This window comes from Protomyctophum bolini (assembly GCF_963924005.1).
Source record: "Protomyctophum bolini genome assembly, chromosome: 13".
Classification (NCBI taxonomy): domain Eukaryota; kingdom Metazoa; phylum Chordata; class Actinopteri; order Myctophiformes; family Myctophidae; genus Protomyctophum; species Protomyctophum bolini.
This window is the reverse complement of record NC_137874.1, coordinates 32,794,422-33,082,779: the sequence shown is the minus strand read 5'-3', so window position 1 is coordinate 33,082,779 and position 288,358 is coordinate 32,794,422. Positions and strand designations below refer to the sequence as shown.

At 35.3% G+C, this 288,358-nt stretch overlaps 5 protein-coding genes across 7 annotated transcripts; 2 read left to right on the top strand and 3 right to left on the bottom strand.

The window, feature by feature from the left end:
* Window positions 1-2,549: 2,549 nt before the first annotated feature.
* Window positions 2,550-6,824, top strand: LOC308327630 (uncharacterized protein; the record flags this gene model as incomplete). The annotated part of the gene is made up of 4 exons (XM_080781152.1): window positions 2,550-2,595; window positions 4,370-5,107; window positions 5,960-6,295; window positions 6,790-6,824. The coding sequence occupies 4 exons, from the start codon at window positions 2,550-2,552 to the stop codon at window positions 6,822-6,824; spliced, it is 1,155 nt and encodes a 384-aa protein (XP_080637278.1).
* Window positions 6,825-58,045: 51,221 nt separating this feature from the next.
* gemin5 (gem (nuclear organelle) associated protein 5) lies at window positions 58,046-259,371 on the bottom strand. Of its 2 annotated transcripts, XM_080779863.1 has the most exons (30): window positions 259,102-259,371; window positions 258,007-258,161; window positions 256,604-256,785; window positions 255,958-256,112; window positions 255,044-255,154; window positions 254,242-254,371; window positions 253,863-254,028; window positions 253,127-253,339; window positions 252,309-252,394; window positions 252,023-252,105; window positions 250,324-250,460; window positions 248,894-248,967; window positions 247,484-247,665; window positions 244,510-244,649; window positions 243,616-243,787; window positions 242,686-242,820; window positions 241,789-241,896; window positions 241,143-241,199; window positions 239,984-240,112; window positions 239,793-239,888; window positions 239,102-239,239; window positions 238,716-238,863; window positions 237,488-237,607; window positions 236,314-236,524; window positions 235,168-235,443; window positions 234,677-234,833; window positions 59,920-60,737; window positions 59,384-59,526; window positions 58,879-58,969; window positions 58,046-58,519 (listed from the first exon to the last, which is right to left on the bottom strand). In XM_080779863.1, the coding sequence occupies exons 1-30, from the start codon at window positions 259,244-259,246 to the stop codon at window positions 58,355-58,357; spliced, it is 4,923 nt and encodes a 1,640-aa protein (XP_080635989.1). In that variant the 5' UTR covers window positions 259,247-259,371; the 3' UTR covers window positions 58,046-58,354. The 2 variants fall into 2 exon arrangements, with proteins under 2 accessions (XP_080635989.1, XP_080635990.1); XM_080779864.1 differs by lacking the exons at window positions 256,604-256,785; window positions 259,102-259,371 and having other exon boundaries at window positions 258,007-258,131.
* Window positions 259,372-259,926: 555 nt separating this feature from the next.
* Window positions 259,927-267,515, top strand: mrpl22 (mitochondrial ribosomal protein L22). 2 transcript variants are annotated; one of them, XM_080780024.1, is made up of 8 exons: window positions 259,927-259,970; window positions 260,076-260,118; window positions 261,867-262,005; window positions 263,016-263,081; window positions 263,740-263,817; window positions 264,292-264,361; window positions 266,830-267,060; window positions 267,131-267,515. In XM_080780024.1, exons 1-7 carry the CDS (start codon window positions 259,946-259,948, stop codon window positions 267,036-267,038), a joined length of 630 nt encoding a protein of 209 aa, XP_080636150.1. In that variant the 5' UTR covers window positions 259,927-259,945; the 3' UTR covers window positions 267,039-267,060; window positions 267,131-267,515. The 2 variants fall into 2 exon arrangements, with proteins under 2 accessions (XP_080636150.1, XP_080636149.1); XM_080780023.1 differs by having other exon boundaries at window positions 266,830-267,515.
* A 1,802-nt stretch (window positions 267,516-269,317) lies between these two features.
* On the bottom strand, window positions 269,318-269,636 carry LOC308327375 (large ribosomal subunit protein eL43). Its single transcript, XM_080780761.1, has one exon. It carries the CDS (start codon window positions 269,618-269,620, stop codon window positions 269,342-269,344), a length of 279 nt encoding a protein of 92 aa, XP_080636887.1. The 5' UTR covers window positions 269,621-269,636; the 3' UTR covers window positions 269,318-269,341.
* Window positions 269,637-270,426: 790 nt separating this feature from the next.
* Window positions 270,427-271,559, bottom strand: LOC308327629 (beta-1,3-galactosyltransferase 4-like; the record flags this gene model as incomplete). Its single annotated transcript, XM_080781151.1, is given in 2 exon segments — window positions 270,427-270,474; window positions 270,477-271,559. Coding segments are annotated over 2 exon segments (1,131 nt in total).
* Between the last annotated feature and the right edge of the window lie 16,799 nt (window positions 271,560-288,358).

Below are 288,358 nucleotides of genomic sequence, written 5' to 3'. Positions count from 1 at the left end.
CACAAACATCCAGATGCCCTCACATGGGAGATGAACGGTATTACTAATTACTGTAATATCATTATTAACGGTTTAGTTCGTCTTAGCAAGACTCAACATATTTTGTAACAAGAAAGATAGAAGAAATTGATTTATATTTTAGGAATCTTACTGTCACCATCATGCTGTTATTCTGCCCCTAGACTTCCATGTGGTTGTGTACGAAGACAGCGTTTCTTCTGACCAGGAGAGGAACCCCAGTCTGTCCCAGGAGGAACCAGAGCCTCCGCACATTAAAGGGAACCAGGAGGAGTTACTTCAAAGACCAGAGGAGCCTGATGGATCAGTGTTACTAGTAGGGAAAAGTATAGATGATGGTGGAGAAGTCGTCTCTTCATACTGTTCTGAAATTGAAGTCGGAGTTGAACTGGGATCTGACACGGAAGTCACTGATGACAGTGATGAGTGGGAGGAGACCAGCGCAGGTGAGTCAGCTTTAAACACACTGAAATCACACAAGACACAAAAGGCCTATTCATACTCTCCTCATTTGGCAAAATCACTCCCATGCACCAAATTGGCTAAGATGTGAATTTAACAACTGCGTTGGTGGGCACTGTCACATTATGGACCCTTTAAGCCTATTTATAGTCCAGTTTTAGGTGATAAGGTGACCGTTAGTAAAAACAGAGATGTGTTTAGGTGAGCGACTGAGCGGTGGTGAGTCGCTTACCACCGGTGGCGAGGTGACGTCATGTTGTAGTTGTCTGTGGGCACCTTATCACCTACACTGGACTATAAATAAGCCCAAAGGGTCCATAATGTGACAGTGCCCACCGACGCAGTTGTTAAATTCACATCTTAGCCAATTTGGTGCGTGGTAGTGATTTTGTCAAAATGTGGTGTGGTTTGGCGCGATCACGGCACAATGCTATTTTCCCCACAGACTTTGCGCTCCGAGCTGGTCTTATCAGTCACTTCCATAGATTATAAGCCTACGTTCTTTCCTATCATGAACAAGGACATTGGTTTTGTCAGGGACACATTACGCTCTGTATATAGTAGAATTGGTGTGGACACACCCAAGTTACGATGGTGCAAAGTTCAGCCATTAAAATCGGGCCCTCATTGTGGACTGTTTTACAAAAACAAAACAAAAAATCACAACCGCATGTACAGTACACTCAACTGATTTCACAACATACTGCAACTGATGACATGCAATTCTTAACGGAAGGATTTCTTATATTTTCCAAACTTTTCTCCTTCCCAGGCAATACATCTTATTTATCTAGCAGTCCTGCTGCCAAGTCACAACACCCACAACGAGATAAACCTTCCACTTCTCTTCTGGCTAATGTGAATCCAGCAGTGGTGGTTCTCCACAAACTCCCTCTGAACATGGTTCACCAGTCTCTCCATCCAGCAGCACCCCTGCAGCAATGCAGCAGTGATGAGGAGGAGAATGTTAATCATTCTGACACGTGGTTGGAACCAAAAGACGACGGGGGCGACGACTCTGACTCTGATTGGTCATATTCAAAGTCTCAGTCAAACAATAAGAGAAAGAAGCAGAAGAAAGGCAGAAAACTCAACAAAGATGTGACTTCAACGACACAAGCCAACACCAACGGTAACTAACCGAGGGCTGTAGTAAAAAATAACCCATTTTGTGCGGGAACCCCTTTTGGTGTTACCATTATGTTATGCTTTAGCTATTGAAAAATAGTAGATCTACAAGCTCATAGCGCGAGTGGCGCGCTACGAGCTTGTAGGTCTGCTATTTTTGAAAAATCGAACAACGACTGACATAGAAACATAGCTTTTTCAGAAAACTGTCAGGATGTAGAAGACATTTTTAGAATCTGATCACAGGTCAAAAAGGGTAATTATTTTTTTAGCACTTATTTTAAACAAAGAAAATTCCTTACCCTACCTTTTTAATAATAAACATTTACAGACCACAAATGAAGCCTATTTTGCAGCGATTTCAAATCCTTTCTATATCCTGTCCGAAAAACAAGCGGACGGAAATGACTGCTAGTGCCAGTGGGTGGGTCTTCACTCTGTAGAACCAGTAGAAACCTTAGAATTAATTAATGGGGCCATAGTGTATTATTAAAAAACAAAATATATATACTATACTTTAACTAGCAATTGAAAACATTGTTTATGAAAAGGTTTATTAAGGTAGTAAAATCAAGTGTAAAGTTCACCCAAAACCTCATTGACTTCTATTGAGATTATAAAACGGTAGAAGGTGAAAGAGTGACTTCCGCTGGGCCATTAATAGGAACAGGAACGGCAGGCTAAACGAGGACCCGGAAATGAGCTTCAATTCCAGCAGGCAGGGTTTTTCCCCCCGGGGGGCTAATTCAGGGTTTTGCCCCCGGGGGGCCAATTCAGGTCGTTAGGCCGACCTGAATTGGTCTGACTACGTGGCCGTTTAAGGTGCTATTTACATGAGGATGGTGTTCAGATAAAACGTCAAAGTCCCGTTGCGTTCTCATTTTTTCTTACCCTTTACACGAGAACGCACACGTTATGCTATAATGTGCTATTATGCTATAATGTCGCTAGGTGGCGATAACGGGCTGCCAAATAGACAGGTCACACGTACAAGAAGAACCCCTTCACGCAAGCCTGCGCAACACTGCTCCGTTTTTTTTAGCAAATCTAGAACTTCCTGTTTGAGAGCTAGCAAATTTAAGACATCCGGTTGTTAATTAAATAATGATTACGTTTTATTATTACATTACAGCTATTGTAAAGACACACATTATGTTTCTGTGTAAAAAAAAGTAATTAAATAACACAGAAACATAATGTGTGTCTTATAGCATCATTTAAATGCTTAATTTGTAGTTTTAATGTGCAAATTAAACTTTTTTTCAATACTCTAGAGGATACTCTTGTTTTGAAGAGATGGTCTTAAATTTGCTAGCTTAGATTTGCCAAAAAACAGTGCCACTGGGCATGCAGGCAAAGTGCGCCACGGGATGGTATATATTGTATAATACATTAGGCTACATAAACGCTGCTGCCGCGGCTGCCGCCTATCACAAGGCTTTTTATTTACATCATGGTTTTACATTCACCATCGCCGATGAGCAGCACTTTGTAGGCGAGGAGGGAGGCTTGTTCAGGAACTCCATTATATCATAATTATATGGCTCTGCATCAATGTAATAAACATATGCGCTGTGAGCCAACGTGAGCCATGATGTCATAAGTTTTGCGGATTCACCGTTTTGCCAGTTTACACGGAGAAGAGATAAAACGGTGTTCTGAAAGATTTCCACTCTGGAAGGTGGTTTCACTTCTCGTCTCGTCTAAATGACAGCAGCAAACGATACTTTATTTTGATGTTTTATATGAACACCATCCTCGTGTAAATAGCACCTAAGACTCACCCTGTGGCTTCTGCGTGCGGTTATGTTTAGGTTTGGGTTTTTTGGGATGGGCTTATAGTCAGATGTATGGGTGTTTATTATTGGGACGTCGGACTAACGCTACGCACCCGTTTGCCTCTTGGGCATGACAAAACATGTCATGTTCTTGCCACATATTGGCAAGCCTCAGCTGTCCAGTGGAGGCATATCCACAGGTTGTTTCGATTTGTCGCTGTTTCAAACATGATTCTCTTTCAATGAATGTACGTCTTTTGTTAATCTCAGTTGTATGCCGCTCCTGTTGTCCCACTCGGACAGTACTGATGTAATCATACAGGTAAACATTAAAGGACCACTTTTCAACTTATCTTCATACAATTGGTCCTCACTAATGTTCATTATGAAATACCACAATTCTTTTCCTACTCAGTCTGTGTCTCATAGGAGGGCTGTGGGCTGTTCAGAAACCCGTCCACCAGTGACATTATTTTTAGGCTGATTTTATTTTTTTAAACAAGATTTAAAAAATGTATACATTTAGATTTTTATTATCATGAGAACGTTGGCTTTCATTATCGCATTGCAACTTTTTCAGAAATTGAAAGCCTGCAGTTTCTATTATGTCGCTGGTGGATGGGGTTTTCTGAATTGCCCACAGCCTTTCCATGAGACACAGAGCACAGACGGAGTAGAAATAATTTGTGGCATTTTATCATGAACATTAGTGAAGACCAAATATATGAAGGTAGGTTGAGAACTGGTCCTTTAAACATGTTTAATCATAATTATTGAGGCAGATCATTTGTCATGTTAAAGCATGATCCTAGCTTTAGCCAATAGACTAGAGAAGCCAGGGTTAAATGCTTCCCTTCAAATGGCGTACTCATTCTAATGTTTTCTCTATTCTTTCCATGTCATAGTTAATCTGTTGCACAGATGATGGAGTGTTTACAAGTTCTCTCTCTGTCTGTCTGTGTCTCTGTCTGTCTCTCCCTCAGGAGTGAAGTCCCAGCCTTCCCAGAGCCAGAGCTTAATTTGTTCTGAGTGTCCGTTCGCCTTCACAGCTCAGGAATTCCTCGATAGACACATCAAGAGAACCCACAGTAACCTCTACTGCCAAATGATAAGAAATGGACAGTTCATCTCCTTCCAGCAATCCCTTCAGCATCCCACCTACACATCCCACATGTGCGATCTGTGTGGCAGGGGTTTCAGTTCGGCAGATGTCCTGAAGGTACATCTCCGCATCCACACCGGAGAAAAACCTTTCGGCTGTAAACAATGTGGCATGAGATTCAGGCAGTCGGGTTCCCTGGGCAGACACATGCGTATTCACACTGGAGAGAAACCATTCCACTGTAAACTCTGTGACAAGCGTTTCATTGAGTCCAGTGCTCTGAAGAAACACGAGTATGTCCATTTCAATGCGTCTGCCAAGTCACAAAGAGATGAACATTCCACTTCTCTCCTGGCTAATGTGGATCCAGCAGCGGTGGTCCTTCACAAAAACCCTCTACATCCAGCAGCACCCCTGCAGCAATGCAGCAATGATAAGGAGGTGAATGTTAGTCATTCTGACAAGTTGTGGGAACCAACAGACAAGGGCAACGACTCTGACTCTGATTGGTCGTATTCAAAGTCTCAGTCAAACAAGAAGAGAAGGAAGCAGAAGAAAGGCAGACAACTCAACATAGATGTGACTTCAACGACACAGACGACACAAGCCAACACCAACGGTAACTAACCGAGGGCTGCAGTAATACAAATTATAATAAAAACAACAACACAGCCCTCTCACACATTATAAGGCCAATATTAGTCACCAGAACCAGGGACGTTTGTTCAAAATGGTGTTTTGTTGAGTTACAGTACAGTGTGTTCATATATGTTCTGACTGAACATACACAATTGTATTGTGTATGTTCAGTAATAGATGTCCCCCCCCATCTCTACGGCTCTTTAACCCATTGACGCCTGGTGCAACGTATACGTTGTTCTACCCTTGATGCCGGCCGTGCTCTCTGTGTCTCATCAGCTATTGCTATACATGTAGCAACATAACAATTTAAAAAAGAAATCATCAGAATTTGAAGGTTTTCAGAAACCTTAGGTCAGGCCCTAGAAGGCGTTCCCAGATTCGGCCTCAGGCATCAATGGGTTAACCCATTCAGGACGGCAACCCCTGTTATGCCCTAACCACACCAGAGGGTCGCCGTAGTTGCATGTTAAACATGCAACTACTTGCAACCATTATTCCCAATGGAAGTTGCAAGGAGTTGCAGCTGGTGTGGTTTGTTTTGTTGCAAGGAGTTGCAGCTGGTGTGGTTTGGGCCTTAAATGCAACTAGGAGAGAGTAAGCCATCTCTCTCCAGTTCTGCTGATAGTTTCACATGCACAGTAGCGACTGCAAAGCAAAATTTGACACAACAATGGTGGCTTTATTTGAATAGCAGCTGAGCAAAATATAATGTCTTTTTGAATGAATTATTGATCTTTAATGTATTTCTTTGTCAGTAAGAAGGTGACGGCTAAATGAGTGCCATAATCTGATGAATCTCTCTCTCTATCTCTCTTAACCCCCCCCTCAGGAGTGAGGTCTGAGCCTTCCCAGGGTCAGACCTTCTATTGTTCTTACTCTGAGTGTCCGTACGCCTTCACAGATCAGATCTTCCTCGATAGACACATCAAGAGATGCCACAGCGACCTCCCCCACCAAACGCACAGTACACAAGAGGTAAAAGCCCACATCTGTGATCAGTGTGGCAGGCATTTCAGTGGGGAAGGTTTCCTGAAGGCACACCAGCTATCCCACACGTTAGGCAAAGACGAACCTTTCCCCTGTGAACAATGTGGCAAGTGTTTCCCTGTCGCAAGTGCTCTGAAGGAACATCTCTACATCCACACTGGAGAAAGACCTTACTGCTGTAAACAATGTGGCAAGAGTTTCCCTGTAGCAAGTGCTCTGAAGGAACATCTCTACATCCACACTGGAGAAAGACCTTACTGCTGTAAACAATGTGGCAAGAGATTCAGGCAGGCAGGTTCCCTGAGCAGACACATGCGCATTCACACTGGAGAAAAACCATTCCACTGCAAACTCTGCGACAAGCGTTTCATTGAGTCAGGTGCTCTGAAGAAACACCAGCGTGTCCACACTGGAGCAAAACCATTTCATTGTAATGAGTGTGACAAGAGATTCGCTGACCTAAGAACTTTAAACACACATGTGTGTTCAAAGTTCTTAGGTCACAAAAGTGTATCCTTGTGGCACCCTTGTGCTGCAAGAAGAAACCAAAAATACACAAGGAAGGATTATTTGACACCTGGGTGTCTAGAGTAATGTTAACTCCATAGATGCATACAACACTTTAAGAAAAACCTTTCAACTCTAAAACGTTTTGACTCTAAACACTGACAGTGTCAGTGAGTCAGGTGACCTTGAGAGACACCTGACTCACTGACAGTGTCAGTGAGTCAGGTGACCTTGAGAGACACCTGACTCACTGACATGGGCACCATAGTGTGGAGAATAAGATGTGATGAAACTAGACAATAGCAGATCCACAAACTCCTAACATGTAACATGTTGCATTCATCCCAACACATGTAGATCAGCTATATTTCATATTGTCATGTTGTCGAAAGACATGGCTATCAAATCAGCCTTTTCAATCCCTGTTCTCCCTTAACCCATTCAGGACAGGAGTGCCTTTTGGTTTTTTATGTATTATTTTATTCTCTTGAAAAATGGCAGCTCTACAAGTGCCGTGCTACTAGCTTGTAGATCTTCTATTTTTTTTAAATCTTGAAAATGTGGCGCAAATCTTTCAGCAAACATTTTTCACTCAAATCTTTGCTTCTGGGGGGTCCCTGGAACAACATATTTTTAGATGGGGGTCGGCGGCCAATTACATATAATTTTTGGGGTCCTTGACATGAAATAGTTTGAGAACCCCCGACACAAACTGGTTTTTCAGAAAACTATTCTACTATAAGTCTTTAAAATAAAATCGGCCTCGGGTCTAAATGGGTTAACCCAATCTGTGCCAACCTCAAGATATCTTGTGAATAGCTATTTCATCCTCCTGTGCCAATACCACACGATTACGAGATTTGATTTGATTATTACCATTATAGTAGAAAACATGGTTAATAGGATTTTGACTAAGGCCTCTTTTAGACGGCGACCATCTCCATATAACACGTCAAAGTCCCGTTGCGTTCTCATTTTTTTGGACCATTTACACGAGAACGCACACTTGAATGAACACGCTACAAAGTGCATGCATATATATGCCAGGTCGATAGGTGGCGATAACGGGCTGCCAAATAGACCAGTCACCCACGTACAAGAAGAAGAACCCCTTCACACAAGCCTGCGCAACACGGCTCTGTCTTTTTGGCAAATCTAGAACTTCCTGTTTGAGAGCTAGCAAATTTAAGACATTCGGTTGCTTTCAAAATAAAAGTGTAGTTAATTAAATAATTATTACATTACATTATTAGTATTATTACATTACAGTTATTGTAAAGACACACATTATATTTCTGTGTAAAAATAAGTAATTAAATAACACAGAAACATAATGTGTGTCTTATAGCATCATTTAAATGCTTAATTTCTAGTTTTAATGTGCAAATAATTTATTTTACTCTAGAGGATACTCTTATTTTGAAGAGATCGTCTTAAATTTGCTGGCTTAGATTTGCCAAAAAAAACAGTGCCGCGCAACACTGCTCCTGTCAGAGCATGCAGGCAAAGCGCACCACGGGATGGTTATATATTTTATAATACATTAGGCTACATAAACGCTGCTGCCGCGGCTGCCGCCTATCACAAGGATTTTTATTTACATCATGGTTTTACATTCACCATCATGCATGTAATAAACATATGCGCTGTGAGCCAACGTGAGCCATGGTGTCATAAGTTTTGTGGATTCACCGTTTTGCCTGTTTACACGGAGAAGGGATAAAACGGCGTTCTCAAAGATTTCCACTCTGGAAGGTGGTTTCACTTTGTTGCGTTTTCACCTCCTGAGAACACGGTTCTCGTCTAAATGACAGCAGCAAACGATACTTTATTTTGACGTTTTATATGAACACCATCCTCGTGTAAATAGCACCTAAATTGGGAACATGTAGCCTACTTTGAATTGGTATTGCTAGTCTGGAAATTGTTTGTTTTAATTATGCTTATTTCCCCTGCAAAATATAGTATTCTAAAATCTTATTTTTCTAAGCAACATTATGAAATGTATAACCTTTATGATCTGCGTCCCTCTCATACATATTACTGGGTTGAACCTATATATCTAAGGTTGGCCTAACTTGTTTGAGTATTGATTAAAAGTTTCGAGAAACACCTTGTATCTGATTATCCTGGATACAAAATAAATACTCTGATACAACACCAACCTTTTTGATTGAACAGTAGATAACGGAGTGTACTGTAGGTGCTTACTGAACACTATAGAAACGATTACTATGGGAATATAGTTATTGTGTAATCTATATATTGTATGTATCACCTTTAAATTAACGTTATTGCTGTTATTTGCCTTGTTTCATACTAAACTGAACTCGTTTCTCATCATTTTGGACCATTGGCTATAGCCCATATCGTACGGCATACTATAGCGCGCCGTTTTTCATCATTTTTGAGGATTTTAAAAAAATGACGAAATGACAAAAACGATGGGTTATAGCCCATGTTTTTGAAATTTTGAAAAAAAAAGTTAGCCTCGTTTCTCATCATTTTGGACCATGGGCTATAGCCCATATCGTACGGCATACTATAGCGCGCCGTTTTTCATCATTTTTGAGGATTTGAAAAAAATGACAAAATGACAAAAACGATGGGTTATAGCCCATGTTTTTTGAAATTTTGGAAAAAAAAGTTAGCCATACTATAGCGTGCCGTTTTTTATCATTTTTGAAAAACGGCGCGCTATAGTATGCCGTACGATATGGGCTATAGCCCATGGTCCAAAATGATGAGAAACGAGGCTAACTTTTTTTTTCAAAATTTCAAAAACATGGGCTATAACCCATCGTTTTTGTCATTTCGTCATTTTTTTCAAATCCTCAAAAATGATGAAAAACGGCGCGCTATAGTATGCCGTACGATATGGGCTATAGCCCATGGTCCAAAATGATGAGAAACGAGGCTAACTTTTTTTTTCAAAATTTCAAAAACATGGGCTATAACCCATCGTTTTTGTCATTTCGTCATTTTTTTCAAATCGTCAAAAATGATGAAAAACGGCGCGCTATAGTATGCCGTACGATATGGGCTATAGCCCATGGTCCAAAATGATGAGAAACGAGGCTAACTTTTTTTTCCTAAATTTCAAAAAACATGGGCTATAACCCATCGTTTTTGTCATTTTGTCATTTTTTTCAAATCCTAAAAAATGATGAAAAACGGCGCGCTATAGTATGCCGTACGATATGGGCTATAGCCCATGGTCCAAAATGATGAGAAACGAGGCTAACTTTTTTTTTCAAATTTTCAAAAACATGGGCTATAACCCATCGTTTTTGTCATTTTGTCATTTTTTTCAAATCCTCAAAAATGATGAAAAACGGCGCGCTATAGTATGCCGTACGATATGGGCTATAGCCCATGGTCCAAAATGATGAGAAACGAGGCTAACTTTTTTTTTCAAAATTTCAAAAACATGGGCTATAACGCATCGTTTTTGTCATTTCGTCATTTTTTTCAAATCGTCAAAAATTATGAAAAACGGCGCGCTATAGTATGCCGTACGATATGGGCTATAGCCCATGGTCCAAAATGATGAGAAACGAGGCTAACTTTTTTTTTCAAAATTTCAAAAAACATGGGCTATAACCCATCGTTTTTGTCATTTTGTCATTTTTTTCAAATCCTCAAAAATGATGAAAAACGGCGCGCTATAGTATGCCGTACGATATGGGCTATAGCCCATGGTCCAAAATGATGAGAAACGAGGCTAACTTTTTTTTTCAAAATTTCAAAAACATGGGCTATAACCCATCGTTTTTGTCATTTCGTCATTTTTTTCAAATCCTCAAAAATGATGAAAAACGGCGCGCTATAGTATGCCGTACGATATGGGCTATAGCCCATGGTCCAAAATGATGAGAAACGAGAATAACTTTTTTTTTCCAAAATTTCAAAAACATGGGCTATAACCCATCGTTTTTGTCATTTCGTCATTTTTTTCAAATCGTCAAAAATGATGAAAAACGGCGCGCTATAGTATGCCGTACGATATGGGCTATAGCCCATGGTCCAAAATGATGAGAAACGAGGCTAACTTTTTTTTTCAAAATTTCAAAAAACATGGGCTATAACCCATCGTTATTGTCATTTTGTCATTTTTTTCAAATCCTCAAAAATGATGAAAAACGGCGCGCTATAGTATGCCGTACGATATGGGCTATAGCCCATGGTCCAAAATGATGAGAAACGAGGCTAACTTTTTTTTTCAAAATTTCAAAAACATGGGCTATAACCCATCGTTTTTGTCATTTCGTCATTTTTTTCAAATCCTCAAAAATGATGAAAAACGGCGCGCTATAGTATGCCGTACGATATGGGCTATAGCCCATGGTCCAAAATGATGAGAAACGAGGCTAACTTTTTTTTTCAAAATTTCAAAAACATGGGCTATAACCCATCGTTTTTGTCATTTCGTCATTTTTTTCAAATCGTCAAAAATGATGAAAAACGGCGCGCTATAGTATGCCGTACGATATGGGCTATAGCCCATGGTCCAAAATGATGAGAAACAAGGCTAACTTTTTTTTTCAAAATTTCAAAAAACATGGGCTATAACCCATCGTTTTTGTCATTTTGTCATTTTTTTCAAATCCTCAAAAATGATGAAAAACGGCGCGCTATAGTATGCCGTACGATATGGGCTATAGCTTATGGTCCAAAATGATGAGAAACGAGGCTAACTTTTTTTTTCAAATTTTCAAAAACATGGGCTATAACCCATCGTTTTTGTCATTTCGTCATTTTTTTCAAATCCTCAAAAATGATGAAAAACGGCGCGCTATAGTATGCCGTACGATATGGGCTATAGCCCATGGTCCAAAATGATGAGAAACGAGAATAACGTTTTTTTTCAAAATTTCAAAAACATGGGCTATAACCCATCGTTTTTGTCATTTCGTCATTTTTTTCAAATCGTCAAAAATGATGAAAAACGGCGCGCTATAGTATGCCGTACGATATGGGCTATAGCCCATGGTCCAAAATGATGAGAAACGAGGCTAACTTTTTTTTTCAAAATTTCAAAAACATGGGCTATAACCCATCGTTTTTGTCATTTCGTCATTTTTTTCAAATCCTCAAAAATGATGAAAAACGGCGCGCTATAGTATGCCGTACGATATGGGCTATAGCCCATGGTCCAAAATGATGAGAAACGAGGCTAACTTTTTTTTTCAAAATTTCAAAAACATGGGCTATAACCCATCGTTTTTGTCATTTCGTCATTTTTTTCAAATCGTCAAAAATGATGAAAAACGGCGCGCTATAGTATGCCGTACGATATGGGCTATAGCCCATGGTCCAAAATGATGAGAAACGAGGCTAACTTTTTTTTTCAAAATTTCAATAAACATGGGCTATAACCCATCGTTTTTGTCATTTTGTCATTTTTTTCAAATCCTCAAAAATGATGAAAAACGGCGCGCTATAGTATGCCGTACGATATGGGCTATAGCCCATGGTCCAAAATGATGAGAAACGAGGCTAACTTTTTTTTTCAAAATTTCAAAAAACATGGGCTATAACCCATCGTTTTTGTCATTTTGTCATTTTTTTCAAATCCTCAAAAATGATGAAAAACGGCGCGCTATAGTATGCCGTACGATATGGGCTATAGCCCATGGTCCAAAATTATGAGAAACGAGGCTAACTTTTTTTTTCAAATTTTCAAATACATGGGCTATAACCCATCATTTTTGTCATTTCGTCATTTTTTTCAAATCCTCAAAAATGATGAAAAACGGCGCGCTATAGTATGCCGTACGATATGGGCTATAGCCCATGGTCCAAAATTATGAGAAACGAGGCTAACTTTTTTTTTCAAATTTTCAAATACATGGGCTATAACCCATCGTTTTTGTCATTTCGTCATTTTTTTCAAATCCTCAAAAATGATGAAAAACGGCGCGCTATAGTATGCCGTACGATATGGGCTATAGCCCATGGTCCAAAATGATGAGAAACGAGAATAACTTTTTTTTTCAAAATTTCAAAAACATGGGCTATAACCCATCGTTTTTGTCATTTCGTCATTTTTTTCAAATCGTCAAAAATGATGAAAAACGGCGCGCTATAGTATGCCGTACGATATGGGCTATAGCCCATGGTCCAAAATGATGAGAAACGAGGCTAACTTTTTTTTTACAAAATTTCAAAAAACATGGGCTATAACCCATCGTTTTTGTCATTTTGTCATTTTTTTCGAATCCTCAAAAATGATGAAAAACAGAGCGCTATAGTATGCCGTACGATATGGGCTATAGCCCATGGTCCAAAATGATGAGAAACGAGGCTAACTTTTTTTTTCAAAATTTCAAAAACATGGGCTATAACCCATCGTTTTTGTCATTTCGTCATTTTTTTCAAATCCTCAAAAATGATGAAAAACGGCGCGCTATAGTATGCCGTACGATATGGGCTATAGCCCATGGTCCAAAATGATGAGAAACGAGGCTAACTTTTTTTTTTCAAAATTTCAAAAAACATGGGCTATAACCCATCGTTTTTGTCATTTTGTCATTTTTTTAAAATCCTCAAAAATGATGAAAAACGGCGCGCTATAGTATGCCGTACGATATGGGCTATAGCCCATGGTCCAAAATGATGAGAAACGAGGCTAACTTTTTTTTTCAAAATTTCAAAAACATGGGCTATAACCCATCGTTTTTGTCATTTCGTCATTTTTTTCAAATCGTCAAAAATGATGAAAAACGGCGCGCTATAGTATGCCGTACGATATGGGCTATAGCCCATGGTCCAAAATGATGAGAAACGAGGCTAACTTTTTTTTTCAAAATTTCAAAAAACATGGGCTATAACCCATCGTTTTTGTCATTTCGTCATTTTTTTCAAATCCTCAAAAATGATGAAAAACGGCGCGCTATAGTATGCCGTACGATATGGGCTATAGCCCATGGTCCAAAATGATGAGAAACGAGGCTAACTTTTTTTTTCAAAATTTCAAATACATGGGCTATAACCCATCGTTTTTGTCATTTCGTCATTTTTTTCAAATCGTCAAAAATGATGAAAAACAGCGCGCTATAGTATGCCGTACGATATGGGCTATAGCCCATGGTCCAAAATGATGAGAAACGAGGCTAACTTTTTTTTTCAAAATTTCAAAAACATGGGCTATAACCCATCGTTTTTGTCATTTCGTCATTTTTTTCAAATCCTCAAAAATGATGAAAAACGGCGCGCTATAGTATGCCGTACGATATGGGCTATAGCCCATGGTCCAAAATGATGAGAAACGAGAATAACTTTTTTTTTCAAAATTTCAAAAACATGGGCTATAACCCATCGTTTTTGTCATTTCGTCATTTTTTTCAAATCGTCAAAAATGATGAAAAACGGCGCGCTATAGTATGCCGTACGATATGGGCTATAGCCCATGGTCCAAAATGATGAGAAACGAGGCTAACTTTTTTTTTCAAAATTTCAAAAAACATGGGCTATAACCCATCGTTTTTGTCATTTTGTCATTTTTTTCGAATCCTCAAAAATGATGAAAAACAGAGCGCTATAGTATGCCGTACGATATGGGCTATAGCCCATGGTCCAAAATGATGAGAAACGAGGCTAACTTTTTTTTTCAAAATTTCAAAAACATGGGCTATAACCCATCGTTTTTGTCATTTCGTCATTTTTTTCAAATCGTCAAAAATGATGAAAAACGGCAAGCTATAGTATGCCGTACGATATGGGCTATAGCCCATGGTCCAAAATGATGAGAAACGAGGCTAACTTTTTTTTTCAAAATTTCAAAAAACATGGGCTATAACCCATCGTTTTTGTCATTTTGTCATTTTTTTCAAATCCTCAAAAATGATGAAAAACGGCGCGCTATAGTATGCCGTACGATATGGGCTATAGCCCATGGTCCAAAATTATGAGAAACGAGGCTAACTTTTTTTTTCAAATTTTCAAATACATGGGCTATAACCCATCGTTTTTGTCATTTCGTCATTTTTTTCAAATCCTCAAAAATGATGAAAAACGGCGCGCTATAGTATGCCGTACGATATGGGCTATAGCCCATGGTCCAAAATGATGAGAAACGAGGCTAACTTCTTTTTTCAAAATTTAAAAAACATGGGCTATAACTCATCGTTTTTGTCATTTCATCATTTTTTTCAAATCGTCAAAAATGATGAAAAACAGCGCGATATAGTATGCCGTACGATATGGGCTATAGCCCATGGTCCAAAATGATGAGAAACGAGGCTAACTTTTTTTTTCAAAATTTCAAAAACATGGGCTATAACCCATCGTTTTTGTCATTTCGTCATTTTTTTCAAATCCTCAAAAATGATGAAAAACGGCGCGCTATAGTATGCCGTACGATATGGGCTATAGCCCATGGTCCAAAATGATGAGAAACGAGAATAACTTTTTTTTTCAAAATTTCAAAAACATGGGCTATAACCCATCGTTTTTGTCATTTCGTCATTTTTTTCAAATCGTCAAAAATGATGAAAAACGGCGCGCTATAGTATGCCGTACGATATGGGCTATAGCCCATGGTCCAAAATGATGAGAAACGAGGCTAACTTTTTTTTTCAAAATTTCAAAAAACATGGGCTATAACCCATCGTTTTTGTCATTTCGTCATTTTTTTCAAATCGTCCAAAATGATGAAAAACGGCGCGCTATAGTATGCCGTACGATATGGGCTATAGCCCATGGTCCAAAATGATGAGAAACGAGGCTAACTTTTTTTTTCAAAATTTCAAAAACATGGGCTATAACCCATCGTTTTTGTCATTTCGTCATTTTTTTCAAATCGTCAAAAATGATGAAAAACGGCGCGCTATAGTATGCCGTACGATATGGGCTATAGCCCATGGTCCAAAATGATGAGAAACGAGGCTAACTTTTTTTTTCAAAATTTAAAAAACATGGGCTATAACCCATCGTTTTTGTCATTTCGTCATTTTTTTCAAATCGTCAAAAATGATGAAAAACGGCGCGCTATAGTATGCCGTACGATATGGGCTATAGCCCATGGTCCAAAATGATGAGAAACGAGGCTAACTTTTTTTTTCAAAATTTCAAAAAACATGGGCTATAACCCATCGTTTTTGTCATTTCGTCATTTTTTTCAAATCCTCAAAAATGATGAAAAACGGCGCGCTATAGTATGCCGTACGATATGGGCTATAGCCCATGGTCCAAAATGATGAGAAACGAGGCTAACTTTTTTTTTCAAAATTTCAAAAACATGGGCTATAACCCATCGTTTTTGTCATTTCGTCATTTTTTTCAAATCGTCAAAAATGATGAAAAACGGCGCGCTATAGTATGCCGTACGATATGGGCTATAGCCCATGGTCCAAAATGATGAGAAACGAGGCTAACTTTTTTTTTCAAAATTTCAAAAAACATGGGCTATAACCCATAGTTTTTGTCATTTTGTCATTTTTTTCAAATCGTCAAAAATGATGAAAAACAGCGCGATATAGTATGCCGTACGATATGGGCTATAGCCCATGGTCCAAAATGATGAGAAACGAGGCTAACTTTTTTTTTCAAAATTTCAAAAACATGGGCTATAACCCATCGTTTTTGTCATTTCGTCATTTTTTTCAAATCCTCAAAAATGATGAAAAACGGCGCGCTATAGTATGCCGTACGATATGGGCTATAGCCCATGGTCCAAAATTATGAGAAACGAGGCTAACTTCTTTTTTCAAAATTTAAAAAACATGGGCTATAACCCATCGTTTTTGTCATTTCGTCATTTTTTTCAAATCGTCAAAAATGATGAAAAACAGCGCGATATAGTATGCCGTACGATATGGGCTATAGCCCATGGTCCAAAATGATGAGAAACGAGGCTAACTTTTTTTTTCAAAATTTCAAAAACATGGGCTATAACCCATCGTTTTTGTCATTTGGTCATTTTTTTCAAATCCTCAAAAATGATGAAAAACGGCGCGCTATAGTATGCCGTACGATATGGGCTATTGCCCATGGTCCAAAATGATGAGAAACGAGAATAACTTTTTTTTTCAAAATTTCAAAAACATGGGCTATAACCCATCGTTTTTGTCATTTCGTCATTTTTTTCAAATCCTCAAAAATGATGAAAAACGGCGCGCTATAGTATGCCGTACGATATGGGCTATAGCCCATGGTCCAAAATGATGAGAAACGAGGCTAACTTTTTTTTTCAAAATTTCAAAAAACATGGGCTATAACCCATCGTTTTTGTCATTTCGTCATTTTTTTCAAATCCTCAAAAATGATGAAAAACGGCGCGCTATAGTATGCCGTACGATATGGGCTATAGCCCAATGTCCAAAATGATGAGAAACGAGGCTAACTTTTTTTTTCAAAATTTCAAAAAACATGGGCTATAACCCATCGTTTTTGTCATTTCGTCATTTTTTTCAAATCGTCAAAAATTATGAAAAACGGCGCGCTATAGTATGCCGTACGATATGGGCTATAGCCCATGGTCCAAAATGATGAGAAACGAGGCTAACTTTTTTTTTCAAAATTTCAAAAAACATGGGCTATAACCCATCGTTTTTGTCATTTTGTCATTTTTTTCAAATCCTCAAAAATGATGAAAAACGGCACGCTATAGTATGCCGTACGATATGGGCTATAGCCCATGGTCCAAAATGATGAGAAACGAGGCTAACTTTTTTTTTTTTAATTTCAAAAACATGGGCTATAACCCATCGTTTTTGTCATTTTGTCATTTTTTTCAAATCGTCAAAAATAATGAAAAACGGCACGCTATAGTATGCCGTACGATATGGGCTATAGCCCATGGTCCAAAATGATGAGAAACGAGGCTAACTTATTTTTTCAAAATTTCAAAAAACATGGGCTATAACCCATCGTTTTTGTCATTTTGTCATTTTTTTCAAATCCTCAAAAATGATGAAAAACGGCGCGCTATAGTATGCCGTACGATATGGGCTATAGCCCATGGTCCAAAATGATGAGAAACGAGGCTAACTTTTTTTTTCAAAATTTCAAAAACATGGGCTATAACCCATCGTTTTTGTCATTTCGTCATTTTTTTCAAATCGTCAAAAATGATGAAAAAAAGCGCGCTATAGTATGCCGTACGATATGGGCTATAGCCCATGGTCCAAAATGATGAGAAACGAGGCTAACTTTTTTTTTCAAAATTTCAAAAAACATGGGCTATAACCCATCGTTTTTGTCATTTTGTCATTTTTTTCAAATCCTCAAAAATGATGAAAAACGGCGCGCTATAGTATGCCGTACGATATGGGCTATAGCCCATGGTCCAAAATGATGAGAAACGAGGCTAACTTTTTTTTTCAAATTTTCAAAAACATGGGCTATAACCCATCGTTTTTGTCATTTCGTCATTTTTTTCAAATCCTCAAAAATGATGAAAAACGGCGCGCTATAGTATGCCGTACGATATGGGCTATAGCCCATGGTCCAAAATTATGAGAAACGAGGCTAACTTCTTTTTTCAAAATTTAAAAAACATGGGCTATAACCCATCGTTTTTGTCATTTCGTCATTTTTTTCAAATCGTCAAAAATGATGAAAAACAGCGCGATATAGTATGCCGTACGATATGGGCTATAGCCCATGGTCCAAAATGATGAGAAACGAGGCTAACTTTTTTTTTCAAAATTTCAAAAACATGGGCTATAACCCATCGTTTTTGTCATTTGGTCATTTTTTTCAAATCCTCAAAAATGATGAAAAACGGCGCGCTATAGTATGCCGTACGATATGGGCTATTGCCCATGGTCCAAAATGATGAGAAACGAGAATAACTTTTTTTTTCAAAATTTCAAAAACATGGGCTATAACCCATCGTTTTTGTCATTTCGTCATTTTTTTCAAATCCTCAAAAATGATGAAAAACGGCGCGCTATAGTATGCCGTACGATATGGGCTATAGCCCATGGTCCAAAATGATGAGAAACGAGGCTAACTTTTTTTTTCAAAATTTCAAAAAACATGGGCTATAACCCATCGTTTTTGTCATTTCGTCATTTTTTTCAAATCCTCAAAAATGATGAAAAACGGCGCGCTATAGTATGCCGTACGATATGGGCTATAGCCCAATGTCCAAAATGATGAGAAACGAGGCTAACTTTTTTTTTCAAAATTTCAAAAAACATGGGCTATAACCCATCGTTTTTGTCATTTCGTCATTTTTTTCAAATCGTCAAAAATTATGAAAAACGGCGCGCTATAGTATGCCGTACGATATGGGCTATAGCCCATGGTCCAAAATGATGAGAAACGAGGCTAACTTTTTTTTTCAAAATTTCAAAAAACATGGGCTATAACCCATCGTTTTTGTCATTTTGTCATTTTTTTCAAATCCTCAAAAATGATGAAAAACGGCACGCTATAGTATGCCGTACGATATGGGCTATAGCCCATGGTCCAAAATGATGAGAAACGAGGCTAACTTTTTTTTTTTTAATTTCAAAAACATGGGCTATAACCCATCGTTTTTGTCATTTTGTCATTTTTTTCAAATCGTCAAAAATAATGAAAAACGGCACGCTATAGTATGCCGTACGATATGGGCTATAGCCCATGGTCCAAAATGATGAGAAACGAGGCTAACTTATTTTTTCAAAATTTCAAAAAACATGGGCTATAACCCATCGTTTTTGTCATTTTGTCATTTTTTTCAAATCCTCAAAAATGATGAAAAACGGCGCGCTATAGTATGCCGTACGATATGGGCTATAGCCCATGGTCCAAAATGATGAGAAACGAGGCTAACTTTTTTTTTCAAAATTTCAAAAACATGGGCTATAACCCATCGTTTTTGTCATTTCGTCATTTTTTTCAAATCGTCAAAAATGATGAAAAAAAGCGCGCTATAGTATGCCGTACGATATGGGCTATAGCCCATGGTCCAAAATGATGAGAAACGAGGCTAACTTTTTTTTTCAAAATTTCAAAAAACATGGGCTATAACCCATCGTTTTTGTCATTTTGTCATTTTTTTCAAATCCTCAAAAATGATGAAAAACGGCGCGCTATAGTATGCCGTACGATATGGGCTATAGCCCATGGTCCAAAATGATGAGAAACGAGGCTAACTTTTTTTTTCAAATTTTCAAAAACATGGGCTATAACCCATCGTTTTTGTCATTTCGTCATTTTTTTCAAATCCTCAAAAATGATGAAAAACGGCGCGCTATAGTATGCCGTACGATATGGGCTATAGCCCATGGTCCAAAATTATGAGAAACGAGGCTAACTTCTTTTTTCAAAATTTAAAAAACATGGGCTATAACCCATCGTTTTTGTCATTTCGTCATTTTTTTCAAATCGTCAAAAATGATGAAAAACAGCGCGATATAGTATGCCGTACGATATGGGCTATAGCCCATGGTCCAAAATGATGAGAAACGAGGCTAACTTTTTTTTTCAAAATTTCAAAAACATGGGCTATAACCCATCGTTTTTGTCATTTGGTCATTTTTTTCAAATCCTCAAAAATGATGAAAAACGGCGCGCTATAGTATGCCGTACGATATGGGCTATTGCCCATGGTCCAAAATGATGAGAAACGAGAATAACTTTTTTTTTCAAAATTTCAAAAACATGGGCTATAACCCATCGTTTTTGTCATTTCGTCATTTTTTTCAAATCCTCAAAAATGATGAAAAACGGCGCGCTATAGTATGCCGTACGATATGGGCTATAGCCCATGGTCCAAAATGATGAGAAACGAGGCTAACTTTTTTTTTCAAAATTTCAAAAAACATGGGCTATAACCCATCGTTTTTGTCATTTCGTCATTTTTTTCAAATCCTCAAAAATGATGAAAAACGGCGCGCTATAGTATGCCGTACGATATGGGCTATAGCCCAATGTCCAAAATGATGAGAAACGAGGCTAACTTTTTTTTTCAAAATTTCAAAAAACATGGGCTATAACCCATCGTTTTTGTCATTTCGTCATTTTTTTCAAATCGTCAAAAATTATGAAAAACGGCGCGCTATAGTATGCCGTACGATATGGGCTATAGCCCATGGTCCAAAATGATGAGAAACGAGGCTAACTTTTTTTTTCAAAATTTCAAAAAACATGGGCTATAACCCATCGTTTTTGTCATTTTGTCATTTTTTTCAAATCCTCAAAAATGATGAAAAACGGCACGCTATAGTATGCCGTACGATATGGGCTATAGCCCATGGTCCAAAATGATGAGAAACGAGGCTAACTTTTTTTTTTTTAATTTCAAAAACATGGGCTATAACCCATCGTTTTTGTCATTTTGTCATTTTTTTCAAATCGTCAAAAATAATGAAAAACGGCACGCTATAGTATGCCGTACGATATGGGCTATAGCCCATGGTCCAAAATGATGAGAAACGAGGCTAACTTATTTTTTCAAAATTTCAAAAACATGGGCTATAACCCATCGTTTTTGTCATTTCGTCATTTTTTTCAAATCGTCAAAAATAATGAAAAACAGCGCGTTATAGTATGCCGTACGATATGGGCTATAGCCCATGGTCCAAAATGATGAGAAACGAGGCTAACTTTTTTTTTCAAAATTTCAAAAAACATGGGCTATAACCCATCGTTTTTGTCATTTTGTCATTTTTTTCAAATCCTCAAAAATGATGAAAAACGGCGCGCTATAGTATGCCGTACGATATGGGCTATAGCCCATGGTCCAAAATGATGAGAAACGAGGCTAACTTTTTTTTTCAAAATTTCAAAAACATGGGCTATAACCCATCGTTTTTGTCATTTCGTCATTTTTTTCAAATCGTCAAAAATGATGAAAAAAAGCGCGCTATAGTATGCCGTACGATATGGGCTATAGCCCATGGTCCAAAATGATGAGAAACGAGGCTAACTTTTTTTTTCAAAATTTCAAAAAACATGGGCTATAACCCATCGTTTTTGTCATTTTGTCATTTTTTTCAAATCCTCAAAAATGATGAAAAACGGCGCGCTATAGTATGCCGTACGATATGGGCTATAGCCCATGGTCCAAAATGATGAGAAACGAGGCTAACTTTTTTTTTCAAATTTTCAAAAACATGGGCTATAACCCATCGTTTTTGTCATTTCGTCATTTTTTTCAAATCCTCAAAAATGATGAAAAACGGCGCGCTATAGTATGCCGTACGATATGGGCTATAGCCCATGGTCCAAAATGATGAGAAACGAGGCTAACTTCTTTTTTCAAAATTTCAAAAACATGGGCTATAACCCATCGTTTTTGTCATTTGGTCATTTTTTTCAAATCCTCAAAAATGATGAAAAACGGCGCGCTATAGTATGCCGTACGATATGGGCTATTGCCCATGGTCCAAAATGATGAGAAACGAGAATAACTTTTTTTTTCAAAATTTCAAAAACATGGGCTATAACCCATCGTTTTTGTCATTTCGTCATTTTTTTTAAATCGTCAAAAATGATGAAAAACGGCGCGCTATAGTATGCCGTACGATATGGGCTATAGCCCATGGTCCAAAATGATGAGAAACGAGGCTAACTTTTTTTTTCAAAATTTCAAAAAACATGGGCTATAACCCATCGTTTTTGTCATTTCGTCATTTTTTTCAAATCCTCAAAAATGATGAAAAACGGCGCGCTATAGTATGCCGTACGATATGGGCTATAGCCCAATGTCCAAAATGATGAGAAACGAGGCTAACTTTTTTTTTCAAAATTTCAAAAAACATGGGCTATAACCCATCGTTTTTGTCATTTTGTCATTTTTTTCAAATCCTAAAAAATGATGAAATACGGCGCGCTATAGTATGCCGTACGATATGGGCTATAGCCCATGGTCCAAAATGATGAGAAACGAGGCTAACTTTTTTTTTCAAAATTTCAAAAAACATGGGCTATAACCCATCGTTTTTGTCATTTTGTCATTTTTTTCAAATCCTCAAAAATGATGAAATACGGCGCGCTATAGTATGCCGTACGATATGGGCTATAGCCCATGGTCCAAAATGATGAGAAACGAGGCTAACTTTTTCTTTCAAAATTTCAAAAACATGGGCTATAACCCATCGTTTTTGTCATTTCGTCATTTTTTTCAAATCGTCAAAAATTATGAAAAACGGCGCGCTATAGTATGCCGTACGATATGGGCTATAGCCCATGGTCCAAAATGATGAGAAACGAGGCTAACTTTTTTTTTCAAAATTTCAAAAAACATGGGCTATAACCCATCGTTTTTGTCATTTTGTCATTTTTTTCAAATCCTCAAAAATGATGAAAAACGGCACGCTATAGTATGCCGTACGATATGGGCTATAGCCCATGGTCCAAAATGATGAGAAACGAGGCTAACTTTTTTTTTTTTAATTTCAAAAACATGGGCTATAACCCATCGTTTTTGTCATTTCGTCATTTTTTTCAAATCGTCAAAAATGATGAAAAACGGCGCGCTATAGTATGCCGTACGATATGGGCTATAGCCCATGGTCCAAAATGATGAGAAACGAGGCTAACTTCTTTTTTCAAAATTTCAAAAACATGGGCTATAACCCATCGTTTTTGTCATTTCGTCATTTTTTTCAAATCGTCAAAAATAATGAAAAACAGCGCGTTATAGTATGCCGTACGATATGGGCTATAGCCCATGGTCCAAAATGATGAGAAACGAGGCTAACTTTTTTTTTCAAAATTTCAAAAAACATGGGCTATAACCCATCGTTTTTGTCATTTTGTCATTTTTTTCAAATCCTCAAAAATGATGAAAAACGGCGCGCTATAGTATGCCGTACGATATGGGCTATAGCCCATGGTCCAAAATGATGAGAAACGAGGCTAACTTTTTTTTTCAAAATTTCAAAAACATGGGCTATAACCCATCGTTTTTGTCATTTCGTCATTTTTTTCAAATCGTCAAAAATGATGAAAAAAAGCGCGCTATAGTATGCCGTACGATATGGGCTATAGCCCATGGTCCAAAATGATGAGAAACGAGGCTAACTTTTTTTTTTCAAAATTTCAAAAAACATGGGCTATAACCCATCGTTTTTGTCATTTTGTCATTTTTTTCAAATCCTCAAAAATGATGAAAAACGGCGCGCTATAGTATGCCGTACGATATGGGCTATAGCCCATGGTCCAAAATGATGAGAAACGAGGCTAACTTTTTTTTTCAAATTTTCAAAAACATGGGCTATAACCCATCGTTTTTGTCATTTCGTCATTTTTTTCAAATCCTCAAAAATGATGAAAAACGGCGCGCTATAGTATGCCGTACGATATGGGCTATAGCCCATGGTCCAAAATGATGAGAAACGAGGCTAACTTCTTTTTTCAAAATTTCAAAAACATGGGCTATAACCCATCGTTTTTGTCATTTCGTCATTTTTTTCAAATCGTCAAAAATAATGAAAAACAGCGCGTTATAGTATGCCGTACGATATGGGCTATAGCCCATGGTCCAAAATGATGAGAAACGAGGCTAACTTTTTTTTTCAAAATTTCAAAAACATGGGCTATAACCCATCGTTTTTGTCATTTCGTCATTTTTTTCAAATCGTCAAAAATGATGAAAAACGGCGCGCAATAGTATGCCGTACGATATGGGCTATAGCCCATGGTCCAAAATGATGAGAAACGAGGCTAACTTTTTTTTTCAAAAACATGGGCTATAACCCATCGTTTTTGTCATTTCGTCATTTTTTTCAAATCGTCAAAAATGATGAAAAAAAGCGCGCTATAGTATGCCGTACGATATGGGCTATAGCCCATGGTCCAAAATGATGAGAAACGAGGCTAACTTTTTTTTTCAAAATTTCAAAAAACATGGGCTATAACCCATCGTTTTTGTCATTTTGTCATTTTTTTCAAATCCTCAAAAATGATGAAAAACGGCGCGCTATAGTATGCCGTACGATATGGGCTATAGCCCATGGTCCAAAATGATGAGAAACGAGGCTAACTTCTTTTTTCAAAATTTCAAAAACATGGGCTATAACCCATCGTTTTTGTCATTTCGTCATTTTTTTCAAATCGTCAAAAATAATGAAAAACAGCGCGTTATAGTATGCCGTACGATATGGGCTATAGCCCATGGTCCAAAATGATGAGAAACGAGGCTAACTTTTTTTTTCAAAATTTCAAAAACATGGGCTATAACCCATCGTTTTTGTCATTTCGTCATTTTTTTCAAATCGTCAAAAATGATGAAAAACGGCGCGCTATAGTATGCCGTACGATATGGGCTATAGCCCATGGTCCAAAATGATGAGAAACGAGGCTAACTTTTTTTTTCAAAAACATGGGCTATAACCCATCGTTTTTGTCATTTCGTCATTTTTTTCAAATCGTCAAAAATGATGAAAAAAAGCGCGCTATAGTATGCCGTACGATATGGGCTATAGCCCATGGTCCAAAATGATGAGAAACGAGGCTAACTTTTTTTTTTCAAAATTTCAAAAAACATGGGCTATAACCCATCGTTTTTGTCATTTTGTCATTTTTTTCAAATCCTCAAAAATGATGAAAAACGGCGCGCTATAGTATGCCGTACGATATGGGCTATAGCCCATGGTCCAAAATGATGAGAAACGAGGCTAACTTTTTTTTTCAAAATTTCAAAAAACATGGGCTATAACCCATCGTTTTTGTCATTTTGTCATTTTTTTCAAATCCTCAAAAATGATGAAAAACGGCGCGCTATAGTATGCCGTACGATATGGGCTATAGCCGATGGTCCAAAATGATGAGAAACGAGGCTAACTTTTTTTTTCAAATTTTCAAAAACATGGGCTATAACCCATCGTTTTTGTCATTTTGTCATTTTTTTCAAATCCTCAAAAATGATGAAAAACGGCGCGCTATAGTATGCCGTACGATATGGTCCAAAATGATGAGAAACGAGGCTAACTTTTTTTTTCAAAATTTCAAAAACATGGGCTATAACCCATCGTTTTTGTCATTTCGTCATTTTTTTCAAATCGTCAAAAATTATGAAAAACGGCGCGCTATAGTATGCCGTACGATATGGGCTATAGCCCATGGTCCAAAATGATGAGAAACGAGGCTAACTTTTTTTTTCAAAATTTCAAAAAACATGGGCTATAACCCATCGTTTTTGTCATTTTGTCATTTTTTTCAAATCCTCAAAAATGATGAAAAACGGCGCGCTATAGTATGCCGTACGATATGGGCTATAGCCCATGGTCCAAAATGATGAGAAACGAGGCTAACTTTTTTTTTTTTTATTTCAAAAACATGGGCTATAACCCATCGTTTTTGTCATTTTGTCATTTTTTTCAAATCGTCAAAAATGATGAAAAACGGCGCGCTATAGTATGCCGTACGATATGGGCTATAGCCCATGGTCCAAAATGATGAGAAACGAGGCTAACTTTTTTTTCCAAAATTTCAAAAAACATGGGATATAACCCATCGTTTTTGTCATTTTGTCATTTTTTTCAAATCCTCAAAAATGATGAAAAACGGCGCGCTATAGTATGCCGTACGATATGGGCTATAGCCCATGGTCCAAAATGATGAGAAACGAGGCTAACTTTTTTTTTCAAAATTTCAAAAACATGGGCTATAACCCATCGTTTTTGTCATTTCGTCATTTTTTTCAAATCCTCAAAAATGATGAAAAACGGCGCGCTATAGTATGCCGTACGATATGGGCTATAGCCCATGGTCCAAAATGATGAGAAACGAGGCTAACTTTTTTTTTCAAAATTTCAAAAACATGGGCTATAACCCATCGTTTTTGTCATTTTGTCATTTTTTCAAATCCTCAAAAATGATGAAAAACGGCGCGCTATAGTATGCCATACGATATGGGCTATAGCCCATGGTCCAAAATGATGAGAAACGAGGCTAACTTTTTTTTTCAAAATTTCAAAAACATGGGCTATAACCCATCGTTTTTGTCATTTCGTCATTTTTTTCAAATCCTCAAAAATGATGAAAAACGGCGCGCTATAGTATGCCGTACGATATGGGCTATAGCCCATGGTCCAAAATGATGAGAAACGAGGCTAACTTTTTTTTTCAAAATTTCAAAAACATGGGCTATAACCCATCGTTTTTGTCATTTCGTAATTTTTTTCAAATCCTCAAAAATGATGAAAAACGGCGCGCTATAGTATGCCGTACGATATGGGCTATAGCCCATGGTCCAAAATGATGAGAAACGAGGCTAACTTTTTTTTTTCAAAATTTCAAAAAACATGGGCTATAACCCATCGTTTTTGTCATTTTGTCATTTTTTTCAAATCCTCAAAAATGATGAAAAACGGCGCGCTATAGTATGCCGTACGATATGGGCTATAGCCCATGGTCCAAAATGATGAGAAACGAGGCTAACTTTTTTTTTCAAAATTTCAAAAAACATGGGCTATAACCCATCGTTTTTGTCATTTTGTCATTTTTTTCAAATCCTCAAAAATGATGAAAAACGGCGCGCTATAGTATGCCGTACGATATGGGCTATAGCCGATGGTCCAAAATGATGAGAAACGAGGCTAACTTTTTTTTCCAAATTTTCAAAAACATGGGCTATAACCCATCGTTTTTGTCATTTTGTCATTTTTTTCAAATCCTCAAAAATGATGAAAAACGGCGCGCTATAGTATGCCGTACGATATGGGCTATAGCCCATGGTCCAAAATGATGAGAAACAAGGCTAACTTTTTTTTTTTAATTTCAAAAACATGGGCTATAACCCATCGTTTTTGTCATTTCGTCATTTTTTTCAAATCCTCAAAAATGATGAAAAACGGCGCGCTATAGTATGCCGTACGATATGGGCTATAGCCCATGGTCCAAAATGATGAGAAACGAGGCTAACTTTTTTTTTCAAATTTTCAAAAACATGGGCTATAACCCATCGTTTTTGTCATTTTGTCATTTTTTTCAAATCGTCAAAAATGATGAAAAACGGCGCGCTATAGTATGCCGTACGATATGGGCTATAGCCCATGGTCCAAAATGATGAGAAACGAGGCTAACTTTTTTTTTCAAAATTTCAAAAAACATGGGCTATAACCCATCGTTTTTGTCATTTTGTCATTTTTTTCAAATCCTCAAAAATGTTGAAAAACGGCGCGCTATAGTATGCCGTACGATATGGGCTATAGCCCATGGTCCAAAATGATGAGAAACGTGGCTAACTTTTTTTTCCAAAATTTCAAAAACATGGGCTATAACCCATCGTTTTAGTCATTTCGTCATTTTTTTCAAATCGTCAAAAATGATGAAAAACAGCGCGCTATAGTATGCCGTACGATATGGGCTATAGCCCATGGTCCAAAATGATGAGAAACGAGGCTAACTTTTTTTTTCAAAATTTCAAAAACATGGGCTATAACCCATCGTTTTTGTCATTTTGTCATTTTTTTCAAATCCTCAAAAATGATGAAAAACGGCGCGCTATAGTATGCCGTACGATATGGGCTATAGCCCATGGTCCAAAATGATGAGAAACGAGGCTAACTTTTTTTTTCAAAATTTCAAAAACATGGGCTATAACCCATCGTTTTTGTCATTTCGTCATTTTTTTCAAATCCTCAAAAATGATGAAAAACGGCGCGCTATAGTATGCCGTACGATATGGGCTATAGCCCATGGTCCAAAATGATGAGAAACGAGGCTAACTTTTTTTTTCAAAATTTCAAAAACATGGGCTATAACCCATCGTTTTTGTCATTTCGTCATTTTTTTCAAATCCTCAAAAATGATGAAAAACGGCGCGCTATAGTATGCCGTACGATATGGGCTATAGCCCATGGTCCAAAATGATGAGAAACGAGGCTAACTTTTTTTTTCAAAATTTCAAAAACATTGGCTATAACCCATCGTTTTTGTCATTTCGTCATTTTTTTCAAATCCTCAAAAATGATGATAAACGGCGCGCTATAGTATGCCGTACGATATGGGCTATAGCCCATGGTCCAAAATGATGAGAAACGAGGCTAACTTTTTTTTTCAAAATTTCAAAAACATGGGCTATAACCCATCGTTTTTGTCATTTCGTCATTTTTTTCAAATCGTCAAAAATGATGAAAAACGGCGCGCTATAGTATGCCGTACGATATGGGCTATAGCCGATGGTCCAAAATGATGAGAAACGAGGCTAACTTTTTTTTTCAAATTTTCAAAAACATGGGCTATAACCCATCGTTTTTGTCATTTTGTCATTTTTTTCAAATCCTCAAAAATGATGAAAAACGGCGCGCTATAGTATGCCGTACGATATGGGCTATAGCCCATGGTCCAAAATGATGAGAAACAAGGCTAACTTTTTTTTTTTAATTTCAAAAACATGGGCTATAACCCATCGTTTTTGTCATTTCGTCATTTTTTTCAAATCCTCAAAAATGATGAAAAACGGCGCGCTATAGTATGCCGTACGATATGGGCTATAGCCCATGGTCCAAAATGATGAGAAACGAGGCTAACTTTTTTTTTCAAATTTTCAAAAACATGGGCTATAACCCATCGTTTTTGTCATTTTGTCATTTTTTTCAAATCGTCAAAAATGATGAAAAACGGCGCGCTATAGTATGCCGTACGATATGGGCTATAGCCCATGGTCCAAAATGATGAGAAACGAGGCTAACTTTTTTTTTTCAAAATTTCAAAAAACATGGGCTATAACCCATCGTTTTTGTCATTTTGTCATTTTTTTCAAATCCTCAAAAATGTTGAAAAACGGCGCGCTATAGTATGCCGTACGATATGGGCTATAGCCCATGGTCCAAAATGATGAGAAACGTGGCTAACTTTTTTTTCCAAAATTTCAAAAACATGGGCTATAACCCATCGTTTTAGTCATTTCGTCTTTTTTTTCAAATCGTCAAAAATGATGAAAAACAGCGCGCTATAGTATGCCGTACGATATGGGCTATAGCCCATGGTCCAAAATGATGAGAAACGAGGCTAACTTTTTTTTTCAAAATTTCAAAAACATGGGCTATAACCCATCGTTTTTGTCATTTTGTCATTTTTTTCAAATCCTCAAAAATGATGAAAAACGGCGCGCTATAGTATGCCGTACGATATGGGCTATAGCCCATGGTCCAAAATGATGAGAAACGAGGCTAACTTTTTTTTTCAAAATTTCAAAAACATGGGCTATAACCCATCGTTTTTGTCATTTCGTCATTTTTTTCAAATCCTCAAAAATGATGAAAAACGGCGCGCTATAGTATGCCGTACGATATGGGCTATAGCCCATGGTCCAAAATGATGAGAAACGAGGCTAACTTTTTTTTTTCAAAATTTCAAAAAACATGGGCTATAACCCATCGTTTTTGTCATTTTGTCATTTTTTTCAAATCCTCAAAAATGATGAAAAACGGCGCGCTATAGTATGCCGTACGATATGGGCTATAGCCCATGGTCCAAAATGATGAGAAACGAGGCTAACTTTTTTTTTCAAAATTTCAAAAACATGGGCTATAACCCATCGTTTTTGTCATTTCGTCATTTTTTTCAAATCGTCAAAAATGATGAAAAACAGCGCGCTATAGTATGCCGTACGATATGGGCTATAGCCCATGGTCCAAAATGATGAGAAACGAGGCTAACTTTTTTTTTCAAAATTTCAAAAACATGGGCTATAACCCATCGTTTTTGTCATTTTGTCATTTTTTTCAAATCCTCAAAAATGATGAAAAACGGCGCGCTATAGTATGCCGTACGATATGGGCTATAGCCCATGGTCCAAAATGATGAGAAACGAGGCTAACTTTTTTTTCCAAAATTTCAAAAACATGGGCTATAACCCATCGTTTTTGTCATTTCGTCATTTTTTTCAAATCCTCAAAAATGATGAAAAACGGCGCGCTATAGTATGCCGTACGATATGGGCTATAGCCCATGGTCCAAAATGATGAGAAACGAGGCTAACCTTTTTTTTCAAAATTTCAAAAACATGGGCTATAACCCATCGTTTTTGTCATTTCGTCATTTTTTTCAAATCCTCAAAAATGATGAAAAACGGCGCGCTATAGTATGCCGTACGATATGGGCTATAGCCCATGGTCCAAAATGATGAGAAACGAGGCTAACTTTTTTTTTCAAAATTTCAAAAACATTGGCTATAACCCATCGTTTTTGTCATTTCGTCATTTTTTTCAAATCCTCAAAAATGATGATAAACGGCGCGCTATAGTATGCCGTACGATATGGGCTATAGCCCATGGTCCAAAATGATGAGAAACGAGGCTAACTTTTTTTTTCAAAATTTCAAAAACATGGGCTATAACCCATCGTTTTTGTCATTTCGTCATTTTTTTCAAATCGTCAAAAATGATGAAAAACGGCGCGCTATAATATGCCGTACGATATGGGCTATAGCCCATGGTCCAAAATGATGAGAAACGAGGCTAACTTTTTTTTTCAAAATTTCAAAAAACATGGGCTATAACCCATCGTTTTTGTCATTTTGTCATTTTTTTCAAATCCTCAAAAATGATGAAAAACGGCGCGCTATAGTATGCCGTACGATATGGGCTATAGCCCATGGTCCAAAATGATGAGAAACGAGGCTAACTTTTTTTTTCAAATTTTCAAAAACATGGGCTATAACCCATCGTTTTTGTCATTTCGTCATTTTTTTCAAATCCTCAAAAATGATGAAAAACGGCGCGCTATAGTATGCCGTACGATATGGGCTATAGCCCATGGTCCAAAATGATGAGAAACGAGGCTAACTTTTTTTTTCAAAATTTCAAAAAACATGGGCTATAACCCATCGTTTTTGTCATTTTGTCATTTTTTTCAAATCCTCAAAAATGATGAAAAACGGCGCGCTATAGTATGCCGTACGATATGGGCTATAGCCCATGGTCCAAAATGATGAGAAACGAGGCTAACTTTTTTTTTCAAAATTTCAAAAACATGGGCTATAACCCATCGTTTTTGTCATTTCGTCATTTTTTCAAATCCTCAAAAATGATGAAAAACGGCGCGCTATAGTATGCCGTACGATATGGGCTATAGCCCATGGTCCAAAATGATGAGAAACGAGGCTAACTTTTTTTTCCAAAATTTCAAAAAACATGGGCTATAACCCATCGTTTTTGTCATTTTGTCATTTTTTTCAAATCCTCAAAAATGATGAAAAACGGCGCGCTATAGTATGCCGTACGATATGGGCTATAGCCCATGGTCCAAAATGATGAGAAACGAGGCTAACTTTTTTTTTCAAAATTTCAAAAACATGGGCTATAACCCATCGTTTTTGTCATTTCGTCATTTTTTTCAAATCGTCAAAAATGATGAAAAACGGCGCGCTATAGTATGCCGTACGATATGGGCTATAGCCCATGGTCCAAAATGATGAGAAACGAGGCTAACTTTTTTTTTCAAAATTTCAAAAAACATGGGCTATAACCCATCGTTTTTGTCATTTCGTCATTTTTTTCAAATCCTCAAAAATGATGAAAAACGGCGCGCTATAGTATGCCGTACGATATGGGCTATAGCCAATGGTCCAAAATGATGAGAAACGAGGCTAACTTTTTTTTTCAAAATTTCAAAAACATGGGCTATAACCCATCGTTTTTGTCATTTTGTCATTTTTTTCAAATCGTCAAAAATGATGAAAAACGGCGCGCTATAGTATGCCGTACGATATGGGCTATAGCCCATGGTCCAAAATGATGAGAAACGAGGCTAACTTTTTTTTTCAAAATTTCAAAAAACATGGGCTATAAGCCTATAACCCATCGTTTTTGTCATTTCGTCATTTTTTTCAAATCCTCAAAAATGATGAAAAACGGCGCGCTATAGTATGCCGTACTTTTGAAAAAAATTACAAAATGACAAAAACGATGGGTTATAGCCCATGTTTTTTGAAATTTTGAAAAAAAAAGTTAGCCTCGTTTCTCATCATTTTGGACCATGGGCTATAGCCCATATCGTACGGCATACTATAGCGCGCCGTTTTTCATCATTTTTGACGATTTGAAAAAAATGACGAAATGACAAAAACGATGGGTTATAGCCCATGTTTTTGAAATTTTGAAAAAAAAAGTTAGCCTCGTTTCTCATCATTTTGGACCATGGGCTATAGCCCATATCGTACGGCATACTATAGCGCGCCGTTTTTCATCATTTTTGAGGATTTGAAAAAAATGACAAAATGACAAAAACGATGGGTTATAGCCCATGTTTTTTGAAATTTTGAAAAAAAAAGTTAGCCTCGTTTCTCATCATTTTGGACCATGGGCTATAACCCATATCGTACGGCATACTATAGCGCGCCGTTTTTCATCATTTTTGACGAATTGAAAAAAATGACGAAATGACAAAAACGATGGGTTATAGCCCATGTTTTTGAAATTTTGGAAAAAAAAGTTAGCCTCGTTTCTCATCATTTTGGACCATGGGCTATAGCCCATATCGTACGGCATACTATAGCACGCCGTTTTTCATCATTTTTGAGGATTTGAAAAAAATGACAAAATTACAAAAACGATGGGTTATAGCCCATGTTCTTTGAAATTTTGAAAAAAAAAGTTAGCCTCGTTTCTCATCATTTTGGACCATGGGCTATAGCCCATATCGTACGGCATACTATAGCGCGCCGTTTTTCATCATTTTTTACGATTTGAAAAAAATGACGAAATGACAAAAACGATGGGTTATAGCCCATGTTTTTGAAATTTTGAAAAAAAAAGTTAGCCTCGTTTCTCATCATTTTGGACCATGGGCTATAGCCCATATCGTACGGCATACTATAGCGCGCCGTTTTTCATCATTTTTGAGGATTTGAAAAAAATGACAAAATGACAAAAACGATGGGTTATAGCCCATGTTTTTTGAAATTTTGAAAAAAAAAGTTAGCCTCGTTTCTCATCATTTTGGACCATGGGCTATAGCCCATATCGTACGGCATACTATAGCGCGCCGTTTTTCATCATTTTTGACGATTTGAAAAAAATGACGAAATGACAAAAACGATGGGTTATAGCCCATGTTTTTGAAATTTTGAAAAAAAAAGTTAGCCTCGTTTCTCATCATTTTGGACCATGGGCTATAGCCCATATCGTACGGCATACTATAGCGCGCCGTTTTTCATCATTTTTTACGATTTGAAAAAAATGACGAAATGACAAAAACGATGGGTTATAGCCCATGTTTTTGAAAATTTGAAAAAAAAAGTTAGCCTCGTTTCTCATCATTTTGGACCATGGGCTATAGCCCATATCGTACGGCATACTATAGCGCGCCGTTTTTCATCATTTTTGAGGATTTGAAAAAAATGACAAAATGACAAAAACAATGGGTTATAGCCCATGTTTTTTGAAATTTTGAAAAAAAAAGTTAGCCTCGTTTCTCATCATTTTGGACCATGGGCTATAGCCCATATCGTACGGCATACTATAGCGCGCCGTTTTTCATCATTTTTTACGATTTGAAAAAAATGACGAAATGACAAAAACGATGGGTTATAGCCCATGTTTTTGAAATTTTGAAAAAAAAAGTTAGCCTCGTTTCTCATCATTTTGGACCATGGGCTATAGCCCATATCGTACGGCATACTATAGCGCGCCGTTTTTCATCATTTTTGAGGATTTGAAAAAAATGACAAAATGACAAAAACGATGGGTTATAGCCCATGTTTTTGAAATTTTGAAAAAAAAAGTTAGCCTCGTTTCTCATCATTTTGGACCATGGGCTATAGCCCATATCGTACGGCATACTATAGCGCGCCGTTTTTCATCATTTTTGACGATTTGAAAAAAATGACGAAATGACAAAAACGATGGGTTATAGCCCATGTTTTTTGAAATTTTGAAAAAAAAAGTTAGCCTCGTTTCTCATCATTTTGGACCATGGGCTATAGCCCATATCGTACGGCATACTATAGCGCGCTGTTTTTCATCATTTTTGACGATTTGAAAAAAATGACAAAATGACAAAAACGATGGGTTATAGCCCATGTTTTTGAAATTTTGGGAAAAAAAGTTAGCCTCGTTTCTCATCATTTTGGACCATGGGCTATAGCCCATATCGTACGGCATACTATAGCGCGCCGTTTTTCATCATTTTTGACGATTTGAAAAAAATGACGAAATGACAAAAACGAGGGGTTATAGCCCATGTTTTTGAAATTTTGAAAAAAAAAGTTAGCCTCGTTTCTCATCATTTTGGACCATGGGCTATAGCCCATATCGTACGGCATACTATAGCGCGCCGTTTTTCATCATTTTTGAGGATTTGAAAAAAATGACAAAATGACAAAAACGATGGGTTATAGCCCATGTTTTTTGAAATTTTGAAAAAAAAAGTTAGCCTCGTTTCTCATCATTTTGGACCATGGGCTATAGCCCATATCGTACGGCATACTATAGCGCGCCGTTTTTCATCATTTTTGACGATTTGAAAAAAATGACGAAATGACAAAAACGATGGGTTATAGCCCATGTTTTTGAAATTTTGAAAAAAAAAGTTAGCCTCGTTTCTCATCATTTTGGACCATGGGCTATAGCCCATATCGTACGGCATACTATAGCGCGCCGTTTTTCATCATTTTTTACGATTTGAAAAAAATGACGAAATGACAAAAACGATGGGTTATAGCCCATGTTTTTGAAATTTTGAAAAAAAAAAGTTAGCCTCGTTTCTCATCATTTTGGACCATGGGCTATAGCCCATATCGTACGGCATACTATAGCGCGCCGTTTTTCATCATTTTTGAGGATTTGAAAAAAATGACAAAATGACAAAAACGATGGGTTATAGCCCATGTTTTTTGAAATTTTGAAAAAAAAAGTTAGCCTCGTTTCTCATCATTTTGGACCATGGGCTATAGCCCATATCGTACGGCATACTATAGCGCGCCGTTTTTCATCATTTTTTACGATTTGAAAAAAAATGACGAAATGACAAAAACGATGGGTTATAGCCCATGTTTTTGAAATTTTGAAAAAAAAAGTTAGCCTCGTTTCTCATCATTTTGGACCATGGGCTATAGCCCATATCGTACGGCATACTATAGCGCGCCGTTTTTCATCATTTTTGAGGATTTGAAAAAAATGACAAAATGACAAAAACGATGGGTTATAGCCCATGTTTTTGAAATTTTGAAAAAAAAAGTTAGCCTCGTTTCTCATCATTTTGGACCATGGGCTATAGCCCATATCGTACGGCATACTATAGCGCGCCGTTTTTCATCATTTTTGACGATTTGAAAAAAATGACAAAATGACAAAAACGATGGGTTATAGCCCATGTTTTTTGAAATTTTGAAAAAAAAAGTTAGCCTCGTTTCTCATCATTTTGGACCATGGGCTATAGCCCATATCGTACGGCATACTATAGCGCGCTGTTTTTCATCATTTTTGACGATTTGAAAAAAATGACAAAATGACAAAAACGATGGGTTATAGCCCATGTTTTTTGAAATTTTGAAAAAAAAAGTTAGCCTCGTTTCTCATCATTTTGGACCATGGGCTATAGCCCATATCGTACGGCATACTATAGCGCGCCGTTTTTCATCATTTTTGACGATTTGAAAAAAATGACGAAATGACAAAAACGATGGGTTATAGCCCATGTTTTTGAAATTTTGAAAAAAAAAGTTAGCCTCGTTTCTCATCATTTTGGACCATGGGCTATAGCCCATATCGTACGGCATACTATAGCGCGCCGTTTTTCATCATTTTTTACGATTTGAAAAAAATGACGAAATGACAAAAACGATGGGTTATAGCCCATGTTTTTGAAATTTTGAAAAAAAAAGTTAGCCTCGTTTCTCATCATTTTGGACCATGGGCTATAGCCCATATCGTACGGCATACTATAGCGCGCCGTTTTTCATCATTTTTGAGGATTTGAAAAAAATGACAAAATGACAAAAACGATGGGTTATAGCCCATGTTTTTGAAATTTTGAAAAAAAAAGTTAGCCTCGTTTCTCATCATTTTGGACCATGGGCTATAGCCCATATCGTACGGCATACTATAGCGCGCCGTTTTTCATCATTTTTGACGATTTGAAAAAAATGACAAAATGACAAAAACGATGGGTTATAGCCCATGTTTTTTGAAATTTTGAAAAAAAAAGTTAGCCTCGTTTCTCATCATTTTGGACCATGGGCTATAGCCCATATCGTACGGCATACTATAGCGCGCCGTTTTTCATCATTTTTGAGGATTTGAAAAAAATGACAAAATGACAAAAACGATGGGTTATAGCCCATGTTTTTTGAAATTTTGAAAAAAAAAGTTAGCCTCGTTTCTCATCATTTTGGACCATGGGCTATAGCCCATATCGTACGGCATACTATAGCGCGCCGTTTTTCATCATTTTTGACGATTTGAAAAAAATGACGAAATGACAAAAACGATGGGTTATAGCCCATGTTTTTGAAATTTTGAAAAAAAAAGTTAGCCTCGTTTCTCATCATTTTGGACCATGGGCTATAGCCCATATCGTACGGCATACTATAGCGCGCCGTTTTTCATCATTTTTTACGATTTGAAAAAAATGACGAAATGACAAAAACGATGGGTTATAGCCCATGTTTTTGAAATTTTGAAAAAAAAAAGTTAGCCTCGTTTCTCATCATTTTGGACCATGGGCTATAGCCCATATCGTACGGCATACTATAGCGCGCCGTTTTTCATCATTTTTGAGGATTTGAAAAAAATGACAAAATGACAAAAACGATGGGTTATAGCCCATGTTTTTTGAAATTTTGAAAAAAAAAGTTAGCCTCGTTTCTCATCATTTTGGACCATGGGCTATAGCCCATATCGTACGGCATACTATAGCGCGCCGTTTTTCATCATTTTTTACGATTTGAAAAAAATGACGAAATGACAAAAACGATGGGTTATAGCCCATGTTTTTGAAATTTTGAAAAAAAAAGTTAGCCTCGTTTCTCATCATTTTGGACCATGGGCTATAGCCCATATCGTACGGCATACTATAGCGCGCCGTTTTTCATCATTTTTGAGGATTTGAAAAAAATGACAAAATGACAAAAACGATGGGTTATAGCCCATGTTTTTGAAATTTTGAAAAAAAAAGTTAGCCTCGTTTCTCATCATTTTGGACCATGGGCTATAGCCCATATCGTACGGCATACTATAGCGCGCCGTTTTTCATCATTTTTGACGATTTGAAAAAAATGACAAAATGACAAAAACGATGGGTTATAGCCCATGTTTTTTGAAATTTTGAAAAAAAAAGTTAGCCTCGTTTCTCATCATTTTGGACCATGGGCTATAGCCCATATCGTACGGCATACTATAGCGCGCTGTTTTTCATCATTTTTGACGATTTGAAAAAAATGACAAAATGACAAAAACGATGGGTTATAGCCCATGTTTTTGAAATTTTGGGAAAAAAAGTTAGCCTCGTTTCTCATCATTTTGGACCATGGGCTATAGCCCATATCGTACGGCATACTATAGCGCGCCGTTTTTCATCATTTTTGAGGATTTGAAAAAAATGACAAAATGACAAAAACGATGGGTTATAGCCCATGTTTTTTGAAATTTTGAAAAAAAAAGTTAGCCTCGTTTCTCATCATTTTGGACCATGGGCTATAGCCCATATCGTACGGCATACTATAGCGCGCCGTTTTTCATCATTTTTGAGGATTTGAAAAAAATGACAAAATGACAAAAACGATGGGTTATAGCCCATGTTTTTTGAAATTTTGAAAAAAAAAGTTAGCCTCGTTTCTCATCATTTTGGACCATGGGCTATAGCCCATATCGTACGGCATACTATAGCGCGCCGTTTTTCATCATTTTTGACGATTTGAAAAAAATGACGAAATGACAAAAACGATGGGTTATAGCCCATGTTTTTGAAATTTTGAAAAAAAAAGTTAGCCTCGTTTCTCATCATTTTGGACCATGGGCTTTAGCCCATATCGTACGGCATACTATAGCGCGCCGTTTTTCATCATTTTTGAGGATTTGAAAAAAATGACAAAATGACAAAAACGATGGGTTATAGCCCATGTTTTTTGAAATTTTGAAAAAAAAAGTTAGCCTCGTTTCTCATCATTTTGGACCATGGGCTATAGCCCATATCGTACGGCATACTATAGCGCGCCGTTTTTCATCATTTTTGACGATTTGAAAAAAATGACGAAATGACAAAAACGATGGGTTATAGCCCATGTTTTTGAAATTTTGAAAAAAAAAGTTAGCCTCGTTTCTCATCATTTTGGACCATGGGCTTTAGCCCATATCGTACGGCATACTATAGCGCACCGTTTTTCATCATTTTTGAGGATTTGAAAAAAATGACAAAATGACAAAAACGATGGGTTATAGCCCATGTTTTTTGAAATTTAAAAAAAAAAGTTAGCCTCGTTTCTCATCATTTTGGACCATGGGCTATAGCCCATATCGTACGGCATACTATAGCGCGCCGTTTTTCATCATTTTTGAGGATTTGAAAAAAATGACAAAATGACAAAAACGATGGGTTATAGCCCATGTTTTTTGAAATTTTGAAAAAAAAAGTTAGCCTCGTTTCTCATCATTTTGGACCATGGGCTATAGCCCATATCGTACGGCATACTATAGCGCGCCGTTTTTCATCATTTTTGACGATTTGAAAAAAATGACGAAATGACAAAAACGATGGGTTATAGCCCATGTTTTTGAAAATTTGAAAAAAAAAGTTAGCCTCGTTTCTCATCATTTTGGACCATGGGCTATAGCCCATATCGTACGGCATACTATAGCGCGCCGTTTTTCATCATTTTTGAGGATTTGAAAAAAATGACAAAATGACAAAAACGATGGGTTATAGCCCATGTTTTTTGAAATTTTGAAAAAAAAAGTTAGCCTCGTTTCTCATCATTTTGGACCATGGGCTATAGCCCATATCGTACGGCATACTATAGCGCGCCGTTTTTCATCATTTTTGACGATTTGAAAAAAATTACGAAATGACAAAAACGATGGGTTATAGCCCATGTTTTTGAAATTTTGAGAAAAAAAAGTTAGCCTCGTTTCTCATCATTTTGGACCATGGGCTATAGCCCATATCGTACGGCATACTATAGCGCGCCGGTTTTCATCATTTTTGAGGATTTGAAAAAAATGACAAAATGACAAAAACGATGGGTTATAGCCCATGTTTTTTGAAATTTTGAAAAAAAAAGTTAGCCTCGTTTCTCATCATTTTGGACCATGGGCTATAGCCCATATCGTACGGCATACTATAGCGCGCCGTTTTTCATCATTTTTGACGATTTGAAAAAAATGACGAAATGACAAAAACGATGGGTTATAGCCCATGTTTTTGAAATTTTGAAAAAAAAAGTTAGCCTCGTTTCTCATCATTTTGGACCATGGGCTATAGCCCATATCGTACGGCATACTATAGCGCGCCGTTTTTCATCATTTTTGAGGATTTGAAAAAAATGACAAAATGACAAAAACGATGGGTTATAGCCCATGTTTTTTGAAATTTTGAAAAAAAAAGTTAGCCTCGTTTCTCATCATTTTGGACCATGGGCTATAGCCCATATCGTACGGCATACTATAGCGCGCCGTTTTTCATCATTTTTGACGATTTAAAAAAAATGACGAAATGACAAAAACGATGGGTTATAGCCCATGTTTTTGAAATTTTGAAAAAAAAAGTTAGCCTCGTTTCTCATCATTTTGGACCATGGGCTATAGCACATATCGTACGGCATACTATAGCGAGCCGTATTTCATCATTTTTGAGGATTTGAAAAAAATGACAAAATGACAAAAACGATGGGTTATAGCCCATGTTTTTTGAAATTTTGAAAAAAAAAGTTAGCCTCGTTTCTCATCATTTTGGACCATGGGCTATAGCCCATATCGTACGGCATACTATAGCGCGCCGTTTTTCATCATTTTTGACGATTTGAAAAAAATGACGAAATGACAAAAACGATGGGTTATAGCCCATGTTTTTGAAATTTTGAAAAAAAAAGTTAGCCTCGTTTCTCATCATTTTGGACCATGGGCTATAGCCCATATCGTACGGCATACTATAGCGCGCCGTTTTTCATCATTTTTGACGATTTGAAAAAAATGACGAAATGACAAAAACGATGGGTTATAGCCCATGTTTTTTGAAATTTTGAAAAAAAAAGTTAGCCTCGTTTCTCATCATTTTGGACCATGGGCTATAGCCCATATCGTACGGCATACTATAGCGCGCCGTTTTTCATCATTTTTGACGATTTGAAAAAAATGACGAAATGACAAAAACGATGGGTTATAGCCCATGTTTTTGAAATTTTGGGAAAAAAAGTTAGCCTCGTTTCTCATCATTTTGGACCATGGGCTATAGCCCATATCGTACGGCATACTATAGCGCGCCGTTTTTCATCATTTTTGAGGATTTGAAAAAAATGACAAAATGACAAAAACGATGGGTTATAGCCCATGTTTTTTGAAATTTTGAAAAAAAAAGTTAGCCTCGTTTCTCATCATTTTGGACCATGGGCTATAGCCCATATCGTACGGCATACTATAGCGCGCCGTTTTTCATCATTTTTGACGATTTGAAAAAAATGACGAAATGACAAAAACGATGGGTTATAGCCCATGTTTTTGAAATTTTGAAAAAAAAAAGTTAGCCTCGTTTCTCATCATTTTGGACCATGGGCTATAGCCCATATCGTACGGCATACTATAGCGCGCCGTTTTTCATCATTTTTGACGATTTGAAAAAAATGACGAAATGACAAAAACGATGGGTTATAGCCCATGTTTTTGAAATTTTGAAAAAAAAAGTTAGCCTCGTTTCTCATCATTTTGGACCATGGGCTATAGCCCATATCGTACGGCATACTATAGCGCGCCGTTTTTCATCATTTTTGAGGATTTGAAAAAAATGACAAAATGACAAAAACGATGGGTTATAGCCCATGTTTTTGAAATTTAAAAAAAAAAAGTTAGCCTCGTTTCTCATCATTTTGGACCATGGGCTATAGCCCATATCGTACGGCATACTATAGCGCGCCGTTTTTCATCATTTTTGAGGATTTGAAAAAAATGACGAAATGACAAAAACGATGGGTTATAGCCCATGTTTTTTGAAATTTTGAAAAAAAAAGTTAGCCTCGTTTCTCATCATTTTGGACCATGGGCTATAGCCCATATCGTACGGCATACTATAGCGCGCCGTTTTTCATCATTTTTGAGGATTTGAAAAAATGACAAAATGACAAAAACGATGGGTTATAGCCCATGTTTTTTGAAATTTTGAAAAAAAAATTAGCCTCGTTTCTCATCATTTTGGACCATGGGCTATAGCCCATATCGTACGGCATACTATAGCGCGCCGTTTTTCATCATTTTTGACGATTTGAAAAAAATGACGAAATGACAAAAACGATGGGTTATAGCCCATGTTTTTGAAATTTTGAAAAAAAAAGTTAGCCTCGTTTCTCATCATTTTGGACCATTGGCTATAGCCCATATCGTACGGCATACTATAGCGCGCCGTTTTTCATCATTTTTGAGGATTTGAAAAAAATGACAAAATGACAAAAACGATGGGTTATAGCCCATGTTTTTTGAAATTTTGAAAAAAAATTAGCCTCGTTTCTCATCATTTTGGACCATGGGCTATAGCCCATATCGTACGGCATACTATAGCGCGCCGTTTTTCATCATTTTTGACGATTTGAAAAAAATGACGAAATGACAAAAACGATGGGTTATAGCCCATGTTTTTGAAATTTTGAAAAAAAAAGTTAGCCTCGTTTCTCATCATTTTGGACCATTGGCTATAGCCCATATCGTACGGCATACTATAGCGCGCCGTTTTTCATCATTTTTGAGGATTTGAAAAAAATGACAAAATGACAAAAACGATGGGTTATAGCCCATGTTTTTGAAATTTAAAAAAAAAAGTTAGCCTCGTTTCTCATCATTTTGGACCATGGGCTATAGCCCATATCGTACGGCATACTATAGCGCGCCGTTTTTCATCATTTTTGAGGATTTGAAAAAAATGACGAAATGACAAAAACGATGGGTTATAGCCCATGTTTTTTGAAATTTTGAAAAAAAAAGTTAGCCTCGTTTCTCATCATTTTGGACCATGGGCTATAGCCCATATCGTACGGCATACTATAGCGCGCCGTTTTTCATCATTTTTGAGGATTTGAAAAAAATGACAAAATGACAAAAACGATGGGTTATAGCCCATGTTTTTTGAAATTTTGAAAAAAAAATTAGCCTCGTTTCTCATCATTTTGGACCATGGGCTATAGCCCATATCGTACGGCATACTATAGCGCGCCGTTTTTCATCATTTTTGACGATTTGAAAAAAATGACGAAATGACAAAAACGATGGGTTATAGCCCATGTTTTTGAAATTTTGAAAAAAAAGTTAGCCTCGTTTCTCATCATTTTGGACCATTGGCTATAGCCCATATCGTACGGCATACTATAGCGCGCCGTTTTTCATCATTTTTGAGGATTTGAAAAAAATGACAAAATGACAAAAACGATGGGTTATAGCCCATGTTTTTTGAAATTTTGAAAAAAAAAGTTAGCCTCGTTTCTCATCATTTTGGACCATGGGCTATAGCCCATATCGTACGGCATACTATAGCGCGCCGTTTTTCATCATTTTTGACGATTTGAAAAAAATGACGAAATGACAAAAACGATGGGTTATAGCCCATGTTTTTGAAATTTTGAAAAAAAAAGTTAGCCTCGTTTCTCATCATTTTGGACCATGGGCTATAGCCCATATCGTACGGCATACTATAGCGCGCCGTTTTTCATCATTTTTGAGGATTTGAAAAAAATGACAATATGACAAAAACGATGGGTTATAGCCCATGTTTTTTGAAATTTTGAAAAAAAAAGTTAGCCTCGTTTCTCATCATTTTGGACCATGGGCTATAGCCCATATCGTACGGCATACTATAGCGCGCCGTTTTTCATCATTTTTGACGATTTGAAAAAATGACGAAATGACAAAAACGATGGGTTATAGCCCATGTTTTTGAAATTTTGAAAAAAAAAGTTAGCCTCGTTTCTCATCATTTTGGACCATGGGCTATAGCCCATATCGTACGGCATACTATAGCGCGCCGTTTTTCATCATTTTTTGAGGATTTGAAAAAAATGACAAAATGACAAAAACGATGGGTTATAGCCCATGTTTTTTGAAATTTTGAAAAAAAAGTTAGCCTCGTTTCTCATCATTTTGGACCATGGGCTATAGCCCATATCGTACGGCATACTATAGCTCGCCGTTTTTCATCATTTTTGACGATTTGAAAAAAATGACGAAATGACAAAAACGATGGGTTATAGCCCATGTTTTTGAAATTTTGAAAAAAAAAGTTAGCCTCGTTTCTCATCATTTTGGACCATGGGCTATAGCCCATATCGTACGGCATACTATAGCGCGCCGTTTTTCATCATTTTTGAGGATTTGAAAAAAATGACGAAATGACAAAAACGATGGGTTATAGCCCATGTTTTTGAAAATTTGAAAAAAAAAGTTAGCCTCGTTTCTCATCATTTTGGACCATGGGCTATAGCCCATATCGTACGGCATACTATAGCGCGCCGTTTTTCATCATTTTTGAGGATTTGAAAAAAATGACAAAATGACAAAAACGATGGGTTATAGCCCATGTTTTTGAAATTTTGAAAAAAAAGGTTAGCCTCGTTTCTCATCATTTTGGACCATGGGCTATAGCCCATATCGTACGGCATACTATAGCGCACCGTTTTTCATCATTTTTGAGGATTTGAAAAAAATGACAAAATGACAAAAACGATGGGTTATAGCCCATGTTTTTTGAAATTTTGAAAAAAAAAGTTAGCCTCGTTTCTCATCATTTTGGACCATGGGCTATAGCCCATATCGTACGGCATACTATAGCGCGCCGTTTTTCATCATTTTTGAGGATTTGAAAAAAATGACAAAATGACAAAAACGATGGGTTATAGCCCATGTTTTTTGAAATTTTGAAAAAAAGTTAGCCTCGTTTCTCATCATTTTGGACCATGGGCTATAGCCCATATCGTACGGCATACTATAGCGCGCCGTTTTTCATCATTTTTGACGATTTGAAAAAAATTACGAAATGACAAAAACGATGGGTTATAGCCCATGTTTTTGAAATTTTGAGAAAAAAAAGTTAGCCTCGTTTCTCATCATTTTGGACCATGGGCTATAGCCCATATCGTACGGCATACTATAGCGCGCCGGTTTTCATCATTTTTGAGGATTTGAAAAAAATGACAAAATGACAAAAACGATGGGTTATAGCCCATGTTTTTTGAAATTTTGAAAAAAAAAGTTAGCCTCGTTTCTCATCATTTTGGACCATGGGCTATAGCCCATATCGTACGGCATACTATAGCGCGCCGTTTTTCATCATTTTTGAGGATTTGAAAAAAATGACAAAATGACAAAAACGATGGGTTATAGCCCATGTTTTTTGAAATTTTGAAAAAAAAAGTTAGCCTCGTTTCTCATCATTTTGGACCATGGGCTATAGCCCATATCGTACGGCATACTATAGCGCGCCGTTTTTCATCATTTTTGAGGATTTGAAAAAAATGACAAAATGACAAAAACGATGGGTTATAGCCCATGTTTTTTGAAATTTTGAAAAAAAAAGTTAGCCTCGTTTCTCATCATTTTGGACCATGGGCTATAGCCCATATCGTACGGCATACTATAGCGCGCCGTTTTTCATCATTTTGAGGATTTGAAAAAAATGACAAAATGACAAAAACGATGGGTTATAGCCCATGTTTTTTGAAATTTTGAAAAAAAAAGTTAGCCTCGTTTCTCATAATTTTGGACCATGGGCTATAGCCCATATCGTACGGCATACTATAGCGCGCCGTTTTTCATCATTTTTGACGATTTAAAAAAAATGACGAAATGACAAAAACGATGGGTTATAGCCCATGTTTTTGAAATTTTGAAAAAAAAAGTTAGCCTCGTTTCTCATCATTTTGGACCATGGGCTATAGCACATATCGTACGGCATACTATAGCGAGCCGTATTTCATCATTTTTGAGGATTTGAAAAAAATGACAAAATGACAAAAACGATGGGTTATAGCCCATGTTTTTTGAAATTTTGAAAAAAAAAGTTAGCCTCGTTTCTCATCATTTTGGACCATGGGCTATAGCCCATATCGTACGGCATACTATAGCGCGCCGTTTTTCATCATTTTTGACGATTTGAAAAAATGACGAAATGACAAAAACGATGGGTTATAGCCCATGTTTTTGAAATTTTGAAAAAAAAAGTTAGCCTCGTTTCTCATCATTTTGGACCATGGGCTATAGCCCATATCGTACGGCATACTATAGCGCGCCGTTTTTCATCATTTTTGACGATTTGAAAAAAATGACGAAATGACAAAAACGATGGGTTATAGCCCATGTTTTTTGAAATTTTGAAAAAAAAAGTTAGCCTCGTTTCTCATCATTTTGGACCATGGGCTATAGCCCATATCGTACGGCATACTATAGCGCGCCGTTTTTCATCATTTTTGACGATTTGAAAAAAATGACGAAATGACAAAAACGATGGGTTATAGCCCATGTTTTTGAAATTTTGGGAAAAAAAGTTAGCCTCGTTTCTCATCATTTTGGACCATGGGCTATAGCCCATATCGTACGGCATACTATAGCGCGCCGTTTTTCATCATTTTTGAGGATTTGAAAAAAATGACAAAATGACAAAAACGATGGGTTATAGCCCATGTTTTTTGAAATTTTGAAAAAAAAAGTTAGCCTCGTTTCTCATCATTTTGGACCATGGGCTATAGCCCATATCGTACGGCATACTATAGCGCGCCGTTTTTCATCATTTTTGACGATTTGAAAAAAATGACGAAATGACAAAAACGATGGGTTATAGCCCATGTTTTTGAAATTTTGAAAAAAAAAGTTAGCCTCGTTTCTCATCATTTTGGACCATGGGCTATAGCCCATATCGTACGGCATACTATAGCGCGCCGTTTTTCATCATTTTTGACGATTTGAAAAAAATGACGAAATGACAAAAACGATGGGTTATAGCCCATGTTTTTGAAATTTTGAAAAAAAAAGTTAGCCTCGTTTCTCATCATTTTGGACCATGGGCTATAGCCCATATCGTACGGCATACTATAGCGCGCCGTTTTTCATCATTTTTGAGGATTTGAAAAAAATGACAAAATGACAAAAACGATGGGTTATAGCCCATGTTTTTGAAATTTAAAAAAAAAAAGTTAGCCTCGTTTCTCATCATTTTGGACCATGGGCTATAGCCCATATCGTACGGCATACTATAGCGCGCCGTTTTTCATCATTTTTGAGGATTTGAAAAAAATGACGAAATGACAAAAACGATGGGTTATAGCCCATGTTTTTTGAAATTTTGAAAAAAAAAGTTAGCCTCGTTTCTCATCATTTTGGACCATGGGCTATAGCCCATATCGTACGGCATACTATAGCGCGCCGTTTTTCATCATTTTTGAGGATTTGAAAAAAATGACAAAATGACAAAAACGATGGGTTATAGCCCATGTTTTTTGAAATTTTGAAAAAAAAATTAGCCTCGTTTCTCATCATTTTGGACCATGGGCTATAGCCCATATCGTACGGCATACTATAGCGCGCCGTTTTTCATCATTTTTGACGATTTGAAAAAAATGACGAAATGACAAAAACGATGGGTTATAGCCCATGTTTTTGAAATTTTGAAAAAAAAAGTTAGCCTCGTTTCTCATCATTTTGGACCATTGGCTATAGCCCATATCGTACGGCATACTATAGCGCGCCGTTTTTCATCATTTTTGAGGATTTGAAAAAAATGACAAAATGACAAAAACGATGGGTTATAGCCCATGTTTTTTGAAATTTTGAAAAAAAAAGTTAGCCTCGTTTCTCATCATTTTGGACCATGGGCTATAGCCCATATCGTACGGCATACTATAGCGCGCCGTTTTTCATCATTTTTGACGATTTGAAAAAAATGACGAAATGACAAAAACGATGGGTTATAGCCCATGTTTTTGAAATTTTGAAAAAAAAAGTTAGCCTCGTTTCTCATCATTTTGGACCATGGGCTATAGCCCATATCGTACGGCATACTATAGCGCGCCGTTTTTCATCATTTTTGAGGATTTGAAAAAAATGACAATATGACAAAAACGATGGGTTATAGCCCATGTTTTTTGAAATTTAAAAAAAAAAGTTAGCCTCGTTTCTCATCATTTTGGACCATGGGCTATAGCCCATATCGTACGGCATACTATAGCGCGCCGTTTTTCATCATTTTTGACGATTTGAAAAAATGACGAAATGACAAAAACGATGGGTTATAGCCCATGTTTTTGAAATTTTGAAAAAAAAAGTTAGCCTCGTTTCTCATCATTTTGGACCATGGGCTATAGCCCATATCGTACGGCATACTATAGCGCGCCGTTTTTCATCATTTTTTGAGGATTTGAAAAAAATGACAAAATGACAAAAACTATGGGTTATAGCCCATGTTTTTTGAAATTTTGAAAAAAAAGTTAGCCTCGTTTCTCATCATTTTGGACCATGGGCTATAGCCCATATCGTACGGCATACTATAGCTCGCCGTTTTTCATCATTTTTGACGATTTGAAAAAAATGACGAAATGACAAAAACGATGGGTTATAGCCCATGTTTTTGAAATTTTGAAAAAAAAAGTTAGCCTCGTTTCTCATCATTTTGGACCATGGGCTATAGCCCATATCGTACGGCATACTATAGCGCGCCGTTTTTCATCATTTTTGAGGATTTGAAAAAAATGACGAAATGACAAAAACGATGGGTTATAGCCCATGTTTTTGAAAATTTGAAAAAAAAAGTTAGCCTCGTTTCTCATCATTTTGGACCATGGGCTATAGCCCATATCGTACGGCATACTATAGCGCGCCGTTTTTCATCATTTTTGAGGATTTGAAAAAAATGACAAAATGACAAAAACGATGGGTTATAGCCCATGTTTTTTGAAATTTTGAAAAAAAAGGTTAGCCTCGTTTCTCATCATTTTGGACCATGGGCTATAGCCCATATCGTACGGCATACTATAGCGCACCGTTTTTCATCATTTTTGAGGATTTGAAAAAAATGACAAAATGACAAAAACGATGGGTTATAGCCCATGTTTTTTGAAATTTTGAAAAAAAAAGTTAGCCTCGTTTCTCATCATTTTGGACCATGGGCTATAGCCCATATCGTACGGCATACTATAGCGCGCCGTTTTTCATCATTTTTGAGGATTTGAAAAAAATGACAAAATGACAAAAACGATGGGTTATAGCCCATGTTTTTTGAAATTTTGAAAAAAAAAGTTAGCCTCGTTTCTCATCATTTTGGACCATGGGCTATAGCCCATATCGTACGGCATACTATAGCGCGCCGTTTTTCATCATTTTTGACGATTTGAAAAAAATTACGAAATGACAAAAACGATGGGTTATAGCCCATGTTTTTGAAATTTTGAGAAAAAAAAGTTAGCCTCGTTTCTCATCATTTTGGACCATGGGCTATAGCCCATATCGTACGGCATACTATAGCGCGCCGGTTTTCATCATTTTTGAGGATTTGAAAAAAATGACAAAATGACAAAAACGATGGGTTATAGCCCATGTTTTTTGAAATTTTGAAAAAAAAAGTTAGCCTCGTTTCTCATCATTTTGGACCATGGGCTATAGCCCATATCGTACGGCATACTATAGCGCGCCGTTTTTCATCATTTTTGACGATTTGAAAAAAATGACGAAATGACAAAAACGATGGGTTATAGCCCATGTTTTTGAAATTTTGAAAAAAAAAGTTAGCCTCGTTTCTCATCATTTTGGACCATGGGCTATAGCCCATATCGTACGGCATACTATAGCGCGCCGTTTTTCATCATTTTTGAGGATTTGAAAAAAATGACAAAATGACAAAAACGATGGGTTATAGCCCATGTTTTTTGAAATTTTGAAAAAAAAAGTTAGCCTCGTTTCTCATCATTTTGGACCATGGGCTATAGCCCATATCGTACGGCATACTATAGCGCGCCGTTTTTCATCATTTTTGACGATTTAAAAAAAATGACGAAATGACAAAAACGATGGGTTATAGCCCATGTTTTTGAAATTTTGAAAAAAAAAGTTAGCCTCGTTTCTCATCATTTTGGACCATGGGCTATAGCACATATCGTACGGCATACTATAGCGAGCCGTATTTCATCATTTTTGAGGATTTGAAAAAAATGACAAAATGACAAAAACGATGGGTTATAGCCCATGTTTTTTGAAATTTTGAAAAAAAAAGTTAGCCTCGTTTCTCATCATTTTGGACCATGGGCTATAGCCCATATCGTACGGCATACTATAGCGCGCCGTTTTTCATCATTTTTGACGATTTGAAAAAAATGACGAAATGACAAAAACGATGGGTTATAGCCCATGTTTTTGAAATTTTGAAAAAAAAAGTTAGCCTCGTTTCTCATCATTTTGGACCATGGGCTATAGCCCATATCGTACGGCATACTATAGCGCGCCGTTTTTCATCATTTTTGACGATTTGAAAAAAATGACGAAATGACAAAAACGATGGGTTATAGCCCATGTTTTTTGAAATTTTGAAAAAAAAAGTTAGCCTCGTTTCTCATCATTTTGGACCATGGGCTATAGCCCATATCGTACGGCATACTATAGCGCGCCGTTTTTCATCATTTTTGACGATTTGAAAAAAATGACGAAATGACAAAAACGATGGGTTATAGCCCATGTTTTTGAAATTTTGGGAAAAAAAGTTAGCCTCGTTTCTCATCATTTTGGACCATGGGCTATAGCCCATATCGTACGGCATACTATAGCGCGCCGTTTTTCATCATTTTTGAGGATTTGAAAAAAATGACAAAATGACAAAAACGATGGGTTATAGCCCATGTTTTTTGAAATTTTGAAAAAAAAAGTTAGCCTCGTTTCTCATCATTTTGGACCATGGGCTATAGCCCATATCGTACGGCATACTATAGCGCGCCGTTTTTCATCATTTTTGACGATTTGAAAAAAATGACGAAATGACAAAAACGATGGGTTATAGCCCATGTTTTTGAAATTTTGAAAAAAAAAAAGTTAGCCTCGTTTCTCATCATTTTGGACCATGGGCTATAGCCCATATCGTACGGCATACTATAGCGCGCCGTTTTTCATCATTTTTGACGATTTGAAAAAAATGACGAAATGACAAAAACGATGGGTTATAGCCCATGTTTTTGAAATTTTGAAAAAAAAAGTTAGCCTCGTTTCTCATCATTTTGGACCATGGGCTATAGCCCATATCGTACGGCATACTATAGCGCGCCGTTTTTCATCATTTTTGAGGATTTGAAAAAAATGACAAAATGACAAAAACGATGGGTTATAGCCCATGTTTTTGAAATTTAAAAAAAAAAAGTTAGCCTCGTTTCTCATCATTTTGGACCATGGGCTATAGCCCATATCGTACGGCATACTATAGCGCGCCGTTTTTCATCATTTTTGAGGATTTGAAAAAAATGACGAAATGACAAAAACGATGGGTTATAGCCCATGTTTTTTGAAATTTTGAAAAAAAAAGTTAGCCTCGTTTCTCATCATTTTGGACCATGGGCTATAGCCCATATCGTACGGCATACTATAGCGCGCCGTTTTTCATCATTTTTGAGGATTTGAAAAAAATGACAAAATGACAAAAACGATGGGTTATAGCCCATGTTTTTTGAAATTTTGAAAAAAAAATTAGCCTCGTTTCTCATCATTTTGGACCATGGGCTATAGCCCATATCGTACGGCATACTATAGCGCGCCGTTTTTCATCATTTTTGACGATTTGAAAAAAATGACGAAATGACAAAAACGATGGGTTATAGCCCATGTTTTTGAAATTTTGAAAAAAAAAGTTAGCCTCGTTTCTCATCATTTTGGACCATTGGCTATAGCCCATATCGTACGGCATACTATAGCGCGCCGTTTTTCATCATTTTTGAGGATTTGAAAAAAATGACAAAATGACAAAAACGATGGGTTATAGCCCATGTTTTTTGAAATTTTGAAAAAAAAAGTTAGCCTCGTTTCTCATCATTTTGGACCATGGGCTATAGCCCATATCGTACGGCATACTATAGCGCGCCGTTTTTCATCATTTTTGACGATTTGAAAAAAATGACGAAATGACAAAAACGATGGGTTATAGCCCATGTTTTTGAAATTTTGAAAAAAAAAGTTAGCCTCGTTTCTCATCATTTTGGACCATGGGCTATAGCCCATATCGTACGGCATACTATAGCGCGCCGTTTTTCATCATTTTTGAGGATTTGAAAAAAATGACAATATGACAAAAACGATGGGTTATAGCCCATGTTTTTTGAAATTTTGAAAAAAAAAGTTAGCCTCGTTTCTCATCATTTTGGACCATGGGCTATAGCCCATATCGTACGGCATACTATAGCGCGCCGTTTTTCATCATTTTTGACGATTTGAAAAAATGACGAAATGACAAAAACGATGGGTTATAGCCCATGTTTTTGAAATTTTGAAAAAAAAAGTTAGCCTCGTTTCTCATCATTTTGGACCATGGGCTATAGCCCATATCGTACGGCATACTATAGCGCGCCGTTTTTCATCATTTTTTGAGGATTTGAAAAAAATGACAAAATGACAAAAACGATGGGTTATAGCCCATGTTTTTTGAAATTTTGAAAAAAAAGTTAGCCTCGTTTCTCATCATTTTGGACCATGGGCTATAGCCCATATCGTACGGCATACTATAGCTCGCCGTTTTTCATCATTTTTGACGATTTGAAAAAAATGACGAAATGACAAAAACGATGGGTTATAGCCCATGTTTTTGAAATTTTGAAAAAAAAAGTTAGCCTCGTTTCTCATCATTTTGGACCATGGGCTATAGCCCATATCGTACGGCATACTATAGCGCGCCGTTTTTCATCATTTTTGAGGATTTGAAAAAAATGACGAAATGACAAAAACGATGGGTTATAGCCCATGTTTTTGAAAATTTGAAAAAAAAAGTTAGCCTCGTTTCTCATCATTTTGGACCATGGGCTATAGCCCATATCGTACGGCATACTATAGCGCGCCGTTTTTCATCATTTTTGAGGATTTGAAAAAAATGACAAAATGACAAAAACGATGGGTTATAGCCCATGTTTTTTGAAATTTTGAAAAAAAAGGTTAGCCTCGTTTCTCATCATTTTGGACCATGGGCTATAGCCCATATCGTACGGCATACTATAGCGCGCCGTTTTTCATCATTTTTGACGATTTGAAAAAAATGACGAAATGACAAAAACGATGGGTTATAGCCCATGTTTTTGAAATTTTGAAAAAAAAAGTTAGCCTCGTTTCTCATCATTTTGGACCATGGGCTATAGCCCATATCGTACGGCATACTATAGCGCGCCGTTTTTCATCATTTTTGACGATTTGAAAAAAATGACAAAATGACAAAAACGATGGGTTATAGCCCATGTTTTTTGAAATTTTGAAAAAAAAGTTTGCCTCGTTTCTCATCATTTTGGACCATGGGCTATAGCCCATATCGTACGGCATACTATAGCGCGCCGTTTTTCATCATTTTTGAGGATTTGAAAAAAATGACGAAATGACAAAAACGATGGGTTATAGCCCATGTTTTTGAAATTTTGAAAAAAAAAGTTAGCCTCGTTTCTCATCATTTTGGACCATGGGCTATAGCCCATATCGTACGGCATACTATAGCGCACCGTTTTTCATAATTTTTGAGGATTTGAAAAAAATGACAAAATGACAAAAACGATGGGTTATAGCCCATGTTTTTTGAAATTTTGAAATAAAAAGTTAGCCTCGTTTCTCATCATTTTGGACCATGGGCTATAGCCCATATCGTACGGCATACTATAGCGCGCCGTTTTTCATCATTTTTGAGGATTTGAAAAAAATGACAAAATGACAAAAACGATGGGTTATAGCCCATGTTTTTTGAAATTTTGAAAAAAAGTTAGCCTCGTTTCTCATCATTTTGGACCATGGGCTATAGCCCATATCGTACGGCATACTATAGCTCGCCGTTTTTCATCATTTTTGACGATTTGAAAAAAATGACGAAATGACAAAAACGATGGGTTATAGCCCATGTTTTTGAAATTTTGAAAAAAAAAGTTAGCCTCGTTTCTCATCATTTTGGACCATGGGCTATAGCCCATATCGTACGGCATACTATAGCGCGCCGTTTTTCATCATTTTTGAGGATTTGAAAAAAATGACGAAATGACAAAAACGATGGGTTATAGCCCATGTTTTTGAAAATTTGGAAAAAAAAGTTAGCCTCGTTTCTCATCATTTTGGACCATGGGCTATAGCCCATATCGTACGGCATACTATAGCGCGCGGTATTTCATCATTTTTGAGGATTTGAAAAAAATGACAAAATGACAAAAACGATGGGTTATAGCCCATGTTTTTTGAAATTTTGAAAAAAAAGGTTAGCCTCGTTTCTCATCATTTTGGACCATGGGCTATAGCCCATATCGTACGGCATACTATAGCGCACCGTTTTTCATCATTTTTGACGATTTGAAAAAAATGACGAAATGACAAAAACGATGGGTTATAGCCCATGTTTTTGAAATTTTGAAAAAAAAAGTTAGCCTCGTTTCTCATCATTTTGGACCATGGGCTATAGCCCATATCGTACGGCATACTATAGCGCGCCGTTTTTCATCATTTTTGACGATTTGAAAAAAATGACGAAATGACAAAAACGATGGGTTATAGCCCATGTTTTTTGAAATTTTGAAAAAAAAGTTAGCCTCGTTTCTCATCATTTTGGACCATGGGCTATAGCCCATATCGTACGGCATACTATAGCGCGCCGTTTTTCATCATTTTTGAGGATTTGAAAAAAATGACGAAATGACAAAAACGATGGGTTATAGCCCATGTTTTTTGAAATTTTGGAAAAAAAAGTTAGCCTCGTTTCTCATCATTTTGGACCATGGGCTATAGCCCATATCGTACGGCATACTATAGCGCGCCGTTTTTCATCATTTTTGAGGATTTGAAAAAAATGACGAAATGACAAAAACGATGGGTTATAGCCCATGTTTTTGAAATTTTGAAAAAAAAAGTTAGCCTCGTTTCTCATCATTTTGGACCATGGGCTATAGCCCATATCGTACGGCATACTATAGCGCACCGTTTTTCATCATTTTTGAGGATTTGAAAAAAATGACAAAATGACAAAAACGATGGGTTATAGCCCATGTTTTTTGAAATTTTGAAATAAAAAGTTAGCCTCGTTTCTCATCATTTTGGACCATGGGCTATAGCCCATATCGTACGGCATACTATTTTCCTTTTGAATGCCTGTCAGATTTCTCTACATAACTGTCTCAGCTGTTGGTGCTTAAAAGGTCTTTAAATAAATACTTTTTGTCGTCTATGGGAAAAATGCATTGGAAATGATTTCCTGGGCCTGGCGTCGTCATGAAAGGGGGCAGGACTGCAACGCTCTATGAAACATATAATCCAGACCAGATCGGAGTGATGTATCAAGTAGTCCTATCTTTCCAGTCACTACTAAGAATGGTAAATGTGGTGGATGAAAACAATCAATATTTAAATATCCCACCCTGTTTCAGAGGCCTCACCCCTCGAGGTTTTCCCAACATGAAGAAGCATAATACGGACAATAAAGTATGGGAAAACAATAATTGTCAACAATCTGTAAAAGCATGAGGAGGAGCATATGCACTGTTCATTTCACAACTTCCTTTGCTCTTTCAACTTCATCCTTTATGTAGAGATATCTGCTTTCAATCTACCGGTATTGGCTTGTGTCCCGTTAGTGCTTACAGAGCAGGAATAAATACATTTAATAATCCTTTTTTAATGAACAAAGAGGCATATTCTTTTGGGTGTTCATTTTCTTAAACAAAGGATTTATTCAACATAAAGTTATTCAATACAAATAGGCCATTCTGGCGAAGTGCATCTTTAATTGAAAAACATATCCATAATATTAGACAACTAGTTTTTACTAAAGAGAGAGATTGGGCTATAACCCAAGAGAGATTCTTAAATCAAATACAATGAATCTTAAGGCAATAATCCAGCTTTATGATGGTCATTAACTGGATTATTCAGATGAACGCAGCATTATACAAATAGACTGACATTCTTTATACAGTATAAAAAGAAAGCAAAGTTTATTCCTCAAATTAGAAATTACATATTTTCTTTTGTGATCATCTTCTATACATCTCTCTCCACCTCTCTTATTTTGTTCAGAAATCAGACAGAGGGTAAATCTTTTCCAGTATTTTATATTCAAATTATTAAAGTAGTTTTAACATTTCAAATTATGCAACGTTAAACACCCAGGCCCCTATAAAAAGAAAGGAAAAAAAGACAAAGACCATTGAGTAAACTCACTTTTGTAGAGGTTTGGGTGTAGTTACCTTGAAACTACAATGTGGACACGAAATAAAACATAATTGCTCCATTGAGTAGAAATTATTTTTGAAGCTCCTCATTGACTTACATTGTACGCTGAAACAAAAATCACTATTTTGGTACGTAAACAAACACAAAGTTGATTCAGAGTTCATATAGAGCATCATCAAACCCAGTGTTTTATATGGTAACTTTTTGTTTTCCATTTTTATTAGGAAGAAAACCCGGACTGGAACCGTGGATCCAGATCTTCAAATAGTAAGATCAACCGGAAGTTAACACCCTGAGCGAACAGGACGGAGTTCTCCGCCCTATCAACTAGTAGTAACGCCCAGTGCTCAAGACGGAGATTGATCAAAAGGACGGAGATTATTGATATCAAAACCGATCGCATCGCTCCACAGGCTGGGAGTGTCTGTTGCGCAACACTCAATGTTATTTTCCGGTGGGACGTCATTGAAAATGTTCCCCCCATCTTAGCCGACGAGATCGAAAATCTTAAAACTAACTATAACTATACCTAAAAATAACTCTTGATCTAAATCATTCTGTCCAATTCTAAGAAAATATTATGTGTTAGTTAGACACCCATCGCGGTCCCGTCGCTAGTCGCGATAGAATTAATCATACCTCCCGTTGTTGTCGATAGCCTCAAGAGTGTTTTGGCTACATCAAGCTACTTCAGCCACATCCGGGATAACATCCGGTCCGTCGCTAAATGTGCTCCGCTGCTATAAATCACTGGGCGCTCTGATTTAATGCATTAAATAACCCTGGGCATTCGGGGTGTTAACATTTGTATTTAAAAAAACTAACTGGGTTTGGTGATGCTCTATATTTTCAGAATCAACTTTGTTTAACTTTCTGTGCCACTAGGTTGTAGCATACGCACACCTAAGGAACGCTCCATCTCTACGGTGCTTGTTTCCTTTCCGGGTTATTCAGGAAGGTGGGGGCTTTTTTCTCGCATTAGCTCAGACCCCTTAGCTAGCATTACAACCAGTTACATGTGCTCAGCGATGCGGTACAAACTCACAAATTATTTACGATCGTCGGGTGCGTGGCGGCTCACCATGGACAGCAGTCTAACCTTTAGAGATACATCGGTTTGAAATTCTGTTAAAATGGAGGCTCGATGGAGCTGGATTTAAAAATCCCATAGCTGGTGGGGACGGAGGCTCTCCATAGTAACCTAAAACCATAGTAATGCTAAAAGGTAAATAAACGGTCGGCGATTTCATATAGTATACGGTTGTCTACGAACATACGCGTATATAGCACCAGTAGGTACCGTTTGCCTAGCTACGTTTATGAACGTAGATGGCAGCGAAAAAGTTTAAGTTCCCTGCAGACTTGTTCTGCATTTATTATTATTATTATAATTATTATTTTATTTTTAAACGCAGCCAGTCTGCAGGGGCCGTTAGACATAGGATCCCCATCTCTCTCTCTCTCTCTCATGTGAGGAAGCAGTGAGAGGCTGTGTGGAGGGAGGGGGTGGTGGGGTATCTCTCTCTCTCTCTCATGTGAGGAAGCGGTGGGAGGCTGTGTGGAGGGAGGGGGTGGTGGGGTATCTCTCTCTCTCTCTCTCTCATGTGAGGAAGCGGTGGGAGGCTGTGTGGAGGGAGGGGGTGGTGGGGTATCTCTCTCTCTCTCTCTCTCTCTCTCTCTCTCATGTGAGGAAGCGGTGGGAGGCTGTGTGGAGGGAGGGGGTGGTGGCGTATCTCTCTCTCTCTCTCTCTCTCTCTCTCTCTCTCTCATGTGAGGAAGCAGTGGGAGGCTGTGTGGAGGGAGGGGGTGGTGGGGTATCTCTCTCTCTCTCATGTGAGGAAGCGGTGGGAGGCTGTGTGGAGGGAGGGGGTGGTGGCGTATCTCTCTCTCTCTCTCATGTGAGGAAGCGGTGGGAGGCTGTGTGGAGGGAGGGGGTGGTGGGGTATCTCTCTCTCTCTCTCATGTGAGGAAGCGGTGGGAGGCTGTGTGGAGGGAGGGGGTGGTGGGGTATCTCTCTCTCTCTCTCATGTGAGGAAGCGGTGGGAGGCTGTGTGGAGGGAGGGGGTGGTGGGGTATCTCTCTCTCTCTCTCATGTGAGGAAGCGGTGAGAGGCTGTGTGGAGGGAGGGGGTGGTGGCGTATCTCTCTCTCTCTCTCTCTCTCATGTGAGGAAGCGGTGAGAGGCTGTGTGGAGGGAGGGGGTGGTGGGGTATCTCTCTCTCTCTCTCTCTCTCTCATGTGAGGAAGCGGTGAGAGGCTGTGTGGAGGGAGGGGGTGGTGGCGTATCTCTCTCTCTCTCTCTCATGTGAGGAAGCGGTGAGAGGCTGTGTGGAGGGAGGGGGTGGTGGCGTGCATCCTGAGGAGCTCCTTGGCCTTCTCCTGCAGGGCAGGAGGCACCATGGAGGAGGTCCCACTGAGGTGGAGGAGAACCAGACAACACTCCATCACATCTGGACGAGGAAACGTCTGAGGAGACCAAAGAGGGAGTTAAGAGGATTGATTGAAATTTTGATGGACAAAATGCGCGCACACACACACAAACATATTATAGGGCATTTGTACATATATCAGTCGAAAGGATAAAGCACAAAAAGATTGAGACTGTATTTCCATTGTGGCCCTTTGAGTGCACAAACTGAATTGGGGGGGGGGGGACGGGACGGACAGACAGACAGAAAATAGATTAATTATCCCCGTCTCTCTTTCAACCACACAATAACCCAGCATTGGCTGGGTTACTGAAACCCAACATACAGTACGCCGATTGTAAGCACAAATACCCTTGGCAAGTTGAAAATCAGCGTGTGAGACATCACATACTGTACCTTGACTGTACTGGGCAGTTGTTCCAGTTCTCTCTTATACTCCGTCATCTTACTAGACAGAGAGAGCAGGGACTCCTGGTCAGTAGGAATGCTGGGAAGACAACACACACACACACACACACACACACACACACACACACACACACACACCTTCAAAACAAGAACAAAGCACTTTCCATTCATACAATGAAATTCAACTCACTAATCCTACTATACCAATGTCGTTGGGAAAGTCGTTCTGAATGTTGTTATTGTAGTTCCCAATGTTGTCCATCATTTAAAGATCGTTTAAAGATACCAATTTGTGATACTTAATCTCAATAAAAAATGTGTCTTTAATCTATATTAAAAAGGAGTTTAATTTAGAGGAGCCGCTACCTCCTTTTTCTGGATCCAAGGGCGGACTTGAAAACCATGAAAGTGTTTGCCGCGTGCACACGCGCACACACACACACACACACACACACACACACACACACACACACACACAGATAAGTGTACAGACCGTGTCCCATCAGACGGTGGCTTGGTGGAGGACACGTCGTCCACTATGGCCGGCGGAGGCTGCGTTCCCAGGGGCGCTGCACTGTGGCGCGCCACCATGACACTCAGTCTGTCCTGGATGTCTGTCATCGCCCTCTGGGTGGCCTGGAAGGACAGACAGGTGCAACCGCTTCATCTAATTAACGGATTTTAATTCGTTATGGGGTCTTCCAACAACAGGGCTTCCTGGACCCCGGCCTAGGGGGTCCTTCGGAGGAACTGCAGAAATCTCCATATACCGGTATGTGCAAATCTTTGTGTGGGGAGAAACATTAGCCGAAAATAACCGAACTACAATATCACAACGGCTCGCGCTGCGAGGCATTGTGAGCTTGTAGATCGCCAATTTTCTGAGAGTTGGTGTAGAGGGAAAAAAAGAGCAGACCAAGTACAGAGCCAACGGCCAACTTGACTAAAAAGACCCCTATAATGAAGACCCCTGCATTACACAATAACAGTCAATCATTGATTTGAATAGCCACGTGACGCAGCCCTCACCTGGTAGGCAGCGTGGCTCTCTGAGAGCAGCACGGGGCACGCCTCCATCCAATCCCTTCTTTCTGAGCTTTTAGAGCTCACACACACGTCTGACTCGGACAGAGGCGCGTCTGGAGAAAACCTCTCTGATCGGCCGACGATTGGAGTCGACACCTCCGATTGGTTGATACGGTTCTCACAGGTTGACGCCTGGTTATCAGCAGAAGCACTATCTGCTAGCGGCTCGTGGCTAGTTGAATTGCTGTCGGTCGATGCCTGGTTGTTAGCAGAAGTACTATCTGCTGGCGGCTGGTGGCTAGTTGAATTGCTGTGGGTTGATGCCTGGTTGTTGGCAGAAGTGCTATCTGCTAGCGGCTGGTGGCTAGTTGAATTGCTGTCGGTCGATGCCTGGTTGTTAGCAGAAGTACTATCTGCTGGCAGCTGGTGGCTAGTTGAATTGCTGTCGGTCGATGCCTGGTTGTTGGCAGAAGTGCTATCTGCTAGCAGCTGGTGGCTAGTTGAATTGCTGTCGGTCAATGCCTGGTTGTTAGCAGAAGTACTATCTGCTGGCGGCTGGTGGCTAGTTGAATTGCTGTGGGTTGATGCCTGGTTGTTGGCAGAAGCGCTGTCTGCTAGCGGCTGGTGGCTAGTTGAATTGCTGTGTGTCGATGCCTGGTTGTTGCCATAAGCACTGTCTGCTGAAGGCTGGTTGCGGTGCGTCCCTGCGGTCGTCCACCAGGTTTCATACAGTCTGTGGTAACAGATCAACGCCTGTAGGCTGACGGAAGCCGCCCCGGCCTCTTCCTGGTCCTCAGGGAGACATCTGAGAGACGCAGCACCTGAGAGATACAGTGAGACCAGCCGTTACAGTATATTATGACCTGAGAGACACAGTGAGACCAGCCGTTACAGTATATTATGACCTGAGAGACACAGTGAGACCAGCCGTTACAGTATATTATGACCTGAGAGACACAGTGAGACCAGCCGTTACAGTATATTATGACCTGAGAGACACAGTGAGACCAGCCGTTACAGTATATTATGACCGGATTTTGGCGTTCACAAAATGCCTCTTTACAATGGGCAAAAGTGACGCCATTGGTTTGTACAGATCCACCATCTTTCTACTGTATATGCGGTCCAGAAATGCAACCGGTGTGGAATGCTATTGGCTGCAAACGCGGCAAGGACGGTTCTTCACTCGGTAGAACCAGTAGAAAGCCAAGAAACAAACACTTCTTTATCATTCATTTTAAAATGAATGGGACCATAATTTATTAAACGCATATCATGATGATTAAAAAAAGGGAAAAAAAGAGAAAGAGATTGATTTGGTTCCTAAGGGATTGAAAACAAGGTGTTTATGAAAAGGTTTACTAAGGTAATAAAATAAAGTGTAAAGTTTGCCCAAAACCTAACTGAGATTCATTGAGATTATAATGTATTGCAAACGATAGAAGGTAAATGATGATTAAAAAAGACGTCTTCTACATCCTGACAGTTTTCTGAAAAAGCTATGTTTCTATGTCAGTCGTTCTGCTATTTTTCAATAGCTAAAGCATTGAAAAGCAAAGCTTTTGCACACCTACAAGCGACAGGTGCGTAGGAGAGGGTACGGTGCCCCAAAAATGAACAAGGAAAACAACCGCACACTGTCTTCAAATGCGGTGACCACCATTTATTTACAGGGAAATAGCAACGTTTCGTCCTTCATCAGACTATCTTTATGAACACAATGAGAAAGCATCCTTTTTGTAGGCTGTCTGGCCTGAAGGTAAGCCTATCAGAACAAACTAAATGACATGACATCACTCAACTTAAGGGGATACTGATAGGTACTCATGTGGTTAAATGAGAACAAAAAAGTAATGTAAAAAAAACTCAATACATTATTTGACACTTTTGGTTGTTGAAAAACAGCTTCTAACCATTATTTTACACTTTTGGTTGTTGAGAAACAGCTCCTAAAACATTATTTGACACTTTTGGTTGTTGAAAAACAGCTTCTAACCATTATTTGACACTTTGGTTGTTGAGAAACAGCTCCTAAAACATTATTTTACACGTTTGGTTGTTGAGAAACAGCTCCTAAAACATTATTTGACACTTTTGGTTGTTGAAAAACAGCTTCTAACCATTATTTGACACTTTGGTTGTTGAGAAACAGCTCCTAAAACATTATTTTACACTTTTGGTTGTTGAGAAACAGCTCCTAAAACATTATTTGACACTTTTGGTTGTTGAAAAACAGCTTCTAACCATTATTTGACACTTTGGTTGTTGAGAAACAGCTCCTAAAACATTATTTTACACTTTTGGTTGTTGAGAAACAGCTCCTAAAACATTATTTGACACTTTTGGTTGTTGAAAAACAGCTTCTAACCATTATTTGACACTTTGGTTGTTGAGAAACAGCTCCTAAAACATTATTTTACACTTTTGGTTGTTGAGAAACAGCTCCTAAAACATTATTTGACACTTTTGGTTGTTGAAAAACAGCTTCTAACCATTATTTGACACTTTGGTTGTTGAGAAACAGCTCCTAAAACATTATTTTACACTTTTGGTTATTGAGAAACAGCTCCTAAAACATTATTTGACACTTTTGGTTGTTGAAAAACAGCTTCTAACCATTATTTGACACTTTGGTTGTTGAGAAACAGCTCCTAAAACATTATTTTACACTTTTGGTTGTTGAGAAACAGCTCCTAAAACATTATTTGACACTTTTGGTTGTTGAAAAACAGCTTCTAACCATTATTTGACACTTTGGTTGTTGAGAAACAGCTCCTAAAACATTATTTTACACTTTTGGTTGTTGAGAAACAGCTCCTAAAACATTATTTGACACTTTTGGTTGTTGAAAAACAGCTTCTAACCATTATTTGACACTTTGGTTGTTGAGAAACAGCTCCTAAAACATTATTTTACACTTTTGGTTATTGAGAAACAGCTCCTAAAACATAATTTGACACTTTTGGTTGTTGAAAAACAGCTTCTAACCATTATTTGACACTTTGGATGTTGAGAAACAGCTCCTAAAACATTATTTTACACTTTTGGTTGTTGAAAAACAGCTCCTAAAACATTATTTGACACTTTTGGTTGTTGAAAAACAGCTTCTTACCATTATTTGACACTTTGGTTGTTGAGAAACAGCTCCTAAAACATTATTTTACACTTTTGGTTATTGAGAAACAGCTCCTAAAACATTATTTGACACTTTTGGTTGTTGAAAAACAGCTTCTAACCATTATTTGACACTTTGGTTGTTGAGAAACAGCTCCTAAAACATTATTTTACACTTTTGGTTGTTGAAAAACAGCTTCTAACCATTATTTGACACTTTGGTTGTTGAGAAACAGCTCCTAAAACATTATTTTACACTTTTGGTTGTTGAGAAACAGCTCCTAAAACATTATTTGACACTTTTGGTTGTTGAAAAACAGCTTCTAACCATTATTTGACACTTTGGTTGTTGAGAAACAGCTCCTAAAACATTATTTTACACTTTTGGTTATTGAGAAACAGCTCCTAAAACATTATTTGACACTTTTGGTTGTTGAAAAACTGCTTCTAACCATTATTTGACACTTTGGTTGTTGAGAAACAGCTCCTAAAACATTATTTTACACTTTTGGTTATTGAGAAACAGCTCCTAAAACATTATTTGACACTTTTGGTTGTTGAAAAACTGCTTCTAACCATTATTTGACACTTTGGTTGTTGAGAAACAGCTCCTAAAACATTATTTTACACTTTTGGTTGTTGAGAAACAGCTCCTAAAACATTATTTGACACTTTTGGTTGTTGAAAAACAGCTTCTAACCATTATTTGACACTTTGGTTGTTGAGAAACAGCTCCTAAAACATTATTTTACACTTTTGGTTGTTGAGAAACAGCTCCTAAAACATTATTTGACACTTTTGGTTGTTGAAAAACAGCTTCTAACCATTATTTGACACTTTGGTTGTTGAGAAACAGCTCCTAAAACATTATTTTACACTTTTGGTTGTTGAGAAACAGCTCCTAAAACATTATTTGACACTTTTGGTTGTTGAAAAACAGCTTCTAACCATTATTTGACACTTTGGTTGTTGAGAAACAGCTCCTAAAACATTATTTTACACTTTTGGTTGTTGAGAAACAGCTCCTAAAACATTATTTGACACTTTTGGTTGTTGAAAAACAGCTTCTAACCATTATTTGACACTTTGGTTGTTGAGAAACAGCTCCTAAAACATTATTTTACACTTTCGGTTATTGAGAAACAGCTCCTAAAACATTATTTGACAATTTTGGTTATTATTATTGGTGATTATTATTATTTTGGGAGGCAAATTATTTTGGGAGGCAAATTATTTTGGGAGGCAAATTATTTTGGCAAATTATTTTGGGAGGCAAATTATTTTGGCAAATTATTTTGGGAGGCAAATTATTTTGGCAAATTATTTTGGGAGGCAAATTATTTTGGGAGGCAAATTATTTTGGCAAATTATTTTGGGAGGCAAATTATTTTGGGAGGCAAATTATTTTGGCAAATTATTTTGGGAGGCAAATTATTTTGGGAGGCAAATAATTTAGGCAAATTATTTTGGGAGGCAAATTATTTTGGGAGGCAAATTATTTTGGGAGGCAATTTATTTTGGGAGGCAAATTATTTTGGGAGGCAAATTATTTTGGCAAATTATTTTGGGAGGCAAATTATTTTGGCAAATTATTTTGGGAGGCAAATTATTTTGGCAAATTATTTTACACTTTTGGTTATTGAGAAACAGCTCCTAAAACATTATTTGACAATTTTGGTTGTTGAAAAACAGCTTCTAACCATTATTTGACACTTTGGTTGTTGAGAAACGGCTCCTAAAACATTATTTTACACTTTTGGTTATTGAGAAACAGCTCCTAAAACATTATTTGACACTTTTGGTTGTTGAAAAACAGCTTCTAACCATTATTTGACACTTTGGATGTTGAGAAACAGCTCCTAAAACATTATTTTACACTTTTGGTTATTGAGAAACAGCTCCTAAAACATTATTTGACACTTTTGGTTGTTGAAAAACAGCTTCTAACCATTATTTGACACTTTGGTTGTTGAGAAACAGCTCCTAAACATTATTTTACACTTTTGGTTATTGAGAAACAGCTCCTAAAACATTATTTGACACTTTTGGTTGTTGAAAAAACAGCTTCTAACCATTATTTGACACTTTGGTTGTTGAGAAACAGCTCCTAAAACATTATTTTACACTTTTGGTTGTTGAGAAACAGCTCCTAAAACATTATTTGACACTTTTGGTTGTTGAAAAACAGCTTCTAACCATTATTTGACACTTTGGTTGTTGAGAAACAGCTCCTAAAACATTATTTTACACTTTTGGTTATTGAGAAACAGCTCCTAAAACATTATTTGACACTTTTGGTTGTTGAAAAACTGCTTCTAACCATTATTTGACACTTTGGTTGTTGAGAAACAGCTCCTAAAACATTATTTTACACTTTTGGTTGTTGAGAAACAGCTCCTAAAACATTATTTGACACTTTTGGTTGTTGAAAAACAGCTTCTAACCATTATTTGACACTTTGGTTGTTGAGAAACGGCTCCTAAAACATTATTTTACACTTTTGGTTATTGAGAAACAGCTCCTAAAACATTATTTGACACTTTTGGTTGTTGAAAAACAGCTTCTAACCATTATTTGACACTTTGGATGTTGAGAAACAGCTCCTAAAACATTATTTTACACTTTTGGTTATTGAGAAACAGCTCCTAAAACATTATTTGACACTTTTGGTTGTTGAAAAACAGCTTCTAACCATTATTTGACACTTTGGTTGTTGAGAAACAGCGCCTAAAACATTATTTTACACTTTTGGTTGTTGAGAAACAGCTCCTAAAACATTATTTGACACTTTTGGTTGTTGAAAAACAGCTTCTAACCATTATTTGACACTTTGGTTGTTGAGAAACAGCTCCTAAAACATTATTTTACACTTTTGGTTATTGAGAAACAGCTCCTAAAACATTATTTGACACTTTTGGTTGTTGAAAAACTGCTTCTAACCATTATTTGACACTTTGGTTGTTGAGAAACAGCTCCTAAAACATTATTTTACACTTTTGGTTGTTGAGAAACAGCTCCTAAAACATTATTTGACACTTTTGGTTGTTGAAAAACAGCTTCTAACCATTATTTGACACTTTGGTTGTTGAGAAACAGCTCCTAAAACATTATTTTACACTTTTGGTTGTTGAGAAACAGCTCCTAAAACATTATTTGACACTTTTGGTTGTTGAAAAACAGCTTCTAACCATTATTTGACACTTTGGTTGTTGAGAAACAGCTCCTAAAACATTATTTTACACTTTTGGTTGTTGAGAAACAGCTCCTAAAACATTATTTGACACTTTTGGTTGTTGAAAAACAGCTTCTAACCATTATTTGACACTTTGGTTGTTGAGAAACAGCTCCTAAAACATTATTTTACACTTTTGGTTGTTGAGAAACAGCTCCTAAAACATTATTTGACACTTTTGGTTGTTGAAAAACAGCTTCTAAGCATTATTTGACACTTTGGTTGTTGAGAAACAGCTCCTAAAACATTATTTTACACTTTCGGTTATTGAGAAACAGCTCCTAAAACATTATTTGACACTTTTGGTTATTATTATTGGTGATTATTATTATTTTGGGAGGCAAATTATTTTGGCAAATTATTTTGGGAGGCAAATCATTTTGGGAGGCAAATTATTTTGGGAGGCAAATTATTTTGGGAGGCAAATTATTTTGGCAAATTATTTTGGGAGGCAAATTATTTTGGCAAATTATTTTGGGAGGCAAATTATTTTGGCAAATTATTTTGGGAGGCAAATTATTTTGGCAAATTATTTTGGGAGGCAAATAATTTAGGCAAATTATTTTGGGAGGCAAATAATTTAGGCAAATTATTTTGGGAGGCAAATAATTTAGGCAAATTATTTTGGGAGGCAAATAATTTAGGCAAATTATTTTGGGAGGCAAATAATTTAGGCAAATTATTTTGGGAGGCAAATAATTTAGGCAAATTATTTTGGGAGGCAAATTATTTTGGCAAATTATTTTGGGAGGCAAATTATTTTGGCAAATTATTTTGGCAAATTATTTTGGGAGGCAAATTATTTTGGGAGGCAAATTATTTTGGGAGGCAAATTATTTTGGCAAATTATTTTGGGAGGCAAATTATTTTGGCAAATTATTTTGGCAAATTATTTTGGGAGGCAAATTATTTTGGGGGGCAAATTATTTTGGGAGGCAAATTATTTTGGCAGGCAAATTATTTTGGGAGGCAAATTATTTTGGGAGGCAAATTATTTTGGCAAATTATTTTGGGAGGCAAATTATTTTGGGAGGCAAATTATTTTGGGAGGCAAATTATTTAGGCAAATTATTTTGGCAAATTATTTTGGGAGGCAAATTATTTTGGCAAATTATTTTGGGAGGCAAATTATTTTGGCAAATTATTTTGGGAGGCAAATTATTTTGGCAAATTATTTTGGGAGGCAAATAATTTAGGCAAATTATTTTGGGAGGCAAATAATTTAGGCAAATTATTTTGGGAGGCAAATAATTTAGGCAAATTATTTTGGGAGGCAAATAATTTAGGCAAATTATTTTGGGAGGCAAATAATTTAGGCAAATTATTTTGGCAAATTATTTTGGGAGGCAAATTATTTTGGCAAATTATTTTGGGAGGCAAATTATTTTGGGAGGCAAATTATTTTGGGAGGCAAATTATTTTGGGAGGCAAATTATTTTGGCAAATTATTTTGGGAGGCAAATTATTTAGGCAAATTATTTTGGGAGGCAAATAATTTAGGCAAATTATTTTGGGAGGCAAATAATTTAGGCAAATTATTTTGGGAGGCAAATTATTTTGGCAAATTATTTTGGGAGGCAAATTATTTTGGCAAATTATTTTGGGAGGCAAATTATTTTGGGAGGCAAATTATTTTGGGAGGCAAATTATTTTGGGAGGCAAATTATTTTGGGAGGCAAATTATTTTGGCAAATTATTTTGGGAGGCAAATTATTTTGGGAGGCAAATTATTTTGGCAAATTATTTTGGGAGGCAAATTATTTTGGCAAATTATTTTGGGGGGCAAATTATTTTGGGAGGCAAATTATTTTGGCAGGCAAATTATTTTGGGAGGCAAATTATTTTGGGAGGCAAATTATTTTGGGAGGCAAATTATTTTGGGAGGCAAATTATTTTGGCAAATTATTTTGGGAGGCAAATTATTTTGGGAGGCAAATTATTTTGGCAAATTATTTTGGCAAATTATTTTGGGAGGCAAATTATTTTGGCAAATTATTTTGGGAGGCAAATTATTTTGGGAGGCAAATTATTTTGGGAGGCAAATTATTTTGGCAAATTATTTTGGGAGGCAAATAATTTAGGCAAATTATTTTGGGAGGCAAATAATTTAGGCAAATTATTTTGGGAGGCAAATAATTTAGGCAAATTATTTTGGGAGGCAAATAATTTAGGCAAATTATTTTGGGAGGCAAATAATTTAGGCAAATTATTTTGGCAAATTATTTTGGGAGGCAAATTATTTTGGCAAATTATTTTGGGAGGCAAATTATTTTGGGAGGCAAATTATTTTGGCAAATTATTTTGGGAGGCAAATTATTTTGGGAGGCAAATTATTTTGGCAAATTATTTTGGCAAATTATTTTGGGAGGCAAATTATTTTGGCAAATTATTTTGGGAGGCAAATTATTTTGGGAGGCAAATTATTTTGGCAGGCAAATTATTTTGGGAGGCAAATTATTTTGGGAGGCAAATTATTTTGGGAGGCAAATTATTTTGGGAGACAAATTATTTTGGGAGGCAAATTATTTTGGGAGGCAAATTATTTTGGGAGGCAAATTATTTTGGCAAATTATTTTGGGAGGCAAATTATTTTGGCAAATTATTTTGGGAGGCAAATTATTTTGGCAAATTATTTTACACTTTTGGTTATTGAGAAACAGCTCCTAAAACATTATTTGACAATTTTGGTTGTTGAAAAACAGCTTCTAACCATTATTTGACACTTTGGTTGTTGAGAAACGGCTCCTAAAACATTATTTTACACTTTTGGTTATTGAGAAACAGCTCCTAAAACATTATTTGACACTTTTGGTTGTTGAAAAACAGCTTCTAACCATTATTTGACACTTTGGTTGTTGAGAAACAGCTCCTAAAACATTATTTTACACTTTTGGTTATTGAGAAACAGCTCCTAAAACATTATTTGACACTTTTGGTTGTTGAAAAACAGCTTCTAACCATTATTAGACACTTTGGTTGTTGAGAAACGGCTCCTAAAACATTATTTTACACTTTTGGTTATTGAGAAACAGCTCCTAAAACATTATTTGACACTTTTGGTTGTTGAAAAACAGCTTCTAACCATTATTTGACACTTTGGATGTTGAGAAACAGCTCCTAAAACATTATTTTACACTTTGAGTTATTGAGAAACAGCTCCTAAAACATTATTTGACACTTTTGGTTGTTGAAAAACAGCTTCTAACCATTATTTGACACTTTGGTTGTTGAGAAACAGCTCCTAAAACATTATTTTACACTTTTGGTTGTTGAGAAACAGCTCCTAAAACATTATTTGACACTTTTGGTTGTTGAAAAACAGCTTCTAACCATTATTTGACACTTTGGTTGTTGAGAAACAGCTCCTAAAACATTATTTGACACTTTTGGTTGTTGAAAAACAGCTTCTAACCATTATTTGACACTTTGGTTGTTGAGAAACAGCTCCTAAAACATTATTTTACACTTTTGGTTATTGAGAAACAGCTCCTAAAACATTATTTGACACTTTTGGTTGTTGAAAAACTGCTTCTAACCATTATTTGACACTTTGGTTGTTGAGAAACAGCTCCTAAAACATTATTTTACACTTTTGGTTGTTGAGAAACAGCTCCTAAAACATTATTTGACACTTTTGGTTGTTGAAAAACAGCTTCTAACCATTATTTGACACTTTGGTTGTTGAGAAACAGCTCCTAAAACATTATTTTACACTTTTGGTTGTTGAGAAACAGCTCCTAAAACATTATTTGACACTTTTGGTTGTTGAAAAACAGCTTCTAAGCATTATTTGACACTTTGGTTGTTGAGAAACAGCTCCTAAAACATTATTTTACACTTTCGGTTATTGAGAAACAGCTCCTAAAACATTATTTGACACTTTTGGTTATTATTATTGGTGATTATTATTATTTTGGGAGGCAAATTATTTTGGCAAATTATTTTGGGAGGCAAATAATTTTGGGAGGCAAATAATTTTGGGAGGCAAATAATTTTGGGAGGCAAATTATTTTGGGAGGCAAATTATTTTGGCAAATTATTTTGGGAGGCAAATTATTTTGGCAAATTATTTTGGCAAATTATTTTGGGAGGCAAATTATTTTGGGAGGCAAATTATTTTGGCAAATTATTTTGGGAGGCAAATTATTTTGGGAGGCAAATTATTTTGGCAAATTATTTTGGGAGGCAAATTATTTTGGCAAATTATTTTGGGAGGCAAATTATTTTGGGAGGCAAATAATTTAGGCAAATTATTTTGGGAGGCAAATAATTTAGGCAAATTATTTTGGGAGGCAAATTATTTTGGCAAATTATTTTGGGAGGCAAATTATTTTGGCAAATTATTTTGGGAGGCAAATTATTTTGGGAGGCAAATTATTTTGGGAGGCAAATTATTTTGGCAAATTATTTTGGGAGGCAAATTATTTTGGCAAATTATTTTGGGAGGCAAATTATTTTGGGAGGCAAATTATTTTGGCAGGCAAATTATTTTGCCTCAGGCAAATTATTTTGGGAGGCAAATTATTTTGGGAGGCAAATTATTTTGGGAGACAAATTATTTTGGGAGGCAAATTATTTTGGGAGGCAAATTATTTTGGGAGGCAAATTATTTTGGCAAATTATTTTGGGAGGCAAATTATTTTGGCAAATTATTTTGGGAGGCAAATTATTTTGGCAAATTATTTTACACTTTTGGTTATTGAGAAACAGCTCCTAAAACATTATTTGACAATTTTGGTTGTTGAAAAACAGCTTCTAACCATTATTTGACACTTTGGATGTTGAGAAACAGCTCCTAAAACATTATTTTACACTTTGAGTTATTGAGAAACAGCTCCTAAAACATTATTTGACACTTTGGTTGTTGAGAAACAGCTCCTAAAACATTATTTTACACTTTTGGTTGTTGAGAAACAGCTCCTAAAACATTATTTGACACTTTTGGTTGTTGAAAAACAGCTTCTAACCATTATTTGACACTTTGGTTGTTGAGAAACAGCTCCTAAAACATTATTTGACACTTTTGGTTGTTGAAAAACAGCTTCTAACCATTATTTGACACTTTGGTTGTTGAGAAACAGCTCCTAAAACATTATTTTACACTTTTGGTTATTGAGAAACAGCTCCTAAAACATTATTTGACACTTTTGGTTGTTGAAAAACTGCTTCTAACCATTATTTGACACTTTGGTTGTTGAGAAACAGCTCCTAAAACATTATTTTACACTTTTGGTTGTTGAGAAACAGCTCCTAAAACATTATTTGACACTTTTGGTTGTTGAAAAACAGCTTCTAACCATTATTTGACACTTTGGTTGTTGAGAAACAGCTCCTAAAACATTATTTTACACTTTTGGTTGTTGAGAAACAGCTCCTAAAACATTATTTGACACTTTTGGTTGTTGAAAAACAGCTTCTAACCATTATTTGACACTTTGGTTGTTGAGAAACAGCTCCTAAAACATTATTTTACACTTTTGGTTGTTGAGAAACAGCTCCTAAAACATTATTTGACACTTTTGGTTGTTGAAAAACAGCTTCTAACCATTATTTGACACTTTGGTTGTTGAGAAACAGCTCCTAAAACATTATTTTACACTTTTGGTTGTTGAGAAACAGCTCCTAAAACATTATTTGACACTTTTGGTTGTTGAAAAACAGCTTCTAAGCATTATTTGACACTTTGGTTGTTGAGAAACAGCTCCTAAAACATTATTTTACACTTTCGGTTATTGAGAAACAGCTCCTAAAACATTATTTGACACTTTTGGTTATTATTATTGGTGATTATTATTATTTTGGGAGGCAAATTATTTTGGCAAATTATTTTGGGAGGCAAATAATTTTGGGAGGCAAATAATTTTGGGAGGCAAATAATTTTGGGAGGCAAATTATTTTGGGAGGCAAATTATTTTGGCAAATTATTTTGGGAGGCAAATTATTTTGGCAAATTATTTTGGCAAATTATTTTGGCAAATTATTTTGGGAGGCAAATTATTTTGGGAGGCAAATTATTTTGGCAAATTATTTTGGGAGGCAAATTATTTTGGGAGGCAAATTATTTTGGCAAATTATTTTGGGAGGCAAATTATTTTGGCAAATTATTTTGGGAGGCAAATTATTTTGGGAGGCAAATAATTTAGGCAAATTATTTTGGGAGGCAAATAATTTAGGCAAATTATTTTGGGAGGCAAATAATTTAGGCAAATTATTTTGGGAGGCAAATTATTTTGGCAAATTATTTTGGGAGGCAAATTATTTTGGCAAATTATTTTGGGAGGCAAATTATTTTGGGAGGCAAATTATTTTGGCAAATTATTTTGGGAGGCAAATTATTTTGGCAAATTATTTTGGGAGGCAAATTATTTTGGGAGGCAAATTATTTTGGCAGGCAAATTATTTTGCCTCAGGCAAATTATTTTGGGAGGCAAATTATTTTGGGAGGCAAATTATTTTGGGAGACAAATTATTTTGGGAGGCAAATTATTTTGGGAGGCAAATTATTTTGGGAGGCAAATTATTTTGGCAAATTATTTTGGGAGGCAAATTATTTTGGCAAATTATTTTGGGAGGCAAATTATTTTGGCAAATTATTTTACACTTTTGGTTATTGAGAAACAGCTCCTAAAACATTATTTGACAATTTTGGTTGTTGAAAAACAGCTTCTAACCATTATTTGACACTTTGGTTGTTGAGAAACGGCTCCTAAAACATTATTTTACACTTTTGGTTATTGAGAAACAGCTCCTAAAACATTATTTGACACTTTTGGTTGTTGAAAAACAGCTTCTAACCATTATTTGACACTTTGGTTGTTGAGAAACAGCTCCTAAAACATTATTTTACACTTTTGGTTATTGAGAAACAGCTCCTAAAACATTATTTGACACTTTTGGTTGTTGAAAAACAGCTTCTAACCATTATTTGACACTTTGGATGTTGAGAAACAGCTCCTAAAACATTATTTTACACTTTGAGTTATTGAGAAACAGCTCCTAAAACATTATTTGACACTTTTGGTTGTTGAAAAACAGCTTCTAACCATTATTTGACACTTTGGTTGTTGAGAAACAGCTCCTAAAACATTATTTTACACTTTTGGTTGTTGAGAAACAGCTCCTAAAACATTATTTGACACTTTTGGTTGTTGAAAAACAGCTTCTAACCATTATTTGACACTTTGGTTGTTGAGAAACAGCTCCTAAAACATTATTTTACACTTTTGGTTATTGAGAAACAGCTCCTAAAACATTATTTGACACTTTTGGTTGTTGAAAAACTGCTTCTAACCATTATTTGACCTTTTGGTTGTTGAGAAACAGCTCCTAAAACATTATTTTACACTTTTGGTTGTTGAGAAACAGCTCCTAAAACATTATTTGACACTTTTGGTTGTTGAAAAACAGCTTCTAACCATTATTTGACACTTTGGTTGTTGAGAAACAGCTCCTAAAACATTATTTTACACTTTTGGTTGTTGAGAAACAGCTCCTAAAACATTATTTGACACTTTTGGTTGTTGAAAAACAGCTTCTAACCATTATTTGACACTTTGGTTGTTGAGAAACAGCTCCTAAAACATTATTTTACACTTTTGGTTGTTGAGAAACAGCTCCTAAAACATTATTTGACACTTTTGGTTGTTGAAAAACAGCTTCTAACCATTATTTGACACTTTGGTTGTTGAGAAACAGCTCCTAAAACATTATTTTACAATTTTGGTTGTTGAGAAACAGCTCCTAAAACATTATTTGACACTTTTGGTTGTTGAAAAACAGCTTCTAAGCATTATTTGACACTTTGGTTGTTGAGAAACAGCTCCTAAAACATTATTTTACACTTTCGGTTATTGAGAAACAGCTCCTAAAACATTATTTGACACTTTTGGTGATTATTATTATTTTGGGAGGCAAATTATTTTGGCAAATTATTTTGGGAGGCAAATTATTTTGGGAGGCAAATTATTTTGGGAGGCAAATAATTTTGGGAGGCAAATTATTTTGGGAGGCAAATTATTTTGGGAGGCAAATTATTTTGGCAAATTATTTTGGGAGGCAAATTATTTTGGCAAATTATTTTGGGAGGCAAATTATTTTGGCAAATTATTTTGGGAGGCAAATTATTTTGGCAAATTATTTTGGGAGGCAAATTATTTTGGCAAATTATTTTGGGAGGCAAATTATTTTGGGAGGCAAATTATTTTGGGAGGCAAATAATTTAGGCAAATTATTTTGGGAGGCAAATAATTTAGGCAAATTATTTTGGGAGGCAAATAATTTAGGCAAATTATTTTGGGAGGCAAATTATTTTGGGAGGCAAATTATTTTGGCAAATTATTTTGGGAGGCAAATTATTTTGGGAGGCAAATTATTTTGGGAGGCAAATTATTTTGGGAGGCAAATTATTTTGGCAGGCAAATTATTTTGGGAGGCAAATTATTTTGGCAAATTATTTTGGGAGGCAAATTATTTTGGGAGGCAAATTATTTTGGCAAATTATTTTGGCAAATTATTTTGGGAGGCAAATTATTTTGGCAAATTATTTTGGGAGGCAAATTATTTTGGGAGGCAAATTATTTTGGGAGGCAAATTATTTTGGGAGGCAAATTATTTTGGCAAATTATTTTGGGAGGCAAATTATTTTGGGAGGCAAATTATTTTGGCAAATTATTTTGGCAAATTATTTTGGCAAATTATTTTGGGAGGCAAATTATTTTGGCAAATTATTTTGGGAGGCAAATTATTTTGGGAGGCAAATTATTTTGGCAAATTATTTTGGGAGGCAAATAATTTAGGCAAATTATTTTGGGAGGCAAATAATTTAGGCAAATTATTTTGGGAGGCAAATAATTTAGGCAAATTATTTTGGGAGGCAAATTATTTAGGCAAATTATTTTGGGAGGCAAATAATTTAGGCAAATTATTTTGGGAGGCAAATTATTTTGGCAAATTATTTTGGCAAATTATTTTGGGAGGCAAATTATTTTGGGAGGCAAATTATTTTGGCAAATTATTTTGGGAGGCAAATTATTTTGGGAGGCAAATTATTTTGGGAGGCAAATTATTTTGGGAGGCAAATTATTTTGGCAGGCAAATTATTTTGGGAGGCAAATTATTTTGGGAGGCAAATTATTTTGGGAGGCAAATTATTTTGGGAGACAAATTATTTTGGGAGGCAAATTATTTTGGGAGGCAAATTATTTTGGCAAATTATTTTGGGAGGCAAATTATTTTGGCAAATTATTTTGGGAGGCAAATTATTTTGGCAAATTATTTTACACTTTTGGTTATTGAGAAACAGCTCCTAAAACATTATTTGACAATTTTGGTTGTTGAAAAACAGCTTCTAACCATTATTTGACACTTTGGTTGTTGAGAAACGGCTCCTAAAACATTATTTTACACTTTTGGTTATTGAGAAACAGCTCCTAAAACATTATTTGACACTTTTGGTTGTTGAAAAACAGCTTCTAACCATTATTTGACACTTTGGTTGTTGAGAAACAGCTCCTAAAACATTATTTTACACTTTTGGTTGTTGAGAAACAGCTCCTAAAACATTATTTGACACTTTTGGTTGTTGAAAAACAGCTTCTAACCATTATTTGACACTTTGGTTGTTGAGAAACAGCTCCTAAAACATTATTTTACACTTTTGGTTGTTGAGAAACAGCTCCTAAAACATTATTTGACACTTTTGGTTGTTGAAAAACAGCTTCTAACCATTATTTGACACTTTGGTTGTTGAGAAACAGCTCCTAAAACATTATTTTACACTTTTGGTTGTTGAGAAACAGCTCCTAAAACATTATTTGACACTTTTGGTTGTTGAAAAACAGCTTCTAAGCATTATTTGACACTTTGGTTGTTGAGAAACAGCTCCTAAAACATTATTTTACACTTTCGGTTATTGAGAAACAGCTCCTAAAACATTATTTGACACTTTTGGTTATTATTATTGGTGATTATTATTATTTTGGGAGGCAAATTATTTTGGCAAATTATTTTGGGAGGCAAATCATTTTGGGAGGCAAATTATTTTGGGAGGCAAATTATTTTGGGAGGCAAATTATTTTGGCAAATTATTTTGGGAGGCAAATTATTTTGGCAAATTATTTTGGGAGGCAAATTATTTTGGCAAATTATTTTGGGAGGCAAATTATTTTGGCAAATTATTTTGGGAGGCAAATAATTTAGGCAAATTATTTTGGGAGGCAAATAATTTAGGCAAATTATTTTGGGAGGCAAATAATTTAGGCAAATTATTTTGGGAGGCAAATAATTTAGGCAAATTATTTTGGGAGGCAAATAATTTAGGCAAATTATTTTGGGAGGCAAATAATTTAGGCAAATTATTTTGGGAGGCAAATTATTTTGGCAAATTATTTTGGGAGGCAAATTATTTTGGCAAATTATTTTGGCAAATTATTTTGGGAGGCAAATTATTTTGGGAGGCAAATTATTTTGGGAGGCAAATTATTTTGGCAAATTATTTTGGGAGGCAAATTATTTTGGCAAATTATTTTGGCAAATTATTTTGGGAGGCAAATTATTTTGGGGGGCAAATTATTTTGGGAGGCAAATTATTTTGGCAGGCAAATTATTTTGGGAGGCAAATTATTTTGGGAGGCAAATTATTTTGGCAAATTATTTTGGGAGGCAAATTATTTTGGGAGGCAAATTATTTTGGGAGGCAAATTATTTAGGCAAATTATTTTGGCAAATTATTTTGGGAGGCAAATTATTTTGGCAAATTATTTTGGGAGGCAAATTATTTTGGCAAATTATTTTGGGAGGCAAATTATTTTGGCAAATTATTTTGGGAGGCAAATAATTTAGGCAAATTATTTTGGGAGGCAAATAATTTAGGCAAATTATTTTGGGAGGCAAATAATTTAGGCAAATTATTTTGGGAGGCAAATAATTTAGGCAAATTATTTTGGGAGGCAAATAATTTAGGCAAATTATTTTGGCAAATTATTTTGGGAGGCAAATTATTTTGGCAAATTATTTTGGGAGGCAAATTATTTTGGGAGGCAAATTATTTTGGGAGGCAAATTATTTTGGGAGGCAAATTATTTTGGCAAATTATTTTGGGAGGCAAATTATTTAGGCAAATTATTTTGGGAGGCAAATAATTTAGGCAAATTATTTTGGGAGGCAAATAATTTAGGCAAATTATTTTGGGAGGCAAATTATTTTGGCAAATTATTTTGGGAGGCAAATTATTTTGGCAAATTATTTTGGGAGGCAAATTATTTTGGGAGGCAAATTATTTTGGGAGGCAAATTATTTTGGGAGGCAAATTATTTTGGGAGGCAAATTATTTTGGGAGGCAAATTATTTTGGCAAATTATTTTGGGAGGCAAATTATTTTGGGAGGCAAATTATTTTGGCAAATTATTTTGGGAGGCAAATTATTTTGGCAAATTATTTTGGGGGGCAAATTATTTTGGGAGGCAAATTATTTTGGCAGGCAAATTATTTTGGGAGGCAAATTATTTTGGGAGGCAAATTATTTTGGGAGGCAAATTATTTTGGGAGGCAAATTATTTTGGCAAATTATTTTGGGAGGCAAATTATTTTGGGAGGCAAATTATTTTGGCAAATTATTTTGGCAAATTATTTTGGGAGGCAAATTATTTTGGCAAATTATTTTGGGAGGCAAATTATTTTGGGAGGCAAATTATTTTGGGAGGCAAATTATTTTGGCAAATTATTTTGGGAGGCAAATAATTTAGGCAAATTATTTTGGGAGGCAAATAATTTAGGCAAATTATTTTGGGAGGCAAATAATTTAGGCAAATTATTTTGGGAGGCAAATAATTTAGGCAAATTATTTTGGGAGGCAAATAATTTAGGCAAATTATTTTGGCAAATTATTTTGGGAGGCAAATTATTTTGGCAAATTATTTTGGGAGGCAAATTATTTTGGGAGGCAAATTATTTTGGCAAATTATTTTGGGAGGCAAATTATTTTGGGAGGCAAATTATTTTGGCAAATTATTTTGGCAAATTATTTTGGGAGGCAAATTATTTTGGCAAATTATTTTGGGAGGCAAATTATTTTGGGAGGCAAATTATTTTGGCAGGCAAATTATTTTGGGAGGCAAATTATTTTGGGAGGCAAATTATTTTGGGAGGCAAATTATTTTGGGAGACAAATTATTTTGGGAGGCAAATTATTTTGGGAGGCAAATTATTTTGGGAGGCAAATTATTTTGGCAAATTATTTTGGGAGGCAAATTATTTTGGCAAATTATTTTGGGAGGCAAATTATTTTGGCAAATTATTTTACACTTTTGGTTATTGAGAAACAGCTCCTAAAACATTATTTGACAATTTTGGTTGTTGAAAAACAGCTTCTAACCATTATTTGACACTTTGGTTGTTGAGAAACGGCTCCTAAAACATTATTTTACACTTTTGGTTATTGAGAAACAGCTCCTAAAACATTATTTGACACTTTTGGTTGTTGAAAAACAGCTTCTAACCATTATTTGACACTTTGGTTGTTGAGAAACAGCTCCTAAAACATTATTTTACACTTTTGGTTATTGAGAAACAGCTCCTAAAACATTATTTGACACTTTTGGTTGTTGAAAAACAGCTTCTAACCATTATTAGACACTTTGGTTGTTGAGAAACGGCTCCTAAAACATTATTTTACACTTTTGGTTATTGAGAAACAGCTCCTAAAACATTATTTGACACTTTTGGTTGTTGAAAAACAGCTTCTAACCATTATTTGACACTTTGGATGTTGAGAAACAGCTCCTAAAACATTATTTTACACTTTGAGTTATTGAGAAACAGCTCCTAAAACATTATTTGACACTTTTGGTTGTTGAAAAACAGCTTCTAACCATTATTTGACACTTTGGTTGTTGAGAAACAGCTCCTAAAACATTATTTTACACTTTTGGTTGTTGAGAAACAGCTCCTAAAACATTATTTGACACTTTTGGTTGTTGAAAAACAGCTTCTAACCATTATTTGACACTTTGGTTGTTGAGAAACAGCTCCTAAAACATTATTTGACACTTTTGGTTGTTGAAAAACAGCTTCTAACCATTATTTGACACTTTGGTTGTTGAGAAACAGCTCCTAAAACATTATTTTACACTTTTGGTTATTGAGAAACAGCTCCTAAAACATTATTTGACACTTTTGGTTGTTGAAAAACTGCTTCTAACCATTATTTGACACTTTGGTTGTTGAGAAACAGCTCCTAAAACATTATTTTACACTTTTGGTTGTTGAGAAACAGCTCCTAAAACATTATTTGACACTTTTGGTTGTTGAAAAACAGCTTCTAACCATTATTTGACACTTTGGTTGTTGAGAAACAGCTCCTAAAACATTATTTTACACTTTTGGTTGTTGAGAAACAGCTCCTAAAACATTATTTGACACTTTTGGTTGTTGAAAAACAGCTTCTAACCATTATTTGACACTTTGGTTGTTGAGAAACAGCTCCTAAAACATTATTTTACACTTTTGGTTGTTGAGAAACAGCTCCTAAAACATTATTTGACACTTTTGGTTGTTGAAAAACAGCTTCTAACCATTATTTGACACTTTGGTTGTTGAGAAACAGCTCCTAAAACATTATTTTACACTTTTGGTTGTTGAGAAACAGCTCCTAAAACATTATTTGACACTTTTGGTTGTTGAAAAACAGCTTCTAAGCATTATTTGACACTTTGGTTGTTGAGAAACAGCTCCTAAAACATTATTTTACACTTTCGGTTATTGAGAAACAGCTCCTAAAACATTATTTGACACTTTTGGTTATTATTATTGGTGATTATTATTATTTTGGGAGGCAAATTATTTTGGCAAATTATTTTGGGAGGCAAATAATTTTGGGAGGCAAATAATTTTGGGAGGCAAATAATTTTGGGAGGCAAATTATTTTGGGAGGCAAATTATTTTGGCAAATTATTTTGGGAGGCAAATTATTTTGGCAAATTATTTTGGCAAATTATTTTGGGAGGCAAATTATTTTGGGAGGCAAATTATTTTGGCAAATTATTTTGGGAGGCAAATTATTTTGGGAGGCAAATTATTTTGGCAAATTATTTTGGGAGGCAAATTATTTTGGCAAATTATTTTGGGAGGCAAATTATTTTGGGAGGCAAATAATTTAGGCAAATTATTTTGGGAGGCAAATAATTTAGGCAAATTATTTTGGGAGGCAAATAATTTAGGCAAATTATTTTGGGAGGCAAATTATTTTGGCAAATTATTTTGGGAGGCAAATTATTTTGGCAAATTATTTTGGGAGGCAAATTATTTTGGGAGGCAAATTATTTTGGGAGGCAAATTATTTTGGCAAATTATTTTGGGAGGCAAATTATTTTGGCAAATTATTTTGGGAGGCAAATTATTTTGGGAGGCAAATTATTTTGGCAGGCAAATTATTTTGCCTCAGGCAAATTATTTTGGGAGGCAAATTATTTTGGGAGGCAAATTATTTTGGGAGACAAATTATTTTGGGAGGCAAATTATTTTGGGAGGCAAATTATTTTGGGAGGCAAATTATTTTGGCAAATTATTTTGGGAGGCAAATTATTTTGGCAAATTATTTTGGGAGGCAAATTATTTTGGCAAATTATTTTACACTTTTGGTTATTGAGAAACAGCTCCTAAAACATTATTTGACAATTTTGGTTGTTGAAAAACAGCTTCTAACCATTATTTGACACTTTGGATGTTGAGAAACAGCTCCTAAAACATTATTTTACACTTTGAGTTATTGAGAAACAGCTCCTAAAACATTATTTGACACTTTGGTTGTTGAGAAACAGCTCCTAAAACATTATTTTACACTTTTGGTTGTTGAGAAACAGCTCCTAAAACATTATTTGACACTTTTGGTTGTTGAAAAACAGCTTCTAACCATTATTTGACACTTTGGTTGTTGAGAAACAGCTCCTAAAACATTATTTGACACTTTTGGTTGTTGAAAAACAGCTTCTAACCATTATTTGACACTTTGGTTGTTGAGAAACAGCTCCTAAAACATTATTTTACACTTTTGGTTATTGAGAAACAGCTCCTAAAACATTATTTGACACTTTTGGTTGTTGAAAAACTGCTTCTAACCATTATTTGACACTTTGGTTGTTGAGAAACAGCTCCTAAAACATTATTTTACACTTTTGGTTGTTGAGAAACAGCTCCTAAAACATTATTTGACACTTTTGGTTGTTGAAAAACAGCTTCTAACCATTATTTGACACTTTGGTTGTTGAGAAACAGCTCCTAAAACATTATTTTACACTTTTGGTTGTTGAGAAACAGCTCCTAAAACATTATTTGACACTTTTGGTTGTTGAAAAACAGCTTCTAACCATTATTTGACACTTTGGTTGTTGAGAAACAGCTCCTAAAACATTATTTTACACTTTTGGTTGTTGAGAAACAGCTCCTAAAACATTATTTGACACTTTTGGTTGTTGAAAAACAGCTTCTAACCATTATTTGACACTTTGGTTGTTGAGAAACAGCTCCTAAAACATTATTTTACACTTTTGGTTGTTGAGAAACAGCTCCTAAAACATTATTTGACACTTTTGGTTGTTGAAAAACAGCTTCTAAGCATTATTTGACACTTTGGTTGTTGAGAAACAGCTCCTAAAACATTATTTTACACTTTCGGTTATTGAGAAACAGCTCCTAAAACATTATTTGACACTTTTGGTTATTATTATTGGTGATTATTATTATTTTGGGAGGCAAATTATTTTGGCAAATTATTTTGGGAGGCAAATAATTTTGGGAGGCAAATAATTTTGGGAGGCAAATAATTTTGGGAGGCAAATTATTTTGGGAGGCAAATTATTTTGGCAAATTATTTTGGGAGGCAAATTATTTTGGCAAATTATTTTGGCAAATTATTTTGGCAAATTATTTTGGGAGGCAAATTATTTTGGGAGGCAAATTATTTTGGCAAATTATTTTGGGAGGCAAATTATTTTGGGAGGCAAATTATTTTGGCAAATTATTTTGGGAGGCAAATTATTTTGGCAAATTATTTTGGGAGGCAAATTATTTTGGGAGGCAAATAATTTAGGCAAATTATTTTGGGAGGCAAATAATTTAGGCAAATTATTTTGGGAGGCAAATAATTTAGGCAAATTATTTTGGGAGGCAAATTATTTTGGCAAATTATTTTGGGAGGCAAATTATTTTGGCAAATTATTTTGGGAGGCAAATTATTTTGGGAGGCAAATTATTTTGGCAAATTATTTTGGGAGGCAAATTATTTTGGCAAATTATTTTGGGAGGCAAATTATTTTGGGAGGCAAATTATTTTGGCAGGCAAATTATTTTGCCTCAGGCAAATTATTTTGGGAGGCAAATTATTTTGGGAGGCAAATTATTTTGGGAGACAAATTATTTTGGGAGGCAAATTATTTTGGGAGGCAAATTATTTTGGGAGGCAAATTATTTTGGCAAATTATTTTGGGAGGCAAATTATTTTGGCAAATTATTTTGGGAGGCAAATTATTTTGGCAAATTATTTTACACTTTTGGTTATTGAGAAACAGCTCCTAAAACATTATTTGACAATTTTGGTTGTTGAAAAACAGCTTCCAACCATTATTTGACACTTTGGTTGTTGAGAAACGGCTCCTAAAACATTATTTTACACTTTTGGTTATTGAGAAACAGCTCCTAAAACATTATTTGACACTTTTGGTTGTTGAAAAACAGCTTCTAACCATTATTTGACACTTTGGTTGTTGAGAAACAGCTCCTAAAACATTATTTTACACTTTTGGTTATTGAGAAACAGCTCCTAAAACATTATTTGACACTTTTGGTTGTTGAAAAACAGCTTCTAACCATTATTTGACACTTTGGATGTTGAGAAACAGCTCCTAAAACATTATTTTACACTTTGAGTTATTGAGAAACAGCTCCTAAAACATTATTTGACACTTTTGGTTGTTGAAAAACAGCTTCTAACCATTATTTGACACTTTGGTTGTTGAGAAACAGCTCCTAAAACATTATTTTACACTTTTGGTTGTTGAGAAACAGCTCCTAAAACATTATTTGACACTTTTGGTTGTTGAAAAACAGCTTCTAACCATTATTTGACACTTTGGTTGTTGAGAAACAGCTCCTAAAACATTATTTTACACTTTTGGTTATTGAGAAACAGCTCCTAAAACATTATTTGACACTTTTGGTTGTTGAAAAACTGCTTCTAACCATTATTTGACCTTTTGGTTGTTGAGAAACAGCTCCTAAAACATTATTTTACACTTTTGGTTGTTGAGAAACAGCTCCTAAAACATTATTTGACACTTTTGGTTGTTGAAAAACAGCTTCTAACCATTATTTGACACTTTGGTTGTTGAGAAACAGCTCCTAAAACATTATTTTACACTTTTGGTTGTTGAGAAACAGCTCCTAAAACATTATTTGACACTTTTGGTTGTTGAAAAACAGCTTCTAACCATTATTTGACACTTTGGTTGTTGAGAAACAGCTCCTAAAACATTATTTTACACTTTTGGTTGTTGAGAAACAGCTCCTAAAACATTATTTGACACTTTTGGTTGTTGAAAAACAGCTTCTAACCATTATTTGACACTTTGGTTGTTGAGAAACAGCTCCTAAAACATTATTTTACAATTTTGGTTGTTGAGAAACAGCTCCTAAAACATTATTTGACACTTTTGGTTGTTGAAAAACAGCTTCTAAGCATTATTTGACACTTTGGTTGTTGAGAAACAGCTCCTAAAACATTATTTTACACTTTCGGTTATTGAGAAACAGCTCCTAAAACATTATTTGACACTTTTGGTGATTATTATTATTTTGGGAGGCAAATTATTTTGGCAAATTATTTTGGGAGGCAAATTATTTTGGGAGGCAAATTATTTTGGGAGGCAAATAATTTTGGGAGGCAAATTATTTTGGGAGGCAAATTATTTTGGGAGGCAAATTATTTTGGCAAATTATTTTGGGAGGCAAATTATTTTGGCAAATTATTTTGGGAGGCAAATTATTTTGGCAAATTATTTTGGGAGGCAAATTATTTTGGCAAATTATTTTGGGAGGCAAATTATTTTGGCAAATTATTTTGGGAGGCAAATTATTTTGGGAGGCAAATTATTTTGGGAGGCAAATAATTTAGGCAAATTATTTTGGGAGGCAAATAATTTAGGCAAATTATTTTGGGAGGCAAATAATTTAGGCAAATTATTTTGGGAGGCAAATTATTTTGGGAGGCAAATTATTTTGGCAAATTATTTTGGGAGGCAAATTATTTTGGGAGGCAAATTATTTTGGGAGGCAAATTATTTTGGGAGGCAAATTATTTTGGCAGGCAAATTATTTTGGGAGGCAAATTATTTTGGCAAATTATTTTGGGAGGCAAATTATTTTGGGAGGCAAATTATTTTGGCAAATTATTTTGGCAAATTATTTTGGGAGGCAAATTATTTTGGCAAATTATTTTGGGAGGCAAATTATTTTGGGAGGCAAATTATTTTGGGAGGCAAATTATTTTGGGAGGCAAATTATTTTGGCAAATTATTTTGGGAGGCAAATTATTTTGGGAGGCAAATTATTTTGGCAAATTATTTTGGCAAATTATTTTGGCAAATTATTTTGGGAGGCAAATTATTTTGGCAAATTATTTTGGGAGGCAAATTATTTTGGGAGGCAAATTATTTTGGCAAATTATTTTGGGAGGCAAATAATTTAGGCAAATTATTTTGGGAGGCAAATAATTTAGGCAAATTATTTTGGGAGGCAAATAATTTAGGCAAATTATTTTGGGAGGCAAATTATTTAGGCAAATTATTTTGGGAGGCAAATAATTTAGGCAAATTATTTTGGGAGGCAAATTATTTTGGCAAATTATTTTGGCAAATTATTTTGGGAGGCAAATTATTTTGGGAGGCAAATTATTTTGGCAAATTATTTTGGGAGGCAAATTATTTTGGGAGGCAAATTATTTTGGGAGGCAAATTATTTTGGGAGGCAAATTATTTTGGCAGGCAAATTATTTTGGGAGGCAAATTATTTTGGGAGGCAAATTATTTTGGGAGGCAAATTATTTTGGGAGACAAATTATTTTGGGAGGCAAATTATTTTGGGAGGCAAATTATTTTGGCAAATTATTTTGGGAGGCAAATTATTTTGGCAAATTATTTTGGGAGGCAAATTATTTTGGCAAATTATTTTACACTTTTGGTTATTGAGAAACAGCTCCTAAAACATTATTTGACAATTTTGGTTGTTGAAAAACAGCTTCTAACCATTATTTGACACTTTGGTTGTTGAGAAACGGCTCCTAAAACATTATTTTACACTTTTGGTTATTGAGAAACAGCTCCTAAAACATTATTTGACACTTTTGGTTGTTGAAAAACAGCTTCTAACCATTATTTGACACTTTGGATGTTGAGAAACAGCTCCTAAAACATTATTTGACAATTTTGGTTGTTGAAAAACAGCTTCTAACCATTATTTGACACTTTGGTTGTTGAGAAACAGCTCCTAAAACATTATTTTACACTTTTGGTTGTTGAGAAACAGCTCCTAAAACATTATTTGACACTTTTGGTTGTTGAAAAACAGCTTCTAAGCATTATTTGACACTTTGGTTGTTGAGAAACAGCTCCTAAAACATTATTTTACACTTTCGGTTATTGAGAAACAGCTCCTAAAACATTATTTGACACTTTTGGTTATTATTATTGGTGATTATTATTATTTTGGGAGGCAAATTATTTTGGGAGGCAAATTATTTTGGGAGGCAAATTATTTTGGCAAATTATTTTGGGAGGCAAATTATTTTGGCAAATTATTTTGGGAGGCAAATTATTTTGGCAAATTATTTTGGGAGGCAAATTATTTTGGCAAATTATTTTGGGAGGCAAATTATTTTGGGAGGCAAATTATTTTGGGAGGCAAATAATTTAGGCAAATTATTTTGGGAGGCAAATAATTTAGGCAAATTATTTTGGGAGGCAAATAATTTAGGCAAATTATTTTGGGAGGCAAATTATTTTGGCAAATTATTTTGGGAGGCAAATTATTTTGGCAAATTATTTTGGGAGGCAAATTATTTTGGGAGGCAAATTATTTTGGGAGGCAAATTATTTTGGGAGGCAAATTATTTTGGGAGGCAAATTATTTTGGCAGGCAAATTATTTTGGGAGGCAAATTATTTTGGCAAATTATTTTGGGAGGCAAATTATTTTGGGAGGCAAATTATTTTGGCAAATTATTTTGGGAGGCAAATAATTTAGGCAAATTATTTTGGGAGGCAAATAATTTAGGCAAATTATTTTGGGAGGCAAATAATTTAGGCAAATTATTTTGGGAGGCAAATTATTTAGGCAAATTATTTTGGGAGGCAAATAATTTAGGCAAATTATTTTGGGAGGCAAATAATTTAGGCAAATTATTTTGGGAGGCAAATTATTTTGGCAAATTATTTTGGGAGGCAAATTATTTTGGGAGGCAAATTATTTTGGCAAATTATTTTGGGAGGCAAATTATTTTGGGAGGCAAATTATTTTGGCAAATTATTTTGGGAGGCAAATTATTTTGGGAGGCAAATTATTTTGGCAGGCAAATTATTTTGGGAGGCAAATTATTTTGGGAGGCAAATTATTTTGGGAGGCAAATTATTTTGGGAGACAAATTATTTTGGGAGGCAAATTATTTTGGGAGGCAAATTATTTTGGGAGGCAAATTATTTTGGCAAATTATTTTGGGAGGCAAATTATTTTGGCAAATTATTTTGGGAGGCAAATTATTTTGGCAAATTATTTTACACTTTTGGTTATTGAGAAACAGCTCCTAAAACATTATTTGACAATTTTGGTTGTTGAAAAACAGCTTCTAACCATTATTTGACACTTTGGTTGTTGAGAAACGGCTCCTAAAACATTATTTTACACTTTTGGTTATTGAGAAACAGCTCCTAAAACATTATTTGACACTTTTGGTTGTTGAAAAACAGCTTCTAACCATTATTTGACACTTTGGATGTTGAGAAACAGCTCCTAAAACATTATTTGACAATTTTGGTTGTTGAAAAACAGCTTCTAACCATTATTTGACACTTTGGTTGTTGAGAAACAGCTCCTAAAACATTATTTTACACTTTTGGTTGTTGAGAAACAGCTCCTAAAACATTATTTGACACTTTTGGTTGTTGAAAAACAGCTTCTAAGCATTATTTGACACTTTGGTTGTTGAGAAACAGCTCCTAAAACATTATTTTACACTTTCGGTTATTGAGAAACAGCTCCTAAAACATTATTTGACACTTTTGGTTGTTGAGAAACAGCTCCTAAAACATTATTTGACACTTTTGGTTGTTGAAAAACAGCTTCTAACCATTATTTGACACTTTGGATGTTGAGAAACAGCTCCTAAAACATTATTTGACAATTTTGGTTGTTGAAAAACAGCTTCTAAGCATTATTTGACACTTTGGTTGTTGAGAAACGGCTCCTAAAACATTATTTTACACTTTTGGTTATTGAGAAACAGCTCCTAAAACATTATTTGACACTTTTGGTTGTTGAAAAACAGCTTCTAACCATTATTTGACACTTTGGATGTTGAGAAACAGCTCCTAAAACATTATTTGACACTTTTGGTTGTTGAAAAACAGCTTCTAACCATTATTTGACACTTTGGTTGTTGAGAAACGGCTCCTAAAACATTATTTTACACTTTTGGTTATTGAGAAACAGCTCCTAAAACATTATTTGACACTTTTGGTTGTTGAAAAACAGCTTCTAACCATTATTTGACACTTTGGATGTTGAGAAACAGCTCCTAAAACATTATTTGACAATTTTGGTTGTTGAAAAACAGCTTCTAACCATTATTTGACACTTTGGTTGTTGAGAAACAGCTCCTAAAACATTATTTTACACTTTTGGTTGTTGAGAAACAGCTCCTAAAACATTATTTGACACTTTTGGTTGTTGAAAAACAGCTTCTAAGCATTATTTGACACTTTGGTTGTTGAGAAACAGCTCCTAAAACATTATTTTACACTTTCGGTTATTGAGAAACAGCTCCTAAAACATTATTTTACACTTTTGGTTGTTGAGAAACAGCTCCTAAAACATTATTTTACACTTTTGGTTGTTGAGAAACAGCTCCTAAAACATTATTTGACACTTTTGGTTGTTGAAAAACAGCTTCTAACCATTATTTGACACTTTGGTTGTTGAGAAACAGCTCCTAAAACATTATTTTACACTTTTGGTTGTTGAGAAACAGCTCCTAAAACATTATTTGACACTTTTGGTTGTTGAAAAACAGCTTCTAACCATTATTTGACACTTTGGTTGTTGAGAAACAGCTCCTAAAACATTATTTGACACTTTTGGTTGTTGAAAAACAGCTTCTAACCATTATTTGACACTTTGGTTGTTGAGAAACAGCTCCTAAAACATTATTTTACACTTTTGGTTATTGAGAAACAGCTCCTAAAACATTATTTGACACTTTTGGTTGTTGAAAAACTGCTTCTAACCATTATTTGACACTTTGGTTGTTGAGAAACAGCTCCTAAAACATTATTTTACACTTTTGGTTGTTGAGAAACAGCTCCTAAAACATTATTTGACACTTTTGGTTGTTGAAAAACAGCTTCTAACCATTATTTGACACTTTGGTTGTTGAGAAACAGCTCCTAAAACATTATTTTACACTTTTGGTTGTTGAGAAACAGCTCCTAAAACATTATTTGACACTTTTGGTTGTTGAAAAACAGCTTCTAACCATTATTTGACACTTTGGTTGTTGAGAAACAGCTCCTAAAACATTATTTTACACTTTTGGTTGTTGAGAAACAGCTCCTAAAACATTATTTGACACTTTTGGTTGTTGAAAAACAGCTTCTAACCATTATTTGACACTTTGGTTGTTGAGAAACAGCTCCTAAAACATTATTTTACACTTTTGGTTGTTGAGAAACAGCTCCTAAAACATTATTTGACACTTTTGGTTGTTGAAAAACAGCTTCTAAGCATTATTTGACACTTTGGTTGTTGAGAAACAGCTCCTAAAACATTATTTTACACTTTCGGTTATTGAGAAACAGCTCCTAAAACATTATTTGACACTTTTGGTTATTATTATTGGTGATTATTATTATTTTGGGAGGCAAATTATTTTGGCAAATTATTTTGGGAGGCAAATAATTTTGGGAGGCAAATAATTTTGGGAGGCAAATAATTTTGGGAGGCAAATTATTTTGGGAGGCAAATTATTTTGGCAAATTATTTTGGGAGGCAAATTATTTTGGCAAATTATTTTGGCAAATTATTTTGGCAAATTATTTTGGGAGGCAAATTATTTTGGGAGGCAAATTATTTTGGCAAATTATTTTGGGAGGCAAATTATTTTGGGAGGCAAATTATTTTGGCAAATTATTTTGGGAGGCAAATTATTTTGGCAAATTATTTTGGGAGGCAAATTATTTTGGGAGGCAAATAATTTAGGCAAATTATTTTGGGAGGCAAATAATTTAGGCAAATTATTTTGGGAGGCAAATAATTTAGGCAAATTATTTTGGGAGGCAAATTATTTTGGCAAATTATTTTGGGAGGCAAATTATTTTGGCAAATTATTTTGGGAGGCAAATTATTTTGGGAGGCAAATTATTTTGGGAGGCAAATTATTTTGGCAAATTATTTTGGGAGGCAAATTATTTTGGCAAATTATTTTGGGAGGCAAATTATTTTGGGAGGCAAATTATTTTGGCAGGCAAATTATTTTGCCTCAGGCAAATTATTTTGGGAGGCAAATTATTTTGGGAGGCAAATTATTTTGGGAGACAAATTATTTTGGGAGGCAAATTATTTTGGGAGGCAAATTATTTTGGGAGGCAAATTATTTTGGCAAATTATTTTGGGAGGCAAATTATTTTGGCAAATTATTTTGGGAGGCAAATTATTTTGGCAAATTATTTTACACTTTTGGTTATTGAGAAACAGCTCCTAAAACATTATTTGACAATTTTGGTTGTTGAAAAACAGCTTCTAACCATTATTTGACACTTTGGTTGTTGAGAAACGGCTCCTAAAACATTATTTTACACTTTTGGTTATTGAGAAACAGCTCCTAAAACATTATTTGACACTTTTGGTTGTTGAAAAACAGCTTCTAACCATTATTTGACACTTTGGTTGTTGAGAAACAGCTCCTAAAACATTATTTTACACTTTTGGTTATTGAGAAACAGCTCCTAAAACATTATTTGACACTTTTGGTTGTTGAAAAACAGCTTCTAACCATTATTTGACACTTTGGATGTTGAGAAACAGCTCCTAAAACATTATTTTACACTTTGAGTTATTGAGAAACAGCTCCTAAAACATTATTTGACACTTTTGGTTGTTGAAAAACAGCTTCTAACCATTATTTGACACTTTGGTTGTTGAGAAACAGCTCCTAAAACATTATTTTACACTTTTGGTTATTGAGAAACAGCTCCTAAAACATTATTTGACACTTTTGGTTGTTGAAAAACTGCTTCTAACCATTATTTGACCTTTTGGTTGTTGAGAAACAGCTCCTAAAACATTATTTTACACTTTTGGTTGTTGAGAAACAGCTCCTAAAACATTATTTGACACTTTTGGTTGTTGAAAAACAGCTTCTAACCATTATTTGACACTTTGGTTGTTGAGAAACAGCTCCTAAAACATTATTTTACACTTTTGGTTGTTGAGAAACAGCTCCTAAAACATTATTTGACACTTTTGGTTGTTGAAAAACAGCTTCTAACCATTATTTGACACTTTGGTTGTTGAGAAACAGCTCCTAAAACATTATTTTACACTTTTGGTTGTTGAGAAACAGCTCCTAAAACATTATTTGACACTTTTGGTTGTTGAAAAACAGCTTCTAACCATTATTTGACACTTTGGTTGTTGAGAAACAGCTCCTAAAACATTATTTTACAATTTTGGTTGTTGAGAAACAGCTCCTAAAACATTATTTGACACTTTTGGTTGTTGAAAAACAGCTTCTAAGCATTATTTGACACTTTGGTTGTTGAGAAACAGCTCCTAAAACATTATTTTACACTTTCGGTTATTGAGAAACAGCTCCTAAAACATTATTTGACACTTTTGGTGATTATTATTATTTTGGGAGGCAAATTATTTTGGGAGGCAAATTATTTTGGGAGGCAAATTATTTTGGGAGGCAAATAATTTTGGGAGGCAAATTATTTTGGGAGGCAAATTATTTTGGGAGGCAAATTATTTTGGCAAATTATTTTGGGAGGCAAATTATTTTGGCAAATTATTTTGGGAGGCAAATTATTTTGGCAAATTATTTTGGGAGGCAAATTATTTTGGCAAATTATTTTGGGAGGCAAATTATTTTGGCAAATTATTTTGGGAGGCAAATTATTTTGGGAGGCAAATTATTTTGGGAGGCAAATAATTTAGGCAAATTATTTTGGGAGGCAAATAATTTAGGCAAATTATTTTGGGAGGCAAATAATTTAGGCAAATTATTTTGGGAGGCAAATTATTTTGGGAGGCAAATTATTTTGGCAAATTATTTTGGGAGGCAAATTATTTTGGGAGGCAAATTATTTTGGGAGGCAAATTATTTTGGGAGGCAAATTATTTTGGCAGGCAAATTATTTTGGGAGGCAAATTATTTTGGCAAATTATTTTGGGAGGCAAATTATTTTGGGAGGCAAATTATTTTGGCAAATTATTTTGGCAAATTATTTTGGGAGGCAAATTATTTTGGCAAATTATTTTGGGAGGCAAATTATTTTGGGAGGCAAATTATTTTGGGAGGCAAATTATTTTGGGAGGCAAATTATTTTGGCAAATTATTTTGGGAGGCAAATTATTTTGGGAGGCAAATTATTTTGGCAAATTATTTTGGCAAATTATTTTGGCAAATTATTTTGGGAGGCAAATTATTTTGGCAAATTATTTTGGGAGGCAAATTATTTTGGGAGGCAAATTATTTTGGCAAATTATTTTGGGAGGCAAATAATTTAGGCAAATTATTTTGGGAGGCAAATAATTTAGGCAAATTATTTTGGGAGGCAAATAATTTAGGCAAATTATTTTGGGAGGCAAATTATTTAGGCAAATTATTTTGGGAGGCAAATAATTTAGGCAAATTATTTTGGGAGGCAAATAAATTAGGCAAATTATTTTGGGAGGCAAATTATTTTGGCAAATTATTTTGGCAAATTATTTTGGGAGGCAAATTATTTTGGGAGGCAAATTATTTTGGCAAATTATTTTGGGAGGCAAATTATTTTGGGAGGCAAATTATTTTGGCAAATTATTTTGGGAGGCAAATTATTTTGGGAGGCAAATTATTTTGGCAGGCAAATTATTTTGGGAGGCAAATTATTTTGGGAGGCAAATTATTTTGGGAGGCAAATTATTTTGGGAGACAAATTATTTTGGGAGGCAAATTATTTTGGGAGGCAAATTATTTTGGGAGGCAAATTATTTTGGCAAATTATTTTGGGAGGCAAATTATTTTGGCAAATTATTTTGGCAAATTATTTTGGGAGGCAAATTATTTTGGCAAATTATTTTACACTTTTGGTTATTGAGAAATAGCTCCTAAAACATTATTTGACAATTTTGGTTGTTGAAAAACAGCTTCTAACCATTATTTGACACTTTGGTTGTTGAGAAACGGCTCCTAAAACATTATTTTACACTTTTGGTTATTGAGAAACAGCTCCTAAAACATTATTTGACACTTTTGGTTGTTGAAAAACAGCTTCTAACCATTATTTGACACTTTGGATGTTGAGAAACAGCTCCTAAAACATTATTTGACAATTTTGGTTGTTGAAAAACAGCTTCTAACCATTATTTGACACTTTGGTTGTTGAGAAACAGCTCCTAAAACATTATTTTACACTTTTGGTTGTTGAGAAACAGCTCCTAAAACATTATTTGACACTTTTGGTTGTTGAAAAACAGCTTCTAAGCATTATTTGACACTTTGGTTGTTGAGAAACAGCTCCTAAAACATTATTTTACACTTTCGGTTATTGAGAAACAGCTCCTAAAACATTATTTGACACTTTTGGTTATTATTATTGGTGATTATTATTATTTTGGGAGGCAAATTATTTTGGGAGGCAAATTATTTTGGGAGGCAAATTATTTTGGCAAATTATTTTGGGAGGCAAATTATTTTGGCAAATTATTTTGGGAGGCAAATTATTTTGGCAAATTATTTTGGGAGGCAAATTATTTTGGCAAATTATTTTGGGAGGCAAATTATTTTGGCAAATTATTTTGGGAGGCAAATTATTTTGGGAGGCAAATTATTTTGGGAGGCAAATAATTTAGGCAAATTATTTTGGGAGGCAAATAATTTAGGCAAATTATTTTGGGAGGCAAATAATTTAGGCAAATTATTTTGGGAGGCAAATTATTTTGGCAAATTATTTTGGGAGGCAAATTATTTTGGCAAATTATTTTGGGAGGCAAATTATTTTGGGAGGCAAATTATTTTGGGAGGCAAATTATTTTGGGAGGCAAATTATTTTGGGAGGCAAATTATTTTGGCAGGCAAATTATTTTGGGAGGCAAATTATTTTGGCAAATTATTTTGGGAGGCAAATTATTTTGGGAGGCAAATTATTTTGGCAAATTATTTTGGGAGGCAAATAATTTAGGCAAATTATTTTGGGAGGCAAATAATTTAGGCAAATTATTTTGGGAGGCAAATAATTTAGGCAAATAATTTTGGGAGGCAAATTATTTAGGCAAATTATTTTGGGAGGCAAATAATTTAGGCAAATTATTTTGGGAGGCAAATAATTTAGGCAAATTATTTTGGGAGGCAAATTATTTTGGCAAATTATTTTGGCAAATTATTTTGGGAGGCAAATTATTTTGGGAGGCAAATTATTTTGGCAAATTATTTTGGGAGGCAAATTATTTTGGGAGGCAAATTATTTTGGCAAATTATTTTGGGAGGCAAATTATTTTGGGAGGCAAATTATTTTGGCAGGCAAATTATTTTGGGAGGCAAATTATTTTGGGAGGCAAATTATTTTGGGAGGCAAATTATTTTGGGAGACAAATTATTTTGGGAGGCAAATTATTTTGGGAGGCAAATTATTTTGGGAGGCAAATTATTTTGGCAAATTATTTTGGGAGGCAAATTATTTTGGCAAATTATTTTGGGAGGCAAATTATTTTGGCAAATTATTTTACACTTTTGGTTATTGAGAAACAGCTCCTAAAACATTATTTGACAATTTTGGTTGTTGAAAAACAGCTTCTAACCATTATTTGACACTTTGGTTGTTGAGAAACGGCTCCTAAAACATTATTTTACACTTTTGGTTATTGAGAAACAGCTCCTAAAACATTATTTGACACTTTTGGTTGTTGAAAAACAGCTTCTAACCATTATTTGACACTTTGGATGTTGAGAAACAGCTCCTAAAACATTATTTGACAATTTTGGTTGTTGAAAAACAGCTTCTAACCATTATTTGACACTTTGGTTGTTGAGAAACAGCTCCTAAAACATTATTTTACACTTTTGGTTGTTGAGAAACAGCTCCTAAAACATTATTTGACACTTTTGGTTGTTGAAAAACAGCTTCTAAGCATTATTTGACACTTTGGTTGTTGAGAAACAGCTCCTAAAACATTATTTTACACTTTCGGTTATTGAGAAACAGCTCCTAAAACATTATTTGACACTTTTGGTTATTATTATTGGTGATTATTATTATTTTGGGAGGCAAATTATTTTGGGAGGCAAATTATTTTGGGAGGCAAATTATTTTGGGAGGCAAATTATTTTGGCAAATTATTTTGGGAGGCAAATTATTTTGGCAAATTATTTTGGGAGGCAAATTATTTTGGCAAATTATTTTGGGAGGCAAATTATTTTGGCAAATTATTTTGGGAGGCAAATTATTTTGGCAAATTATTTTGGCAAATTATTTTGGGAGGCAAATTATTTTGGCAAATTATTTTGGGAGGCAAATTATTTTGGGAGGCAAATAATTTAGGCAAATTATTTTGGGAGGCAAATAATTTAGGCAAATTATTTTGGGAGGCAAATAATTTAGGCAAATTATTTTGGGAGGCAAATTATTTTGGCAAATTATTTTGGGAGGCAAATTATTTTGGCAAATTATTTTGGGAGGCAAATTATTTTGGGAGGCAAATTATTTTGGGAGGCAAATTATTTTGGGAGGCAAATTATTTTGGGAGGCAAATTATTTTGGCAGGCAAATTATTTTGGGAGGCAAATTATTTTGGGAGGCAAATTATTTTGGCAAATTATTTTGGGAGGCAAATTATTTTGGCAAATTATTTTGGGAGGCAAATTATTTTGGCAAATTATTTTGGGAGGCAAATTAATTTGGGAGGCAAATTATTTTGGGAGGCAAATTATTTTGGGAGGCAAATTATTTTGGGAGGCAAATTATTTTGGCAGGCAAATTATTTTGGGAGGCAAATTATTTTGGGAGGCAAATTATTTTGGGAGGCAAATTATTTTGGCAAATTATTTTGGGAGGCAAATTATTTTGGGAGGCAAATTATTTTGGCAAATTATTTTGGGAGGCAAATTATTTTGGCAAATTATTTTGGGAGGCAAATTATTTTGGGAGGCAAATTATTTTGGCAGGCAAATTATTTTGCCTCAGGCAAATTATTTTGGGAGGCAAATTATTTTGGGAGACAAATTATTTTGGGAGGCAAATTATTTTGGGAGGCAAATTATTTTGGGAGGCAAATTATTTTGGCAAATTATTTTGGGAGGCAAATTATTTTGGCAAATTATTTTACACTTTTGGTTATTGAGAAACAGCTCCTAAAACATTATTTGACAATTTTGGTTGTTGAAAAACAGCTTCTAACCATTATTTGACACTTTGGTTGTTGAGAAACGGCTCCTAAAACATTATTTTACACTTTTGGTTATTGAGAAACAGCTCCTAAAACATTATTTGACACTTTTGGTTGTTGAAAAACAGCTTCTAACCATTATTTGACACTTTGGTTGTTGAGAAACAGCTCCTAAAACATTATTTTACACTTTTGGTTATTGAGAAACAGCTCCTAAAACATTATTTGACACTTTTGGTTGTTGAAAAACAGCTTCTAACCATTATTTGACACTTTGGATGTTGAGAAACAGCTCCTAAAACATTATTTTACACTTTGAGTTATTGAGAAACAGCTCCTAAAACATTATTTGACACTTTTGGTTGTTGAAAAACAGCTTCTAACCATTATTTGACACTTTGGTTGTTGAGAAACAGCTCCTAAAACATTATTTTACACTTTTGGTTGTTGAGAAACAGCTCCTAAAACATTATTTGACACTTTTGGTTGTTGAAAAACAGCTTCTAACCATTATTTGACACTTTGGTTGTTGAGAAACAGCTCCTAAAACATTATTTTACACTTTTGGTTATTGAGAAACAGCTCCTAAAACATTATTTGACACTTTTGGTTGTTGAAAAACTGCTTCTAACCATTATTTGACCTTTTGGTTGTTGAGAAACAGCTCCTAAAACATTATTTTACACTTTTGGTTGTTGAGAAACAGCTCCTAAAACATTATTTGACACTTTTGGTTGTTGAAAAACAGCTTCTAACCATTATTTGACACTTTGGTTGTTGAGAAACAGCTCCTAAAACATTATTTTACACTTTTGGTTGTTGAGAAACAGCTCCTAAAACATTATTTGACACTTTTGGTTGTTGAAAAACAGCTTCTAACCATTATTTGACACTTGAGAAACAGCTCCTAAAACATTATTTTACACTTTTGGTTGTTGAGAAACAGCTCCTAAAACATTATTTGACACTTTTGGTTGTTGAAAAACAGCTTCTAACCATTATTTGACACTTTGGTTGTTGAGAAACAGCTCCTAAAACATTATTTTACAATTTTGGTTGTTGAGAAACAGCTCCTAAAACATTATTTGACACTTTTGGTTGTTGAAAAACAGCTTCTAACCATTATTTGACACTTTGGTTGTTGAGAAACAGCTCCTAAAACATTATTTTACACTTTCGGTTATTGAGAAACAGCTCCTAAAACATTATTTGACACTTTTGGTTATTATTATTGGTGATTATTATTATTTTGGGAGGCAAATTATTTTGGCAAATTATTTTGGGAGGCAAATAATTTTGGGAGGCAAATTATTTTGGGAGGCAAATAATTTTGGGAGGCAAATTATTTTGGGAGGCAAATTATTTTGGGAGGCAAATTATTTTGGCAAATTATTTTGGGAGGCAAATTATTTTGGCAAATTATTTTGGGAGGCAAATTATTTTGGGAGGCAAATTATTTTGGCAAATTATTTTGGGAGGCAAATTATTTTGGCAAATTATTTTGGGAGGCAAATTATTTTGGCAAATTATTTTGGGAGGCAAATTATTTTGGGAGGCAAATAATTTAGGCAAATTATTTTGGGAGGCAAATAATTTAGGCAAATTATTTTGGGAGGCAAATAATTTAGGCAAATTATTTTGGGAGGCAAATTATTTTGGCAAATTATTTTGGGAGGCAAATTATTTTGGCAAATTATTTTGGGAGGCAAATTATTTTGGGAGGCAAATTATTTTGGGAGGCAAATTATTTTGGCAGGCAAATTATTTTGGCAGGCAAATTATTTTGGGAGGCAAATTATTTTGGGAGGCAAATTATTTTGGGAGGCAAATTATTTTGGCAAATTATTTTGGGAGGCAAATTATTTTGGCAAATTATTTTGGGAGGCAAATTATTTTGGGAGGCAAATTATTTTGGGAGGCAAATTATTTTGGGAGGCAAATTATTTTGGCAGGCAAATTATTTTGGGAGGCAAATTATTTTGGGAGGCAAATTATTTTGGGAGGCAAATTATTTTGGGAGGCAAATTATTTTGGGAGGCAAATTATTTTGGCAAATTATTTTGGGAGGCAAATTATTTTGGGAGGCAAATTATTTTGGCAAATTATTTTGGCAAATTATTTTGGCAAATTATTTTGGGAGGCAAATTATTTTGGCAAATTATTTTGGGAGGCAAATTATTTTGGGAGGCAAATTATTTTGGCAAATTATTTTGGGAGGCAAATAATTTAGGCAAATTATTTTGGGAGGCAAATAATTTAGGCAAATTATTTTGGGAGGCAAATAATTTAGGCAAATTATTTTGGGAGGCAAATTATTTAGGCAAATTATTTTGGGAGGCAAATAATTTAGGCAAATTATTTTGGGAGGCAAATAATTTAGGCAAATTATTTTGGGAGGCAAATTATTTTGGCAAATTATTTTGGCAAATTATTTTGGGAGGCAAATTATTTTGGGAGGCAAATTATTTTGGCAAATTATTTTGGGAGGCAAATTATTTTGGGAGGCAAATTATTTTGGCAAATTATTTTGGGAGGCAAATTATTTTGGCAAATTATTTTGGGAGGCAAATTATTTTGGGAGGCAAATTATTTTGGCAGGCAAATTATTTTGGGAGGCAAATTATTTTGGGAGGCAAATTATTTTGGGAGGCAAATTATTTTGGGAGACAAATTATTTTGGGAGGCAAATTATTTTGGGAGGCAAATTATTTTGGGAGGCAAATTATTTTGGCAGGCAAATTATTTTGCTTCAGGCAAATTATTTTGGGAGGCAAATTATTTTGGGAGACAAATTATTTTGGGAGGCAAATTATTTTGGGAGGCAAATTATTTTGGGAGGCAAATTATTTTGGCAGGCAAATTATTTTGCCTCAGGCAAATTATTTTGGGAGGCAAATTATTTTGGGAGACAAATTATTTTGGGAGGCAAATTATTTTGGGAGGCAAATTATTTTGGGAGGCAAATTATTTTGGCAAATTATTTTGGGAGGCAAATTATTTTGGCAAATTATTTTGGGAGGCAAATTATTTTGGCAAATTATTTTACACTTTTGGTTATTGAGAAACAGCTCCTAAAACATTATTTGACAATTTTGGTTGTTGAAAAACAGCTTCTAACCATTATTTGACACTTTGGTTGTTGAGAAACGGCTCCTAAAACATTATTTTACACTTTTGGTTATTGAGAAACAGCTCCTAAAACATTATTTGACACTTTTGGTTGTTGAAAAACAGCTTCTAACCATTATTTGACACTTTGGTTGTTGAGAAACAGCTCCTAAAACATTATTTTACACTTTTGGTTATTGAGAAACAGCTCCTAAAACATTATTTGACACTTTTGGTTGTTGAAAAACAGCTTCTAACCATTATTTGACACTTTGGATGTTGAGAAACAGCTCCTAAAACATTATTTTACACTTTGAGTTATTGAGAAACAGCTCCTAAAACATTATTTGACACTTTTGGTTGTTGAAAAACAGCTTCTAACCATTATTTGACACTTTGGTTGTTGAGAAACAGCTCCTAAAACATTATTTTACACTTTTGGTTGTTGAGAAACAGCTCCTAAAACATTATTTGACACTTTTGGTTGTTGAAAAACAGCTTCTAACCATTATTTGACACTTTGGTTGTTGAGAAACAGCTCCTAAAACATTATTTTACACTTTTGGTTATTGAGAAACAGCTCCTAAAACATTATTTGACACTTTTGGTTGTTGAAAAACTGCTTCTAACCATTATTTGACCTTTTGGTTGTTGAGAAACAGCTCCTAAAACATTATTTTACACTTTTGGTTGTTGAGAAACAGCTCCTAAAACATTATTTGACACTTTTGGTTGTTGAAAAACAGCTTCTAACCATTATTTGACACTTTGGTTGTTGAGAAACAGCTCCTAAAACATTATTTTACACTTTTGGTTGTTGAGAAACAGCTCCTAAAACATTATTTGACACTTTTGGTTGTTGAAAAACAGCTTCTAACCATTATTTGACACTTTGGTTGTTGAGAAACAGCTCCTAAAACATTATTTTACACTTTTGGTTGTTGAGAAACAGCTCCTAAAACATTATTTGACACTTTTGGTTGTTGAAAAACAGCTTCTAACCATTATTTGACACTTTGGTTGTTGAGAAACAGCTCCTAAAACATTATTTTACAATTTTGGTTGTTGAGAAACAGCTCCTAAAACATTATTTGACACTTTTGGTTGTTGAAAAACAGCTTCTAACCATTATTTGACACTTTGGTTGTTGAGAAACAGCTCCTAAAACATTATTTTACACTTTCGGTTATTGAGAAACAGCTCCTAAAACATTATTTGACACTTTTGGTTATTATTATTGGTGATTATTATTATTTTGGGAGGCAAATTATTTTGGCAAATTATTTTGGGAGGCAAATTATTTTGGCAAATTATTTTGGGAGGCAAATAATTTTGGGAGGCAAATTATTTTGGGAGGCAAATTATTTTGGGAGGCAAATTATTTTGGGAGGCAAATTATTTTGGCAAATTATTTTGGGAGGCAAATTATTTTGGCAAATTATTTTGGGAGGCAAATTATTTTGGCAAATTATTTTGGGAGGCAAATTATTTTGGCAAATTATTTTGGGAGGCAAATTATTTTGGCAAATTATTTTGGGAGGCAAATTATTTTGGGAGGCAAATAATTTAGGCAAATTATTTTGGGAGGCAAATAATTTAGGCAAATTATTTTGGGAGGCAAATAATTTAGGCAAATTATTTTGGGAGGCAAATTATTTTGGCAAATTATTTTAGGAGGCAAATTATTTTGGCAAATTATTTTGGGAGGCAAATTATTTTGGGAGGCAAATTATTTTGGGAGGCAAATTATTTTGGGAGGCAAATTATTTTGGCAGGCAAATTATTTTGGGAGGCAAATTATTTTGGCAAATTATTTTGGGAGGCAAATTATTTTGGGAGGCAAATTATTTTGGCAAATTATTTTGGCAAATTATTTTGGGAGGCAAATTATTTTGGCAAATTATTTTGGGAGGCAAATTATTTTGGGAGGCAAATTATTTTGGGAGGCAAATTATTTTGGCAGGCAAATTATTTTGGGAGGCAAATTATTTTGGGAGGCAAATTATTTTGGGAGGCAAATTATTTTGGGAGGCAAATTATTTTGGGAGGCAAATTATTTTGGCAAATTATTTTGGGAGGCAAATTATTTTGGGAGGCAAATTATTTTGGCAAATTATTTTGGCAAATTATTTTGGCAAATTATTTTGGCAAATTATTTTGGGAGGCAAATTATTTTGGCAAATTATTTTGGGAGGCAAATTATTTTGGGAGGCAAATTATTTTGGCAAATTATTTTGGGAGGCAAATAATTTAGGCAAATTATTTTGGGAGGCAAATAATTTAGGCAAATTATTTTGGGAGGCAAATAATTTAGGCAAATTATTTTGGGAGGCAAATTATTTAGGCAAATTATTTTGGGAGGCAAATAATTTAGGCAAATTATTTTGGGAGGCAAATAATTTAGGCAAATTATTTTGGGAGGCAAATTATTTTGGCAAATTATTTTGGCAAATTATTTTGGGAGGCAAATTATTTTGGGAGGCAAATTATTTTGGCAAATTATTTTGGGAGGCAAATTATTTTGGGAGGCAAATTATTTTGGCAAATTATTTTGGGAGGCAAATTATTTTGGCAAATTATTTTGGGAGGCAAATTATTTTGGGAGGCAAATTATTTTGGCAGGCAAATTATTTTGGGAGGCAAATTATTTTGGGAGGCAAATTATTTTGGGAGGCAAATTATTTTGGGAGACAAATTATTTTGGGAGGCAAATTATTTTGGGAGGCAAATTATTTTGGCAAATTATTTTGGGAGGCAAATTATTTTGGCAAATTATTTTGGGAGGCAAATTATTTTGGCAAATTATTTTACACTTTTGGTTATTGAGAAACAGCTCCTAAAACATTATTTGACAATTTTGGTTGTTGAAAAACAGCTTCTAACCATTATTTGACACTTTGGTTGTTGAGAAACGGCTCCTAAAACATTATTTTACACTTTTGGTTATTGAGAAACAGCTCCTAAAACATTATTTGACACTTTTGGTTGTTGAAAAACAGCTTCTAACCATTATTTGACACTTTGGATGTTGAGAAACAGCTCCTAAAACATTATTTGACAATTTTGGTTGTTGAAAAACAGCTTCTAACCATTATTTGACACTTTGGTTGTTGAGAAACGGCTCCTAAAACATTATTTTACACTTTTGGTTATTGAGAAACAGCTCCTAAAACATTATTTGACACTTTTGGTTGTTGAAAAACAGCTTCTAACCATTATTTGACACTTTGGATGTTGAGAAACAGCTCCTAAAACATTATTTTACACTTTTGGTTATTGAGAAACAGCTCCTAAAACATTATTTGACACTTTTGGTTGTTGAAAAACAGCTTCTAACCATTATTTGACACTTTGGTTGTTGAGAAACAGCTCCTAAACATTATTTTACACTTTTGGTTATTGAGAAACAGCTCCTAAAACATTATTTGACACTTTTGGTTGTTGAAAAAACAGCTTCTAACCATTATTTGACACTTTGGTTGTTGAGAAACAGCTCCTAAAACATTATTTTACACTTTTGGTTGTTGAGAAACAGCTCCTAAAACATTATTTGACACTTTTGGTTGTTGAAAAACAGCTTCTAACCATTATTTGACACTTTGGTTGTTGAGAAACAGCTCCTAAAACATTATTTTACACTTTTGGTTATTGAGAAACAGCTCCTAAAACATTATTTGACACTTTTGGTTGTTGAAAAACTGCTTCTAACCATTATTTGACACTTTGGTTGTTGAGAAACAGCTCCTAAAACATTATTTTACACTTTTGGTTGTTGAGAAACAGCTCCTAAAACATTATTTGACACTTTTGGTTGTTGAAAAACAGCTTCTAACCATTATTTGACACTTTGGTTGTTGAGAAACGGCTCCTAAAACATTATATTACACTTTTGGTTATTGAGAAACAGCTCCTAAAACATTATTTGACACTTTTGGTTGTTGAAAAACAGCTTCTAACCATTATTTGACACTTTGGATGTTGAGAAACGGCTCCTAAAACATTATTTTACACTTTTGGTTATTGAGAAACAGCTCCTAAAACATTATTTGACACTTTTGGTTGTTGAAAAACAGCTTCTAACCATTATTTGACACTTTGGTTGTTGAGAAACAGCTCCTAAAACATTATTTTACACTTTTGGTTGTTGAGAAACAGCTCCTAAAACATTATTTGACACTTTTGGTTGTTGAAAAACAGCTTCTAACCATTATTTGACACTTTGGTTGTTGAGAAACAGCTCCTAAAACATTATTTTACACTTTTGGTTATTGAGAAACAGCTCCTAAAACATTATTTGACACTTTTGGTTGTTGAAAAACTGCTTCTAACCATTATTTGACACTTTGGTTGTTGAGAAACAGCTCCTAAAACATTATTTTACACTTTTGGTTGTTGAGAAACAGCTCCTAAAACATTATTTGACACTTTTGGTTGTTGAAAAACAGCTTCTAACCATTATTTGACACTTTGGTTGTTGAGAAACAGCTCCTAAAACATTATTTTACACTTTTGGTTGTTGAGAAACAGCTCCTAAAACATTATTTGACACTTTTGGTTGTTGAAAAACAGCTTCTAACCATTATTTGACACTTTGGTTGTTGAGAAACAGCTCCTAAAACATTATTTTACACTTTTGGTTGTTGAGAAACAGCTCCTAAAACATTATTTGACACTTTTGGTTGTTGAAAAACAGCTTCTAAGCATTATTTGACACTTTGGTTGTTGAGAAACAGCTCCTAAAACATTATTTTACACTTTCGGTTATTGAGAAACAGCTCCTAAAACATTATTTGACACTTTTGGTTATTATTATTGGTGATTATTATTATTTTGGGAGGCAAATTATTTTGGCAAATTATTTTGGGAGGCAAATAATTTTGGGAGGCAAAACATTTTGGGAGGCAAATTATTTTGGGAGGCAAATTATTTTGGGAGGCAAATTATTTTGGCAAATTATTTTGGGAGGCAAATTATTTTGGCAAATTATTTTGGGAGGCAAATTATTTTGGCAAATTATTTTGGGAGGCAAATAATTTTGGCAAATTATTTTGGGAGGCAAATAATTTAGGCAAATTATTTTGGGAGGCAAATAATTTAGGCAAATTATTTTGGGAGGCAAATAATTTAGGCAAATTATTTTGGGAGGCAAATAATTTAGGCAAATTATTTTGGGAGGCAAATAATTTAGGCAAATTATTTTGGGAGGCAAATAATTTAGGCAAATTATTTTGGGAGGCAAATTATTTTGGCAAATTATTTTGGGAGGCAAATTATTTTGGCAAATTATTTTGGGAGGCAAATTATTTTGGCAAATTATTTTGGGAGGCAAATTATTTTGGGAGGCAAATTATTTTGGCAAATTATTTTGGGAGGCAAATTATTTTGGCAAATTATTTTGGGAGGCAAATTATTTTGGGAGGCAAATTATTTTGGCAAATTATTTTACACTTTTGGTTATTGAGAAACAGCTCCTAAAACATTATTTGACAATTTTGGTTGTTGAAAAACAGCTTCTAACCATTATTTGACACTTTGGTTGTTGAGAAACGGCTCCTAAAACATTATTTTACACTTTTGGTTATTGAGAAACAGCTCCTAAAACATTATTTGACACTTTTGGTTGTTGAAAAACAGCTTCTAACCATTATTTGACACTTTGGATGTTGAGAAACAGCTCCTAAAACATTATTTGACAATTTTGGTTGTTGAAAAACAGCTTCTAACCATTATTTGACACTTTGGTTGTTGAGAAACGGCTCCTAAAACATTATTTTACACTTTTGGTTATTGAGAAACAGCTCCTAAAACATTATTTGACACTTTTGGTTGTTGAAAAACAGCTTCTAACCATTATTTGACACTTTGGATGTTGAGAAACAGCTCCTAAAACATTATTTTACACTTTTGGTTATTGAGAAACAGCTCCTAAAACATTATTTGACACTTTTGGTTGTTGAAAAACAGCTTCTAACCATTATTTGACACTTTGGTTGTTGAGAAACAGCTCCTAAACATTATTTTACACTTTTGGTTATTGAGAAACAGCTCCTAAAACATTATTTGACACTTTTGGTTGTTGAAAAAACAGCTTCTAACCATTATTTGACACTTTGGTTGTTGAGAAACAGCTCCTAAAACATTATTTTACACTTTTGGTTGTTGAGAAACAGCTCCTAAAACATTATTTGACACTTTTGGTTGTTGAAAAACAGCTTCTAACCATTATTTGACACTTTGGTTGTTGAGAAACAGCTCCTAAAACATTATTTTACACTTTTGGTTATTGAGAAACAGCTCCTAAAACATTATTTGACACTTTTGGTTGTTGAAAAACTGCTTCTAACCATTATTTGACACTTTGGTTGTTGAGAAACAGCTCCTAAAACATTATTTTACACTTTTGGTTGTTGAGAAACAGCTCCTAAAACATTATTTGACACTTTTGGTTGTTGAAAAACAGCTTCTAACCATTATTTGACACTTTGGTTGTTGAGAAACGGCTCCTAAAACATTATTTTACACTTTTGGTTATTGAGAAACAGCTCCTAAAACATTATTTGACACTTTTGGTTGTTGAAAAACAGCTTCTAACCATTATTTGACACTTTGGATGTTGAGAAACGGCTCCTAAAACATTATTTTACACTTTTGGTTATTGAGAAACAGCTCCTAAAACATTATTTGACACTTTTGGTTGTTGAAAAACAGCTTCTAACCATTATTTGACACTTTGGTTGTTGAGAAACAGCTCCTAAAACATTATTTTACACTTTTGGTTGTTGAGAAACAGCTCCTAAAACATTATTTGACACTTTTGGTTGTTGAAAAACAGCTTCTAACCATTATTTGACACTTTGGTTGTTGAGAAACAGCTCCTAAAACATTATTTTACACTTTTGGTTATTGAGAAACAGCTCCTAAAACATTATTTGACACTTTTGGTTGTTGAAAAACTGCTTCTAACCATTATTTGACACTTTGGTTGTTGAGAAACAGCTCCTAAAACATTATTTTACACTTTTGGTTGTTGAGAAACAGCTCCTAAAACATTATTTGACACTTTTGGTTGTTGAAAAACAGCTTCTAACCATTATTTGACACTTTGGTTGTTGAGAAACAGCTCCTAAAACATTATTTTACACTTTTGGTTGTTGAGAAACAGCTCCTAAAACATTATTTGACACTTTTGGTTGTTGAAAAACAGCTTCTAACCATTATTTGACACTTTGGTTGTTGAGAAACAGCTCCTAAAACATTATTTTACACTTTTGGTTGTTGAGAAACAGCTCCTAAAACATTATTTGACACTTTTGGTTGTTGAAAAACAGCTTCTAACCATTATTTGACACTTTGGTTGTTGAGAAACAGCTCCTAAAACATTATTTTACACTTTTGGTTGTTGAGAAACAGCTCCTAAAACATTATTTGACACTTTTGGTTGTTGAAAAACAGCTTCTAAGCATTATTTGACACTTTGGTTGTTGAGAAACAGCTCCTAAAACATTATTTTACACTTTCGGTTATTGAGAAACAGCTCCTAAAACATTATTTGACACTTTTGGTTATTATTATTGGTGATTATTATTATTTTGGGAGGCAAATTATTTTGGCAAATTATTTTGGGAGGCAAATAATTTTGGGAGGCAAATTATTTTGGGAGGCAAATTATTTTGGCAAATTATTTTGGGAGGCAAATTATTTTGGGAGGCAAATTATTTTGGCAAATTATTTTGGGAGGCAAATTATTTTGGCAAATTATTTTGGGAGGCAAATTATTTTGGCAAATTATTTTGGGAGGCAAATTATTTTGGGAGGCAAATTATTTTGGGAGGCAAATAATTTAGGCAAATTATTTTGGGAGGCAAATTATTTAGGCAAATTATTTTGGGAGGCAAATTATTTTGGGAGGCAAATTATTTTGGCAAATTATTTTGGGAGGCAAATTATTTTGGCAAATTATTTTGGGAGGCAAATTATTTTGGGAGGCAAATTATTTTGGGAGGCAAATTATTTTGGCAAATTATTTTGGGAGGCAAATTATTTTGGGAGGCAAATTATTTTGGGAGGCAAATTATTTTGGCAGGCAAATTATTTTGGGAGGCAAATTATTTTGGGAGACAAATTATTTTGGGAGGCAAATTATTTTGGGAGGCAAATTATTTTGGGAGGCAAATTATTTTGGCAAATTATTTTGGCAAATTATTTTGGGAGGCAAATTATTTTGGGAGGCAAATTATTTTGGCAGGCAAATTATTTTGGGAGGCAAATTATTTTGGGAGGCAAATTATTTTGGGAGACAAATTATTTTGGGAGGCAAATGATTTTGGGAGGCAAATGATTTTGGGAGGCAAATTATTTTGGGAGGCAAATTATTTTGGCAAATTATTTTGGGAGGCAAATTATTTTGGCAAATTATTTTGGGAGGCAAATTATTTTGGCAAATTATTTTACACTTTTGGTTATTGAGAAACAGCTCCTAAAACATTATTTGACAATTTTGGTTGTTGAAAAACAGCTTCTAACCATTATTTGACACTTTGGTTGTTGAGAAACGGCTCCTAAAACATTATTTTACACTTTTGGTTATTGAGAAACAGCTCCTAAAACATTATTTGACACTTTTGGTTGTTGAAAAACAGCTTCTAACCATTATTTGACACTTTGGATGTTGAGAAACAGCTCCTAAAACATTATTTGACAATTTTGGTTGTTGAAAAACAGCTTCTAACCATTATTTGACACTTTGGTTGTTGAGAAACGGCTCCTAAAACATTATTTTACACTTTTGGTTATTGAGAAACAGCTCCTAAAACATTATTTGACACTTTTGGTTGTTGAAAAACAGCTTCTAACCATTATTTGACACTTTGGATGTTGAGAAACAGCTCCTAAAACATTATTTTACACTTTTGGTTATTGAGAAACAGCTCCTAAAACATTATTTGACACTTTTGGTTGTTGAAAAACAGCTTCTAACCATTATTTGACACTTTGGTTGTTGAGAAACAGCTCCTAAACATTATTTTACACTTTTGGTTATTGAGAAACAGCTCCTAAAACATTATTTGACACTTTTGGTTGTTGAAAAAACAGCTTCTAACCATTATTTGACACTTTGGTTGTTGAGAAACAGCTCCTAAAACATTATTTTACACTTTTGGTTGTTGAGAAACAGCTCCTAAAACATTATTTGACACTTTTGGTTGTTGAAAAACAGCTTCTAACCATTATTTGACAATTTTGGTTATTGAGAAACAGCTCCTAAAACATTATTTGACACTTTTGGTTGTTGAAAAACAGCTTCTAACCATTATTTGACACTTTTGATGTTGAGAAACAGCTCCTAAAACATTATTTTACACTTTTGGTTATTGAGAAACAGCTCCTAAAACATTATTTGACACTTTTGGTTGTTGAAAAACAGCTTCTAACCATTATTTGACACTTTGGATGTTGAGAAACAGCTCCTAAAACATTATTTTACACTTTTGGTTATTGAGAAACAGCTCCTAAAACATTATTTGACACTTTTGGTTGTTGAAAAACAGCTTCTAACCATTATTTGACACTTTGGTTGTTGAGAAACAGCTCCTAAAACATTATTTTACACTTTTGGTTATTGAGAAACAGCTCCTAAAACATTATTTGACACTTTGGTTGTTGAGAAACAGCTCCTAAAACATTATTTTACACTTTTGGTTATTGAGAAACAGCTCCTAAAACATTATTTGACACTTTTGGTTGTTGAAAAACTGCTTCTAACCATTATTTGACACTTTGGTTGTTGAGAAACAGCTCCTAAAACATTATTTTACACTTTTGGTTGTTGAGAAACAGCTCCTAAAACATTATTTGACACTTTTGGTTGTTGAAAAACAGCTTCTAACCATTATTTGACACTTTGGTTGTTGAGAAACGGCTCCTAAAACATTATTTTACACTTTTGGTTATTGAGAAACGGCTCCTAAAACATTATTTGACACTTTTGGTTGTTGAAAAACTGCTTCTAACCATTATTTGACACTTTGGATGTTGAGAAACGGCTCCTAAAACATTATTTTACACTTTTGGTTATTGAGAAACAGCTCCTAAAACATTATTTGACACTTTTGGTTGTTGAAAAACAGCTTCTAACCATTATTTGACACTTTGGTTGTTGAGAAACAGCTCCTAAAACATTATTTTACACTTTTGGTTGTTGAGAAACAGCTCCTAAAACATTATTTGACACTTTTGGTTGTTGAAAAACAGCTTCTAACCATTATTTGACACTTTGGTTGTTGAGAAACAGCTCCTAAAACATTATTTTACACTTTTGGTTGTTGAGAAACAGCTCCTAAAACATTATTTGACACTTTTGGTTGTTGAAAAACAGCTTCTAACCATTATTTGACACTTTGGTTGTTGAGAAACAGCTCCTAAAACATTATTTTACACTTTTGGTTGTTGAGAAACAGCTCCTAAAACATTATTTGACACTTTTGGTTGTTGAAAAACAGCTTCTAACCATTATTTGACACTTTGGTTGTTGAGAAACAGCTCCTAAAACATTATTTTACACTTTTGGTTGTTGAGAAACAGCTCCTAAAACATTATTTGACACTTTTGGTTGTTGAAAAACAGCTTCTAAGCATTATTTGACACTTTGGTTGTTGAGAAACAGCTCCTAAAACATTATTTGACACTTTTGGTTATTATTATTGGTGATTATTATTATTTTGGGAGGCAAATTATTTTGGCAAATAATTTTGGGAGGCAAATAATTTTGGGAGGCAAATTATTTTGGGAGGCAAATTATTTTGGCAAATTATTTTGGGAGGCAAATTATTTTGGCAAATTATTTTGGGAGGCAAATTATTTTGGGAGGCAAATTATTTTGGCAAATTATTTTGGGAGGCAAATTATTTTGGCAAATTATTTTGGCAAATTATTTTGGGAGGCAAATTATTTTGGGAGGCAAATTATTTTGGGAGGCAAATTATTTTGGCAAATTATTTTGGGAGGCAAATTATTTTGGCAAATTATTTTGGGAGGCAAATTATTTTGGGAGGCAAATTATTTTGGGAGGCAAATTATTTTGGCAAATTATTTTGGGAGGCAAATTATTTTGGGAGGCAAATTATTTTGGGAGGCAAATTATTTTGGCAAATTATTTTGGGAGGCAAATTATTTTGGCAAATTATTTTGGGAGGCAAATTATTTTGGGAGGCAAATTATTTTGGCAGGCAAATTATTTTGGGAGGCAAATTATTTTGGGAGGCAAATTATTTTGGGAGACAAATTATTTTGGGAGGCAAATTATTTTGGGAGGCAAATTATTTTGGGAGGCAAATTATTTTGGCAAATTATTTTACACTTTTGGTTATTGAGAAACAGCTCCTAAAACATTATTTTACACTTTTGGTTGTTGAGAAACAGCTCCTAAAACATTATTTGACACTTTTGGTTGTTGAAAAACAGCTTCTAACCATTATTTGACACTTTGGTTGTTGAGAAACGGCTCCTAAAACATTATTTTACACTTTTGGTTATTGAGAAACAGCTCCTAAAACATTATTTGACACTTTTGGTTGTTGAAAAACAGCTTCTAACCATTATTTGACACTTTGGATGTTGAGAAACGGCTCCTAAAACATTATTTTACACTTTTGGTTATTGAGAAACAGCTCCTAAAACATTATTTGACACTTTTGGTTGTTGAAAAACAGCTTCTAACCATTATTTGACACTTTGGTTGTTGAGAAACAGCTCCTAAAACATTATTTTACACTTTTGGTTGTTGAGAAACAGCTCCTAAAACATTATTTGACACTTTTGGTTGTTGAAAAACAGCTTCTAACCATTATTTGACACTTTGGTTGTTGAGAAACAGCTCCTAAAACATTATTTTACACTTTTGGTTATTGAGAAACAGCTCCTAAAACATTATTTGACACTTTTGGTTGTTGAAAAACTGCTTCTAACCATTATTTGACACTTTGGTTGTTGAGAAACAGCTCCTAAAACATTATTTTACACTTTTGGTTGTTGAGAAACAGCTCCTAAAACATTATTTGACACTTTTGGTTGTTGAAAAACAGCTTCTAACCATTATTTGACACTTTGGTTGTTGAGAAACAGCTCCTAAAACATTATTTTACACTTTTGGTTGTTGAGAAACAGCTCCTAAAACATTATTTGACACTTTTGGTTGTTGAAAAACAGCTTCTAACCATTATTTGACACTTTGGTTGTTGAGAAACAGCTCCTAAAACATTATTTTACACTTTTGGTTGTTGAGAAACAGCTCCTAAAACATTATTTGACACTTTTGGTTGTTGAAAAACAGCTTCTAACCATTATTTGACACTTTGGTTGTTGAGAAACAGCTCCTAAAACATTATTTTACACTTTTGGTTGTTGAGAAACAGCTCCTAAAACATTATTTGACACTTTTGGTTGTTGAAAAACAGCTTCTAAGCATTATTTGACACTTTGGTTGTTGAGAAACAGCTCCTAAAACATTATTTGACACTTTTGGTTATTATTATTGGTGATTATTATTATTTTGGGAGGCAAATTATTTTGGCAAATTATTTTGGGAGGCAAATAATTTTGGGAGGCAAATTATTTTGGGAGGCAAATTATTTTGGGAGGCAAATTATTTTGGCAAATTATTTTGGGAGGCAAATTATTTTGGGAGGCAAATTATTTTGGCAAATTATTTTGGGAGGCAAATTATTTTGGGAGGCAAATTATTTTGGGAGGCAAATTATTTTGGCAAATTATTTTGGGAGAAAAAATATTTTGGCAAATTATTTTGGGAGGCAAATTATTTTGGCAAATTATTTTGGGAGGCAAATTATTTTGGCAAATTATTTTGGGAGGCAAATAATTTAGGCAAATTATTTTGGGAGGCAAATAATTTAGGCAAATTATTTTGGGAGGCAAATTATTTTGGCAAATTATTTTGGGAGGCAAATTATTTTGGCAAATTATTTTGGCAAATTATTTTGGGAGGCAAATTATTTTGGCAAATTATTTTGGGAGGCAAATTATTTTGGGAGGCAAATTATTTTGGGAGGCAAATTATTTTGGGAGGCAAATTATTTTGGCAAATTATTTTGGCAGGCAAATTATTTTGGGAGGCAAATTATTTTGGCAAATTATTTTGGGAGGCAAATTATTTTGGGAGGCAAATTATTTTGGCAGGCAAATTATTTTGGGAGGCAAATTATTTTGGCAGGCAAATTATTTTGGGAGGCAAATTATTTTGGGAGGCAAATTATTTTGGGAGACAAATTATTTTGGGAGGCAAATTATTTTGGGAGGCAAATTATTTTGGGAGGCAAATTATTTTGGGAGGCAAATTATTTTGGCAAATTATTTTACACTTTTGGTTATTGAGAAACAGCTCCTAAAACATTATTTTACACTTTTGGTTGTTGAGAAACAGCTCCTAAAACATTATTTGACACTTTTGGTTGTTGAAAAACAGCTTCTAACCATTATTTGACACTTTGGTTGTTGAGAAACGGCTCCTAAAACATTATTTTACACTTTTGGTTATTGAGAAACAGCTCCTAAAACATTATTTGACACTTTTGGTTGTTGAAAAACAGCTTCTAACCATTATTTGACACTTTGGATGTTGAGAAACGGCTCCTAAAACATTATTTTACACTTTTGGTTATTGAGAAACAGCTCCTAAAACATTATTTGACACTTTTGGTTGTTGAAAAACAGCTTCTAACCATTATTTGACACTTTGGTTGTTGAGAAACAGCTCCTAAAACATTATTTTACACTTTTGGTTGTTGAGAAACAGCTCCTAAAACATTATTTGACACTTTTGGTTGTTGAAAAACAGCTTCTAACCATTATTTGACACTTTGGTTGTTGAGAAACAGCTCCTAAAACATTATTTTACACTTTTGGTTATTGAGAAACAGCTCCTAAAACATTATTTGACACTTTTGGTTGTTGAAAAACTGCTTCTAACCATTATTTGACACTTTGGTTGTTGAGAAACAGCTCCTAAAACATTATTTTACACTTTTGGTTGTTGAGAAACAGCTCCTAAAACATTATTTGACACTTTTGGTTGTTGAAAAACAGCTTCTAACCATTATTTGACACTTTGGTTGTTGAGAAACAGCTCCTAAAACATTATTTTACACTTTTGGTTGTTGAGAAACAGCTCCTAAAACATTATTTGACACTTTTGGTTGTTGAAAAACAGCTTCTAACCATTATTTGACACTTTGGTTGTTGAGAAACAGCTCCTAAAACATTATTTTACACTTTTGGTTGTTGAGAAACAGCTCCTAAAACATTATTTGACACTTTTGGTTGTTGAAAAACAGCTTCTAACCATTATTTGACACTTTGGTTGTTGAGAAACAGCTCCTAAAACATTATTTTACACTTTTGGTTGTTGAGAAACAGCTCCTAAAACATTATTTGACACTTTTGGTTGTTGAAAAACAGCTTCTAAGCATTATTTGACACTTTGGTTGTTGAGAAACAGCTCCTAAAACATTATTTGACACTTTTGGTTATTATTATTGGTGATTATTATTATTTTGGGAGGCAAATTATTTTGGCAAATTATTTTGGGAGGCAAATTATTTTGGGAGGCAAATTATTTTGGGAGGCAAATTATTTTGGCAAATTATTTTGGGAGGCAAATTATTTTGGCAAATTATTTTGGGAGGCAAATTATTTTGGCAAATTATTTTGGCAAATTATTTTGGGAGGCAAATTATTTTGGGAGGCAAATTATTTTGGGAGAAAAATTATTTTGGGAGGCAAATTATTTTGGCAAATTATTTTGGGAGGCAAATAATTTAGGCAAATTATTTTGGGAGGCAAATAATTTAGGCAAATTATTTTGGGAGGCAAATAATTTAGGCAAATTATTTTGGGAGGCAAATTATTTTGGCAAATTATTTTGGGAGGCAAATTATTTTGGCAAATTATTTTGGGAGGCAAATTATTTTGGGAGGCAAATTATTTTGGGAGGCAAATTATTTTGGGAGGCAAATTATTTTGGGAGGCAAATTATTTTGGCAGGCAAATTATTTTGGGAGGCAAATTATTTTGGGAGGCAAATTATTTTGGGAGACAAATTATTTTGGGAGGCAAATTATTTTGGGAGGCAAATTATTTTGGGAGGCAAATTATTTTGGCAAATTATTTTGTCAAATTATTTTGGGAGGCAAATTATTTTGGCAAATTATTTTGGGAGGCAAATTATTTTGGCAAATTATTTTGGGAGGCAAATTATTTTGGCAAATTATTTTGGGAGGCAAATAATTTAGGCAAATTATTTTGGGAGGCAAATAATTTAGGCAAATTATTTTGGGAGGCAAATAATTTAGGCAAATTATTTTGGGAGGCAAATAATTTAGGCAAATTATTTTGGGAGGCAAATAATTTAGGCAAATTATTTTGGGAGGCAAATTATTTTGGCAAATTATTTTGGGAGGCAAATTATTTTGGCAAATTATTTTGGGAGGCAAATTATTTTGGCAAATTATTTTGGGAGGCAAATTATTTTGGGAGGCAAATTATTTTGGCAAATTATTTTGGCAAATTATTTTGGGAGGCAAATTATTTTGGCAAATTATTTTGGGAGGCAAATTATTTTGGGAGGCAAATTATTTTGGCAGGCAAATTATTTTGGGAGGCAAATTATTTTGGGAGACAAATTATTTTGGGAGGCAAATTATTTTGGGAGGCAAATTATTTTGGGAGGCAAATTATTTTGGCAAATTATTTTGGGAGGCAAATTATTTTGGCAAATTATTTTGGGAGGCAAATTATTTTGGCAAATTATTTTACACTTTTGGTTATTGAGAAACAGCTCCTAAAACATTATTTGACAATTTTGGTTGTTGAAAAACAGCTTCTAACCATTATTTGACACTTTGGTTGTTGAGAAACGGCTCCTAAAACATTATTTTACACTTTTGGTTATTGAGAAACAGCTCCTAAAACATTATTTGACACTTTTGGTTGTTGAAAAACAGCTTCTAACCATTATTTGACACTTTGGATGTTGAGAAACAGCTCCTAAAACATTATTTGACACTTTTGGTTGTTGAAAAACAGCTTCTAACCATTATTTGACACTTTGGTTGTTGAGAAACGGCTCCTAAAACATTATTTTACACTTTTGGTTATTGAGAAACAGCTCCTAAAACATTATTTGACACTTTTGGTTGTTGAAAAACAGCTTCTAACCATTATTTGACACTTTGGATGTTGAGAAACGGCTCCTAAAACATTATTTTACACTTTTGGTTATTGAGAAACAGCTCCTAAAACATTATTTGACACTTTTGGTTGTTGAAAAACAGCTTCTAACCATTATTTGACACTTTGGCTGTTGAGAAACAGCTCCTAAAACATTATTTGACACTTTTGGTTGTTGAAAAACAGCTTCTAACCATTATTTGACACTTTGGTTGTTGAGAAACAGCTCCTAAAACATTATTTGACACTTTTGGTTGTTGAAAAACTGCTTCTAACCATTATTTGACACTTTGGTTGTTGAGAAACAGCTCCTAAAACATTATTTTACACTTTTGGTTGTTGAGAAACAGCTCCTAAAACATTATTTGACACTTTTGGTTGTTGAAAAACAGCTTCTAACCATTATTTGACACTTTGGTTGTTGAGAAACGGCTCCTAAAACATTATTTTACACTTTTGGTTATTGAGAAACAGCTCCTAAAACATTATTTGACACTTTTGGTTGTTGAAAAACAGCTTCTAACCATTATTTGACACTTTGGATGTTGAGAAACGGCTCCTAAAACATTATTTTACACTTTTGGTTATTGAGAAACAGCTCCTAAAACATTATTTGACACTTTTGGTTGTTGAAAAACAGCTTCTAACCATTATTTGACACTTTGGTTGTTGAGAAACAGCTCCTAAAACATTATTTTACACTTTTGGTTGTTGAGAAACAGCTCCTAAAACATTATTTGACACTTTTGGTTGTTGAAAAACAGCTTCTAACCATTATTTGACACTTTGGTTGTTGAGAAACAGCTCCTAAAACATTATTTTACACTTTTGGTTGTTGAGAAACAGCTCCTAAAACATTATTTGACACTTTTGGTTGTTGAAAAACAGCTTCTAACCATTATTTGACACTTTGGTTGTTGAGAAACAGCTCCTAAAACATTATTTTACACTTTTGGTTGTTGAAAAACAGCTTCTAAGCATTATTTGACACTTTGGTTGTTGAGAAACAGCTCCTAAAACATTATTTGACACTTTTGGTTATTATTATTGGTGATTATTATTATTTTGGGAGGCAAATTATTTTGGCAAATTATTTTGGGAGGCAAATAATTTTGGGAGGCAAATAATTTTGGGAGGCAAATTATTTTGGGAGGCAAATTATTTTGGGAGGCAAATTATTTTGGGAGGCAAATTATTTTGGCAAATTATTTTGGGAGGCAAATTATTTTGGGAGGCAAATTATTTTGGCAAATTATTTTGGGAGGCAAATTATTTTGGGAGGCAAATTATTTTGGGAGGCAAATTATTTTGGCAAATTATTTTGGGAGAAAAAATATTTTGGCAAATTATTTTGGGAGGCAAATTATTTTGGCAAATTATTTTGGCAAATTATTTTGGGAGGCAAATAATTTAGGCAAATTATTTTGGGAGGCAAATAATTTAGGCAAATTATTTTGGGAGGCAAATTATTTTGGCAAATTATTTTGGGAGGCAAATTATTTTGGCAAATTATTTTGGGAGGCAAATTATTTTGGCAAATTATTTTGGGAGGCAAATTATTTTGGGAGGCAAATTATTTTGGGAGGCAAATTATTTTGGGAGGCAAATTATTTTGGGAGGCAAATTATTTTGGCAAATTATTTTGGCAGGCAAATTATTTTGGGAGGCAAATTATTTTGGCAAATTATTTTGGGAGGCAAATTATTTTGGGAGGCAAATTATTTTGGCAGGCAAATTATTTTGGGAGGCAAATTATTTTGGCAGGCAAATTATTTTGGGAGGCAAATTATTTTGGGAGGCAAATTATTTTGGGAGACAAATTATTTTGGGAGGCAAATTATTTTGGGAGGCAAATTATTTTGGGAGGCAAATTATTTTGGGAGGCAAATTATTTTGGCAAATTATTTTACACTTTTGGTTATTGAGAAACAGCTCCTAAAACATTATTTTACACTTTTGGTTGTTGAGAAACAGCTCCTAAAACATTATTTGACACTTTTGGTTGTTGAAAAACAGCTTCTAACCATTATTTGACACTTTGGTTGTTGAGAAACGGCTCCTAAAACATTATTTTACACTTTTGGTTATTGAGAAACAGCTCCTAAAACATTATTTGACACTTTTGGTTGTTGAAAAACAGCTTCTAACCATTATTTGACACTTTGGATGTTGAGAAACGGCTCCTAAAACATTATTTTACACTTTTGGTTATTGAGAAACAGCTCCTAAAACATTATTTGACACTTTTGGTTGTTGAAAAACAGCTTCTAACCATTATTTGACACTTTGGTTGTTGAGAAACAGCTCCTAAAACATTATTTTACACTTTTGGTTGTTGAGAAACAGCTCCTAAAACATTATTTGACACTTTTGGTTGTTGAAAAACAGCTTCTAACCATTATTTGACACTTTGGTTGTTGAGAAACAGCTCCTAAAACATTATTTTACACTTTTGGTTATTGAGAAACAGCTCCTAAAACATTATTTGACACTTTTGGTTGTTGAAAAACTGCTTCTAACCATTATTTGACACTTTGGTTGTTGAGAAACAGCTCCTAAAACATTATTTTACACTTTTGGTTGTTGAGAAACAGCTCCTAAAACATTATTTGACACTTTTGGTTGTTGAAAAACAGCTTCTAACCATTATTTGACACTTTGGTTGTTGAGAAACAGCTCCTAAAACATTATTTTACACTTTTGGTTGTTGAGAAACAGCTCCTAAAACATTATTTGACACTTTTGGTTGTTGAAAAACAGCTTCTAACCATTATTTGACACTTTGGTTGTTGAGAAACAGCTCCTAAAACATTATTTTACACTTTTGGTTGTTGAGAAACAGCTCCTAAAACATTATTTGACACTTTTGGTTGTTGAAAAACAGCTTCTAACCATTATTTGACACTTTGGTTGTTGAGAAACAGCTCCTAAAACATTATTTTACACTTTTGGTTGTTGAGAAACAGCTCCTAAAACATTATTTGACACTTTTGGTTGTTGAAAAACAGCTTCTAAGCATTATTTGACACTTTGGTTGTTGAGAAACAGCTCCTAAAACATTATTTGACACTTTTGGTTATTATTATTGGTGATTATTATTATTTTGGGAGGCAAATTATTTTGGCAAATTATTTTGGGAGGCAAATTATTTTGGGAGGCAAATTATTTTGGGAGGCAAATTATTTTGGCAAATTATTTTGGGAGGCAAATTATTTTGGCAAATTATTTTGGGAGGCAAATTATTTTGGCAAATTATTTTGGCAAATTATTTTGGGAGGCAAATTATTTTGGGAGAAAAATTATTTTGGGAGGCAAATTATTTTGGCAAATTATTTTGGGAGGCAAATAATTTAGGCAAATTATTTTGGGAGGCAAATAATTTAGGCAAATTATTTTGGGAGGCAAATAATTTAGGCAAATTATTTTGGGAGGCAAATAATTTAGGCAAATTATTTTGGGAGGCAAATTATTTTGGCAAATTATTTTGGGAGGCAAATTATTTTGGCAAATTATTTTGGCAAATTATTTTGGGAGGCAAATTATTTTGGGAGGCAAATTATTTTGGGAGGCAAATTATTTTGGCAAATTATTTTGGGAGGCAAATTATTTTGGGAGGCAAATTATTTTGGCAGGCAAATTATTTTGGGAGGCAAATTATTTTGGGAGGCAAATTATTTTGGGAGACAAATTATTTTGGGAGGCAAATTATTTTGGGAGGCAAATTATTTTGGGAGGCAAATTATTTTGGCAAATTATTTTGTCAAATTATTTTGGGAGGCAAATTATTTTGGCAAATTATTTTGGGAGGCAAATTATTTTGGCAAATTATTTTGGGAGGCAAATTATTTTGGCAAATTATTTTGGGAGGCAAATAATTTAGGCAAATTATTTTGGGAGGCAAATAATTTAGGCAAATTATTTTGGGAGGCAAATAATTTAGGCAAATTATTTTGGGAGGCAAATAATTTAGGCAAATTATTTTGGGAGGCAAATAATTTAGGCAAATTATTTTGGGAGGCAAATTATTTTGGCAAATTATTTTGGGAGGCAAATTATTTTGGCAAATTATTTTGGGAGGCAAATTATTTTGGCAAATTATTTTGGCAAATTATTTTGGGAGGCAAATTATTTTGGGAGGCAAATTATTTTGGCAAATTATTTTGGCAAATTATTTTGGGAGGCAAATTATTTTGGCAAATTATTTTGGGAGGCAAATTATTTTGGGAGGCAAATTATTTTGGCAGGCAAATTATTTTGGGAGGCAAATTATTTTGGGAGGCAAATTATTTTGGGAGACAAATTATTTTGGGAGGCAAATTATTTTGGGAGGCAAATTATTTTGGGAGGCAAATTATTTTGGCAAATTATTTTGGGAGGCAAATTATTTTGGCAAATTATTTTGGGAGGCAAATTATTTTGGCAAATTATTTTACACTTTTGGTTATTGAGAAACAGCTCCTAAAACATTATTTGACAATTTTGGTTGTTGAAAAACAGCTTCTAACCATTATTTGACACTTTGGTTGTTGAGAAACGGCTCCTAAAACATTATTTTACACTTTTGGTTATTGAGAAACAGCTCCTAAAACATTATTTGACACTTTTGGTTGTTGAAAAACAGCTTCTAACCATTATTTGACACTTTGGATGTTGAGAAACAGCTCCTAAAACATTATTTGACACTTTTGGTTGTTGAAAAACAGCTTCTAACCATTATTTGACACTTTGGTTGTTGAGAAACGGCTCCTAAAACATTATTTTACACTTTTGGTTATTGAGAAACAGCTCCTAAAACATTATTTGACACTTTTGGTTGTTGAAAAACAGCTTCTAACCATTATTTGACACTTTGGATGTTGAGAAACGGCTCCTAAAACATTATTTTACACTTTTGGTTATTGAGAAACAGCTCCTAAAACATTATTTGACACTTTTGGTTGTTGAAAAACAGCTTCTAACCATTATTTGACACTTTGGTTGTTGAGAAACAGCTCCTAAAACATTATTTTACACTTTTGGTTGTTGAGAAACAGCTCCTAAAACATTATTTGACACTTTTGGTTGTTGAAAAACAGCTTCTAACCATTATTTGACACTTTGGTTGTTGAGAAACAGCTCCTAAAACATTATTTTACACTTTTGGTTGTTGAGAAACAGCTCCTAAAACATTATTTGACACTTTTGGTTGTTGAAAAACAGCTTCTAAGCATTATTTGACACTTTGGTTGTTGAGAAACAGCTCCTAAAACATTATTTGACACTTTTGGTTATTATTATTGGTGATTATTATTATTTTGGGAGGCAAATTATTTTGGCAAATTATTTTGGGAGGCAAATTATTTTGGGAGGCAAATTATTTTGGGAGGCAAATTATTTTGGCAAATTATTTTGGGAGGCAAATTATTTTGGCAAATTATTTTGGGAGGCAAATTATTTTGGCAAATTATTTTGGCAAATTATTTTGGCAAATTATTTTGGGAGGCAAATTATTTTGGGAGGCAAATTATTTTGGGAGAAAAATTATTTTGGGAGGCAAATTATTTTGGCAAATTATTTTGGGAGGCAAATAATTTAGGCAAATTATTTTGGGAGGCAAATAATTTAGGCAAATTATTTTGGGAGGCAAATAATTTAGGCAAATTATTTTGGGAGGCAAATTATTTTGGCAAATTATTTTGGGAGGCAAATTATTTTGGCAAATTATTTTGGCAAATTATTTTGGGAGGCAAATTATTTTGGGAGGCAAATTATTTTGGGAGGCAAATTATTTTGGCAAATTATTTTGGGAGGCAAATTATTTTGGGAGGCAAATTATTTTGGCAGGCAAATTATTTTGGGAGGCAAATTATTTTGGGAGGCAAATTATTTTGGGAGACAAATTATTTTGGGAGGCAAATTATTTTGGGAGGCAAATTATTTTGGGAGGCAAATTATTTTGGCAAATTATTTTGTCAAATTATTTTGGGAGGCAAATTATTTTGGCAAATTATTTTGGGAGGCAAATTATTTTGGCAAATTATTTTGGGAGGCAAATTATTTTGGCAAATTATTTTGGGAGGCAAATAATTTAGGCAAATTATTTTGGGAGGCAAATAATTTAGGCAAATTATTTTGGGAGGCAAATAATTTAGGCAAATTATTTTGGGAGGCAAATAATTTAGGCAAATTATTTTGGGAGGCAAATAATTTAGGCAAATTATTTTGGGAGGCAAATTATTTTGGCAAATTATTTTGGGAGGCAAATTATTTTGGCAAATTATTTTGGGAGGCAAATTATTTTGGCAAATTATTTTGGGAGGCAAATTATTTTGGCAAATTATTTTGGCAAATTATTTTGGGAGGCAAATTATTTTGGCAAATTATTTTGGGAGGCAAATTATTTTGGCAAATTATTTTGGGAGGCAAATTATTTTGGGAGGCAAATTATTTTGGCAGGCAAATTATTTTGGGAGGCAAATTATTTTGGGAGGCAAATTATTTTGGGAGACAAATTATTTTGGGAGGCAAATTATTTTGGGAGGCAAATTATTTTGGGAGGAAAATTATTTTGGCAAATTATTTTGGGAGGCAAATTATTTTGGCAAATTATTTTGGGAGGCAAATTATTTTGGCAAATTATTTTACACTTTTGGTTATTGAGAAACAGCTCCTAAAACATTATTTGACAATTTTGGTTGTTGAAAAACAGCTTCTAACCATTATTTGACACTTTGGTTGTTGAGAAACGGCTCCTAAAACATTATTTTACACTTTTGGTTATTGAGAAACAGCTCCTAAAACATTATTTGACACTTTTGGTTGTTGAAAAACAGCTTCTAACCATTATTTGACACTTTGGATGTTGAGAAACAGCTCCTAAAACATTATTTGACACTTTTGGTTGTTGAAAAACAGCTTCTAACCATTATTTGACACTTTGGTTGTTGAGAAACGGCTCCTAAAACATTATTTTACACTTTTGGTTATTGAGAAACAGCTCCTAAAACATTATTTGACACTTTTGGTTGTTGAAAAACAGCTTCTAACCATTATTTGACACTTTGGATGTTGAGAAACGGCTCCTAAAACATTATTTTACACTTTTGGTTATTGAGAAACAGCTCCTAAAACATTATTTGACACTTTTGGTTGTTGAAAAACAGCTTCTAACCATTATTTGACACTTTGGTTGTTGAGAAACAGCTCCTAAAACATTATTTTACACTTTTGGTTGTTGAGAAACAGCTCCTAAAACATTATTTGACACTTTTGGTTGTTGAAAAACAGCTTCTAACCATTATTTGACACTTTGGTTGTTGAGAAACAGCTCCTAAAACATTATTTTACACTTTTGGTTGTTGAGAAACAGCTCCTAAAACATTATTTGACACTTTTGGTTGTTGAAAAACAGCTTCTAAGCATTATTTGACACTTTGGTTGTTGAGAAACAGCTCCTAAAACATTATTTGACACTTTTGGTTATTATTATTGGTGATTATTATTATTTTGGGAGGCAAATTATTTTGGCAAATTATTTTGGGAGGCAAATTATTTTGGGAGGCAAATTATTTTGGGAGGCAAATTATTTTGGCAAATTATTTTGGGAGGCAAATTATTTTGGCAAATTATTTTGGGAGGCAAATTATTTTGGCAAATTATTTTGGCAAATTATTTTGGCAAATTATTTTGGGAGGCAAATTATTTTGGGAGGCAAATTATTTTGGGAGAAAAATTATTTTGGGAGGCAAATTATTTTGGCAAATTATTTTGGGAGGCAAATAATTTAGGCAAATTATTTTGGGAGGCAAATAATTTAGGCAAATTATTTTGGGAGGCAAATAATTTAGGCAAATTATTTTGGGAGGCAAATTATTTTGGCAAATTATTTTGGGAGGCAAATTATTTTGGCAAATTATTTTGGCAAATTATTTTGGGAGGCAAATTATTTTGGGAGGCAAATTATTTTGGGAGGCAAATTATTTTGGCAAATTATTTTGGGAGGCAAATTATTTTGGGAGGCAAATTATTTTGGCAGGCAAATTATTTTGGGAGGCAAATTATTTTGGGAGGCAAATTATTTTGGGAGACAAATTATTTTGGGAGGCAAATTATTTTGGGAGGCAAATTATTTTGGGAGGCAAATTATTTTGGCAAATTATTTTGTCAAATTATTTTGGGAGGCAAATTATTTTGGCAAATTATTTTGGGAGGCAAATTATTTTGGCAAATTATTTTGGGAGGCAAATTATTTTGGCAAATTATTTTGGGAGGCAAATAATTTAGGCAAATTATTTTGGGAGGCAAATAATTTAGGCAAATTATTTTGGGAGGCAAATAATTTAGGCAAATTATTTTGGGAGGCAAATAATTTAGGCAAATTATTTTGGGAGGCAAATAATTTAGGCAAATTATTTTGGGAGGCAAATTATTTTGGCAAATTATTTTGGGAGGCAAATTATTTTGGCAAATTATTTTGGGAGGCAAATTATTTTGGCAAATTATTTTGGGAGGCAAATTATTTTGGCAAATTATTTTGGCAAATTATTTTGGGAGGCAAATTATTTTGGCAAATTATTTTGGGAGGCAAATTATTTTGGGAGGCAAATTATTTTGGCAGGCAAATTATTTTGGGAGGCAAATTATTTTGGGAGGCAAATTATTTTGGGAGACAAATTATTTTGGGAGGCAAATTATTTTGGGAGGCAAATTATTTTGGGAGGCAAATTATTTTGGCAAATTATTTTGGGAGGCAAATTATTTTGGCAAATTATTTTGGGAGGCAAATTATTTTGGCAAATTATTTTACACTTTTGGTTATTGAGAAACAGCTCCTAAAACATTATTTGACAATTTTGGTTGTTGAAAAACAGCTTCTAACCATTATTTGACACTTTGGTTGTTGAGAAACGGCTCCTAAAACATTATTTTACACTTTTGGTTATTGAGAAACAGCTCCTAAAACATTATTTGACACTTTTGGTTGTTGAAAAACAGCTTCTAACCATTATTTGACACTTTGGATGTTGAGAAACAGCTCCTAAAACATTATTTGACACTTTTGGTTGTTGAAAAACAGCTTCTAACCATTATTTGACACTTTGGTTGTTGAGAAACGGCTCCTAAAACATTATTTTACACTTTTGGTTATTGAGAAACAGCTCCTAAAACATTATTTGACACTTTTGGTTGTTGAAAAACAGCTTCTAACCATTATTTGACACTTTGGATGTTGAGAAACGGCTCCTAAAACATTATTTTACACTTTTGGTTATTGAGAAACAGCTCCTAAAACATTATTTGACACTTTTGGTTGTTGAAAAACAGCTTCTAACCATTATTTGACACTTTGGCTGTTGAGAAACAGCTCCTAAAACATTATTTGACACTTTTGGTTGTTGAAAAACAGCTTCTAACCATTATTTGACACTTTGGTTGTTGAGAAACAGCTCCTAAAACATTATTTGACACTTTTGGTTGTTGAAAAACTGCTTCTAACCATTATTTGACACTTTGGTTGTTGAGAAACAGCTCCTAAAACATTATTTTACACTTTTGGTTGTTGAGAAACAGCTCCTAAAACATTATTTGACACTTTTGGTTGTTGAAAAACAGCTTCTAACCATTATTTGACACTTTGGTTGTTGAGAAACGGCTCCTAAAACATTATTTTACACTTTTGGTTATTGAGAAACAGCTCCTAAAACATTATTTGACACTTTTGGTTGTTGAAAAACAGCTTCTAACCATTATTTGACACTTTGGATGTTGAGAAACGGCTCCTAAAACATTATTTTACACTTTTGGTTATTGAGAAACAGCTCCTAAAACATTATTTGACACTTTTGGTTGTTGAAAAACAGCTTCTAACCATTATTTGACACTTTGGTTGTTGAGAAACAGCTCCTAAAACATTATTTTACACTTTTGGTTGTTGAGAAACAGCTCCTAAAACATTATTTGACACTTTTGGTTGTTGAAAAACAGCTTCTAACCATTATTTGACACTTTGGTTGTTGAGAAACAGCTCCTAAAACATTATTTTACACTTTTGGTTGTTGAGAAACAGCTCCTAAAACATTATTTGACACTTTTGGTTGTTGAAAAACAGCTTCTAACCATTATTTGACACTTTGGTTGTTGAGAAACAGCTCCTAAAACATTATTTTACACTTTTGGTTGTTGAAAAACAGCTTCTAAGCATTATTTGACACTTTGGTTGTTGAGAAACAGCTCCTAAAACATTATTTGACACTTTTGGTTATTATTATTGGTGATTATTATTATTTTGGGAGGCAAATTATTTTGGCAAATTATTTTGGGAGGCAAATAATTTTGGGAGGCAAATAATTTTGGGAGGCAAATTATTTTGGGAGGCAAATTATTTTGGCAAATTATTTTGGGAGGCAAATTATTTTGGGAGGCAAATTATTTTGGCAAATTATTTTGGGAGGCAAATTATTTTGGGAGGCAAATTATTTTGGGAGGCAAATTATTTTGGGAGAAAAAATATTTTGGCAAATTATTTTGGGAGGCAAATTATTTTGGCAAATTATTTTGGGAGGCAAATTATTTTGGCAAATTATTTTGGGAGGCAAATAATTTAGGCAAATTATTTTGGGAGGCAAATAATTTAGGCAAATTATTTTGGGAGGCAAATTATTTTGGCAAATTATTTTGGGAGGCAAATTATTTTGGCAAATTATTTTGGCAAATTATTTTGGGAGGCAAATTATTTTGGCAAATTATTTTGGGAGGCAAATTATTTTGGGAGGCAAATTATTTTGGGAGGCAAATTATTTTGGGAGGCAAATTATTTTGGGAGGCAAATTATTTTGGCAAATTATTTTGGCAGGCAAATTATTTTGGGAGGCAAATTATTTTGGCAAATTATTTTGGGAGGCAAATTATTTTGGGAGGCAAATTATTTTGGCAGGCAAATTATTTTGGGAGGCAAATTATTTTGGCAGGCAAATTATTTTGGGAGGCAAATTATTTTGGGAGGCAAATTATTTTGGGAGACAAATTATTTTGGGAGGCAAATTATTTTGGGAGGCAAATTATTTTGGGAGGCAAATTATTTTGGGAGGCAAATTATTTTGGCAAATTATTTTACACTTTTGGTTATTGAGAAACAGCTCCTAAAACATTATTTTACACTTTTGGTTGTTGAGAAACAGCTCCTAAAACATTATTTGACACTTTTGGTTGTTGAAAAACAGCTTCTAACCATTATTTGACACTTTGGTTGTTGAGAAACGGCTCCTAAAACATTATTTTACACTTTTGGTTATTGAGAAACAGCTCCTAAAACATTATTTGACACTTTTGGTTGTTGAAAAACAGCTTCTAACCATTATTTGACACTTTGGATGTTGAGAAACGGCTCCTAAAACATTATTTTACACTTTTGGTTATTGAGAAACAGCTCCTAAAACATTATTTGACACTTTTGGTTGTTGAAAAACAGCTTCTAACCATTATTTGACACTTTGGTTGTTGAGAAACAGCTCCTAAAACATTATTTTACACTTTTGGTTGTTGAGAAACAGCTCCTAAAACATTATTTGACACTTTTGGTTGTTGAAAAACAGCTTCTAACCATTATTTGACACTTTGGTTGTTGAGAAACAGCTCCTAAAACATTATTTTACACTTTTGGTTATTGAGAAACAGCTCCTAAAACATTATTTGACACTTTTGGTTGTTGAAAAACTGCTTCTAACCATTATTTGACACTTTGGTTGTTGAGAAACAGCTCCTAAAACATTATTTTACACTTTTGGTTGTTGAGAAACAGCTCCTAAAACATTATTTGACACTTTTGGTTGTTGAAAAACAGCTTCTAACCATTATTTGACACTTTGGTTGTTGAGAAACAGCTCCTAAAACATTATTTTACACTTTTGGTTGTTGAGAAACAGCTCCTAAAACATTATTTGACACTTTTGGTTGTTGAAAAACAGCTTCTAACCATTATTTGACACTTTGGTTGTTGAGAAACAGCTCCTAAAACATTATTTTACACTTTTGGTTGTTGAGAAACAGCTCCTAAAACATTATTTGACACTTTTGGTTGTTGAAAAACAGCTTCTAACCATTATTTGACACTTTGGTTGTTGAGAAACAGCTCCTAAAACATTATTTTACACTTTTGGTTGTTGAGAAACAGCTCCTAAAACATTATTTGACACTTTTGGTTGTTGAAAAACAGCTTCTAAGCATTATTTGACACTTTGGTTGTTGAGAAACAGCTCCTAAAACATTATTTGACACTTTTGGTTATTATTATTGGTGATTATTATTATTTTGGGAGGCAAATTATTTTGGCAAATTATTTTGGGAGGCAAATTATTTTGGGAGGCAAATTATTTTGGGAGGCAAAATATTTTGGCAAATTATTTTGGGAGGCAAATTATTTTGGGAGGCAAATTATTTTGGCAAATTATTTTGGCAAATTATTTTGGCAAATTATTTTGGGAGGCAAATTATTTTGGGAGAAAAATTATTTTGGGAGGCAAATTATTTTGGCAAATTATTTTGGGAGGCAAATAATTTAGGCAAATTATTTTGGGAGGCAAATAATTTAGGCAAATTATTTTGGGAGGCAAATAATTTAGGCAAATTATTTTGGGAGGCAAATAATTTAGGCAAATTATTTTGGGAGGCAAATTATTTTGGCAAATTATTTTGGGAGGCAAATTATTTTGGCAAATTATTTTGGCAAATTATTTTGGCAAATTATTTTGGGAGGCAAATTATTTTGGGAGGCAAATTATTTTGGCAAATTATTTTGGGAGGCAAATTATTTTGGGAGGCAAATTATTTTGGCAGGCAAATTATTTTGGGAGGCAAATTATTTTGGGAGGCAAATTATTTTGGGAGACAAATTATTTTGGGAGGCAAATTATTTTGGGAGGCAAATTATTTTGGGAGGCAAATTATTTTGGCAAATTATTTTGTCAAATTATTTTGGGAGGCAAATTATTTTGGCAAATTATTTTGGGAGGCAAATTATTTTGGCAAATTATTTTGGGAGGCAAATTATTTTGGCAAATTATTTTGGGAGGCAAATAATTTAGGCAAATTATTTTGGGAGGCAAATAATTTAGGCAAATTATTTTGGGAGGCAAATAATTTAGGCAAATTATTTTGGGAGGCAAATAATTTAGGCAAATTATTTTGGGAGGCAAATAATTTAGGCAAATTATTTTGGGAGGCAAATTATTTTGGCAAATTATTTTGGGAGGCAAATTATTTTGGCAAATTATTTTGGGAGGCAAATTATTTTGGCAAATTATTTTGGCAAATTATTTTGGGAGGCAAATTATTTTGGGAGGCAAATTATTTTGGCAAATTATTTTGGCAAATTATTTTGGGAGGCAAATTATTTTGGCAAATTATTTTGGGAGGCAAATTATTTTGGGAGGCAAATTATTTTGGCAGGCAAATTATTTTGGGAGGCAAATTATTTTGGGAGACAAATTATTTTGGGAGGCAAATTATTTTGGGAGGCAAATTATTTTGGGAGGCAAATTATTTTGGCAAATTATTTTGGGAGGCAAATTATTTTGGCAAATTATTTTGGGAGGCAAATTATTTTGGCAAATTATTTTACACTTTTGGTTATTGAGAAACAGCTCCTAAAACATTATTTGACAATTTTGGTTGTTGAAAAACAGCTTCTAACCATTATTTGACACTTTGGTTGTTGAGAAACGGCTCCTAAAACATTATTTTACACTTTTGGTTATTGAGAAACAGCTCCTAAAACATTATTTGACACTTTTGGTTGTTGAAAAACAGCTTCTAACCATTATTTGACACTTTGGATGTTGAGAAACAGCTCCTAAAACATTATTTGACACTTTTGGTTGTTGAAAAACAGCTTCTAACCATTATTTGACACTTTGGTTGTTGAGAAACGGCTCCTAAAACATTATTTTACACTTTTGGTTATTGAGAAACAGCTCCTAAAACATTATTTGACACTTTTGGTTGTTGAAAAACAGCTTCTAACCATTATTTGACACTTTGGATGTTGAGAAACGGCTCCTAAAACATTATTTTACACTTTTGGTTATTGAGAAACAGCTCCTAAAACATTATTTGACACTTTTGGTTGTTGAAAAACAGCTTCTAACCATTATTTGACACTTTGGCTGTTGAGAAACAGCTCCTAAAACATTATTTGACACTTTTGGTTGTTGAAAAACAGCTTCTAACCATTATTTGACACTTTGGTTGTTGAGAAACAGCTCCTAAAACATTATTTGACACTTTTGGTTGTTGAAAAACTGCTTCTAACCATTATTTGACACTTTGGTTGTTGAGAAACAGCTCCTAAAACATTATTTTACACTTTTGGTTGTTGAGAAACAGCTCCTAAAACATTATTTGACACTTTTGGTTGTTGAAAAACAGCTTCTAACCATTATTTGACACTTTGGTTGTTGAGAAACGGCTCCTAAAACATTATTTTACACTTTTGGTTATTGAGAAACAGCTCCTAAAACATTATTTGACACTTTTGGTTGTTGAAAAACAGCTTCTAACCATTATTTGACACTTTGGATGTTGAGAAACGGCTCCTAAAACATTATTTTACACTTTTGGTTATTGAGAAACAGCTCCTAAAACATTATTTGACACTTTTGGTTGTTGAAAAACAGCTTCTAACCATTATTTGACACTTTGGTTGTTGAGAAACAGCTCCTAAAACATTATTTTACACTTTTGGTTGTTGAGAAACAGCTCCTAAAACATTATTTGACACTTTTGGTTGTTGAAAAACAGCTTCTAACCATTATTTGACACTTTGGTTGTTGAGAAACAGCTCCTAAAACATTATTTTACACTTTTGGTTGTTGAGAAACAGCTCCTAAAACATTATTTGACACTTTTGGTTGTTGAAAAACAGCTTCTAACCATTATTTGACACTTTGGTTGTTGAGAAACAGCTCCTAAAACATTATTTTACACTTTTGGTTGTTGAAAAACAGCTTCTAAGCATTATTTGACACTTTGGTTGTTGAGAAACAGCTCCTAAAACATTATTTGACACTTTTGGTTATTATTATTGGTGATTATTATTATTTTGGGAGGCAAATTATTTTGGCAAATTATTTTGGGAGGCAAATAATTTTGGGAGGCAAATTATTTTGGGAGGCAAATTATTTTGGCAAATTATTTTGGCAAATTATTTTGGGAGGCAAATTATTTTGGCAAATTATTTTGGGAGGCAAATTATTTTGGCAAATTATTTTGGGAGGCAAATTATTTTGGCAAATTATTTTGGGAGGCAAATTATTTTGGCAAATTATTTTGGGAGGCAAATTATTTTGGCAAATTATTTTGGGAGGCAAATAATTTAGGCAAATTATTTTGGGAGGCAAATAATTTAGGCAAATTATTTTGGGAGGCAAATTATTTTGGCAAATTATTTTGGGAGGCAAATTATTTTGGCAAATTATTTTGGGAGGCAAATTATTTTGGCAAATTATTTTGGGAGGCAAATTATTTTGGCAAATTATTTTGGGAGGCAAATTATTTTGGGAGGCAAATTATTTTGGGAGGCAAATTATTTTGGCAAATTATTTTGGGAGGCAAATTATTTTGGGAGGCAAATTATTTTGGGAGGCAAATTATTTTGGCAAATTATTTTGGGAGGCAAATTATTTTGGGAGGCAAATTATTTTGGCAGGCAAATTATTTTGGGAGGCAAATTATTTTGGGAGGCAAATTATTTTGGGAGACAAATTATTTTGGGAGGCAAATTATTTTGGGAGGCAAATTATTTTGGGAGGCAAATTATTTTGGGAGGCAAATTATTTTGGCAAATTATTTTGGGAGGCAAATTATTTTGGCAAATTATTTTGGGAGGCAAATAATTTAGGCAAATTATTTTGGGAGGCAAATTATTTTGGCAAATTATTTTGGGAGGCAAATTATTTTGGCAAATTATTTTGGGAGGCAAATTATTTTGGCAAATTATTTTGGGAGGCAAATTATTTTGGGAGGCAAATTATTTTGGGAGGCAAATTATTTTGGCAAATTATTTTACACTTTTGGTTATTGAGAAACAGCTCCTAAAACATTATTTTACACTTTTGGTTGTTGAGAAACAGCTCCTAAAACATTATTTGACACTTTTGGTTGTTGAAAAACAGCTTCTAACCATTATTTGACACTTTGGATGTTGAGAAACGGCTCCTAAAACATTATTTTACACTTTTGGTTATTGAGAAACAGCTCCTAAAACATTATTTGACACTTTTGGTTGTTGAAAAACAGCTTCTAACCATTATTTGACACTTTGGTTGTTGAGAAACAGCTCCTAAAACATTATTTTACACTTTTGGTTGTTGAGAAACAGCTCCTAAAACATTATTTGACACTTTTGGTTGTTGAAAAACAGCTTCTAACCATTATTTGACACTTTGGTTGTTGAGAAACAGCTCCTAAAACATTATTTTACACTTTTGGTTATTGAGAAACAGCTCCTAAAACATTATTTGACACTTTTGGTTGTTGAAAAACTGCTTCTAACCATTATTTGACACTTTGGTTGTTGAGAAACAGCTCCTAAAACATTATTTTACACTTTTGGTTGTTGAGAAACAGCTCCTAAAACATTATTTGACACTTTTGGTTGTTGAAAAACAGCTTCTAACCATTATTTGACACTTTGGTTGTTGAGAAACAGCTCCTAAAACATTATTTTACACTTTTGGTTGTTGAGAAACAGCTCCTAAAACATTATTTGACACTTTTGGTTGTTGAAAAACAGCTTCTAACCATTATTTGACACTTTGGTTGTTGAGAAACAGCTCCTAAAACATTATTTTACACTTTTGGTTGTTGAGAAACAGCTCCTAAAACATTATTTGACACTTTTGGTTTTTGAAAAACAGCTTCTAACCATTATTTGACACTTTGGATGTTGAGAAACAGCTCCTAAAACATTATTTGACACTTTTGGTTGTTGAAATACAGCTTCTAACCATTATTTGACACTTTGGTTGTTGAGAAACGGCTCCTAAAACATTATTTTACACTTTTGGTTATTGAGAAACAGCTCCTAAAACATTATTTGACACTTTTGGTTGTTGAAAAACAGCTTCTAACCATTATTTGACACTTTGGATGTTGAGAAACGGCTCCTAAAACATTATTTTACACTTTTGGTTATTGAGAAACAGCTCCTAAAACATTATTTGACACTTTTGGTTGTTGAAAAACAGCTTCTAACCATTATTTGACACTTTGGCTGTTGAGAAACAGCTCCTAAAACATTATTTGACACTTTTGGTTGTTGAAAAACAGCTTCTAACCATTATTTGACACTTTGGTTGTTGAGAAACAGCTCCTAAAACATTATTTTACACTTTTGGTTGTTGAGAAACAGCTCCTAAAACATTATTTGACACTTTTGGTTGTTGAAAAACAGCTTCTAACCATTATTTGACACTTTGGTTGTTGAGAAACGGCTCCTAAAACATTATTTTACACTTTTGGTTATTGAGAAACAGCTCCTAAAACATTATTTGACACTTTTGGTTGTTGAAAAACAGCTTCTAACCATTATTTGACACTTTGGATGTTGAGAAACGGCTCCTAAAACATTATTTTACACTTTTGGTTATTGAGAAACAGCTCCTAAAACATTATTTGACACTTTTGGTTGTTGAAAAACAGCTTCTAACCATTATTTGACACTTTGGTTGTTGAGAAACAGCTCCTAAAACATTATTTTACACTTTTGGTTGTTGAGAAACAGCTCCTAAAACATTATTTGACACTTTTGGTTGTTGAAAAACAGCTTCTAACCATTATTTGACACTTTGGTTGTTGAGAAACAGCTCCTAAAACATTATTTTACACTTTTGGTTGTTGAGAAACAGCTCCTAAAACATTATTTGACACTTTTGGTTGTTGAAAAACAGCTTCTAACCATTATTTGACACTTTGGTTGTTGAGAAACAGCTCCTAAAACATTATTTTACACTTTTGGTTGTTGAAAAACAGCTTCTAAGCATTATTTGACACTTTGGTTGTTGAGAAACAGCTCCTAAAACATTATTTGACACTTTTGGTTATTATTATTGGTGATTATTATTATTTTGGGAGGCAAATTATTTTGGCAAATTATTTTGGGAGGCAAATAATTTTGGGAGGCAAATAATTTTGGGAGGCAAATTATTTTGGGAGGCAAATTATTTTGGCAAATTATTTTGGCAAATTATTTTGGGAGGCAAATTATTTTGGCAAATTATTTTGGGAGGCAAATTATTTTGGCAAATTATTTTGGGAGGCAAATTATTTTGGCAAATTATTTTGGGAGGCAAATTATTTTGGCAAATTATTTTGGGAGGCAAATAATTTAGGCAAATTATTTTGGGAGGCAAAAAATTTAGGCAAATTATTTTGGGAGGCAAATTATTTTGGCAAATTATTTTGGGAGGCAAATTATTTTGGCAAATTATTTTGGGAGGCAAATTATTTTGGCAAATTATTTTGGGAGGCAAATTATTTTGGCAAATTATTTTGGGAGGCAAATTATTTTGGGAGGCAAATTATTTTGGCAAATTATTTTGGGAGGCAAATTATTTTGGGAGGCAAATTATTTTGGCAAATTATTTTGGGAGGCAAATTATTTTGGCAAATTATTTTGGGAGGCAAATTATTTTGGGAGGCAAATTATTTTGGCAGGCAAATTATTTTGGGAGGCAAATTATTTTGGGAGGCAAATTATTTTGGGAGACAAATTATTTTGGGAGGCAAATTATTTTGGGAGGCAAATTATTTTGGGAGGCAAATTATTTTGGGAGGCAAATTATTTTGGCAAATTATTTTGGGAGGCAAATTATTTTGGCAAATTATTTTGGGAGGCAAATTATTTTGGCAAATTATTTTGGGAGGCAAATTATTTTGGCAAATTATTTTGGGAGGCAAATAATTTAGGCAAATTATTTTGGGAGGCAAATAATTTAGGCAAATTATTTTGGGAGGCAAATTATTTTGGCAAATTATTTTGGGAGGCAAATTATTTTGGCAAATTATTTTGGGAGGCAAATTATTTTGGCAAATTATTTTGGGAGGCAAATTATTTTGGGAGGCAAATTATTTTGGGAGGCAAATTATTTTGGGAGGCAAATTATTTTGGCAAATTATTTTACACTTTTGGTTATTGAGAAACAGCTCCTAAAACATTATTTTACACTTTTGGTTGTTGAGAAACAGCTCCTAAAACATTATTTGACACTTTTGGTTGTTGAAAAACAGCTTCTAACCATTATTTGACACTTTGGTTGTTGAGAAACGGCTCCTAAAACATTATTTTACACTTTTGGTTATTGAGAAACAGCTCCTAAAACATTATTTGACACTTTTGGTTGTTGAAAAACAGCTTCTAACCATTATTTGACACTTTGGATGTTGAGAAACGGCTCCTAAAACATTATTTTACACTTTTGGTTATTGAGAAACAGCTCCTAAAACATTATTTGACACTTTTGGTTGTTGAAAAACAGCTTCTAACCATTATTTGACACTTTGGTTGTTGAGAAACAGCTCCTAAAACATTATTTTACACTTTTGGTTGTTGAGAAACAGCTCCTAAAACATTATTTGACACTTTTGGTTGTTGAAAAACAGCTTCTAACCATTATTTGACACTTTGGTTGTTGAGAAACAGCTCCTAAAACATTATTTTACACTTTTGGTTATTGAGAAACAGCTCCTAAAACATTATTTGACACTTTTGGTTGTTGAAAAACTGCTTCTAACCATTATTTGACACTTTGGTTGTTGAGAAACAGCTCCTAAAACATTATTTTACACTTTTGGTTGTTGAGAAACAGCTCCTAAAACATTATTTGACACTTTTGGTTGTTGAAAAACAGCTTCTAACCATTATTTGACACTTTGGTTGTTGAGAAACAGCTCCTAAAACATTATTTTACACTTTTGGTTGTTGAGAAACAGCTCCTAAAACATTATTTGACACTTTTGGTTGTTGAAAAACAGCTTCTAACCATTATTTGACACTTTGGTTGTTGAGAAACAGCTCCTAAAACATTATTTTACACTTTTGGTTGTTGAGAAACAGCTCCTAAAACATTATTTGACACTTTTGGTTGTTGAGAAACAGCTCCAAAAACATTATTTGACACTTTTGGTTGTTGAAAAACAGCTTCTAACCATTATTTGACACTTTGGTTGTTGAGAAACAGCTCCTAAAACATTATTTTACACTTTTGGTTATTGAGAAACAGCTCCTAAAACATTATTTGACACTTTTGGTTGTTGAAAAACTGCTTCTAACCATTATTTGACACTTTGGTTGTTGAGAAACAGCTCCTAAAACATTATTTTACACTTTTGGTTGTTGAGAAACAGCTCCTAAAACATTATTTGACACTTTTGGTTGTTGAAAAACAGCTTCTAACCATTATTTGACACTTTGGTTGTTGAGAAACAGCTCCTAAAACATTATTTTACACTTTTGGTTGTTGAGAAACAGCTCCTAAAACATTATTTGACACTTTTGGTTGTTGAAAAACAGCTTCTAACCATTATTTGACACTTTGGTTGTTGAGAAACAGCTCCTAAAACATTATTTTACACTTTTGGTTGTTGAGAAACAGCTCCTAAAACATTATTTGACACTTTTGGTTTTTGAAAAACAGCTTCTAACCATTATTTGACACTTTGGATGTTGAGAAACAGCTCCTAAAACATTATTTGACACTTTTGGTTGTTGAAATACAGCTTCTAACCATTATTTGACACTTTGGTTGTTGAGAAACGGCTCCTAAAACATTATTTTACACTTTTGGTTATTGAGAAACAGCTCCTAAAACATTATTTGACACTTTTGGTTGTTGAAAAACAGCTTCTAACCATTATTTGACACTTTGAAACGGCTCCTAAAACATTATTTTACACTTTTGGTTATTGAGAAACAGCTCCTAAAACATTATTTGACACTTTTGGTTGTTGAAAAACAGCTTCTAACCATTATTTGACACTTTGGCTGTTGAGAAACAGCTCCTAAAACATTATTTGACACTTTTGGTTGTTGAAAAACAGCTTCTAACCATTATTTGACACTTTGGTTGTTGAGAAACAGCTCCTAAAACATTATTTTACACTTTTGGTTGTTGAGAAACAGCTCCTAAAACATTATTTGACACTTTTGGTTGTTGAAAAACAGCTTCTAACCATTATTTGACACTTTGGTTGTTGAGAAACGGCTCCTAAAACATTATTTTACACTTTTGGTTATTGAGAAACAGCTCCTAAAACATTATTTGACACTTTTGGTTGTTGAAAAACAGCTTCTAACCATTATTTGACACTTTGGATGTTGAGAAACGGCTCCTAAAACATTATTTTACACTTTTGGTTATTGAGAAACAGCTCCTAAAACATTATTTGACACTTTTGGTTGTTGAAAAACAGCTTCTAACCATTATTTGACACTTTGGTTGTTGAGAAACAGCTCCTAAAACATTATTTTACACTTTTGGTTGTTGAGAAACAGCTCCTAAAACATTATTTGACACTTTTGGTTGTTGAAAAACAGCTTCTAACCATTATTTGACACTTTGGTTGTTGAGAAACAGCTCCTAAAACATTATTTTACACTTTTGGTTGTTGAGAAACAGCTCCTAAAACATTATTTGACACTTTTGGTTGTTGAAAAACAGCTTCTAACCATTATTTGACACTTTGGTTGTTGAGAAACAGCTCCTAAAACATTATTTTACACTTTTGGTTGTTGAAAAACAGCTTCTAAGCATTATTTGACACTTTGGTTGTTGAGAAACAGCTCCTAAAACATTATTTGACACTTTTGGTTATTATTATTGGTGATTATTATTATTTTGGGAGGCAAATTATTTTGGCAAATTATTTTGGGAGGCAAATAATTTTGGGAGGCAAATTATTTTGGGAGGCAAATTATTTTGGGAGGCAAATTATTTTGGCAAATTATTTTGGCAAATTATTTTGGGAGGCAAATTATTTTGGCAAATTATTTTGGGAGGCAAATTATTTTGGCAAATTATTTTGGGAGGCAAATTATTTTGGCAAATTATTTTGGGAGGCAAATTATTTTGGCAAATTATTTTGGGAGGCAAATAATTTAGGCAAATTATTTTGGGAGGCAAATAATTTAGGCAAATTATTTTGGGAGGCAAATTATTTTGGCAAATTATTTTGGGAGGCAAATTATTTTGGCAAATTATTTTGGGAGGCAAATTATTTTGGCAAATTATTTTGGGAGGCAAATTATTTTGGCAAATTATTTTGGGAGGCAAATTATTTTGGGAGGCAAATTATTTTGGCAAATTATTTTGGGAGGCAAATTATTTTGGGAGGCAAATTATTTTGGCAAATTATTTTGGGAGGCAAATTATTTTGGCAAATTATTTTGGGAGGCAAATTATTTTGGCAAATTATTTTGGGAGGCAAATTATTTTGGCAAATTATTTTGGGAGGCAAATTATTTTGGCAAATTATTTTGGGAGGCAAATTATTTTGGGAGGCAAATTATTTTGGCAAATTATTTTGGGAGGCAAATTATTTTGGCAAATTATTTTGGGAGGCAAATTATTTTGGGAGGCAAATTATTTTGGCAGGCAAATTATTTTGGGAGGCAAATTATTTTGGGAGGCAAATTATTTTGGGAGACAAATTATTTTGGGAGGCAAATTATTTTGGGAGGCAAATTATTTTGGGAGGCAAATTATTTTGGGAGGCAAATTATTTTGGCAAATTATTTTGGGAGGCAAATTATTTTGGCAAATTATTTTGGGAGGCAAATTATTTTGGCAAATTATTTTGGGAGGCAAATTATTTTGGCAAATTATTTTGGGAGGCAAATAATTTAGGCAAATTATTTTGGGAGGCAAATAATTTAGGCAAATTATTTTGGGAGGCAAATTATTTTGGCAAATTATTTTGGGAGGCAAATTATTTTGGCAAATTATTTTGGGAGGCAAATTATTTTGGCAAATTATTTTGGGAGGCAAATTATTTTGGGAGGCAAATTATTTTGGGAGGCAAATTATTTTGGGAGGCAAATTATTTTGGCAAATTATTTTACACTTTTGGTTATTGAGAAACAGCTCCTAAAACATTATTTTACACTTTTGGTTGTTGAGAAACAGCTCCTAAAACATTATTTGACACTTTTGGTTGTTGAAAAACAGCTTCTAACCATTATTTGACACTTTGGTTGTTGAGAAACGGCTCCTAAAACATTATTTTACACTTTTGGTTATTGAGAAACAGCTCCTAAAACATTATTTGACACTTTTGGTTGTTGAAAAACAGCTTCTAACCATTATTTGACACTTTGGATGTTGAGAAACGGCTCCTAAAACATTATTTTACACTTTTGGTTATTGAGAAACAGCTCCTAAAACATTATTTGACACTTTTGGTTGTTGAAAAACAGCTTCTAACCATTATTTGACACTTTGGTTGTTGAGAAACAGCTCCTAAAACATTATTTTACACTTTTGGTTGTTGAGAAACAGCTCCTAAAACATTATTTGACACTTTTGGTTGTTGAAAAACAGCTTCTAACCATTATTTGACACTTTGGTTGTTGAGAAACAGCTCCTAAAACATTATTTTACACTTTTGGTTATTGAGAAACAGCTCCTAAAACATTATTTGACACTTTTGGTTGTTGAAAAACTGCTTCTAACCATTATTTGACACTTTGGTTGTTGAGAAACAGCTCCTAAAACATTATTTTACACTTTTGGTTGTTGAGAAACAGCTCCTAAAACATTATTTGACACTTTTGGTTGTTGAAAAACAGCTTCTAACCATTATTTGACACTTTGGTTGTTGAGAAACAGCTCCTAAAACATTATTTTACACTTTTGGTTGTTGAGAAACAGCTCCTAAAACATTATTTGACACTTTTGGTTGTTGAAAAACAGCTTCTAACCATTATTTGACACTTTGGTTGTTGAGAAACAGCTCCTAAAACATTATTTTACACTTTTGGTTGTTGAGAAACAGCTCCTAAAACATTATTTGACACTTTTGGTTGTTGAGAAACAGCTCCTAAAACATTATTTGACACTTTTGGTTGTTGAAAAACAGCTTCTAACCATTATTTGACACTTTGGTTGTTGAGAAACAGCTCCTAAAACATTATTTTACACTTTTGGTTATTGAGAAACAGCTCCTAAAACATTATTTGACACTTTTGGTTGTTGAAAAACTGCTTCTAACCATTATTTGACACTTTGGTTGTTGAGAAACAGCTCCTAAAACATTATTTTACACTTTTGGTTGTTGAGAAACAGCTCCTAAAACATTATTTGACACTTTTGGTTGTTGAAAAACAGCTTCTAACCATTATTTGACACTTTGGTTGTTGAGAAACAGCTCCTAAAACATTATTTTACACTTTTGGTTGTTGAGAAACAGCTCCTAAAACATTATTTGACACTTTTGGTTGTTGAAAAACAGCTTCTAACCATTATTTGACACTTTGGTTGTTGAGAAACAGCTCCTAAAACATTATTTTACACTTTTGGTTGTTGAGAAACAGCTCCTAAAACATTATTTGACACTTTTGGTTTTTGAAAAACAGCTTCTAACCATTATTTGACACTTTGGATGTTGAGAAACAGCTCCTAAAACATTATTTGACACTTTTGGTTGTTGAAATACAGCTTCTAACCATTATTTGACACTTTGGTTGTTGAGAAACGGCTCCTAAAACATTATTTTACACTTTTGGTTATTGAGAAACAGCTCCTAAAACATTATTTGACACTTTTGGTTGTTGAAAAACAGCTTCTAACCATTATTTGACACTTTGAAACGGCTCCTAAAACATTATTTTACACTTTTGGTTATTGAGAAACAGCTCCTAAAACATTATTTGACACTTTTGGTTGTTGAAAAACAGCTTCTAACCATTATTTGACACTTTGGCTGTTGAGAAACAGCTCCTAAAACATTATTTGACACTTTTGGTTGTTGAAAAACAGCTTCTAACCATTATTTGACACTTTGGTTGTTGAGAAACAGCTCCTAAAACATTATTTTACACTTTTGGTTGTTGAGAAACAGCTCCTAAAACATTATTTGACACTTTTGGTTGTTGAAAAACAGCTTCTAACCATTATTTGACACTTTGGTTGTTGAGAAACGGCTCCTAAAACATTATTTTACACTTTTGGTTATTGAGAAACAGCTCCTAAAACATTATTTGACACTTTTGGTTGTTGAAAAACAGCTTCTAACCATTATTTGACACTTTGGATGTTGAGAAACGGCTCCTAAAACATTATTTTACACTTTTGGTTATTGAGAAACAGCTCCTAAAACATTATTTGACACTTTTGGTTGTTGAAAAACAGCTTCTAACCATTATTTGACACTTTGGTTGTTGAGAAACAGCTCCTAAAACATTATTTTACACTTTTGGTTGTTGAGAAACAGCTCCTAAAACATTATTTGACACTTTTGGTTGTTGAAAAACAGCTTCTAACCATTATTTGACACTTTGGTTGTTGAGAAACAGCTCCTAAAACATTATTTTACACTTTTGGTTGTTGAGAAACAGCTCCTAAAACATTATTTGACACTTTTGGTTGTTGAAAAACAGCTTCTAACCATTATTTGACACTTTGGTTGTTGAGAAACAGCTCCTAAAACATTATTTTACACTTTTGGTTGTTGAAAAACAGCTTCTAAGCATTATTTGACACTTTGGTTGTTGAGAAACAGCTCCTAAAACATTATTTGACACTTTTGGTTATTATTATTGGTGATTATTATTATTTTGGGAGGCAAATTATTTTGGCAAATTATTTTGGGAGGCAAATAATTTTGGGAGGCAAATTATTTTGGGAGGCAAATTATTTTGGGAGGCAAATTATTTTGGCAAATTATTTTGGCAAATTATTTTGGGAGGCAAATTATTTTGGCAAATTATTTTGGGAGGCAAATTATTTTGGCAAATTATTTTGGGAGGCAAATTATTTTGGCAAATTATTTTGGGAGGCAAATTATTTTGGCAAATTATTTTGGGAGGCAAATAATTTAGGCAAATTATTTTGGGAGGCAAATAATTTAGGCAAATTATTTTGGGAGGCAAATTATTTTGGGAGGCAAATTATTTTGGCAAATTATTTTGGGAGGCAAATTATTTTGGCAAATTATTTTGGGAGGCAAATTATTTTGGCAAATTATTTTGGGAGGCAAATTATTTTGGGAGGCAAATTATTTTGGGAGGCAAATTATTTTGGCAAATTATTTTGGGAGGCAAATTATTTTGGCAAATTATTTTGGGAGGCAAATTATTTTGGCAAATTATTTTGGGAGGCAAATTATTTTGGGAGGCAAATTATTTTGGCAGGCAAATTATTTTGGGAGGCAAATTATTTTGGGAGGCAAATTATTTTGGGAGACAAATTATTTTGGGAGGCAAATTATTTTGGGAGGCAAATTATTTTGGGAGGCAAATTATTTTGGCAAATTATTTTGGGAGGCAAATTATTTTGGCAAATTATTTTGGGAGGCAAATTATTTTGGGAGGCAAATTATTTTGGCAAATTATTTTGGGAGGCAAATAATTTAGGCAAATTATTTTGGGAGGCAAATAATTTAGGCAAATTATTTTGGGAGGCAAATTATTTTGGCAAATTATTTTGGGAGGCAAATTATTTTGGCAAATTATTTTGGGAGGCAAATTATTTTGGCAAATTATTTTGGGAGGCAAATTATTTTGGCAAATTATTTTGGGAGGCAAATTATTTTGGCAAATTATTTTGGGAGGCAAATTATTTTGGGAGGCAAATTATTTTGGGAGGCAAATTATTTTGGCAAATTATTTTGGGAGGCAAATTATTTTGGGAGGCAAATTATTTTGGGAGGCAAATTATTTTGGCAAATTATTTTGGGAGGCAAATTATTTTGGGAGGCAAATTATTTTGGCAGGCAAATTATTTTGGGAGGCAAATTATTTTGGGAGGCAAATTATTTTGGGAGACAAATTATTTTGGGAGGCAAATTATTTTGGGAGGCAAATTATTTTGGGAGGCAAATTATTTTGGGAGGCAAATTATTTTGGCAAATTATTTTGGGAGGCAAATTATTTTGGCAAATTATTTTGGGAGGCAAATTATTTTGGCAAATTATTTTGGGAGGCAAATAATTTTGGCAAATTATTTTGGGAGGCAAATAATTTAGGCAAATTATTTTGGGAGGCAAATTATTTTGGCAAATTATTTTGGGAGGCAAATTATTTTGGCAAATTATTTTGGGAGGCAAATTATTTTGGCAAATTATTTTGGGAGGCAAATTATTTTGGGAGGCAAATTATTTTGGGAGGCAAATTATTTTGGCAAATTATTTTACACTTTTGGTTATTGAGAAACAGCTCCTAAAACATTATTTTACACTTTTGGTTGTTGAGAAACAGCTCCTAAAACATTATTTGACACTTTTGGTTGTTGAAAAACAGCTTCTAACCATTATTTGACACTTTGGATGTTGAGAAACGGCTCCTAAAACATTATTTTACACTTTTGGTTATTGAGAAACAGCTCCTAAAACATTATTTGACACTTTTGGTTGTTGAAAAACAGCTTCTAACCATTATTTGACACTTTGGTTGTTGAGAAACAGCTCCTAAAACATTATTTTACACTTTTGGTTGTTGAGAAACAGCTCCTAAAACATTATTTGACACTTTTGGTTGTTGAAAAACAGCTTCTAACCATTATTTGACACTTTGGTTGTTGAGAAACAGCTCCTAAAACATTATTTTACACTTTTGGTTATTGAGAAACAGCTCCTAAAACATTATTTGACACTTTTGGTTGTTGAAAAACTGCTTCTAACCATTATTTGACACTTTGGTTGTTGAGAAACAGCTCCTAAAACATTATTTTACACTTTTGGTTGTTGAGAAACAGCTCCTAAAACATTATTTGACACTTTTGGTTGTTGAAAAACAGCTTCTAACCATTATTTGACACTTTGGTTGTTGAGAAACAGCTCCTAAAACATTATTTTACACTTTTGGTTGTTGAGAAACAGCTCCTAAAACATTATTTGACACTTTTGGTTGTTGAAAAACAGCTTCTAACCATTATTTGACACTTTGGTTGTTGAGAAACAGCTCCTAAAACATTATTTTACACTTTTGGTTGTTGAGAAACAGCTCCTAAAACATTATTTGACACTTTTGGTTTTTGAAAAACAGCTTCTAACCATTATTTGACACTTTGGATGTTGAGAAACAGCTCCTAAAACATTATTTGACACTTTTGGTTGTTGAAATACAGCTTCTAACCATTATTTGACACTTTGGTTGTTGAGAAACGGCTCCTAAAACATTATTTTACACTTTTGGTTATTGAGAAACAGCTCCTAAAACATTATTTGACACTTTTGGTTGTTGAAAAACAGCTTCTAACCATTATTTGACACTTTGGATGTTGAGAAACGGCTCCTAAAACATTATTTTACACTTTTGGTTATTGAGAAACAGCTCCTAAAACATTATTTGACACTTTTGGTTGTTGAAAAACAGCTTCTAACCATTATTTGACACTTTGGCTGTTGAGAAACAGCTCCTAAAACATTATTTGACACTTTTGGTTGTTGAAAAACAGCTTCTAACCATTATTTGACACTTTGGTTGTTGAGAAACAGCTCCTAAAACATTATTTTACACTTTTGGTTGTTGAGAAACAGCTCCTAAAACATTATTTGACACTTTTGGTTGTTGAAAAACAGCTTCTAACCATTATTTGACACTTTGGTTGTTGAGAAACGGCTCCTAAAACATTATTTTACACTTTTGGTTATTGAGAAACAGCTCCTAAAACATTATTTGACACTTTTGGTTGTTGAAAAACAGCTTCTAACCATTATTTGACACTTTGGATGTTGAGAAACGGCTCCTAAAACATTATTTTACACTTTTGGTTATTGAGAAACAGCTCCTAAAACATTATTTGACACTTTTGGTTGTTGAAAAACAGCTTCTAACCATTATTTGACACTTTGGTTGTTGAGAAACAGCTCCTAAAACATTATTTTACACTTTTGGTTGTTGAGAAACAGCTCCTAAAACATTATTTGACACTTTTGGTTGTTGAAAAACAGCTTCTAACCATTATTTGACACTTTGGTTGTTGAGAAACAGCTCCTAAAACATTATTTTACACTTTTGGTTGTTGAGAAACAGCTCCTAAAACATTATTTGACACTTTTGGTTGTTGAAAAACAGCTTCTAACCATTATTTGACACTTTGGTTGTTGAGAAACAGCTCCTAAAACATTATTTTACACTTTTGGTTGTTGAAAAACAGCTTCTAAGCATTATTTGACACTTTGGTTGTTGAGAAACAGCTCCTAAAACATTATTTGACACTTTTGGTTATTATTATTGGTGATTATTATTATTTTGGGAGGCAAATTATTTTGGCAAATAATTTTGGGAGGCAAATAATTTTGGGAGGCAAATAATTTTGGGAGGCAAATTATTTTGGCAAATTATTTTGGGAGGCAAATTATTTTGGCAAATTATTTTGGGAGGCAAATTATTTTGGCAAATTATTTTGGGAGGCAAATTATTTTGGCAAATTATTTTGGGAGGCAAATAATTTAGGCAAATTATTTTGGGAGGCAAATAATTTAGGCAAATTATTTTGGGAGGCAAATAATTTAGGCAAATTATTTTGGGAGGCAAATTATTTTGGCAAATTATTTTGGGAGGCAAATTATTTTGGCAAATTATTTTGGGAGGCAAATTATTTTGGCAAATTATTTTGGGAGGCAAATTATTTTGGCAAATTATTTTGGGAGGCAAATTATTTTGGGAGGCAAATTATTTTGGGAGGCAAATTATTTTGGCAAATTATTTTGGGAGGCAAATTATTTTGGGAGGCAAATTATTTTGGCAAATTATTTTGGGAGGCAAATTATTTTGGCAAATTATTTTGGGAGGCAAATTATTTTGGGAGGCAAATTATTTTGGCAGGCAAATTATTTTGGGAGGCAAATTATTTTGGGAGGCAAATTATTTTGGGAGACAAATTATTTTGGGAGGCAAATTATTTTGGGAGGCAAATTATTTTGGGAGGCAAATTATTTTGGGAGGCAAATTATTTTGGCAAATTATTTTGGGAGGCAAATTATTTTGGCAAATTATTTTGGGAGGCAAATTATTTTGGCAAATTATTTTGGGAGGCAAATTATTTTGGCAAATTATTTTGGGAGGCAAATAATTTAGGCAAATTATTTTGGGAGGCAAATAATTTAGGCAAATTATTTTGGGAGGCAAATTATTTTGGCAAATTATTTTGGGAGGCAAATTATTTTGGCAAATTATTTTGGGAGGCTAATTATTTTGGCAAATTATTTTGGGAGGCAAATTATTTTGGGAGGCAAATTATTTTGGGAGGCAAATTATTTTGGGAGGCAAATTATTTTGGCAAATTATTTTACACTTTTGGTTATTGAGAAACAGCTCCTAAAACATTATTTTACACTTTTGGTTGTTGAGAAACAGCTCCTAAAACATTATTTGACACTTTTGGTTGTTGAAAAACAGCTTCTAACCATTATTTGACACTTTGGTTGTTGAGAAACGGCTCCTAAAACATTATTTTACACTTTTGGTTATTGAGAAACAGCTCCTAAAACATTATTTGACACTTTTGGTTGTTGAAAAACAGCTTCTAACCATTATTTGACACTTTGGATGTTGAGAAACGGCTCCTAAAACATTATTTTACACTTTTGGTTATTGAGAAACAGCTCCTAAAACATTATTTGACACTTTTGGTTGTTGAAAAACAGCTTCTAACCATTATTTGACACTTTGGTTGTTGAGAAACAGCTCCTAAAACATTATTTTACACTTTTGGTTGTTGAGAAACAGCTCCTAAAACATTATTTGACACTTTTGGTTGTTGAAAAACAGCTTCTAACCATTATTTGACACTTTGGTTGTTGAGAAACAGCTCCTAAAACATTATTTTACACTTTTGGTTATTGAGAAACAGCTCCTAAAACATTATTTGACACTTTTGGTTGTTGAAAAACTGCTTCTAACCATTATTTGACACTTTGGTTGTTGAGAAACAGCTCCTAAAACATTATTTTACACTTTTGGTTGTTGAGAAACAGCTCCTAAAACATTATTTGACACTTTTGGTTGTTGAAAAACAGCTTCTAACCATTATTTGACACTTTGGTTGTTGAGAAACAGCTCCTAAAACATTATTTTACACTTTTGGTTGTTGAGAAACAGCTCCTAAAACATTATTTGACACTTTTGGTTGTTGAAAAACAGCTTCTAACCATTATTTGACACTTTGGTTGTTGAGAAACAGCTCCTAAAACATTATTTTACACTTTTGGTTGTTGAGAAACAGCTCCTAAAACATTATTTGACACTTTTGGTTTTTGAAAAACAGCTTCTAACCATTATTTGACACTTTGGTTGTTGAGAAACAGCTCCTAAAACATTATTTTACACTTTTGGTTGTTGAGAAACAGCTCCTAAAACATTATTTGACACTTTTGGTTGTTGAAAAACAGCTTCTAAGCATTATTTGACACTTTGGTTGTTGAGAAACAGCTCCTAAAACATTATTTGACACTTTTGGTTATTATTATTGGTGATTATTATTATTTTGGGAGGCAAATAATTTTGGGAGGCAAATTATTTTGGGAGGCAAATTATTTTGGGAGGCAAATTATTTTGGCAAATTATTTTGGGAGGCAAATTATTTTGGCAAATTATTTTGGGAGGCAAATTATTTTGGCAAATTATTTTACACTTTTGGTTATTGAGAAACAGCTCCTAAAACATTATTTTACACTTTTGGTTGTTGAGAAACAGCTCCTAAAACATTATTTGACACTTTTGGTTGTTGAAAAACAGCTTCTAACCATTATTTGACACTTTGGTTGTTGAGAAACGGCTCCTAAAACATTATTTTACACTTTTGGTTATTGAGAAACAGCTCCTAAAACATTATTTGACACTTTTGGTTGTTGAAAAACAGCTTCTAACCATTATTTGACACTTTGGATGTTGAGAAACGGCTCCTAAAACATTATTTTACACTTTTGGTTATTGAGAAACAGCTCCTAAAACATTATTTGACACTTTTGGTTGTTGAAAAACAGCTTCTAACCATTATTTGACACTTTGGTTGTTGAGAAACAGCTCCTAAAACATTATTTTACACTTTTGGTTGTTGAGAAACAGCTCCTAAAACATTATTTGACACTTTTGGTTGTTGAAAAACAGCTTCTAACCATTATTTGACACTTTGGTTGTTGAGAAACAGCTCCTAAAACATTATTTTACACTTTTGGTTATTGAGAAACAGCTCCTAAAACATTATTTGACACTTTTGGTTGTTGAAAAACAGCTTCTAACCATTATTTGACACTTTGGTTGTTGAGAAACAGCTCCTAAAACATTATTTTACACTTTTGGTTGTTGAGAAACAGCTCCTAAAACATTATTTGACACTTTTGGTTGTTGAAAAACAGCTTCTAACCATTATTTGACACTTTGGTTGTTGAGAAACAGCTCCTAAAACATTATTTTACACTTTTGGTTGTTGAGAAACAGCTCCTAAAACATTATTTGACACTTTTGGTTTTTGAAAAACAGCTTCTAACCATTATTTGACACTTTGGATGTTGAGAAACAGCTCCTAAAACATTATTTGACACTTTTGGTTGTTGAAAAACAGCTTCTAACCATTATTTGACACTTTGGTTGTTGAGAAACGGCTCCTAAAACATTATTTTACACTTTTGGTTATTGAGAAACAGCTCCTAAAACATTATTTGACACTTTTGGTTGTTGAAAAACAGCTTCTAACCATTATTTGACACTTTGGATGTTGAGAAACGGCTCCTAAAACATTATTTTACACTTTTGGTTATTGAGAAACAGCTCCTAAAACATTATTTGACACTTTTGGTTGTTGAAAAACAGCTTCTAACCATTATTTGACACTTTGGCTGTTGAGAAACAGCTCCTAAAACATTATTTGACACTTTTGGTTGTTGAAAAACAGCTTCTAACCATTATTTGACACTTTGGTTGTTGAGAAACGGCTCCTAAAACATTATTTTACACTTTTGGTTGTTGAGAAACAGCTCCTAAAACATTATTTTACACTTTTGGTTGTTGAGAAACAGCTCCTAAAACATTATTTGACACTTTTGGTTGTTGAAAAACAGCTTCTAACCATTATTTGACACTTTGGTTGTTGAGAAACGGCTCCTAAAACATTATTTTACACATTTGGTTATTGAGAAACAGCTCCTAAAACATTATTTGACACTTTTGGTTGTTGAAAAACAGCTTCTAACCATTATTTGACACTTTGGATGTTGAGAAACGGCTCCTAAAACATTATTTTACACTTTTGGTTATTGAGAAACAGCTCCTAAAACATTATTTGACACTTTTGGTTGTTGAAAAACAGCTTCTAACCATTATTTGACACTTTGGTTGTTGAGAAACAGCTCCTAAAACATTATTTTACACTTTTGGTTGTTGAGAAACAGCTCCTAAAACATTATTTGACACTTTTGGTTGTTGAAAAACAGCTTCTAACCATTATTTGACACTTTGGTTGTTGAGAAACAGCTCCTAAAACATTATTTTACACTTTTGGTTGTTGAGAAACAGCTCCTAAAACATTATTTTACACTTTTGGTTGTTGAAAAACAGCTTCTAAGCATTATTTGACACTTTGGTTGTTGAGAAACAGCTCCTAAAACATTATTTGACACTTTTGGTTATTATTATTGGTGATTATTATTATTTTGGGAGGCAAATTATTTTGGCAAATTATTTTGGGAGGCAAATAATTTTGGGAGGCAAATTATTTTGGGAGGCAAATTATTTTGGGAGGCAAATTATTTTGGCAAATTATTTTGGTAAATTATTTTGGGAGGCAAATTATTTTGGCAAATTATTTTGGGAGGCAAATTATTTTGGCAAATTATTTTGGGAGGCAAATTATTTTGGCAAATTATTTTGGGAGGCAAATTATTTTGGCAAATTATTTTGGGAGGCAAATTATTTTGGCAAATTATTTTGGGAGGCAAATAATTTAGGCAAATTATTTTGGGAGGCAAATAATTTAGGCAAATTATTTTGGGAGGCAAATTATTTTGGCAAATTATTTTGGGAGGCAAATTATTTTGGCAAATTATTTTGGGAGGCAAATTATTTTGGGAGGCAAATTATTTTGGCAAATTATTTTGGGAGGCAAATTATTTTGGGAGGCAAATTATTTTGGCAAATTATTTTGGGAGGCAAATTATTTTGGCAAATTATTTTGGGAGGCAAATTATTTTGGGAGGCAAATTATTTTGGCAGGCAAATTATTTTGGGAGGCAAATTATTTTGGCAGGCAAATTATTTTGGGAGGCAAATTATTTTGGGAGGCAAATTATTTTGGGAGACAAATTATTTTGGGAGGCAAATTATTTTGGGAGGCAAATTATTTTGGGAGGCAAATTATTTTGGGAGGCAAATTATTTTGGCAAATTATTTTGGGAGGCAAATTATTTTGGCAAATTATTTTGGGAGGCAAATTATTTTGGCAAATTATTTTGGGAGGCAAATTATTTTGGCAAATTATTTTGGGAGGCAAATAATTTAGGCAAATTATTTTGGGAGGCAAATAATTTAGGCAAATTATTTTGGGAGGCAAATTATTTTGGCAAATTATTTTGGGAGGCAAATTATTTTGGCAAATTATTTTGGGAGGCAAATTATTTTGGCAAATTATTTTGGGAGGCAAATTATTTTGGGAGGCAAATTATTTTGGGAGGCAAATTATTTTGGGAGGCAAATTATTTTGGCAAATTATTTTACACTTTTGGTTATTGAGAAACAGCTCCTAAAACATTATTTTACACTTTTGGTTGTTGAGAAACAGCTCCTAAAACATTATTTGACACTTTTGGTTGTTGAAAAACAGCTTCTAACCATTATTTGACACTTTGGTTGTTGAGAAACGGCTCCTAAAACATTATTTTACACTTTTGGTTATTGAGAAACAGCTCCTAAAACATTATTTGACACTTTTGGTTGTTGAAAAACAGCTTCTAACCATTATTTGACACTTTGGATGTTGAGAAACGGCTCCTAAAACATTATTTTACACTTTTGGTTATTGAGAAACAGCTCCTAAAACATTATTTGACACTTTTGGTTGTTGAAAAACAGCTTCTAACCATTATTTGACACTTTGGATGTTGAGAAACGGCTCCTAAAACATTATTTTACACTTTTGGTTATTGAGAAACAGCTCCTAAAACATTATTTGACACTTTTGGTTGTTGAAAAACAGCTTCTAACCATTATTTGACACTTTGGTTGTTGAGAAACGGCTCCTAAAACATTATTTTACACTTTTGGTTGTTGAGAAACAGCTCCTAAAACATTATTTTACACTTTTGGTTGTTGAGAAACAGCTCCTAAAACATTATTTGACACTTTTGGTTGTTGAAAAACAGCTTCTAACCATTATTTGACACTTTGGTTGTTGAGAAACGGCTCCTAAAACATTATTTTACACATTTGGTTATTGAGAAACAGCTCCTAAAACATTATTTGACACTTTTGGTTGTTGAAAAACAGCTTCTAACCATTATTTGACACTTTGGATGTTGAGAAACGGCTCCTAAAACATTATTTTACACTTTTGGTTATTGAGAAACAGCTCCTAAAACATTATTTGACACTTTTGGTTGTTGAAAAACAGCTTCTAACCATTATTTGACACTTTGGTTGTTGAGAAACAGCTCCTAAAACATTATTTTACACTTTTGGTTGTTGAGAAACAGCTCCTAAAACATTATTTGACACTTTTGGTTGTTGAAAAACAGCTTCTAACCATTATTTGACACTTTGGTTGTTGAGAAACAGCTCCTAAAACATTATTTTACACTTTTGGTTGTTGAGAAACAGCTCCTAAAACATTATTTTACACTTTTGGTTGTTGAAAAACAGCTTCTAAGCATTATTTGACACTTTGGTTGTTGAGAAACAGCTCCTAAAACATTATTTGACACTTTTGGTTATTATTATTGGTGATTATTATTATTTTGGGAGGCAAATTATTTTGGCAAATTATTTTGGGAGGCAAATAATTTTGGGAGGCAAATTATTTTGGGAGGCAAATTATTTTGGGAGGCAAATTATTTTGGCAAATTATTTTGGTAAATTATTTTGGGAGGCAAATTATTTTGGCAAATTATTTTGGGAGGCAAATTATTTTGGCAAATTATTTTGGGAGGCAAATTATTTTGGCAAATTATTTTGGGAGGCAAATTATTTTGGCAAATTATTTTGGGAGGCAAATTATTTTGGCAAATTATTTTGGGAGGCAAATAATTTAGGCAAATTATTTTGGGAGGCAAATAATTTAGGCAAATTATTTTGGGAGGCAAATTATTTTGGCAAATTATTTTGGGAGGCAAATTATTTTGGCAAATTATTTTGGGAGGCAAATTATTTTGGGAGGCAAATTATTTTGGCAAATTATTTTGGGAGGCAAATTATTTTGGGAGGCAAATTATTTTGGCAAATTATTTTGGGAGGCAAATTATTTTGGCAAATTATTTTGGGAGGCAAATTATTTTGGGAGGCAAATTATTTTGGCAGGCAAATTATTTTGGGAGGCAAATTATTTTGGCAGGCAAATTATTTTGGGAGGCAAATTATTTTGGGAGGCAAATTATTTTGGGAGACAAATTATTTTGGGAGGCAAATTATTTTGGGAGGCAAATTATTTTGGGAGGCAAATTATTTTGGGAGGCAAATTATTTTGGCAAATTATTTTGGGAGGCAAATTATTTTGGCAAATTATTTTGGGAGGCAAATTATTTTGGCAAATTATTTTGGGAGGCAAATTATTTTGGCAAATTATTTTGGGAGGCAAATAATTTAGGCAAATTATTTTGGGAGGCAAATAATTTAGGCAAATTATTTTGGGAGGCAAATTATTTTGGCAAATTATTTTGGGAGGCAAATTATTTTGGCAAATTATTTTGGGAGGCAAATTATTTTGGCAAATTATTTTGGGAGGCAAATTATTTTGGGAGGCAAATTATTTTGGGAGGCAAATTATTTTGGGAGGCAAATTATTTTGGCAAATTATTTTACACTTTTGGTTATTGAGAAACAGCTCCTAAAACATTATTTTACACTTTTGGTTGTTGAGAAACAGCTCCTAAAACATTATTTGACACTTTTGGTTGTTGAAAAACAGCTTCTAACCATTATTTGACACTTTGGTTGTTGAGAAACGGCTCCTAAAACATTATTTTACACTTTTGGTTATTGAGAAACAGCTCCTAAAACATTATTTGACACTTTTGGTTGTTGAAAAACAGCTTCTAACCATTATTTGACACTTTGGATGTTGAGAAACGGCTCCTAAAACATTATTTTACACTTTTGGTTATTGAGAAACAGCTCCTAAAACATTATTTGACACTTTTGGTTGTTGAAAAACAGCTTCTAACCATTATTTGACACTTTGGTTGTTGAGAAACAGCTCCTAAAACATTATTTTACACTTTTGGTTGTTGAGAAACAGCTCCTAAAACATTATTTGACACTTTTGGTTGTTGAAAAACAGCTTCTAACCATTATTTGACACTTTGGTTGTTGAGAAACAGCTCCTAAAACATTATTTTACACTTTTGGTTATTGAGAAACAGCTCCTAAAACATTATTTGACACTTTTGGTTGTTGAAAAACTGCTTCTAACCATTATTTGACACTTTGGTTGTTGAGAAACAGCTCCTAAAACATTATTTTACACTTTTGGTTGTTGAGAAACAGCTCCTAAAACATTATTTGACACTTTTGGTTGTTGAAAAACAGCTTCTAACCATTATTTGACACTTTGGTTGTTGAGAAACAGCTCCTAAAACATTATTTTACACTTTTGGTTGTTGAGAAACAGCTCCTAAAACATTATTTGACACTTTTGGTTGTTGAAAAACAGCTTCTAACCATTATTTGACACTTTGGTTGTTGAGAAACAGCTCCTAAAACATTATTTTACACTTTTGGTTGTTGAGAAACAGCTCCTAAAACATTATTTGACACTTTTGGTTTTTGAAAAACAGCTTCTAACCATTATTTGACACTTTGGTTGTTGAGAAACAGCTCCTAAAACATTATTTTACACTTTTGGTTGTTGAGAAACAGCTCCTAAAACATTATTTGACACTTTTGGTTGTTGAAAAACAGCTTCTAAGCATTATTTGACACTTTGGTTGTTGAGAAACAGCTCCTAAAACATTATTTGACACTTTTGATATTATTATTGGTGATTATTATTATTTTGGGAGGCAAATTATTTTGGCAAATTATTTTGGGAGGCAAATAATTTTGGGAGGCAAATTATTTTGGGAGGCAAATTATTTTGGGAGGCAAATTATTTTGGCAAATTATTTTGGGAGGCAAATTATTTTGGCAAATTATTTTGGGAGGCAAATTATTTTGGCAAATTATTTTGGGAGGCAAATTATTTTGGCAAATTATTTTACACTTTTGGTTATTGAGAAACAGCTCCTAAAACATTATTTTACACTTTTGGTTGTTGAGAAACAGCTCCTAAAACATTATTTGACACTTTTGGTTGTTGAAAAACAGCTTCTAACCATTATTTGACACTTTGGTTGTTGAGAAACGGCTCCTAAAACATTATTTTACACTTTTGGTTATTGAGAAACAGCTCCTAAAACATTATTTGACACTTTTGGTTGTTGAAAAACAGCTTCTAACCATTATTTGACACTTTGGATGTTGAGAAACGGCTCCTAAAACATTATTTTACACTTTTGGTTATTGAGAAACAGCTCCTAAAACATTATTTGACACTTTTGGTTGTTGAAAAACAGCTTCTAACCATTATTTGACACTTTGGTTGTTGAGAAACAGCTCCTAAAACATTATTTTACACTTTTGGTTGTTGAGAAACAGCTCCTAAAACATTATTTGACACTTTTGGTTGTTGAAAAACAGCTTCTAACCATTATTTGACACTTTGGTTGTTGAGAAACAGCTCCTAAAACATTATTTTACACTTTTGGTTATTGAGAAACAGCTCCTAAAACATTATTTGACACTTTTGGTTGTTGAAAAACTGCTTCTAACCATTATTTGACACTTTGGTTGTTGAGAAACAGCTCCTAAAACATTATTTTACACTTTTGGTTGTTGAGAAACAGCTCCTAAAACATTATTTGACACTTTTGGTTGTTGAAAAACAGCTTCTAACCATTATTTGACACTTTGGTTGTTGAGAAACAGCTCCTAAAACATTATTTTACACTTTTGGTTGTTGAGAAACAGCTCCTAAAACATTATTTGACACTTTTGGTTGTTGAAAAACAGCTTCTAACCATTATTTGACACTTTGGTTGTTGAGAAACAGCTCCTAAAACATTATTTTACACTTTTGGTTGTTGAGAAACAGCTCCTAAAACATTATTTGACACTTTTGGTTGTTGAAAAACAGCTTCTAACCATTATTTGACACTTTGGTTGTTGAGAAACAGCTCCTAAAACATTATTTTACACTTTTGGTTGTTGAGAAACAGCTCCTAAAACATTATTTGACACTTTTGGTTGTTGAAAAACAGCTTCTAAGCATTATTTGACACTTTGGTTGTTGAGAAACAGCTCCTAAAACATTATTTGACACTTTTGGTTATTATTATTGGTGATTATTATTATTTTGGGAGGCAAATTATTTTGGCAAATTATTTTGGGAGGCAAATAATTTTGGGAGGCAAATTATTTTGGGAGGCAAATTATTTTGGCAAATTATTTTGGGAGGCAAATTATTTTGGCAAATTATTTTGGGAGGCAAATTATTTTGGCAAATTATTTTGGGAGGCAAATTATTTTGGCAAAATATTTTGGGAGGCAAATTATTTTGGGAGGCAAATTATTTTGGCAAATTATTTTGGGAGAAAAATTATTTTGGCAAATTATTTTGGGAGGCAAATTATTTTGGGAGGCAAATTATTTTGGCAAATTATTTTGGGAGGCAAATAATTTAGGCAAATTATTTTGGGAGGCAAATAATTTAGGCAAATTATTTTGGGAGGCAAATTATTTTGGGAGGCAAATTATTTTGGCAAATTATTTTGGGAGGCAAATTATTTTGGCAAATTATTTTGGGAGGCAAATTATTTTGGGAGGCAAATTATTTTGGCAAATTATTTTGGGAGGCAAATTATTTTGGGAGGCAAATTATTTTGGCAAATTATTTTGGGAGGCAAATTATTTTGGGAGGCAAATTATTTTGGCAGGCAAATTATTTTGGGAGGCAAATTATTTTGGGAGGCAAATTATTTTGGGAGACAAATTATTTTGGGAGGCAAATTATTTTGGGAGGCAAATTATTTTGGGAGGCAAATTATTTTGGGAGGCAAATTATTTTGGCAAATTATTTTGTCAAATTATTTTGGGAGGCAAATTATTTTGGCAAATTATTTTGGGAGGCAAATTATTTTGGCAAATTATTTTGGGAGGCAAATAATTTAGGCAAATTATTTTGGGAGGCAAATAATTTAGGCAAATTATTTTGGGAGGCAAATAATTTAGGCAAATAATTTTGGGAGGCAAATTATTTTGGCAAATTATTTTGGGAGGCAAATTATTTTGGCAAATTATTTTGGGAGAAAAATTATTTTGGCAAATTATTTTGGGAGGCAAATTATTTTGGGAGGCAAATTATTTTGGCAAATTATTTTGGGAGGCAAATAATTTAGGCAAATTATTTTGGGAGGCAAATAATTTAGGCAAATTATTTTGGGAGGCAAATTATTTTGGGAGGCAAATTATTTTGGCAAATTATTTTGGGAGGCAAATTATTTTGGCAAATTATTTTGGGAGGCAAATTATTTTGGGAGGCAAATTATTTTGGCAAATTATTTTGGGAGGCAAATTATTTTGGGAGGCAAATTATTTTGGCAAATTATTTTGGGAGGCAAATTATTTTGGGAGGCAAATTATTTTGGCAGGCAAATTATTTTGGGAGGCAAATTATTTTGGGAGGCAAATTATTTTGGGAGACAAATTATTTTGGGAGGCAAATTATTTTGGGAGGCAAATTATTTTGGGAGGCAAATTATTTTGGGAGGCAAATTATTTTGGCAAATTATTTTGTCAAATTATTTTGTCAAATTATTTTGGGAGGCAAATTATTTTGGCAAATTATTTTGGGAGGCAAATTATTTTGGCAAATTATTTTGGGAGGCAAATAATTTAGGCAAATTATTTTGGGAGGCAAATAATTTAGGCAAATTATTTTGGGAGGCAAATAATTTAGGCAAATAATTTTGGGAGGCAAATTATTTTGGCAAATTATTTTGGGAGGCAAATTATTTTGGGAGGCAAATTATTTTGGGAGGCAAATTATTTTGGCAAATTATTTTGGGAGGCAAATTATTTTGGCAAATTATTTTGGGAGGCAAATTATTTTGGCAAATTATTTTGGGAGGCAAATTATTTTGGCAAATTATTTTACACTTTTGGTTATTGAGAAACAGCTCCTAAAACATTATTTTACACTTTTGGTTGTTGAGAAACAGCTCCTAAAACATTATTTGACACTTTTGGTTGTTGAAAAACAGCTTCTAACCATTATTTGACACTTTGGTTGTTGAGAAACGGCTCCTAAAACATTATTTTACACTTTTGGTTATTGAGAAACAGCTCCTAAAACATTATTTGACACTTTTGGTTGTTGAAAAACAGCTTCTAACCATTATTTGACACTTTGGATGTTGAGAAACGGCTCCTAAAACATTATTTTACACTTTTGGTTATTGAGAAACAGCTCCTAAAACATTATTTGACACTTTTGGTTGTTGAAAAACAGCTTCTAACCATTATTTGACACTTTGGATGTTGAGAAACAGCTCCTAAAACATTATTTTACACTTTTGGTTGTTGAGAAACAGCTCCTAAAACATTATTTGACACTTTTGGTTGTTGAAAAACAGCTTCTAACCATTATTTGACACTTTGGTTGTTGAGAAACAGCTCCTAAAACATTATTTTACACTTTTGGTTATTGAGAAACAGCTCCTAAAACATTATTTGACACTTTTGGTTGTTGAAAAACTGCTTCTAACCATTATTTGACACTTTGGTTGTTGAGAAACAGCTCCTAAAACATTATTTTACACTTTTGGTTGTTGAGAAACAGCTCCTAAAACATTATTTGACACTTTTGGTTGTTGAAAAACAGCTTCTAACCATTATTTGACACTTTGGTTGTTGAGAAACAGCTCCTAAAACATTATTTTACACTTTTGGTTGTTGAGAAACAGCTCCTAAAACATTATTTGACACTTTTGGTTGTTGAAAAACAGCTTCTAACCATTATTTGACACTTTGGTTGTTGAGAAACAGCTCCTAAAACATTATTTTACACTTTTGGTTGTTGAGAAACAGCTCCTAAAACATTATTTGACACTTTTGGTTGTTGAAAAACAGCTTCTAACCATTATTTGACACTTTGGTTGTTGAGAAACAGCTCCTAAAACATTATTTTACACTTTTGGTTGTTGAGAAACAGCTCCTAAAACATTATTTGACACTTTTGGTTGTTGAAAAACAGCTTCTAAGCATTATTTGACACTTTGGTTGTTGAGAAACAGCTCCTAAAACATTATTTGACACTTTTGGTTATTATTATTGGTGATTATTATTATTTTGGGAGGCAAATTATTTTGGCAAATTATTTTGGGAGGCAAATAATTTTGGGAGGCAAATTATTTTGGGAGGCAAATTATTTTGGCAAATTATTTTGGGAGGCAAATTATTTTGGCAAATTATTTTGGGAGGCAAATTATTTTGGCAAATTATTTTGGGAGGCAAATTATTTTGGCAAAATATTTTGGGAGGCAAATTATTTTGGGAGGCAAATTATTTTGGCAAATTATTTTGGGAGAAAAATTATTTTGGCAAATTATTTTGGGAGGCAAATTATTTTGGGAGGCAAATTATTTTGGCAAATTATTTTGGGAGGCAAATAATTTAGGCAAATTATTTTGGGAGGCAAATAATTTAGGCAAATTATTTTGGGAGGCAAATTATTTTGGGAGGCAAATTATTTTGGCAAATTATTTTGGGAGGCAAATTATTTTGGCAAATTATTTTGGGAGGCAAATTATTTTGGGAGGCAAATTATTTTGGCAAATTATTTTGGGAGGCAAATTATTTTGGGAGGCAAATTATTTTGGCAAATTATTTTGGGAGGCAAATTATTTTGGGAGGCAAATTATTTTGGCAGGCAAATTATTTTGGGAGGCAAATTATTTTGGGAGGCAAATTATTTTGGGAGACAAATTATTTTGGGAGGCAAATTATTTTGGGAGGCAAATTATTTTGGGAGGCAAATTATTTTGGGAGGCAAATTATTTTGGCAAATTATTTTGTCAAATTATTTTGGGAGGCAAATTATTTTGGCAAATTATTTTGGGAGGCAAATTATTTTGGCAAATTATTTTGGGAGGCAAATAATTTAGGCAAATTATTTTGGGAGGCAAATAATTTAGGCAAATTATTTTGGGAGGCAAATAATTTAGGCAAATAATTTTGGGAGGCAAATTATTTTGGCAAATTATTTTGGGAGGCAAATTATTTTGGCAAATTATTTTGGGAGAAAAATTATTTTGGCAAATTATTTTGGGAGGCAAATTATTTTGGGAGGCAAATTATTTTGGCAAATTATTTTGGGAGGCAAATAATTTAGGCAAATTATTTTGGGAGGCAAATAATTTAGGCAAATTATTTTGGGAGGCAAATTATTTTGGGAGGCAAATTATTTTGGCAAATTATTTTGGGAGGCAAATTATTTTGGCAAATTATTTTGGGAGGCAAATTATTTTGGGAGGCAAATTATTTTGGCAAATTATTTTGGGAGGCAAATTATTTTGGGAGGCAAATTATTTTGGCAAATTATTTTGGGAGGCAAATTATTTTGGGAGGCAAATTATTTTGGCAGGCAAATTATTTTGGGAGGCAAATTATTTTGGGAGGCAAATTATTTTGGGAGACAAATTATTTTGGGAGGCAAATTATTTTGGGAGGCAAATTATTTTGGGAGGCAAATTATTTTGGGAGGCAAATTATTTTGGCAAATTATTTTGTCAAATTATTTTGGGAGGCAAATTATTTTGGCAAATTATTTTGGGAGGCAAATTATTTTGGCAAATTATTTTGGGAGGCAAATAATTTAGGCAAATTATTTTGGGAGGCAAATAATTTAGGCAAATTATTTTGGGAGGCAAATAATTTAGGCAAATTATTTTGGGAGGCAAATAATTTAGGCAAATAATTTTGGGAGGCAAATTATTTTGGCAAATTATTTTGGGAGGCAAATTATTTTGGCAAATTATTTTGGGAGGCAAATTATTTTGGCAAATTATTTTGGGAGGCAAATTATTTTGGGAGGCAAATTATTTTGGCAAATTATTTTGGGAGGCAAATTATTTTGGCAAATTATTTTGGGAGGCAAATTATTTTGGGAGGCAAATTATTTTGGCAGGCAAATTATTTTGGGAGGCAAATTATTTTGGGAGGCAAATTATTTTGGGAGACAAATTATTTTGGGAGGCAAATTATTTTGGGAGGCAAATTATTTTGGGAGGCAAATTATTTTGGCAAATTATTTTGGGAGGCAAATTATTTTGGCAAATTATTTTGGGAGGCAAATTATTTTGGCAAATTATTTTACACTTTTGGTTATTGAGAAACAACTCCTAAAACATTATTTGACAATTTTGGTTGTTGAAAAACAGCTTCTAACCATTATTTGACACTTTGGTTGTTGAGAAACGGCTCCTAAAACATTATTTTACACTTTTGGTTATTGAGAAACAGCTCCTAAAACATTATTTGACACTTTTGGTTGTTGAAAAACAGCTTCTAACCATTATTTGACACTTTGGATGTTGAGAAACAGCTCCTAAAACATTATTTGACACTTTTGGTTGTTGAAAAAAAGCTTCTAACCATTATTTGACACTTTGGTTGTTGAGAAACGGCTCCTAAAACATTATTTTACACTTTTGGTTATTGAGAAACAGCTCCTAAAACATTATTTGACACTTTTGGTTGTTGAAAAACAGCTTCTAACCATTATTTGACACTTTGGATGTTGAGAAACGGCTCCTAAAACATTATTTTACACTTTTGGTTATTGAGAAACAGCTCCTAAAACATTATTTGACACTTTTGGTTGTTGAAAAACAGCTTCTAACCATTATTTGACACTTTGGCTGTTGAGAAACAGCTCCTAAAACATTATTTGACACTTTTGGTTGTTGAAAAACAGCTTCTAACCATTATTTGACACTTTGGTTGTTGAGAAACAGCTCCTAAAACATTATTTGACACTTTTGGTTGTTGAAAAACTGCTTCTAACCATTATTTGACACTTTGGTTGTTGAGAAACAGCTCCTAAAACATTATTTTACACTTTTGGTTGTTGAGAAACAGCTCCTAAAACATTATTTGACACTTTTGGTTGTTGAAAAACAGCTTCTAACCATTATTTGACACTTTGGTTGTTGAGAAACGGCTCCTAAAACATTATTTTACACTTTTGGTTATTGAGAAACAGCTCCTAAAACATTATTTGACACTTTTGGTTGTTGAAAAACAGCTTCTAACCATTATTTGACACTTTGGATGTTGAGAAACGGCTCCTAAAACATTATTTTACACTTTTGGTTATTGAGAAACAGCTCCTAAAACATTATTTGACACTTTTGGTTGTTGAAAAACAGCTTCTAACCATTATTTGACACTTTGGTTGTTGAGAAACAGCTCCTAAAACATTATTTTACACTTTTGGTTGTTGAGAAACAGCTCCTAAAACATTATTTGACACTTTTGGTTGTTGAAAAACAGCTTCTAACCATTATTTGACACTTTGGTTGTTGAGAAACAGCTCCTAAAACATTATTTTACACTTTTGGTTGTTGAGAAACAGCTCCTAAAACATTATTTGACACTTTTGGTTGTTGAAAAACAGCTTCTAACCATTATTTGACACTTTGGCTGTTGAGAAACAGCTCCTAAAACATTATTTGACACTTTTGGTTGTTGAAAAACAGCTTCTAACCATTATTTGACACTTTGGTTGTTGAGAAACAGCTCCTAAAACATTATTTGACACTTTTGGTTGTTGAAAAACTGCTTCTAACCATTATTTGACACTTTGGTTGTTGAGAAACAGCTCCTAAAACATTATTTTACACTTTTGGTTGTTGAGAAACAGCTCCTAAAACATTATTTGACACTTTTGGTTGTTGAAAAACAGCTTCTAACCATTATTTGACACTTTGGTTGTTGAGAAACGGCTCCTAAAACATTATTTTACACTTTTGGTTATTGAGAAACAGCTCCTAAAACATTATTTGACACTTTTGGTTGTTGAAAAACAGCTTCTAACCATTATTTGACACTTTGGATGTTGAGAAACGGCTCCTAAAACATTATTTTACACTTTTGGTTATTGAGAAACAGCTCCTAAAACATTATTTGACACTTTTGGTTGTTGAAAAACAGCTTCTAACCATTATTTGACACTTTGGTTGTTGAGAAACAGCTCCTAAAACATTATTTTACACTTTTGGTTGTTGAGAAACAGCTCCTAAAACATTATTTGACACTTTTGGTTGTTGAAAAACAGCTTCTAACCATTATTTGACACTTTGGTTGTTGAGAAACAGCTCCTAAAACATTATTTTACACTTTTGGTTGTTGAGAAACAGCTCCTAAAACATTATTTGACACTTTTGGTTGTTGAAAAACAGCTTCTAACCATTATTTGACACTTTGGTTGTTGAGAAACAGCTCCTAAAACATTATTTTACACTTTTGGTTGTTGAAAAACAGCTTCTAAGCATTATTTGACACTTTGGTTGTTGAGAAACAGCTCCTAAAACATTATTTGACACTTTTGGTTATTATTATTGGTGATTATTATTATTTTGGGAGGCAAATTATTTTGGCAAATTATTTTGGGAGGCAAATAATTTTGGGAGGCAAATTATTTTGGGAGGCAAATTATTTTGGCAAATTATTTTGGGAGGCAAATTATTTTGGCAAATTATTTTGGCAAATTATTTTGGGAGGCAAATTATTTTGGCAAATTATTTTGGGAGGCAAATTATTTTGGCAAATTATTTTGGGAGGCAAATTATTTTGGCAAATTATTTTGGGAGGCAAATTATTTTGGCAAATTATTTTGGGAGGCAAATTATTTTGGCAAATTATTTTGGGAGGCAAATAATTTAGGCAAATTATTTTGGGAGGCAAATAATTTAGGCAAATTATTTTGGGAGGCAAATTATTTTGGCAAATTATTTTGGGAGGCAAATTATTTTGGCAAATTATTTTGGGAGGCAAATTATTTTGGCAAATTATTTTGGGAGGCAAATTATTTTGGGAGGCAAATTATTTTGGGAGGCAAATTATTTTGGGAGGCAAATTATTTTGGGAGGCAAATTATTTTGGGAGGCAAATTATTTTGGCAAATTATTTTGGGAGGCAAATTATTTTGGCAAATTATTTTACACTTTTGGTTATTGAGAAACAGCTCCTAAAACATTATTTTACACTTTTGGTTGTTGAGAAACAGCTCCTAAAACATTATTTGACACTTTTGGTTGTTGAAAAACAGCTTCTAACCATTATTTGACACTTTGGTTGTTGAGAAACAGCTCCTAAAACATTATTTTACACTTTTGGTTATTGAGAAACAGCTCCTAAAACATTATTTGACACTTTTGGTTGTTGAAAAACAGCTTCTAACCATTATTTGACACTTTGGTTGTTGAGAAACGGCTCCTAAAACATTATTTTACACTTTTGGTTATTGAGAAACAGCTCCTAAAACATTATTTGACACTTTTGGTTGTTGAAAAACAGCTTCTAACCATTATTTGACACTTTGGATGTTGAGAAACAGCTCCTAAAACATTATTTGACACTTTTGGTTGTTGAAAAACAGCTTCTAACCATTATTTGACACTTTGGATGTTGAGAAACGGCTCCTAAAACATTATTTTACACTTTTGGTTATTGAGAAACAGCTCCTAAAACATTATTTGACACTTTTGGTTGTTGAAAAACAGCTTCTAACCATTATTTGACACTTTGGTTGTTGAGAAACAGCTCCTAAAACATTATTTTACACTTTTGGTTGTTGAGAAACAGCTCCTAAAACATTATTTGACACTTTTGGTTGTTGAAAAACTGCTTCTAACCATTATTTGACACTTTGGTTGTTGAGAAACAGCTCCTAAAACATTATTTTACACTTTTGGTTGTTGAGAAACAGCTCCTAAAACATTATTTGACACTTTTGGTTGTTGAAAAACAGCTTCTAACCATTATTTGACACTTTGGTTGTTGAGAAACAGCTCCTAAAACATTATTTTACACTTTTGGTTGTTGAGAAACAGCTCCTAAAACATTATTTGACACTTTTGGTTGTTGAAAAACAGCTTCTAACCATTATTTGACACTTTGGTTGTTGAGAAACAGCTCCTAAAACATTATTTTACACTTTTGGTTGTTGAGAAACAGCTCCTAAAACATTATTTGACACTTTTGGTTGTTGAAAAACAGCTTCTAACCATTATTTGACACTTTGGTTGTTGAGAAACAGCTCCTAAAACATTATTTTACACTTTTGGTTGTTGAGAAACAGCTCCTAAAACATTATTTGACACTTTTGGTTGTTGAAAAACAGCTTCTAAGCATTATTTGACACTTTGGTTGTTGAGAAACAGCTCCTAAAACATTATTTGACACTTTTGGTTATTATTATTGGTGATTATTATTATTTTGGGAGGCAAATTATTTTGGCAAATTATTTTGGGAGGCAAATAATTTTGGGAGGCAAATTATTTTGGGAGGCAAATTATTTTGGGAGGCAAATTATTTTGGCAAATTATTTTGGGAGGCAAATTATTTTGGCAAATTATTTTGGGAGGCAAATTATTTTGGCAAATTATTTTGGGAGGCAAATTATTTTGGCAAATTATTTTGGGAGGCAAATTATTTTGGGAGGCAAATTATTTTGGGAGGCAAATTATTTTGGCAAATTATTTTACACTTTTGGTTATTGAGAAACAGCTCCTAAAACATTATTTGACACTTTTGGTTGTTGAAAAACAGCTTCTAAGCATTATTTGACACTTTGGTTGTTGAGAAACAGCTCCTAAAACATTATTTGACACTTTTGGTTGTTGAGAAACAGCTCCTAAAACATTATTTGACACTTTTGGTTGTTGAAAAACAGCTTCTAACCATTATTTGACACTTTGGTTGTTGAGAAACAGCTCCTAAAACATTATTTTACACTTTTGGTTGTTGAGAAACAGCTCCTAAAACATTATTTGACACTTTTGGTTGTTGAAAAACAGCTTCTAAGCATTATTTGACACTTTGGTTGTTGAGAAACAGCTCCTAAAACATTATTTGACACTTTTGGTTATTATTATTGGTGATTATTATTATTTTGGGAGGCAAATTATTTTGGGAGGCAAATAATTTTGGGAGGCAAATTATTTTGGGAGGCAAATTATTTTGGGAGGCAAATTATTTTGGCAAATTATTTTGGGAGGCAAATTATTTTGGCAAATTATTTTGGGAGGCAAATTATTTTGGCAAATTATTTTGGGAGGCAAATTATTTTGGCAAATTATTTTGGGAGGCAAATTATTTTGGCAAATTATTTTACACTTTTGGTTATTGAGAAACAGCTCCTAAAACATTATTTTACACTTTTGGTTGTTGAGAAACAGCTCCTAAAACATTATTTGACACTTTTGGTTGTTGAAAAACAGCTTCTAACCATTATTTGACACTTTGGTTGTTGAGAAACGGCTCCTAAAACATTATTTTACACTTTTGGTTATTGAGAAACAGCTCCTAAAACATTATTTGACACTTTTGGTTGTTGAAAAACAGCTTCTAACCATTATTTGACACTTTGGATGTTGAGAAACGGCTCCTAAAACATTATTTTACACTTTTGGTTATTGAGAAACAGCTCCTAAAACATTATTTGACACTTTTGGTTGTTGAAAAACAGCTTCTAACCATTATTTGACACTTTGGTTGTTGAGAAACAGCTCCTAAAACATTATTTTACACTTTTGGTTGTTGAGAAACAGCTCCTAAAACATTATTTGACACTTTTGGTTGTTGAAAAACAGCTTCTAACCATTATTTGACACTTTGGTTGTTGAGAAACAGCTCCTAAAACATTATTTTACACTTTTGGTTATTGAGAAACAGCTCCTAAAACATTATTTGACACTTTTGGTTGTTGAAAAACTGCTTCTAACCATTATTTGACACTTTGGTTGTTGAGAAACAGCTCCTAAAACATTATTTTACACTTTTGGTTGTTGAGAAACAGCTCCTAAAACATTATTTGACACTTTTGGTTGTTGAAAAACAGCTTCTAACCATTATTTGACACTTTGGTTGTTGAGAAACAGCTCCTAAAACATTATTTTACACTTTTGGTTGTTGAGAAACAGCTCCTAAAACATTATTTGACACTTTTGGTTGTTGAAAAACAGCTTCTAACCATTATTTGACACTTTGGTTGTTGAGAAACAGCTCCTAAAACATTATTTTACACTTTTGGTTGTTGAGAAACAGCTCCTAAAACATTATTTGACACTTTTGGTTGTTGAAAAACAGCTTCTAACCATTATTTGACACTTTGGTTGTTGAGAAACAGCTCCTAAAACATTATTTTACACTTTTGGTTGTTGAAAAACAGCTTCTAACCATTATTTGACACTTTGGTTGTTGAGAAACAGCTCCTAAAACATTATTTGACACTTTTGGTTATTATTATTGGTGATTATTATTATTTTGGGAGGCAAATTATTTTGGCAAATTATTTTGGGAGGCAAATTATTTTGGCAAATTATTTTGGGAGGCAAATTATTTTGGCAAATTATTTTGGGAGGCAAATTATTTTGGCAAATTATTTTGGGAGGCAAATTATTTTGGCAAATTATTTTGGGAGGCAAATTATTTTGGCAAATTATTTTGGGAGGCAAATTATTTTGGCAAATTATTTTGGGAGAAAAATTATTTTGGCAAATTATTTTGGGAGGCAAATTATTTTGGCAAATTATTTTGGGAGGCAAATTATTTTGGCAAATTATTTTGGGAGGCAAATAATTTAGGCAAATTATTTTGGGAGGCAAATAATTTAGGCAAATTATTTTGGGAGGCAAATTATTTTGGCAAATTATTTTGGGAGGCAAATTATTTTGGCAAATTATTTTGGGAGGCAAATTATTTTGGCAAATTATTTTGGGAGGCAAATTATTTTGGGAGGCAAATTATTTTGGGAGGCAAATTATTTTGGCAAATTATTTTGGGAGGCAAATTATTTTGGGAGGCAAATTATTTTGGCAGGCAAATTATTTTGGGAGGCAAATTATTTTGGGAGGCAAATTATTTTGGGAGACAAATTATTTTGGGAGGCAAATTATTTTGGGAGGCAAATTATTTTGGGAGGCAAATTATTTTGGGAGGCAAATTATTTTGGCAAATTATTTTACACTTTTGGTTATTGAGAAACAGCTCCTAAAACATTATTTTACACTTTTGGTTGTTGAGAAACAGCTCCTAAAACATTATTTGACACTTTTGGTTGTTGAAAAACAGCTTCTAACCATTATTTGACACTTTGGTTGTTGAGAAACGGCTCCTAAAACATTATTTTACACTTTTGGTTATTGAGAAACAGCTCCTAAAACATTATTTGACACTTTTGGTTGTTGAAAAACAGCTTCTAACCATTATTTGACACTTTGGATGTTGAGAAACGGCTCCTAAAACATTATTTTACACTTTTGGTTATTGAGAAACAGCTCCTAAAACATTATTTGACACTTTTGGTTGTTGAAAAACAGCTTCTAACCATTATTTGACACTTTGGATGTTGAGAAACGGCTCCTAAAACATTATTTTACACTTTTGGTTATTGAGAAACAGCTCCTAAAACATTATTTGACACTTTTGGTTGTTGAAAAACAGCTTCTAACCATTATTTGACAATTTGGGTGTTGAGAAACAGCTCCTAAAACATTATTTTACACTTTTGGTTGTTGAGAAACAGCTCCTAAAACATTATTTGACACTTTTGGTTGTTGAAAAACAGCTTCTAACCATTATTTGACACTTTGGTTGTTGAGAAACAGCTCCTAAAACATTATTTTACACTTTTGGTTATTGAGAAACAGCTCCTAAAACATTATTTGACACTTTTGGTTGTTGAAAAACTGCTTCTAACCATTATTTGACACTTTGGTTGTTGAGAAACAGCTCCTAAAACATTATTTTACACTTTTGGTTGTTGAGAAACAGCTCCTAAAACATTATTTGACACTTTTGGTTGTTGAAAAACAGCTTCTAACCATTATTTGACACTTTGGTTGTTGAGAAACAGCTCCTAAAACATTATTTTACACTTTTGGTTGTTGAGAAACAGCTCCTAAAACATTATTTGACACTTTTGGTTGTTGAAAAACAGCTTCTAACCATTATTTGACACTTTGGTTGTTGAGAAACAGCTCCTAAAACATTATTTTACACTTTTGGTTGTTGAGAAACAGCTCCTAAAACATTATTTGACACTTTTGGTTGTTGAAAAACAGCTTCTAACCATTATTTGACACTTTGGTTGTTGAGAAACAGCTCCTAAAACATTATTTTACACTTTTGGTTGTTGAGAAACAGCTCCTAAAACATTATTTGACACTTTTGGTTGTTGAAAAACAGCTTCTAAGCATTATTTGACACTTTGGTTGTTGAGAAACAGCTCCTAAAACATTATTTGACACTTTTGGTTATTATTATTGGTGATTATTATTATTTTGGGAGGCAAATTATTTTGGCAAATAATTTTGGGAGGCAAATAATTTTGGGAGGCAAATAATTTTGGGAGGCAAATAATTTTGGGAGGCAAATTATTTTGGCAAATTATTTTGGGAGGCAAATTATTTTGGCAAATTATTTTGGGAGGCAAATTATTTTGGGAGGCAAATTATTTTGGCAAATTATTTTGGGAGAAAAATTATTTTGGCAAATTATTTTGGGAGGCAAATTATTTTGGCAAATTATTTTGGGAGGCAAATAATTTTGGCAAATTATTTTGGGAGGCAAATAATTTAGGCAAATTATTTTGGGAGGCAAATAATTTAGGCAAATTATTTTGGGAGGCAAATTATTTTGGCAAATTATTTTGGGAGGCAAATTATTTTGGCAAATTATTTTGGGAGGCAAATTATTTTGGCAAATTATTTTGGGAGGCAAATTATTTTGGGAGGCAAATTATTTTGGCAAATTATTTTGGGAGGCAAATTATTTTGGGAGGCAAATTATTTTGGCAAATTATTTTGGGAGGCAAATTATTTTGGGAGGCAAATTATTTTGGCAGGCAAATTATTTTGGGAGGCTAATTATTTTGGGAGACAAATTATTTTGGGAGGCAAATTATTTTGGGAGGCAAATTATTTTGGGAGGCAAATTATTTTGGCAAATTATTTTGTCAAATTATTTTGGGAGGCAAATTATTTTGGCAAATTATTTTCGGAGGCAAATTATTTTGGCAAAATATTTTGGGAGGCAAATTATTTTGGGAGGCAAATAATTTAGGCAAATTATTTTGGGAGGCAAATAATTTAGGCAAATTATTTTGGGAGGCAAATAATTTAGGCAAATTATTTTGGGAGGCAAATAATTTAGGCAAATTATTTTGGGAGGCAAATAATTTAGGCAAATTATTTTGGGAGGCAAATTATTTTGGGAGGCAAATTATTTTGGCAAATTATTTTGGGAGGCAAATTATTTTGGCAAATTATTTTGGGAGGCAAATTATTTTGGGAGGAAAATTATTTTGGGAGGCAAATTATTTTGGCAAATTATTTTGGGAGGCAAATTATTTTGGGAGGCAAATTATTTTGGCAAATTATTTTGGGAGGCAAATTATTTTGGCAAATTATTTTGGGAGGCAAATTATTTTGGGAGGCAAATTATTTTGGCAGGCAAATTATTTTGGGAGGCAAATTATTTTGGCAAATTATTTTGGGAGGTAAAACATTATTTGACACTTTTGGTTGTTGAAAAACTGCTTCTAACCATTATTTGACACTTTGGTTGTTGAGAAACAGCTCCTAAAACATTATTTTACACTTTTGGTTGTTGAGAAACAGCTCCTAAAACATTATTTGACACTTTTGGTTGTTGAAAAACAGCTTCTAACCATTATTTGACACTTTGGTTGTTGAGAAACAGCTCCTAAAACATTATTTTACACTTTTGGTTGTTGAGAAACAGCTCCTAAAACATTATTTGACACTTTTGGTTGTTGAAAAACAGCTTCTAACCATTATTTGACACTTTGGTTGTTGAGAAACAGCTCCTAAAACATTATTTTACACTTTTGGTTGTTGAGAAACAGCTCCTAAAACATTATTTGACACTTTTGGTTGTTGAAAAACAGCTTCTAACCATTATTTGACACTTTGGTTGTTGAGAAACAGCTCCTAAAACATTATTTTACACTTTTGGTTGTTGAGAAACAGCTCCTAAAACATTATTTGACACTTTTGGTTGTTGAAAAACAGCTTCTAAGCATTATTTGACACTTTGGTTGTTGAGAAACAGCTCCTAAAACATTATTTGACACTTTTGGTTATTATTATTGGTGATTATTATTATTTTGGGAGGCAAATTATTTTGGCAAATTATTTTGGGAGGCAAATAATTTTGGGAGGCAAATTATTTTGGGAGGCAAATTATTTTGGCAAATTATTTTGGGAGGCAAATTATTTTGGCAAATTATTTTGGGAGGCAAATTATTTTGGCAAATTATTTTGGGAGGCAAATTATTTTGGCAAATTATTTTGGGAGGCAAATTATTTTGGGAGGCAAATTATTTTGGGAGAAAAATTATTTTGGCAAATTATTTTGGGAGGCAAATTATTTTGGCAAATTATTTTGGGAGGCAAATTATTTTGGCAAATTATTTTGGGAGGCAAATAATTTAGGCAAATTATTTTGGGAGGCAAATAATTTAGGCAAATTATTTTGGGAGGCAAATTATTTTGGCAAATTATTTTGGGAGGCAAATTATTTTGGCAAATTATTTTGGGAGGCAAATTATTTTGGGAGGCAAATTATTTTGGCAGGCAAATTATTTTGGGAGGCAAATTATTTTGGGAGGCAAATTATTTTGGCAAATTATTTTGGCAAATTATTTTGTCAAATTATTTTGGGAGGCAAATTATTTTGGCAAATTATTTTGGGAGGCAAATTATTTTGGCAAATTATTTTGGGAGGCAAATTATTTTGGCAAATTATTTTGGGAGGCAAATAATTTAGGCAAATTATTTTGGGAGGCAAATAATTTAGGCAAATTATTTTGGGAGGCAAATAATTTAGGCAAATTATTTTGGGAGGCAAATAATTTAGGCAAATTATTTTGGGAGGCATTTTGGCAAATTATTTTGGGAGGCAAATTATTTTGGCAAATTATTTTGGGAGGCAAATTATTTTGGGAGGCAAATTATTTTGGGAGGCAAATTATTTTGGGAGGCAAATTATTTTGGCAAATTATTTTGGGAGGCAAATTATTTTGGGAGGCAAATTATTTTGGCAAATTATTTTGGGAGGCAAATTATTTTGGGAGGCAAATTATTTTGGGAGGCAAATTATTTTGGCAGGCAAATTATTTTGGGAGGCAAATTATTTTGGGAGGCAAATTATTTTGGGAGACAAATTATTTTGGGAGGCAAATTATTTTGGGAGGCAAATTATTTTGGGAGGCAAATTATTTTGGCAAATTATTTTGGGAGGCAAATTATTTTGGCAAATTATTTTGGGAGGCAAATTATTTTGGCAAATTATTTTACACTTTTGGTTATTGAGAAACAGCTCCTAAAACATTATTTGACACTTTTGGTTGTTGAAAAACAGCTTCTAACCATTATTTGACACTTTGGTTGTTGAGAAACGGCTCCTAAAACATTATTTTACACTTTTGGTTATTGAGAAACAGCTCCTAAAACATTATTTGACACTTTTGGTTGTTGAAAAACAGCTTCTAACCATTATTTGACACTTTGGATGTTGAGAAACAGCTCCTAAAACATTATTTGACACTTTTGGTTGTTGAAAAACAGCTTCTAACCATTATTTGACACTTTGGTTGTTGAGAAACGGCTCCTAAAACATTATTTTACACTTTTGGTTATTGAGAAACAGCTCCTAAAACATTATTTGACACTTTTGGTTGTTGAGAAACAGCTCCTAAAACATTATTTGACACTTTTGGTTGTTGAAAAACAGCTTCTAACCATTATTTGACACTTTGGTTGTTGAGAAACAGCTCCTAAAACATTATTTTACACTTTTGGTTGTTGAGAAACAGCTCCTAAAACATTATTTGACACTTTTGGTTGTTGAAAAACAGCTTCTAACCATTATTTGACACTTTGGTTGTTGAGAAACAGCTCCTAAAACATTATTTTACACTTTTGGTTGTTGAGAAACAGCTCCTAAAACATTATTTGACACTTTTGGTTGTTGAAAAACAGCTTCTAAGCATTATTTGACACTTTGGTTGTTGAGAAACAGCTCCTAAAACATTATTTGACACTTTTGGTTATTATTATTGGTGATTATTATTATTTTGGGAGGAAAATTATTTTGGCAAATTATTTTGGGAGGCAAATAATTTTGGGAGGCAAATTATTTTGGGAGGCAAATTATTTTGGCAAATTATTTTGGGAGGCAAATTATTTTGGCAAATTATTTTGGGAGGCAAATTATTTTGGCAAATTATTTTGGGAGGCAAATTATTTTGGCAAATTATTTTGGGAGGCAAATTATTTTGGCAAATTATTTTGGCAAATTATTTTGGGAGAAAAATTATTTTGGCAAATTATTTTGGGAGGCAAATTATTTTGGCAAATTATTTTGGGAGGCAAATTATTTTGGCAAATTATTTTGGGAGGCAAATAATTTAGGCAAATTATTTTGGGAGGCAAATAATTTAGGCAAATTATTTTGGGAGGCAAATTATTTTGGCAAATTATTTTGGGAGGCAAATTATTTTGGCAAATTATTTTGGGAGGCAAATTATTTTGGCAAATTATTTTGGGAGGCAAATTATTTTGGCAAATTATTTTGGGAGGCAAATTATTTTGGGAGGCAAATTATTTTGGCAAATTATTTTGGGAGGCAAATTATTTTGGGAGGCAAATTATTTTGGCAGGCAAATTATTTTGGGAGGCAAATTATTTTGGGAGGCAAATTATTTTGGCAAATTATTTTGGCAAATTATTTTGGCAAATTATTTTGTCAAATTATTTTGGGAGGCAAATTATTTTGGCAAATTATTTTGGGAGGCAAATTATTTTGGCAAATTATTTTGGGAGGCAAATAATTTTGGCAAATTATTTTGGGAGGCAAATAATTTAGGCAAATTATTTTGGGAGGCAAATAATTTAGGCAAATTATTTTGGGAGGCAAATAATTTAGGCAAATTATTTTGGGAGGCAAATAATTTAGGCAAATTATTTTGGGAGGCAAATTATTTTGGCAAATTATTTTGGGAGGCAAATTATTTTGGCAAATTATTTTGGGAGGCAAATAATTTAGGCAAATTATTTTGGGAGGCAAATAATTTAGGCAAATTATTTTGGGAGGCAAATTATTTTGGCAAATTATTTTGGGAGGCAAATTATTTTGGCAAATTATTTTGGGAGGCAAATTATTTTGGCAAATTATTTTGGGAGGCAAATTATTTTGGCAAATTATTTTGGGAGGCAAATTATTTTGGCAAATTATTTTGGGAGGCAAATTATTTTGGGAGGCAAATTATTTTGGCAAATTATTTTGGGAGAAAAATTATTTTGGCAAATTATTTTGGGAGGCAAATTATTTTGGCAAATTATTTTGGGAGGCAAATTATTTTGGGAGGCAAATAATTTAGGCAAATTATTTTGGGAGGCAAATAATTTAGGCAAATTATTTTGGGAGGCAAATTATTTTGGCAAATTATTTTGGGAGGCAAATTATTTTGGCAAATTATTTTGGCAAATTATTTTGGGAGGCAAATTATTTTGGCAAATTATTTTGGGAGGCAAATTATTTTGGGAGGCAAATTATTTTGGGAGGCAAATTATTTTGGCAAATTATTTTGGGAGGCAAATTATTTTGGGAGGCAAATTATTTTGGCAGGCAAATTATTTTGGGAGGCAAATTATTTTGGGAGGCAAATTATTTTGGCAAATTATTTTGGCAAATTATTTTGTCAAATTATTTTGGGAGGCAAATTATTTTGGCAAATTATTTTGGGAGGCAAATTATTTTGGCAAATTATTTTGGGAGGCAAATAATTTTGGCAAATTATTTTGGGAGGCAAATAATTTAGGCAAATTATTTTGGGAGGCAAATAATTTAGGCAAATTATTTTGGGAGGCAAATAATTTAGGCAAATTATTTTGGGAGGCAAATAATTTAGGCAAATTATTTTGGGAGGCAAATTATTTTGGCAAATTATTTTGGGAGGCAAATTATTTTGGGAGGCAAATTATTTTGGGAGGCAAATTATTTTGGGAGGCAAATTATTTTGGGAGGCAAATTATTTTGGCAAATTATTTTGGGAGGCAAATTATTTTGGGAGGCAAATTATTTTGGCAAATTATTTTGGCAAATTATTTTGGGAGGCAAATTATTTTGGGAGGCAAATTATTTTGGGAGGCAAATTATTTTGGCAGGCAAATTATTTTGGGAGGCAAATTATTTTGGGAGGCAAATTATTTTGGGAGACAAATTATTTTGGGAGGCAAATTATTTTGGGAGGCAAATTATTTTGGCAAATTATTTTGGGAGGCAAATTATTTTGGCAAATTATTTTGGGAGGCAAATTATTTTGGCAAATTATTTTACACTTTTGGTTATTGAGAAACAGCTCCTAAAACATTATTTGACACTTTTGGTTGTTGAAAAACAGCTTCTAACCATTATTTGACACTTTGGTTGTTGAGAAACGGCTCCTAAAACATTATTTTACACTTTTGGTTATTGAGAAACAGCTCCTAAAACATTATTTGACACTTTTGGTTGTTGAAAAACAGCTTCTAACCATTATTTGACACTTTGGATGTTGAGAAACAGCTCCTAAAACATTATTTGACACTTTTGGTTGTTGAAAAACAGCTTCTAACCATTATTTGACACTTTGGTTGTTGAGAAACGGCTCCTAAAACATTATTTTACACTTTTGGTTATTGAGAAACAGCTCCTAAAACATTATTTGACACTTTTGGTTGTTGAAAAACAGCTTCTAACCATTATTTGACACTTTGGATGTTGAGAAACGGCTCCTAAAACATTATTTTACACTTTTGGTTATTGAGAAACAGCTCCTAAAACATTATTTGACACTTTTGGTTGTTGAAAAACAGCTTCTAACCATTATTTGACACTTTGGTTGTTGAGAAACAGCTCCTAAAACATTATTTTACACTTTTGGTTGTTGAGAAACAGCTCCTAAAACATTATTTGACACTTTTGGTTGTTGAAAAACAGCTTCTAACCATTATTTGACACTTTGGTTGTTGAGAAACGGCTCCTAAAACATTATTTTACACTTTTGGTTATTGAGAAACAGCTCCTAAAACATTATTTGACACTTTTGGTTGTTGAAAAACAGCTTCTAACCATTATTTGACACTTTGGATGTTGAGAAACGGCTCCTAAAACATTATTTTACACTTTTGGTTATTGAGAAACAGCTCCTAAAACATTATTTGACACTTTTGGTTGTTGAAAAACAGCTTCTAACCATTATTTGACACTTTGGTTGTTGAGAAACAGCTCCTAAAACATTATTTTACACTTTTGGTTGTTGAGAAACAGCTCCTAAAACATTATTTGACACTTTTGGTTGTTGAAAAACAGCTTCTAACCATTATTTGACACTTTGGTTGTTGAGAAACAGCTCCTAAAACATTATTTTACACTTTTGGTTATTGAGAAACAGCTCCTAAAACATTATTTGACACTTTTGGTTGTTGAAAAACTGCTTCTAACCATTATTTGACACTTTGGTTGTTGAGAAACAGCTCCTAAAACATTATTTTACACTTTTGGTTGTTGAGAAACAGCTCCTAAAACATTATTTGACACTTTTGGTTGTTGAAAAACAGCTTCTAACCATTATTTGACACTTTGGTTGTTGAGAAACGGCTCCTAAAACATTATTTTACACTTTTGGTTATTGAGAAACAGCTCCTAAAACATTATTTGACACTTTTGGTTGTTGAAAAACAGCTTCTAACCATTATTTGACACTTTGGTTGTTGAGAAACAGCTCCTAAAACATTATTTTACACTTTTGGTTATTGAGAAACAGCTCCTAAAACATTATTTGACACTTTTGGTTGTTGAAAAACAGCTTCTAACCATTATTTGACACTTTGGTTGTTGAGAAACAGCTCCTAAAACATTATTTTACACTTTTGGTTGTTGAGAAACAGCTCCTAAAACATTATTTGACACTTTTGGTTGTTGAAAAACAGCTTCTAACCATTATTTGACACTTTGGTTGTTGAGAAACGGCTCCTAAAACATTATTTTACACTTTTGGTTATTGAGAAACAGCTCCTAAAACATTATTTGACACTTTTGGTTGTTGAAAAACAGCTTCTAACCATTATTTGACACTTTGGATGTTGAGAAACGGCTCCTAAAACATTATTTTACACTTTTGGTTATTGAGAAACAGCTCCTAAAACATTATTTGACACTTTTGGTTGTTGAAAAACAGCTTCTAACCATTATTTGACACTTTGGTTGTTGAGAAACAGCTCCTAAAACATTATTTTACACTTTTGGTTGTTGAGAAACAGCTCCTAAAACATTATTTGACACTTTTGGTTGTTGAAAAACAGCTTCTAACCATTATTTGACACTTTGGTTGTTGAGAAACAGCTCCTAAAACATTATTTTACACTTTTGGTTGTTGAGAAACAGCTCCTAAAACATTATTTGACACTTTTGGTTGTTGAAAAACAGCTTCTAACCATTATTTGACACTTTGGTTGTTGAGAAACAGCTCCTAAAACATTATTTTACACTTTTGGTTGTTGAAAAACAGCTTCTAAGCATTATTTGACACTTTGGTTGTTGAGAAACAGCTCCTAAAACATTATTTGACACTTTTGGTTATTATTATTGGTGATTATTATTATTTTGGGAGGCAAATTATTTTGGCAAATTATTTTGGGAGGCAAATTATTTTGGGAGGCAAATTATTTTGGCAAATTATTTTGGGAGGCAAATTATTTTGGCAAATTATTTTGGGAGGCAAATTATTTTGGCAAATTATTTTGGGAGGCAAATTATTTTGGCAAATTATTTTGGGAGGCAAATTATTTTGGCAAATTATTTTGGGAGGCAAATTATTTTGGCAAATTATTTTGGGAGGCAAATAATTTAGGCAAATTATTTTGGGAGGCAAATAATTTAGGCAAATTATTTTGGGAGGCAAATTATTTTGGCAAATTATTTTGGGAGGCAAATTATTTTGGCAAATTATTTTGGGAGGCAAATTATTTTGGCAAATTATTTTGGGAGGCAAATTATTTTGGGAGGCAAATTATTTTGGCAAATTATTTTGGGAGGCAAATTATTTTGGGAGGCAAATTATTTTGGGAGGCAAATTATTTTGGCAAATTATTTTGGGAGGCAAATTATTTTGGCAAATTATTTTGGGAGGCAAATTATTTTGGGAGGCAAATTATTTTGGCAGGCAAATTATTTTGGGAGGCAAATTATTTTGGGAGGCAAATTATTTTGGGAGACAAATTATTTTGGGAGGCAAATTATTTTGGGAGGCAAATTATTTTGGGAGGCAAATTATTTTGGGAGGCAAATTATTTTGGCAAATTATTTTGGGAGGCAAATTATTTTGGCAAATTATTTTACACTTTTGGTTATTGAGAAACAGCTCCTAAAACATTATTTTACACTTTTGGTTGTTGAGAAACAGCTCCTAAAACATTATTTGACACTTTTGGTTGTTGAAAAACAGCTTCTAACCATTATTTGACACTTTGGTTGTTGAGAAACGGCTCCTAAAACATTATTTTACACTTTTGGTTATTGAGAAACAGCTCCTAAAACATTATTTGACACTTTTGGTTGTTGAAAAACAGCTTCTAACCATTATTTGACACTTTGGATGTTGAGAAACGGCTCCTAAAACATTATTTTACACTTTTGGTTATTGAGAAACAGCTCCTAAAACATTATTTGACACTTTTGGTTGTTGAAAAACAGCTTCTAACCATTATTTGACACTTTGGTTGTTGAGAAACAGCTCCTAAAACATTATTTTACACTTTTGGTTGTTGAGAAACAGCTCCTAAAACATTATTTGACACTTTTGGTTGTTGAGAAACAGCTTCTAAAACATTATTTTACACTTTTGGTTGTTGAGAAACAGCTCCTAAAACATTATTTGACACTTTTGGTTGTTGAAAAACAGCTTCTAAGCATTATTTGACACTTTGGTTGTTGAGAAACAGCTCCTAAAACATTATTTGACACTTTTGGTTATTATTATTGGTGATTATTATTATTTTGGGAGGCAAATTATTTTGGCAAATTATTTTGGGAGGCAAATAATTTTGGGAGGCAAATTATTTTGGGAGGCAAATTATTTTGGGAGGCAAATTATTTTGGCAAATTATTTTGGGAGGCAAATTATTTTGGCAAATTATTTTGGGAGGCAAATTATTTTGGCAAATTATTTTGGCAAATTATTTTGGGAGGCAAATTATTTTGGCAAATTATTTTGGGAGGCAAATTATTTTGGGAGGCAAATTATTTTGGCAAATTATTTTGGGAGAAAAATTATTTTGGCAAATTATTTTGGGAGGCAAATTATTTTGGCAAATTATTTTGGGAGGCAAATTATTTTGGCAAATTATTTTGGGAGGCAAATTATTTTGGCAAATTATTTTGGGAGGCAAATAATTTAGGCAAATTATTTTGGGAGGCAAATTATTTTGGCAAATTATTTTGGGAGGCAAATTATTTTGGCAAATTATTTTGGCAAATTATTTTGGGAGGCAAATTATTTTGGCAAATTATTTTGGGAGGCAAATTATTTTGGGAGGCAAATTATTTTGGCAAATTATTTTGGGAGGCAAATTATTTTGGCAGGCAAATTATTTTGGGAGGCAAATTTTTTTGGGAGGCAAATTATTTTGGGAGACAAATTATTTTGGGAGGCAAATTATTTTGGGAGGCAAATTATTTTGGCAAATTATTTTACACTTTTGGTTATTGAGAAACAGCTCCTAAAACATTATTTTACACTTTTGGTTGTTGAGAAACAGCTCCTAAAACATTATTTGACACTTTTGGTTGTTGAAAAACAGCTTCTAACCATTATTTGACACTTTGGTGGTTGAGAAACGGCTCCTAAAACATTATTTTACACTTTTGGTTATTGAGAAACAGCTCCTAAAACATTATTTGACACTTTTGGTTGTTGAAAAACAGCTTCTAACCATTATTTGACACTTTGGATGTTGAGAAACGGCTCCTAAAACATTATTTTACACTTTTGGTTATTGAGAAACAGCTCCTAAAACATTATTTGACACTTTTGGTTGTTGAAAAACAGCTTCTAACCATTATTTGACACTTTGGTTGTTGAGAAACAGCTCCTAAAACATTATTTTACACTTTTGGTTGTTGAGAAACAGCTCCTAAAACATTATTTGACACTTTTGGTTGTTGAAAAACAGCTTCTAACCATTATTTGACACTTTGGTTGTTGAGAAACAGCTCCTAAAACATTATTTTACACTTTTGGTTATTGAGAAACAGCTCCTAAAACATTATTTGACACTTTTGGTTGTTGAAAAACTGCTTCTAACCATTATTTGACACTTTGGTTGTTGAGAAACAGCTCCTAAAACATTATTTTACACTTTTGGTTGTTGAGAAACAGCTCCTAAAACATTATTTGACACTTTTGGTTGTTGAAAAACAGCTTCTAACCATTATTTGACACTTTGGTTGTTGAGAAACAGCTCCTAAAACATTATTTTACACTTTTGGTTGTTGAGAAACAGCTCCTAAAACATTATTTGACACTTTTGGTTGTTGAAAAACAGCTTCTAACCATTATTTGACACTTTGGTTGTTGAGAAACAGCTCCTAAAACATTATTTTACACTTTTGGTTGTTGAGAAACAGCTCCTAAAACATTATTTGACACTTTTGGTTGTTGAAAAACAGCTTCTAACCATTATTTGACACTTTGGTTGTTGAGAAACAGCTCCTAAAACATTATTTGACACTTTTGGTTATTATTATTGGTGATTATTATTATTTTGGGAGGCAAATTATTTTGGGAGGCAAATAATTTTGGGAGGCAAATTATTTTGGGAGGCAAATTATTTTGGCAAATTATTTTGGGAGGCAAATTATTTTGGCAAATTATTTTGGGAGGCAAATTATTTTGGCAAATTATTTTGGCAAATTATTTTGGGAGGCAAATTATTTTGGCAAATTATTTTGGGAGGCAAATTATTTTGGGAGGCAAATTATTTTGGGAGAAAAATTATTTTGGCAAATTATTTTGGGAGGCAAATTATTTTGGCAAATTATTTTGGGAGGCAAATAATTTTGGCAAATTATTTTGGGAGGCAAATAATTTAGGCAAATTATTTTGGGAGGCAAATAATTTAGGCAAATTATTTTGGGAGGCAAATTATTTTGGCAAATTATTTTGGGAGGCAAATTATTTTGGCAAATTATTTTGGCAAATTATTTTGGGAGGCAAATTATTTTGGCAAATTATTTTGGGAGGCAAATTATTTTGGGAGGCAAATTATTTTGGCAAATTATTTTGGGAGGCAAATTATTTTGGGAGGCAAATTATTTTGGCAAATTATTTTGGGAGGCAAATTATTTTGGGAGGCAAATTATTTTGGCAGGCAAATTATTTTGGGAGGCAAATTATTTTGGGAGGCAAATTATTTTGGGAGACAAATTATTTTGGGAGGCAAATTATTTTGGGAGGCAAATTATTTTGGGAAATTATTTTGGGAGGCAAATTATTTTGGGAGGCAAATTATTTTGGCAAATTATTTTGGGAGGCAAATTATTTTGGCAAATTATTTTGGGAGGCAAATTATTTTGGCAAATTATTTTGGGAGGCAAATTATTTTGGGAGGCAAATTATTTTGACAGGCAAATTATTTTGGGAGGCAAATTATTTTGGGAGGCAAATTATTTTGGGAGACAAATTATTTTGGGAGGCAAATTATTTTGGGAGGCAAATTATTTTGGGAGGCAAATTATTTTGGCAAATTATTTTGGGAGGCAAATTATTTTGGCAAATTATTTTGGGAGGCAAATTATTTTGGCAAATTATTTTACACTTTTGGTTATTGAGAAACAGCTCCTAAAACATTATTTGACAATTTTGGTTGTTGAAAAACAGCTTCTAACCATTATTTGACACTTTGGTTGTTGAGAAACGGCTCCTAAAACATTATTTTACACTTTTGGTTATTGAGAAACAGCTCCTAAAACATTATTTGACACTTTTGGTTGTTGAAAAACAGCTTCTAACCATTATTTGACACTTTGGATGTTGAGAAACGGCTCCTAAAACATTATTTTACACTTTTGGTTATTGAGAAACAGCTCCTAAAACATTATTTGACACTTTTGGTTGTTGAAAAACAGCTTCTAACCATTATTTGACACTTTGGTTGTTGAGAAACAGCTCCTAAAACATTATTTTACACTTTTGGTTGTTGAGAAACAGCTCCTAAAACATTATTTGACACTTTTGGTTGTTGAAAAACAGCTTCTAACCATTATTTGACACTTTGGTTGTTGAGAAACAGCTCCTAAAACATTATTTTACACTTTTGGTTATTGAGAAACAGCTCCTAAAACATTATTTGACACTTTTGGTTGTTGAAAAACTGCTTCTAACCATTATTTGACACTTTGGTTGTTGAGAAACAGCTCCTAAAACATTATTTTACACTTTTGGTTGTTGAGAAACAGCTCCTAAAACATTATTTGACACTTTTGGTTGTTGAAAAACAGCTTCTAACCATTATTTGACACTTTGGTTGTTGAGAAACGGCTCCTAAAACATTATTTTACACTTTTGGTTATTGAGAAACAGCTCCTAAAACATTATTTGACACTTTTGGTTGTTGAAAAACAGCTTCTAACCATTATTTGACACTTTGGATGTTGAGAAACGGCTCCTAAAACATTATTTTACACTTTTGGTTATTGAGAAACAGCTCCTAAAACATTATTTGACACTTTTGGTTGTTGAAAAACAGCTTCTAACCATTATTTGACACTTTGGTTGTTGAGAAACAGCTCCTAAAACATTATTTTACACTTTTGGTTGTTGAGAAACAGCTCCTAAAACATTATTTGACACTTTTGGTTGTTGAAAAACAGCTTCTAACCATTATTTGACACTTTGGTTGTTGAGAAACAGCTCCTAAAACATTATTTTACACTTTTGGTTGTTGAGAAACAGCTCCTAAAACATTATTTGACACTTTTGGTTGTTGAAAAACAGCTTCTAACCATTATTTGACACTTTGGTTGTTGAGAAACAGCTCCTAAAACATTATTTTACACTTTTGGTTGTTGAGAAACAGCTCCTAAAACATTATTTGACACTTTTGGTTGTTGAAAAACAGCTTCTAAGCATTATTTGACACTTTGGTTGTTGAGAAACAGCTCCTAAAACATTATTTTACACTTTCGGTTATTGAGAAACAGCTCCTAAAACATTATTTGACACTTTTGGTTATTATTATTGGTGATTATTATTATTTTGGGAGGCAAATTATTTTGGCAAATTATTTTGGGAGGCAAATAATTTTGGGAGGCAAATTATTTTGGGAGGCAAATTATTTTGGGAGGCAAATTATTTTGGGAGGCAAATTATTTTGGGAGGCAAATTATTTTGGCAAATTATTTTGGGAGGCAAATTATTTTGGCAAATTATTTTGGGAGGCAAATTATTTTGGCAAATTATTTTGGGAGGCAAATTATTTTGGCAAATTATTTTGGCAAATTATTTTGGGAGGCAAATAATTTAGGCAAATAATTTTGGGAGGCAAATAATTTAGGCAAATTATTTTGGGAGGCAAATTATTTTGGCAAATTATTTTGGGAGGCAAATTATTTTGGCAAATTATTTTGGGAGGCAAATTATTTTGGCAAATTATTTTGGGAGGCAAATTATTTTGGGAGGCAAATTATTTTGGGAGGCAAATTATTTTGGCAAATTATTTTGGGAGGCAAATTATTTTGGCAAATTATTTTGGGAGGCAAATTATTTTGGGAGGCAAATTATTTTGGCAGGCAAAATATTTTGGGAGGCAAATTATTTTGGGAGGCAAATTATTTTGGGAGACAAATTATTTTGGGAGGCAAATTATTTTGGGAGGCAAATTATTTTGGGAGGCAAATTATTTTGGGAGGCAAATTATTTTGGGAGGCAAATTATTTTGGGAGGCAAATTATTTTGGGAGGCAAATTATTTTGGCAAATTATTTTACACTTTTGGTTATTGAGAAACAGCTCCTAAAACATTATTTGACAATTTTGGTTATTGAGAAACAGCTCCTAAAACATTATTTGACACTTTTGGTTGTTGAAAAACAGCTTCTAACCATTATTTGACACTTTGGATGTTGAGAAACAGCTCCTAAAACATTATTTTACACTTTTGGTTATTGAGAAACAGCTCCTAAAACATTATTTGACACTTTTGGTTGTTGAAAAACAGCTTCTAACCATTATTTGACACTTTGGTTGTTGAGAAACAGCTCCTAAAACATTATTTTACACTTTTGGTTATTGAGAAACAGCTCCTAAAACATTATTTGACACTTTTGGTTGTTGAAAAACAGCTTCTAACCATTATTTGACACTTTGGTTGTTGAGAAACAGCTCCTAAAACATTATTTTACACTTTTGGTTATTGAGAAACAGCTCCTAAAACATTATTTGACACTTTTGGTTGTTGAAAAACTGCTTCTAACCATTATTTGACACTTTGGTTGTTGAGAAACAGCTCCTAAAACATTATTTTACACTTTTGGTTGTTGAGAAACAGCTCCTAAAACATTATTTGACACTTTTGGTTGTTGAAAAACAGCTTCTAACCATTATTTGACACTTTGGTTGTTGAGAAACGGCTCCTAAAACATTATTTTACACTTTTGGTTATTGAGAAACAGCTCCTAAAACATTATTTGACACTTTTGGTTGTTGAAAAACAGCTTCTAACCATTATTTGACAATTTTGGTTATTGAGAAACAGCTCCTAAAACATTATTTGACACTTTTGGTTGTTGAAAAACAGCTTCTAACCATTATTTGACACTTTTGATGTTGAGAAACAGCTCCTAAAACATTATTTTACACTTTTGGTTATTGAGAAACAGCTCCTAAAACATTATTTGACACTTTTGGTTGTTGAAAAACAGCTTCTAACCATTATTTGACACTTTGGATGTTGAGAAACAGCTCCTAAAACATTATTTTACACTTTTGGTTATTGAGAAACAGCTCCTAAAACATTATTTGACACTTTTGGTTGTTGAAAAACAGCTTCTAACCATTATTTGACACTTTGGTTGTTGAGAAACAGCTCCTAAAACATTATTTTACACTTTTGGTTATTGAGAAACAGCTCCTAAAACATTATTTGACACTTTTGGTTGTTGAAAAACAGCTTCTAACCATTATTTGACACTTTGGTTGTTGAGAAACAGCTCCTAAAACATTATTTTACACTTTTGGTTATTGAGAAACAGCTCCTAAAACATTATTTGACACTTTTGGTTGTTGAAAAACTGCTTCTAACCATTATTTGACACTTTGGTTGTTGAGAAACAGCTCCTAAAACATTATTTTACACTTTTGCTTGTTGAGAAACAGCTCCTAAAACATTATTTGACACTTTTGGTTGTTGAAAAACAGCTTCTAACCATTATTTGACACTTTGGTTGTTGAGAAACGGCTCCTAAAACATTATTTTACACTTTTGGTTATTGAGAAACGGCTCCTAAAACATTATTTGACACTTTTGGTTGTTGAAAAACAGCTTCTAACCATTATTTGACACTTTGGATGTTGAGAAACGGCTCCTAAAACATTATTTTACACTTTTGGTTATTGAGAAACAGCTCCTAAAACATTATTTGACACTTTTGGTTGTTGAAAAACAGCTTCTAACCATTATTTGACACTTTGGTTGTTGAGAAACAGCTCCTAAAACATTATTTTACACTTTTGGTTGTTGAGAAACAGCTCCTAAAACATTATTTGACACTTTTGGTTGTTGAAAAACAGCTTCTAACCATTATTTGACACTTTGGTTGTTGAGAAACAGCTCCTAAAACATTATTTTACACTTTTGGTTGTTGAGAAACAGCTCCTAAAACATTATTTGACACTTTTGGTTGTTGAAAAACAGCTTCTAACCATTATTTGACACTTTGGTTGTTGAGAAACAGCTCCTAAAACATTATTTTACACTTTTGGTTGTTGAGAAACAGCTCCTAAAACATTATTTGACACTTTTGGTTGTTGAAAAACAGCTTCTAACCATTATTTGACACTTTGGTTGTTGAGAAACGGCTCCTAAAACATTATTTTACACTTTTGGTTGTTGAGAAACAGCTCCTAAAACATTATTTGACACTTTTGGTTGTTGAAAAACAGCTTCTAAGCATTATTTGACACTTTGGTTAGTGAGAAACAGCTCCTAAAACATTATTTTACACTTTCGGTTATTGAGAAACAGCTCCTAAAACATTATTTGACACTTTTGGTTATTATTATTGGTGATTATTATTATTTTGGGAGGCAAATTATTTTGGCAAATTATTTTGGGAGGCAAATAATTTTGGGAGGCAAATTATTTTGGGAGGCAAATTATTTTGGCAAATTATTTTGGGAGGCAAATTATTTTGGCAAATTATTTTGGCAAATTATTTTGGGAGGCAAATTATTTTGGCAAATTATTTTGGGAGGCAAATTATTTTGGCAAATTATTTTGGGAGGCAAATTATTTTGGCAAATTATTTTGGGAGGCAAATTATTTTGGCAAATTATTTTGGGAGGCAAATAATTTAGGCAAATTATTTTGGGAGGCAAATAATTTAGGCAAATTATTTTGGGAGGCAAATTATTTTGGCAAATTATTTTGGGAGGCAAATTATTTTGGCAAATTATTTTGGGAGGCAAATTATTTTGGCAAATTATTTTGGGAGGCAAATTATTTTGGGAGGCAAATTATTTTGGGAGGCAAATTATTTTGGGAGGCAAATTATTTTGGGAGGCAAATTATTTTGGGAGGCAAATTATTTTGGCAGGCAAATTATTTTGGGAGGCAAATTATTTTGGGAGGCAAATTATTTTGGGAGACAAATTATTTTGGGAGGCAAATTATTTTGGGAGGCAAATTATTTTGGGAGGCAAATTATTTTGGGAGGCAAATTATTTTGGGAGGCAAATTATTTTGGCAAATTATTTTACACTTTTGGTTATTGAGAAACAGCTCCTAAAACATTATTTTACACTTTTGGTTGTTGAGAAACAGCTCCTAAAACATTATTTGACACTTTTGGTTGTTGAAAAACAGCTTCTAACCATTATTTGACACTTTGGTTGTTGAGAAACGGCTCCTAAAACATTATTTTACACTTTTGGTTATTGAGAAACAGCTCCTAAAACATTATTTGACACTTTTGGTTGTTGAAAAACAGCTTCTAACCATTATTTGACACTTTGGATGTTGAGAAACGGCTCCTAAAACATTATTTTACACTTTTGGTTATTGAGAAACAGCTCCTAAAACATTATTTGACACTTTTGGTTGTTGAAAAACAGCTTCTAACCATTATTTGACACTTTGGTTGTTGAGAAACAGCTCCTAAAACATTATTTTACACTTTTGGTTGTTGAGAAACAGCTCCTAAAACATTATTTGACACTTTTGGTTGTTGAAAAACAGCTTCTAACCATTATTTGACACTTTGGTTGTTGAGAAACAGCTCCTAAAACATTATTTTACACTTTTGGTTATTGAGAAACAGCTCCTAAAACATTATTTGACACTTTTGGTTGTTGAAAAACTGCTTCTAACCATTATTTGACACTTTGGTTGTTGAGAAACAGCTCCTAAAACATTATTTTACACTTTTGGTTGTTGAGAAACAGCTCCTAAAACATTATTTGACACTTTTGGTTGTTGAAAAACAGCTTCTAACCATTATTTGACACTTTGGTTGTTGAGAAACGGCTCCTAAAACATTATTTTACACTTTTGGTTATTGAGAAACAGCTCCTAAAACATTATTTGACACTTTTGGTTGTTGAAAAACAGCTTCTAACCATTATTTGACACTTTGGATGTTGAGAAACGGCTCCTAAAACATTATTTTACACTTTTGGTTATTGAGAAACAGCTCCTAAAACATTATTTGACACTTTTGGTTGTTGAAAAACAGCTTCTAACCATTATTTGACACTTTGGTTGTTGAGAAACAGCTCCTAAAACATTATTTTACACTTTTGGTTGTTGAGAAACAGCTCCTAAAACATTATTTGACACTTTTGGTTGTTGAAAAACAGCTTCTAACCATTATTTGACACTTTGGTTGTTGAGAAACAGCTCCTAAAACATTATTTGACACTTTTGGTTATTGAGAAACAGCTCCTAAAACATTATTTGACACTTTTGGTTGTTGAAAAACTGCTTCTAACCATTATTTGACACTTTGGTTGTTGAGAAACAGCTCCTAAAACATTATTTTACACTTTTGGTTGTTGAGAAACAGCTCCTAAAACATTATTTGACACTTTTGGTTGTTGAAAAACAGCTTCTAACCATTATTTGACACTTTGGTTGTTGAGAAACGGCTCCTAAAACATTATTTTACACTTTTGGTTATTGAGAAACAGCTCCTAAAACATTATTTGACACTTTTGGTTGTTGAAAAACAGCTTCTAACCATTATTTGACACTTTGGATGTTGAGAAACGGCTCCTAAAACATTATTTTACACTTTTGGTTATTGAGAAACAGCTCCTAAAACATTATTTGACACTTTTGGTTGTTGAAAAACAGCTTCTAACCATTATTTGACACTTTGGTTGTTGAGAAACAGCTCCTAAAACATTATTTTACACTTTTGGTTGTTGAGAAACAGCTTCTAACCATTATTTGACACTTTGGTTGTTGAGAAACAGCTCCTAAAACATTATTTTACACTTTTGGTTGTTGAGAAACAGCTCCTAAAACATTATTTGACACTTTTGGTTGTTGAAAAACAGCTTCTAACCATTATTTGACACTTTGGTTGTTGAGAAACAGCTCCTAAAACATTATTTTACACTTTTGGTTGTTGAGAAACAGCTCCTAAAACATTATTTGACACTTTTGGTTGTTGAAAAACAGCTTCTAAGCATTATTTGACACTTTGGTTGTTGAGAAACAGCTCCTAAAACATTATTTTACACTTTCGGTTATTGAGAAACAGCTCCTAAAACATTATTTGACACTTTTGGTTATTATTATTGGTGATTATTATTATTTTGGGAGGCAAATTATTTTGGCAAATTATTTTGGGAGGCAAATAATTTTGGGAGGCAAATTATTTTGGGAGGCAAATTATTTTGGCAAATTATTTTGGCAAATTATTTTGGGAGGCAAATTATTTTGGCAAATTATTTTGGGAGGCAAATTATTTTGGCAAATTATTTTGGGAGGCAAATTATTTTGGCAAATTATTTTGGCAAATTATTTTGGGAGGCAAATTATTTTGGCAAATTATTTTGGGAGGCAAATTATTTTGGCAAATTATTTTGGGAGGCAAATTATTTTTATTTTGGCAAATTATTTTGGGAGGCAAATAATTTAGGCAAATTATTTTGGGAGGCAAATAATTTAGGCAAATTATTTTGGGAGGCAAATTATTTTGGCAAATTATTTTGGGAGGCAAATTATTTTGGGAGGCAAATTATTTTGGCAAATTATTTTGGGAGGCAAATTATTTTGGGAGGCAAATTATTTTGGGAGGCAAATTATTTTGGCAAATTATTTTGGGAGGCAAATTATTTTGGCAAATTATTTTGGGAGGCAAATTATTTTGGGAGGCAAATTATTTTGGCAGGCAAATTATTTTGGGAGGCAAATTATTTTGGGAGGCAAATTATTTTGGGAGACAAATTATTTTGGGAGGCAAATTATTTTGGGAGGCAAATTATTTTGGGAGGCAAATTATTTTGGGAGGCAAATTATTTTGGCAAATTATTTTGGGAGGCAAATTATTTTGGCAAATTATTTTGGGAGGCAAATTATTTTGGCAAATTATTTTACACTTTTGGTTATTGAGAAACAGCTCCTAAAACATTATTTGACAATTTTGGTTATTGAGAAACAGCTCCTAAAACATTATTTGACACTTTTGGTTGTTGAAAAACAGCTTCTAACCATTATTTGACACTTTGGATGTTGAGAAACAGCTCCTAAAACATTATTTTACACTTTTGGTTATTGAGAAACAGCTCCTAAAACATTATTTGACACTTTTGGTTGTTGAAAAACAGCTTCTAACCATTATTTGACACTTTGGTTGTTGAGAAACAGCTCCTAAAACATTATTTTACACTTTTGGTTATTGAGAAACAGCTCCTAAAACATTATTTGACACTTTTGGTTGTTGAAAAACAGCTTCTAACCATTATTTGACACTTTGGTTGTTGAGAAACAGCTCCTAAAACATTATTTTACACTTTTGGTTATTGAGAAACAGCTCCTAAAACATTATTTGACACTTTTGGTTGTTGAAAAACTGCTTCTAACCATTATTTGACACTTTGGTTGTTGAGAAACAGCTCCTAAAACATTATTTTACACTTTTGGTTGTTGAGAAACAGCTCCTAAAACATTATTTGACACTTTTGGTTGTTGAAAAACAGCTTCTAACCATTATTTGACACTTTGGTTGTTGAGAAACGGCTCCTAAAACATTATTTTACACTTTTGGTTATTGAGAAACAGCTCCTAAAACATTATTTGACACTTTTGGTTGTTGAAAAACAGCTTCTAACCATTATTTGACAATTTTGGTTATTGAGAAACAGCTCCTAAAACATTATTTGACACTTTTGGTTGTTGAAAAACAGCTTCTAACCATTATTTGACACTTTTGATGTTGAGAAACAGCTCCTAAAACATTATTTTACACTTTTGGTTATTGAGAAACAGCTCCTAAAACATTATTTGACACTTTTGGTTGTTGAAAAACAGCTTCTAACCATTATTTGACACTTTGGATGTTGAGAAACAGCTCCTAAAACATTATTTTACACTTTTGGTTATTGAGAAACAGCTCCTAAAACATTATTTGACACTTTTGGTTGTTGAAAAACAGCTTCTAACCATTATTTGACACTTTGGTTGTTGAGAAACAGCTCCTAAAACATTATTTTACACTTTTGGTTATTGAGAAACAGCTCCTAAAACATTATTTGACACTTTTGGTTGTTGAAAAACAGCTTCTAACCATTATTTGACACTTTGGTTGTTGAGAAACAGCTCCTAAAACATTATTTTACACTTTTGGTTATTGAGAAACAGCTCCTAAAACATTATTTGACACTTTTGGTTGTTGAAAAACTGCTTCTAACCATTATTTGACACTTTGGTTGTTGAGAAACAGCTCCTAAAACATTATTTTACACTTTTGGTTGTTGAGAAACAGCTCCTAAAACATTATTTGACACTTTTGGTTGTTGAAAAACAGCTTCTAACCATTATTTGACACTTTGGTTGTTGAGAAACGGCTCCTAAAACATTATTTTACACTTTTGGTTATTGAGAAACGGCTCCTAAAACATTATTTGACACTTTTGGTTGTTGAAAAACAGCTTCTAACCATTATTTGACACTTTGGATGTTGAGAAACGGCTCCTAAAACATTATTTTACACTTTTGGTTATTGAGAAACAGCTCCTAAAACATTATTTGACACTTTTGGTTGTTGAAAAACAGCTTCTAACCATTATTTGACACTTTGGTTGTTGAGAAACAGCTCCTAAAACATTATTTTACACTTTTGGTTGTTGAGAAACAGCTCCTAAAACATTATTTGACACTTTTGGTTGTTGAAAAACAGCTTCTAACCATTATTTGACACTTTGGTTGTTGAGAAACAGCTCCTAAAACATTATTTTACACTTTTGGTTGTTGAGAAACAGCTCCTAAAACATTATTTGACACTTTTGGTTGTTGAAAAACAGCTTCTAACCATTATTTGACACTTTGGTTGTTGAGAAACAGCTCCTAAAACATTATTTTACACTTTTGGTTGTTGAGAAACAGCTCCTAAAACATTATTTGACACTTTTGGTTGTTGAAAAACAGCTTCTAACCATTATTTGACACTTTGGTTGTTGAGAAACGGCTCCTAAAACATTATTTTACACTTTTGGTTGTTGAGAAACAGCTCCTAAAACATTATTTGACACTTTTGGTTGTTGAAAAACAGCTTCTAAGCATTATTTGACACTTTGGTTAGTGAGAAACAGCTCCTAAAACATTATTTTACACTTTCGGTTATTGAGAAACAGCTCCTAAAACATTATTTGACACTTTTGGTTATTATTATTGGTGATTATTATTATTTTGGGAGGCAAATTATTTTGGGAGGCAAATAATTTTGGGAGGCAAATTATTTTGGGAGGCAAATTATTTTGGCAAATTATTTTGGGAGGCAAATTATTTTGGCAAATTATTTTGGCAAATTATTTTGGGAGGCAAATTATTTTGGCAAATTATTTTGGGAGGCAAATTATTTTGGCAAATTATTTTGGGAGGCAAATTATTTTGGCAAATTATTTTGGGAGGCAAATTATTTTGGGAGGCAAATTATTTTGGGAGGCAAATTATTTTGGGAGGCAAATTATTTTGGCAAATTATTTTGGGAGGCAAATTATTTTGGCAAATTATTTTGGGAGGCAAATTATTTTGGGAGGCAAATTATTTTGGCAGGCAAAATATTTTGGGAGGCAAATTATTTTGGGAGACAAATTATTTTGGGAGGCAAATTATTTTGGGAGGCAAATTATTTTGGGAGGCAAATTATTTTGGGAGGCAAATTATTTTGGGAGGCAAATTATTTTGGCAAATTATTTTGGGAGGCAAATTATTTTGGCAAATTATTTTGGGAGGCAAATTATTTTGGCAAATTATTTTACACTTTTGGTTATTGAGAAACAGCTCCTAAAACATTATTTGACAATTTTGGTTATTGAGAAACAGCTCCTAAAACATTATTTGACACTTTTGGTTGTTGAAAAACAGCTTCTAACCATTATTTGACACTTTGGATGTTGAGAAACAGCTCCTAAAACATTATTTTACACTTTTGGTTATTGAGAAACAGCTCCTAAAACATTATTTGACACTTTTGGTTGTTGAAAAACAGCTTCTAACCATTATTTGACACTTTGGTTGTTGAGAAACAGCTCCTAAAACATTATTTTACACTTTTGGTTATTGAGAAACAGCTCCTAAAACATTATTTGACACTTTTGGTTGTTGAAAAACAGCTTCTAACCATTATTTGACACTTTGGTTGTTGAGAAACAGCTCCTAAAACATTATTTTACACTTTTGGTTATTGAGAAACAGCTCCTAAAACATTATTTGACACTTTTGGTTGTTGAAAAACTGCTTCTAACCATTATTTGACACTTTGGTTGTTGAGAAACAGCTCCTAAAACATTATTTTACACTTTTGGTTGTTGAGAAACAGCTCCTAAAACATTATTTTACACTTTTGGTTATTGAGAAACAGCTCCTAAAACATTATTTGACACTTTTGGTTGTTGAAAAACAGCTTCTAACCATTATTTGACACTTTGGTTGTTGAGAAACAGCTCCTAAAACATTATTTTACACTTTTGGTTATTGAGAAACAGCTCCTAAAACATTATTTGACACTTTTGGTTGTTGAAAAACAGCTTCTAACCATTATTTGACACTTTGGTTGTTGAGAAACAGCTCCTAAAACATTATTTTACACTTTTGGTTATTGAGAAACAGCTCCTAAAACATTATTTGACACTTTTGGTTGTTGAAAAACTGCTTCTAACCATTATTTGACACTTTGGTTGTTGAGAAACAGCTCCTAAAACATTATTTTACACTTTTGGTTGTTGAGAAACAGCTCCTAAAACATTATTTGACACTTTTGGTTGTTGAAAAACAGCTTCTAACCATTATTTGACACTTTGGTTGTTGAGAAACGGCTCCTAAAACATTATTTTACACTTTTGGTTATTGAGAAACGGCTCCTAAAACATTATTTGACACTTTTGGTTGTTGAAAAACAGCTTCTAACCATTATTTGACACTTTGGATGTTGAGAAACGGCTCCTAAAACATTATTTTACACTTTTGGTTATTGAGAAACAGCTCCTAAAACATTATTTGACACTTTTGGTTGTTGAAAAACAGCTTCTAACCATTATTTGACACTTTGGTTGTTGAGAAACAGCTCCTAAAACATTATTTTACACTTTTGGTTGTTGAGAAACAGCTCCTAAAACATTATTTGACACTTTTGGTTGTTGAAAAACAGCTTCTAACCATTATTTGACACTTTGGTTGTTGAGAAACAGCTCCTAAAACATTATTTTACACTTTTGGTTGTTGAGAAACAGCTCCTAAAACATTATTTGACACTTTTGGTTGTTGAAAAACAGCTTCTAACCATTATTTGACACTTTGGTTGTTGAGAAACAGCTCCTAAAACATTATTTTACACTTTTGGTTGTTGAGAAACAGCTCCTAAAACATTATTTGACACTTTTGGTTGTTGAAAAACAGCTTCTAACCATTATTTGACACTTTGGTTGTTGAGAAACGGCTCCTAAAACATTATTTTACACTTTTGGTTGTTGAGAAACAGCTCCTAAAACATTATTTGACACTTTTGGTTGTTGAAAAACAGCTTCTAAGCATTATTTGACACTTTGGTTAGTGAGAAACAGCTCCTAAAACATTATTTTACACTTTCGGTTATTGAGAAACAGCTCCTAAAACATTATTTGACACTTTTGGTTATTATTATTGGTGATTATTATTATTTTGGGAGGCAAATTATTTTGGGAGGCAAATAATTTTGGGAGGCAAATTATTTTGGGAGGCAAATTATTTTGGCAAATTATTTTGGGAGGCAAATTATTTTGGCAAATTATTTTGGGAGGCAAATTATTTTGGCAAATTATTTTGGGAGGCAAATTATTTTGGCAAATTATTTTGGGAGGCAAATTATTTTGGCAAATTATTTTGGGAGGCAAATTATTTTGGCAAATTATTTTGGGAGGCAAATTATTTTGGGAGGCAAATTATTTTGGGAGGCAAATTATTTTGGCAAATTATTTTGGGAGGCAAATTATTTTGGCAAATTATTTTGGGAGGCAAATTATTTTGGGAGGCAAATTATTTTGGCAGGCAAAATATTTTGGGAGGCAAATTATTTTGGGAGGCAAATTATTTTGGGAGACAAATTATTTTGGGAGGCAAATTATTTTGGGAGGCAAATTATTTTGGGAGGCAAATTATTTTGGGAGGCAAATTATTTTGGGAGGCAAATTATTTTGGCAAATTATTTTGGGAGGCAAATTATTTTGGCAAATTATTTTGGGAGGCAAATTATTTTGGCAAATTATTTTACACTTTTGGTTATTGAGAAACAGCTCCTAAAACATTATTTGACAATTTTGGTTATTGAGAAACAGCTCCTAAAACATTATTTGACACTTTTGGTTGTTGAAAAACAGCTTCTAACCATTATTTGACACTTTGGATGTTGAGAAACAGCTCCTAAAACATTATTTTACACTTTTGGTTATTGAGAAACAGCTCCTAAAACATTATTTGACACTTTTGGTTGTTGAAAAACAGCTTCTAACCATTATTTGACACTTTGGTTGTTGAGAAACAGCTCCTAAAACATTATTTTACACTTTTGGTTATTGAGAAACAGCTCCTAAAACATTATTTGACACTTTTGGTTGTTGAAAAACAGCTTCTAACCATTATTTGACACTTTGGTTGTTGAGAAACAGCTCCTAAAACATTATTTTACACTTTTGGTTATTGAGAAACAGCTCCTAAAACATTATTTGACACTTTTGGTTGTTGAAAAACTGCTTCTAACCATTATTTGACACTTTGGTTGTTGAGAAACAGCTCCTAAAACATTATTTTACACTTTTGGTTGTTGAGAAACAGCTCCTAAAACATTATTTGACACTTTTGGTTGTTGAAAAACAGCTTCTAACCATTATTTGACACTTTGGTTGTTGAGAAACGGCTCCTAAAACATTATTTTACACTTTTGGTTATTGAGAAACAGCTCCTAAAACATTATTTGACACTTTTGGTTGTTGAAAAACAGCTTCTAACCATTATTTGACAATTTTGGTTATTGAGAAACAGCTCCTAAAACATTATTTGACACTTTTGGTTGTTGAAAAACAGCTTCTAACCATTATTTGACACTTTTGATGTTGAGAAACAGCTCCTAAAACATTATTTTACACTTTTGGTTATTGAGAAACAGCTCCTAAAACATTATTTGACACTTTTGGTTGTTGAAAAACAGCTTCTAACCATTATTTGACACTTTGGATGTTGAGAAACAGCTCCTAAAACATTATTTTACACTTTTGGTTATTGAGAAACAGCTCCTAAAACATTATTTGACACTTTTGGTTGTTGAAAAACAGCTTCTAACCATTATTTGACACTTTGGTTGTTGAGAAACAGCTCCTAAAACATTATTTTACACTTTTGGTTATTGAGAAACAGCTCCTAAAACATTATTTGACACTTTTGGTTGTTGAAAAACAGCTTCTAACCATTATTTGACACTTTGGTTGTTGAGAAACAGCTCCTAAAACATTATTTTACACTTTTGGTTATTGAGAAACAGCTCCTAAAACATTATTTGACACTTTTGGTTGTTGAAAAACTGCTTCTAACCATTATTTGACACTTTGGTTGTTGAGAAACAGCTCCTAAAACATTATTTACACTTTTGCTTGTTGAGAAACAGCTCCTAAAACATTATTTGACACTTTTGGTTGTTGAAAAACAGCTTCTAACCATTATTTGACACTTTGGTTGTTGAGAAACGGCTCCTAAAACATTATTTTACACTTTTGGTTATTGAGAAACGGCTCCTAAAACATTATTTGACACTTTTGGTTGTTGAAAAACAGCTTCTAACCATTATTTGACACTTTGGATGTTGAGAAACGGCTCCTAAAACATTATTTTACACTTTTGGTTATTGAGAAACAGCTCCTAAAACATTATTTGACACTTTTGGTTGTTGAAAAACAGCTTCTAACCATTATTTGACACTTTGGTTGTTGAGAAACAGCTCCTAAAACATTATTTTACACTTTTGGTTGTTGAGAAACAGCTCCTAAAACATTATTTGACACTTTTGGTTGTTGAAAAACAGCTTCTAACCATTATTTGACACTTTGGTTGTTGAGAAACAGCTCCTAAAACATTATTTTACACTTTTGGTTGTTGAGAAACAGCTCCTAAAACATTATTTGACACTTTTGGTTGTTGAAAAACAGCTTCTAACCATTATTTGACACTTTGGTTGTTGAGAAACAGCTCCTAAAACATTATTTTACACTTTTGGTTGTTGAGAAACAGCTCCTAAAACATTATTTGACACTTTTGGTTGTTGAAAAACAGCTTCTAACCATTATTTGACACTTTGGTTGTTGAGAAACGGCTCCTAAAACATTATTTTACACTTTTGGTTGTTGAGAAACAGCTCCTAAAACATTATTTGACACTTTTGGTTGTTGAAAAACAGCTTCTAAGCATTATTTGACACTTTGGTTAGTGAGAAACAGCTCCTAAAACATTATTTTACACTTTCGGTTATTGAGAAACAGCTCCTAAAACATTATTTGACACTTTTGGTTATTATTATTGGTGATTATTATTATTTTGGGAGGCAAATTATTTTGGCAAATTATTTTGGGAGGCAAATAATTTTGGGAGGCAAATTATTTTGGGAGGCAAATTATTTTGGCAAATTATTTTGGGAGGCAAATTATTTTGGCAAATTATTTTGGCAAATTATTTTGGGAGGCAAATTATTTTGGCAAATTATTTTGGGAGGCAAATTATTTTGGCAAATTATTTTGGGAGGCAAATTATTTTGGCAAATTATTTTGGGAGGCAAATAATTTAGGCAAATTATTTTGGGAGGCAAATAATTTAGGCAAATTATTTTGGGAGGCAAATAATTTAGGCAAATTATTTTGGGAGGCAAATTATTTTGGCAAATTATTTTGGGAGGCAAATTATTTTGGCAAATTATTTTGGGAGGCAAATTATTTTGGCAAATTATTTTGGGAGGCAAATTATTTTGGCAAATTATTTTGGGAGGCAAATTATTTTGGGAGGCAAATTATTTTGGGAGGCAAATTATTTTGGGAGGCAAATTATTTTGGGAGGCAAATTATTTTGGCAGGCAAATTATTTTGGGAGGCAAATTATTTTGGGAGGCAAATTATTTTGGGAGGCAAATTATTTTGGGAGGCAAATTATTTTGGGAGGCAAATTATTTTGGGAGGCAAATTATTTTGGGAGGCAAATTATTTTGGCAAATTATTTTACACTTTTGGTTATTGAGAAACAGCTCCTAAAACATTATTTTACACTTTTGGTTGTTGAGAAACAGCTCCTAAAACATTATTTGACACTTTTGGTTGTTGAAAAACAGCTTCTAACCATTATTTGACACTTTGGTTGTTGAAAAACGGCTCCTAAAACATTATTTTACACTTTTGGTTATTGAGAAACAGCTCCTAAAACATTATTTGACACTTTTGGTTGTTGAAAAACAGCTTCTAACCATTATTTGACACTTTGGATGTTGAGAAACGGCTCCTAAAACATTATTTTACACTTTTGGTTATTGAGAAACAGCTCCTAAAACATTATTTGACACTTTTGGTTGTTGAAAAACAGCTTCTAACCATTATTTGACACTTTGGTTGTTGAGAAACAGCTCCTAAAACATTATTTTACACTTTTGGTTGTTGAGAAACAGCTCCTAAAACATTATTTGACACTTTTGGTTGTTGAAAAACAGCTTCTAACCATTATTTGACACTTTGGTTGTTGAGAAACAGCTCCTAAAACATTATTTTACACTTTTGGTTATTGAGAAACAGCTCCTAAAACATTATTTGACACTTTTGGTTGTTGAAAAACTGCTTCTAACCATTATTTGACACTTTGGTTGTTGAGAAACAGCTCCTAAAACATTATTTTACACTTTTGGTTGTTGGGAAACAGCTCCTAAAACATTATTTGACACTTTTGGTTGTTGAAAAACAGCTTCTAACCATTATTTGACACTTTGGTTGTTGAGAAACGGCTCCTAAAACATTATTTTACACTTTTGGTTATTGAGAAACAGCTCCTAAAACATTATTTGACACTTTTGGTTGTTGAAAAACAGCTTCTAACCATTATTTGACACTTTGGATGTTGAGAAACGGCTCCTAAAACATTATTTTACACTTTTGGTTATTGAGAAACAGCTCCTAAAACATTATTTGACACTTTTGGTTGTTGAAAAACAGCTTCTAACCATTATTTGACACTTTGGTTGTTGAGAAACAGCTCCTAAAACATTATTTTACACTTTTGGTTGTTGAGAAACAGCTCCTAAAACATTATTTGACACTTTTGGTTGTTGAAAAACAGCTTCTAACCATTATTTGACACTTTGGTTGTTGAGAAACAGCTCCTAAAACATTATTTTACACTTTTGGTTATTGAGAAACAGCTCCTAAAACATTATTTGACACTTTTGGTTGTTGAAAAACTGCTTCTAACCATTATTTGACACTTTGGTTGTTGAGAAACAGCTCCTAAAACATTATTTTACACTTTTGGTTGTTGAGAAACAGCTCCTAAAACATTATTTGACACTTTTGGTTGTTGAAAAACAGCTTCTAACCATTATTTGACACTTTGGTTGTTGAGAAACGGCTCCTAAAACATTATTTTACACTTTTGGTTATTGAGAAACAGCTCCTAAAACATTATTTGACACTTTTGGTTGTTGAAAAACAGCTTCTAACCATTATTTGACACTTTGGATGTTGAGAAACGGCTCCTAAAACATTATTTTACACTTTTGGTTATTGAGAAACAGCTCCTAAAACATTATTTGACACTTTTGGTTGTTGAAAAACAGCTTCTAACCATTATTTGACACTTTGGTTGTTGAGAAACAGCTCCTAAAACATTATTTTACACTTTTGGTTGTTGAGAAACAGCTCCTAAAACATTATTTGACACTTTTGGTTGTTGAAAAACAGCTTCTAACCATTATTTGACACTTTGGTTGTTGAGAAACAGCTCCTAAAACATTATTTTACACTTTTGGTTGTTGAGAAACAGCTCCTAAAACATTATTTGACACTTTTGGTTGTTGAAAAACAGCTTCTAACCATTATTTGACACTTTGGTTGTTGAGAAACAGCTCCTAAAACATTATTTTACACTTTTGGTTGTTGAGAAACAGCTCCTAAAACATTATTTGACACTTTTGGTTGTTGAAAAACAGCTTCTAACCATTATTTGACACTTTGGTTGTTGAGAAACAGCTCCTAAAACATTATTTTACACTTTTGGTTGTTGAGAAACAGCTCCTAAAACATTATTTGACACTTTTGGTTGTTGAAAAACAGCTTCTAAGCATTATTTGACACTTTGGTTGTTGAGAAACAGCTCCTAAAACATTATTTTACACTTTCGGTTATTGAGAAACAGCTCCTAAAACATTATTTGACACTTTTGGTTATTATTATTGGTGATTATTATTATTTTGGGAGGCAAATTATTTTGGCAAATTATTTTGGGAGGCAAATAATTTTGGGAGGCAAATTATTTTGGGAGGCAAATTATTTTGGCAAATTATTTTGGGAGGCAAATTATTTTGGCAAATTATTTTGGCAAATTATTTTGGGAGGCAAATTATTTTGGCAAATTATTTTGGGAGGCAAATTATTTTGGCAAATTATTTTGGCAAATTATTTTGGCAAATTATTTTGGCAAATTATTTTGGGAGGCAAATAATTTAGGCAAATTATTTTGGGAGGCAAATAATTTAGGCAAATTATTTTGGGAGGCAAATTATTTTGGCAAATTATTTTGGGAGGCAAATTATTTTGGCAAATTATTTTGGGAGGCAAATTATTTTGGCAAATTATTTTGGGAGGCAAATTATTTTGGGAGGCAAATTATTTTGGCAAATTATTTTGGGAGGCAAATTATTTTGGCAAATTATTTTGGGAGGCAAATTATTTTGGGAGGCAAATTATTTTGGCAGGCAAATTATTTTGGGAGGCAAATTATTTTGGGAGGCAAATTATTTTGGGAGACAAATTATTTTGGGAGGCAAATTATTTTGGGAGGCAAATTATTTTGGGAGGCAAATTATTTTGGGAGGCAAATTATTTTGGCAAATTATTTTGGGAGGCAAATTATTTTGGCAAATTATTTTGGGAGGCAAATTATTTTGGCAAATTATTTTACACTTTTGGTTATTGAGAAACAGCTCCTAAAACATTATTTGACAATTTTGGTTATTGAGAAACAGCTCCTAAAACATTATTTGACACTTTTGGTTGTTGAAAAACAGCTTCTAACCATTATTTGACACTTTGGATGTTGAGAAACAGCTCCTAAAACATTATTTTACACTTTTGGTTATTGAGAAACAGCTCCTAAAACATTATTTGACACTTTTGGTTGTTGAAAAACAGCTTCTAACCATTATTTGACACTTTGGTTGTTGAGAAACAGCTCCTAAAACATTATTTTACACTTTTGGTTATTGAGAAACAGCTCCTAAAACATTATTTGACACTTTTGGTTGTTGAAAAACAGCTTCTAACCATTATTTGACACTTTGGTTGTTGAGAAACAGCTCCTAAAACATTATTTTACACTTTTGGTTATTGAGAAACAGCTCCTAAAACATTATTTGACACTTTTGGTTGTTGAAAAACTGCTTCTAACCATTATTTGACACTTTGGTTGTTGAGAAACAGCTCCTAAAACATTATTTTACACTTTTGGTTGTTGAGAAACAGCTCCTAAAACATTATTTGACACTTTTGGTTGTTGAAAAACAGCTTCTAACCATTATTTGACACTTTGGTTGTTGAGAAACGGCTCCTAAAACATTATTTTACACTTTTGGTTATTGAGAAACAGCTCCTAAAACATTATTTGACACTTTTGGTTGTTGAAAAACAGCTTCTAACCATTATTTGACAATTTTGGTTATTGAGAAACAGCTCCTAAAACATTATTTGACACTTTTGGTTGTTGAAAAACAGCTTCTAACCATTATTTGACACTTTTGATGTTGAGAAACAGCTCCTAAAACATTATTTTACACTTTTGGTTGTTGAGAAACAGCTCCTAAAACATTATTTGACACTTTTGGTTGTTGAAAAACAGCTTCTAACCATTATTTGACACTTTGGATGTTGAGAAACAGCTCCTAAAACATTATTTTACACTTTTGGTTATTGAGAAACAGCTCCTAAAACATTATTTGACACTTTTGGTTGTTGAAAAACAGCTTCTAACCATTATTTGACACTTTGGTTGTTGAGAAACAGCTCCTAAAACATTATTTTACACTTTTGGTTATTGAGAAACAGCTCCTAAAACATTATTTGACACTTTTGGTTGTTGAAAAACAGCTTCTAACCATTATTTGACACTTTGGTTGTTGAGAAACAGCTCCTAAAACATTATTTTACACTTTTGGTTATTGAGAAACAGCTCCTAAAACATTATTTGACACTTTTGGTTGTTGAAAAACTGCTTCTAACCATTATTTGACACTTTGGTTGTTGAGAAACAGCTCCTAAAACATTATTTTACACTTTTGGTTGTTGAGAAACAGCTCCTAAAACATTATTTGACACTTTTGGTTGTTGAAAAACAGCTTCTAACCATTATTTGACACTTTGGTTGTTGAGAAACGGCTCCTAAAACATTATTTTACACTTTTGGTTATTGAGAAACGGCTCCTAAAACATTATTTGACACTTTTGGTTGTTGAAAAACAGCTTCTAACCATTATTTGACACTTTGGATGTTGAGAAACGGCTCCTAAAACATTATTTTACACTTTTGGTTATTGAGAAACAGCTCCTAAAACATTATTTGACACTTTTGGTTGTTGAAAAACAGCTTCTAACCATTATTTGACACTTTGGTTGTTGAGAAACAGCTCCTAAAACATTATTTTACACTTTTGGTTGTTGAGAAACAGCTCCTAAAACATTATTTGACACTTTTGGTTGTTGAAAAACAGCTTCTAACCATTATTTGACACTTTGGTTGTTGAGAAACAGCTCCTAAAACATTATTTTACACTTTTGGTTGTTGAGAAACAGCTCCTAAAACATTATTTGACACTTTTGGTTGTTGAAAAACAGCTTCTAACCATTATTTGACACTTTGGTTGTTGAGAAACAGCTCCTAAAACATTATTTTACACTTTTGGTTGTTGAGAAACAGCTCCTAAAACATTATTTGACACTTTTGGTTGTTGAAAAACAGCTTCTAACCATTATTTGACACTTTGGTTGTTGAGAAACGGCTCCTAAAACATTATTTTACACTTTTGGTTGTTGAGAAACAGCTCCTAAAACATTATTTGACACTTTTGGTTGTTGAAAAACAGCTTCTAAGCATTATTTGACACTTTGGTTAGTGAGAAACAGCTCCTAAAACATTATTTTACACTTTCGGTTATTGAGAAACAGCTCCTAAAACATTATTTGACACTTTTGGTTATTATTATTGGTGATTATTATTATTTTGGGAGGCAAATTATTTTGGGAGGCAAATAATTTTGGGAGGCAAATTATTTTGGGAGGCAAATTATTTTGGGAGGCAAATTATTTTGGGAGGCAAATTATTTTGGCAAATTATTTTGGGAGGCAAATTATTTTGGCAAATTATTTTGGGAGGCAAATTATTTTGGCAAATTATTTTGGGAGGCAAATTATTTTGGCAAATTATTTTGGGAGGCAAATTATTTTGGCAAATTATTTTGGGAGGCAAATAATTTAGGCAAATTATTTTGGGAGGCAAATTATTTTGGCAAATTATTTTGGGAGGCAAATTATTTTGGCAAATTATTTTGGGAGGCAAATTATTTTGGCAAATTATTTTGGGAGGCAAATTATTTTGGCAAATTATTTTGGGAGGCAAATTATTTTGGCAAATTATTTTGGGAGGCAAATTATTTTGGGAGGCAAATTATTTTGGCAAATTATTTTGGGAGGCAAATTATTTTGGGAGGCAAATTATTTTGGGAGGCAAATTATTTTGGCAAATTATTTTGGGAGGCAAATTATTTTGGGAGGCAAATTATTTTGGGAGGCAAATTATTTTGGCAGGCAAATTATTTTGGGAGGCAAATTATTTTGGGAGGCAAATTATTTTGGGAGACAAATTATTTTGGGAGGCAAATTATTTTGGGAGGCAAATTATTTTGGGAGGCAAATTATTTTGGGAGGCAAATTATTTTGGCAAATTATTTTACACTTTTGGTTATTGAGAAACAGCTCCTAAAACATTATTTTACACTTTTGGTTGTTGAGAAACAGCTCCTAAAACATTATTTTACACTTTTGGTTATTGAGAAACAGCTCCTAAAACATTATTTGACACTTTTGGTTGTTGAAAAACAGCTTCTAACCATTATTTGACACTTTGGATGTTGAGAAACGGCTCCTAAAACATTATTTTACACTTTTGGTTACTGAGAAACAGCTCCTAAAACATTATTTTACACTTTTGGTTGTTGAAAAACAGCTTCTAACCATTATTTGACACTTTGGTTGTTGAGAAACAGCTCCTAAAACATTATTTTACACTTTTGGTTGTTGAGAAACAGCTCCTAAAACATTATTTGACACTTTTGGTTGTTGAAAAACAGCTTCTAACCATTATTTGACACTTTGGTTGTTGAGAAACAGCTCCTAAAACATTATTTTACACTTTTGGTTATTGAGAAACAGCTCCTAAAACATTATTTGACACTTTTGGTTGTTGAAAAACTGCTTCTAACCATTATTTGACACTTTGGTTGTTGAGAAACAGCTCCTAAAACATTATTTTACACTTTTGGTTGTTGAGAAACAGCTCCTAAAACATTATTTGACACTTTTGGTTGTTGAAAAACAGCTTCTAACCATTATTTGACACTTTGGTTGTTGAGAAACAGCTCCTAAAACATTATTTTACACTTTTGGTTGTTGAGAAACAGCTCCTAAAACATTATTTGACACTTTTGGTTGTTGAAAAACAGCTTCTAACCATTATTTGACACTTTGGTTGTTGAGAAACAGCTCCTAAAACATTATTTTACACTTTTGGTTGTTGAGAAACAGCTCCTAAAACATTATTTGACACTTTTGGTTGTTGAAAAACAGCTTCTAACCATTATTTGACACTTTGGTTGTTGAGAAACAGCTCCTAAAACATTATTTTACACTTTTGGTTGTTGAGAAACAGCTCCTAAAACATTATTTTACACTTTTGGTTGTTGAGAAACAGCTCCTAAAACATTATTTGACACTTTTGGTTGTTGAAAAACAGCTTCTAAGCATTATTTGACACTTTGGTTGTTGAGAAACAGCTCCTAAAACATTATTTGACACTTTTGGTTATTATTATTGGTGATTATTATTATTTTGGGAGGCAAATTATTTTGGCAAATTATTTTGGGAGGCAAATAATTTTGGGAGGCAAATTATTTTGGGAGGCAAATTATTTTGGCAAATTATTTTGGGAGGCAAATTATTTTGGCAAATTATTTTGGGAGGCAAATTATTTTGGCAAATTATTTTGGGAGGCAAATTATTTTGGCAAATTATTTTGGGAGGCAAATTATTTTGGCAAATTATTTTGGGAGGCAAATTATTTTGGCAAATTATTTTGGGAGGCAAATTATTTTGGCAAATTATTTTGGCAAATTATTTTGGGAGGCAAATAATTTAGGCAAATTATTTTGGGAGGCAAATAATTTAGGCAAATTATTTTGGGAGGCAAATAATTTAGGCAAATTATTTTGGGAGGCAAATTATTTTGGCAAATTATTTTGGCAAATTATTTTGGGAGGCAAATTATTTTGGCAAATTATTTTGGGAGGCAAATTATTTTGGGAGGCAAATTATTTTGGGAGGCAAATTATTTTGGCAAATTATTTTGGGAGGCAAATTATTTTGGGAGGCAAATTATTTTGGCAAATTATTTTGGGAGGCAAATTATTTTGGGAGGCAAATTATTTTGGCAGGCAAATTATTTTGGGAGGCAAATTATTTTGGGAGGCAAATTATTTTGGGAGGCAAATTATTTTGGGAGACAAATTATTTTGGGAGGCAAATTATTTTGGGAGGCAAATTATTTTGGGAGGCAAATTATTTTGGGAGGCAAATTATTTTGGCAAATTATTTTGTCAAATTATTTTGGGAGGCAAATTATTTTGGGAGGCAAATTATTTTGGCAAATTATTTTGGGAGGCAAATTATTTTGGCAAATTATTTTGGGAGGCAAATAATTTAGGCAAATTATTTTGGGAGGCAAATAATTTAGGCAAATTATTTTGGGAGGCAAATAATTTAGGCAAATTATTTTGGGAGGCAAATAATTTAGGCAAATTATTTTGGGAGGCAAATAATTTAGGCAAATTATTTTGGGAGGCAAATTATTTTGGCAAATTATTTTGGGAGGCAAATTATTTTGGCAAATTATTTTGGGAGGCAAATTATTTTGGCAAATTATTTTGGGAGGCAAATTATTTTGGGAGGCAAATTATTTTGGCAAATTATTTTGGGAGGCAAATTATTTTGGGAGGCAAATTATTTTGGGAGGCAAATTATTTTGGCAAATTATTTTGGGAGGCAAATTATTTTGGGAGGCAAATTATTTTGGGAGGCAAATTATTTTGGCAGGCAAATTATTTTGGGAGGCAAATTATTTTGGGAGGCAAATTATTTTGGGAGGCAAATTATTTTGGGAGACAAATTATTTTGGGAGGCAAATTATTTTGGGAGGCAAATTATTTTGGGAGGCAAATTATTTTGGGAGGCAAATTATTTTGGCAAATTATTTTGGGAGGCAAATTATTTTGGCAAATTATTTTGGCAAATTATTTTGGGAGGCAAATTATTTTGGCAAATTATTTTGGGAGGCAAATTATTTTGGCAAATTATTTTGGGAGGCAAATTATTTTGGCAAATTATTTTGGGAGGCAAATAATTTAGGCAAATTATTTTGGGAGGCAAATAATTTAGGCAAATTATTTTGGGAGGCAAATAATTTAGGCAAATTATTTTGGGAGGCAAATTATTTAGGCAAATTATTTTGGGAGGCAAATAATTTAGGCAAATTATTTTGGGAGGCAAATTATTTTGGCAAATTATTTTGGGAGGCAAATTATTTTGGCAAATTATTTTGGGAGGCAAATTATTTTGGCAAATTATTTTGGGAGGCAAATTATTTTGGGAGGCAAATTATTTTGGCAAATTATTTTGGGAGGCAAATTATTTTGGGAGGCAAATTATTTTGGGAGGCAAATTATTTTGGCAAATTATTTTGGCAAATTATTTTGGCAAATTATTTTGGCAAATTATTTTGGCAAATTATTTTGGCAAATTATTTTGGGAGGCAAATTATTTTGGCAAATTATTTTGGGAGGCAAATTATTTTGGGAGGCAAATTATTTTGGCAGGCAAATTATTTTGGGAGGCAAATTATTTTGGGAGGCAAATTATTTTGGGAGGCAAATTATTTTGGGAGACAAATTATTTTGGGAGGCAAATTATTTTGGGAGGCAAATTATTTTGGGAGGCAAATTATTTTGGCAAATTATTTTGGGAGGCAAATTATTTTGGCAAATTATTTTGGGAGGCAAATTATTTTGGCAAATTATTTTACACTTTTGGTTATTGAGAAACAGCTCCTAAAACATTATTTGACAATTTTGGTTGTTGAAAAACAGCTTCTAACCATTATTTGACACTTTGGTTGTTGAGAAACGGCTCCTAAAACATTATTTTACACTTTTGGTTATTGAGAAACAGCTCCTAAAACATTATTTGACACTTTTGGTTGTTGAAAAACAGCTTCTAACCATTATTTGACACTTTGGATGTTGAGAAACAGCTCCTAAAACATTATTTGACACTTTTGGTTGTTGAAAGACAGCTTCTAACCATTATTTGACACTTTGGTTGTTGAGAAACGGCTCCTAAAACATTATTTTACACTTTTGGTTATTGAGAAACAGCTCCTAAAACATTATTTGACACTTTTGGTTGTTGAAAAACAGCTTCTAACCATTATTTGACACTTTGGATGTTGAGAAACGGCTCCTAAAACATTATTTTACACTTTTGGTTATTGAGAAACAGCTCCTAAAACATTATTTGACACTTTTGGTTGTTGAAAAACAGCTTCTAACCATTATTTGACAATTTGGGTGTTGAGAAACAGCTCCTAAAACATTATTTTACACTTTTGGTTGTTGAGAAACAGCTCCTAAAACATTATTTGACACTTTTGGTTGTTGAAAAACAGCTTCTAACCATTATTTGACACTTTGGTTGTTGAGAAACAGCTCCTAAAACATTATTTTACACTTTTGGTTATTGAGAAACAGCTCCTAAAACATTATTTGACACTTTTGGTTGTTGAAAAACTGCTTCTAACCATTATTTGACACTTTGGTTGTTGAGAAACAGCTCCTAAAACATTATTTTACACTTTTGGTTGTTGAGAAACAGCTCCTAAAACATTATTTGACACTTTTGGTTGTTGAAAAACAGCTTCTAACCATTATTTGACACTTTGGTTGTTGAGAAACAGCTCCTAAAACATTATTTTACACTTTTGGTTGTTGAGAAACAGCTCCTAAAACATTATTTGACACTTTTGGTTGTTGAAAAACAGCTTCTAAGCATTATTTGACACTTTGGTTGTTGAGAAACAGCTCCTAAAACATTATTTTACACTTTCGGTTATTGAGAAACAGCTCCTAAAACATTATTTGACACTTTTGGTTATTATTATTGGTGATTATTATTATTTTGGGAGGCAAATTATTTTGGCAAATTATTTTGGGAGGCAAATAATTTTGGGAGGCAAATTATTTTGGGAGGCAAATAATTTTGGGAGGCAAATTATTTTGGCAAATTATTTTGGGAGGCAAATTATTTTGGCAAATTATTTTGGGAGGCAAATTATTTTGGCAAATTATTTTGGGAGGCAAATTATTTTGGCAAATTATTTTGGGAGGCAAATTATTTTGGCAAATTATTTTGGGAGGCAAATTATTTTGGCAAATTATTTTGGGAGGCAAATTATTTTGGGAGGCAAATTATTTTGGCAAATTATTTTGGGAGGCAAATAATTTAGGCAAATTATTTTGGGAGGCAAATAATTTAGGCAAATTATTTTGGGAGGCAAATTATTTTGGCAAATAATTTAGGCAAATTATTTTGGGAGGCAAATTATTTTGGCAAATTATTTTGGGAGGCAAATTATTTTGGCAAATTATTTTGGGAGGCAAATTATTTTGGGAGGCAAATTATTTTGGGAGGCAAATTATTTTGGCAAATTATTTTGGCAAATTATTTTGGCAAATTATTTTGGGAGGCAAATTATTTTGGCAAATTATTTTGGGAGGCAAATTATTTTGGCAAATTATTTTGGGAGGCAAATTATTTTGGGAGGCAAATTATTTTGGCAAATTATTTTGGGAGGCAAATTATTTTGGGAGGCAAATTATTTTGGGAGGCAAATTATTTTGGCAAATTATTTTGGCAAATTATTTTGGGAGGCAAATTATTTTGGGAGGCAAATTATTTTGGGAGGCAAATTATTTTGGCAGGCAAATTATTTTGGGAGGCAAATTATTTTGGGAGGCAAATTATTTTGGGAGGCAAATTATTTTGGGAGACAAATTATTTTGGGAGGCAAATTATTTTGGGAGGCAAATTATTTTGGGAGGCAAATTATTTTGGGAGGCAAATTATTTTGGCAAATTATTTTGGGAGGCAAATTATTTTGGCAAATTATTTTGGCAAATTATTTTGGGAGGCAAATTATTTTGGCAAATTATTTTGGGAGGCAAATTATTTTGGCAAATTATTTTGGGAGGCAAATTATTTTGGCAAATTATTTTGGGAGGCAAATAATTTAGGCAAATTATTTTGGGAGGCAAATAATTTAGGCAAATTATTTTGGGAGGCAAATAATTTAGGCAAATTATTTTGGGAGGCAAATAATTTAGGCAAATTATTTTGGGAGGCAAATAATTTAGGCAAATTATTTTGGCAAATTATTTGACACTTTGGATGTTGAGAAACGGCTCCTAAAACATTATTTTACACTTTTGGTTATTGAGAAACAGCTCCTAAAACATTATTTGACACTTTTGGTTGTTGAAAAACAGCTTCTAACCATTATTTGACAATTTGGGTGTTGAGAAACAGCTCCTAAAACATTATTTTACACTTTTGGTTGTTGAGAAACAGCTCCTAAAACATTATTTGACACTTTTGGTTGTTGAAAAACAGCTTCTAACCATTATTTGACACTTTGGTTGTTGAGAAACAGCTCCTAAAACATTATTTTACACTTTTGGTTATTGAGAAACAGCTCCTAAAACATTATTTGACACTTTTGGTTGTTGAAAAACTGCTTCTAACCATTATTTGACACTTTGGTTGTTGAGAAACAGCTCCTAAAACATTATTTTACACTTTTGGTTGTTGAGAAACAGCTCCTAAAACATTATTTGACACTTTTGGTTGTTGAAAAACAGCTTCTAACCATTATTTGACACTTTGGTTGTTGAGAAACAGCTCCTAAAACATTATTTTACACTTTTGGTTGTTGAGAAACAGCTCCTAAAACATTATTTGACACTTTTGGTTGTTGAAAAACAGCTTCTAAGCATTATTTGACACTTTGGTTGTTGAGAAACAGCTCCTAAAACATTATTTTACACTTTCGGTTATTGAGAAACAGCTCCTAAAACATTATTTGACACTTTTGGTTATTATTATTGGTGATTATTATTATTTTGGGAGGCAAATTATTTTGGCAAATTATTTTGGGAGGCAAATAATTTTGGGAGGCAAATTATTTTGGGAGGCAAATAATTTTGGGAGGCAAATTATTTTGGCAAATTATTTTGGGAGGCAAATTATTTTGGCAAATTATTTTGGGAGGCAAATTATTTTGGCAAATTATTTTGGGAGGCAAATTATTTTGGCAAATTATTTTGGGAGGCAAATTATTTTGGCAAATTATTTTGGGAGGCAAATTATTTTGGGAGGCAAATTATTTTGGCAAATTATTTTGGGAGGCAAATAATTTAGGCAAATTATTTTGGGAGGCAAATAATTTAGGCAAATTATTTTGGGAGGCAAATTATTTTGGCAAATAATTTAGGCAAATTATTTTGGGAGGCAAATTATTTTGGCAAATTATTTTGGGAGGCAAATTATTTTGGCAAATTATTTTGGGAGGCAAATTATTTTGGGAGGCAAATTATTTTGGGAGGCAAATTATTTTGGCAAATTATTTTGGCAAATTATTTTGGGAGGCAAATTATTTTGGGAGGCAAATTATTTTGGCAGGCAAATTATTTTGGGAGGCAAATTATTTTGGGAGGCAAATTATTTTGGGAGACAAATTATTTTGGGAGGCAAATTATTTTGGGAGGCAATTTATTTTGGGAGGCAAATTATTTTGGGAGGCAAATTATTTTGGCAAATTATTTTGGGAGGCAAATTATTTTGGGAGGCAAATTATTTTGGCAAATTATTTTACACTTTTGGTTATTGAGAAACAGCTCCTAAAACATTATTTGACAATTTTGGTTGTTGAAAAACAGCTTCTAACCATTATTTGACACTTTGGTTGTTGAGAAACGGCTCCTAAAACATTATTTTACACTTTAGGTTATTGAGAAACAGCTCCTAAAACATTATTTGACACTTTTGGTTGTTGAAAAACAGCTTCTAACCATTATTTGACACTTTGGATGTTGAGAAACAGCTCCTAAAACATTATTTTACACTTTTGGTTATTGAGAAACAGCTCCTAAAACAATATTTGACACTTTTGGTTGTTGAAAAACTGCTTCTAACCATTATTTGACACTTTGGTTGTTGAGAAACAGCTCCTAAAACATTATTTTACACTTTTGGTTGTTGAGAAACAGCTCCTAAAACATTATTTGACACTTTTGGTTGTTGAAAAACAGCTTCTAACCATTATTTGACACTTTGGTTGTTGAGAAACGGCTCCTAAAACATTATTTTACACTTTTGGTTATTGAGAAACGGCTCCTAAAACATTATTTGACACTTTTGGTTGTTGAAAAACAGCTTCTAACCATTATTTGACACTTTGGATGTTGAGAAACGGCTCCTAAAACATTATTTTACACTTTTGGTTATTGAGAAACAGCTCCTAAAACATTATTTGACACTTTGGTTGTTGAGAAACAGCTCCTAAAACATTATTTGACACTTTTGGTTGTTGAAAAACAGCTTCTAACCATTATTTGACACTTTGGTTGTTGAGAAACAGCTCCTAAAACATTATTTTACACTTTTGGTTGTTGAGAAACAGCTCCTAAAACATTATTTGACACTTTTGGTTGTTGAAAAACAGCTTCTAACCATTATTTGACACTTTGGTTGTTGAGAAACAGCTCCTAAAACATTATTTTACACTTTTGGTTGTTGAGAAACAGCTCCTAAAACATTATTTGACACTTTTGGTTGTTGAAAAACAGCTTCTAACCATTATTTGACACTTTGGTTGTTGAGAAACAGCTCCTAAAACATTATTTTACACTTTTGGTTGTTGAGAAACAGCTCCTAAAACATTATTTGACACTTTTGGTTGTTGAAAAACAGCTTCTAACCATTATTTGACACTTTGGTTGTTGAGAAACAGCTCCTAAAACATTATTTTACACTTTTGGTTGTTGAGAAACAGCTCCTAAAACATTATTTGACACTTTTGGTTGTTGAAAAACAGCTTCTAAGCATTATTTGACACTTTGGTTGTTGAGAAACAGCTCCTAAAACATTATTTTACACTTTCGGTTATTGAGAAACAGCTCCTAAAACATTATTTGACACTTTTGGTTATTATTATTGGTGATTATTATTATTTTGGGAGGCAAATTATTTTGGCAAATTATTTTGGGAGGCAAATAATTTTGGGAGGCAAATAATTTTGGGAGGCAAATTATTTTGGGAGGCAAATTATTTTGGCAAATTATTTTGGGAGGCAAATTATTTTGGCAAATTATTTTGGGAGGCAAATTATTTTGGCAAATTATTTTGGGAGGCAAATTATTTTGGCAAATTATTTTGGGAGGCAAATTATTTTGGCAAATTATTTTGGCAAATTATTTTGGGAGGCAAATAATTTAGGCAAATTATTTTGGGAGGCAAATAATTTAGGCAAATTATTTTGGGAGGCAAATTATTTTGGCAAATTATTTTGGGAGGCAAATTATTTTGGCAAATTATTTTGGGAGGCAAATTATTTTGGCAAATTATTTTGGGAGGCAAATTATTTTGGGAGGCAAATTATTTTGGGAGGCAAATTATTTTGGCAAATTATTTTGGGAGGCAAATTATTTTGGCAAATTATTTTGGGAGGCAAATTATTTTGGGAGGCAAATTATTTTGGCAGGCAAATTATTTTGGGAGGCAAATTATTTTGGGAGGCAAATTATTTTGGGAGACAAATTATTTTGGGAGGCAAATTATTTTGGGAGGCAAATTATTTTGGGAGGCAAATTATTTTGGGAGGCAAATTATTTTGGCAAATTATTTTGGGAGGCAAATTATTTTGGCAAATTATTTTGGGAGGCAAATTATTTTGGCAAATTATTTTACACTTTTGGTTATTGAGAAACAGCTCCTAAAACATTATTTGATAATTTTGGTTATTGAGAAACAGCTCCTAAAACATTATTTGACACTTTTGGTTGTTGAAAAACAGCTTCTAACCATTATTTGACACTTTGGATGTTGAGAAACAGCTCCTAAAACATTATTTTACACTTTTGGTTATTGAGAAACAGCTCCTAAAACATTATTTGACACTTTTGGTTGTTGAAAAACAGCTTCTAACCATTATTTGACACTTTGGTTGTTGAGAAACAGCTCCTAAAACATTATTTTACACTTTTGGTTATTGAGAAACAGCTCCTAAAACATTATTTGACACTTTTGGTTGTTGAAAAACAGCTTCTAACCATTATTTGACACTTTGGTTGTTGAGAAACAGCTCCTAAAACATTATTTTACACTTTTGGTTATTGAGAAACAGCTCCTAAAACATTATTTGACACTTTTGGTTGTTGAAAAACTGCTTCTAACCATTATTTGACACTTTGGTTGTTGAGAAACAGCTCCTAAAACATTATTTTACACTTTTGGTTGTTGAGAAACAGCTCCTAAAACATTATTTGACACTTTTGGTTGTTGAAAAACAGCTTCTAACCATTATTTGACACTTTGGTTGTTGAGAAACGGCTCCTAAAACATTATTTTACACTTTTGGTTATTGAGAAACAGCTCCTAAAACATTATTTGACACTTTTGGTTGTTGAAAAACAGCTTCTAACCATTATTTGACAATTTTGGTTATTGAGAAACAGCTCCTAAAACATTATTTGACACTTTTGGTTGTTGAAAAACAGCTTCTAACCATTATTTGACACTTTTGATGTTGAGAAACAGCTCCTAAAACATTATTTTACACTTTTGGTTATTGAGAAACAGCTCCTAAAACATTATTTGACACTTTTGGTTGTTGAAAAACAGCTTCTAACCATTATTTGACACTTTGGATGTTGAGAAACAGCTCCTAAAACATTATTTTACACTTTTGGTTATTGAGAAACAGCTCCTAAAACATTATTTGACACTTTTGGTTGTTGAAAAACAGCTTCTAACCATTATTTGACACTTTGGTTGTTGAGAAACAGCTCCTAAAACATTATTTTACACTTTTGGTTATTGAGAAACAGCTCCTAAAACATTATTTGACACTTTTGGTTGTTGAAAAACAGCTTCTAACCATTATTTGACACTTTGGTTGTTGAGAAACAGCTCCTAAAACATTATTTTACACTTTTGGTTATTGAGAAACAGCTCCTAAAACATTATTTGACACTTTTGGTTGTTGAAAAACTGCTTCTAACCATTATTTGACACTTTGGTTGTTGAGAAACAGCTCCTAAAACATTATTTTACACTTTTGGTTGTTGAGAAACAGCTCCTAAAACATTATTTGACACTTTTGGTTGTTGAAAAACAGCTTCTAACCATTATTTGACACTTTGGTTGTTGAGAAACGGCTCCTAAAACATTATTTTACACTTTTGGTTATTGAGAAACGGCTCCTAAAACATTATTTGACACTTTTGGTTGTTGAAAAACAGCTTCTAACCATTATTTGACACTTTGGATGTTGAGAAACGGCTCCTAAAACATTATTTTACACTTTTGGTTATTGAGAAACAGCTCCTAAAACATTATTTGACACTTTTGGTTGTTGAAAAACAGCTTCTAACCATTATTTGACACTTTGGTTGTTGAGAAACAGCTCCTAAAACATTATTTTACACTTTTGGTTGTTGAGAAACAGCTCCTAAAACATTATTTGACACTTTTGGTTGTTGAAAAACAGCTTCTAACCATTATTTGACACTTTGGTTGTTGAGAAACAGCTCCTAAAACATTATTTTACACTTTTGGTTGTTGAGAAACAGCTCCTAAAACATTATTTGACACTTTTGGTTGTTGAAAAACAGCTTCTAACCATTATTTGACACTTTGGTTGTTGAGAAACAGCTCCTAAAACATTATTTTACACTTTTGGTTGTTGAGAAACAGCTCCTAAAACATTATTTGACACTTTTGGTTGTTGAAAAACAGCTTCTAACCATTATTTGACACTTTGGTTGTTGAGAAACGGCTCCTAAAACATTATTTTACACTTTTGGTTGTTGAGAAACAGCTCCTAAAACATTATTTGACACTTTTGGTTGTTGAAAAACAGCTTCTAAGCATTATTTGACACTTTGGTTAGTGAGAAACAGCTCCTAAAACATTATTTTACACTTTCGGTTATTGAGAAACAGCTCCTAAAACATTATTTGACACTTTTGGTTATTATTATTGGTGATTATTATTATTTTGGGAGGCAAATTATTTTGGGAGGCAAATAATTTTGGGAGGCAAATTATTTTGGGAGGCAAATTATTTTGGCAAATTATTTTGGGAGGCAAATTATTTTGGCAAATTATTTTGGCAAATTATTTTGGGAGGCAAATTATTTTGGCAAATTATTTTGGGAGGCAAATTATTTTGGCAAATTATTTTGGGAGGCAAATTATTTTGGCAAATTATTTTGGGAGGCAAATTATTTTGGCAAATTATTTTGGGAGGCAAATAATTTAGGCAAATTATTTTGGGAGGCAAATTATTTTGGCAAATTATTTTGGGAGGCAAATTATTTTGGCAAATTATTTTGGGAGGCAAATTATTTTGGCAAATTATTTTGGGAGGCAAATTATTTTGGGAGGCAAATTATTTTGGGAGGCAAATTATTTTGGCAAATTATTTTGGGAGGCAAATTATTTTGGGAGGCAAATTATTTTGGGAGGCAAATTATTTTGGGAGGCAAATTATTTTGGGAGGCAAATTATTTTGGCAAATTATTTTGGGAGGCAAATTATTTTGGGAGGCAAATTATTTTGGGAGGCAAATTATTTTGGCAGGCAAATTATTTTGGGAGGCAAATTATTTTGGGAGGCAAATTATTTTGGGAGACAAATTATTTTGGGAGGCAAATTATTTTGGGAGGCAAATTATTTTGGGAGGCAAATTATTTTGGGAGGCAAATTATTTTGGCAAATTATTTTACACTTTTGGTTATTGAGAAACAGCTCCTAAAACATTATTTTACACTTTTGGTTGTTGAGAAACAGCTCCTAAAACATTATTTTACACTTTTGGTTATTGAGAAACAGCTCCTAAAACATTATTTGACACTTTTGGTTGTTGAAAAACAGCTTCTAACCATTATTTGACACTTTGGATGTTGAGAAACGGCTCCTAAAACATTATTTTACACTTTTGGTTACTGAGAAACAGCTCCTAAAACATTATTTGACACTTTTGGTTGTTGAAAAACAGCTTCTAACCATTATTTGACACTTTGGTTGTTGAGAAACAGCTCCTAAAACATTATTTTACACTTTTGGTTGTTGAGAAACAGCTCCTAAAACATTATTTGACACTTTTGGTTGTTGAAAAACAGCTTCTAACCATTATTTGACACTTTGGTTGTTGAGAAACAGCTCCTAAAACATTATTTTACACTTTTGGTTATTGAGAAACAGCTCCTAAAACATTATTTGACACTTTTGGTTGTTGAAAAACTGCTTCTAACCATTATTTGACACTTTGGTTGTTGAGAAACAGCTCCTAAAACATTATTTTACACTTTTGGTTGTTGAGAAACAGCTCCTAAAACATTATTTGACACTTTTGGTTGTTGAAAAACAGCTTCTAACCATTATTTGACACTTTGGTTGTTGAGAAACAGCTCCTAAAACATTATTTTACACTTTTGGTTATTGAGAAACAGCTCCTAAAACATTATTTGACACTTTTGGTTGTTGAAAAACAGCTTCTAACCATTATTTGACACTTTGGTTGTTGAGAAACAGCTCCTAAAACATTATTTTACACTTTTGGTTATTGAGAAACAGCTCCTAAAACATTATTTGACACTTTTGGTTGTTGAAAAACTGCTTCTAACCATTATTTGACACTTTGGTTGTTGAGAAACAGCTCCTAAAACATTATTTTACACTTTTGGTTGTTGAGAAACAGCTCCTAAAACATTATTTGACACTTTTGGTTGTTGAAAAACAGCTTCTAACCATTATTTGACACTTTGGTTGTTGAGAAACGGCTCCTAAAACATTATTTTACACTTTTGGTTATTGAGAAACGGCTCCTAAAACATTATTTGACACTTTTGGTTGTTGAAAAACAGCTTCTAACCATTATTTGACACTTTGGATGTTGAGAAACGGCTCCTAAAACATTATTTTACACTTTTGGTTATTGAGAAACAGCTCCTAAAACATTATTTGACACTTTTGGTTGTTGAAAAACAGCTTCTAACCATTATTTGACACTTTGGTTGTTGAGAAACAGCTCCTAAAACATTATTTTACACTTTTGGTTGTTGAGAAACAGCTCCTAAAACATTATTTGACACTTTTGGTTGTTGAAAAACAGCTTCTAACCATTATTTGACACTTTGGTTGTTGAGAAACAGCTCCTAAAACATTATTTTACACTTTTGGTTGTTGAGAAACAGCTCCTAAAACATTATTTGACACTTTTGGTTGTTGAAAAACAGCTTCTAACCATTATTTGACACTTTGGTTGTTGAGAAACAGCTCCTAAAACATTATTTTACACTTTTGGTTGTTGAGAAACAGCTCCTAAAACATTATTTGACACTTTTGGTTGTTGAAAAACAGCTTCTAACCATTATTTGACACTTTGGTTGTTGAGAAACGGCTCCTAAAACATTATTTTACACTTTTGGTTGTTGAGAAACAGCTCCTAAAACATTATTTGACACTTTTGGTTGTTGAAAAACAGCTTCTAAGCATTATTTGACACTTTGGTTAGTGAGAAACAGCTCCTAAAACATTATTTTACACTTTCGGTTATTGAGAAACAGCTCCTAAAACATTATTTGACACTTTTGGTTATTATTATTGGTGATTATTATTATTTTGGGAGGCAAATTATTTTGGGAGGCAAATAATTTTGGGAGGCAAATTATTTTGGGAGGCAAATTATTTTGGCAAATTATTTTGGGAGGCAAATTATTTTGGGAGGCAAATTATTTTGGCAAATTATTTTGGGAGGCAAATTATTTTGGCAAATTATTTTGGGAGGCAAATTATTTTGGCAAATTATTTTGGGAGGCAAATTATTTTGGCAAATTATTTTGGGAGGCAAATAATTTAGGCAAATTATTTTGGGAGGCAAATTATTTTGGCAAATTATTTTGGGAGGCAAATTATTTTGGCAAATTATTTTGGGAGGCAAATTATTTTGGCAAATTATTTTGGGAGGCAAATTATTTTGGGAGGCAAATTATTTTGGGAGGCAAATTATTTTGGGAGGCAAATTATTTTGGGAGGCAAATTATTTTGGGAGGCAAATTATTTTGGGAGGCAAATTATTTTGGCAAATTATTTTGGGAGGCAAATTATTTTGGGAAGCAAATTATTTTGGGAGGCAAATTATTTTGGCAGGCAAATTATTTTGGGAGGCAAATTATTTTGGGAGGCAAATTATTTTGGGAGACAAATTATTTTGGGAGGCAAATTATTTTGGGAGGCAAATTATTTTGGGAGGCAAATTATTTTGGGAGGCAAATTATTTTGGCAAATTATTTTACACTTTTGGTTATTGAGAAACAGCTCCTAAAACATTATTTTACACTTTTGGTTGTTGAGAAACAGCTCCTAAAACATTATTTTACACTTTTGGTTATTGAGAAACAGCTCCTAAAACATTATTTGACACTTTTGGTTGTTGAAAAACAGCTTCTAACCATTATTTGACACTTTGGATGTTGAGAAACGGCTCCTAAAACATTATTTTACACTTTTGGTTACTGAGAAACAGCTCCTAAAACATTATTTGACACTTTTGGTTGTTGAAAAACAGCTTCTAACCATTATTTGACACTTTGGTTGTTGAGAAACAGCTCCTAAAACATTATTTTACACTTTTGGTTGTTGAGAAACAGCTCCTAAAACATTATTTGACACTTTTGGTTGTTGAAAAACAGCTTCTAACCATTATTTGACACTTTGGTTGTTGAGAAACAGCTCCTAAAACATTATTTTACACTTTTGGTTATTGAGAAACAGCTCCTAAAACATTATTTGACACTTTTGGTTGTTGAAAAACTGCTTCTAACCATTATTTGACACTTTGGTTGTTGAGAAACAGCTCCTAAAACATTATTTTACACTTTTGGTTGTTGAGAAACAGCTCCTAAAACATTATTTGACACTTTTGGTTGTTGAAAAACAGCTTCTAACCATTATTTGACACTTTGGTTGTTGAGAAACAGCTCCTAAAACATTATTTTACACTTTTGGTTGTTGAGAAACAGCTCCTAAAACATTATTTGACACTTTTGGTTGTTGAAAAACAGCTTCTAACCATTATTTGACACTTTGGTTGTTGAGAAACAGCTCCTAAAACATTATTTTACACTTTTGGTTGTTGAGAAACAGCTCCTAAAACATTATTTGACACTTTTGGTTGTTGAAAAACAGCTTCTAACCATTATTTGACACTTTGGTTGTTGAGAAACAGCTCCTAAAACATTATTTTACACTTTTGGTTGTTGAGAAACAGCTCCTAAAACATTATTTTACACTTTTGGTTGTTGAGAAACAGCTCCTAAAACATTATTTGACACTTTTGGTTGTTGAAAAACAGCTTCTAAGCATTATTTGACACTTTGGTTGTTGAGAAACAGCTCCTAAAACATTATTTGACACTTTTGGTTATTATTATTGGTGATTATTATTATTTTGGGAGGCAAATTATTTTGGCAAATTATTTTGGGAGGCAAATAATTTTGGGAGGCAAATTATTTTGGGAGGCAAATTATTTTGGCAAATTATTTTGGGAGGCAAATTATTTTGGCAAATTATTTTGGGAGGCAAATTATTTTGGCAAATTATTTTGGCAAATTATTTTGGGAGGCAAATTATTTTGGCAAATTATTTTGGCAAATTATTTTGGGAGGCAAATTATTTTGGCAAATTATTTTGGGAGGCAAATTATTTTGGCAAATTATTTTGGGAGGCAAATAATTTAGGCAAATTATTTTGGGAGGCAAATAATTTAGGCAAATTATTTTGGGAGGCAAATAATTTAGGCAAATTATTTTGGGAGGCAAATTATTTTGGCAAATTATTTTGGGAGGCAAATTATTTTGGCAAATTATTTTGGGAGGCAAATTATTTTGGCAAATTATTTTGGGAGGCAAATTATTTTGGCAAATTATTTTGGGAGGCAAATTATTTTGGGAGGCAAATTATTTTGGCAAATTATTTTGGGAGGCAAATTATTTTGGGAGGCAAATTATTTTGGCAAATTATTTTGGGAGGCAAATTATTTTGGGAGGCAAATTATTTTGGCAGGCAAATTATTTTGGGAGGCAAATTATTTTGGGAGGCAAATTATTTTGGGAGGCAAATTATTTTGGGAGACAAATTATTTTGGGAGGCAAATTATTTTGGGAGGCAAATTATTTTGGGAGGCAAATTATTTTGGGAGGCAAATTATTTTGGCAAATTATTTTGTCAAATTATTTTGGGAGGCAAATTATTTTGGGAGGCAAATTATTTTGGCAAATTATTTTGGGAGGCAAATTATTTTGGCAAATTATTTTGGGAGGCAAATAATTTAGGCAAATTATTTTGGGAGGCAAATAATTTAGGCAAATTATTTTGGGAGGCAAATAATTTAGGCAAATTATTTTGGGAGGCAAATAATTTAGGCAAATTATTTTGGGAGGCAAATAATTTAGGCAAATTATTTTGGGAGGCAAATTATTTTGGCAAATTATTTTGGGAGGCAAATTATTTTGGCAAATTATTTTGGGAGGCAAATTATTTTGGCAAATTATTTTGGGAGGCAAATTATTTTGGGAGGCAAATTATTTTGGGAGGCAAATTATTTTGGCAAATTATTTTGGGAGGCAAATTATTTTGGGAGGCAAATTATTTTGGGAGGCAAATTATTTTGGGAGGCAAATTATTTTGGCAGGCAAATTATTTTGGGAGGCAAATTATTTTGGGAGGCAAATTATTTTGGGAGACAAATTATTTTGGGAGGCAAATTATTTTGGGAGGCAAATTATTTTGGGAGGCAAATTATTTTGGGAGGCAAATTATTTTGGCAAATTATTTTGGGAGGCAAATTATTTTGGCAAATTATTTTGGCAAATTATTTTGGGAGGCAAATAATTTTGGCAAATTATTTTGGGAGGCAAATTATTTTGGCAAATTATTTTGGGAGGCAAATAATTTTGGCAAATTATTTTGGGAGGCAAATAATTTAGGCAAATTATTTTGGGAGGCAAATAATTTAGGCAAATTATTTTGGGAGGCAAATAATTTAGGCAAATTATTTTGGGAGGCAAATAATTTAGGCAAATTATTTTGGGAGGCAAATTATTTTGGCAAATTATTTTGGGAGGCAAATTATTTTGGCAAATTATTTTGGGAGGCAAATTATTTTGGCAAATTATTTTGGGAGGCAAATTATTTTGGGAGGCAAATTATTTTGGGAGGCAAATTATTTTGGGAGGCAAATTATTTTGGGAGGCAAATTATTTTGGCAAATTATTTTGGCAAATTATTTTGGGAGGCAAATTATTTTGGCAAATTATTTTGGGAGGCAAATTATTTTGGGAGGCAAATTATTTTGGCAGGCAAATTATTTTGGGAGGCAAATTATTTTGGGAGGCAAATTATTTTGGGAGGCAAATTATTTTGGGAGACAAATTATTTTGGGAGGCAAATTATTTTGGGAGGCAAATTATTTTGGGAGGCAAATTATTTTGGCAAATTATTTTGGGAGGCAAATTATTTTGGCAAATTATTTTGGGAGGCAAATTATTTTGGCAAATTATTTTACACTTTTGGTTATTGAGAAACAGCTCCTAAAACATTATTTGACAATTTTGGTTGTTGAAAAACAGCTTCTAACCATTATTTGACACTTTGGTTGTTGAGAAACGGCTCCTAAAACATTATTTTACACTTTTGGTTATTGAGAAACAGCTCCTAAAACATTATTTGACACTTTTGGTTGTTGAAAAACAGCTTCTAACCATTATTTGACACTTTGGATGTTGAGAAACAGCTCCTAAAACATTATTTGACACTTTTGGTTGTTGAAAGACAGCTTCTAACCATTATTTGACACTTTGGTTGTTGAGAAACGGCTCCTAAAACATTATTTTACACTTTTGGTTATTGAGAAACAGCTCCTAAAACATTATTTGACACTTTTGGTTGTTGAAAAACAGCTTCTAACCATTATTTGACACTTTGGATGTTGAGAAACGGCTCCTAAAACATTATTTTACACTTTTGGTTATTGAGAAACAGCTCCTAAAACATTATTTGACACTTTTGGTTGTTGAAAAACAGCTTCTAACCATTATTTGACAATTTGGGTGTTGAGAAACAGCTCCTAAAACATTATTTTACACTTTTGGTTGTTGAGAAACAGCTCCTAAAACATTATTTGACACTTTTGGTTGTTGAAAAACAGCTTCTAACCATTATTTGACACTTTGGTTGTTGAGAAACAGCTCCTAAAACATTATTTTACACTTTTGGTTATTGAGAAACAGCTCCTAAAACATTATTTGACACTTTTGGTTGTTGAAAAACTGCTTCTAACCATTATTTGACACTTTGGTTGTTGAGAAACAGCTCCTAAAACATTATTTTACACTTTTGGTTGTTGAGAAACAGCTCCTAAAACATTATTTGACACTTTTGGTTGTTGAAAAACAGCTTCTAACCATTATTTGACACTTTGGTTGTTGAGAAACAGCTCCTAAAACATTATTTTACACTTTTGGTTGTTGAGAAACAGCTCCTAAAACATTATTTGACACTTTTGGTTGTTGAAAAACAGCTTCTAAGCATTATTTGACACTTTGGTTGTTGAGAAACAGCTCCTAAAACATTATTTTACACTTTCGGTTATTGAGAAACAGCTCCTAAAACATTATTTGACACTTTTGGTTATTATTATTGGTGATTATTATTATTTTGGGAGGCAAATTATTTTGGCAAATTATTTTGGGAGGCAAATAATTTTGGGAGGCAAATAATTTTGGGAGGCAAATTATTTTGGGAGGCAAATTATTTTGGCAAATTATTTTGGGAGGCAAATTATTTTGGCAAATTATTTTGGGAGGCAAATTATTTTGGCAAATTATTTTGGGAGGCAAATTATTTTGGCAAATTATTTTGGGAGGCAAATTATTTTGGCAAATTATTTTGGGAGGCAAATTATTTTGGGAGGCAAATTATTTTGGCAAATTATTTTGGGAGGCAAATAATTTAGGCAAATTATTTTGGGAGGCAAATAATTTAGGCAAATTATTTTGGGAGGCAAATTATTTTGGCAAATAATTTAGGCAAATTATTTTGGGAGGCAAATTATTTTGGCAAATTATTTTGGGAGGCAAATTATTTTGGCAAATTATTTTGGGAGGCAAATTATTTTGGGAGGCAAATTATTTTGGCAAATTATTTTGGGAGGCAAATTATTTTGGGAGGCAAATTATTTTGGCAGGCAAATTATTTTGGGAGGCAAATTATTTTGGGAGGCAAATTATTTTGGGAGACAAATTATTTTGGGAGGCAAATTATTTTGGGAGGCAAATTATTTTGGGAGGCAATTTATTTTGGGAGGCAAATTATTTTGGGAGGCAAATTATTTTGGCAAATTATTTTGGGAGGCAAATTATTTTGGCAAATTATTTTGGGAGGCAAATTATTTTGGCAAATTATTTTGGGAGGCAAATTATTTTGGGAGGCAAATTATTTTGGCAAATTATTTTGGGAGGCAAATAATTTAGGCAAATTATTTTGGGAGGCAAATAATTTAGGCAAATTATTTTGGGAGGCAAATTATTTTGGCAAATAATTTAGGCAAATTATTTTGGGAGGCAAATTATTTTGGCAAATTATTTTGGGAGGCAAATTATTTTGGCAAATTATTTTGGGAGGCAAATTATTTTGGGAGGCAAATTATTTTGGCAAATTATTTTGGGAGGCAAATTATTTTGGCAAATTATTTTGGGAGGCAAATTATTTTGGGAGGCAAATTATTTTGGGAGGCAAATTATTTTGGGAGACAAATTATTTTGGGAGGCAAATTATTTTGGGAGGCAAATTATTTTGGGAGGCAAATTATTTTGGGAGGCAAATTATTTTGGGAGGCAAATTATTTTGGGAGGCAAATTATTTTGGGAGGCAAATTATTTTGGCAAATTATTTTACACTTTCGGTTATTGAGAAACAGCTCCTAAAACATTATTTGACAATTTTGGTTGTTGAAAAACAGCTTCTAACCATTATTTGACACTTTGGTTGTTGAGAAACGGCTCCTAAAACATTATTTTACACTTTAGGTTATTGAGAAACAGCTCCTAAAACATTATTTGACACTTTTGGTTGTTGAAAAACAGCTTCTAACCATTATTTGACACTTTGGATGTTGAGAAACAGCCCCTAAAACATTATTTTACACTTTTGGTTATTGAGAAACAGCTCCTAAAACATTATTTGACACTTTTGGTTGTTGAAAAACTGCTTCTAACCATTATTTGACACTTTGGTTGTTGAGAAACAGCTCCTAAAACATTATTTTACACTTTTGGTTGTTGAGAAACAGCTCCTAAAACATTATTTGACACTTTTGGTTGTTGAAAAACAGCTTCTAACCATTATTTGACACTTTGGTTGTTGAGAAACGGCTCCTAAAACATTATTTTACACTTTTGGTTATTGAGAAACGGCTCCTAAAACATTATTTGACACTTTTGGTTGTTGAAAAACAGCTTCTAACCATTATTTGACACTTTGGATGTTGAGAAACGGCTCCTAAAACATTATTTTACACTTTTGGTTATTGAGAAACAGCTCCTAAAACATTATTTGACACTTTTGGTTGTTGAAAAACAGCTTCTAACCATTATTTGACACTTTGGTTGTTGAGAAACAGCTCCTAAAACATTATTTTACACTTTTGGTTGTTGAGAAACAGCTCCTAAAACATTATTTGACACTTTTGGTTGTTGAAAAACAGCTTCTAACCATTATTTGACACTTTGGTTGTTGAGAAACAGCTCCTAAAACATTATTTTACACTTTTGGTTGTTGAGAAACAGCTCCTAAAACATTATTTGACACTTTTGGTTGTTGAAAAACAGCTTCTAACCATTATTTGACACTTTGGTTGTTGAGAAACAGCTCCTAAAACATTATTTTACACTTTTGGTTGTTGAGAAACAGCTCCTAAAACATTATTTGACACTTTTGGTTGTTGAAAAACAGCTTCTAACCATTATTTGACACTTTGGTTGTTGAGAAACAGCTCCTAAAACATTATTTTACACTTTTGGTTGTTGAGAAACAGCTCCTAAAACATTATTTGACACTTTTGGTTGTTGAAAAACAGCTTCTAAGCATTATTTGACACTTTGGTTGTTGAGAAACAGCTCCTAAAACATTATTTTACACTTTCGGTTATTGAGAAACAGCTCCTAAAACATTATTTGACACTTTTGGTTATTATTATTGGTGATTATTATTATTTTGGGAGGCAAATTATTTTGGCAAATTATTTTGGGAGGCAAATTATTTTGGGAGGCAAATTATTTTGGCAAATTATTTTGGCAAATTATTTTGGGAGGCAAATTATTTTGGCAAATTATTTTGGGAGGCAAATTATTTTGGCAAATTATTTTGGGAGGCAAATTATTTTGGGAGGCAAATTATTTTGGCAAATTATTTTGGGAGGCAAATTATTTTGGCAAATTATTTTGGGAGGCAAATAATTTAGGCAAATTATTTTGGGAGGCAAATAATTTAGGCAAATTATTTTGGGAGGCAAATTATTTTGGGAGGCAAATTATTTTGGCAAATTATTTTGGGAGGCAAATTATTTTGGCAAATTATTTTGGGAGGCAAATTATTTTGGCAAATTATTTTGGGAGGCAAATTATTTTGGGAGGCAAATTATTTTGGGAGGCAAATTATTTTGGCAAATTATTTTGGGAGGCAAATTATTTTGGGAGGCAAATTATTTTGGCAAATTATTTTGGGAGGCAAATTATTTTGGCAAATTATTTTGGGAGGCAAATTATTTTGGGAGGCAAATTATTTTGGCAGGCAAATTATTTTGGGAGGCAAATTATTTTGGGAGGCAAATTATTTTGGGAGACAAATTATTTTGGGAGGCAAATTATTTTGGGAGGCAAATTATTTTGGGAGGCAAATTATTTTGGGAGGCAAATTATTTTGGCAAATTATTTTGGGAGGCAAATTATTTTGGCAAATTATTTTACACTTTTGGTTATTGAGAAACAGCTCCTAAAACATTATTTGACAATTTTGGTTGTTGAAAAACAGCTTCTAACCATTATTTGACACTTTGGTTGTTGAGAAACGGCTCCTAAAACATTATTTTACACTTTTGGTTATTGAGAAACAGCTCCTAAAACATTATTTGACAATTTTGGTTGTTGAAAAACAGCTTCTAACCATTATTTGACACTTTGGTTGTTGAGAAACGGCTCCTAAAACATTATTTTACACTTTTGGTTATTGAGAAACAGCTCCTAAAACATTATTTGACACTTTTGGTTGTTGAAAAACAGCTTCTAACCATTATTTGACACTTTGGATGTTGAGAAACAGCTCCTAAAACATTATTTTACACTTTTGGTTATTGAGAAACAGCTCCTAAAACATTATTTGACACTTTTGGTTGTTGAAAAACAGCTTCTAACCATTATTTGACACTTTGGTTGTTGAGAAACAGCTCCTAAAACATTATTTTACACTTTTGGTTATTGAGAAACAGCTCCTAAAACATTATTTGACACTTTTGGTTGTTGAAAAACAGCTTCTAACCATTATTTGACACTTTGGTTGTTGAGAAACAGCTCCTAAAACATTATTTTACACTTTTGGTTATTGAGAAACAGCTCCTAAAACATTATTTGACACTTTTGGTTGTTGGAAAACAGCTTCTAACCATTATTTGACACTTTGGTTGTTGAGAAACAGCTCCTAAAACATTATTTTACACTTTTGGTTGTTGAGAAACAGCTCCTAAAACATTATTTGACACTTTTGGTTGTTGAAAAACAGCTTCTAACCATTATTTGACACTTTGGATGTTGAGAAACAGCTCCTAAAACATTATTTTACACTTTTGGTTATTGAGAAACAGCTCCTAAAACATTATTTGACACTTTTGGTTGTTGAAAAACAGCTTCTAACCATTATTTGACACTTTGGTTGTTGAGAAACAGCTCCTAAAACATTATTTTACACTTTTGGTTATTGAGAAACAGCTCCTAAAACATTATTTGACACTTTTGGTTGTTGAAAAACAGCTTCTAACCATTATTTGACACTTTGGTTGTTGAGAAACAGCTCCTAAAACATTATTTTACACTTTTGGTTATTGAGAAACAGCTCCTAAAACATTATTTGACACTTTTGGTTGTTGAAAAACAGCTTCTAACCATTATTTGACACTTTGGTTGTTGAGAAACAGCTCCTAAAACATTATTTGACACTTTTGGTTGTTGAGCAACAGCTCCTAAAACATTATTTGACACTTTTGGTTGTTGAAAAACAGCTTCTAACCATTATTTGACACTTTGGTTGTTGAGAAACAGCTCCTAAAACATTATTTTACACTTTTGGTTATTGAGAAACAGCTCCTAAAACATTATTTGACACTTTTGGTTGTTGAAAAACTGCTTCTAACCATTATTTGACACTTTGGTTGTTGAGAAACAGCTCCTAAAACATTATTTTACACTTTTGGTTGTTGAGAAACAGCTCCTAAAACATTATTTGACACTTTTGGTTGTTGAAAAACAGCTTCTAACCATTATTTGACACTTTGGTTGTTGAGAAACAGCTCCTAAAAAAATATTTTACACTTTTGGTTATTGAGAAACAGCTCCTAAAACATTATTTGACACTTTTGGTTGTTGAAAAACAGCTTCTAACCATTATTTGACACTTTGGTTGTTGAGAAACAGCTCCTAAAACATTATTTTACACTTTTGGTTGTTGAGAAAGAGCTCCTAAAACATTATTTGACACTTTTGGTTGTTGAAAAACAGCTTCTAACCATTATTTGACACTTTGGTTGTTGAGAAACAGCTCCTAAAACATTATTTTACACTTTTGGTTGTTGAGAAACAGCTCCTAAAACATTATTTGACACTTTTGGTTGTTGAAAAACAGCTTCTAACCATTATTTGACACTTTGGTTGTTGAGAAACAGCTCCTAAAGCATTATTTTACACTTTTGGTTGTTGAAAAACAGCTTCTAACCATTATTTGACACTTTGGTTGTTGAGAAACAGCTCCTAAAGCATTATTTTACACTTTTGGTTATTGAGAAACCGCTCCTAAAACATTATTTGACACTTTTGGTTGTTGAAAAACAGCTTCTAACCATTATTTGACACTTTGGTTGTTGAGAAACAGCTCCTAAAACATTATTTTACACTTTTGGTTGTTGAGAAACAGCTCCTAAAACATTATTTGACACTTTTGGTTGTTGAAAAACAGCTTCTAACCATTATTTGACACTTTGGTTGTTGAGAAACAGCTCCTAAAACATTATTTTACACTTTCGGTTATTGAGAAACAGCTTCTAACCATTATTTGACACTTTGGTTGTTGAGAAACAGCTCCTAAAGCATTATTTTACACTTTTGGTTATTGAGAAACCGCTCCTAAAACATTATTTGACACTTTTGGTTGTTGAAAAACAGCTTCTAACCATTATTTGACACTTTGGTTGTTGAGAAACAGCTCCTAAAACATTATTTTACACTTTTGGTTGTTGAGAAACAGCTCCTAAAACATTATTTGACACTTTTGGTTGTTGAAAAACAGCTTCTAACCATTATTTGACACTTTGGTTGTTGAGAAACAGCTCCTAAAACATTATTTTACACTTTCGGTTATTGAGAAACAGCTCCTAAAACATTATTTGACACTTTTGGTTATTATTATTGGTGATTATTATTATTTTGGGAGGCAAATTATTTTGGCAAATTATTTTGGCAAATTATTTTGGGAGGCAAATTATTTTGGCAAATTATTTTGGGAGGCAAATTATTTTGGGAGGCAAATTATTTTGGGAAATTATTTTGGGAGGCAAATTATTTTGGGAGGCAAATTTGGCAAATTTGGCAAATTATTTTGGGAGGCAAATTATTTTGGGAGGCAAATTATTTTGGGAGGCAAATTATTTTGGGAGGCAAATTATTTTGGGAGGCAAATTATTTTGGCAAATTATTTTGGGAGGCAAATAATTTAGGCAAATTATTTTGGGAGGCAAATTATTTTGGGAGGCAAATTATTTTGGGAGGCAAATTATTTTGGCAGGCAAATTATTTTGGGAGGCAAATTATTTTGGCAAATTATTTTGGGAGGCAAATTATTTTGGCAAATTATTTTGGGAGGCAAATTATTTTGGGAGGCAAATTATTTTGGCAAATTATTTTGGGAGGCAAATTATTTTGGCAAATTATTTTGGGAGGCAAATTATTTTGGGAGGCAAATTATTTTGGCAAATTATTTTGGGAGGCAAATTATTTTGGGAGGCAAATTATTTTGGCAAATTATTTTGGGAGGCAAATTATTTTGGGAGGCAAATTATTTTAAAACAACTAAAACATTATTTTACACTTTTGGTTGTTGAGAAACAGCTCCTAAAACATTATTTGACACTTTTGGTTGTTGAAAAACAGCTTCTAACCATTATTTGACACTTTGGTTGTTGAGAAACAGCTCCTAAAACATTATTTTACACTTTTGGTTGTTGAGAAACAGCTCCTAAAACATTATTTGACAATTTTGGTTGTTGAAAAACAGCTTCTAACAATTATTTGACACTTTGGTTGTTGAGAAACAGCTCCTAAAACATTATTTTACACTTTTGGTTGTTGAGAAACAGCTCCTAAAACATTATTTGACACTTTTGGTTGTTGAAAAACAGCTTCTAACCATTATTTGACACTTTGGTTGTTGAGAAACAGCTCCTAAAACATTATTTTACACTTTTGGTTGTTGAGAAACAGCTCCTAAAACATTATTTGACACTTTTGGTTGTTGAAAAACAGCTTCTAACCATTATTTGACACTTTGGTTGTTGAGAAACAGCTCCTAAAACATTATTTTACACTTTTGGTTGTTGAGAAACAGCTCCTAAAACATTATTTGACACTTTTGGTTGTTGAAAAACAGCTTCTAAGCATTATTTGACACTTTGGTTGTTGAGAAACAGCTCCTAAAACATTATTTTACACTTTTGGTTGTTGAGAAACAGCTCCTAAAACATTATTTGACACTTTTGGTTGTTGAAAAACAGCTTCTAACCATTATTTGAAACTTTGGTTGTTGAGACACAGCTCCTAAAACATTATTTTACACTTTTGGTTATTGAGAAACAGCTCCTAAAACATTATTTGACACTTTTGGTTGTTGAAAAACAGCTTCTAACCATTATTTGACACTTTGGTTGTTGAGAAACAGCTCATAAAACATTATTTTACACTTTTGGTTGTTGAGAAACAGCTCCTAAAACATTATTTGACACTTTTGGTTGTTGAAAAACAGCTTCTAACCATTATTTGACACTTTGGTTGTTGAGAAACAGCTCCTAAAACATTATTTTACACTTTTGGTTGTTGAGAAACAGCTCCTAAAACATTATTTGACACTTTTGGTTGTTGAAAAACAGCTTCTAACCATTATTTGACACTTTGGTTGTTGAGAAACAGCTCCTAAAACATTATTTTACACTTTTGGTTGTTGAGAAACAGCTCCTAAAACATTATTTGACACTTTTGGTTGTTGAAAAACAGCTTCTAACCATTATTTGACACTTTGGTTGTTGAGAAACAGCTCCTAAAGCATTATTTTACACTTTTGGTTATTGAGAAACCGCTCCTAAAACATTATTTGACACTTTTGGTTGTTGAAAAACAGCTTCTAACCATTATTTGACACTTTGGTTGTTGAGAAACAGCTCCTAAAACATTATTTTACACTTTTGGTTGTTGAGAAACAGCTCCTAAAACATTATTTGACACTTTTGGTTGTTGAAAAACAGCTTCTAACCATTATTTGACACTTTGGTTGTTGAGAAACAGCTCCTAAAACATTATTTTACACTTTCGGTTATTGAGAAACAGCTCCTAAAACATTATTTGACACTTTTGGTTATTATTATTGGTGATTATTATTATTTTGGGAGGCAAATTATTTTGGCAAATTATTTTGGGAGGCAAATTATTTTGGCAAATTATTTTGGGAGGCAAATTATTTTGGGAGGCAAATTATTTTGGCAAATTATTTTGGGAGGCAAATTATTTTGGGAGGCAAATTATTTTGGGAGGCAAATTATTTTGGGAGGCAAATTTGGCAAATTATTTTGGGAGGCAAATTATTTTGGGAGGCAAATTATTTTGGCAGGCAAATTATTTTGGGAGGCAAATTATTTAGGCAAATTATTTTGGGAGGCAAATTATTTTGGGAGGCAAATTATTTTGGCAAATTATTTTGGGAGGCAAATTATTTTGGCAAATTATTTTGGGAGGCAAATTATTTTGGCAAATTATTTTGGGAGGCAAATTATTTTGGGAGGCAAATTATTTTGGGAGGCAAATTATTTTGGCAAATTATTTTGGGAGGCAAATTATTTTGGCAAATTATTTTGGGAGGCAAATTATTTTGGCAAATTATTTTGGGAGGCAAATTATTTTGGGAGGCAAATTATTTTGGCAAATTATTTTGGCAAATTATTTTTGGAGGCAAATTATTTTGGGAGGCAAATTATTTTGGCAAATTATTTTGGGAGGCAAATTATTTTGGCAAATTATTTTGGGAGGCAAATTATTTTGGGAGGCAAATTATTTTGGGAGGCAAATTATTTTGGCAGGCAAATTATTTTGGGAGGCAAATTATTTTGGGAGGCAAATTATTTAGGCAAATTATTTTGGGAGGCAAATTATTTTGGGAGGCAAATTATTTTGGCAAATTATTTTGGGAGGCAAATTATTTTGGCAAATTATTTTGGGAGGCAAATTATTTTGGCAAATTATTTTGGGAGGCAAATTATTTTGGGAGGCAAATTATTTTGGGAGGCAAATTATTTTGGCAAATTATTTTGGGAGGCAAATTATTTTGGCAAATTATTTTGGGAGGCAAATTATTTTGGCAAATTATTTTGGGAGGCAAATTATTTTGGGAGGCAAATTATTTTGGCAAATTATTTTGGCAAATTATTTTTGGAGGCAAATTATTTTGGGAGGCAAATTATTTTGGCAAATTATTTTGGGAGGCAAATTATTTTGGCAAATTATTTTGGGAGGCAAATTATTTTGGGAGGCAAATTATTTTGGGAGGCAAATTATTTTGGCAAATTATTTTGGGAGGCAAATTATTTTGGCAAATTATTTTGGGAGGCAAATTATTTTGGCAAATTATTTTGGGAGGCAAATTATTTTGGGAGGCAAATTATTTTGGCAAATTATTTTGGGAGGCAAATTATTTTGGCAAATTATTTTGGGAGGCAAATTATTTTGGGAGGCAAATTATTTTGGGAGGCAAATTATTTTGGGAGGCAAATTATTTTGGCAAATTATTTTGGGAGGCAAATTATTTTGGCAAATTATTTTGGGAGGCAAATTATTTTGGCAAATTATTTTGGGTGGCAAATTATTTTAAAACAACTAAAACATTATTTTACACTTTTGGTTGTTGAGAAACAGCTCCTAAAACATTATTTGACACTTTTGGTTGTTGAAAAACAGCTTCTAACCATTATTTGACACTTTGGTTGTTGAGAAACAGCTCCTAAAACATTATTTTACACTTTTGGTTGTTGAGAAACAGCTCCTAAAACATTATTTGACACTTTTGGTTGTTGAAAAACAGCTTCTAACCATTATTTGACACTTTGGTTGTTGAGAAACAGCTCCTAAAACATTATTTTACACTTTTGGTTGTTGAGAAACAGCTCCTAAAACATTATTTGACACTTTTGGTTGTTGAAAAACAGCTTCTAACCATTATTTGACACTTTGGTTGTTGAGAAACAGCTCCTAAAACATTATTTGACACTTTTGGTTGTTGAAAAACAGCTTCTAACCATTATTTGAAACTTTGGTTGTTGAGACACAGCTCCTAAAACATTATTTTACACTTTTGGTTATTGAGAAACAGCTCCTAAAACATTATTTGACACTTTTGGTTGTTGAAAAACAGCTTCTAACCATTATTTGACACTTTGGTTGTTGAGAAACAGCTCATAAAACATTATTTTACACTTTTGGTTGTTGAGAAACAGCTCCTAAAACATTATTTGACACTTTTGGTTGTTGAAAAACAGCTTCTAACCATTATTTGACACTTTGGTTGTTGAGAAACAGCTCCTAAAACATTATTTTACACTTTTGGTTGTTGAGAAACAGCTCCTAAAACATTATTTGACACTTTTGGTTGTTGAAAAACAGCTTCTAACCATTATTTGACACTTTGGTTGTTGAGAAACAGCTCCTAAAACATTATTTTACACTTTTGGTTATTGAGAAACAGCTCCTAAAACATTATTTGACACTTTTGGTTGTTGAAAAACAGCTTCTAACCATTATTTGACACTTTGGTTGTTGAGAAACAGCTCATAAAACATTATTTTACACTTTTGGTTGTTGAGAAACAGCTCCTAAAACATTATTTGACACTTTTGGTTGTTGAAAAACAGCTTCTAACCCTTATTTGACACTTTGGTTGTTGAGAAACAGCTCCTAAAACATTATTTTACACTTTTGGTTGTTGAGAAACAGCTCCTAAAACATTATTTGACACTTTTGGTTGTTGAAAAACAGCTTCTAACCATTATTTGACACTTTGGTTGTTGAGAAACAGCTCCTAAAACATTATTTGACACTTTTGGTTATTGAGAAACAGCTCCTAAAACATTATTTGACACTTTTGGTTGTTGAGAAACAGCTCATAAAACATTATTTTACACTTTTGGTTGTTGAGAAACAGCTCCTAAAACATTATTTGACACTTTTGGTTGTTGAAAAACAGCTTCTAACCATTATTTGACACTTTGGTTGTTGAGAAACAGCTCCTAAAACATTATTTTACACTTTTGGTTGTTGAGAAACAGCTCCTAAAACATTATTTGACACTTTTGGTTGTTGAAAAACAGCTTCTAACCATTATTTGACACTTTGGTTGTTGAGAAACAGCTCCTAAAACATTATTTGACACTTTTGGTTGTTGAGAAACAGCTCCTAAAACATTATTTGACACTTTTGGTTGTTGAAAAACAGCTTCTAACCATTATAGAGTACCTGTCACCTTAAGTTGAGTGATGTCATGTCATTTCGTTTGTTCTGTTTTCTCATGCCAATAAAGCCCTTTGAATTGAATTGAAATTGATAGGCTTACATTTAGGCCAGACAGCCTACAAAAAGGATGCTTTCTCATTTGTGTTCATAAAGATAGCCTGATGAAGGCCGCATAGGCCGAAACGTTGCTATTTCCCTGTAAATAAATGGTGGTCACTGCATTTGAAGACAGTGTGCGGTTGTTTTCCTTGTTCAATAGCTAAAGCATAACATAATGCTAACACCAAAAGGGGTTCCCGCCCCAAAATGGGTTAATAGGAACAGCAGGCTGAACGAGAACCTTGGAAATGGGGTTAAATTTCAGCGAACAGAGTTTACCCCCTGGTGGTAAAGCTGTGTGTGTGTGTGTGTGTGTGTGTGTGTGTGTGTGCGTGTGTGCGTGCGTGCGTGCTTACCGTCAGGAAACAGCAGCGTACAGAGGGCTGAACACAAACGGAAATGTTCGCTGGTCCCAGACACAGCCTGCCACAGCGATGTCACTTCCTCTATGCAGTCACACAGCAATAAGCTGACCACAGCCTGAGACACACACAAGGACACACACCACACCACCTGAGAGAGAGAGAAAGAAAGAGAGAGAATAAAATAATAATGTACCGTTTTTTATATATATATTCACATCGTTATTATAATTATGTTGCGTTTAGTAATGTCGTAAAAAGGCAATTTGTTTGTCCGTTGGAGGCAGTAGTTCTGAAGGCAGTGTCTTGCCCCGAAATGCCCCACATTGACATGTATATGAAAGGATCTTGTGGCAGAGATCCACCATAAGAGATGTACTGTATCAGTAATGGATTACAAAAACAAAATCCCCTTTAAGCATTTTAAACTGGATCTCAAATGAACCTCCCCACTTCGAGAGGCACTGCTCTGGCAGATGTCCTACCTGTTTGAGAGGGAGGTTGGGGCTGGGCTGTGGGTTCTCCACAGCCTTCAGCTCCTGCATGAGTCTCCTGAGCGTCTCCTTGTCCGTCAGCTCCTCCGAGACGCTGAACTCCTTGGCCCACACCTCCCTGATCCTGTGCCGCAGGCCGCGCGCGGCGCCGGGCGGCTCGCAGCTCTGAGACCAGGGGTGCGCCGAGGTGCAGGACCACGGCAACACTCTGCAGTCGGACAGCGTCAGGGTCAGAAGCTCCGCGACACTGAAATACAACCTGTGGACCTGGAAGACAGCAGAGAGGAGAGGTTCCTGTTTAAAACATTCTGACCTGAGATCAGATTCTAAAAATGTCTGTTTGAAAATGACAGTTTTCTGAAAAAGCTATGTTTCTATGTCAGTCATTCTTCGATTTTTCAAAAATAGCAGACCTACAAGCTCGTAGCATGTAGCGCGCTATGAGCTTGTAGATCTGCTATTTAAGAAAAGCTAAAGCATAACGTAATGCTAACACCAAAAGGGGTTCCCGCCTAAAATGGGTTAAAACATTGTTTTTTTTTTGTGTTCTCATGAAGGCTATTCGTTTGTCCAGCTTAAGAACAGCCAAACTAATACACACGCAGGCACGTGAGGCGGCTGTATGCCTCACAGTTCTACTGCTCAGCCAAATCACATTCGGACGCAATAGGTATCGGCCAGGCCAGGAGGTCTGTGTCCAGCAAATCTCAGACTGCGGGACCGGTCAACGTTTGTCATAACTGCATACTGATTTTCTATAGTTCATTCCAATTGGCTATGATTTAATTCATTTGCGAAAAGAAATGATGCGAATCATGAATGATGAAGCCCACATTTGAATCACACATTGATGGGCAATCGGGCATTTGAACAACAAATACTACACCGTTTGTTGCAGAAACATGTTTTACGCCCTGTGGGTGCAAATGATCTCTAGACAATGCCCGTCAAAAGGTGTCATGTGTCATCTCAAAACACGTCACATCACAATGCGTTGCAAGCTTGCAGATCTGCCACTCTCGAAAATCAATCATTTAGTTTGTTGCGACCCTAATCACACTGATCACATGTCAAAGGCATGATGAACATAATTGTGAACGTAATCGTTGGTTCCAGCACTAGCACCGTTGTACTGACCAGGAGGGCGTCCTGTGTGTTCAGAGCTCGTTGAGCGGCCAGCCAATCGTCATCCGCCGCCAGGTCTTTGGCCAATCGGAGGCAGAGGGAGGCGGCCAGCCCCGCCTCCCCGCTGAGCCTGGCCACGCCCGCCGCCGTCTCCAGGGACAGAGCGTCGCTCTTCCTGGACAGAACTTTGGCCGCGTCGAAACCAGCGCCAGCAGCCAGGTAACTGAGGAATATGTATCATATATAAACAGTATATAGATATATGTATCATATATATATTATATATATATAGTGGTTCCCAAACTTTTCAGGTTGAGGCCCAAAAGAGAGATTAGACGTTTGCGCCGGGACCCAGACTGCTGGAAATACCAGATCTACAAGCGCACAACGAGCACGCTTGTAGGTCGTCTATTTCCACTACTTCTTAATTATTTTTATTTATCTCATTATTATTTTTTTGATAGAATTTCTTAGATTTGTTTGTCAGTTTTAAAATGTATGAAGATATTTAAAATGTCTTTATTTAATTAAAACAGAAAATGTCTAACATCTCTCAGATATTTCTTTCCCATGTTTTCTCCTTGGTCAAAAAAACACACACACTTCTTTACACCGGTAAACCTGTGCTGTGACAAATCTATCCATCTGCTATAATTCGAAGTGGTTAGAATGTGTCCGCACTGAGATTGGTGTAGTCAATATATGTGTATAATCTACTAAAATGATACTCAACAGGTGTGTAGCTAAAAGCATGGAAACCAAGTGTATATAACTAGAATTTCTACGCGGGCACTCAATCCCAGAGTTACTTCGCCACGCACTCCGCGGCAGAAGTGCCGTGTTTGCATGAATGAAACTGTATGTAAGTGTGTGTGTGTGTGTGTGTGTGGGACACTGAGCTAGTTTGCATGGAAACTCACACTTAACCAACGTCCACCAGAGGGCGCAAAATTACAGAAAATAAAAGCACAGTTCTGAACGGAACATGACAGTGAGAACATGACAGTGAGCACAGGCTAGTGGCCACATGCCACATGTTTTCATAGGCTGGGGCGCACATCCACGTGACCAACGCACATGTTTTCATAGGCTGGGCCGCACGTCTTTTGGCCACGTGACCAACTTTACAAATACCGGTATGTATATAATAAAAGATTAATCAGATGAATGAACCATCGTTGTTTACCACTTGGCAGCAGAGGACAGATGTCCGTCCTTCTCCAGGACAGCGGCCCAGGACAAGAAGAGCTCCTTCAAAACAGGATCGTCTGGCTGCAACCGGGCCTTGGCCAGTGCTATGGCCTCCCTGATGCGCACACACACACACACACACACACACACACACACACACACACACACACACACACACACACACACACACACACACACACACACACACACACACACACACACACACACACACACACACACACACACACACACACACACACGTCAATGGCATTTAATGTTTGTGTTAGGACAACAATAGACACTATAGCTGAATACAGGAGCCCTCAAAAAACAACTTGTGTGACTGTGAAGTGAGGGGCGCTCTTATCATCACATTCCGTGCTCAGCAAATCAAATCATCACATTCCGTGGTACAAGCACACAAGCACAAAGCTGTGCAAAAAAAAAGTATATAGAACATGATTGAAATACTTTTATCTATGACATGATTATAGAAAATGGATTGGCATTGGCAATTAAAAAAAAATGTAATAATATATATTCAAAGATTTGAAGCACATTTTCACGATTTTTCTAAAATAGCAGACCTACAAGTTCATAGTGTGGCACTCGGTGCCGCGCTATGAGCTTGTAGATCTGCTATTTTTCAATAGCTAAAGTATAGAGCGTCGCAGTTCCTCCCCCTTTCAGAACAACGAGTGGCCCAGGAAATTAATCTCAATGCATTTTCCTCATAGACATTTCAGAAAGTATTTATTTAAAGACCTTTTACGCCGCGGACAAAGCCAACTATTGTCGTGACAAATCATGACAACAAACACACATTTTCAGGCCAAACAAAGAATTAGAAAGTAGAAAAAAACTGCCTTTTTTGTTGTTTCTTCTTTGTAATTATTTGTTTGGTCCAAAATATTGTGTGTGTTGTCATGATTTGTCACGACAAGAGTTTGCTTCGTACAACGCTTAAAAGGTCTTTAAATAAATACATTCTGAAATGTCTATGAGGAAAATGCATTGAGATTCATTTCCTGGGCCACTCGTTGTTCTGAAAGGGGGAGGGACTGCGACGCTCCATAACATAATGCTTTAAAACACCAAAAGGGGTTCCCGCCCAAAATGGGCGGGAAAAGAGAAGAAAGTTCTTGACCAGTAGAGTATTTTGTAAATTAAAATGCACATTTGATCAAGAGTTGATCTGTAAGACGGTAGGTAGGTAGGTCAACCTGTACAGCTTGTTGCATTGCAGCAGATCTATGGCCGGGTACACTCTGTTGATGGACAGCAGGTGCGAGGCTGCCTTCAGGTGCTGCTCCTGCAGACACAGCTGTTTGACGTAGGCCTCCACCGTCCTGGACCACACCTGGTAACCCGCTGCAATCACATCACATGATATACTGTACACCTGGTAACCTGCTGCAACACATCACATGATATACTGTACACCTGGTAGCTGAGAGAGATATACGGTATAAAATTGTGTTTTTCATAGATAGCTTCATAGACTTGTTTGACAGCACTACTCAATACTTTGTAAACTTGACTTAATTTGGCTCTGTACTTGGTCTGCCCCTTTGGTCTGGCGAGGGGCAGCAGGTGCAGTGTAACTCACCCATGGGGGCGAGGGACAGCAGGTGGTCACTGAGCTCTCCCCGCTCGGTGGCAAGCTGCAGCGCCCCCTGGAGGTCTCCGCTCCACAGTCGCAGGTAGGGGATGGAGTCGTAGTGAGCTGCCTCCGCGTGGCCCTCCTCTGTCACAGCAAGGTTACAGAGGTTTACTCTTCATTTATTTTATAAATATAAGTCAGGTGCAGGATTGCAGGACTCTTTTGGGTCTCGAGTCGTGAAAACCATCCGTTTGTGGGTTTTGCAACGATTCTTTATGGCTTGGTAGGGAGGTTAAAGGTAGGGCAAGTGATTTTCTTTGGTTAAAATAAGTGTTAAATAGCTCAATATTATAATAGTCCTAATCATCGCTAGAATGTTTGTTCAGTAACAGGAGTCGAGTCTCCATGTCTCTCCTGCCTTTTAGTAAACGGAAAATACATTTACAGGTTGGGATACCAATTATATCCAATCAGGAGAGATTTTTTTCCACCCATGTGAAAATGTATGTTCTGTTTATTAAGGAGCTGGAGAGATGGGGAGACTCCTGTTACTGATCAAACACAAGAAAATAAAATTCACTTACCCTGCCTTTTCCTAAAATGTGTTTAATTATTAATGCATTGCAAAAGATTAACAAACAAAGATTTCTAGTTGTGAGTGATAGCAGTAGTTGTGTACTGTATGTGAGTAAAGTACCTTCCTCCTGCAGCATGCGGTACAGGGCCTGTCTGTCACTGAACAGGCCCAGGTGGATGTACTCTCCCTGGCCAGGAACACAGCCACCAGGGGGCGCTGGAGACACACACAAAAACACAACATTATTATGATGTGTGTGTGTGCGTGTGTGTGTGCGCGTGCATGTGTGTGTGTGTGTGTGTGTGACTCACGGTGCGTGTGTGTGAGAGCGGCCAGTGTCAGACAGTCTTGTAGCTGCAGGTCTCGGGGTCGGTGGTCCATGGACGTACTGAGAGGAAGCATAGAGCGAAGCCTCCGTTTCTTCAGTGACGTCACCACGTCTGGATGGAGACACAGGGACAAACATCAACCCACGTACACACGCTACAAAATGGCAAAAATGGTGCATTTATATAACGCTTTCATCCAAATCGCTTCACATAGATTGTGCATTACATTCACAAATTCTTCATTCACACGCGGAATGGCGGAGGAAACCATGCAAGGCAACGACCTGCACATCGTGAGCAATTTGGGGTTCAGCGTCTTGCTCAAGGACACTTTGACACCAACTCTGCTAAATATATGCTAAACAAATTCAAGAGCAGCTAAAAGTCCTGCAGCCTGAGAGCCTTGGTCATTCCAAAATGTCACATGGAAACTAATCTCTCAAGACAGATTGATACATCAGCATTACTGCCTTAAACATGTAAATGTTGTTGTTAGTAGGAATGGACAGAGAAGCACCCGGGAGGAAGTGCACTAAGAAACGGGAGGAGCCAAACCGAGTTCCTGTTTTACACAAAAGGGAGGTTGTGGAGGGAGGTGGAGGGAGGTGGTGGGAGGTGGTTGGAGGTGGTGGAGGGAGGTGGTGGAGGGAGGTGGCACGCCGTCTGAAGGTGACTGGAGCCACGAGAGGCACCGCCGAGCAAGCGGAGGTGAGCGAGTCGCCGTGGAGATAGTGGTGCAAACATCGATATGGCAATATCGATCGAAAATAGGTGAATCGATCGAGAGGCTGCTGTATCGATACGGCAATAAACGGCATGAATTATCTTGGTGACGCAGTGTTGACAAACGTATCTCAGTTTAACGTTATAATAAAAGCTCCCTTTGCAAGTTGCAATGCACTCCCTTCCCTGACCTCTTGTTGGGATGTTTATACATTTCATTTTAATTTAAAGATCTCTGTGGGCCTGAAAGTGTTTTATTATTTGTCCAACATGGTCATTATTTTGAATAAACGTATAATCGATATATCGTATATATCTATCGTGAGATTGCAAAACTACGTGGCGAGCGTTGCGAAGTCACCTTCAGCCGGCTCAGCACTGTCCGAGTTATAGAATCATAAATCACCACATACAGTACCTGGTCTTTCTTTGGTCTTTGAAGTTGTAGAGGACTTTCTGACTGTATCAGCACTTGCTGGAAGCGCACGCACGCGGACAGACACAGACAGACACACACACACACACACACACACACACACACAATGCCAGTTAATTCCACCACACCTACACCTGTCTGTGTTGCCACTGCTGTTGTACTGCAATGGTTGACCTGCCAGTGAGGAGTGTATATTCATATGGTCATATTTTTGATGCACGGCCAAGGCAGCGTCGCTGCCACTCAAGTGACTACTAGGCAATCACAACGCTTCTTTTCCGGGACTCATCAATTCAACCCATGGAGCTTTATTGACATGAGAAACACGTTCTGTGACTCAGACGGAAGATTGGCAATCTTCCACATGCGTCACAGAAGCTTGCCTTTCCTTGAGATACAGACACCCCAGAGCCGAAGAAGGTTGTCTACCTTTCTATGTCTATGTCCAAACAGTTACTTTTCAGGAAATGGAACGGAAACGCCCAGAAACAGTGCCAATATCAGATCTACAAGTCCACGTTGTGAGCTTGTAGATAGGATAACTTTGTTGAATCTCAGCCCAGACCACTCCGTATTACAATAACAAACTAAATCGAAAACAACACTGTAAGAGCCTTGGTGCAGTTACCTGGTAGAGAGACAGGAAGAGGAAGGCTGCTTCTCTTCTCCTCTTCATCATCTTCAGAGGGCTCCTGTCTTGCCGGTAGCGAGCTCTCTGCTCCTCTTCCTCCCTTACCTAAAAGAACACATCTTTTTGCTAAATTTGCTTAATTAAAAAAATAATGTGGATGCTTTTTACCGCTTTTTCCTCCCCGATTCAGTTGTTATGCCAATTGATTCCTCCCCATCCCTCCAGAACACATCCTGCTGACAGGTGCATGATTATGAATCCTACCACAGCTCTAGGATAGACCTGTCTGATTGGCTCCCGGGCAGGCAGTTTTACTGAGGTTATAGTTTAGGTATAATTTTACTGAGGTTAGGTTTAGGCATAGTTTTACTGAGGTTAGGTTTAGACCCCTTTTACACGAGAACGGTGTTCATAGAAAACGGCAAAATAAAGTATCGTTTGCGGGTGTCTTTTTAGACGAGAACAGCGTTTTCGGGGGGTGAAAACGTAACAAATTGGAAACACTCTCCAAAGTGGAAATCTTATTAAGATTTCCTTTAATGTTACTCGAGCCGTGACCCATAGAAATTGGTCCGTGACCGACAAATGGGTCCCAATGGAAAGTGCAGTCAAGGAACGTTTATGCATGTACTATGCAAACTCTTAATTTCCATTCATGTCAAGGACCCCCAAATTGACACTCATTAGCCCGTGGACCCCCATTTGAAAAGACCCCCAATTTGTATTGTAAAATCTATGTTAATTTAACTCTGAGAGTGTACAATGGAGCCAAATGGACCCTAACGGCTCACACTCTCAGAGTTACAAACCCATGAGGGCACGCCTCAAGGACCCTTGGGGGTCCGCAGAACCCACTTTGAGAACCAGTGGGCTAGTGAATGAAGTGGTTCTTACCCGTGCTGTCTCCGTTGACAGAGGGACATGGGCTCGGCACGGAGCCACCCCCTCCCGTCGCAGACGCTCCCGATTTCTTCTTCTTCGCTTTGCTTTTGGGTTTCTGTTTGTCCCTCAGGTTTGCAATCTTATTCCCTGAGAGCAGTGTTGGAAGAAGAACAAAGATGTTTCAGTTAGGCCGCTTGCTCCCCGACGTTCCTTTTTCTGTACGACATTCGCCAGAAATAGTCGATCTACAACTATGAGTAGATGTATACAGTACGCCGGAAGCCCCCCCCCCCCCCCCCCCACCACCTCTCAACGACCCCTGTGTGTCCCCAGACCCTACTTTGGGAACCACCGACTGCCCCAAGGCGCTGTATTGGAGAAATCATGGTGAAAGAGGTGACAGTTGTTTACCAGTAGATGGCACTGTCATACTCCCATTGCTATTCCTCTCTGCTCGCCTCATAATTGCGTGTGTGCGCGTGTGTATTACAGTATATGTGGTTGTGAAGGCCAAATGTAGCAACAAGTATATAGTATAAAAGTATAATAAAAAAATAAAATAAAAACTTTCAGAATAAAACGTTCCCAGTCCTCACAAGAAAATGTTTTATGTTTAAACCATTTTCTAAAAATGTCTTCTACATCCTGACAGACAAAAGGGGTTCCCGCCCAAAATGGGTTAAATACACAATTTAGCACGAAAAAAGTACAAAGACATGCACATCCAACCCAAACTTGTGCAGGTGCCGAGCGGTGAACAGTATAAAGCACAATGCTGTCTGAGGAAGAGCATTGTGCTCAAAACGTCACAGTCATCTTATTGCGCAAATAAAGGCACTTTTCACAGCATCGGAGCCCACAGTGTGCAAGCGTCTTCATTTTTTTAAATCCAAATACACAATTAGGTCACACCCTCAGCTAAAATGACCGGTCGGTCATCACCTTTAGGTGGCGCTGTGAACTCCTGCTGCGACACCCTCCACTCCTGCACGGTGAAGTCGTCTGCTCCGGTCCAGACCACGTCGGGGTCCACGGGAGACCAGTCCACACACAGCAGACGACCCCGGTGGTCCCGATAGTTACACACACCTGTCTCCTGCTGCACGTCCCACACCTGGCACGGGAGAACACACACACACGCACGCAGACACACACACATGCACGCAGACACACTGTTTTCCATTGTGGTCCCAGACGATGCTTTCAAGACATCGACAACATTACACATCATCAACATTTGTGGCCAAATTTGACTGAGGGACCATTTCCATGTCATATGAAAGCAGGGCTTCAAATTGACCTATTGGTTGTTAAGTTTGACCCACCAGTTTTGGAGATATCTCTGGCTTATAGAGTAATGTCTTGCAGAAAACGGGCTTGAAAGGTTCTCTAACATTACACCTACAGTAGCTACATGTTTAAGCATTTATTTCATATTTGTTGATTTCAGCTCTGATGCTTGTTTCAGACATGCTCTAGTATGTTTAAAAAACGTTTTTCTCCTCTGGTGAAAAGCTGGAAGTTGTGCGATGGCAGGCTCTCAGTCAAATCTGGTCACATTTATTCCCATATATTATTTCCAGGAACTTCATGACCGTGTCGGGAACTCTCGACACTGACCCGAGCGGTACCGTCGTAGCAGCCAGTGACCAGGCGTGCTTCGTGGTGGGTTAGGGTTAGGCTTACACTGACCTGAGCGGTACCGTCGTAGCAGACAGTGACCAGGCGTGCTTCGTGGTGGGTTAGGGTTAGGCTTACACTGACCTGAGCGGTACCGTCGTAGCAGACAGTGACCAGGCGTGCTTCGTGGTGGGTTAGGGTTAGGCTTACACTGACCTGAGCGGTACCGTCGTAGCAGACAGTGACCAGGCGTGCTTCGTGGTGGGGGCTCCACGCCAGCCCAGTGACCTTGGCTGTGTGACCCGCCAGGCTCCTGTAGGCCTCCGTGATGACCACAGGACTGGCTGGAGGCTTCTCTGTGGGACACACAAAAAAAATGTAAAAGGTGTCTGCGCATTTCTAAATGACCTATTACATAAGAAAGAGGTAAACATTGTGAAAATAGACCATCTACAAGCTTGCAACGCCTCAGGTGTTGAGAGTTTGAAGTTTGTGCTTGCCAGTGTGGGAGATCCCTAGCTCAAATATGGATATTGGATATATGTTTTTGGGGGGTCTGAAAGGTTTGGGAACCCTTGCTGTAAGCAATACCAGTGAAAGTGACTCTGTGGTTGAATTTGATACACCTTAATGTCTGTATGTATACCAGCTGTTATGCTCATGCACTTTATGTCTAAACCTCTTTTCCCTTGATGCACAAACCCTGTTAACCGTGCTCACCTTTTATTCCAATAATAGCAACACTACGAATGAAAATACAAATATTACAAATAAACAATCATGTAATTGCTACATCATGTTTCTCCCCAAACAAGCGAGACCAATGAGGGATGACACAAAATAATTAGCTTCAAAATTTTAGCCAGGTGGACAACATTTTGTACACCTGTGCACAGGGGAAATAATGTGTGCATCACAGGGGAAATAATATTATGTTCTTCTAAAGAACACACATAAATAATTTGTAAAGAGCAACCTCAGAGAACTATTACTTTGAAATGCTGTCAAACATCTACTTTTAACAGCACTTTTTAATTCTTATTTGGATGGATACATTAAGCGAGAATAATGTCGGTACTGTCAGGCAGAAACCTTGTATCTTTCAACTTTCGACAAATGCTTCTTGGTAAAACAATGTCCTACTTTGTCATCCACAAGCATCGCGACAAAGAAGAGAAAATATAGCAGTTTTTGCAATATCACAACGCATGTTGTGAACTTATAGATCTGCAATTGTTGCCATCTTTTAACCATTTTGAAAATGAAAGGCTAAAATAATGACTACAATGCATTAATTGGAGCACAGCCAACCCCCCCCCCCCCTCCCCCCTTGCCTTAAAATTATCCGTTTTGGACATAGTCCTACAAGGTTTCATGGATGAAATATGATATGATCCTCCGTGTGAGTCATAGTCATAAGCCTTTGCAGTTTCAGCGGAAAACGGACAAAGTGTAAAGCCAGCTAACGATCCTAGAGAGTAAGTAGTATGCACTAATCAGGAGATGACGTCACAACAAGGTCCTGTGGACCCCCCCCCTACAGTGATTGACAATAACGGAGTACATCTACTTGAGTGTCCCGCACGTAACAATTATTTTTGGAGTGTATGTACCGTATGGATACTTTTTTAACCTACATTTCTCGGAAGGGAGAAAAGTACATACGCATATGCTGTTGATCACGCCTGTAGAGGGTATGCGTGGGACATCATCATCATCATACCCGGAAGTTATGTGGGAACGCCTACCGAGTGGCAAAAACTAGTTTCTGTCCTCGACAGCCCACACATTCAAACAGAAAAGTCCTATCTGATTGAAAATAAACACCGTTAAACTCACTTTGACACTCGATTTGCCACTCACTTTATGCGTACACATAACCTCTATTGTGAGATTGTAGATCCACCATTCTCACAATTGTTTACATTATTTTTGGGGAATTTTCAATACAGCAATGCATTGAGATTAAAACATTTTTAAAAGCAAAGACCTTTCGACACTTAAAGTGATTGCTCCGCCGGTCATCAAAATATGTGGCTTAGAATTAGAAATGTGACAAAAACTACAAAATCTCCATGAATTCAAGGCTCCAGGACATGTGAGTAATCGTCTCGATAGGGGGGGGGGGGGGGGGAATCAGTGAGTAGACCTTGACCAAAGTACTGAAGTCGTGTGCGGTGTCCACCACTGCTTCACTATGGTACTGATGGGGTTTCCATAATAAACAATAAAGGCTGGCTGAGCCAGCTGCTAGCCTCCCGTGTGGCCAATTTATGAAAAAGCCTTCCAGTATTATTATGCACCACTTAAAACACTCCTGTCCAAAGTCCAGCCGAGGGGCCAGTCGTGGCACGATGGCAGATTGTATATGGCCCTCGGCTAAAATATAATATTCATGACCCGCGAATATAGTAAAGTTCCTGAGCGTTTTGAAAAAAATAAAAAAAGGTTGGATTTTTTGGTTAAAAATGTAATGCGACAAAACCTTTAAAAAGAAAATCACACAAGTGTGAACTGAGTGGTGCAATTCCCCCCCCCCCCCCTCTATATCTCTCTCATTAGAGACACAGCACTACCCCTCTCTCTGTTTCTGGCACTCCCTACTGGTGTTAATAAGTCACATACTCGTGCTCACTTACACAGGTACACAGGTACACGGACATTGCTGGTTGTAGGAGTGGTTACACCACCGCTTCATGGGGTGTGTATTTGATAGAAAACAGTGTTTTTTTAAACTCCTTTAACCCATTTAGGCCTGACGCCGGAATAAAAAAAATGTTCACTCTGAAAGAATATATATTCAAAGATCTGTGCCGCATTTTTACTCGTAGATCATAGCGCGCCACTGAGCTTGTAGATCTGCTATTTTTCAATAGCTAATGTATAACATAATGCTTATTGGCAGCTTAGTTAAAACACCAAAAGGGGTTCCCATCCAGAATGTGTTAAACTGTTGAACCGATGGACCAGACATTCGAGCACAGCCAAGTTCAGCCAACGTCTGATCGGTTCAAACACGCATTGTGTCAATAAACGGTGCATGTGAGAGCTAAAATAACACGAGGAGCCCTGACTCAGTTACATCGGTAGACATTTGAGGCCAAATGTAGGCCATATCAGTAGCCGATATATCGGCCGGGGCACTAGAACCCTTGCAGCGGTCCACAGTGCAATGCTTGTAGGAGCTGACCTATGACGGAGCGCAGGTCGTGCACGTAGATGACGGCGTTGGTGGACCCAGAGGCCAGCAGGAAGTGGTGCTGAGGCTGCAGGCCGTGGTCGCCGTGCCAACGTAGGCAGTTGATGATCTTGTGATGCTGCTGGATGCTGCAGAGCTGCTTCAGACTGGGAGCCTCGTACACGTCTATGGAACTATAGAAAACACAACACAGCTGCTTCAGACTGGGAGCCTCGTACATGTCTATGGAACTATAGAAAACAACACAGCTAATTATTCAATACATCGATTACATGATACCAATTCCATAATTGGTCAATTCTAGCAATATTTATCAGTGTTGTTACCGGCACTATCAATTTCTAATTTACAACAATGAAACTTTTTAACAACAAATAGTATTTATAACATATTATGACCCACAATATTATAAAGTTACATCTTTGAATAACAATCATCCTTCCATAAATGTATTGACTCAGGAGGGTCCCTACTAAGGCCTTGACATACATTAGACAATGAGTTTCATCCTGGCATTTGCCAAGGCAGAACTGCCAGTCAAAGTGAAGACTGGCCAATCAAAGCGCGTCCTCGCCAGACATGCTTGCAGAGACTGTGTAATGAAGTCAAAAGGGCGTTTCAAACAGGAAGCGAGGAACGCAGGCGTTTCCTGGATCAACGACAGGTCTGCTACAGGTCTGCTCAAGAGGGGCGCAACGACGCAAGCGTAAAAAAAAAAAAGCGAAACAGAATCCAGGTCTAGTGAGTCGCGGACGTGTGCACGAAACGAGCATGCGCGCAACAAATTCACGGGACCATGCTCGGGTAAATACGCTTGCATTGTCGCACCACGACTGCTCCGCGCAAAAATGCAGGTCTCATTGAAAACGAACTATATGCGCGTTAAATCGCTTCACGTTTGAAAGGCCCTAAAGACATTGGCTGTCATTTTATTTGTGTCCAAAGTGGCCACAGATACCTTAAACTACACAATGCTGCTTTAAAACGAGTGTTAAACATCTCTATAGTCTGAGAGAAATCATTGTATCTGTTAGTGTTTGTGAACAGGTCTCAGGTCAAACATCTAAGGGCAGAGATAGAGAGTGTTTGTGAACAGGTGTCAGGTCAAACATCTAAGGGCAGAGATAGAGAGTGTTTGTGAACAGGTCTCAGGTCAAACATCTAAGGGCAGAGATAGAGAGTGTTTGTGAACAGGTCTCAGGTCAAACATCTAAGGGCAGAGATAGAGAGTGTTTGTGAACAGGTGTCAGGTCAAACATCTAAGGGCAGAGATAGAGAGTGTTTGTGAACAGGTCTCAGGTCAAACATCTAAGGGCAGAGATAGAGGCACATATTACAGCAACACTGATCACACTCAACACTGAAGATGTCATGATACGATTAACAACACGCGTGTCTCACCCGTCCTCGTTGCCGATGGCGACCACGCTGTTGTCTGGCTTCCAGCTGATGTCGGTGTGTGCAGACAGTTTGTGCTGCAGGAAGAGACACAGAAAGCTGGTTACAGTGGTGGGAGAGGAAAGGTACCCATAATGTGTTACTTAAGTAAAAGCATTATTATTAGGGGTGCACGATTATGAAATTGTGACCGATTTCCGATCTCCGATTATTTGCAGGGTCATATCTGACCGATACCGATTCTGACCGATTCCTATATTATACAGAGGACCACAATGGAAACAAGCCTAGGGGCTTGACCCAAAGTATTCATTTTTTAATATATATTTTTTATCCCACGATTTTGTAACCCATTTTTCACCCGTGTCAATCATCTAATGTGATCCTGGGCTCTACACACCCTCCACCAACCTAGTCCCCATATATAGGGGACAAGGGGAGAGCAACGGACTTGAACTCATGCTTCCTTCATGCCTGAGTGTCCAAGTTGCTCCTTTACACCTGACAGGGGGAGTTTCCCTGGTTGGACGTAGCGCATGGAAGGAACACGTTATTCCAGCCAGTTCCTTTCCCCTCCATCAGGCGCCCCGGCTGGCCAGGGCAGTTCAGTGACCAGGATTACTGCATGATTTTTGTGAGGGTATCTACCCTAGGGGACACGGGAAGAACATGCAAACTCCACACAGAAAGGCCCTTTCGCCAACCCCGCCTTCGGGTATGGGCACTGATGACGCGGAGGAGGAAACACGCCGCCAGCACCCACAGTGTCCCGAGTGGGAATCGAACCCAGGACCTTCTAGCTGTGAGGCGACAGCACTACCAACTGTGCCACCGTGCCCCCTTAATAAAGTATTCAATCAATCAATAAATAGCATAATACTTTTCCAAGTGTCTGTTTTCACAACTGAATGACTGAGACGAGTACACAAATTAAATGTAGATTTTTTTGCTGGTGAAAATTATTTTGAGACCATTCTGATACCGATATAGTATTTCTATGGCCCATATGGCCAATGCCTATTATGCTACCGATTAATCGTGCATCCCTAAAAAGTATCAATACTCCGTTACCCAATTCTAAATTTACTTGAGCAAAAGTACAAAAGTATTGGTATCAAAATGTACTTAAAGTACTAAAAGTATAAAGTACTATTATGCCGAATGTCCCATTTTCAAATCATTTTTTTCAAATAAATATATATATTTTAAAAGTAGCCCATCTACAAGCTCACAATGCATCTCGCTGCGATGCCTTAGTTCTACTGGATCTCGCCAGAGTCTAGCCGTCCCTCCCTAACATTTACATCTAGTTTTTATTTGTTGACAAAATTGCCAAGTGTATTTAGTTTGTCATCGTAGATTAGCAGTTTGTATTTAGTTTCGTCAGGGGGGGAAACACTTGACTTGTGGCATTTGGTCACTGTGGCTCTCACCTTGATGCCGTTGGTGTCCTTGATGAGTTTGTCCACCTCAGCTGCGTCTCCAGACAGGTTCCAGGGGTCGTGCTGCAGGATGTTGCCCTCGCCTGCACAGCTGTACAGAGTGTGGGACGGGCGGTCCGCGGAGCCACCTGGAGGTCACACACAAAGTCACAGTCACAGCAATTTATGATGACGAAGGAAGAACAAAAAATCAACTACTGTAGGTGCTAGGTGGAGGTGCAAATAGTTTAAGAAGTGTGGATGGTGTTACAAAGACCAAAGGGATAGCACAAGAAAGAGCAGCGATCCGAGCACTCAAAATGGTGAAAAAAAAAGAAGAGAAAAAAAAGGAGAGGGCGGATAATGCCAGATATAAAAAAGGGTACTTTATTCAAGTTTAAAACATGTTGGTGTTTGAATCCATTTTCAGCAAGTGAAAAAAAACTGTCATTAAGATGGCATCAAGGCCCGCCAAAATACATTTTGTTTGACTAAATAATAATAAACTAGACTAACACTAAAACATTCCAGGTGACAAAAATGTGACTACAACTAAATGGAAGCTATTCAAGAGACTATGACTAAAACTAAAATCTAAATTTGCTGCCAAAAACAACACTGGTGCAGACACACACTGTCAGTGTGCGTGTCAGACGTGACAAACAGCAGAGTCCAGCTGAGTGAAGAGAAACCACACATCGACCCCAACAAAGACCAAAACACAGCAATACTGTATCATCGCCGTCAGGCAAAAAACCTTGCATCTCCGTTTGTTTTGTTAATTTTTTTTTAAATTAATTAATGCCTTAGTTTGTCACACTACAGTGTGTCAGCGCCACACAGAAGTAGCAAAAAATAGCTGCTCTACTGTACACGCACGCACAGTGTCAAAACAATTTTTGGAAATTTGTTTTGAAGTTTAAATGAAAGCATGTGTGTGGGTTTTATACATATTGAACCGATGAAAAGTTTTAACAAGAGTTTGTGACTAAAACTATATTGGATCCATTGGATGGTTCTAATTTTTCTTCCATTTCCTTGAAAAGTAAAAGTTTTGGACGTACACGTTTTTCACCCGACGTCAATGACGTTAGTGCTTTCTGTGTCCCTGCATCTCATAACTCCCAACGGGCTCTCAAGAATCACTAACCAGACGTCACCTCGAGAAGACGGAACACGAGTGCAACTGAAGTGCGAGCTGAAGCCGTGCAAGCATCGTAGCAAACAAATTAGCAGCAACCCTTTGTTAGGTTTTTCAAGCACGTCAGCTAATTTTCTCTCCTCTGCCCTGTGCGGTGGCGACGACAATTACGTTTTCTTTTTTTTTTACGGCCGTAGGACGGCCGGTGTGACTGATGCCGCTAATCAAAATGTCATCCGGCGACAGCTGGTGAAAATTAACTCCGCAAACATCTTGATTTTTGCCCCACGAGTAGCTCAGAGGGAAGAAGTGAGGTGTAAGCGGTTTTGAGGGGCCGCGTAATTAGTGGCGAGTAGATTAGTGTGGGTGTGTGTGTGCGTGTGTGTGCATGTGTGTGTGTGCGTGCGCTAGTTCCGTCTTTCGCTGACTCACTAGCTTTAGTTTCTTGGCCATATTCTCCTGAACTCTCTGTCTTGTTATTTGTCGTTGTTGTCATTTCTGCTGGCTCAGATTTATTTCCCGGTGTGAAACCAGACCAGGGTGACAGTCGTTGTTCATTAGTGAACTTACCGAAAGACATGGGAGGGATGGGGGGGCCCCAGGCCAGCGAGTACACCGTCTTACGGTGGTAGGAGCTGGACACGTGGGGAGGCCTTAGAAGAGGACAAGGAACATAACGCTTTAGAAAATAACGGTTTAGTCAGCAGTTGACTCAAACAAAACAATATGCTACCTCGCATCCCTCTGCCTCCATTCATCGCTTCAATCCGTTATCATGTTACAGAATACAGATGATTAACAAAATGTTTTAAAAGAAAAACGATCATAGTCATCAAAATAAACAGATTATCCTTACTTGTTGGCGAAGGCATCGTAGATGCCGACTTTACCGTCATCCGTCCCGAAAGCCAGAGATCCTTCTTTCTTTGGATGCCAGGCCAGCTGGAAACGACAAAGGAAATGTAATTACTAATAACACAAAAATGTACTTACCGGTAATAGAACATTTGTACTAAAGCTCATCTTTCTGTTAAGAGAGCGCTGATTTTCAACGTTATCGTCATAGAAGTAGTCATTTCTGTGTAAGTGCTCCGTGTCTCAGAGGTGGCGATTGGACAGTTAGGTTTAGAAACATTACTGTAATGGCATCTTCGGTGGTCATTTCAAGATTCCAAACAAGATTTCCATCCACACTTTACAGTAAGAAGAAGGCTGCGGTTTGGTATTAGCTTGGAATCCCCACGGATGGTCTCATTGGTGGGCAGGTTTCTGAAATGTCCAAGGCCCAACCAATGAGACACAGAGTGAGTAGACGGAAATGGTGGCATCTTATAATAGTGAGGACCAGTTACATGAAGGTTGAAAACTGCCATCCGGCTGCCTGGCCTCCCTATTTGACTATGTAATAGGCAAAAGCTCACAATGTGATGCATAGATGGGCTAAGTATAAAATAGGGCTTAAGTGGTTAAAACTGCTAGACTACTCATTAATTGGAGTTTGCATGTTCAAATCATCGCTATGGAATGATCAGTCAATCAAATCATCGCTAAAATTCACACAAACACACAAAGGCTGGGCATAGCAAAGAAGCATTTCCTGTCATGCATTTCCTTCGAACCCCGAACAAACTGGTTTTCCCTCGTCCGTATCAAAAGCTGGACTTGAACCCTTACCGCTGTGACCTTGGACTTGATGCCTTGCCAGAAGGTGCGGGTTTCGTACACGTTCTGGAGGGACATGGTGCTCCACACCCGGATCATGTTGTCCCCCGTGCCCAGGGCCAGGCAGCCGGTGGCCACGGGGGAGAAGGTGAGGGCGTAGACGAAGCCCCCCAGCGTGGGCAGGGTCCAGAGGCAGTCCAGAGAGGACAGGTCCCAGCACTTGACCTGCCAACACACAGCAGGGATGTCCATTTAATCGACTAGGAAAAATAAGCGGAAAGGAAGCTCAGCTGAACACGAGGGTAATAAGGAAGTGATTTCCAGCACTGTACCCATTTTGGGTACAGTGCTGTACAGTGCTTTGGGCATTATGTTATGCTTTAGCTATTGAAAAATAGCAGATCTACTTGTAGGTCTGCTATTTTTGAAAAATCGAAGAACGACTGACTGGCTTTTTCAGAAAACTGTCAGGATGTAGAAGACATTTTTAGAATCTGATCTCAGGTCAGAAAGGGTTAAAGGCCTAGCGTGGTTTTCAACCAGTGGTACCGGTGGTCCTTGAGGGGGTTCCAGCCTTCCAGGTGGTCCCCAGCTATATGATGGAGTTGGTAACCAAATGGGCCCTTATTAGATATTTCACTCTTGAGACAGAGCGTAAAATTATACCAAATACTGCCTAATTAACGAACAGCGGGTAGTGCCATGGCATAGCGTGGCGCGCAAGCTAGGGCCCCACCCAGTGTCCTACCTCTCGGTCCATGGAGGTGCTGAACACAAGCTCTCTGCCGTCCTGCAGGCACACAGAGCTCATGTTGAAGACGATGCGAGTGTGATTCTGTCCCTCTGATGAGGAACCCAGCAACGTCCACTTCTGCTTTCCTGTCTTGGTCAGGTCCCACAGAACCAGCTCTCCACTGCACGCGAGCAGACACGCGCACGCACACACACACACACACACACACACACACACACACACACACACACAGATATATACTGTAAATGTATGAACTAATGCCTGCCAATTGAGAATACCCGGTCTCACGGACAGACACAGACACGTGCTTCGGGTTTCGGACACGCAGAAAGACTTTATCTGTGTGTGTGTGTGTGTGTGTGTGTGTGTGTACCTGAAGCATGTGGACAGCAGCTGCGTGGGTCTTCCTTTGGGCCAGTGGACACTGAGCCACAGCCTCTCTTTGACAGTGGGGTCCACTGACCCTCGCCTCTTCAGAAAGGGCAACTTCAGGGTCATCACACCTGAGGAGGGCACACATAAAAGTACTCACTGATTGTATTGACAAAAATGCAAAAAGGAAAATGAAATTCACTTTTCCTCTGGCTTACCATTAACCTCAACTAATAATAGCCTCAAACTAGTTAAAAATGCAGCAGCAGCTGGGGTCCGAACTCCGAACTAGAACAAGACAATTCGACCACATCATCCCAGTCCTCAATCTCTCTACGCTGGTTGCCAAAACAAGCCAGAGCGGTTTCAACAAGGTGCTCCTCTTGACCTACAAAGCCCAATCTAGCTAGCCTAATTTCTAGCCTAATTTCACCCTAGCTATTTTCCAGGATGGTCTCTACGTTACGAAGGTGCTGCTGGCTACCTGACAGCCACTGGGTACAGCAATAAAACAGTTGGGGGTAGAGCATCGCACATGGGGCATATCTTGCACGCCGCCTTACCCCTTATCCCTAAACTTCTTCGCCATTTTTAATATAAATAAAACGTTTTTAAATATTTAAAATAGCCGATCTACAAGGTCACAACAAATGTTTGGACTGGTTTTAGCTTATTGTGTTTTTTTATCTGTTTTTTAATTATTATTCCTGTCTAGCCTACAGACCTAGAACAGAGATCCCTTGGGGTGACGATGCACCACAAACAAATCTAATTAAAAAAATGGAAATGTAACCATATCTCACCTTTGCCCCTGGCCGTGCTCCAGATTCTGATCGTCTGGTCTTTGCTCCCAGAAGCCAGAAAACCTCCCGTCTCCTCCCTCTTCTCCTCTCCGTGCAACTCTCCATTTGTTGCTAAATAAGAAAAAACAAAAAATGTTTAGATAAAAATCACACTCGTAAAGGAGTGAGGGGCGCTCATATCATCATACATCATCACATTCCTTGCTCAGCCGGGTGGATCATTCCCCTACTAACTCGTCTTTTCTTCGCACTTTCAAAGTAAAATAAAGGCTCATTCACAACACTGTGCTGGAGAGCGCCGTACGTATATACTGTAAGCAGATAAGGACATCCCGGGCCGGCAACATGACGGACAGAGAGCGGCAAAGACATGTCTTGTTGAAACCATGAAGCGTATCAAGCACCACATTGGGGATCACCTTTGAATCCGGATTCTACCTCTTTCTGTGTCTCATTAGTTATTGCTATGTACCAACATGTATTTTTAAGAAGAATTCTCAAAGAAGAATTTTCAAAAACCTTATGTTATGTTTTTAGAATGGGCCTCAGGTCTAAATGGGTTAAGACAACCACCTCCAACTGGGATGTGAAGGTGTCATATCCCTGACACTGATGCGTTGTTTCAGCAAGAGATTGGTGTTAGCGGGAAAACACAGTAGTAGACCGTATTTTTTCTAATGGATAGCACAGTAGAGAGAGAGAGACAGGCAATAGATGTTATGCGTGTGACATAATCATCATATCAGAAGTTATGCAGGAATGCCTACTGAGTGGCAAAAAACCACCAGGCTCGGGAATCGAACTCCGAACACATCGTCAGGCATCAAGACCTAAGTGGTACGCGCCTTACGCACTCAACAAAGTACACATGGTTTAAGTGGGTTAAGCGAGTGCACCTGATCATAATGACCTACCTGTGACGTCATCAGGCCGGGCAACGTACAACCTCTCCTCAATGGCCGACGGGGACCAGGAGAGGGCGTGGATCTCGTCCTCATGGCCTCGCAGGCGGTGGAGCACCTCCCCTTTCTTGCTGATGTCCATCAGCACGATCATCCCGTCTTTGTAGCTGAGACAGGAAGTGACATCATTCAGCGAGGAACAGAGACAGCAAGCCGTTTATGGTAAGTGACTCTCAATGTGGACTGAGGCCCACTGGTGGGCCCCGAGGATATTGCAAGTGGGCCCCCAAATGATTGACAAAAGATTAAGAATCTCATGACAATGTAGCAACAATATAAAAATCACACTTGTGTGAAGTGAGCAGTGCATTTCATCAAAATGATGACGTCTGATGATGTCAACAACCTGATGTCCAATCATATTAGCACAGACGTACACACAAAGCTGTGCATAGGAGCGGCTGCACTGCTCAAAACAAGTCTGCCCTTCTGTCAAATTTCTAGGGGCATTTGCATGTGCCACAGTGCCACTGGTACAGAAATATTTTCAGATGGGGGGTCCACCGCCAAATGCATACTAATTTGGGGATCCTCGACATGAATAAAAAAGAACCACTGGATGAAATGATTTCATGAGAAGATGTGTGCGGCTCCTCACCCCACAGCCACCAGGTTCCAGGCGTGAGGGGAACAGGACAGGCAGAAGATGGTCCGGGGCTCTGGGAAGAAGCTGAGGGTGTCCCCGGTGTGGTACCAGTGACACACCACGATGCCCTTCTCGTCCCCAGACACCACCAGGTTCTTGTCCACGGGAGACCACTGGACGGCTGTCATGGTGTTCTGGACAAAAATGACACACAGTTAAAGAAAAGAGGTGTGAGTGTAAGGGGGGAAAGGTGCTGGATTAAGACGACAGTGAAGGAATGTGAAAATGTGCAGGCATTATTTATACATTTCTACGACACTATATTATAAAAAGGTTGAGTTAACGTGTTGCCACCTCGCATCTTATGTCTAACCTCATGTACAGTATCTGCTGGCCTAGCCCTAGATTAGCCCCATATGTGCCCTCTCCCTACGCTCATTCTGTAGCTCCGAGATGAAGTCACACACTGGGCCCCTCCCACCGCGTTTTTGAAACGGCGCAAGTTTCCGCAATATACGTTTCTTATCCTTACCACACCATTAATCCAAAACGTGTATGGACCATGTGGGTTTACACTAATTCATACTTAGGAGCGGCCCAGAAAATCCAACTCGCCATTTGAACTGAGGCTTTACGTCCCGTCTTTTGTCAGTCGCTTCTATGTTTATCAAGGAAGTTGAAAAGCTTTAGCGCCTCCCCGGCGCCTCCCCTGGTCGAAAATTTCCAACTGACTTCAGTTCACTCGACATGCACGCGCACACGCACACTTCCTTGATAAACATGGAAGCGACTGACAAAAGACGGGACGTAAAGCCTCAGTTCAAATGGCGAGTTGGATTTTCTGGGCCGCTCCCAAGTATGAATTAGTGTAAACCCACATGGTCCATACACGTTTTGGATTAATGGTGTGGTAAGGATAAGAAACGTATATTGCGGAAACTTGCGCCGTTTCTGAAACGCGGTGGGAGGGGCCCAGTGTGTGACCTCATCTCGGAGCTACAGAATGAGCGTAGGGAGAGGGCACATATGGGGCTAGCCCTAGATATGCATTTCTTTTTTATTTGTTTAATTATTCTATTGTCTATATTTATTGCCTTGTCTCCTATAACCGTTTGTTTTGTACAACTGCTCGTCTTCTTTCTGAAAGTAACAAAACGGTGGAGCAATGCACAAAAGCGTATTTCACCAACTTTTTACACTATACTGCGATGTGACAATAAAGTTGACTTGACTGTAGGACCTTAGGAGTAATTGGCCACATCGTGAAATGGCTGTTCACAGTCACACTAACTAACCGACACACTGACGTACGTACATACGTACATACATACATACAGATGGGAGCTAAAACACAGTATCCAGCCTGGCGGAGACAATAAACAGGTGGCACAGACGAGGAATACAAAGTAGCTCACCTGGTGCGGCGAATGTTCCTTCAAGAGCACCTTGTCGTCTGCGTCCCAGAACTTAATGGTGCCGTCATCAGAGCAGCTGACACACAGCTGGCTCTGTCCTGCATGCTGGCTGAAGGAGAAGCCCGACACCCTCTCTCTGTGACCTACCAGCTCACCTGGAACACACAAACAAAGTCATTTTTTTAATTCCAAGAATTCCACAGTTCCCCCCAACCCCCATCATCCACCTGCCCGAAGGTTTTATTGACCTGCCAGGGGGAGGTGGGCAACCTTTATAGTGTCAACGACTATTCTGCACTACATGTAATCAACAACAAACTGTTCTAGGACCTTTAAGAAGGTACACATTGGGCAAGAGACCAAACATACATTGATTGATTGATTGATTGAAGAATGTATTGACAGTTTGCAGAATTGCAGTACATTTCAAGTACAACTAAATACAAAAACAGGGGGTCATATCAATGTGGGGGCCATCCCTTGATTATAAACAGGTTTACTTAGAGGTTAGAGCAGTGGTTCTCAAGCTTTTTCATGTCAAGGACCCCCAAATTGACACTTATTATCCCGTGGACCCCCATTTGAAAAGATATGCCAGGGACCCCCATAAGAGAAGATTTGTATGGCTCTAGCAGTGTTTCTCAAACATTTTGATTTGAAGGACCCCCGGTTTGACATGCATTTAGGCTATGCATTAGGCCATGCATTTATAGCCTAAATGCATGGCCTAATGCATAGCCTAAATTTTAGGCTATGCATTAGGCCATGCATTTAGGCTATGCATTAATTAGTTAGGCCATGCATTAGTTAGGCCATGCATTAGGCCCCATTTAATGCCATTTCTATCTCTGGAACCCAGATTTATATTGTAAAATCAATGTTAATTGAACTCTGAGAGTGTACAATGGTTCCTTGTGTACACTCTCTGAGTTACAGACTCATAAGGGACCGGGTACATTTGGTTCCTAATCCTAACTATCTATCATTTTGCTGGGTACGCCCTGGAACTCCCTCAAGTCCTTGTCCTTGAACTTGAACCACTGACTTAGAGAATCACTGTGTTATTACGGATACGGGCCATCAGATCAGACTCACCCACCACCCTGCAGGAGGGTGAAGCCACATCAATCAGATAGATGGTGTTCCTGGCTCCAAAGCCCAGGGTTCCTCTGCCATTGGTGTCACTGCAGCGGCTGCAGTACCAGTTAGGAGACGCCGGGAGAACTCTGTCACGCGGCATGGCTAGCTATATTGACTCCAAATAATAGAGATATAGTATAAAGTCTGTAAAAAATGATAACAATTAAACTACAGTCGCTATCATCATCACATGCAGCCAGACGCAGCATCCATGCTTCTTCTTCTTTTGCGCGTCGTAAACACGGCGACACACGGCAGAAACAAGCGTCGTAAAATTACCGGTGGGATTACGGTAATTATTTTTACCCCAGGAAAGGTGTCAAGACAAACTCTCCGCTGCAATACATAAATACTGTACATTATGTAAATATAAACATTTGACATCAGTTTAAGTTGTATATATGTAAATGGTTTAATATTGCTGGCAACAGAGTCAGACACGACCCCAGCTGCCCGGCATCAGACAAACTGTCAATATGTCACGCCTGTCACGGCAAAAATACACCCTATGTCAGCCTATGGAAACTCATATGGGTCAAGCTATGCGAATTTGCGTTCAAACGTAACCAGGTTGCCATAGTAACTTCGACTATTATAACGTTGTCCTTTAAATTGTTTGGTTATTGTTATGCTAACGTGATATACACGAAAACAGTTTCAAATAAATGTGATCATATGATAATAATATTTATGACGCCTTCATCATGCCAAGCTGTTACCGTGGCAACGTGCGACAGAGGCTGCGGTAAAGCGGAAAAAAACGTCACTCAGCGTCGCCGTCGCAAAGACACAATGCAACATGGCGACGTCTATGACAGGTCGTGGTAAGAAGGAGCGTTATATGTATTATTATTCAGATATTCACTGCCTGATTGCTTCGTAACGTTCATGAGTATTACTGACACAGTGTACTGAATGTTTTCTCCCAGGTCTGCTGTTCCTGAGGAGTGTGACTGAGCACATGTTCTCAAGGTTAGTGTTAAACCTGCATCACACATCCACTGTCTGTCTGTTGTCAGTCTGTCTGTCTGTCTGTCTGTCTGTCTGACTGACTGACTAGACTCTCTGAAATGACACACACACACTGGAAAATACCTGTAGAAATAGCTGATCTACATGCTATATTACAACTCATCACTTTGTGACATGTTGTAAGCTTTATGTGCTATTTGAACATGTATTAAACATTTGTCAACTTGGTAACAATTATGGCGATAATGCAAAAATAAAATTGCAACTGTCTCAACAACAAACTGGCTATCTCAACAACAAACAAGAACAAACAAACTGGTCAGGCTACTACTTGGCCTCACTCCCCGAACCCACCTCACCCCTGCCCACTTTGATAGGTTGGAATAGCATAGTGTTGACGACAGAGTACAGCATCTTGCAATGGGTCTGGTCTACAAGATACGATACCCATGTACCTGTCTAAATACAAACCATGTGACAGGGCCAAATTGGGCCGTGGCCCAGGGGCCCTTCATGGAAATTGGACCGCGCGGTACTGGGTTCACTTCATTGGCCGTTGATTTTGTTAAATTTAATAATAATGTACCGGCCCAGGGGCCCTCGTAGGGGTTAATCCATCCCTGCATGTGCAACCCAGATTTGAACGCCCTACCAACAGTCATTAAGACATGTGAATCCTTAGACTCCTTCAAAAGGGCACCCATGGACGGCTGCAATTCAAAACTGGCCCCTGTAAAATCTGAATCCCCCACCCACCCCGCTATAAGTGTATATTTGTACGTCTCTAAAATGTTATGATGAATTGAACATGGTGGTCCCTATTGTAAACAAGTATAATGCTTTATGGTGTCGTCCGCAGTTAACAGTTTTGTATTAAGTTGTGCTTGAAATGTACTGTAATTCTCCAATCTGTTAATACATACTTCAATCAATCAAATAATTGATTAGACAATTATTTACAGGTGTGATCTTTTTATTTAAGAAAACTTAAACAAATAAAAAAGCAAACTTAAACAAATAAAATAACATTTGCACACGTAGATTAAAAATGCAAAAGCTGGTACGTAGGCATAAACAAGCAGACAACAACAATAAAAGTTAAGGCTGCACACTGAAACTTGCACCGTCAAGAGCTGTGAAGTTTAATTATGATTGGAAGCAACGTTTTGGTCTAGTAGATTCCTGAGGAATGCCTACTGGACCAAAGCGTTGCTTGCTTCATAATGAAACGTCACTCTAGATTGTGCGAGTGCGCAGGCTTATCTTTTATTGTTGAGATTGTCTTTTACTCAAGTGAAAGTAGCAATGCAACGGTGTAGAAATACTCTGTTACAAGGAAAAGCCATGCATTCAAAATGTTACAAGAGTAAAATTACAACAAAAAGTGTTTCACAGTCACACTATATGCTGCATTCATGTGTTTATCGCTTTGATGTTGCTGCTGGTAAACGTGTGGCTGATTTGAGTTCATTCTAGTTGAACTACTTTTTTCAGTGGCTGCGACTATAGGCCACATAAGCACTTTGAGAATGGCAGATCTACAAGCTCACACCTCATGCAGATCTACACAACCAGACAAGTTGTGAACTTGTAGCCATTTTAACAACACAAATCTCGTATGGGTCGCTGCTGGTGCCAAATATTTTCAGATGTGGGTCCGCGCTACCAAATATATCAATTTAGGGGTCCTTGACTTTACATGCACACATCTCTCTCTCAGTCCCACAACATTGTTTCTGTGTGTTCAGGGTGTCGGGCCTCAACGCTGGGCCTCATCAGGCAGCATGCTTCCACGCCAGCAGCTCTCTGGAGGTGATGAAGAACTGGGACAGAAAGAACCTGCAGAAGTTTCCTCCTCAGACACCAGACGAACCTCGCAGAGCAGCAGTGAGTCTTATAGGGCTGATTCATCGGTCGCTGCATTTAGGACGGTACCCTACCTACCTGCCCTCCTGAACCTCTGAATGTAGTCTGGACAGAGCCTAACCGACTTAAATGTGGCTTTAAAAGTGGAGTATGGATTGACCCTTATTCCAATGTGGGAACTTAAATAACATGAACTCTAGGCGTCTATTTCTGGGGGTCGACATTTAGCGGAAGATAATACTGTGCACTCGGTGACTCAGGGGTAAAGTCCCACCGAAGAAGGTCTAGGCCCGGGGTTGGAATCCACCGTGGCGAATTCCGGCTTCAACAAGCGTCTATACGAACACAATTGTTCGTGTTCAGGGGGAGGGAAGCCGGGCTGGTAGGGCGATATTTGTCACTGTACAGTATGTACTCCTTACAGGCTGAGGCTGCGCCTGTCAGTGGGAAATTGGGAATGTTGTAGGACTGAGGCACTACTTCCTCCCAGTGGGGGCTCCTCAATGGCATGGGAGTCAGTAGGGTACAACAGCGGTCAGTGGGAAGAATGTATTAGGCAATCCTTTATTTCAGACCCATGGAGATCGCAGATAAAATACATACATCACAGTATAAAACACATACAGTACAATGACCACATTGGGACTTGGATGAAAATGGTCTACTCTTAAAAACAATCATGCCGCAGAGGAAAACATCTTTCTGAGCCTTGAGCCGCTGGGCTCAGGGCTGTGAGGCATCCAACTATCCCATTTTTGCACATCATTGCTAGGATGATGTTTGTCCTTCACAGTCCTTTTTGCCTGTTCGACCACCTGCTCTCGTAAATGTCCTGCAGAGACAGGAGAGGAGGTGCGTCCAGCCGACCTCACCACCTACCCAAGTCGTAGGTCCTGGCAAGAGCTCTGTCCCCAACATAATAGTCATGCCCCCTGGCAGGCTGTGCAGTCCTTCATGATCACACTTGACTTTTGGAGACTTGAGGAATATTTCCGCCAACGAACTGATGTTTTGTTTTGTTTTGTCCACAGGAGGTTCATCACTGTAGACGGCAGATCAAATACAGCATGGACAAGATGTGGTACCTGTCTAAACTGGTGAGGCGTCCAAACACAAAAGCTACAGACACATGCATTACTTGTTTAACATATTATAGAGTCACTGTCTCACTGACGGCAATCCACGGGCTATATGCATAGATTAAATGGATATAGTTTATACTATATTATGTCCTCAAGGAGGAAATGATTTATCACAGTAGATTGTTGCATAACTCCAAGTCTGATCTATGTTTGAGTCTCAAACATATAGATGGATGGATTTGACATTTTATTGACAGAGTGCATACCGGTATGAATAAACATATACTGTACCTGTACATCTGTCAAAAAGATGAATACACAATAAAGATCTATCTTATTTCCATACTATTCCTTCTATGCTAGACACATATTTTGACAGGCAGGCAGACAGACCTTTATTGATCCAAAAAATCTAATTCAGATGTCATGGCAGCACAGCAGTAAGAACTACAGGACGGATGCCGATAAATGGTGCATTTACAGTAAATATACGTAGCATCTTTATCCAAAGCGCCTCACCAGTAAAGGGGTTCAGTGTCTTGCTCAAAGACACTTGGGCAGCAGGGGATTTAGAACTGGGAACCTTCCGTTGGAAAATGTTTTGAGAAACCACTGCATTAATTGAACTGAACTTGAAGTTCATAAAATGAGCAGTCTTCATTCCACCCAACAGATCAAAGGGATGAGTATCGACCAGGCCATCGCACAGCTGGAGTTCAACGACAAGAAAGGAGCTAAGATCATGAAAGAGGTTGGTCACACGCAGGGTTGGGTGATTTTCCCGGGGACCACCCTGGACCACAGCAAGCTCAACTGGCTTGGGAATGATTAGGACACGTCACTCACAGGGTTGCGAATGGGATCCTGTAGGATTTGAACGATTCTGTTTCCTTAACGATACCCTCTTAACGGTCTGATTCCTTGACGGTTCCCCTGAGTGATTCCTATCGGGAAGAGAGACGTTTGACGAGTTATCTTATGGCGCTAGCCCCTCCTATGCCCAGCTTCGTGTGTCTGTGATGATGTATGATTCAAGTCAAGAGCACCCCTCACTTCACATAGATTTGTTTTTTTTTGTTTTTTTGTATAGCAGAAGTGAAGTACACATGCCAGCTCTGACTGTGTGATTAATTATGTGATGGAACCCATTCCGGTTCCAGATGCTGACCCTATAGTCACCCACAGCCACAAAAATGCTCTTCCTGTCACTGTGTTGCATCTCCAGGTGCTTCTGGAAGCCCAGGATCTGGCCGTGAATAGCCACAACGTAGAGTACAAGTCCAACCTGTATGTAGGTGAGTATCAGCCGGACACATCCAGTAGGTAAATGGGCCAAAGGGGAGACATTGTTAATGTTAATACCGTCGGTGTAACTCTGTTTTCAGTTAATAGCTACTCGGGTCGAAGAGTGCTTGGGGGGGGGGGGGAGCAGTTACAGGTCAAGTGTGTTGCTCACGGACACCTCGAGACATAGCCGGGGCCGGGAATCGAACCTGGGACTGTCTCTTTCCCAGGCAGCCTATACCAATTCCAACGATTACAATACGCTACCCCCAGTAGACTATATGACTATATGAGGAAGAAATGGGTCAAGAGTACAACCTTTTCCCCCAAATTATTTATTTTGGGAATGCCTTCTCTACAGTGGTGGTTCTCAAACTTCTTTTTTGTGCATACAGTTTTGTCTGAAATAGGCCACGTCTCCCCATAAGTGCACAAATGGACCTTGACCTGCAAGGCTTTCTTTTTTTGGTTCGTAACTCTCAACCGTTTAGCTGGGGAAACCCTGGAAACCTCTCAAGGACCTCCCAGGCCCTGCTTTGAGAAGCTCCGCTCTGGAGCAAGGCACTAATGCCTCTCGGGTTAGGCGTTCCATTCCCTCTATAGCACAGAAACAACAACACTACATTAAGTCCAATACATCATTATGTAAACACAGGTGGTGTCGGTCTGTCAGCAGGGGGCGCCATAAGAATGCAACAATTATGTTTGATGAATTATTGATGATGACAATGTTTATCCGCCATGCGTCTTGTGCTCCAGTCTCAAACTGTCAACTTAGTACATTAATTTCTCGCTTAAACTAACAAAAGAGGCTTCCATTCTCCTCCCTGCGCCGGGCACGGTGTGAATGATTTATGTAAATGTCATGTTATTACAGATAAAGCCTCAGCTGGCTTTTCTCCTGAACGGCATTTTACATTCACCGGCGGTGTCTGTCCTGCATTTAATGGGTTCTTCTGTCCATCCTGTCGCACTCCTCTCTGTCCCTCTCTGGCGTGGGCGCTGATTTATTACCAAAATTGTGTTTCCCCTTTTTCCTCCCTTTGTTCTAGTCACTAGTCACTGTCTGTTTCTTGCTACCTTCAGCCAACTACTCCTTAAATCGCTCTCTTGCCCCTTTCCTTCCATCACTCTGTCTCCCATCTCTCTCTCTCTCTCTCTCTACCCCCACCCCCTTCTTCCTCCTCAATTCAGTACAATTCTCAATGAAAAGGGCCTGTATTGGCATGGGAATCGTATACATTTACATTAATTGCTAAACCAAGTGTGAAATAAAACTATCAAAACCTAAAGAAAGAAATGCGTGTACAATTAAAATTGAATAAAGAAAATGTCTACAAAGAGCTGTCACATTGCAAATACAAACCAACGGTTCTTTTACTGTTGAAAAGAAAATACATGAGGATATAGTAAGGATAATTTAATTTACTGGTTCTCAACTTTGGGTCCCGGGTCCAAATGGACCCTTACAGGCCTGTAACTCTGAGTGTCCAAATGGAACCAAATGGACCCTTAACGGGTCTGTAACTAAGAGTGTACACATGGAACCAAATGGACCCTTAACGGGTCTGTAACTAAGAGTGTACACATGGAACCAAATGGACCCTTGCAAGTCTGTTTGGTTCCATGTGTACACTGACTCTCAGAGTTAACTTAACACTGAGGATTTTAGATTGTGATCCCAGAGATAAAACTACGGTAATTGGGGATACATGGTCTAATCATGCATATAAAACCGGGGATCTTTGAAATTCTAAAAGTTGAGACTTACTGACTTTAAAATTATGAAACTTCAATTATCTCTCTCTCACTCTCTCTCAATATACATCTAGGCAGGGGTAACTTTGTATAAAGCTTTTGAAGCAAAATATATCAGCAGTCACAGTCACAGTCTTGGTATAATAAATCATTTTAAGACAAATATCAGCAATTATTTAAATGTATTTGAAACACTACGCGCAGAGATTCCCTATAGCCTTTTAGCTCAAGACCCAAAAGAGAAATACGAAAGAAAACTTTTTAAACAAAGTTACAAAGTGCTTGAACAATCAAAACGGCAATAAACAATAATGCAATAATGAAATAATAGTAGAAAATACAAAATAACAAACAAGTTATAAATCAAGGAGATAAAAAGCCCATTCTATGAAAGTGGGTTTAAAAATAACCCAAATAAATAATAAAGGAGGGATTTAAAACTTGTTAAAGATTGAGTTAACCTAAGTTCCTCTGGTAGGCTGTTCCAGAGCATTGGGAGATTGAGTTAACCTAAGTTCCTCTGGTAGGCTGTTCCAGAGCATTGGGAGATTGAGTTAACCTAAGTTCCTCTGGTAGGCTGTTCCAGAGCATTGGGGTCTTTACAACAAAGGCCCGATCTCCTTTGTTGACCAATGTAGCCACACAGATCCATAAAAATGGGTCCTCGACCTGTCAAACGGATCTCGACCGGTCATTTCTGTCCTCCTCTCTCTCCGTCCAGCCGAATCCTACGCCAGGAAGGGCAAGTACCTTAAGCGGATCCGCTACCACGGCAGGGGGATGTTCGGCATCATGGACAAGGTGTACTGTCACTACTTCGTCAAGCTGGTGGAGGGAGCTCCGCCCATAGTGGAGGAACGCACCGGGCTACAGCAGGCACAGGAGTACGTCCAGGGCCTCCGAAACCGCACCATCATTCACGGCCTGTAGGAGCCTGTGTGTGTGTGTGTGTGTGTGTGTGTGTGTGTGTGTGTGTGTGTGTGTGTGTGTGTGTGTGTGTGTGTGTGTGTGTGTGTGTGTGTTTGTAATACTATACTTGTGTTGGACAAATGTTATCACAAGTATAGTAGAATTGTAAGGACCATTTTCCTGGTCCTCAAAAGAGACATTGATATTTTATGGTTTAAAATTATGTGGGAAAAGATTGAGGTTGGGATTAGGTATTTTGGCGTTATGCCTGATTTATACTTTTCTATACGGTTTCTCGCGCCAGTGTATTGTCTAGAATGTATTTTTTTGAGCTGGTAGATCTCCTATTTTGGGAAAATAATGGTATTCATAAAAATGAGGACATCAACATCCTAAGATGTTGATGTCCTCACAAGTATAGTTGTACAAATGTGTGTGTGGGTTGGAGATCGTGAGTCTTCCTGTGTTTTTTTTTGTAAATAAACGAGTGGTAAATGATTATGTCGTGCGCTGTGGCTTCATTCAGGGAATGATGGGAAGTGTCTCTCTTGTTCTCTCTTGAAGAAGAAGGCACAAGCAAGCACTCAGTTGAGTAACTCCACGTGGTGTAACGGGTAGGGTCCACGGTTCTGGGATACAGACTGTAGAAATTAATACCAGCACTCACGTTGTATCCTATAGGATTCTTGTTTTATTTTGTTTCCCCCCCAGCAGCAAACAACAGTGTGGACGTTTCGGCCCAGAGGCCTTCCTCATGCTGGTGTTCATTTCTACAGTAGAAAGAAATTCTCATTCCTGAAGAAGATTTAGTTATTCCTTACCAGTTTTGCAGACTATTTCTTTCTTTTGTACTGCCATTTGTCCAGCACCTGGGCTAGAGTGGATGTGCATGCTCTATTGCCCTTATTCATTTCTACAGTCTCTTGTTCTCTCTCTCTCATCTATCTGCGTGTGTCTTACATCACTTGACTTTCTCTCAACTAGTGGTCCACGGTATATAATTGCAGGTGGTCAATGGGTGGAAAAAAGATCTACAGTATATTGTACCCTTTATCAAAACTATGTTTAACTTAAATCCCAGCATCCGTATTCTGGGGAAAAGTTTTGCCAAAACACATTGCAACGTGTGACGCATAGTAAGGTTGTAGATCGGCTCTTTTCAGCAAAGATATTTTAGGTAGAGTGAAAATGGAAATGACGCGTACAGAGCCATGAAGGACTCTGCTCAACCATATGGTGTAAGACAAGTGGTTAAGGACTGGAGATATACGTAGTTGTGCATTATGGATGTTTGTCACGACCACTGTTGACCCACAAGGCAATTATTGCGAACGCAGTGAGCACTTACTATGAGACCTAGCAGATCATGTCTGTCTGTCTGTCCGTGTGTCACGCTTTTTTGCCCATATATGGAGCTGCTTTGGGGACTCCTTATATGGTTATGGCTGAGTCATGGTGACATGAGTGTGATGGCGTGGTCCAACTTGTGCCCATATATGGAGCTGCTTTGGGGACTCCTTATATGGTTATGGCTGAGTCATGGTGACATGAGTGTGATGGCGTGCTATAAATCTTTAAAAAAACTAATATGTACGAGCTGCGTTCGCTTCCCGCGTTTGCGCGTCTTACTGGTGATATACTAGATCAGTGATCAACCTGCAGGCTGGAGCAGATCGTGATTCGTGAGGATATTGCAAGCGGGGCACTAAATAATTGGCAGAGCACTAAGATAGTATAACATTGATATATAGGCTACAAATGACACCCGTGTGAAGTGAGGGTCACTCTTATCATCGTACATCATCATAACATGTCGATTTGCTCAGACACATATGACGTAAATGCTCCATTCATTGTCAATGGGAATTTTTTGTGCAGGTCAAATTAACCGATTTGCTCTTCCACATACAGTATGCCCTAATTTCTCCAATCATTGTCAATGGGAATTTTGTGTAAGATGAAAATCTACACCAATAGCTGAATATAGGAGGGGCTAGCTCTCCTCAATCAAAAAATGCTCTAAACAAACATTAAAAGTCCATAGACTTTGCCATATGCATTGTAAAAATAGTTTAAAAGTTTATGCTCTCTGTGGACTGTGGCAGACGGGCACGTACGTGCGGGTCTAGTTGGCAAAAGCCTATAAAAAGTCACTTCTGTGCAAAATCCATAGACTAGCTTGGCCACGCATGATGTCACGGTCGGAACACACACAAAGCTTGTCAACACGCTTGTGTGAAGTGATTGATTTTCTTTCTTTTTTTTTGCTTTTTTTTGCTTGTTATTTTGGAAATAACGGAATAAAACTCAATAAAAGTCCCCATTTACTGGTCCTTCAACTCCCTCAGTCTCCTGATGGCCGACTTGACTGTGACAGCAGAAGTTGTGTTGTATGTCCAAGCACCTCCAGCCACTGTCTTCATGCAGGATCCGCAGTGCCAGATGCCCACAGCACGCCTCTTCATCTTTGTCTTGCCACAGAAGGAGCAGGTATATTTTGCGTGCTGGCTGATCTCAATCTTCTTCACCATCTTCCTCAGCGACGCGCCATAACGCGTGCCGTATTTGCCAACGATCCCCACCTTCTTGGTACGTTTGGCCATCTTAACAGCGTAGACGTAGGTCCAAAGAGCGAGTGGTGCCTTTTATCATGATGATGATGTCAACAACATGACGTCACGGGTCAGTCATAATAACCCAGTTTGTCTGTGTCCCTTTTATGCCCATATATAGAGTTCTTTGTCAGGCATGCCCAAATATGTTGTCTACTCTATGCAGATGTCAGCAAGTCAGAACAGGCCAGCTTCATATGGAGATATAGGGGTGATGCACACAGAGCCTTTATAGTTAGCTCCACTGCTTTTCTTCTGGCAGCCATTCATCACCACTGGCCACTAGCATCATCCTCACTTTAGTCATATTATAGTTGCCTCACTATCCATTAGGCCTTTCTATATCTGCTGCACTACAGCTCTACAAAATATAAATACAATCACTTGCATAATGTAAATATTAAATAATGATGCATAAAACATTGTTTTTGATACAAACAATGCAGGTTGCAGTCTAATAACACGAATACATTGGTTTTCTTCCCCAAAAAGGTTACTGTAGAATGATGTGGCAGCAATAGTATGAATTGTAGTCAAAATAGAGCCAGTGATGCATGTAGTCCAATATAGTGGACAGATGATCAATCGTCATTTCCCCCCACTTAAGTGGCTTATATGCAACTCTGCCATTAAAACCTAGTCTTACCATAGAATAGATTTTAATAACTGTTCACTGTAGTGACTGTCATGTGTGAAAGGGTTAAAAAAGAACAGACACGTTTCAAGTATATCTAAAAACTAAGGAAACATACTATTTTCTCAGTGCACCGTGTGCCCCTAACAAGTGTACGTATAAGTCAGGCAGCACATATTTTCAAACCCTGCTCCATGCCCTGCTCGCTTCCCTGAGCATGGCCCTGACTTTGCAAAGGGCCAGAGACGCACGCATTCCCAACGATGAGCAAGGGGGTGAAGAGTGGCTATCCGCCCAGTACCGTAGCATGTCCCCGGGTGCGGTGTGGTGCACGGACACCATGGCCTGGTAACAGCAACGCCCGTAGGGCACGGCGGGTCCTCCCGAGAACAGAGGGCAGTGTGTGGGCAGCACTCCAGCCGCGCGGGCACACAGCCCGACAAACACATCCTCGGGGGGCAGAGGGGCAGACAGGGGCGCGGCAGCGGCCACCGGGTACATTTTGAGCAAGGCCGAGCGGGAGAGGACATAGGTCGTGCCGCTGCAGTAATCCGGGTAGACGTCGGGAGGGTCTGGCCCGGAAGGGTGGTAGTGTTTGCTGCCCGGGTCACGGTCCGGAGCCACGCCAAAGTGCACCCGGCCGAGGTACAGGTCTACGTGTTCGCCGGGCTCGCCGCCCCTGTTCAGGAAGCGCAGCAGAGCGCCGGGGTTAAAAAACACATCGTCGTCCACTTTAGCCATGAAGTGGGCCTGGGGGCAGAACCGACCAACCCAGCCCAGCATGCTCAGAGTCTTCAGGGTGAGGTTGGAATAGCTGTCCAGGAAACGCCCCTGGACCAGGTCCCCGTGCTCCCGTGCCTCCTCGGTCAACAGCTCGGCCAGGCCAGGGTCGGACACCTCGCCGACCATGAACAGAGTCCTGACCCGGAGACCCTTCTCCGGCTCCACCTCCCCGCCCCAGCTCTCCCGGATAGCCTGGCGGGCTGTCTGATGGGCAGGTGCTGACGTGACCATAACGATGAGATAGTCGGCACGCTGACAAACCAGGGGACTGGGCATGAGCGAGAACTCCTCCGGCCTGGCCGGAGAGACACCCCGGGGAGGAATGCTACCCGCATGTGGCTCCACTGCCGTGTTCATGCTCATAGCCGTGACCCATAATTCAATCCAGTCCACAAAGAGCAGCGCTAGCAAGGCGGCAGCCGCTATCCCGGCAATGACAGGCAGAAACCCAAACCTGCTCCCTCTCTGTCCAAATCGGGGCTTACGCACACAAAGCAGAACCCATCCCAACATGACCTGAATCTTTAATTTATTTCTCCTCAGCTATCAAGTGTGCTTCCCCGATAAACGGTTGCCTCCGTGGGAGTTTCGCCACGCTCGATATCCACTGATCGTGGGTTCGGCAGAGCTGAAGGGGGTGGATGTGGTGGTTTCCTCGACTCCAGCTTCAGCCTACAGAATCACTCGCCTTCATCACACGTATGCAGTTGATGGACGAAATGGTCGATCTTGAGGTTGCTATAGAAAAGGCCTGATATATACTCAGTAGATGCTATTCTTCTGACTACAATGACGTCACATGCTGTAGGGTCAACGCATATTAGATGATGCCACATGATGATGGGACAGAAAACAGAAAAAGTCCATAGACTTGGGCTGCCACATGACGTCACGGGGGCATGAATGAAGTTAACATATAAAGTCCAAAGTCTTGGCTGCCACATGACGTCACGGGAGGCACACACAAAGCCATGTGTTGAAAGGAAACATGCTTAAAAGTAGCTAAAGTTAACATACTCAAGCAGAATGAATCATTTTGAAAATAGCTCATGTACAAGCTCAGAACATATGAGCCTATACGGTGGTGTTTTCAGCTATTTAGTTTAGTTAGTTATATCAAAGTGGTTGAAAAGTAAAACAATAAACAACAATAAGATCAATAAAATACAGTACAACAGTATGCTGACACACCCAATAAAGATATAGACACACATAAACCTTGCAACACCGAACATCCTTTAAGCGTCTACCGACGGATATTTTTTAATAAAGTTATTTTATTTTTCTGCCGTGTGTTGTAAAGGCCACATAAGTCTCTGGGTTGCACTTTGGTCTGCGCGTCTGTTTCCTAATTGGCCTTTAGTTGTGAGTCGCTGTCCGCCTGTCACAGCTCTCATCCCTCCAAAGCCGAGCGGCTTTGAGTGTGTTTTCAAATAAAATGCCCATCTGCCCGCCGCCCCCCAATTTCACCAGACAAAGTAAGTGCCCCTCCATTTCAGGTTGGAGGACATGCTCCCTCCATCCGGTGACTAATCCTGTAACCGCACAAAGCACTGTGGAGCCACAGTGAGATTAGCATGGATTGTCTTGTTTTGTTGACAGGCCTATAGTGTACAGTAGAAGAGGAGAAAAACGAGCACTCTCAGTCTTTATGCAGTTTATCGGGTGCACGGCTCACGGCTCACGAAGATTCACAGTACGAAAGAGATAGCCAACGCTCTGAAGTCCTCCTGGTACTGTAAATGCAGGCAGCCAGCTGTTTGTCCGTCAAAAATTTTTGCCATGGGGATATGGCAGTGGACAATAATATTACCAGAAACACATGAAAAGCACCTAGGTCTGTAACTCTGAGAATGCACATCTGGATGTTCTGGCCCGACACTTCCACCGATACCCTAAGGTATCAGACTTAGGTTGTGACCAGATCAGTAAGGCTGGGACAGAGGCTAAGGCAGGATAGGCATAGCGCAGTCTGAGCCAAAATGACACACACACACACACACACACACACACACACACACACACACACACACACACACACACACACACACACACACACACACACACACACACACACACACACACACACACACACACACACACACACACACACACACACACACACACACACACACACACACACACTACATTGCTGGCTGCAATGCTATGATTGCTATCCCATTGGCTGAGAGGTCGGCTAGAGGAATAAAGTGTCTGGTTGCCGATCAGGACGATAGGTAGTCAATACAGCAGCCAATGAGAAAGATAGGTCGAGTGGGTGTGAAAGCCAAGCAGAGAGAGCATATAGGCCAGCTGTGCTTATTCACAGCAGTTGGTACAACATAAATACAAAGTCTAGGTTAATTGGCATCAATGAACTCATGAGTTACACACACAATTAGGCCTACAATGTTTTCAAACCATTTCAAATTCAGGCGCCAATTCCTTCACACGATGTAGGCCTATCATCAATATGTAACAAAACATGATTGATAACTCAAAACATGATTGATAACAAGAACAAACACCCCTCCCAACTCGCTCCTCTAGAGTGTAGACAAACGCACTGTAGGCCTACTTGGTGTGTTCATTTTCGATCCACACTGTCTTCGTCCCAAGTCGTAAATCGATCGGCTATTTTTGGGCAAATGTCCCCCACACAGGATAGGGATATGCTGGAGTTTCCAGTGGTTTTAATCAGAGTAGAGTGGGGATTCACTGTGGTGTCCTGTACTTTATCTCACTGAACGGGGACAGAACACCCAGATTGAAAAGTCACAGCAGCACATTGGCTTGTTAACTGGTACAAAATAAAAGTTATCTGTCTGTCTGTCTGTCTGTCTGTCTGTCTGTCTGTACTACAGTATGTGGAACAGTGATTCATGTAGTGCTTTCGTCACTGGGTGTCACTGTTGTGCCACGGTGACGTTCCCACCATCATAAGAAGCCCCCCCCCTGAGCCCCCTCCGTGGTGGGATAGATAGATCACCCACCTCCCTGCATATGTCTATAGACTGGCCCTCCAGCAGCACATAATACAGAGACCAGCCTGACACCAAGCCGCAAAAGCAACGTCCCTGCTTCTTCTCTGAAAGACACACGGAAATACAATCCGCAGCAGCCTCGGATTCCTATTGGGTATGCATGCCCGCACGCTCCCAGCTCTAATTCACACACATGATTTTTTTCAATATTTCAATTTGCCATGCACGCGTGACGCATCGCCTCATGAGCATAGAATGAAGTGGGTGTGCGTGTGTATTTGTGTGTGTGTGTCTTGTGTGTGTGTGTGTGTGTGTGTGTGTGTGTGTGTGTGTGTGTGCGTGCGCGCGCTCGCGCGTGTACATGTTTGTGCTTGTGCGCGCGTTGTGTGGGCCTACAGGGATGTAGGCCTATAGCCCTATATTGTTAGTGAAGATTTTCGATTTGGGACATAATGTAATTGGATAGCCTATTATCAATTAGAAGCCATGATTTTTTTGTTTTTTTGTTTGTTTTTTTGTAGCATTGCTGAGGCAATAATGCAAATGTTTGACTAATTGGAGTTAATGGAATACATTAAACATCACACTCGTGGCGCTCTTATCATCAATCATACATCATCACATTCCGTGCTCATCCAATCAAATCATCACATTCCATGGGAAAAAAACATACAAAGCTGTGCATACGTAGGATGGCAAAAATCTAAATCACGGCCCCATCACGTACGCATCAGAATGTTCTTCGTAATCCTAAAGGATGAGCGGGCTAATAGTTTTTCCATACCTTTTAATTAAAAAGAATCACTGCTGAACAAGAACTATAGGTCTGCAGGTGACACTGCACAGACTGAACTGAACTGGTCTCCTTTTAGTAGAGACTATACCTATACACGTAGGCCTAGGCTACATCACTATTATTTATTTTATATGCATAACATAATGTAGATTAGTCATGTAGGCCTACTATGCACTTTATGTTTTCTTGTAACTGCATTGATGAGCCTGCACAAACGAGAATTGCACCCATGTTACTTGTAATGTGATGTGACAATGAAGTTTGATTCTTTGATTCTGATTCTGATTTTTCATTCATTTATATACTTTTTTAAATTTAAGTTTATTATATCTGAAAGTGAAATACATGTATCCTCCCTTTGATATTTAAAACATTGTTTTTTAACCTGCATGGATCATCAATGAGAGTTGTTATTCTCGTATGTAGTTTAATTTTGGTCTCCTACTGTCACGGTTCAGGACAGGCATGCATTGGACCCAAGCGCAGACAAAGGCAGAGGACAGGCAGGTCGAATACAAGGGGGTTTATTAACCAAAAAACAGGAGATCAGGAACAAACACTGGAACACGAGGAAAAACTAGGAGCAAGGCAAAATACTATAGGAACATGGAAAATCACGAGGAACAAAAAACCACTGACAACATTTTACGAACGAACAAGGAACTGAACACACAAGGGCAAACTTATAGACATGGGATAACTAGACACAGGTGAACACCACTGACAATCAACACTGGGATAGGCTGGGGAACTAAGGGGACACAGGTGGAAACATGGGCAATCACAGGACTAGTGAGACAAGACAGGAACAGAACTACAGGGGCAGACAGGAAGGCACAAAACATGACTACAAAATAAAGGTTCACAGTATAAGGCAAAACTGCAACTACGAAACGAGGAAAATACAAAACATCAAGATCACAGGAACACAACAGAAAGGTAAAACAATAACAAAAACCAAGAACAGGGTACACAAGAACACATAACACGTCACAGAACGTGACACCTACAATTTGGTCTCCATACATTGTCCTCAATTATTCAATTATTGGGTCAGGATTAGGAATGCAATAAAAACTATAAAAAATCTATGTGAATTCAAGGCTTCAGGGGGTGTGTAATTGATAGAGAAAAAGGGGTTAAGTATTCCTTTCACCACTAAACCCCATATATTATTGAACGGTGTTCCTCAGGGCCCCATAGGCTAGAGTAACTTTTGTGTTTTCGCTCTACATTCAATATCTTCACTGAGAATAGCCAATCAACAAGCTCACAACCCCCCCCCCCCCCTCTCTCTCTCTCTCTCTCTCTTTCTCTCTCTCTCTCTCTGTTTATCTCTCTCTCACACACACACACGCATGCGCACGCACGCGCACACGCACACGCACACACCATGGAAGTCTCTTGAAGTGACTGTGAAGTCTAACTCCCATGATGTTGCCATGGAACACATTCTTTATTAACAAAGAACATTGCGCCTTCTATCCAGTTAATGAAATATTGATTTGGAAATTGTATTGTAAGGCGATGAAAGCTTTTCAAGTGGCCCGGTGCCTTATAGCTCCGAGCCACCGTCATCCATTATTATGTTTTTACCCGGCCTTCAAATGGTATTATTTTAAACCTCTCCCCCGAAACCAGAAATGGATATTATTTCTCCTCTGGCACAAATTAGCTAGCACGCTCCGCTGAGGCTGCGATTAGCGTCATCGCTCGGTACCGCGGGGACCGAGCACAGCACAAACGGCTGCATATGTTTCATAAATGAAAGATGTCAGCATCTAACTGGGTTGTAAGAATGACAATGGCAGCGGGACATTGCTGAATTAGCAATGTGCTGCGTTCTATTCGGTCCAGTTTGAAAGTAAGGAAAACGGAAGGGAGAACAGACCACACTTTGATATGTATTTAAACCAACAGCATTTTAATATAGGCCTACAGTACAAGTCTAAAATGTGGCGCGATGAGCTGCATTCTCAGCCTGTGCGCTCGGGTGGCACAGTCAAGGACAAATTAGCCATTGGGCCAGTGGGGCCGTGGCCCAGGGGCCCTTGGCTCTCAGGGGCCCTTCGGGGAAATTGGACTGCACTGTGTTAAGTTTGACGCCCTGAAAAGGACTCCTGGGGCCCTTATAGCTATTGATCTGGTTAAATGTAGGTTAAAAACATGATAAAAACACGGAAAAGCACAAAAATGTTGCGCACACGCGTGCTATGGAGGCCCTGCAAAAATTCACGGCCCTGCAGGGGCCCTCATGGGGGTTATTCCGTCCCTGGGCACAGTGGTAAATTAGCAACTCACCCACTGGTTCAGGCTAGAGTTCTCAAACTCTGCCCGAACACGGCCTAACCCAACCTGGCCCGAACCGACCCGACGTTTTCGTGCCGAGCCGGGCCCAAACAATATGCTAATTAGTGTCACTTCAGAGGAAACTAAAGTGAGCTGCATGCTAGAAATGTTTACTCACCGCTGGATTACAGCCAACCTGAGTTACATAAATCCTTTATACTGGCGATAAGTCTGTTGAACTCCGTTCTCACTTTCACACACTGAACCACGGCGCCAGCCAGTTAGTGGCGTTTTTTATTATTATCTTTTTTTTACTCATTTCTTTCCCGGGCTTCGGGCCTTGAGTCTGTTTGGAGGCACCAGTCACGACAGCGTCCCACACTAACATATGTGGATGTGCTCAAGAAAGACGCAGGAGCGCAAAGCACCAACGAACTGGCCAGATGTATGGAGAAGCGGGATGCTTTTCTGAATTTATTTAGATATAGCACAGTACACTGCATGCCATGGATTAAAGTTCTCAGTCGCCACGACTGATTTCAGTCATTTGGATTCCAGGAGTCTTTTATGGAAGCATGCATTAGAGCCTATATCAAGAATGTGCTTTAACCACTAGGCTCTCAGCACCCAATATAATACAATATAGTAATAATAACAAACTGCAGTGACTGGTCAGCAATTATAGTTTAGAATGGTTTATCATATCCATGCAACTCAATGTGATGAGTTAATGATGCCTGAAGCTCTGCATTAGAGGCTAGAAGTTTTGGTTACTTCACATCAAACACTGAAGTTAATGTATTTAGGTAAATGCAATAATATAGCAACCCTCTACCCAAAAGGAAGCAAGCCTATACTAAATCAAAGTTATAGTGTATAGCTGCAGTTTATAAATCCAGCTGGTTCCCTTGCCAGATCTATGCTTTTTTACCAAAGGGTGAATTCATGCAGAACATATGGTCTGTGGATAACAAAAAGCCTTTATAGTTTCCACATTTTGTTCTGTGACATAAATTATACCTGTTAATATCACGGCCATTAATTCTGAAGCAGTTATGTGCTTTCTTCAAACTTAGATGAATTGCCTGTTCAGAAATATTTAAACATTTTGTTGAATTGTTCTTCTTGAACAAAATGTGTCTTAATTTTAGAAGGCGTTTTTAGAATCGGCCTCTGGTCTAAATGGGCACAGTAACAATGTGTTTACTGTATGTTTTCCTAGTACCTGTTGCTTACTGTTTTTTAAAGACATGTATAACTTTTACTCCACTAGATTTCCAAGAAAAATATGAATTTTGTCATTACTCATTACTGTTAAGAATAGGGCGCATGCGTTGTTCCGACATACACACAGTATGACATGCAACATTCCGACAACATGCGTGGCTAGTTAAGACTCACCCGTGGCTCTCGACATGCATAGCCGTTTAAGACACACGCGTAGCGGTTTAAGACTCCGCACCACTGGTGGAGTCTGGTGGTTCAAATCCACCACGGTACGGTTAGAGTTTGGGGTAGGGTGTCGGACTAATGTGTTTGGTCAATCAGGCATTAGTCTCATGCCTGATGGACCAAACACATGCACCCGTTAAGCATAGCTTGTTTATTGTATGTGTGACTTTGTTGTTGTTGTTGCACTTCCATAGTTTCTTGTTGGTGTTTCACCGTGTACAGCACTTTAGTCCATTTTAAATATTGTTAAGGTGCTTTAATAAATAAAGTTTGATTCATCCGCCTCCTCCTCCCGCCCTTTCATCCTCATTCCCAACATATTGTTTACTGCAGAAGTGCACGTCTTTTCACCTTTGGAACCTGAGTGGAAATTACCTCAAAATGAAAAAATAATAATACTGTAGTTCCTTTGTTGGGAAGGCTTCAAGGTTCAAGTTTATTTAGTGTCCCCGAAGGGCAAATTGGGTTGCAGCTTCGCTTGCTTGTGAATTAATTCTTTACTGAGTTTGGCTGAGAACACAGCTGCACCTATAAAAGCTAGAAATGTAACTGGGATTTTAAGGTTGGTTGACTGTTGGTTTGTTTTATTCTCTGAGAAATATGCATCTACAGCAGTTCCACCGTCTGACTAATGCCTTTGTAGATTTTATTGTATTTCTATGCTGACATTTTCTATAGGTTTGTGTAGCATAGTCGAGTCGTTCTACAAGCATGTCAATGGATTCATTAGCTGGTTTCACAGAGTTAGGAGGCTGCGTAAATGCACTGTGAAAACATTCAATGTGTTGAACAGGAAAAACAAGTGTTTCTGTACTTTAAGTAAACATTTCACGTAAGGAAAGAAAAGGAGGACCGACCTCAACGCATTGCAGAGGGTTGTGTGGACAGCCGAACGCATCCCCCCCCCCCCCCCCCCCCCCATCCAAGCCCGTCCTGGGAAACGGTTTCGCAGTCGCAAGTAATTTGCAAAAAAGCTTCTTTCCCCAAACAATCAGATACATGAACGAACGTTCATGAACGAAGCGTGCATGAGAGATGGAGAGAGAGAGAGTGTTGTCTGCTAAATCCCCCACACAGTAACTCTGTCATTTCTCGACTGTTTCGGACGCAGGGCGGCTTCCCGGAACCGGGCCGGCACCCTGGGCGCGTTTCTGTGGGTCTGGAAGCTCCCCCCGGGCACCCAGACGGAGTTGTACCACTCAGTTCATATATTTTTTGTTTATTTGTGAAAAGTCATGATGAAATATTAAAGAAGAGTGCCATGTATTGCTGTACTTCAATTTATTTTATTTTATGGAATATTTTACATTGGATAAAATAAAATATACCTGTGTTAAGTGACAAATTGTTTAGTGTTCTAGGGTTAAATGGTGCATTTATATAGCGCCTTTATCCAAGGCGCTTTACATAGATTGTGCATTACATTCACCCATACACATTCATACACCGATGGTGGCGGAAACCATGCAAGGCACCAACCAGCACATCAGGAGCAATTAGGGGTTCAGTGTCTTGCTCAAGGACACTTCGACACTAACTCTGGGGGAGCCCGGGTTCGAACTGGCAACCTTGCAGTTACCATCCAGCCACTCTACCCCTGAGCCACCGCCACCACATTCTACATGCTACAGTTCGAGGGGTACACAGTACACCATGCTAACAAACCAAAACATCACAAAAGTCAACTTTGAGTTTCCCAAACATACTGTACTGTAACACATGAGAAACCAAACCACAGCCGAACCACAGCCGATGTAGCTTCACAACACTGGATTCTGTCTATTAGGAGCTCCCCGAGATAACTTTGACTTCCTTCTGTATTACTGATAAGAAACTAATCCAGCACCACAATTCAGCTTTTTCAGGGTTCTGTAAAAAAATATATAACTTTGAATTTCAAACTCTCTCTCTCTCTCTCTCTCTCTCTCTCTCTCTCTCTCTCTCTCTCTCTCTCTCTCTCTCTCTCTCTCTCTCTCCCACTCTTTCTCTATCTCTTTGCCAGGCGTGCCTCTGTGCTGTCCTGATAAGGAACGCGCTTATCAAAGTAAAAATGGGGGGGGGGATGATGTGTGTGGTTTAATATGAGACAGAGTGACATCCTTAATCTGGGCAAGACGAGGTGTTGATGAATGCTGTGTGCTGTTTTATCCAGAACACGAACACACATTATGAGGTATATGTATACTGTATGTCGTCGCTGCAGGTCGGCCAGAAACCTTGTATCTCCAGATTTAGATTTTTTTCGTTTTTATTTTATTTTTTATTCTTTTTCTGTGAATTGTGAAAAATAAATTGCACAAACCTAGCGAAAATAGCTGATCTAGAAGCTGTTGTGAGCTGTTGTGAGCTTGTATATCGGCTATTTTCATTATTTGATTGGTGCTTTTTTCTCCCCAATGTATAGCTGTTAAGTATGCCAATTGGTTCGGTGGTTCCTCCCCGGACTAGTCCCCACACACATTTGTGTACGTTGCCACTGCTGTTGTATCCTCCTGCCCCCACCGGGAGGGCGTAGAGCCTTCGCTTTTTGGGGGATTATTTATTTTCCCATTTCATGAAAAGTCCCCATTTTGGACATACAAGGTTTCCATCTGACATCGCTGCTTTGTTGAGGTAGATACAACGTATAGCGTAGGACAGCCCCACACTCGTTAAGTTGATAACCTCCCACCTCGACACTTTCATCGGATGGTGGCAGAATGGATTAAAACCGATCAACACAGCCAACAAGAAAACATTTAAATACAGATAAAAAAAGAATCCTATAAGAAATAAAATGTAATCTAACAGAGTAAGTACATCAAGAACCTGTCTAACTGTCCTGGTAGGTATATTACTAGGTAGGTAGGTAAGTAGGTAGGTAGTAGAAGTTTGGAAAGTGGTGGTACATACATGAGTTTTTTAAAGGTTTTCAGAAAACTTTTAGAAGTCGTTTTTAGAATCGGCCTCAAGTCTAAATTGGCTAAAGTAACATGTCCAGGTACTTTTTCTTTACTTGAATATGTCAATTTCTCAAAACATTTTACTCCACTACATCTCAGAGGCATATTTTTGTCATTGTTACTCCACTACAATCATTTTAAAAATGTAGTCACATGTCAGTGGGGTCCGTGACCCCTATAGGGGGGGTCATCAGAGTTACAACAAGGAGTCCGCCAAAGAGAACATTATAGCCGAAAATAGCAGATCTACAAGCTCACAAGTTCACAACGCCTCGTAGAATGGCTATTTTCAGAGAGTTGGTGTAGTAGAGGGGAAAAGAGCAGACCAAGTACAGAGCCAACGGTCAACATGGCTAAAAATTGAGCGTTTTAAAGGTTAACTATCTGAAAATACACATTGGCATTAATCCAACTATAGGCTATGAAATATACAAAAAGGTTTAATCTACAACACAGTTTTATACAATATGGGGGTCGCTGCCTCATCTCTCTCTCAGCTAAGGGGTCCTTCCTTGGGCTGAAAAACATTGAAGTCCCCTGCACAAGATGCTTCGTAGATTTGTTTAAAATTATTACTGTAAGCCCTATTTTATACAAAATCTATTTGAAAATTGCCGATCTCCTGTAGGCCTACATGCTAACGCAATGTGACTCATTATGAACTTGTACATTTTTTAATATTTGTACTATTTGTACTTTAGAGAGAAGACTAAAGAGAGAGAGAGAGAGAGAGAGAGAGAGAGAGGACAACGTTACAACCTGTTATGAAGTCCTCTCAGCAGTCTGACGGGATATGAATAACAACAGCACAGCATGACACAGAGTAGCCTATAGACTGACTGAGCAGACAGATACAGTTACTTTGTGTAGAATATTGCATCAGATTTGCATTTGCATTGTGGTGCATATCAGATATGCAGTACGGTGCATATTATACAGTTAAATTGTGGTGCATAGCTTTGCTGAGAGCCTGACTCAGCCATGCTGCAGACCGAGAGTCAATGCAATGACACCACCGTCACACACCAAGTGATTATTATCAGGCCACCTCCTCTTGTCTGTCGGTGACCTCCTCTCCTCTCCTGTCTCCTCTCCTATCCCATTACACTCAGTACGCGCAGGCACAAGTGCAGGGATGTCCTTCGGGAACACGTTTATTTAGTTGGCCCGCGGGCAGCAAACAGAGTGTTTGTCGGCACAAAGCCTCCTTCAGTGTAAAAAACGGAAGGGCCTCTTGGGGAATCAGAAGGCCACTGGTTCGTCCCATGGTTCGCCCTGTTTGAAGTGTCCAGGAGCACCAAGACACTTAACCCTGGCTCAGACACCAAAGCTTACACAGGGCGTGCGTGCGTGCGATGTGCATGCATGTGGGTGCGCTGTGTGCGTGTGTGCGTGTGTGTGTGTGTGTGTTGTTTGTGTGTGTGTGCCTGCGCGCGCACGTACACATGCACATGCGTGTGTCACAACAAATGCCAATGTGTGTTACACACCAATTTTAGGTAGCCTATACCTTTACTTTGCTAGGCCTGAGGCCGAATCTAAAAAGGCCTTCTAAATCCTGACCTAAGTTTTCTGAAAAACTTAAATTCTGTATATAGCAGCATCAACATTTTTACATTTTTGAATACTGTACATACAGTACAGAACCCAAAAATGGGTTCCCTGCCTGAAGGGGTAAAACACCAAAATGGGTAACCTATAGGTTACTTAATGGCACTTTTTATTGCATCACAATTACCAGTATTTGGATTTTACAATCCTTTATGTATTTGTATCTTGTGGTACTATTCTTATTACTTATTCCACGCGCGCGCGCACACACACACACACACACACACACACACACACACACACACACACACACACACACACACACACACACACACACACACACACACACACACACACACACACACACATGCCCAGATCAATCTTCTGCCATCCAATTTAGACTGGCGAAGGGTTTCCAATCGATCTAGGTTGTGCTTTTTCGACAAGACTGAACCCATGGCCTGCCCTGAACCCAGCCATGCCTGACCGTGTGTGTGTGTGTGTGTGTGTGTGTGTGTGTGTGCACGCGCGCGTGTGTGTGTGTGTGTGTGTGTGTCACATTGTGAGTGACACTTTGGGAATTTGTAGAACTATTATTGTAATTTTTTGGGAAATTTCAGGGAAAATCTTTGAATTTTGTGGGTAAAATTGCAACAAATGAAAAAGATGTACAATTTGTACCCTTTAATTAAATGGCAGTGGTTGGACAAAATTGCTTTATTTTGTTTCTCAACTGATAGCCAGGATAAAATAAACTGCTCACCCTAATACCAAAAACATTGCCTTAATCCAAGATGCCACCATTGACAACCTGTATAAGGCAACATTTTCTAAATTTCAACATTTTCTAGTGTCAAACTAGGGTTTTTTCATGATTCTGAATCCAAATCACTCCTTGGGCTAAAAACACCTATAGGTCTTCCTCACAAAATGTGATGAGGTCAGTAGGTTAGCCCAAGGAGTGTTTTTCGTGCAAAATCAATGCTTAGTTGGAATGGATTTAGGTTGTCAGGTTGTTCAGCTAGCCTCTACATTGACACGTTGTGAGCTTTACATTGAATTACTGGACTATAATATGAGTTGGAAGTGTTGATGTTTCAGAGAGAGGAGATAGGAGGGGTGTGTGGGGGAGGGTGCAGGTACAGGTGGGTCTGAGGACCTGATGAGCAGAGGATGAGACGTGTGGAAGGAGAGAGAGAGAGAGAGAGAGAGAGAGAGAGAGCCTGGTTGAGGCGAAATTGAAAAAGAACGGTGGAGAGAGTGGGATTAAAAAAAGGGAGAAGAAGTTTAAATGGAGGGATATAAAATTGAGAGGTGTAAATGAGAAAGTGAGCCCGAGAGAGAGAGCCTGATGAGTGATGAGTGTGAGAGGTTGAGGAAGGTTGTGAGAGTGAGAGAGACAGAGATAGACTGTGTTTGTGAGAGAGAGAGAGAGAGAGAGAGAGAGAGAGACACTTTAAATGTAATGGGATTTGCTCTAACCCAGTTTGCCACAGTTACATTCCACAGCACAATGCAAAGCTCTCTCTATTCCATTCACTCTCCATACCTCTGTCTGTCTCTGTCTGTCTCTCTATACATTTCTCTCTGCAGCTCTCCCTCCATATCTCTCTGTTTATCTCTCAATTCAATTCAAAGGAGCTTTATTCGCATGTGAAAACGTACATTTACACTTTGGGTAAAAAGATGTGTGCATTTTCTGTCCGTCTCTCTCTCTCTCTCTCTCTCTCTCTCTCTCTCTCTCTCTCTCTCTCTCTCTCTCTCTCTCTCTCTCTCTCTCTCTCTCACTCTCTCTCTCAGCAGCCTCAGATCAGAGCCACGCCCACACATAAACGTGCACCGCAGCCTTCCACAGAGTAAACAGCTCAGCTTCACTCCCACACACCTGAAGTTTACCACCTGGGGGAGCATACTTTGGTCCGACATATCATTGGTTCGAAGGAGCATTGGTCCGACTCTGGATAGGGTTGGGGGTTAGGTTTAGGTGTGCTGCCCCGTGCTCACGGTTATGGTTAGGGTGAGGGTTTGGGGTAGGTAGTCGATCGGACCAATGTCGGACCAAAGTATAGTAACTACCACATCACACGCCTGCACGGGTCAAAGTGTGCACGTCGGAATTTCAGTATGGCAATTTTATGGTCCATTTATGCTCCCTTGTGCTGCTAGATTTTCAGGCCGATATGTCGTGGCCTTCAAATCTAGTCCTATATGTCACACTGATCAGAGAGCATTGGTCACCGGGTTATATGTGTTCAATGGCAGTCCTGTGAACAATGCGGATCGGATCAATGGTGCGCCTCGCAGGTCTGAGTTAAATTCAATTGCAGTAGCCAATGTATTCTATCTGCCAGCTCACAACATTTTAAAGTGCTTTGAACAAGGGCCCAAAGGTCTAGAAAGGCACTATACAGTATACAGTATAGTCACCTACTCTCTTCATAGTTTGTCCTTGGACAAAGTTGTTTGTACCTTGATGATAAGCCATGATAATACCAACCAAATGTACCTTTTGATAAGCCATGATAATACCAACCAAATGCTCCTTGATAAGCCATGATAATACCAACCAAATGCTCCTTGATAAGCCATGATAATACCAACCAAATGCTCCTTGATAAGCCATGATAATACCAACCAAATGCTCCTTGATAAGCCATGATAATACCAACCAAATGCTCCTTGATAAGCCATGATAATACCAACCAAATGCTCCTTGATAAGCCATGATAATACCAACCAAACGCTACATGATTTGGCGTGATGCTGCGTCACATTGTGCATGCGGTTATCCAACCGACACACTGGCTGCGGTGGTGTACAACATAAAATCAGAGGTGTGGTGGACTCCATTATCTCTGGAACTCACAGTGCAGCCTATATGGGTGCTGCGTTGCTGCGTTGCTGCGTGGCTCAGCGGTCCAGGCACCCTGGCTGGTAGCCCAGTCTGGCAGTCCCGATCCCGACGGTCTTTACTGCGTGTCACCCCCCCCCCAATCTCTCTCCCCATTTCCTGTCAGCCTACTATCTATCCCTCTATAAAAAATAAAGGTGAAAGCCACAAAAACAAACGATCTACAAACTCACAAGTCATGACGTGCCGCGACGCGATGCATTGTGAGATTGTAGATCTGCACTTCTTTGTGTGTGTGTGTGTGTGGGGGGGGGGGGGGCACATGTTTTCAGATGGGGGTCTGCAGGCAAGATTCTCAATTTGGTGGTCCTTGACATTGAAAAAGAACAAACACCCACACACTGTCTTCAAATGCAGTGAGAAAACAGGGAAACAGCAACGTTTCGGACTCTGCGGCCTTCATCAGGCTATCTTTATGGCCCTTGACGTGAAAATGTTTGAGAACAACTGATGCAAGGGACACAGTGCTTGCGGTGTCGGCTAACAACATAAAAGCAGATGTGCAGTGGACTTCATTATCGGTGCAAGTCACAGCAGCACCGCAGAGCGAGATGGAGAGCATGGACATTAAACCTTATCTGTGTGATTCACATCAGGTCACACAAAGCCGCAAAACAGGAAGTAAAATGAGATTGAATCCCAGGCTCATAAATGTCCGGCCGTTGGTGGAAGAAGTACTCTGTGATTTTCTGTTGTTCTACTCAAGTAAATTAGGCAGTATACCACAATGTAGAAGTATACTCTGTATAAAAGCAGAAGGCCTTTGTGATCTCCTTCCTTTCATCTAATTTCCCATTAGAACTGGGCGGCCGATAACAACATCCAATTAAAATGGGCTTACAGTATATAAGGTATATAAGAATCTGTAGTAGCCAATTACTTCCAAGTCAGTAGCCTACATTCTGACTCTTCTGTAGCGTAATTGGATTGTGTTCCTGGACATAGCCACACCTAACACTATACCGTATGTCACGTGTCCCTGACTCTCCAATAGAACCTACTTGTAAACAAAAGCCAGCTCTGCATCATTAAAAGTAGTGTCCTGGTCGAGTCAGGCTTTATGGGGCCGAGACATGGACCCTCGCAGCACAATATAGAAAAGGGCCCTGGATGGAGTCTACATAAGAATGCTATATATGAATGACCAGTGTTGGAAAAGTAACTTTGCAACAGTAACTAAAGTTTTAAAATCAGTGTTTTGTACTATACAATTGTATGTATAAGGACAGAACCAAGAATGTTTGTTTTTGCCATCTTTGTTGGAGAGTCTGAGCAATTATGTTTTGGTTAATTTTATGCCAGTGTTAATTTTTAGTTGACTAGATAGTTTAAGTAGCCTAGGCAGGCCTAAAGTTCAATGGATTGTTCAAAGACTGAGCTTAAATCAGAATTTGCTCCCTCCCTCTCTCGCTCTTCTCTCTCTCCCCTCTATCCCTCTCTTTCTCTCTCTCTCTCTCTCCCTCCTTCCATACCTCTCTCCCTCTCTCCCTAAACCTCTCACCTTCTTCTGTACTATCACACAATGACAAAGCTGTGTGTTTTTGTACATCATCATCGCCTAGTCATTTTGGGATAATCCAGTCGTGTGACTGTGAACCTATTATGGTTTTGTTCAAAAGGTGAATCTGAATCTTTCCACAGGTACAGTAGTTTGGTGGAGGCTATAGAGACAATGATGTTTTTTGTTGATTCACTGGTTTGTTTGCTGTAGCAGACAAACTTTGTGTGTTTTGGAAACCAAATACACACACAAAACATGCAGAGCCATTCATTTCCGCATGACATTAAATGATAAGTGGTATCTGTGTTTAGCTAGTTCTACTGTAAAGTACACAACTGTGAAAATGACATGATATTATCGTATATCATAGGAATACATTAATTTGTCTCCTGTGTTGACTCTGCATACTGTGCAAATTACACACTGATTGAATATTGTATTAACATTTGCAACAAGGGACAAAAACACAGTACCGCAGTATCAATACTGCAATGTAGCCAATGCCTCAAGTAAAGTACAACAACCTCACAATTGTACTTAAATAAATGTACTTAGTTACTTTCCAGTTTCCACCACTTGGATTTGATTTCAAAGACCAAGTGCTTCTCTCTTCCCCGTCCCCCTGCCTGTGTAGGAAGGTGTCTGAGCACTTAAGGCCTGGCCATGCTAAAAGCAGTATAACCAGGTTCATCTCCTCAGCCTACCTCAGTATAGACCAGTCCATTTTATTCCCAATTGCAAGCCAAGATCTACCACTAAAATATGTTTAAAAAGCACTTGTTTTTGCCATTTCTGACAGGCTCAATGCATGTGCACACATCCACACAAAGACTAGTTGTTTAAATAATAAACACTGATAGTTATATAATCTATGCCTAAACATATT

Coding starts and splice junctions, on each gene's coding strand:
- LOC308327375 (XM_080780761.1), bottom strand. CDS start 269,620: ATGGCCAAACGTACCAAGAAGGTGGGGATCGTTGGCAAATACGGCACG.
- gemin5 (XM_080779863.1), bottom strand. CDS start 259,246: ATGCCGCGTGACAGAGTTCTCCCGGCGTCTCCTAACTGGTACTGCAGC. Junction 242,821..243,615: donor GTTCACAGCGCCACCTAAAG/GTGATGACCGAC, acceptor CACTGCTCTCAG/GGAATAAGATTGCAAACCTG. Junction 236,525..237,487: donor CTGTCCTCTGCTGCCAAGTG/GTAAACAACGAT, acceptor CATATTCCTCAG/TTACCTGGCTGCTGGCGCTG.
- mrpl22 (XM_080780024.1), top strand. CDS start 259,946: ATGGCGACGTCTATGACAGGTCGTG. Junction 259,971..260,075: donor GACGTCTATGACAGGTCGTG/GTAAGAAGGAGC, acceptor GTTTTCTCCCAG/GTCTGCTGTTCCTGAGGAGT. Junction 262,006..263,015: donor ACGAACCTCGCAGAGCAGCA/GTGAGTCTTATA, acceptor TTTTGTCCACAG/GAGGTTCATCACTGTAGACG.